Source organism: Neodiprion pinetum, chromosome 1, assembly GCF_021155775.2.
Source record: "Neodiprion pinetum isolate iyNeoPine1 chromosome 1, iyNeoPine1.2, whole genome shotgun sequence".
Classification (NCBI taxonomy): domain Eukaryota; kingdom Metazoa; phylum Arthropoda; class Insecta; order Hymenoptera; family Diprionidae; genus Neodiprion; species Neodiprion pinetum.
The window spans coordinates 26723833-26966868 of record NC_060232.1 but is presented as its reverse complement, the minus strand read 5'-3'; the positions used below and the strand labels follow the sequence as shown (position 1 = coordinate 26966868).

At 38.8% G+C, this 243036-nt stretch overlaps 7 protein-coding genes and 2 long non-coding RNA genes across 32 annotated transcripts; 6 read left to right on the top strand and 3 right to left on the bottom strand.

The window, feature by feature from the left end:
• Positions 1-16129: 16129 nt before the first annotated feature.
• LOC124224642 (protein odr-4 homolog) lies at positions 16130-19857 on the top strand. Its single transcript, XM_046636655.2, has 8 exons — positions 16130-16310; positions 17196-17375; positions 17438-17640; positions 17730-17901; positions 18077-18262; positions 18496-18706; positions 18856-19038; positions 19171-19857. Exons 1-8 carry the CDS (start codon positions 16215-16217, stop codon positions 19323-19325), a joined length of 1386 nt encoding a protein of 461 aa, XP_046492611.1. The 5' UTR covers positions 16130-16214; the 3' UTR covers positions 19326-19857.
• A 335-nt stretch (positions 19858-20192) lies between these two features.
• On the bottom strand, positions 20193-70533 carry LOC124224641 (uncharacterized). 4 transcript variants are annotated; one of them, XM_069137665.1, is made up of 34 exons: positions 70321-70533; positions 69999-70124; positions 39159-39287; positions 34656-34786; positions 34321-34447; positions 34104-34229; positions 33615-33758; positions 33410-33498; positions 33065-33269; positions 32746-32906; positions 31895-32000; positions 30491-30613; positions 29145-29365; positions 28943-29042; positions 28395-28729; positions 28074-28314; positions 27818-27955; positions 27474-27659; positions 27092-27375; positions 26791-26956; positions 26476-26676; positions 25946-26335; positions 25331-25662; positions 25030-25168; positions 24642-24955; positions 24222-24381; positions 23967-24130; positions 23599-23864; positions 23101-23498; positions 22662-22907; positions 22252-22419; positions 22019-22132; positions 21766-21922; positions 20193-21667 (listed from the first exon to the last, which is right to left on the bottom strand). In XM_069137665.1, exons 3-34 carry the CDS (start codon positions 39276-39278, stop codon positions 21531-21533), a joined length of 6189 nt encoding a protein of 2062 aa, XP_068993766.1. In that variant the 5' UTR covers positions 39279-39287; positions 69999-70124; positions 70321-70533; the 3' UTR covers positions 20193-21530. The 4 variants fall into 4 exon arrangements, with proteins under 4 accessions (XP_068993766.1, XP_068993771.1, XP_068993773.1 ...); XM_069137670.1 differs by lacking the exons at positions 69999-70124; positions 70321-70533 and adding an exon at positions 44682-44940; XM_069137672.1 differs by lacking the exons at positions 69999-70124; positions 70321-70533 and adding an exon at positions 44205-44654.
• On the top strand, positions 41240-48494 carry LOC124224643 (uncharacterized). Of its 2 annotated transcripts, none has more exons than XR_011177610.1 (3): positions 41240-41415; positions 43255-43308; positions 48184-48494. It is a non-coding gene; the product is annotated as an uncharacterized lncRNA (long non-coding RNA). The 2 variants fall into 2 exon arrangements; XR_006884914.2 differs by lacking the exon at positions 48184-48494 and adding an exon at positions 43488-43736.
• Positions 70534-71445: 912 nt separating the features above from the next.
• cno (adherens junction formation factor afadin) lies at positions 71446-187293 on the bottom strand. Of its 13 annotated transcripts, none has more exons than XM_046636639.2 (26): positions 186924-187293; positions 135719-135830; positions 134319-134511; positions 132092-132373; positions 129580-129863; positions 128309-128408; positions 90129-90520; positions 89273-89391; positions 88188-88427; positions 86422-86701; positions 85623-86279; positions 85181-85429; positions 84825-84971; positions 84398-84463; positions 84166-84239; positions 83702-83820; positions 82840-83004; positions 78929-79027; positions 78606-78744; positions 78115-78348; positions 76974-77795; positions 76742-76865; positions 75700-76579; positions 75346-75605; positions 74445-74554; positions 71446-74340 (listed from the first exon to the last, which is right to left on the bottom strand). In XM_046636639.2, exons 2-26 carry the CDS (start codon positions 135827-135829, stop codon positions 74118-74120), a joined length of 6369 nt encoding a protein of 2122 aa, XP_046492595.1. In that variant the 5' UTR covers position 135830; positions 186924-187293; the 3' UTR covers positions 71446-74117. The 13 variants fall into 13 exon arrangements, with proteins under 13 accessions (XP_046492595.1, XP_046492593.1, XP_046492592.1 ...); XM_046636637.2 differs by lacking the exon at positions 186924-187293 and adding an exon at positions 154772-154930 and having other exon boundaries at positions 76974-77792; XM_046636636.2 differs by lacking the exon at positions 186924-187293 and adding an exon at positions 154772-154929.
• Positions 187294-188170: 877 nt separating this feature from the next.
• Positions 188171-194814, top strand: FLASH (FLICE-associated huge protein). The gene is made up of 5 exons (XM_046619683.2): positions 188171-188327; positions 188428-188618; positions 188853-193435; positions 194524-194630; positions 194784-194814. The coding sequence occupies exons 1-3, from the start codon at positions 188265-188267 to the stop codon at positions 192208-192210; spliced, it is 3612 nt and encodes a 1203-aa protein (XP_046475639.1). The 5' UTR covers positions 188171-188264; the 3' UTR covers positions 192211-193435; positions 194524-194630; positions 194784-194814.
• On the top strand, positions 193325-194897 carry LOC124224805 (novel acetylcholine receptor chaperone). Its single transcript, XM_046637009.1, has 4 exons — positions 193325-193435; positions 194077-194215; positions 194524-194630; positions 194784-194897. Exons 1-4 carry the CDS (start codon positions 193325-193327, stop codon positions 194895-194897), a joined length of 471 nt encoding a protein of 156 aa, XP_046492965.1.
• A 2008-nt stretch (positions 194898-196905) lies between these two features.
• Positions 196906-201825, bottom strand: Vta1 (vesicle trafficking 1). 8 transcript variants are annotated; one of them, XM_046619817.2, is made up of 9 exons: positions 201589-201825; positions 200876-201349; positions 200069-200086; positions 199922-199969; positions 199775-199843; positions 199656-199691; positions 199558-199587; positions 198015-198278; positions 196906-197929 (listed from the first exon to the last, which is right to left on the bottom strand). In XM_046619817.2, exons 1-9 carry the CDS (start codon positions 201695-201697, stop codon positions 197778-197780), a joined length of 1200 nt encoding a protein of 399 aa, XP_046475773.1. In that variant the 5' UTR covers positions 201698-201825; the 3' UTR covers positions 196906-197777. The 8 variants fall into 8 exon arrangements, with proteins under 8 accessions (XP_046475773.1, XP_046475858.1, XP_046475940.1 ...); XM_046619902.2 differs by having other exon boundaries at positions 199775-199840; XM_046619984.2 differs by lacking the exon at positions 200069-200086.
• A 4165-nt stretch (positions 201826-205990) lies between these two features.
• On the top strand, positions 205991-206984 carry LOC124221858 (uncharacterized). The gene is made up of 2 exons (XR_006883876.1): positions 205991-206430; positions 206770-206984. It is a non-coding gene; the product is annotated as an uncharacterized lncRNA (long non-coding RNA).
• A 10805-nt stretch (positions 206985-217789) lies between these two features.
• Positions 217790-219697, top strand: LOC124222262 (putative riboflavin kinase). The gene is made up of 4 exons (XM_046633105.1): positions 217790-217929; positions 218233-218384; positions 219168-219270; positions 219387-219697. The coding sequence occupies exons 1-4, from the start codon at positions 217842-217844 to the stop codon at positions 219578-219580; spliced, it is 537 nt and encodes a 178-aa protein (XP_046489061.1). The 5' UTR covers positions 217790-217841; the 3' UTR covers positions 219581-219697.
• The last annotated feature ends 23339 nt before the right edge of the window (positions 219698-243036 follow it).

The window sequence follows — 243036 nt, the reverse complement described above, 5'->3', positions numbered from 1 at the left end:
TCGGACGTAATTTTGCGGGAGAAATCGATTGGGCGCAGTCCCAATACGCTGCGATCAACGCAGCGAAAGTTACAGCCAAAAAACGAGAACCTGTGTTTTCGACATTTTTCAGCAGGGGGTTTTTGGCTCGCCATTTCTCTCCTGTTGATCTCAAGCGCTTTTCGCTGCGTTTTCTGAGTTCCTGAGGGTCCAATTAGTCAGATGAGGGTCATTTAAATCGAATCTGAGACCAAAAGTTTTTTGCCCAAAAAAAAAGTAAGGCTAACCCCTTTGTGTTTTTGGCGAAAATTTTCCCGATTTTGAAAAGTGCTGGAATCAATTCTTTCATGCACTATTCGGACGTAATTTTGCGAGAGAAATCGATTGGGCGCAGTCCCAATACGCTGCGATCAACGCAGCGAAAGTGACAGCCAAAAAACGAGAACCTGTGTTTTCGACATTTTTCAGCAGGGGGTTTTTGGCTCGCCATTTCTCTGCTGTTGATCTCACGCGCTTTTTGCTGCGTTTTCTGAGTTCCCAAGGGTCCAATTAGTCAGATAAGGGTCATTTAAATCGAATCTGAGACCAAAAGTTTTTTGCCCAAAAAAAAAGTAAGGCTAACCCCTTTGTGTTTTTGGCGAAAATTTTCGCGATTTTGAAAAGTGCTGGAATCAATTCTTTCATGCACTATTCGGACGTAATTTTGCGAGAGAAATCGATTGGGCGCAGTCCCAATACGCTGCGATCAACGCAGCGAAAGTTACAGCCAAAAAACGAGAACCTGTGTTTTCGACATTTTTCAGCAGGGGGTTTTTGGCTCGCCATTTCTCTCCTGTTGATCTCACGCGCTTTTCGCTGCGTTTTCTGAGTTCCTGAGGGTCCAATTAGTCAGATAAGGGTCATTTAAATCGAATCTGAGACCAAAAGTTTTTTGCCCAGAAAAAAAGTAAGGCTAACCCCTTTGTGTTTTTAGCGAAAATTTTCGCGATTTTGAAAAGTGCTGAAATCAATTCTTTCATGCACTATTCGGACGTAATTTTGCGAGAGAAATCGATTGGGCGCAGTCCCAATACGCTGCGATCAACGCAGCGAAAGTTACAGCCAAAAAACGAGAACCTGTGTTTTCGACATTTTTCAGCAGGTGGTTTTTGGCTCGCCATTTCTCTCCTGTTGATCTCACGCGCTTTTCGCTGCGTTTTCTGAGTTCCTGAGGGTCCAATTAGTCAGATAAGGGTCATTTAAATCGAATCTGAGACCAAAAGTTTTTTGCCCAAAAAAAAAGTAAGGCTAACCCCTTTGTGTTTTTGGCGAAAATTTTCGCGATTTTGAAAAGTGCTGGAATCAATTCTTTCATGCACTATTCGGACGTAATTTTGCGGGAGAAATCGATTGGGCGCAGTCCCAATACGCTGCGATCAACGCAGCGAAAGTTACAGCCAAAAAACGAGAACCTGTGTTTTCGACATTTTTCAGCAGGGGGGTTTTGGCTCGCCATTTCTCTGCTGTTGATCTCACGCGCTTTTCGCTGCGTTTTCTGAGTTCCCAAGGGTCCAATTAGTCAGATAAGGGTCATTTAAATCGAATCTGAGACCAAAAGTTTTTTGCCCAAAAAAAAAGTAAGGCTAACCCCTTTGTGTTTTTGGCGAAAATTTTCGCGATTTTGAAAAGTGCTGGAACCAATTCTTTCATGCACTATTCGGACGTAATTTTGCGAGAGAAATCGATTGGGCGCAGTCCCAATACGCTGCGATCAACGCAGCGAAAGTTACAGCCAAAAAACGAGAACCTGTGTTTTCGACATTTTTTAGCAGGGGGTTTTTGGCTCGCCATTTCTCTCCTGTTGATCTCACGCGCTTTTCGCTGCGTTTTCTGAGTTCCTGAGGGTCCAATTAGTCGGATAAGGGTCATTTAAATCGAATCTGAGACCAAAAGTTTTTTGCCCAAAAAAAAAGTAAGGCTAACCCCTTTGTGTTTTTGGCGAAAATTTTCGCGATTTTGAAAAGTGCTGGAATCAATTCTTTCATGCACTATTCGGACGTAATTTTGCGAGAGAAATCGATTGGGCGCAGTCCCAATACGCTGCGATCAACGCAGCGAAAGTTACAGCCAAAAAACGAGAACCTGTGTTTTCGACATTTTTCAGCAGGTGGTTTTTGGCTCGCCATTTCTCTCCTGTTGATCTCACGCGCTTTTCGCTGCGTTTTCTGAGTTCCTGAGGGTCCAATTAGTCAGATAAGGGTCATTTAAATCGAATCTAAGACCAAAAGTTTTTTGCCCAAAAAAAACGTAAGGCTAACCCCTTTGTGTTTTTGGCGAAAATTTTCGCGATTTTGAAAAGTGCTGGAATCAATTCTTTCATGCACTATTCGGACGTAATTTTGCGAGAGAAATCGATTGGGCGCAGTCCCAATACGCTGCGATCAACGCAGCGAAAGTGACAGCCAAATAACGAGAACCTGTGTTTTCGACATTTTTCAGCAGGGGGTTTTTGGCTCGCCATTTCTCTCCTGTTGATCTCACGCGCTTTTCGCTGCGTTTTCTGAGTTCCTGAGGGTCCAATTAGTCAGATAAGGGTCATGTAAATCGAATCTGAGACCAAAAGTTTTTTGGCCAAAAAAAAAGTGAGGCTAACCCCTTTGTGTTTTTGGCGAAAATTTTCGCGATTTTGAGAAGTGCTGAAATCAATTCTTTCATGCACTATTCGGACGTAATTTTGCAAGAGAAATCGATTGGGCGCAGTCCCAATACGCTGCGATCAACGCAGCGAAAGTTACAGCCAAAAAACGAGAACCTGTGTTTCCGACATTTTTCAGCAGGGGGTTTTTGGCTCGCCATTTCTCTCCTGTTGATCTCACGCGCTTTTCGCTGCGTTTTCTGAGTTCCTGAGGGTCCAATTAGTCAGATAAGGGTCATTTAAATCGAATCTGAGACCGAAAGTTTTTTGCCCAAAAAAAAAGTAAGGCTAACCCCTTTGTGTTTTTGGCGAAAATTTTCGCGATTTTGAAAAGTGCTGGAATCAATTCTTTCATGCACTATTCGGACGTAATTTTGCGAGAGAAATCGATTGGGCGCAGTCCCAATACGCTGCGATCAACGCAGCGAAAGTTACAGCCAAAAAACGAGAACCTGTGTTTTCGACATTTTTCAGCAGGGGGTTTTTGGCTCGCCATTTCTCTCCTGTTGATCTCACGCGCTTTTCGCTGCGTTTTCTGAGTTCCTGAGGGTCCAATTAGTCAGATAAGGGTCATTTAAATCGAATCTGAGACCAAAAGTTTTTTGCCCAAAAAAAAAGTAAGGCTAACCCCTTTGTGTTTTTGGCGAAAATTTTCCCGATTTTGAAAAGTGCTGGAATCAATTCTTTCATGCACTATTCGGACGTAATTTTGCGAGAGAAATCGATTGGGCGCAGTCCCAATACGCTGCGATCAACGCAGCGAAAGTTACAGCCAAAAAACGAGAACCTGTGTTTTCGACATTTTTCAGCAGGGGGTTTTTGGCTCGCCATTTCTCTGCTGTTGATCTCACGCGCTTTTTGCTGCGTTTTCTGAGTTCCCAAGGGTCCAATTAGTCAGATAAGGGTCATTTAAATCGAATCTGAGACCAAAAGTTTTTTGCCCAAAAAAAAAGTAAGGCTAACCCCTTTGTGTTTTTGGCGAAAATTTTCGCGATTTTGAAAAGTGCTGGAATCAATTCTTTCATGCACTATTCGGACGTAATTTTGCGAGAGAAATCGATTGGGCGCAGTCCCAATACGCTGCGATCAACGCAGCGAAAGTTACAGCCAAAAAACGAGAACCTGTGTTTTCGACATTTTTCAGCAGGGGGTTTTTGGCTCGCCATTTCTCTCCTGTTGATCTCACGCGCTTTTCGCTGCGTTTTCTGAGTTCCTGAGGGTCCAATTAGTCAGATAAGGGTCATTTAAATCGAATCTGAGACCAAAAGTTTTTTGCCCAAAAAAAAAGGAAGGCTAACCCCTTTGTGTTTTTGGCGAAAATTTTCGCAATTTTGAAAAGTGCTGGAATCAATTCTTTCATGCACTATTCGGACGTAATTTTGCGAGAGAAATCGATTGGGCGCAGTCCCAATACGCTGCGATCAACGCAGCGAAAGTTACAGCCAAAAAACGAGAACCTGTGTTTTCGACATTTTTCAGCAGGGGGTTTTTGGCTCGCCATTTCTCTCCTGTTGATCTCACGCGCTTTTCGCTGCGTTTTCTGAGTTCCTGAGGGTCCAATTAGTCAGATAAGGGTCATTTAAATCGAATCTGAGACCGAAAGTTTTTTGCCCAAAAAAAAAGTAAGGCTAACCCCTTTGTGTTTTTGGCGAAAATTTTCGCGATTTTGAAAAGTGCTGGAATCAATTCTTTCATGCACTATTCGGACGTAATTTTGCGAGAGAAATCGATTGGGCGCAGTCCTAATACGCTGCGATCAACGCAGCGAAAGTTACAGCCAAAAAACGAGAACCTGTGTTTTCGACATTTTTCAGCAGGGGGTTTTTGGCTCGCCATTTCTCTCCTGTTGATCTCACGCGCTTTTCGCTGCGTTTTCTGAGTTCCTGAGGGTCCAATTAGTCAGATAAGGGTCATTTAAATCGAATCTGAGACCAAAAGTTTTTTGCCCAAAAAAAAAGTAAGGCTAACCCCTTTGTGTTTTTGGCGAAAATTTTCCCGATTTTGAAAAGTGCTGGAATCAATTCTTTCATGCACTATTCGGACGTAATTTTGCGAGAGAAATCGATTGGGCGCAGTCCCAATACGCTGCGATCAACGCAGCGAAAGTTACAGCCAAAAAACGAGAACCTGTGTTTTCGACATTTTTCAGCAGGGGGTTTTTGGCTCGCCATTTCTCTGCTGTTGATCTCACGCGCTTTTTGCTGCGTTTTCTGAGTTCCCAAGGGTCCAATTAGTCAGATAAGGGTCATTTAAATCGAATCTGAGACCAAAAGTTTTTTGCCCAAAAAACAGTAAGGCTAACCCCTTTGTGTTTTTGGCGAAAATTTTCGCGATTTTGAAAAGTGCTGGAATCAATTCTTTCATGCACTATTCGGACGTAATTTTGCGAGAGAAATCGATTGGGCGCAGTCCCAATACGCTGCGATCAACGCAGCGAAAGTTACAGCCAAAAAACGAGAACCTGTGTTTTCGACATTTTTCAGCAGGGGGTTTTTGGCTCGCCATTTCTCTGCTGTTGATCTCACGCGCTTTTTGCTGCGTTTTCTGAGTTCCCAAGGGTCCAATTAGTCAGATAAGGGTCATTTAAATCGAATCTGAGACCGAAAGTTTTTTGCCCAAAAAAAAAGTAAGGCTAACCCCTTTGTGTTTTTGGCGAAAATTTTCGCGATTTTGAAAAGTGCTGGAATCAATTCTTTCATGCACTATTCGGACGTAATTTTGCGAGAGAAATCGATTGGGCGCAGTCCCAATACGCTGCGATCAACGCAGCGAAAGTTACAGCCAAAAAACGAGAACCTGTGTTTTCGACATTTTTCAGCAGGGGGTTTTTGGCTCGCCATTTCTCTCCTGTTGATCTCACGCGCTTTTCGCTGCGTTTTCTGAGTTCCTGAGGGTCCAATTAGTCAGATAAGGGTCATTTGAATCGAATCTGAGACCAAAAGTTTTTTGCCCAAAAAAAAAGTAAGGCTAACCCCTTTGTGTTTTTGGCGAAAATTTTCCCGATTCTGAAAAGTGCTGGAATCAATTCTTTCATGCACTATTCGGACGTAATTTTGCGAGAGAAATCGATTGGGCGCAGTCCCAATACGCTGCGATCAACGCAGCGAAAGTTACAGCCAAAAAACGAGAACCTGTGTTTTCGACATTTTTCAGCAGGGGGTTTTTGGCTCGCCATTTCTCTCCTGTTGATCTCACGCGCTTTTCGCTGCGTTTTCTGAGTTCCTGAGGGTCCAATTAGTCAGATAAGGGTCATTTAAATCGAATCTGAGACCAAAAGTTTTTTGCCCAAAAAAAAAGTAAGGCTAACCCCTTTGTGTTTTTGGCGAAAATTTTCGCGATTTTGAAAAGTGCTGGAATCAATTCTTTCATGCACTATTCGGACGTAATTTTGCGAGAGAAATCGATTGGGCGCAGTCCCAATACGCTGCGATCAACGCAGCGAAAGTTACAGCCAAAAAACGAGAACCTGTGTTTTCGACATTTTTCAGCAGGGGGTTTTTGGCTCGCCATTTCTCTCCTGTTGATCTCACGCGCTTTTCGCTGCGTTTTCTGAGTTCCTGAGGGTCCAATTAGTCAGATAAGGGTCATTTAAATCGAATCTGAGACCAAAAGTTTTTTGCCCAAAAAAAAAGTAAGGCTAACCCCTTTGTGTTTTTGGCGAAAATTTTCGCGATTTTGAAAAGTGCTGGAATCAATTCTTTCATGCACTATTCGGACGTAATTTTGCGAGAGAAATCGATTGGGCGCAGTCCCAATACGCTGCGATCAACGCAGCGAAAGTTTCAGCCAAAAAACGAGAACCTGTGTTTTCGACATTTTTCAGCAGGGGGTTTTTGGCTCGCCATTTCTCTCCTGTTGATCTCACGCGCTTTTCGCTGCGTTTTCTGAGTTCCTGAGGGTCCAATTAGTCAGATAAGGGTCATTTAAATCGAATCTGAGACCAAAAGTTTTTTGCCCAGAAAAAAAGTAAGGCTAACCCCTTTGTGTTTTTGGCGAAAATTTTCGCGATTTTGAAAAGTGCTGAGATCAATTCTTTCATGCACTATTCGGACGTAATTTCGCGAGAGAAATCGATTGGGCGCAGTCCCAATACGCTGCGATCAACGCAGCGAAAGTTACAGCCAAAAAACGAGAACCTGTGTTTTCGACATTTTTCAGCAGGTGGTTTTTGGCTCGCCATTTCTCTCCTGTTGATCTCACGCGCTTTTCGCTGCGTTTTCTGAGTTCCTGAGGGTCCAATTAGTCAGATAAGGGTCATTTAAATCGAATCTGAGACCAAAAGTTTTTTGCCCAGAAAAAAAGTAAGGCTAACCCCTTTGTGTTTTTGGCGAAAATTTTCGCGATTTTGAAAAGTGCTGAAATCAATTCTTTCATGCACTATTCGGACGTAATTTCGCGAGAGAAATCGATTGGGCGCAGTCCCAATACGCTGCGATCAACGCAGCGAAAGTTACAGCCAAAAAACGAGAACCTGTGTTTTCGACATTTTTCAGCAGGTGGTTTTTGGCTCGCCATTTCTCTCCTGTTGATCTCACGCGCTTTTCGCTGCGTTTTCTGAGTTCCTTAGGGTCCAATTAGTCAGATAAGGGTCATTTAAATCGAATCTGAGACCAAAAGTTTTTTGCCCAAAAAAAAAGTAAGGCTAACCCCTTTGTGTTTTTGGCGAAAATTTTCGCGATTTTGAAAAGTGCTGGAATCAATTCTTTAATGCACTATTCGGACGTAATTTTGCGGGAGAAATCGATTGGGCGCAGTCCCAATACGCTGCGATCAACGCAGCGAAAGTTACAGCCAAAAAACGAGAACCTGTGTTTTCGACATTTTCCAGCAGGGGGGTTTTGGCTCGCCATTTCTCTGCTGTTGATCTCACGCGCTTTTCGCTGCGTTTTCTGAGTTCCCAAGGGTCCAATTAGTCAGATAAGGGTCATTTAAATCGAATCTGAGACCAAAAGTTTTTTGCCCAAAAAAAAAGTAAGGCTAACCCCTCTGTGTTTTTGGCGAAAATTTCCGCGATTTTGAAAGGTGCTGGAATCAATTCTTTCATGCACTATTCGGACGTAATTTTGCGAGAGAAATCGATTGGGTGCAGTCCCAATACGCTGCGATCAACGCAGCGAAAGTTACAGCCAAAAAACGAGAACCTGTGTTTTCGACATTTTTCAGCAGGTGGTTTTTGGCTCGCCATTTCTCTCCTGTTGATCTCACGCGCTTTTCGCTGCGTTTTCTGAGTTCCTGAGGGTCCAATTAGTCAGACAAGGGTCATTTAAATCAAATCTGAGACCAAAAGTTTTTTGCCCAAAAAAAAAGTAAGGCTAACCCCTTTGTGTTTTTGGCGAAAATTTTCGCGATTTTGAAAAGTGCTGGAATCAATTCTTTCATGCACTATTCGGACGTAATTTCGCGAGAGAAATCGATTGGGCGCAGTCCCAATACGCTGCGATCAACGCAGCGAAAGTTACAGCCAAAAAAGGAGAACCTGTGTTTTCGACATTTTTTAGCAGGGGGTTTTTGGCTCGCCATTTCTCTCCTGTTGATCTCACGCGCTTTTCGCTGCGTTTTCTGAGTTCCTGAGGGTCCAATTAGTCAGATAAGGGTCATTTAAATCGAATCTGAGACCAAAAGTTTTTTGCCCAAAAAAAAAGTAAGGCTAACCCCTTTGTGTTTTTGGCGAAAATTTTCGCGATTTTGAAAAGTGCTGGAATCAATTCTTTCATGCACTATTCGGACGTAATTTTGCGAGAGAAATCGATAGGGCGCAGTCCCAATATGCTGCGATCAACGCAGCGAAAGTTACAGCCAAAAAACGAGAACCTGTGTTTTCGACATTTTTCAGCAGGTGATTTTTGGCTCGCCATTTCTCTCCTGTTGATCTCACGCGCTTTTTGCTGCGTTTTCTGAGTTCCTGAGGGTCCAATTAGTCAGATAAGGGTCATTTAAATCGAATCTGAGACCAAAAGTTTTTTGCCCAAAAAAAAAGTAAGGCTAACCCCTTTGTGTTTTTGGCGAAAATTTCCGCGATTTTGAAAAGTGCTGGAATCAATTCTTTCATGCACTATTCGGACGTAATTTTGCGAGAGAAATCGATTGGGCGCAGTCCCAATACGCTGCGATCAACGCAGCGAAAGTTACAGCCAAAAAACGAGAACCTGTGTTTTCGACATTTTTCAGCAGGTGGTTTTTGGCTCGCCATTTCTCTCCTGTTGATCTCACGCGCTTTTCGCTGCGTTTTCTGAGTTCCTTAGGGTCCAATTAGTCAGATAAGGGTCATTTAAATCGAATCTGAGACCAAAAGTTTTTTGCCCAAAAAAAAAGTAAGGCTAACCCCTTTGTGTTTTTGGCGAAAATTTCCGCGATTTTGAAAAGTGCTGGAATCAATTCTTTCATGCACTATTCGGACGTAATTTTGCGAGAGAAATCGATTGGGTGCAGTCCCAATACGCTGCGATCAACGCAGCGAAAGTTACAGCCAAAAAACGAGAACCTGTGTTTTCGACATTTTTCAGCAGGTGGTTTTTGGCTCGCCATTTCTCTCCTGTTGATCTCACGCGCTTTTCGCTGCGTTTTCTGAGTTCCTGAGGGTCCAATTAGTCAGACAAGGGTCATTTAAATCAAATCTGAGACCAAAAGTTTTTTGCCCAAAAAAAAAGTAAGGCTAACCCCTTTGTGTTTTTGGCGAAAATTTTCGCGATTTTGAAAAGTGCTGGAATCAATTCTTTCATGCACTATTCGGACGTAATTTTGCGAGAGAAATCGATTGGGCGCAGTCCCAATATGCTGCGATCAACGCAGCGAAAGTTACAGCCAAAAAACGAGAACCTGTGTTTTCGACATTTTTCAGCAGGGGGTTTTTGGCTCGCCATTTCTCTCCTGTTGATCTCACGCGCTTTTCGCTGCGTTTTCTGAGTTCCTGAGGGTCCAATTAGTCAGATAAGGGTCATTTAAATCGAATCTGAGACCAAAAGTTTTTTGCCCAAAAAAAAAGTAAGGCTAACCCCTTTGTGTTTTTGGCGAAAATTTCCGCGATTTTGAAAAGTGCTGGAATCAATTCTTTCATGCACTATTCGGACGTAATTTTGCGAGAGAAATCGATTGGGCGCAGTCCCAATACGATGCGATCAACGCAGCGAAAGTTACAGCCAAAAAACAAGAACCTGTGTTTTCGACATTTTTCAGCAGGGGGTTTTTGGCTCGCCATTTCTCTCCTGTTGATCTCACGCGCTTTTCGCTGCGTTTTCTGAGTTCCTGAGGGTCCAATTAGTCAGATAAGGGTCATTCAAATCGAATCTGAGACCAAAAGTTTTTTGCCCAAAAAAAAAGTAAGGCTAACCCCTTTGTGTTTTTGGCGAAAATTTTCGCGATTTTGAAAAGTGCTGGAATCAATTCTTTCACGCACTATTCGGACGTAATTTTGCGAGAGAAACCGATTGGGCGCAGTCCCAATACGCTGCGATCAACGCAGCGAAAGTTTCAGCCAAAAAACGAGAACCTGTGTTTTCGACATTTTTCAGCAGGGGGTTTTTGGCTCGCCATTTCTCTCCTGTTGATCTCACGCGCTTTTCGCTGCGTTTTCTGAGTTCCTGAGGGTCCAATTAGTCAGATAAGGGTCATTTAAATCGAATCTGAGACCAAAAGTTTTTTGCCCAAAAAAAAAGTAAGGCTAACCCCTTTGTGTTTTTGGCGAAAATTTTTGCGATTTCGAAAAGTGCTGGAATCAATTCTTTCATGCACTGTTCGGACGTAATTTTGCGAGAGAAATCGATTGGGCGCAGTCCCAATACGCTGCGATCAACGCAGCGAAAGTTACAGCCAAAAAACAAGAACCTGTGTTTTCGACATTTTTCAGCAGGGGGTTTTTGGCTCGCCATTTCTCTCCTGTTGATCTCACGCGCTTTTCGCTGCGTTTTCTGAGTTCCTGAGGGTCCAATTAGTCAGATAAGGGTCATTCAAATCGAATCTGAGACCAAAAGTTTTTTGCCCAAAAAAAAAGTAAGGCTAACCCCTTTGTGTTTTTGGCGAAAATTTTCGCGATTTTGAAAAGTGCTGGAATCAATTCTTTCACGCACTATTCGGACGTAATTTTGCGAGAGAAACCGATTGGGCGCAGTCCCAATACGCTGCGATCAACGCAGCGAAAGTTTCAGCCAAAAAACGAGAACCTGTGTTTTCGACATTTTTCAGCAGGGGGTTTTTGGCTCGCCATTTCTCTCCTGTTGATCTCACGCGCTTTTCGCTGCGTTTTCTGAGTTCCTGAGGGTCCAATTAGTCAGATAAGGGTCATTTAAATCGAATCTGAGACCAAAAGTTTTTTGCCCAAAAAAAAAGTAAGGCTAACCCCTTTGTGTTTTTGGCGAAAATTTTTGCGATTTCGAAAAGTGCTGGAATCAATTCTTTCATGCACTGTTCGGACGTAATTTTGCGAGAGAAATCGATTGGGCGCAGTCCCAATACGCTGCGATCAACGCAGCGAAAGTTACAGCCAAAAAACGAGAACCTGTGTTTTCGTCATTTTTCAGCAGGGGGTTTTTGGCTCGCCATTTCTCTCCTGTCGATCTCACGCGCTTTTCGCTGCGTTTTCTGAGTTCCTGAGGGTCCAATTAGTCAGATAAGGGTCATTTAAATCGAATCTGAGACCAAAAGTTTTTTGCCCAAAAAAAAAGTAAGGCTAACCCCTTTGTGTTTTTGGCGAAAATTTTCGCGATTTTGAAAAGTGCTGGAATCAATTCTTTCATGCACTATTCGGACGTAATTTTGCGAGAGAAATCGATTGGGCGCAGTCCCAATACGCTGCGATCAACGCAGCGAAAGTTACAGCCATAAAACGAGAACCTGTGTTTTCGACATTTTTCAGCAGGGGGTTCTTGGCTCGCCATTTCTCTTCTGTTGGTCCCAGGTTTGTGTCGCTGCGTTTACTGAGTCCCTGAGGTCGAGTTAGTCACATACGGGTCATTCGAATCGAATCTGAGATCAAAAACTTTCGGCTCCAAAAATGAAGATAAGGTGAGGCTAACCCTGTTACGTGGGGGTGAGGGTGTACTAAGCCGTGGTTGTAATGATTGACTGAATAATCAATCTGCTACGTAACGACAATGCACAAAAATTAAATTTACGAAGACCTAGTTTCCGATACGCCCGTAATTCGTAGGATCGTGTTGCTATAGTCCTGTACAGGTCTGTTAGGTTTGTTGAAATCATTGTGACTAATTTATAGTGATAAAAGTGGGAAAGGTTTTCGTTCAAAAAAAAAGACTTGGATTGATTCACCTGGTAAAAGATAAAGTATATTTGGTACGATCTGGTAATTGAAATGTAATGGTCTTGTAACAATGAGTGTTGATAATGACGTGACAATTTATAAAGTGTTCGAATTTATATGACAATCCACGCCGACGGACGAATTTATATTCAAATGCAGAGAAGCTGCAGAATCGCTAAATTTGACCGTCTGCGTGTTTGAGCAAATCGTGTGTTATTCTATTCTAATGATATTATTATCAGATACTAAGAACATCTATCCTGAACGATGGTTATAACTATCTGGTCGTGATTATTGTATCTCTCTTTCTAGATTATCGTAAATTAATTATATTTTTCGTTGTTATTTCTTGTAGGTTAAATCTTGGAAACAATCCGTATGATTTAATTCGGGTAGTGGAGCTAGCCACCAACTCTAGTCTTACTTTTGACTAGATATTACGATAACAAATTTCTTTTAGACAGGTGAAAACATTAGAATTCGTTGAATGTTGAAGATCAGCACTCGGATTGACTTATCTTTAGATGTAAGACGGCCAGATTGAGAGCCGTCGGATCGGTCGGTCTGCGTCAGTAGAATTTCTGGATCAGTGCCGCACCTCGAGATCGGAAGGGTTGATGAATCCGAACGTTATTAACGTCGAGCATTTGGTCTTTGTAAATTTAGAATAATACTCTACTATCGAAAGCTATGGTTGGAAATGTCAAATTGATTCATTCGCGGTTTTCATGTATATTGAAAGGTGATTCTAACGATTATTATTTAAAGGTGATAATGTCATTGGTTATTATCATAAGCACTTAATATTACCAGATCCGATTGAATCTGGGCAGAACTTGATTTAATTTGAGGAAACGGAATATCATAAAAATGTCTATTCTCGAAATAATTAGATTTAGTAAAGAACAGGAAAGATGGAACGTAGAAGATAGTGAGCCTTTTCAAATCACAGGATAATATGAATGCTCAAATCTGACGGATTACCAAGAGGCTTTAGGCCGGTCATGACTAAGATTTTCCGAACGCTACTATTTCTCAAGAAGGGCTAATAAGGGTTGACGTCCACGCACCTCGCAACTTAACAGACGAAAGACGCGGCTTCTTGGGCCTGAGGGTCCAAGGAGCTGCAGTTGTAATAAGTTACAACGGTAATTAGCCAATGAGGTGCGAGGGCGACCTCCCGGTGCCCGAATCCACGTGGTCAGCGTTACTTCACGCTCTTCGACGGTGTTCCGACGATTCTCAATCTCGTCGGTGACATATTAAAAATATGAACAAGAGATATTTGCATACAATGTTCACACATTCATCCATACATCTTAATAAGTGATCTATTATAATTTAGTTCACAATGGATGAATAGTTTATGTTAAATATCAAAGATAATTTTGCCTTAAAAAGCGAGGTATTATTCGGCTGAGCTCCGCTGTTACTAGCTCAGCAGTCTTCTACCTCAGTTCTTGGTACCAGTTATAACCAGGTCTCTACGTGAATTTTGCCAGGACGGGTAGAACTCGCCGTTATTAGAATATGAGATTTTGATGGAATAATATCTGTGCCTTGAAGAAATTCAAGAAATTAAATGAAATGGAATTTTGAAACAGGTACGCCAAGGCGGTACGTCGGGGCGTAACAACCCCTTTGCATTTTTGGCGAAAATTTTCGCAAATTTGAAAAATGCTGGAATAAATTCTTTCATGCACTATCCTGACGTAATTTTGCGAGAGAAATCGAGTGGGCGCAGTCTCAATACGCTGCGTTCAACGCATCAAAAGTTACACCCCTACCCTACCGTACCCTACCCTACCCCATCTTACTACTACGACTCCTCCTCCCACTCCTACTACTACGATTACTCCTATTCCTACTCCGATTTCTACTACTACTACTTTTACTCCTACTACTCCTACTTCTACTCCTATTCTTACTCCGAGTCCTATTCCTACTACTACTCCTACTTTCACTCCCATTTCTATATCTACTCCTGATCCTACTCCTACTGCATCAAATATGATGAAAATGTTAAACTCATCAAGCACAAATCCTCGTCCTCCTCGTCCTCCTCCTCGTCCACCTCCGACCACCTTCAACCACCGCCAACCATCTCCAACGACCACTGCTAACGACCTCGGGTTATACCTTGAACAGTAATACAAAGTTTCAGTATTAGAACACTTCAAAAATTTTGTGTAAGGATTAATATAATTTTTTTATTGACACATTTTACCAAGAAGATTATGAGAAAATTATAAAAAATTATAGAAATTTTATTAGCGCATTTATTGTTACTGAATTTGGGCTTTTGCGACAAACGAATTCAAATAATCTATTGTAAACATGACAAGTTCAAAAAATTTCAAGTAAAATATAAATACAATTGCCATTAAATATTATAAAAATGTTATACTCACTGTGCAGAAATCCTCGTTCTCCTCGTCCACCTTGTTCTCCTCGTCTTCCTTGTCCTCCGAGAGTCGAAATTCACCAGGTAGCGGACCTGGAGCGCAGGAACCATGGAGCGGTTGTCCTGGAAGTCGAGTTTCACCATGTAGCGGATCTGGAGTGCAGGAACCACGGAGCGCGTATCCTAGAACTCGAGTTGCACTAAAAAGTGGCTCCGGAGCACAGGATCCAGAAGGTAGAGAACCCGGTACTCGAAATCTGCGGAGCGCGAATCTCATCCATCTGCTCTACTGCGCGGTTGTATCCAGACTGAGGAATTCGGCTAGCTGGTTACTATAGATCGATGACGTCAAAAGAAAAAACATTTTGCGTGACGTCACTTTCTGAACCACCGACATCCGGATACCCAAACTTTAGTTTCGAACTATGATGTATGATGTATAATGTATGATGTATGATGTATGATATGATGTATAATGATTTTAGTTTTTCATTTCAGACAAGAAATACGCACACTTTATCTTTTCTGCCGATTCCAGACTCGAGCGGTTAGGCCCTTCGATGGTCAGCCATTGACTAAAGATATATTCTTCAGCTAAAGGGTCAGTTAATAACGCTGCCGTTCTGCGACAGTTGGATGATAAAAATTTTTGCTTGTACCTTTCAAATGTGTGTTCAAATACACTTGAAGTTTTAAAAAGCTTCGTTCTATCTCTCCCTATCAGAAAAAAAAAAATCGCCGACAACCACCTTTTTAGGTCTTTAAATCAGGACACTGCGTTAAATACTGTCTCATATACGGAGCATCCATTTAATTTCGATCAAAATTAGCGCACCCGTGAAGTATTACAGTTACTCTGAATTTTTTCCATGCGAACACTTTTCGAAAAACAATTCTGCTCCTCTACCCAACGTAGATACTTCACTTGCGACTGGCTAAAACAGCGTTTCGAGTCTCTGCCTACGAAAAATCAAAATCGAGAAAGCAAATGAAAAGTTGTGGGAATAATATGAATATTAATGTTATAGAATACATGGTGGTGCAAGGGGACGAGGAGGACGAAGGTGGTCGGAGGTGGCTGGAGGTGTTCGAAAATGGTAGGAGCTTGTAGGAGGTGGTTGGAGGTAGTAGGGGGTGATAGAAGGTGGACCGAGATGGTAGGAGGTGATTAGAGGTGGTTGGTGGGGTAGGAAGTGTTTGGTGGTGGTTGGAAGTGATCGGCGGTGGTCGAGGAGTACGAGGACGACTACGATGATGAGCAGCGCGGTGGGGGGGGGGGGGCAACGAGGTGGTCAAGGTTGACGAAGGTGGTCGGCGGAAAGAGGAGTTAGTTGACGGTGGTTGGAGGTGCTCGAAGGTTGTTGCTGTGGTTGGCGGTGGACACGGTTACGCTTCTTCTAACGGGGATGATCAAGCTGATCGACATTTATAACAATAAGTCGCAGTCGACAAGTTGTCTTACGTACTTGCTTTGTATCGACCCGTTCTCAAGCTTCCATACCGACACTACTTTGGCTGCTACGAATATCTGTGTGAGCCCGTTAGGTAGAATAGATAGAGCAGAACCCTCCTACTTTCCCAGGCCCACCTTGGCCCACTTGCCCGCCGATAACTGGTCACAAGAATTCACCCAGGGGTATTCGTCCTAATATTCTTCAGTCAACGGTAATACTTTTATAATACGTAAAATAGTATTCCTTACCTCAAATTCGAATTTCCCGCTACCAATTCCTCATTACTCCTTAGTACTGATTGCAACCACGGCAAGGAAAGTGGCGTTTACTTTCCCCACCTCGTAGGATGAGAGTGACGCTTCTATTTGTATCGCTTCTAGGATTGTGGATTCCGTCGCATCGCGTCGTGAACCGGAGTTAAAAACCGTATTGGCAAATAAATCATCTAGAATGGGGCGAATAGCTTACGCCGAGGACAGTGTCTTAGCATATCTAAAATCATTGATGAGAGCTGATGGTTATACGATAGGATTGATACTTGGACAGGTGCGATATTTCAATTACTCAGAGATCAGGATCAAACCGTAGAGCACGGTCCACAAGCGATCAACGCTGTATTTCACTGTCCACCATATGTTTTTTTATCAGAATACGAAATATATTCGGATAGTTGCCTCAAAGGCAAATAACTTATTATACAATTTATTAGATTGGAAAACAATACTTCTATTAGTTATGAGATCGAGTCACGGACTTGGAGGTTATGCTAAACGTCAAATCTTAACCCCTTGTAGCCCCTTGTAACATTTCTGTAACAAACTAAATAAGATCCTACAAAATCTATACAGAAGGTATTAATGACAAGTCCTTAAATGCTATTTATTTTTAAATTTATGAATTTGGACTATAAGGGGTTAAAGTTTGCCACATCACATTCCGCAATTTGCGCCTACTCAGTATACGCTTTACAGAATTGTTTACGAATTCAATATCTTCCTATTCCCGCTTCTATCGGCAAACCAATAATATGGTTGACAGATAAATTCTCCTACTGTTGAGCTCACAATGTTATTCAATATGCTAGCGATCTTGCACCTTCATGGTATGAATTAAACTTCAATGTCTAGTCAATTCTGATTTTGATTCTAATGACGGACACTGTATTCAACTCAATATCTATAATCGTTGTGTTCGAAAATAATAAGTACTAAATTACAAATAGAAATTTCATTTATTTGTTTAGCCCTAGAAAGCGTAATTGGAACCGAAAAATGATCATCTAGAATAATTCACAAAGGACATGTTGTTAGTGCCATTCAATGTGCCTCAACGTATAATCTGTCGCACGCAAAAGTCAGCAGTTGACACATGTTGAAAATTCCAATCAAAATTATAATCATTTTTGACTATCATCGTCATTTTTTATTTTAGAGTACAGCACAGAAAGACTTTGTTGTTCATCTGGCAAGAACTCCACCTCCTGCCGCGAAGGATGTAATTGAAGAATCTTTGATAAGCTCTGCAAGCAACACTCAGCCAGAACCAGGACGAAAGTACATTAAATCCATCAATGACATACCGGAAACTTGGGTCGCCGATCACGCAAAACATGTAATGAACTCATTGTTACCACCATCATTGTCCATTTATTTATTCGATGGATTTCTCTTCAGGTTACCAGGATGTTACCAGGTGGTATGTGGGTGCTAGGAATATTTGTGGTTGGCCCGTCAGATATCTTGAATGATAGCAATTCAATAAACAGACTACGATCAGTGGTAGTTGCAATTTACAAGCACTTAGCATTAAATAAATATCTTTATGGGAATAACAATCAGGAAAATCTTATCCTGCACTTCAATAGTATTACTCAAAAGTAAGTGAACTTTATGAAAATGATAAGAATGTATTGTGCCATCGTTTTCGTATTGTGTTTGTTTAAGGAAAACTTTCATATTTCTTCAGGATATTATGCAAATCTCTTGATGCTAGTCTTGGAGGAATATTGAAACCGGTAGATTGGAAGTTCCAAGCTAAGGCCACAAAATGGCATCAACTCGAAGCTCGAGTAGATTTTGATCGGTTATTTCCAATTGCAGCTGACCAAATGCCGGCAACATTAAAAAAGCAACTACAGGTATTTGTATTGATTTAAAAAGTTGAATTATTGGCAGATTCAATCTCATGAATTATATCAAGTAGCATATATAAACGATACTCATGCCAATCACCATAAGACCTTGAATTCAGCTTTTATCGCTTACCAAATAACTCCACCGGAAGGTAGTCAATTTTATTTGTGTTCTATACAGGGAATTCTTGCAAATATATCAGATACTGTTGACTCAGCTTTGATTGTGATCGAAGGTGAACCACGGTCTTCAGAGGACACTCTCGAAGTAGTTGGAAAGAAGAAAAAGGATAGAAAAGAAATTAAGAGCAACAATGACACGACTTTGGCTAACAAAACGCTTCAAGTTAGCATGTATATTCCCTGTGTAAGTTACAGTGGTCATAATAGCTTGATATTTGAATGAATAGATGGCCGGGAGGCCATGACACTTTGTTGTATCAAGGAATCGCTTCCAAATTCAAGTAATTGTATAACTGAAAAGGAAATAATGAAATTAATGGGTTTCCTAGCTCATTTGTTGTATTGTATTGTACAGTAGAGAGGGATTGAAGAACCCGTTGAAGAAAGAATACAGAAATAAGTTTTTAATTATTTTAGCCAAAAAATCCTAGTTCAGACATATTGATAACATCCTGCAGTGCGACTATGCGGCTAGTCGGGCAAGTTGTTAGCAGAACATTTGTGCATCAGAAAGCAACCATCGAAGAGGCTACTGCAGCAGTGAAACAGGATATCATAAGGTCGTTGGCTAGTCGGTTAGAAATGCACTGGGATAGTTTAATTGAAGAAGAAAATGGGTCCCCAGAAGGTAACTGACAATCTCGGCAAATCTATACAATAAGCATACGATTGGATATCTGTCATGAATGATATCTTTTCTCTGTTTTATTGAATATACAATTTCACTTTGGGATGGTAGAAATAATTTAAAACTTTTCATGGATTACTTATTTTTAGAAAACGTTACCCTGCACGAACCTCCAAGAAGGGTTTTGGTCGCTCTGCCGCAAAGTAGAGTAACATTGTCTGACTACTTATTTCCTGGTGAAGGACCACAAGAAGCTTTAGTGTCTTTGCAGGAACTTTTGGATTTAGAAATGCAAGAAAGCAGTGTACAAAAAGAGCTTGAACTCCAGGCTGGTGAGTTGTACTAAATCTACCTAAAGATTGTACAGCACTTTGATGCTTTTGCAGTCTGTATTAGTTTAAGTAAAAGAATTGTTCTGACAGAATAATACAGAGATAAAACCAATCAACATTAATGACCTACAGATCCTTCGGAATTCTACTATCAAAATACCGTGGACACAGTAGCCTCCGATAGCAATGAAGATTCATCTCAAGATCAGCAATTTGTTGTCTATATGACTGGATTAAGTGTTGCAATACTTGTTTTAGTAGCTGCAATTGTTGCGCATTTGTACTGAATTTATGTGGCGGTCACAATTTTATCGTATCATTCGCGTTTGTTTTTTAATTTATTTGCTACGAGAATAATCGATGATTGTAAATTTTTTGTTCTATAATTAGAGTTCGCGAAAATTTGAGTATAATAAGTGTATTCTGTTAGTAATTGGAAGCCTTATCGACATACAGGTGTTTATAAAATACACACACAGGTATATTTTCTAGGTAGGTCATAGAGACAGTGTATCGTCAGATTATAAGTTGCGGGTCAAATTATTTGATTTTTATTTGTATTTGTTGTTGTATTACTAATAGGTTAATAATTGTAGGTTGATATCTGGTTACCATGTATCAATATTGTCTGTACACAATGCCCAAACAATATATTGCATATCACAAGGGTTGTTGAAAAGATTCATGAATGCGAACTGAAACATTGTTAATTTAACTTGAAAGCTGTACTATATTTAGTAATGTACTCTGTATTATATCCAACAAATATTTTTATAATGTTGACACTATAAATGTAAAGTATATTAAATTAATATTTAAAGAAAATCTTCGAATGCTCTATTGATGTATTTGTTAATTTCACTGCACCTACTTTTCCACTAACTCGACTAGAAAGATGTTCTCATTGCCCTATCGTTCTGTGCACAGTTGCGATAATTGTAAGTTACTGAACACGTATTCAAAATAACTAGCAATGATAATGCGTAGTTCTGCATTATTTGTATTGCTCTACAGTTCTCAACCAAAGATTCTGATTCAACTATGTCCAACTTTAATTAACTTACATATCTAATATTTTTGGAAGAGTTCAAGAAATTCCAGAAACGTTAGTATTTGTCACATGGTAGGTATGAATTAAATAATGCATGGATATCTAACGTTCAGTATACTTTTATTGTCTCGTTAGTATAATATAGATACGTATGCACTATAATTTACAGTGATAAATGATTATTTCAATCTATCGTATTTATTCAAATGATAGGTGTTCACTCACGGAACGATAGTATTAATGGAAATAAGAATTATTTCAGTAGTTTAATAATAATACCGTATTATTTCGAATATAATCCGAGGTTTTCGTTATCGCTAACAGCACCCGCCAAAATCGTCCTCGTCTTATACGCGGACCCGCCTTATACGGGTATCTAAAAAAAAAACACCCTGAAATACTGTCTCAGAATCGGGGATCGTCTTATACGCGGGGTCGGCTTATACATGGGACAACACGGTAATAATATGTAGCAAATAATCTGATATCCAACATTTGATATTATAGTCATAAATAAATTACTTATACCATAAATCGATGATACGATCTGACAATTATAACTTACTGATACAATTATGTAAGCTAAGAAAATTACAAAAAGGCATAAACGTAAAAAAAAAAAAAAAAGTTTGGTAGAACAATCACGTATGCGACAATAGAATTTAGATGTGGTCTAAATAATGTTTCAACATATCGTTTCCAATTTTCTTCTACTAACAATTAATTAATTTCGGTAATTTCAGCCATTTAATCATGGGAATGCAGGACATTGCATTGATTTACATACGATATTTTTGTGTACGTACTTATATTGTACATGTAAAGATTTCACATCATTAGATACCATAATCTCCTATGGCTTGTCATGCAATCCTGATAGTGGCAAGAATAGAATTTTAGTATTCCGTCTTGCAGTTAATTAAATGTATATGCTGGAAAAAATAGTTAAGCATCACCTCTACCAAGTACTTACATGCGTTTTCTTCATGCCTACAACTTATGGAGTTTACTATGACGTTTATAACTCCGCTTTTCGCATTTTAGAAAGAACAAAAAATACCTTCAATCACATTACCACCTGCATGTTCATATCTTAGGTACACCGATGCCTGTGTAAGGTGCGTGTGTGTGTTTGTGTATGTGTACATGCGTAACCCTGTACGAAACGTAATATATGACATGCACGACAATGTAGTATTAATTAATATCTCTTACATATTCTAGAGGCTATTCGATTACGGTTTCAGTCTACATGACCAGGATCCAAATAATCATATGAGTTTTATGGACGCCTCAACTAATTAATCAGTCTGCGAATCAGGAAATTTCTCCTAAGTTGACACAATAATCAGAACGCAATTTCTACAAAGTCAGCTGCCATATTGGGCTCAATGTGGACTCATAAATATTTTTTACTCACAGGATCTCGCCTTACTCAGATTTAAGGTAAGACCCCTGTGATAACACCACCAGGACTTGGCAGAGTCGTAGATCCCATTAGACTCTTGTCGACTTCCCTTGCAGCCTGCCTTCCTTCAGCTATTGCCCATACGACAAGTGACTGACCTCTTCGGCAATCTAAATTCGCAAATATTAAAATTGTAGAGTAGAATTGTATTGGAAAGGAATTCTTTCAACTGACTTTTGGATGAAACAAAATCACAATCTTAACTAACCTCCTGCAGCAAAAACACCTGAAATACTAGTTGAGTATTTGCCGCCAGGAGTTTCGTAGTTTCCACGCCCATCGAGTTTTGCTTCTAAATCAGTAGCGACGTATTTCTCAGGTCCCATAAAGCCCATTGCAAGTAATACCAGATCACATTTGTAGGTCTATTGAGAAATACATTTATATATACAAATATCTTATTGACATTGACATACCTCCGATGGCTCACCTCATCACATGTTGCTAGAAAAAAAACTCACCTTTTCAGAATTAGGAACTTCGTCCATTTTCCATCTACCTGCTTCATCTTTAGTCCATTCAACTGTGACTGTTCTAATTCCAGTTACATGTCCCTTGTCATTGCCCAAGAATTCCTGAAATTAATGATGTAAATTAAACTTTCTAAGATATCCCATAAAAAACAATTCATGACTTGAAACTGATTAACTAATTGATACGATATTTCAGTGCAGAAAGAAAATGTTACATTTACCTTGCTCAGTGTACTGAACTGACGTGGATCCCGTCCAAATTTAAGAGAAACTTCTTCATGACCATAGTCCACCTTGAACACTCGAGGGTACTGTGGCCATGGATTGTCCTTTCCTCTTTTCAATGGAGGTTCAGGTAAGATTTCAAACGTTGTAATGGATCTGGCACCCTGGCGACAGAACAGAATGTTACGTACCGGTATGTATAGTTGTCCCCACACTTTAGTATATATATCATAGTTTCAAAAATCTGACGAATAATTTAGACCTCGAACAAAACATCCGTTTGTTAGTATTTTTGCATTAGACATACTAAATGAAGATGAGATTTATATTGTTATATTGTAGTATTTTACTGTAAGGGATCACGGGCCTAGTAGGCCCATGTGATTTGATATGCGCAGTGTAATACCTGTCGCAAGGATGTAGCAATGCAATCGCAACCTGTATCTCCACCACCAATAATTATGACATCTTTATTCTGAGCAATTAATTCCATTTTGGGTGGTACAGTGTTTCCCATCTGTTTTTTTTGCCAGTTCTCGAGAAAACTCATGGCAAAGTGAATTCCTTCAAAGTGCCGTCCAGGTATTTGCAGATCTCTTGGCCACGTAGCACCAGTACACAGAAGAAGTGCATCATACTGTTCTTTCAATTCCTATTGTGCAAGAAAAATGGTAGTACAGTTTGTTGCGGAATGTGCGTGATAACGTGAAAATTTTTAATGTCCAATGGCTTCAATAATTAATTAACTGCCTACTGAAATTTTTCATTTTCTCGACAATATGAACAAATACAGAGAAGATAAAAGAAATTCACTCGTAAAAATAAACAGCAGTTCATAAGCTCACTTTAGCTGAAATATCCTTCCCAACATTGATACCAGTCTTGAAGGAGATTCCTTCAGCAGCGAGGAGAGAAACTCGCCGTTGAACAACTTGCTTAGACAATTTCATGGTAGGAATACCATACTGCAAAAGACCACCAACGCGATCGTTTCGTTCATAGACAGTGACCAAGTGACCAGCTTTGTTAAGTTGATGAGCCGCAGCAAGTCCAGAAGGACCAGATCCTACAATTGCCACTCGACGTCCAGTTCTTGACTTCGGAGGTTGCACAGTGATCCATCCTTGCTCAAAGGCATGATCTATGATAGCGCACTCAATGTTTTTTATTGTTACAGGTGGCTCGGAGATTCCCAATACACAAGCACCCTCACAAGGTGCTGGACATACCCTTCCAGTAAACTCTGTAAGAATGATGGGTGTATGTTAAACACAAATTCTAGTTGTCACTATTTTGATTCGTCCGGATGCCAAACATGATCGCGATGATAGGGTGAAACTAACCAGGAAAGTTATTGGTCTGAAGCAGCTGATTCAAGGCCTCTTTCCAGTTTGAATGAAAAACAAGGTCATTCCACTTTGGAATAATGTTTCCAAGAGGACACCCATGGCTGCTCTGACAGAAGGGAACACCACATTCCATACATCTTGCTGCCTGAACTCTAAGTCCTTTCCTAACACCTTGAAAGTTATATATCTCATTCCAATCTTCCATTCGTTTTTCAGCCGGTCGATAGTTTTTTGTTTCGCGACCGTATTTTACGAATCCTCTGCAAACAAAATACAGATTTCGTGATTAGTTGTGCTATTCAGTTTGACGAATTAAACACACATATCCTGTCATTAGTGTGTGAACTAAAATTCATATCTACCGAATCTTATCCAATTTCTTTTTCTCCATATCCCCATCAGCAATCGAATCTTCAATATCCTTAACATTAGGTTCGGATGGTTTGCGATTGCTGTCGACAATTGGCTGCGCTACTTTCTGCTCTGCTAGTTGCTTTAGAGCACGTTGATATTCGTATGGGAATACCTAGTAGTATTACAACCAAAATGTATTTAAACCAGAACAACTTGAAGAAATTCTGAATAATTTGATCATTGAGCAAAATTTATCAGCGTACCTTTACAAATCTGGTGGTAGGTTCAGGCCAGACCTTCAGCAACTCCTGAGCGATCAATGATCCAGTCTTTTCAATGAACTCTTCCAGAAGTTCCTTCACATACGCAATGTCACTCTGCTGATTAAGTGGAAGTAGCTCCACCATTTCAGGATTGCATTTACTGAAACATACATGGCAATATGATTAATCATCACTGAAATGTAATCAAAGCAAATGTGCAAAATTTTTTAGTAGGTATACCAACCATACTCAGTAGTTATTACCTGCTATTATGTATATTCTAACAATAATTTTCTTTACAAAAAAAAAAAAGCTGCATTATCAGAACTATAGTAAATTCGCTCACCTATAAAAATAAATCCACCCTCGCACACTAAATATTGCAAATGTATAATATGCACAGTGCGTGAGTCAATTTACCTTTTGAACGATCCGTCAACGTCGAGAACATAAGCAATTCCACCGGACATTCCAGCAGCAAAGTTCCTTCCTGTCAGCCCAAGTATAAGTGCACAACCTCCAGTCATGTATTCGCATCCGTGATCACCTACTCCTTCTACAACTACGATAGCTCCACTGTTACGAACGCTGAACCTCTCTGCAGCTATACCTCGGAAGTATGCCCGACCAGACGTCGCACCATAGAGACAGACGTTACCCACAATAACATTAGCTTCGGAATTGAAGTCCGAATCCTTGGGGGGATATATGATAATCTCTCCACCACAGAGACTCTGAGTGATAAAAATAGAGGTAAGTATTGATTCTCGTACAGTTTGGTGAAGGCATTTGGATAATTTTTATTCACCTTTCCTACGTAATCGTTTGCATCACCTTCTAACGTAACATGAACACCTTTTGTCATAAAAGCGCAGAAGCTCTGACCCGCAGAGCCAGTCATATTGATATTAATACTGTGTTCTGGAAGCCCTTCTTCCCCAAATTTCCTAAAAACAATTTTGTAAAACAATTCTCAAACGTGGCAGAAATTGTGAAACCGAATATTTTTACAAGCACAGACACATACAAGGAAATGGTAGCTATACGAAATAAGGAATTGCTCATGGTTTGGGTGCTAACTGAAACTAAATAAAATGATTGCAACTTGCTTTGAAATGTGATAGCTTAAAGTTGACGCAAATGCTCTGCATTCATTGTTGATGCTCATCTGGATGGAAACGCTTTTTTTAAGTCCTTCCAAAACTGGTGCTGCCTCTTCAAGAAGCTTATTGTCCAATCTGTTTTCGAGCTGGAAATCCTGCTTAACTGAGCCACCCTTAATGTTGACACCTGGACGCATTTCCAATGCATTGCGTAAAATGTTTGTGAAATTAAGAGTCTTGGATTTTTCATGATCACGGCTGGCAACCTTCAGGAAATCAGTGCGTCCAACTAAATCTTGGAATTTTCTGATACCAAGACTAGCCATGTGCGTTCGGACCTGGACAAAAATTTGGAAATTATAATCATTTTGTAGAAACTTTCTTTCATCTATTCTAACTGGAAAAGATTGGTGGGACATGAACAATTCTGATGGAATATTATAGAATGGGATTCAAAAAACAGAATAGACTTCTTACTGTGTATCGTGATTCTGAAAACTATTCTATAATATTCATTATTACCTAATCGTAACCTATCAAATCGTATCAGACGTTTTAAGCAGGAATAGATATTGAATGCATGAAATACGTGATAAAACTGAGTTCAAAACAAACCCTCACCTCCTCGGCCAACATGAACAGGAAATTGATAACATGTTCTGGTTTTCCTGCAAACTTTTTGCGTAAAATTGGATCTTGTGTAGCAATGCCCACTGGACACGTATTCAGATGGCACTTCCGCATCATCGTGCAGCCCATAGCGATCAATGGAGCTGTACTGAAACCAAATTCGTCTGCGCCCAAAAGTGCAGCAACAACGACATCAAAGCCAGTGCGAAGTTGACCATCTGCTTGAACAACGACTCTGGAGCGCAAGTTGTTGAGAGTTAATACTTGGTGAGTCTCTGCTACACCCAACTCCCATGGAAGACCCGCTGCCTTGATTCCAGTCCAGCTACTAGCTCCAGTACCACCATCATGTCCAGATATCACAATGTGCTCTGCTTTACCCTACAAAAATAGCCGATGCGCATGGTGATTAGAGAAAACCGACGAACGAAATATCGGTAAATTAATTTCGTAAAGGGTTTATAAGAGGGTTGCATGAAAAATGTTCGATACAAATTATTAAACCATTATATCGCACTCACTTTAGCAACACCAGATGCAACAACTCCAACTCCGACTTCCGACACAAGTTTTACAGAGATCCGAGCATTTGGATTTGCGCATTTCAAATCGTAAATCAGCTCAGCTAAATCTTCTATCGAGTATATATCGTGATGGGGTGGGGGTGAAATAAGTCCAACTCCAGGCACAGAGTGACGTGTTGCAGCAATATCCGCTGTGACCTGTGATGTTGAATATTATTACACTCACTAATTTGTTATTGAAACGGTCCCATTAAAGAGATGCTTATGGCAAGTGACTTTAATTATTCTATACACCAACCGAAATCAACTTACTTTATATCCTGGCAGCTCACCACCTTCACCAGGTTTGGCACCTTGAGCCATTTTAATCTGCAAGTCATCGGCATTTGCTATGTAGCTGGAAGTTACACCAAATCTGCCACTTGCTACTTGTTTGATGGATGACCGCTTATTGAATTCTGGATCTTGGTCCAAATATCTGAAATTATTAACAATGATGAGTATAAATCAAATCGTTAATTTTACCAAAGTAGTACCTATAATATACCCATATCTATATTGCTGAGTTTTTTCCAAGATACAAATGATGATCACATGAGCTTAATTGACGTACCTGTCAGCATTCTCTCCACCTTCTCCGGTGTTGGATTTGCCACCAATTCTATTCATGGCAATGGCAAGGGTGGTATGAGCTTCTAGTGAAATACTTCCAAAGCTCATAGCGCCAGTCACGAATCTCTTCACAATCTCAGATGCTGGTTCCACTTCATCAATTGGTATTGGTTTATCGATAGTTTTGATTTCCATTTGACCTCGTAGTGTGCATGCTCGGACAGCATCCATCGTAGATTTACGGTAATTTTCATAGGCGATGGTACTCTTTGATTCAACAGCTTCCTAAATTTTCAGAAGCAAATGAATAGAAAATTCTAATTAGGGAAATGATGGAAGATACGTTTGAAGGTTTAATTTTTTCAGTTTTTCGCAACATATACCTGTAGATTAGCAATACTGTTGGGCTCGTTGATATGTTTCTCTCCTCCAGCTCGCCAATGGTATATTCCAGGATTACGCAGGACCATCATATCCACAGCTTTTTCCATGTAAGTCATTTGGTGTCTTTCGAATGCTTCTTTTGCTATTATGTCGAATGTTACACCACCGATTCGTGATTGGGTACCCTAAAATATCCAAAGAAATATGAAACATTGAATAACACTGCATAGTTACACCAAAAATCAAGCATGAGAAACTAACGATATAATGAAAACACGATCAAATCAATGATTTAATACGAATTTGAATTGAAAGAATTTCATTATGATAAGCGCGTGAATACCTTGAAACATTTATCAACAACATCATCAGCCAAGCCAACCGCCTCGAAGATTTGGGCACCTTTGTAAGATTGAAGAGTAGATATTCCCATTTTTGCCATCACCTTGGCAATTCCACGTTCCATAGCTTCAGAATAATTCTAGAAAGAAAAATTTCAAATCCAAATTATCATAAGATATTTTTCAAAGATAATATTGTACTAATTAGACGAATTATAAAATTTGTGTTTACTGTCAAATTGCATAGGTACTACTTACAGTGAACATGATATCGTCAGTACAGGATTCATCCAAGACTCCATCAGCTCTAAGACTTCTAGCCATTTCAAAGACCAGATAGGGACAGATTGCGTCAGCACCGTAGCCAAGCAGTACACACATGTGATGCACCTCTCGAGCTTCCGCAGTCTCTAGGATTAAGCCCACTTTCATTCGTTGACGCTCTTCGATAAGAAAATGATGTACAGCACCTTGAGCTAGTAAAGTGCTCACTGGAACCCTGTGAATAAATTGAGTTATAGCATATTGACGTTTTTCTTTGAATGAGGAAAAATATTTATTGAATGCAATAATTTATACCTGTCTGGACCGGCTAGACGGTCGGATAAAACAATGAGCTGATAACCCTGATGGGCAGCTTCGTTAGCCTCGTTGCACACCCTGTGAATGGTTTTCTGAAGACCCGGTGGTCCATACTCAGCCGGATACGTGATGTCAATAACCTTTGTTCTCCAGCCACGATAGTTGGTGTTTTTAATCACCTCAAGATCTTTCAGGGATAAGATGGGTTGATGAAGGAATAATCGATGAACTTGTAACTCATTTGGTTCCAGGATATTACTCACAGGACCAATTGGGCACATTAGTGACATCACGATCTTCTCTCTGAATGGATCAATCGGTGGGTTTGTTACCTAAAGATACAAGACTTTAGATTATGCTTCGAAATACCTGTTATACCTGATTAATTTCATTATGAATTTACACTAAAGCAAAGTAAATTTGATGTACTCGAACATTGTTACAGTGTTGTCAATTCAATTCGTGTTTAATGGTCCAGCTGCTATCAGAACGTAAAAGCAGAATCTTCCGTCAATTTTTGCAATAGTAAGGGAAATTATTTTCACCTGTGCAAACAATTGTTTGAAATATTCGTAAATCAGAGGTTGAAAGTCGGAAAGGCAGGCCAAGGGAGCGTCGTTGCCCATAGATCCCAGTGCTTCTTTTCTGAAAGAAAAAAAAAAAAAAACAATATGAATTCAATTGCATGATTTACGTGTAAAAAATTGACGATGATATTTATAATAGCTGAGCTCATGTGATATTTACTTGGTTTGAATCATGGGCAGTAAAAGCATATTGATGGTTTCAATTGTATATCCGTATAATGAGAGACGTTTGTCTCCTCCCCAAACACGATTCACTGCAGAAACACCCTCGAAAGTATCGTTGGTTTCGATGAGCTTAGTCAACTCTACACTCCCATTTTCAGTAATACCATTTGACCCATTTACTGCGATATGAGCTTCTCGTAACTGGTCCATCGATATCTGTGTTCAAATTAAAAAATTGAATAATGATGTAGATTGTGGATGATACCAGGCTAAAGAGATACATTTGGCAAAAGAAGAAAAAATGACTATATTATTAGTTAACCAAATAATAAGTTATCTAAAAAGTACCTAATGATAAACGATAGAAAAATACTCCCAAAGATGTCTCTATTTCATATATTATGCATGTAAATTAGCTTGAAATAATTTAACTACTAATACCAGTGAAGATGGGTAAATGAGAAGTGTATGGGCAATGTGTGAAAGAAAATTATGAATTGGTGATTGAAACATGAATGATTGTTATACCAATGCTACGAAATGTATCTAAATATTATTTTCAGAATGTAAATTAGTATGGAAAATACCAATCCAAACCACAAATAAGATTCATTCTGACTATAAATATAATTTTTCCAAAACTATTCATTAAAAGCAGGGTAATATAGGAGCATATAAAGAGTGAAATATACGTGGAAATGTGGGATCAATAAATACATTTTTATGTAAATGAAAACTGATATCAACAAATAAATAAGCGTAAAACGTTATTTCAAAGAAGTATAACAAATAATAACTGAGAAGTATCAAATACCACCACATTAAATAACCAAACTCAAAAGTCCTTTGGAATTCTTTGTTACATTTACAACTCACCCTCTGCACGTAACACCAATGTCGCCATCATAGAAGATAAATTGGAAAAGAAATGTTAAATTAACATCATTGTCGAATTATTGAATTGTGCATATAACAACCATGTAATTTGATTTAGTATTTGATGATATTATATATTTTGCGAATGAACGGATGAGATATGTCATGATGTGTGTAATTGTAATATGTAGTATACCACCACCATGTCAATAAATGAAAATACAGCGGTGATTATTGATTGATTCTATTAGTTAATGCACCCCCAATGACACATTCATTTAGTATAAAGAATGGTTACTACCTGTACAATATTTAAAAATTATTCTTGCTATCAAAATCTGATGTATAAATTATTTATTCCATTAAACCATCACTGTAACAGATTTCTTCGATTACACTCACGGAGAATCGATTAATCGCTATCACCGACTGTCATTATAAATTATTTTGAGGAAAATGACATACCTGTTCCTTAAGCCAAGTAGAGTGAGGCCTGCTGCGTGCGATATAAATCTTGAGATCAACATCTTGAATAATCTTTTTCTCTTCTGTGTCAACCAACAGCATCCTTCCAGGCTTCAAACGGCTCTGAAAATGAAACGGATGCAAAGTGAATGCCATTGAAAAGCGCCTTGAGTTTGAACAACATTCATGTAACAGCACAGGATGACGGTCCTACAGCTCTTTATACAAACCTAATCCCTAGATGGCGATAATTATATGGTCGTTTGTAGAATGAATAGAAATAAATAAAATAGGGTACAATATGATACACTATTCATACAAATTCCAGAATACAGTAGTGTAAAAATATATATGTGGATTAAACGATTGATATTCTGTCGTTGTTGATGATGTATCCATCGCATACTCATGCATTTCATTTATCTTCCTCGATAATACAAAAATATCAATATTACATACAATTAAAAAAATGTCAGCCTTAAGTTGAGCATCATATTGGCCACAGAAGAGAAAATGTACGAAATGTTCGTGCGATTTAAAAATAATAAAAAATTGAATAATCTAGTGAATATCAAAAGAGATAAGGTATTAAAAATCCTTGTCTCGTATCCTACCATCAACTAAATTTACTAGCATGATTCTGTGATATATGTTATAAACCCTACTAAAATCATTGAAATACGAGCCAAGGGCGACTAGCAATAACTAATCAAAAAGATAAATCAGGATGTAACAAAATACAACAAGGACAGATCACCAGCACATTATCAATGCTGCCCGAAGTACAGAATTTTCACTAAGATATAGCTGTTTATAAAAATCATGTGTGAGTTATCATGGAAATCAAGGGCGATCACCTAGTCTTTGTACACAGCAGTCCGAAAAATCGAACCTTTAGAAATGAGACAAAATAAATATGTAAATAACATACTGTACGAAGTGAAATCCTCAGACACGCTGTCTGCTTCTCCGCAACATGCATAAAGGTGAAGGTGATCACCCCACAAACGATTTAAACCAATTAAATATAAAATCAATGATATTAACGTGAAACTAGTCAGATGGAAAAAATAATCAATGAGATATGTTGAATCAGATGAATCGTTCGTCACGCTGTAACAATCAAGTTACAACAGGCCTGAACTCCAAAATGTTCAGCCCACCCAGTGCGCCCGCCCCCCCACAATAGCAGGCTGGTCGAGAGACCCTGATCCGTGATGTCATCTCCAAAGAACTAATCCCTAAAGCTGAAATTCTCTGTATCGAAAATTGGAGAGATTGACAAGAGGCGATCGAAGTAACTGTTTCTAGACAGTAAAAGAATTTTTGCCCCAGCATAGGAAGCTGGCTGCTGATTGGTCCCAGCATGATTAGGTCCTTGGGTTGCGTAATCGCCATGTTTACCTTGAGGACAACATTGCTGGGCGGAGTGTCATAGACGCCCACTTCGGACGCCATCACCATCATGTTATCCTTAGTGACGTAGAAACGCGATGGGCGCAGGCCATTTCTGCCAAACAAAAATTCAAAAATTCTTCTGTATTACCATCTTTGCATCAATTAATTATCAGCTGAATAATTGTTGTTCGTTCGTTCGATTGTTTTCCAGCCGGCATTCTCATATACCTCTGTATATACACACATATTTGTTACCTTGTTAAGTTCTTCCTATTAACCATATAGATAGCGATGGAAATAATATACATATTTATATACAACATACTCATACACCCAATGAGATTATGACTTCTTGTCGCACATTGTATTATATTTTAGCTTTTTTCACCTGAATAATTCAATCTGGTCCAAAGACTCCCGAGTACACGTTGATTCATATCATGTTATTTCCATTACCTCTATTATATACTTAAGATCATAATGTTTGTATAAAATCCTGTTGAGATAATAATTTTAAATGATTGTTGTACCCTGACATAATATATCCATGCACATAAATAAAAAAAAAAAAAGACAAGTCCAGATTAGAAAAAGTAAAAAGGGATTGAAGTTTGTGGGTTGACACAAGGGAAAAAATTTCAATTAAAATCTTACGCATTATAATAAAAATGTACAAGATTTTTACGACTTTCCAATTATACACAAAAAAAATTATGTGCTTCTAGAGGTAGAGTAGAAAAATAAAATTCATAAACAGATTCGACGACACAGATAGTTGGTGTGTGATGATAGAGTGTTCAAATATTAAGAAAATGGTACCTAACTGTTATTTCAGTGTAAAATGAAATGCCTTGTACCTGTCTAGTATAGCTCCAACGTAGCGACCATCCGTGAATGTTAGTAGGGCTGGTCCATCCCAGGGTTCCATTGCGCATGCTGCCCAGTGATAGAAATCACGCTTCTCTGTGGCCATTGTTAGATCGTTTTGCCAGGCTTCCGGGACCATCGTCATCACAGCCTATACGGAAAATAATAAAACTATTTTCATAGAGGTATTCGAAAGTTTCAATTTCATTTTCTAGTAATACGATAGTTGATTCAAAACCGATAATCCCCGATCTAAGGAATGTTGTCGATGACAACTTCATAAGGAATAGATAATGTGAAAGAACTCACCTCAGGTAGCGTGCGTTGACCAGCCATCACCAAGAATTCCAAGACACAATCAGCAGCTCCGGAGTCAGAGAGGTTCGGTTCAACAACAGGATAAAGTTGTTTCAGTTTATCGCCGTAGATAGGACTGCTCATGACACCTTCTCGCGCTTTCATTAGATTAACATTACCCCGCAATGTGTTTATTTCACCATTGTGGGCAAGAAGACTAAAACAATAGGCATAGTATTTTCATACTTAATATTTGCAACGCTTGTCTTACAGTCGTAGCGAAGATGCAGTTTTTATGTCTTAATATTGTCATAAAATATGGTTGAAGGTACATAGTTATTTTAAGTATTTTCTTACCGTAACGGGTGCGCACGTTCCCAACTAGGGAATGTATTGGTGGAAAAACGTGTGTGCACCAAGGCCAGATATGTTTCGAAGTCTGGGGACTGAAAACAAATACAACTTTAACGTTGAGAAGTGATCTGGTCGAAATAAATTTTAATTATAGAGGGACCCCGTTATGAACCAGGATCGTACAGAGGAAAGATTCAGTTGTGCCTACCGATAAATCTGTGTAATACTTCCATAGTTGATCGGCAGTGAATTGACCCTTGTAAACAACCGTCTTCAGAGACAAGGAGCAGATATAAAAACGGATTCCTGGCTGTGGTATAGTATGCGATGCCCTCTTGCGCAATACAAACACCTGAAAAATTACAAAATATTTCATCCAAATTGAAACACCAATAATAAATTCACCGTCAATCCAAGCAAGTGAGATTCTAAAATATTTTCCTGGCTTCATGTGTCACGTACTTTTACAGATTTGTACATTCATTTCAAACATACAGAATACATCGTTTCAAAAATGTTTAGAGTTCATCATTTGATCATTATTTGACCAATTGTGAGTAATTAAATTATAGCACATGTCATGTAATCTAGTAGAAATTTTTTTAAAACTACGATTACACACTGTTGGAAATCATATCGAACAAGAGATTCAGCTGTTGAGCAAGCAGTGTAAAATTATTCTAAGCTCTGAACTTACCTGGCGGTTCAACGCCTCGACCTCTTGATCCCCAGTGACAAATACTTGACGCGAATAGGGCTCGGTTTTGTAAGCGACCTGGCCGATTTTTGTATTATCTGTGGGCACGTCGCGCCAACAGATGATCTAAAACACGACAAATGAAAAGATTGAATATAATCAGTGATCTTCCATATGATATGAAAGTATGACGTTCTATATTACGGACAAAACATACCCGCAAATTGCACTTTTCAGCCAATTTAGCAAAGGCTTCTTCACTTTGTTGATGAGTGATTTTATCGAGGAAGAAAATTCCGGTTGCATAATGACCGAATTCGGGCAATTCAACGCCGTGCTGTTCACTAAGCAGATAAATTACTTCCATAATTTCACAAATCATATCAGTAGGCAATATATCATAAAAATAATTTGAAATTAGAAAAAAAAAAAATTTAACGTAATACTTCTTTTTAACAAGAGTAGATTGGCAAATTGATTATCGTTCGAAATGAGATGACAATAATTTTTTTTTTTTTCACTTTTTGGTAACGTATAATTCGTAATGCCTACCGAATTTCAGCAGCATAATAATCATGGGGAATAGCACAGAGTACACCAGCTCCGTCACCACTATCATTGTCACATGCACATGCACCTCTGTGGTTCATGCGCGCCGATAACTTTTCTGCATCTCGAACGATCTGAAACATACGTGATGAGAAAAACCAATAAAATTAAGCAGTTCGTTCTACAGCGAAAATTTGACTCTAATAATATATCTAGACAATTCAGTATTACGTGCAATTACTTTGAATACACCTGGGTGAAGAATGGTGTAGATAAAGCTGTGTTTGACTTTCCATCTTTTTGAATTTGAATGTAAAATTTTTTATTCATCGTTTGAGTTATTCAAGTAAAGTAGAAAAACTTAGTTCGTATCGTTTGTATGACATGGGTCAAAAGTGTAATATATTCCATGTATTCCACAAGCAAAGTTGTTGAATTTATCGGATATTTAACTATTGTTTGTACTGACGTTTTTTTTTTTTAAACACGCGAATTGTTCCTTCATAACGCTATGTTGCTCCCTTCAGGTTTATGTGCAATGGTGGGCAATAGAACAATTTCAGCTGGGGGTTAATTTCTTTTGAGTAAAACAGTTTGAATATAGATTGTTACGTATTTTTTTTTTAATACAACATATGTCGCTGTAACTAGACCTGAAAGTTCTTTCCATTTACGCCTACAAATGTTTCGATGCATTCAAAATATGTAATTGGGATGTCAAGTTTACAGAGTTTAACACCGAAATTATTGAATAAAATACTGGATCACCTGAGTTTTGATGATATATCTCAGCTTCGAGGTACGAATTAAGGGAAAAAATCCCTACGATATCCCATAATCATTATTTCAATTCACACTCAAATATAAGTCTAAAATAAATATGTGTTAATTGCCCTTCAAACAGAACTCGGGGTCAAACATGGAAAGTAGATTGGCATGATACGTAATAATTATAATAAACAACATACTCATAATATAACTCAATTATCAGGTATCTCAAAAAATTTGCACCAGGCTGCTAGAAAGCGTTTAAATTCAGCATTTTTAGAACTGGGCCCTCAACTTATAACCAAATACACGCAATATCTGATTCTGTTGAAAACTCATAACGCGAGGTATTCTTTACAACTTGTTAACCACACCCACCGTTGATTAATTGTACGTAATTTTGCGCAATTTAATTACCATCTGGGAAGAAATAGCAAGGTGAAATTAGTCAACGGTGAATCCTTGAATACCAACTGCATTTCCCTCGATAAATCACATCTACACTATACTGTAGTATATCACGTCTCTCCATAGTTGTATATCGGGTGATGCGATATTCAGAGGTCGTTTTCTGAGGCTACTAGGCACCGAACACGCCATCTTGCTCGCATTATGCCGAAACTATATTACAAACGGAAGAGGCACCTTTGCCCCTGGTGAGTACATGAACCTTAAGATATCTCAAAATTTAAATAGCGTGTAATTTGACGATAAACTGGGCGATAAATTGTACGGTCTATGTAATGAAATTGGTAACGCCGCACCAGGAGAAATACTGGATCTTTTTATCGAGCTTCAGGAGAGCAGTCAGGGAATGGAACAAGAGGAGAACAAGAAGCTAGCCAAATTAGTTCTACTGATTGATCAATATCTGGATTGGTTTGAAAGGTTTCGAATTACTTCCGAAGAAGAAGAACCCTCGTGGTGGTAAGACACGAGGATCATCTGATACTACGTTGGAATCGTCGGTCTGTGACTACATTATTCAACACCGTTCAATGGGAGAGAGAAAATGTAGAGAAACGTGCCCGTGATTTCAGGTACGGAACTTGCATCGTCGATTTGCTCGACTCCTACTTGAGCTCATCCTACAATTTGGTTGCTACTCACGAGGGGCCGCTGGTGAGTATTGATCGGGGTCCGCGCTTCTTTAGCGAGGAAAATGACTGTGCATATTAGCATTGAGGACGAAAAAATTGCGACGACAGGTGAAATTGTCAGGGCAATACGCGGTGAAGGGACAGTCCGAGATGCCGCCGAAAATAAGCGAACCCTTAGGCGGTCCAATCGGGTTGGAAGAACTTCTGCAGGTGCTCAAGTACGTGAGAAAGCACGTCAGGTGGTCGAATTTTACAAACTCATTTCGAAGCGAGTCGGAGAGAGCCGCGGAGTTGGAAGAAGATACTGTGAGTCGGTTAAACCGGAGAGTAAAATCGTACCTTGTCACGTCGTTCGAATGGTTTCAGGAAGAAGTAACAACCACGGTTGACAAACAGGAAGGTTATCAAAGGAGCTACAAAAGGAATCAACTCGATTATTACAACGATTGCGACGAGAGTACCGAGTCATTGATCGTGATGGTATGACGAAGGGATGATATTTTTCGACGAAAGTGTTATAAAGTCATAAAGATATTTCTTCTTTATGGCAGGTGAATCTTCAATGCGACAGATCATGCGGTCCGGCTCGTTTGAGAGGTGGATTTGAGGAGATGAGGGACTGGCGAAAGGAGATAGAGCTTTTGAAAAGAGATATGAAGGACAGGGAGCCGTGTTTGGAGAGAGATTTAGCCGCGATAGTATCGAAAAATGACGCGAGTATATCCTCCTTCAAGTCGAAGCTGGCTCAACTGAGATCGGTAAAAGAATCGTCCAGGGTAGATCACGACTTGTCGTCGAAGAAACCCGTGCACGAAAAGTACGTCTTCAACTTGGAAATAAAGTCGATTTATCCGAGTAGTGATGGAAATTTTGGTGAAAAATACGGTGAAACTATGCTACATTTAACTCACACACCGGAGCATATATTTGCTGCGCAAACTGAATGCTGTCTATATTAGCGAAAGGCGATATTTCGGATAAAATTTGTGAATCTTTACTAAAATTATACACTTTTTATACAATGATTCGTGAGCTTTGAATTTATATATCAGAGTAACTCTAACTTTGAACACGAATATTTTGTTTAATGAATTCTTGTTAATCTACGTTGCGTACGAACAACTTAAGAATATCAAAACAACTGACCGCATTCGAAGGTCTCAAAGACGGTGATGATGGTCGGTCTGACAGAGAGAAAAAAAAATAGTCCAACCGCAAGAAATTGATCAAGGTATTAAGTTGCACTGGTTTAGATGACCGTCAAATTCAATGCCTAGGTAACGAATCAACGTTCGATTCGGAAAAAAACAGAAGCAAATGGAAATGATAACCCTCTAGATACGCGGGTTGTGAAAGAGGTCGAGGTTGCGAAACTTTTGCATAATTGTTTAACTACCAATATTTGATCTAAGGTGGTATCAGCATTGATGAAGTGTCCTCATATTTGTCGGCGTTTCAATTTCGTAATACGAATGTTAGACGCAATTTTACATACGATCAGAGCGCCAAGCCAAGTTGCTTTGAGGACATTTTTGAACTCTGGTAGTGTATGTTAATAGTTACGCTCGGTAATAAGTAATTATGGCAAAAATAAGCACCTAACCGGTTGCTCAAATGCCAGTTTAGAGAAAAATCGCTGATCGAATTCTAGAAGATTAAACCGTAGAATGAGATGAGAACAGTTGTTCCTGAAGTAAATATTTATCGCTGATATGACTCGACAAAAAAAAAATTTCATTCATTCGAATTTAGTGCGGATACTAAAAAAAGTCTTGCCCACTCGAGATTGTCGTTAATATCTGTCTAAAACTTTATCTCGAAAGATATAAATCGATCATTTTTACTCAGATAAGCAGAGTGGAATTTGTCGAGCTTAAAAGATACACTGGGTCAATGCTAATCGATCAATATACAATACCACCACCTAGGAAGTGTGACTGATCTTCACGAAAGATAAAACTCGACTCAGCTCAATTTCGAAAAGTTGGATAATAGTCATTCGATGATTTCTTCCGAGAAAAATATCATACGACCCGACTGATTTTATGTAATCAACAAACGCGTATCCGAAAAATAAATTCACTACGAGATATAATGTTTGAAAAATTGGAAGAATTTAGCGATAATATAAAAATGGTTTAATGACAGCAGATAATAACTCCAATTTTCAAACATGATCTTATAAAAGTTTAGTTTCGTGAAATGTCATCGCCTACATTCGAATATGTAAGCAAAGTAAAAACAGTTATAAAAGTGTTGAATTTAGTCGACGCAACTGTCAGACTGGGTCAGTGGAAAATTTCTATTTACGAATTTTTGAATCTCATAGCGATTATTCTGGGACTAGTTCTGTTAATGAGGTAGAAGTTAGTAACGTCACTGTAACGATTCGTGCTTAGGAACGATCGTTACTTCGCACCTTCAGGATTGTCTGACAATGAGTAAATAAAAAAAAATATACTCATATTTCGAAAAGCCAACTCTTGAAAGTTATTCTAAAATTGCACAATGACGATTTTTGAATAATGTTTTCGCGGATGTTTCTTTAACTAATTTCAGTCTGGCGTCTTTTACCTTGATAAACGAGTAAGAATTGTGAAAAATGAAATATGATACATAAAATTACTGTATATCTCACCTTGTGGGATCGTTTCCCATCAATGGCGACTATAAATCCAACACCACAGGCATCTTTCTCAAGAGTTGGGTCGTAGAGGCCCTGCTTTACCGGTAGAGACCACGGGTCACCAGAGCTCATATTCGTAATCTGGAAACAAACATTTATCCATTTATTATTATACCCGGTTGAACGCAGTCTTTCAGTAAGTCGTTTATATCCTCTGTATATTACCAAGTGTTTACACGTGGATTTCACACTAATTCTCAGCCATTGTCGCTGAATAAACTTCATCAGACATATAATACATGTATAATAACGAAATCGGATACCCATCACAGCGTAGATTCAAATTAGTCGAGAGCATTATAATACTAATTTCGTTACAAGTAGGCAACTAATTAGTATGCTCGACCTCATCGAACTGTTGGCCAAACCTTAATTATCGATTCGCTTGAACTATTATACGTAAAATAGTACGCTCTTCTCCGAAGCCCATCGGTATAAATTTCTTCAAATTTATTTCGACGAGTCATTAAGATATTGAAAAACAACTCGGTGTTCGCTCAGCATCGTGAAATTATCGTACATGACATAAAACAAAATTGTCTCTGCTGCTCGCTGCGATGCGCGTGAGAGAAAGTTGGGCAAAAAGAATTTTTGTTCGCAAAAACAAGCTGACATATTTTGCGAAAAGTAGCAATGGAGTAGTTTGCACAAGTGCACAATATCGTCATCGTTTATAACTCGTTCATATTTCTCTTAATTTGTTATTCCGTAAATAAATACGATCTTTGAATATGAAAATGGATCTTCCCGTGAAACAGACAGTAATAATTACTGAATGAAAAAATTAACCTTACAGGCTCATATATCTATGATACGTAATAAGAATTTTTAATGTTAAAAAACGGTATCGACGATTACATAAGTACAGAGAGAATGCGTAACGTGAAGTGGAATTATAGAACAATTCGATAATCTCGTTATCATCGGATGTAATCACACCGTAAGTACGATATATAGAAATAAGAAATTTGAAGCCACAGTTGTCAAGTTGATAATACAATTATGATGTACTCGCGTATTTCGCAGCGATATGCAGTGCAGACCAGGTCTGGGGGTACGAAATATCTAAAACCATCTCGCTATCAATTATCACATCGCAGACTAAAGTAAAACGCAAATTTTCCCGTCACATAATATGGTGATGACGAAGAAAAAAAAAAGTACAGAGAATATATCGGAAGAAGACTTTCAGTTATCAATCTAGACCGCATATAAGACGTATTTGAACGAGTGAAACGTTACAATTAGTCGCCTGCATGTTGGATATCACCATGTTTAGTAAGGTTTACAAAAGTTTCTTTTGTTTTTATTTAATATACGTACAACTGGCACGTTTGAATAGGATGTACAAATAAAAATTTCCACTCACATTCCAACTGCAACAATAATGCAACTCGAACTTTATTCCGTTGTTCACACTGTAGATGCTCAATTTACAGAAAACAATTTTTCCGTTGTGTATGAAAACTTTTTCAAATTTCAATCGGCGTAAAACGCGATGGACCAGGACAACGGTATTCGTACTCGTATAAAATATTGATTTTTGGATTTCGCTTTGGAGTTCGCTTATTCGAACGAACATTGGAAGACTCGTCGAGACTCTAGACGACGGCGGGTTGCACGATTATTGGCGCATGGTTTATAGTTGCATAACAAGTTCATTATCCAGGGTCAGTACAAATGTGCGCATCAATATTGAAAACCCGTACCTACCAGTGAGTATTGGAAAATTATAAGTTGCGCAACTAACTGCACGACACAATCAAGCTTATCGATTCGTGAACATAATCCTGATGCTGGTGAAAATAAATACTTTAGCAGGGTTCTAGTTAACTACGCCAGTTTTCGATTCACTCGTAATCGGGCATCGTATTTGTCTCTAATATCGGATACAAGAATCGAATACACGAGAGCGTAACGTACCCTGCTAAGTTTTATCGATACCTTCGTAACGTCGTGTATTGAATATCGGAGCTGCACACAATCAAGTGAATTTAATTCCTACACGACGCGTACTCGAGTTTCTACTCCGTCGTAGCGTTTGTGCATCGCACTGCAGGCATGCGTCAACTGCACAATTGCAGCAGCGACGATGCAGATGGTGGTGCTTTTATGACTTCGAATGATATATTTTCAACGCACGATAATAATTATAATTTGTCATCGTTTTTACACCTCCGTGCACTGAAGAGGAACAAATACTGCACTGGTGGGTGTTTTTATTTTTCATCGATTGTACCGATCTGCGAATGATAATCGAGCAACAAGAATTTTTGCAAAACGGAGCTTCGTAATCACGCCAGTTTTGTGTTAGAATAATTATAAAGTTTCCTTATTCGAGGGGTTTTACAGTTCGGTTCACTCAAGTTCTTTTTTAAACGCGACCCAGTTTAATTTATTTCGCGTACCGAATGCCCAGCCTGTAAAGAATATGCAGTAGAAGGCGAAATTTATTCATCTCTGAGAATTCTATGACGTGTTCTAACGACTACAGCACCATTTGTGTAAGTGCGCGAATTTAGAGTTATATTAATTCTCTTAAGCGGAAGCATTAAATTACATTGGCATACATGCATCGTAAGTCTGCTGTGGCAAATACCCGATGTATTCACAATTTACATACGTGCGGTATAATCTGTAGAGTGAAACCAACGTCACTAATCTATTTAGATTACGGGGTCGTCCAACTGCGATGTGTTTGAGCATATAACGTAAGCTAAACGACGACGAGGAGATTCGATTCTTCTTCTCATATCGTAATACTTTCATAGCACAAGATTTTTCTTCGTTTTATCACAATGTTACGTTACGTTGTATTATGTTACATGATATTGTTATGTTAGGTTACGTTAGTTATGGCTATGTTACACTTTTTTTGCAACTCTTCACTCACCATGCGTTAACTGTTTACGAGAGATAAAATATTATTTATAATCAGTTGCTACATGTAACTCTTCTCGGTATCGTTATTCTACATATAATATTGCGTACGTATATAACGTTTTAAATGCGTCTGCAAGAATAATTTGTATAGATGCATGTATGCAATTAGCGCATAGAATGTAAATAATTCAAAACCTAAATGCGATAGTAACGATTATCTTTTCACGCGAATATTCAACTTGTGAAGAAGATGTTATGTAAAAAAAAAAAACAATTGTTCGCACGACTAATTTACAACTGCATACAGTGCCCGTAGAATTTTTATCAACAATTAGGAAATTCCTTAATAGCATAAGTGAACCAAATAAATCAATAAATATATATTTTATCGCAATCGGTCGTTGCAGCATTTTTGTCAAATTAATTCAACAAAAAGACACGTACGGATATATTAATCTTTGGCTATTTTCTCCGCAAATAAAATCATCAATAGAAATTGTGAACAACGACAAACCAAATACATGGACGCAATAGTTTCAGGACGTTATATATATTTTATATCCTAGAAATTGGTATTCGTACGAATAGAAGGTTGCAAAAAAAATCCGGGAACCTTTCTTCGATTTCTTCAATTTTCCTACCTACACTCAACTGAACTCTCGACTCTAGTTTCCGTTTGCGGTTGATTACAAGTGAAAAAATATCACGACAGCATAAAAAAAAAAAACACAAGAAAGTAAATTGCTGTTGAAAGGTGGACAACCGGTACAGTTGTCTGTTAGTGAACTATCAGGGCATATATTTATAACGTGAGTTTAAAAATAACCTTAATATATAATCTAGATATAAAGAACGTTGTCGAAAAATTGTGAAAGAAAAATTGAGCGATCACTGCCTGCACAGATGCGAGTTGCCGAGAAATTGGAACTCGTTCAAAACTACACGGACGTTAATGAATGAGACAAGAATATAGAAAGAAAAAAAAAAAAAAAACAGAAATTTTCCGCAACAGAAATGAAAAAGAATTAGAATACTTGCACAAGATTGATTCACTATCTAAAATTTAGTCGCGGTAAAAATGATCGATTGTTAATAGAGAGATCAATAATTATAGGCATGTGTGTCTATATAATGTTATTAGATATTCGTATCACCGTTGTTTCAGAATCCAGCATTAATTTCCCGGCAGCCATAGGAAGTCCTTGCGAGTTTACGATACGTGAGTAAAATGTTCAAGCGATAACGTTCCAGCCGCATGGTCCGACTAAAAATACGTTTCTTATAATGTTACATATAATACATAATACGCGTCTCGAACGTAGCGCTGCGGTCGATTAACTAGTTTTTACAGCTTTTCCTTTTTTTTCAATTCCATTGCACATTCTTCTCCTTTTTCAGCGACGCGGTTACGGCTAAATTTATATAATCGCAAAGCGAAACAGATTCGGCGACAATTCAATGTTCCGTGCAAATAACGGTAAGCTGGTTTAGGAGGCGAAAAAAGGACAAAAGTTCGAGATAGAAGGACAACTAGGCAGACAAACAATCAGCTTCATATTGAACCGCGTACGTGGCGAAAAATAAGATGGGTGTGCCATGAGAGTACGGTTGTAAAAATCGAACCGGTGAATCCAGTTAAGCACGAAATTACAGGCATTTGTATCTCTAGCCAAAAACGTACATTGTTTTACTCGAACAAAATTGATTGAACCGAAGCTTTGATTATTACTGAATAACGAGATTCTAAAAAAAAAAGAAATCTTTGAACAAATTGATTTATCAAGAAATACTTTGGTAAGTGTTATAATAAAATCAATTGCACGAAATTTGACAATCAAGTCAAGTGAGTTCTATAACAATAAATACTATTCTTACGTCAAAAACGAACTTTTCTCAGCTGCCTGGCAACGAGTTTCGAGTTCTATTTAACCTGACAATATCCAGCTGCTTTGTAAAATTTTTGTAAACGATAACAGTGACTTGAACTAATCAAATTGCATCTGTCATTTTTAAGTTTTTCAACAACTTTTTCATTCTCATCACGACTCAATTAACAAATGATTAAGTGCTATACCTACGCTTCAGATATGATTGAAGTGATTGAAATATTTGTACCTGAGAATACACCGCAGTTTCCTCTTTGGAACGGCGAATAAAGTGATGGTTGTAAAATAAATTCACAAGTAGAAATCTTCACTTTATTTTTCCTCACAGAGATCACTGACAACGAGTATATGAATTATACGAGGCACCGATTTGCGTTTATAATAAATTTACCAGCGTAGTTGAGAAACGTTTGCACTATTGATAAATACCGATGGTACTTTCCTCCTTTTTTTTATTTAATTAAATTTTTTACGTAGGCGCGAACTTTAATCGATAGCCGATATATATATATATATATGTGTGGGAGGGTATATAATCAATGTTACATTAGATACTTAAAGTATCCATACGTAACTGTATGTATGTACGTATATTTCCGGTTGTTCGCGGTGCGTTTGTAACAATACGTAATATTTATTATTATTATTATTATCGTTAATTATTACGTGTATATTATTGCGATAAAAAAAAAGTGCATATTATAACCTTTAGACGTTAGAAGCGCAGACGGTATAAATTTATCGATGATCCTCGAAGATGATCGGTGGGGGTGGTAATTCCAATTAGTTGAAAAAAAATTACCACATCCGCAGCGAGTTAATATCGCGCAAAAGCTGTGACTGTACTTATCATATAGCTGATCGTTGATTTATTGAAAATATATGTTATAAGTATACGTATGTATAACGAAGAGTGAGGTGGTAGCACGATCTCGCACTGACACACCGGCGGCTACGAAGCTTCGGAACAGACTGACCGACCGAAGCATCACTCGGCGCTTTCGGAAGCACTCGGATTCGAGAGAGGAGAGCGAGAGAGAAAAAAAAAAGAGAGAGAGAGGGAGAAGGTGTGTGGGAGGGAAGGAGAGAGAGAGAGAGAGAGAGAGAGAGAGAGAGAGAGAGAGAGAGAGAGAGAGAGAGAGAGAGAGAGAGAAAGAGAAAGAGAGAGGTCCATGTCCAACTAACTGCCACTGCTGCCCCCTACGAACTTTATGCTAGTGCAATATATGTATGTGTGTGTAAAGTGTGTCCGTAGAATGAATTCTATATGTATATATTGCGAATACCAGACATTGAGTATTTCGCTTGGGCAACGTAACGTCTGGCTCTACTTTGAGCAGCCTCCATAATGTAATGCACGAGTCGTAATACACGGGGGTGGGGGGATAACTGCAGCGATGTGTGAGGATTAAAATAAATGGGAATTATGGAATGCAAATTTTATTGCAGGGGAGTTATTTGCATTATTTCACATGAGCAGGTAATTGAGCGGTAACAGGTAACGTGTGAAAAATATAATAAATTTGAAAATTAAATCGTTTTTCGATTACAATTCCTTGGAGAATATATTCAACTTTTATTCATACAAGATTTTTATCGTTGTAACTTTCAAGGTCCAGAATACACTTACATATATGATATTCCGATTTGAAATCATTGCTCGTGACAATGGGAAAAACACGGTTGAATTCAGTAGAAATGATGAAAGAAATGAAAAAACTTTTACGCAGTATTGAAATAATATAATTTCAACGCGTACCGAATGACTTATTATGCGTGTAAATGAATTCGCTGATTTCGATACGTTAGAACATATTATTAAATCAACAGTTACAAGTTCAAAATTTCAAGTAGATTTTACGATATAATACGTTACTACTTATAATATAATAATTCTAATTTGAAGAATCACTTTACTATAAAATATTTGTTATAAAATGTTGAAAAGCAAAAAATCTATTCTCAGTATAGATTCAGGAATTAAAAATTCTAGGATATCTTAATGACAGGCTGGTAGGAATCTGATTTCGATTCCGTAGAGTACTCGATATATAAACCGTAACCGGTTTTTTATTTCTTTTCTTTTGTCTTGCTACGTATACGTATAATATGAGAATTGTTTCCCAGTGTCCGTTCCATGCCAACTGCAATAAGTGCGGCTGCAGCAGCGTCTAAAATCAATAAACCGTACGCTTCTTGACTCGAAGTTCTTCAAGTGCAGGCAAGATTACATTTAAACCTGTTCGTCGTCAATGCGTACAAAACACCGTGTATCTAAAATATCTCAAATTTGAAACTCCCTCGTTATTATAGTCGTGATTAATGCACAGTTCTCAACTATTTTTCTCAAGTAAATATACGTATAAGAATGCTGGATATGATGCAAAGTGAAAACAAGTTTTTGAGTTGTTAAACCCGAGAATACTTGTGCCAAATTTTCTTGTTATTTCAACGATGCCTACCCATATTTTCCCAGAGTTTTCTCTATCGACTATACAAACATGAAATGAAATTCAGCAAAAAAACTAAAAAAAAAAAGGCTGTAAGTGTCTGCAATCAGATGTAAAAAAAAAAAAATAATAATTAGGAAAAACTGTTTTTCCTCAATGCATACCTTCATAAAAAGTTATATAAAGTGGTACTCGCAGCTTTTTTAATTATCCTCTTTAATTTTTCTCACTTCACCTCCTGCAGCGAAGTATTTTAAATGTAAATGTCTACACGTATGCAAACTCTGCAAACTCCGAGACGGTACATACATACATTTTTGCAAGCTATGCCGTGTGTGAAACGGCATCGTTTCTGCAAGCCGTGCAAGCATGAATAAATAAATATTCACCCAGTAAGCACACATGCAGCTCCGCTAGATCCGTATAATAATCCGGCGAGTGAAATGGCGTGCGAACTGCATCGACTTTCGAGCATCCCTAAAAGCATGTGTATAACGAACACGTCCAAAATTAGTGCAGCTAGCCTAGACAAGAATAAACTCTTCGCTGCCGTCTCCGACCCAGCATTCGTATATATATACACACACACACATATATATATATATATATATATATATATATATATATATTGAACGGGTACGGTTTATCTTGGGGTCAGAGCCTATGAGATAAACCCGTTATTCTGTGTTCTTTGTCACTTTATAATGAACCCCCACTGATGGGCTAAAAGTAGGATCAGCTTATCAGACCCAAAAAAACCCTGGATAGTCGAACTACACCTTTGATTCCGGCTGGAGACAAGTGAGAGAGGCGTATGTCACCTATTCGGAGACACGGTCTTACCGGTAGTACTCCCTTCTAATCGCGAACTCGGAATAAACAGAGTCGCCTGCCTATTTCTGCTGTGGTTTACTGACCCCAAACACTTCGAATCTTCCAGACCAGGGACTACCTTGGCTGGCTTGCTGGTTTTCTTCCCCTCCCCTCTTCAAGGTGAAACTTTATGTTAGAGAAAGAGTGCATGTTTAGAATGTAAAACTGCTTCGATAGCGATAATTCGAATACATTTGATAATGACCGAGGTCGGCGATCTGGTTTATAAAATTAACAATAGAGAAAAAAAATTGTAAAATAAAAATAAATAAATAATAATATTCGGGATTTATCGGTTCTGCTCCTAAGACTGTCCCTACAGTTCAAACGTTTTATATCTTTCCTAATTCTCTTTAGCAGTCCCCGGCTATCGTGGACTCTAATAAACAATATCTACCTAATATTGGAACTAAGCGCTTTGCTTGAGGTTCCTCTCCCTAAATTTGGAGCTAAATTCGACAATGTTCTCTAGGCGAGCAACATTTCGTATCAATACGACGCAGCTCGGCGCTTTGCCGGTCAACTGGTGCCCGCTCTTCGTGGTCCTCCAGTCTTATACTCTTCCAGGGCTGTGCTCAGGTTGGTTTGTCGACGTCATTTCCCTATTCGTGTGTCATGTCATGGGTCATCGTCCGTCGTCTTTGTTCATTATTTTGGGTTTATGTAGGCCTCTGTCGATGTCGATGGTGGTCTCGATCAGCTGTCCGTTACAATTGTTGTCGTGATTTGTGTATGTCACGGGCATTGTTGATATTATGCATTCTTGAACAGCTGTCCGTTACAATATATATATATCATCATATATATATATATCAATATATATATCCTAGACCGTCGTAGTCTAGGATCGATAACTGGGTCTGATTCGAAATTTTTTTTCCGCAGCCTAGCTGGAGGGGGAGAAAAGGCATGTGGGGGGATTTTGGTAGGAGAACAGAATGTCATCCGTCTTCTGGGACAGCTGCCATCCCGGCGATTTACTACCACAAGGGTTGAACTAGAAGCGATTTCCGCCTTTCTCGGAACGATAAGACCGCTCTACTCGGACATTTTCACCTTGTCGACAGACATCTTATATCACGTTACGTTCTGTTAAGATGTCTAATTCTTTTAAAAAATTAATATACGTATAAGTTTAACGGGAGTGGTCGACATGATTTTTTGGAAAAAGTACGTGGGCCTTAATTTTTTTTTTTTTTTTTAGTCGAACATTATCACGCGAAACTTATCTTCCGGTCACGAGGTAGTTGCAAAGATAATTATTTCATTGTCCTTTCCGAATATTCGAAATTTTTTTTTTTTACTTGTAAAAGGAAGATATTTTTCATATTGTTTCAGGCTACTCGTAGCTTTGAAAAAAAATCAGTGGTATTGAATTTCTTGTCAATAAATTTGACTTTGCACTTGAACGTCATTTTATAGGACAAAATTGCGTAACATAGAATATAATGGCTTACAATTAGCATCGCGCAAATATTAAAAAGAATTGTATGCGTGTATTTGAAAATTTATCTCTCTGTTTGAATTATCGCATTAAATATCGCATTGAAATAAATTCGACGCGTTTCAACGAGAAAAAATTTTCTCGACGCTCTAACTAGGTGTTAAATATTTGCAAATTTCTATTTAGCAAATTACTTATCGTAGGTACCTATTACCTCAGAAAATTGACATAAATTTACAAAATGTAGAATCAACATTGAAACACACTTTGCACGCTATTTGCAACTTCAGTGTCTTATACAATGTACCGTAAATCAATTTACAATTATTAAGTACAGTAAAGGCGAGAGTTTGAAAAGCCTGTAATACACGCGTTACTGCAATATTAATCAATATTCGTTCTCTTGTATAACGCCGACGGTTAATCAGACTTACTCGGAACGGAACTGGGCGTGTTCCGGCCATTACAATTATTCGAAATACCTCGAAGGATGTAAGCGAGTATGTAGCAGATAGGATGTGGTTTACACGGAGCGGAGTTCATTTACGTGGGTAGTTAGTTACCCTTTTGTAATCCCTGGCTCAAAGTCTGCCGGCCTGCAAGTTCTGGAGAAGTCTACGAACCTAGAATATGTGTGATTTTTCGACATAGGGTTTGCTGTATTTCAAGCCCGAAACCAGCGGAAAACGCTGAACGACAATCGCGACTCCCGTTATTATGGAATAGTTTTAAATATTATTGAGAATGCGGTTTGGTACAAGTTTCTTGCCGGTGTCGTTGACCAGTTTTTAATCAACGAAACGAGTTTCTACGAGTCATCGAAGTATTATCGAATCGTGTAAATTCATCGTGTCTGGATGACCGTGCCGTAATTTTGACTATCGCAAAAATGTAGAATCGCATGAGACAGTTTACTGTAGATATTGTCGGAATCGTGTGGGAGAGGTTTTTGTTATCTAACTTCACGCAAGTCAAAAACTAATCTATGTCTCGCCCGATTGAAAAAATGCATTCTAGCTTTTACGTTGAAGGAAGACTAATCTCTCTACGTATCACTTTTTCCGATATATATATATCAAGATGCAGGCAATAAAAGTCTTAGAATTATCATTCATAATTATTAACACCGCATAGTTGTGGACAAAAAAAAAACGGAGGCAAGGCAAAAATTTTTTCATGTCCGAAGACACGTCTTGACCGCGTGCGCGCGGAATTTGTCGTCGCAAATTATCGCACTTATCATATTTATATTTACTTAAGATAGTCGCAATTTTAACGGCGTACTTACGCAGGAAACACGATTCACGTCATCGCGGGCTGGTCATTGATGTTTTTTAATTCAATAACATTACAAGGCCTGTTTTCTCAAGAATTTTATACCTATATATGGATGATTATAGAATTATTACAAATTTCGCATACAGCACAAATTGTGCAACTCGTTGTCCACGAAATGTATTACAAAAATATCAAAATAAGATTTCACGATAAATAACGTAAGTGGAATCAAAGAATGATTGCATGATTTAAACGTGATATAACGAAATACGCACAATCAGTAAATTAGAAAAAATTCGTTCCAAAGTCGACAGCTTACACAATATTTGCGATTCATTATACTAGCTTTAATAAACATTCATTTTTAAATATCTAGGCAGAATCAAAGTCGTTGATAAGACGCTACACGAGTAGGCAAAAAAGAAAAAACAATTCGCAAGAAGAAAAGAGATATGGTTGAAAATTTTTCTGCACAAGTAATTGTTGAACAGTTTTACTAGTGAACAAAATAATGACAAGAACTTGGCTTCGTTATAATTTTCTCGTACAGACGGAAGGCTGGATAAGGTATAAAATAGACCCCAACCATTGAAACTGGTTTAAAGAATCTTATATACATGATATGTATATCAGCGTTTCAGTTTGCAATTAAAAACTTTATAATAAAACGACTACATAACAACATATTCAGATACACCCGTACAGCGATACTACAGCCGCAAACTAACCGCGGAAATATTATTCGCTAATACTTGACCGCTGCGACGCACATTCGCGGTATTTTTGTATGAATGAAGATCATGAAAAACGGCAAGTGTATTATAATCGATATGCATTGTTAAAAAATTTTATATGGAACTTCGTACACTGTATTGGAAGTTTTATTCGGATACGGAACAGTGAATTCACCATACATTTACCGTTTATTCAATCTGCAAATACAATAAATGTACCGGATACAATATTTAGTAAATTAAAATTATTTTTTTTTTGTATTTTTCTAATAAATATTAGGAAAATAAAAAAAATTTCATTTCAAATCTAAGACAAATTTTTTGTACGATAACTGTGTATCAAATTCACAATCATTTTCAACTGTGTATACCCAACACGAGATGTACAGTTATAGAATTGCACACATAGTTATCCGAGAGATAAAATTGATCAATCAATAGCCATTCTTCAGTAAAATGATTCCATCCTTGGAAAGGTCCGTGTCAAAATTTTCTTCGTTCGTAATAATATAATTATTTCTTCAAATTTGTATTAGACATTTTTGTCGTAGGATCAATCGTTCAGGAATTATTTTGAAAGAACCAATTTTTTGTATCTTCAATCCAAGATGGCGGACACCCCGGATTGAGGATTGTTCAACGGGTAGTAAATGTTAGTCCGCTAGTCCGTGAAGTCGAGTTTCATCAAGTAGCAGAACTCGAGTACGGTAACTATGAAGCGCTAAGTCCTGAAAGTCAAAAGTCACCAGGTCAAAGACCTGGACAGCCAAATCTACGTAGCGTTTTTCCTGGATGTCAAGATCCACCAGGTGGAGGATCTCGAAATCTGCGGAGCGCGATTCTCATACGTCCGCTCTAACGCGCGGTAGTTTCCAGACTGAGAGATTCGGTTTGCTGATTTTCGGTTAGCAAGAGAAAAAAAAAATTATGAGTGACGTCACTTTCTGAACATCCGAACTTTAATACTAAGTAAGATATATGATGTACGATGTATGATGATTGGGGAGACAGAGTGGAAAAATAGTTGCAAAGTTAAATTTTTTACTAACTGTCGAATTCAGGGTAAAAGCGGTGCTAACAAGATAACATCGGCGGTAAAAGGGGACAAAGAATACAGGGAAAAGATTCCGTTAAAAAAAAAAAGAAAAAAAATTTCCAGTACCGTTTGTACAGACGGAGTGATTAAAGCGCGTGCACAAGATAAACGATAAGCTCGATGACTAATCGGAGCCGGTGCCTCGTGCTCGACGGCCAATCCCACAGTGGCGTCATTCATGTGTCGCGTGGTTTGATTGTAGCACACCAACCAAGAGTTAGACGTCTGGTTTTACGCATGGAGGGCACGCGCTCAGACACTGATAACCACGATGATAGGGGTGAATTTTTGTTCGACCCTTGATAATGATTCTCCGTCGTTGACGACGCAGTTCGCCGCGTGTCAGCAGAAATATTGCTCCGTTGAGATAACCCTCGACAACCTTGATGGAAGGGGGGTCCGAGTCGAAACGTGTAACTCGCATCCGTTTTGCGTCGGTATAATATAACAGTTTTTCCCATAAGTCGGGGGAAAGATGACGAAAAGCAACGCGTGACTCGCAGACCGAAATGCCTGGTCACATACCTGTAACTTGGATGGATGGAGAGATTGGCTTCGGCTGGATTCGGGCGAATCCATTATCATTAATTGCACGAACGCTACTGATAGGATAACACGGGCGTCGTTTTGGCATTTTTCAAACACCGCGATAGCGTGACGATTGCTTATAAATGCTGATCGGCGTGATGCGGAATTTGCGAATGACCGCGAATGAACAACGCGTTGACCGTTGGATCGAGATAGCGATCAGTTATTTATTTTAACTCGCTATTGCGGCTTGGATATAGTCTTTTGCGTTACAAGTCGAGGTTCTCCGATTCGTTTACATGCAAGAATTGAGGATAGAAACAGCGACGACGATTGATCGGAATATTCGACGGAATATGACACGTGCGAATGAACGTCGTGTTTTCTTTCAGTCAATCTTTATGCTCTGCAGACACTTTCCAATCAACAACATCATAGTTCGCACCATATTTCAGCCTCTCTAAAATTGCAATAGTTTTAAACGCAAGAGTTTTGGTCCCAGTTCGATTTGCAATATTCGGACGAGAATATATTCCGTCGTATCTTACGACGAGCGATTATAGATAGAACGTAGAAACAAACGATCGTCTGGGTTTTCGGGATGCAACCAGGCTCGACTTATTTCCGAAAGCAAGGCGTACTAATACGCCTTGGCGTTGGATGACGGCATGGTCAGAGAAATCGTGCCAATTGGTGCAATATTTATAAGCACAAGAGTGTCTCTGTGCAAAAATGACAAAATCCAAAATCGGTGAAAACAACAGGAGCATCTTCTCGACGTTAGGTAACATCAAGGCTTAAGTACAGTTACGTACAAACGTATCGAAGACACATTCCTGGTCCTTCGGCCAATTCGAAACCAATGCTTGCAATACGCTCCAAAATGTCTGATCGTAGTATATATGAATGCTCTTATATTCTTCTTTCACCGTGATGAAAAATTGTTTTTTTTTTCTTTTTTTTTTCCCACCCCGATAAACAGTCTTTTTCAACCAGCTGTATTTTACGTGCAGATGATGATATTCAAGTAACACGTCGACTCGAGTCGATTGCCGTCTGTACTCACAGGCGTATTCTCGTGTTTTCTGTTATCTGTTAGACACTGGCCTCTCTCGCATCAACCTCATGCCTTTTACACGCGGCGTCGTGTTGAGGTAGGCAAACATTTTACGATTCTCCAAGGTCTCTTTTCGAGATGTATTGTACAGTTATACTAAATTCGTTTCAAGGTTCCTTCGAGTGTCGTGTATAAAATGTGTTACGTTGCCGATGCTTCGAATCGTAATAATCGATTTGGATTAAAAAAATTCAATCGCGAAGTCTTGCATTATTTTTCAACGAGATTCTGATTTAACATTTATATTTATGGTTATTATACGGAAAGACGGAGAGGGGGCAGGTTGTTTGCGAATTAGGAAATAAATAATCGGCTTTTTAGTTTATAGATCTTATCGAGATTGATCGAACGTTTGAATGATCTTCGCTAGGTACGTTACGATCTTACAACACACTGCGGCTTCGATGTGGCACTGGTTCAAGATATATATCTGCTAGAGATACATGTACATGAGGCATTCCATCCCAAACCGAGCCTCATCATCGGCGATTTCACTTATTTTTAAGTGTAGTTTAAAGTTTGCAACAAAATCATCTTTCACTGAGGTTACACTGAGAAAAATTTCAGTTGTTATAGTAAATGGAAAAATTCAGTAAGACAGGTATCGTTAAAAAAAAACTATTTGAATATTGTTGGAATTAGGTAAAACGAGGTACGCGTAACCATTTTGCGTTATTGTCGATGCTTTTTTGGTAATTGCAACCCAAAATCGGATTGTGAGGTTTACTCTACTTTTTTAGTTAAACAAGGCTTTAGCGTTAATTTATCGTTGCACAAGCATTGAATTTTCGCAACAGTTGCAAGAAAATATAGTAACAGTGCTCATAATGAGAAAGAATAGTAACTGATACTAGACGTTCTGGTAATAGCTAGAAAACTAATTTTCATTTTTTGTACCTAGAACTATATTTATCGATTGTGGTAAAAAATGAAAATAGTTAGGGACTGAGCAGTAACCGCGACTAAAAATCTCTCTCAGTGATAAGATTTTGTCGAACACGGATTGGATTTTTACTGCTTCCAAAACCACGAAAAGCCAATTTTCGAATGAATAGCTCTAATCGATTAGCTTCAGATATTTTTCATGAATTCTTTGTTAAAGAACGAAAATTTTAAGACCAAGATGGAAGGCGGCAAGCTTTTGGTTTAGAAGCTACAAACGAGTGATTGAAAAGTGAGAAAAGTGGAATTAAATATAATTTTCAAAAATACAAATTAATACTTCATACGTTTTCCTGACTTGAGTATACTTAGCACTGATAGAGTTTACTGTTCGAGTAACTTACAACTTGTATATATATGTAAAATAAGCAGCGCAAATGTCGGCGCGATTTTATAGTTTTTTACTTCTGTGACGTGTGAAAACAATGATTGTATTCCTCCTGCCTCCAGGGTTCGGATCCCGACCTGCGCAACGTGAATTTCAACGTAAGATGTTAGATTAGAAAAATAACTGTATAAATATAATATAATTCCGTAGATAAAAAAGATTTAAAAAGTAGATAACCATTGTTATATTAGTCTAAAAAAACAAAACATTCTCAAGTATATTCACGTGAATCAAACTTACAGCATCTAAAGACGTGATAACAGGTATGTTTAAACGACGCTTCACAAATAATCAGCAGTCATCATTTCTGGATTGATAAATTTCCACACAATCCAAAAACAAAAAAAAATATATAAATAAAAACGACGGAATTATTTCAATCGGTGCCAGAAATAAATAATAGAGTCGATTAATTGGTTAAAAATATTCCGACTGCTTGATTTTGTATCACAATTCCAACCCATTCGCAATTTTTGATTCTTAAATTGTTGAGATAGTATGAATGGTTACAGCGAACGTAAATAGTAAAAACTTGAATTACAATTAATAAAATAAAACGAAGAATATTGAAAAGTAATTCTGCATTATTTTAGACGAAAAGAGTTTTTTTTTTTAAATAATCAATAAGTGTAATATATAACATTGTGATACAGTAAACTTTGTTCTGCAGTATTTGGAGATTCCTATCTGAATGAATCAACTTTTTCAACAAAAGACGTGAATTATCATTTTCCCTCTACCTTCGAAGTGATTTACCCTTCAGCAGCGATCATCTCTGAACAATTACAAGACAGTTGGAAGAAGAAAACGAGCACCTTTTAAATTCCGGTTCCTGTTTACGCAACGTGTAAAGTACTTGACCCGACTTACGTCTAAACATATTATACGTACGTACGATACGTAGAAAAGCTGCGACTACAATTATATTCCATATAAATTGTCCGTGAAAGATATTTTATGGAGTAACGGATAAAGTTGTGTAATATACGTTTAAACCGTGGAGTTGTGCAACATTTAGAATTTACGATGCAACCGTGCATCGAGTTCAGCGATAAGACTTGCACCTCGTTTACTGACTCACACATACAGGATGCGTTTTACAAGTGTCGCATTCGTACGTAAAGAAAAATATATTCTTTTGCTTCTTATTTTCTGCAATTACGATGATCTATGCCGCCTTACTTTCAACCACAACTGCTCTCTGCAGCCAGGCAGCGTTTACACATAATCCTCGGGAGAATTTATTATTCAATCCACATACTGCCGGTATATCACAGAATTGCAAAATTGTCTCCGACGAAACGTTCCCGGTGAATTCCTCTGCATTGTAATTATGATGATTACGTATACAATACATAGGCTCATTACCGAGCGTACTTTTAAGTCGTGCGTAAAGACGTCTCGGTGTCTACATAATACTTGTTGGTTAATACACGTCAATAATAACTAGAAAAATATGAACAATTGCGGAAACTCGTCATCATTTTTAACAGAAAATCTGGTGGAACGGTTGGTGCGTTTCCGTTCTCGTTGCACTTCGGTACACGTAATCGATTAATCACGCAGTGTAAGTATCGGTAAGTCGGGCGAAAAAAAAAAGGAAAGAATCGAGCACATTTACAACGAATGCAAAGACTGCCGTAGCTAATGTGACTGCACGTAAAATAGCGTGTCGCTGAAACGAACAATTGTGAAATTATTTATGTATTTGAGTACTTAGTTATAAATAAACCGTATAAAACGGATTCAAGATATATATTACATAATCAACACCGAAACGCGTATCATGCAAGAAGTGCACAAATTCTTTGGAACACTGCCCACGTATGAAACGAACGAATGATGTTAGAATTGGTCAAAGTCGAGATATAAGACTTTTTGCTATATATTCCCTCGGCTTAGCGATTTTCGCCTCTGCAGCGTAACTTGATAGTTACACTTCCCGAGGTACTGTGTGAAGAGAATTCATCGGAGATGAAGAGGGCAAGAGATAGGAAGACGAAGAAGAAGAAGATAAAAGAGACACCGCAAACCGGGAATGCCACGGCGATGCGTGGTGTTTCGCTAAAATTAGATTATACGTCGTTTCGGCTCCGCGATCCCGTGTCTTGGATGCTGCTTCAGAGAACGAACGCTAAAAGCGCATTTCGAAAGAATATTATAAGCATATATACGTAAAAAAGACATAATTTGAGTAGGTGGATGATGAGGAAGAATAACAGGGTGCGTTGAAAATATGGAGGAGGTATGTAACAGACTCGTCTTTAATTTTACGAGTACGGCGATAATTTTTGTGCGGAAGTATTGGTGAAAGCGGAAATTCGTCGTCCACGAGCTTTCAAATTTTCCTTCTTTCTCTTCCGTGTCATTTTAAATGAGAGCCAAAAAGAAATTGGATTGTATAAATTCAATTTATCTCTGCGATAAATACCGTGGCAATTAATCTCAAAAAACTTTTACCTGTATCCGAAATACCGTCAAAATTTCCAAAAGTCTCCAAAATTCGTCGAGTTAAGCTGCGTTAATGATGGGTTCGTTAGATTTTACAAGAAAGTTGTTACAAATGCCAAAAGAAGAGAGCCAGATGATAATATTATTGAATACCAAATGTGTAGCTGATCATCCATCGAAATAGCAATTGAATACACAAAGAAAAATCACGATCCTCTTATTATCATCACAGTTCAGGACAGGCGATTTGGAAATGAGTTTACTTGGTGTAAAATGTAATAAAAAAATATCGACATCACCGGTACAAAAGCAACCCACATTTTATTATTTCAAATTCTCAAATTTTCACAATAATTTTATACTTTTCGCCACAGAAATCGATTGAGCTGAGTAGTTAGTTACATTCTACACATTAAAAAAAGTACTTGGTTCCAAGATAATATAATATTTCAATACTCCGTAGCAGATAATTTATCGACTGAAAAAACTATTGGATTGTTCCATCTTAGAAATAAGTAAACATGTGAAATAATTAAATGTTCGCTATTAAGCACTATTGGAATAAGTATTCTTTTGGATGCAAATAATGTTTATTTTTTTTTTATCAGTGGAGAAATTGGCGTCTTGGAGACTCCTGACACAGGAAAAAATATTTTGCAGTTAAGCAGTCGTCTGCAAGGAATCAGCGTACGCATACTTGAATGAACGTGAGTCGCATTTTTACCATTGATATAACATTGCCATATAAACTTGTCCGTAAATAATCTATTCTGTTGAATTCACGTCGTCGGCGTTGTTTCCGGCCGACTGCAGTGGTGCACCGCGTTACATTTTCTACTTGATAATTAATATAAAAGAAAAGGTTAAAAACGAGGTTGGTTGCGCATTTTTTAGCTGTCCGTTGTATAATTTATTATGATCGATAAAACTTTTGTAAGATCGACACAAACTAGGGAAAAATTTGTTAAATTTATCAAATATGTCCATCAAATGTACGTGGCGAAAGAAGTAATGTTTTGTTAATTCAAATATACGAATAGAGTTTTCTGAATAATATAAATTGTTGTTCTAGCCACTTTTTGTGTTGAACTGGAAAAATACCTGATACAAGCGTGGCCAACAGAAAACTTGATTTGTTTGCTAAAACAACTTTCGATACTAAAACGACTTTTGTATTCCGTATCTGATTAACACGTGAAAAATCAGAGAGGCAGCTACAGTTGAATCGGTAAGTTTTGAATATTTTTTTTCTGCATCCACACTTCGCCGAAGCCGACCATTCGAAAGAGTGAAAATATCAAATATTTTTGTAATCAAGCAGAAATTCTCATCCACCCCATAAAATGTTCGGTTGTATAACACTCAAAGAACTTCACGAAATAATTTGTAAAAAAACATTTGCACTGTGCGAGCTTATTCGGTAATAAGACGGAGCTTCCACTCTGATTTTTCATGTGTTAAAAATCACTGAGTTAAATCAGATACGAAATAGAAAAGTCGCGTGAGTGACCCACCTTTTGAAATTGAGTTACAGGGCTCTCCTTCATACGGGATTTTTTTGTACCACATAAATAAACTTTTTCAATCCACGCCGAATAAAATTAAAATAACTTTTACTGGGCCACCCTAATGTATATGTTATCTATACAACGTCATTCGCATTTGTTTACGAGTCCTCCTGTCGCGCCCTTCGCCATCTACGCGGACGACCGACAAAGCTAGTCGCCATACACGTGATCACCTCGTGTGATCGCTGCACTCTGTGGCATATACATATACACACACACATATACATATATATATGTATACAGATAGAAACTTTATTTGATCCTAGAGCCGTAGCTCCCCGAGGACCATCAAGTACAAAAGTTACACACAATTTTCGATCATATATATGCGCACCTACAAATTTTTTGGCTATACATCCGTTCTTAATATTACTAACAAGCGATCAATCGATCAATATTCGTTATCGAGGAAATGATTAAAGCAAGTAACACGAAATTCATCAAGACTTTGAAATCTTGTAATTCTATATGGCTATATATCTATCTATGACTTCCTCCTGACGTGGCTAGACAACAACACGTTATGCTCGTAGAATTGTCAATAATTATTGCCTGAAGATGATTGGCCGTGGCCGACCGAAACCTCGCAACCACTTAATCAATTAATAAAAAGATATTTTACCATGACCAACTTCGACGAATCATTTTTAATATATATAACCACGTTGGTCACGAATTTCAAGCTTCTATATATATATATATATGGAGCAGTCGATACCATTTCGACCTGGGTCTAATCCTTGACCTCTCGAATTAGGCCCGCGAGTTTCTATATGATTATTCTCACGTTAAAAGGCAGTCGGCTTGAAAATATCTAAAAATATTTAAAAATCTGAAAATATTCTCAAAAATCGTAGGCGGGATATCAAAATTCTAAAGCTTGGATCCGACGTCTCTTAAGCTGGAATAACCACTTCATCAAAATCGAAAATGACCTATATGGGTATTTAGTGCTCTTTAGTTGCTAATTTGTTCCCCAAATTTTGATTTTGTTGCTCCAGTGATTTCGCCGAAATTGAGGGCGATGTCAAGTTTAAAAAAAGTTGGCAAAGCCAGGCAAACGGATGACGGAATATTAACGAAAAAATTATGAGAATTGGTTGCTAATTAGTTGCTCAAACAATACACTCATTTCGAACTGAAAGAATCAACCCCTGCTCTGGAAACCACCCCCAAGTCGTCACGTACAAACAATACGCTTGAAATGTAATTGAATGTACTGTACATTTTGTTTTCAACTAATAAATCACTAAATCACGTGAATTTGTCGTATCACCGATTTTGTTGCTCAACCCCCAACACCCGAAACTCACCCCCATGCCAACGGCGCTACACAGAAATGACAGAACGCGCGGATATAAAAACTCGTTAAAAATTGATTTCAGATCCGCGAATTAGTTGCTCTCGATGTACCGTATCACCGATTTTGTTGCTCAACCCCCAACACCCGAAATTCACCCCCATGCCAACGGCGCTACACAGAAATGACAGAACGCGCGGATATAAAAATTCGTTAAAAATTGATTTCGGATCCGCGAATTAGTTGCTCTCGATGTACCGTATCACCGATTTTGTTGCTCAACCCCCGACACCCGAAACTCACCCCCATGCCAACGACTGTCATCTTGGACATAATTCCAAGTCATCAATATAAATTACAAGTTCTGAGATTTTCAGAAATATGTGCGTTATTCCGTTATTGCATAAAAAAAAAAAAAAACATTACAGGGTTACCTGAGACTGCATTACAATACGTGACCCATTTTTACTCGGCCTTGAATGATATTTGGATTTTCTTGTTTTTCATGACATATACAGTTATATAAATCTCATCTTTATCCAAGTTTCAGTTTGTATTAATTATTTATTGTTAAAAAATCTTTTGTTTTGAGTGGAAATGATGCAAGGATATGTATACCTGCAATAAGTGGTAATTAAATTACAGGAATACATCTTCTGGCATTCTTATTGCGTAAAATGAGACTTTTTTCAGATATTTGTATAGGACATATTATATCAGTACCTCTTTGGGAAATTGATACGAGAGCGGAGGTGATAAGTTTGGAGGACAGGGATTTCGGATTCTTGGTCTCCTTTAGAAAATGCATAAAAATGGTATCTAATATGTTGAAACTGTTATGGGTAAAGTGTCGATCATGCGTTGCCCCCGTGTATGGGTGTTACCGTCCTCTGAAGGTGTAGAAAGACTACAAAATCCTCTACAAATGAACAAATGAGACTAGAGGTGAAATGAAATGCTGTTGAAATAATCGCGGAACAACCGACACATGTCATTAACATACCATAAACATAAACGCCTGTCGAGCCACGAGGAATTACATTGGGAGAATAAAATAATATTGGGCGTTCTACAGGCACTCAAAACTATTTAACTCGACACATTATTACAGCACGAATAGATGGATTGGAAAGCCGAGTTGTAAAGTGGATAAGACTCGTGGGCGAGCTCATTCTCCGATCATGGCAATCTCATCAGCAGCGTTAACTTTGGACATTAGATATAGAGCCGAGCAACTTTGACACGTGAAACTCTAATTTTTATCAAGATAAGTTGACAAAGGGGTGATTTTAATGAATAAAGGGTGGAACGGCAGAATCCTAATAACAGCATATCAATGGAAAACGTGCGTTCCATCACTTTTCTGTACGTAGTTGGCATGGGGGTGAGTTTCGGGTGTTGGGGGTCGAGCAACAAAATCGGTGATACGGTACATCGGGAGCAACTAATTCGCGGATCTGAAATCAATTTTTAACGAATTTTTATATCCGCGCGTTCTGTCATTTCTGTGTAGCGCCGTTGGCATGGGGGTGAATTTCGGGTGTTGGGGGTTGAGCAACAAAATCGGTGATACGGTACATCGAAGGCAACTAATTCGCGGATCTGAAATCAATTTTTAACGAGTTTTTATATCCGCGCGTTCTGTCATTTCTGTGTAGCGCCGTTGGCATGGGGGTGAGTTTCGGGTGTTGGGGGTTGAGCAACAAAATCGGTGATACGACAAATTCACGTGATTTAGTGATTTATTAGTTGAAAACAAAATGTACAGTACATTCAATTACATTTCAAGCGTATTGTTTGTACGTGACGACTTGGGGGTGGTTTCCAGAGCAGGGGTTGATTCTTTCAGTTCGAAATGAGTGTATTGTTTGAGCAACTAATTAGCAACCAATTCTCATAATTTTTTCGTTAATATTCCGTCATCCGTTTGCCTGGCTTTGCCAACTTTTTTTAAACTTGACATCGCCCTCAATTTCGGCGAAATCACTGGAGCAACAAAATCAAAATTTGGGGAACAAATTAGCAACTAAAGAGCACTAAATACCCATATAGGTCATTTTCGATCTTGATGAAGTGGTTATTCCAGCTTAAGAGACGTTTGGATCCGGAGTGAAGAGATTTGTCCTTCTTACTGTTTTCAAGCTTTTTCCGCAAAGGGGAAAAAAAAAAACCTTTGCATAATTCGAAAAATACGAGGCATGAATATTGAATCAAATTAATAACGATAAGCGGAATAATTCAGCAGAGTTATTAGTTGATCACACAAATTAGCACTTTGTTTATCTTCTGTCCATCAGACTCGCTAACTCGTTCGACGGTGTTTTGAAATTGTTATTTTTCGGTTACTGTATATGTCATAAAGAAATTGAATAGATAAACACAAGGCTCTAACAAGAGTCAATTGACGATGACACTGTGACTTGACAATTAATTATGCTCACCATTGACCAAAATTGCTTTGAAACGACGCAAAATCATGATTTACTGAATATAATCATCCCGGTAGGGTTGTTGATAATTGTGAACAGGTGGATACAAAATGGCACAATAAACGAGATCAATTATAAATATATATGAAGGTACACGTCACAAATCCGTAATGACCGACGGGAAATTACGATTTCAAACTAACTCGAGTTTTCTGCTTGAAATCGTGATTCCCTCTTCGTCGTGCAATTACCTCATAATTAGAATTGTTTTCGTTCTCAAAATCATTGCAGGAATCAATAGATCTAACAGCAATTAAGGTTTGCAGAAAAATGTGAAGAAGTAAAGAATTCTGATTTCGAGATAATTCATGAGTGAAATTTATATCGTCTGGAAAAAAAAATAAACTCTTCGATGTCTTCGACGAAAATTCTGTATATACAAAATACCTTGCGTAATTTTACAGACTGTATATATATATTACTAAAATAATTACGTAAATACGCAGACGGTAAATTAAACCTCAACTATAGAGAATTTGAATTTTGAGAAATTCCAGAGACGACGTGTGACGTATAAAATTCTTTAACGTGTCTACGGTAGGAGTAGGTTATTTTTAAATACATTCTCGTTAAAAAATCAGTAATAAGTTAGAAGCATTGAAAAAATAACTGTATCCCGCAGCTTTATAATATATAACTCTGAAGATTTTGAGTTTTCAAAATAATGATTACGTTTTGTACTATGCCATGTTTTATTGAATTTCACAAAATTTTTGCAAAATCACGAAATAAGGATCTTCTACAATTCAACCTCATGATAAATTTCTGATCTCTGTTCATCTATATCTACGATTCGTATCAGCATAGAAGGATTCTACTCAAAACCATAGGTTTCATGGTTAGTAGAAAAAATGGATCCAATAAGTTTTAACGAAAACTGAAATAAAAAAAAAAAAAAAAATATACAACGCGACGTCGAACATCGAAACGTAAATATATTGTACGAAATAAGTCTTGGGCCAAGAATTCCGTCTCCTCACTGCATGTTATCGAGGCCTATGAAATTTTGCCAAAAAATCATCGCATGTACCTGCACATATCAATCAGTTCGCAGAAGCACAGAATTACAAAACGTTTGCCTGTGATACATAAATATATATACACATAATGTGTATATATATATAATATATATATATATGTACGAGAGTGAAATATCGCTCTGCGCAAAATTACGATAGCGTTCTACCAAGAAGTATTACCGCGAGCAATATTTCGTAACATTACGGACTCGGTGCCAGGAGAGAGACGGCAGATTGCGTCAAAGGGTATTGATTTCGCCTTTACATGTACATTGTACATAATACATACATAGGTGCGTAAAAGCGTCGTTTAGTTTCGGTGGAAACGAACGACAAGGAAAATCTTGCGAATAATTGGGAGCGAAACGTTGTCGTCGACGAAAGTAGAACCTTGCGTATGTAACGAACGAATTCGAAGCCGGATAGGCGTGTAGACGACGGCGATGACGACGAGGGCTTGCTACCAGGCAACGGACCTTGGAATTGCTATAGCGAGCGTTCTACGTCACACTACGTCGTCTATTTTTAGCAGGGATTGTGTCGGTCCTCCTTCCCTCCCTTCGCCACGTGCTTATCCCGGCCTTGAACTAACGGGTTTCATTCGCTCGAAGGAGAGTTTGCCCGACATTTTTTCTTCCCTTTTTTTTCTCTCTCTATCTCCATCCCGTGTCGAGGCGACGCGACTGCAGCATCGACGACGCATTTATTATAAATCACGCTTTCGGAAAAGTTATGAAATAAAGGCTGTAACAGTGCGGCTTATAAGTTAATCCTGTATAATTTGATCAAACAGCATCTCGTGAATGGGTGAGACTAAATTCCAGGTTACAAATTTTTCAATCCATATCGTAAATCGTAATTATCATATTTAACAACTTTGGAAAGATCGTCGTCACGTTATTGAAGGACGGTTCTGTTCAATCCTGACAGCGCGTTGTTTTTTCAGATTTGATAAACAGTAGCTCGTTTCGGTGAGGTGGAAGTTTAGGAAATGTCGTTATTTCGCACCATTAGTATTGTCGGAAATTTATTTAAAAATATGACAAACCAAATTGTAGAATAATGATTTTGTCGCGGATGTTTCGATACATTAACGCTATTTACTTCAGCCTGGCTCGTTTCGAGTAATTCAAATTTTTTCTTTCAACCAATAATATTTCTTCTTGATATGGGTAGATATATATATACGCAAAATAATTTTTAATTTTCGCTGCGTATCGATCCAAACATTTTTCACCAGCAATTCGTGAGTGCGGTAGGTACATTGAATTTTCGATTTTAAACTTTTTGAAAATTTATTCTCAAATCGGTTGTTCAACATATTATTTAAAATTAATTAAAAATACTTGAGGACACTGAAAATACGCCAAAGCACAGAAGGCTAAACAGGTTTCGTTTCTTTTTTCTTTTTTTTTTCATCCGGTAGCTGCCGATTATACTAACCGTATAAATTGTAAACCCATATCTTGTATAATTGTTTGGAATAACGGAAGGTTGAAAAATTGATACGTATTCAAATTCACTGTTGAATTCAGCGTCGAATCACGTTATTTGAACCAATCAAAACAGGCATGCGGAACGTATAACATAAAGAAGGCAACTGTAAAAACCCGTTGAATTCAGTATAAAATAATTATTGCGAAAGCAGCGATGATACATTCCCAAAATAATATCTAAGGTTTATTTTTTGGGGCGATCATGCCGAATAGTCGTTACGTTATTTACGATGCGTACGGGTTTCAAGAACCGAAAAATTCAGTCATATAAAATGCCGTATGTGCAGAAAACATTCTTTCAACTATTGAGGCAGGATTGATTATCTTGCAGCTTAGATCAACGTTTTACGAGGTTCTTCCCGAGTTCCATTCAAACTGCAGCGAAGCTCAAGGGCATTGAAATCGGATACGGATCATTACAATTGTGATAACTTATCGCGCGAAATATACGTTAAGGTTGCACTCGAACGATTCGTAGAATCGCGAGAATGCAATGTCCCTCGTATACTAACCAGCGCAGAAAAATTCCTTAGCATTGAATAACGAGCCCAGGAAACTCATATATAACAATAATTATACGTATGCAGAACAGTTGTGCGATATATGGAAGTTTTTATCGTCAAGGCGACGTGACGATACATGGAATATGTAACGACTCGTCGAAGAATAGTCAGAGACGTCAGTCAACGAGAATGAATGGTACTTTTCTTTTTTTTTTTTTTTTTTTTTGCGAATAAAACAAAAACGAAAATCCTGATTTAAATATTTTTACTAGAGTCGCAATATCTAACGAATCACCTTAAGTGCGAAGACGTATTCCAAACTCGTCAATCTTTCAAATTTTCCATAAAAAGTGATAATTATTAACGCGTTGAACATGTCTTGCGTGATCTATCAATTTTTATCATTATTAAGGATCTGCTAATGCGTTGAACGTTCTCTGATACCTGCAAATTTGACACTGAAACCTTGTCAAACTGCGCCGCAAAGGAATACATATACATACAATATATATAAGACGTACATTACAGGTGTATGAGTATATACACATGTTCATACCTTGTACGTACGTAATACGAAAGATTGCCGGTTACAGTTTTCCTTTTTCCGGTGCTTTTCTTCACTTTCACTATTCTCTCGAGCATTTAAGATGCGAAAAAATATTACAGTATCAAGCGATTCTTTCTGGTACGGTAAATAATTTGGCGGTTCGCCATTACCCAGAATAATACGTCTTACGGGGATAATAAATCTTGTAAGATTTATCTACTCCTGCAATTAAACGAATATTTATTCAATAGCGTATTGCAAATGATTTATTATTCCTCTGTATAATTGTCTCGTTGCATCAAAAATGTTTTCAATTTTTTACACGGGTAAAAATAGACAGACGTAAAATAGACGGGTTACATTTTGTCTTTTCCGTTAAAAAGACAATTCCGTGTTTTATACATATATATCATGATATACCTAAAATTGAATTTCACTAATTTCCAATCTGGTGTATAAACTTAAATTTTTGCTTAGTTAAAAAGAGTATAGGTTTATAGAACGTAGCAATTATTTTAGGTTTCTCCAGTTTATACGCACTTACGTACGAGTAAAAGGTTTTCACGCAGGTCCAATAAATTCGGCTAGTACATATTTTTTACGTGACACTTCGAACACGTTTAGCAAAACGTATTACATATAAATAGGATACGGGCGTATTGTAAAAGTGCATTTCCGAATGACGTGCACATATTACAATCATGATTCGCGATATTTCTCCACAATAACACATATCGAGAAAATTCCCACCCCGATAGAAAATACATTGATCAATGAAAAAACTGGGACGACAAGGTGCTTCGTCGTATTTCTATTCGGTGATAATTTACCTCGTAATTTACGCATCCGCAGATCATTCGACGAGGGTCAAGTAGAACGGTACGATACGCAGCTTCAACTTATTTCGCGATACGTCGCGTCGTTCGTTGTTACGAGGAAGTTGATGCAACGAGTTGGATCGGCATCCGAACACATGTTTCTCACGTTTCGGTGTGTGAGGTATAAAAGTCCAGAGCTACACGGATAACCTCTGATAACTCAACAAATTGTTATTCTGCTACGGGGGGTCTTTTTATCAAAGCCAGTCAGAGGGGACCCCACTGGGTCTATAATTTACCGCTCCGTGCGGACTTTGCTTTGACGACAACAAATATGTTCAACATCATATTCCGGGCTGATTACAGCTGATATATCACATTGTCAGTGAGACAAAAAGATGTGCTTGGTTCGTCAATTTCTTTACGGAACTGTGTATTATCATATGTTTCACTATCCATTAGAAACTTAATATCGACGGATTATGCAGGCGGATGATAATTGGCGCAAGCACGTCAAAGCCTTTCATTCTACACGTATACATATGTGCTTAATTAAATAATTCAAGGGTCGATCAGAGTTTACTCAACGTTCCGAAGGAAAAGTTCATCGACAAATTTACAACTTTTTTGTGAAGAGAAGAAAAGCCGAGGAGCTGCTGTATATCTTATATACGTATTCGCCAATTTTTATTTGCGTGATGGATCTAGCAACGAGCTCAATGAACGAAACTAAGATCTGATCTAAGCATCTGCGTCTATGTTATAACAGAATTATTTTTAGACGAAAGATCCCGATTACCGCAAGCGAAAGAGAAAAGAAATTCTCGTGCGGTTCGTCCTGTTTACAAATTTCGATCCAACTAATTTATGTATTTACGTAAGAATACCGTAAATACTTTGATCGTCAGATTTGGTCCAAGTAGAGCAAACTTTGCTCGTCGGAATCGCCAATACACGAGGGCAATAGTTCGGTTCATTTCCTACTGAACTAATTAGAAACGGCATATCATCGTTATCAAGTATTTAGTTGTTGAATTAAATTACATGTGACCAACATGCGCGAACCGATCTCACACTTCGCCATTTCGTGAATCTGCATGTTAATGACATGCATAGGATTGCGGTCTCATGCAAAAACCATTGGACACCGACTCATGCCTGATCGTCGCTGAATTTAATTTTTTTTATTCCAGTTTCATCGTCGATTAATAGTTTACACAGTTTATTCACCTCGCATCTGCTGGTGGCGTAAAGGTTGACTACATTTATTAGGAGTTAGACGTTCGTGTATAATTCAACACACACGGATGATGATCGAGCAAAAATATTACAACAAATTTACTTCTCTCTGTACCAGAACTTGTGTAAAATTTCATGATATTACCTGAATTCTTTCACGGTGTATCACGCGAGTGCGGGAATATTTCTGGAGAATATGTACAGTAGGGTGTGCGGGAAAAAATCGATTTTTTTTTTAGGTTGCATCCGGCATTAGAAGTTAATTTGGGGTAAAAAAAAAGATTCCTAGAAGGACAGCTCAAAAAAAAAAATCATTTCGAACGGCGCATTGCATTTTAAGATTTCCCATAAGAATAACGCAGGAAAATATTGAGACTTCTAAATGTGGTAGTGCAACTTTCCACAAAAAAAATCGCACAGAAACGCCATTAAGATATTCGTATAGAGAATCGAATTCCCTACAAAAAAAAAACCCCGGAAAAGTTTTTTCGTAAAGCGGAAAATTCGATTTTACAGCCTTTTGAATTTTTTTTTCTATCAATCCAACTTCAGATAGCGATACCATTTGAACGGTTGTTCTGAGCTAATTTTTCGTATAACGTTTTTTGTACGGAATTCGATTCTCTACACGAATATTTTATAGGCGTTTCTATGCGATTTTTTTGTGGAAAGTTGCACTACCACATTTAGAAGGCTCAATATTTTCCTGTGTTATTCTTATGGGAAATCTTAAAATGCAATGCGCCGTTCGAAATAATTTTGTTTTGAACTCTCCTTTTAGAAATCTTTTTTTTTTTACCCCAAATTAACTTCTAATGCCGGATGTAAGCAAAAAAAAAACATGGATTTTTTTCCCGCACACCCTAATGTACAGCCATTACCAGTTTGTACCTCAGATTGAATTCGGATCCAAGTGTGCAGCAGGAAACAGGTTCAATACTCGTATTCGAAGTATAATTCGTCCTATAGACGGAAGGCTCCGAGATTGTGAACAAATTCCTACAGTCATGAGACTGAACGACACGAAACGCGGATAATCGTTAATCCTAGCACCGAGAGCATTTTCGAAGTTTTTGTACGCTATTTTAGTCATTTTTCCGAATACCGAATTGACGAAGTTCCGAAAGTTCCTTTGATATTTCTCTGTTTTGGATTTTCGATATTTTTACGTTCGGAATCTTGGTCGTTCTGATTTTAGGTTTTCCCGATTTTTTACACCCATTCGTTGAGTAAACTACCGATGTGCGAGTAGATTTTAATTTTCGGAATTTTACTCTACTGGAACTTTGCTCTACCGTAACTTGAATTTTTTGGAAACTTGAGCCGTCGGGTTTCCGACCATTCGAAGTAAGGCCCTTTCGGAACTTTCCAAATTCGGACCTTCAACCCCGCCCTATTTTATTCGTTGTTGACTGAAGATATTTGGCTCGAAACCACCTCGAGTGCATTGGCGATATCCTTCAGCTACCGTATGGTCAGAGTTTCAGTTCTAAGCAAAATATGTCTATGCCGACCGCGGAAGATTCTAGGAAATGTTGAGTAGGGTGAGGACTATACATAGGTATAAGCATAGATGCGGATCACATGTACATAACTGCAGAGTTCCAAACTAGGGGAGGCCCATATACGTGTGCGTGTAAAATATTCGTACATCGATCCGCAAGTGTTTGACTGACGAAGACGCGACAATGAAATGTGTATATATGTATAGATATATCAAATCAAATATGCCGACGTACGTACCTTGTTCACAACTGCACTCGGAGCCGGCTGTAGACGATCTGCTGCGTTGAAACTGAATCACTTGTAACTGTAATAATTATTGTCTTTAGATATCACTCGAGCGTCTGTATCAAAGCACCAGAAAAACTACGGAAGAAATCAAGAGAATGATAATAATTGACACTCTGTAATATTATACCTATTTATTTATTGATTATTTAAAACCGGTAGTTAAGGAATATCAAACTAAGACGCTATTGTAAGCATACACCAACGAAATTATGTGCTTATTACTCCCCTGTCTATTTAAACGTAAATAAAATGAAATCACCAAACGACCTACGTTACACAGGCCTTCAAGCCGCTAACCCTTGGCTATAAGTTCACACTTCACTGTTGTTATTATTATTATTATTTTTATTATCGTTGTTTATGGAAATAGTTAAACAGCCAACGCATTCGTTCGTTAGGAATAAGATTTAAAGTTATAGAGTCCGATCGCAGGGATTCTAAACTGTTGCTGATGCCTGTTCACTCACCCGTGACCTGAGACGTACTGAGCAGTAAGTAAATTGACCATGAGCTTCGGAAATCGGACGTCGCCGTCGGCTCACAGTCTCTACTCGCTTTCGATTCGTCAACACGGCAGACAGGCCGTACTTAGTCTGTTACGCCTGATCGCTGCGCCTGCTCGCTGTTACGTGTGCTCTGCGGCAGTAGAGGTTGCAGTCCTTTAGGCACTCTGTATTGATTAATCTTTTTTTTTGGTTCTTTTAGGCCAATCGTATTAGAGTTGACATTACGTTGCGTAACAGATACGTACCGATTCGATTGCGTTGGTTTTTTACTTTTCATGACTGGTACGGATTACTTATTATAATAACAAACGACATGTGAGATACAAACTTCATTCGAGTCATTAATTCCTTTTTCAATCAGGTAGTCGAAACATTTTTTAAATCATTCTTAAAAACAAAAAAGTTACTACAACTGAACGGAACCCGTAATTCTTCCGTTTATCACAATCATGAATTGTCTTAGCAGACTCATATTCGAAAGAAATGTTTTAATGAAACTCAGTTCTGTAGTACATGAAACAGTGTTTCTCATAGCATTATTTGAACTAATTATTTCGAATACAAATAGGAATTTCAGTTTTTAGAGTACCACGTATCCATTATTTTTTCAGTTATACTGTTATAGGTATATTAAATAGAAATATTGCACTGAGAGTGAATTAATATACGTGATATTATTTATTTTTCTGTCAATATCGTATCTCGTTAATATAATGACATAATATAATAATTAAAAAATATAGTGTGATTTCTAAAAGTACAATAATAATCTAGGTAAAATATAATAGAATATCGGATGATCGTATATAATAGAGTTGTTTAGAATTACAAAAACGAATATCAACTCGAATATAATCGAATAATTAAAACAGTGTTACAAAATATAGTGCAAATATATGCTTGCTATACACAACAATGGGAAATTGTTAACTGTTTTCTCAATCAATTTTTTTTTTTTTTTTCATTTTTGTTCGTTTTATCCTTCTCTTCACTATAATTATCTGTCGAGCACTTCTAAATTTTCATTTCTCATAATACATTTGAACGTTATTTAGAAATCATGATCTTTCTAATTATTACACGACAGCTTGGACATAGCGTATAATGTTACTTGTATAATATAGATTTATGATTATCAGGAAATATGAAAGGAAATGTCGTTTTTTTTTCTTTTTCTTTTTTCTCTCTTACTACCGTATGGCTTTCTAAGTTTCTATAGTATTATAATCTATAAGGCTTACAGCAAACTAAATTCAGTCAGCTACTTGAATCAAGTCTCAGGCTGAATTTTTTCGTCTTATAACATTTAATAACAAAGCTGCTCTTTATATCACTATTCGATATGAATTAAAATAAGAGAAGAAAAAAAGAATAATAAATAGGAGAAAAATATCGATAGCATCATTATTCTAATTTAATCGTGCCACTAACATGTAGAGACGCCTAAACTGATTTGCGAGTGCCTACTTCGTTAGTATATATCCTACAAAACTATTTGATAGGCCTGAAATACTGCTCTCAATACCGATGCCATTGGAGTTTGACTTGGAAATTTAGATACGAACATTTGTTCAGGTTTGATTACTTCCATTTTTATAAAGGAAGGACTATCGTATATATCACATATAAATACTTCAGACTGTATATATCTACGTACTAAGATTTTCAAATATTTATAAAACCATTTGCAATGATGCAATAGGTTATGCAACAATATTTTAGACTTGTTAACGAGTTGAAAAAAATGAAATAGCTATTATAATAAGGGTATTATTAACATATCATACAACAGTTTTATGAATTTATTCAAATCATTATTGAAATAAGCATTTTTAATACAATGCTAACGGACGCGGTGCGTCACCACTAAGTATGCTTGTTTTAAAAACGTCAAAAAGCAGTAGTTCCAAATCACCTCATACGTAGATTTTGAGTTACCAAAATTCTCAAAACATAATTGCTGTTTATTTTTTTTTTTTTTACAAGGAATGTAAGTCGATTATATTTGCTAATTATAACGCAAACGGAAGTATGTGGCGGTCACTTTCTGGAGTTTTTGTGAAGTGAGTGTTTGATCATACAACCACTAAACACAAGTATTGTGGGTAAATAGGATTATTAATCATTATTTTTATTATTTAAATACTAATATTGCTATACTTTGTTCTTAATGTCGGGCACTGTGCTTGGAGTAAGCACATCCCTTACTGATCCCTCCACGAAACTTAATTTTTTATACTCATAAGTTTCGTAATATTGTATAATTTGTGTATTTCAACATGATTATGTATAATAAAGAGGCTTAACATTATATTTCTACGTGCTATATTCTTATATAATTTGATTATTGTTCCATCCCAGTTTGTACGATACATTTCGAATATCTTCTTTAAAATCTTTACACGCATTTCGTTACTCGCCGACACTGGTTTTTTCGGGTTCTTTACCTAACATTACAATACTGTGAAATAAGCATATCTAACAACAAAGTAGAATTGTTAGTCTTTTACACACCGCCTCTGTTGAGTAAGCTACGATATAATCATGATTTAGTAACAGAAATAATGTAGATGATCATTCCGTGGACAAGATACCAAAATTATACGATTAAATGCGTTAGAAATATATCATACAAACGGCAATCTCCGTCGCTTATTCTAATCTCGGAAAAAATGTGTACATGCTGATAGGTACCTTTTATACAACAGCTCAGAAGCTGCCACGCTGATGTGGTTGCTGTCGTGGGACGATATTACCTATACAATTAGTTTATTTTCTGAATAAAAAATATTTATATATATTTTTTTCTTCTTCATCAACATAAACATTCAACAATAACAAAAGCTACTCTTAGTTTTGTCCCGCGCACACTACAACGTATTTACATTACGAAATAACTGCCGATAACGTTGAAAAAAGAAAACCGTGATAAAATAAAATACCGAAGATTTTTCCAAGAGTATGGCATTTTATAGTTTTTGTCAGAACTAGAATCCAAGACTAATACTTGCATGTAGATTACTTGAACAAACCTTACGTTTTCACTTGGGAATTACGCAACAAAAATTTGAAGTGATAATATGTGTATGCGAATAGGCTTACTTGGTCAAGTGTAAAGTTTGTCTGTGCATGGTACTTACATTAAAACGGAACGAAATCGAATATCGGCAGTTTTTTTCTATAGATCTCATGTCGTAATAAAAAATCATTAGTGTTGTAAACGAAATTAAAACATAACGTATAAACATAGATAGTTGTAAAATCGACAAAATAATTCTTTACACTTCCTGTCCGAAATGAATGTTTCATAAGTAATGCGAATGTATAGTTATAAAACATATTTAAAATTACTATGCTTACTACACTTCAAATGTTTATTATAAAAGATCTGTAATACTTTTTGTGTTTCAAATTTTACTAACTTCATGCATATATGTTTGCTGTTTGTTGTAGAAATCCATTGTCAATATTCTGCAGTTAGCCTTTCAAAGTATATTGTTTAAATATTGCAGACCTTCTTATTACTTCAGTGTAAGTTGCCATGATAGTCGAAAATTTAGATCTAACTTCTATTATTATTACCAGGACTGAGAGCGCTGCCAATGTTGTCTATTTCACGTTGTGCTCGAGAAATTTTCACTTTGTCACGCGGCGTACCATCCTCACCTGTTTCCATTGCAAACATTTTCATTTTTTCTTTGAAACTCAACTGTTCGGGCACTGCACCTAGTTGAGAATTTTGTTGCTGTTTTTGCTTTTCCGCTAAGCGTCTCTGTCTCGGATCCCTGAATAAAAATATCACGTTGAATCATGGCAAATACATACAACTTCGATGATTTCATTTTCCATCTGTAAGGAAAAATTTATAAAAAACACAGTTATAACTTACTTGTAAACTTCCTGAGCTCCTATAACACCTGGAGTCCCTCCAGGAAATATACCAGGCCCTTCTGGAGTTTTTGGAGACGCTAACATATTCTCTGCATCATTTATAAAGTTCTGTGAACAAAATTCAATGAAAGCTGTTTGTTTACAGGGTATATGATACATAAATAAACGCTAACATCATTTAACATCTATCAACTTATTACATTCATGGAATGAAAATTAATTAAAAAAAAATATACGAAATGATCTTTATAATACACAACGAATTTACAGTAAATGCATCTGGCATAGCGATGAAATTGCAAATGATTACTGATTAAACTACGTCGTATATATGACTGCAGTAATGAAAACGATATCTTTTTTTTTATGGTTTAGCCGATGATGTAAACATATTCTTATCGATGAGATGACATGATTGAGCCTCATAAACGTACAATCCATAATCACAATATTATACAGAGATCATGCAATGATTACTGTAGATGATTATACAGATGTATATATACAGTACAATGTTGCAATTTTGAGATGTGTATACTGTATACCTTATTCGAATATCTGCCAACGTGTGCATTTTGACAAAATATTTAATTTTTTAATTGTTCACAATATATTCACAAAGCTGAATTATCTACAAACAATTATTATTGATACTTGATAGTTACTTCTGCCCTATAAAAACAAGTCCTAAACTCTACATCTTTGTGTTTTATCAACATAGGTATGGAAGTAGGTAGACATTGAATAATTTTTCAATACAGAATAGCGATCTACCCGAATCGAATAATTACTGCAGCAGTAATTTTATTTTGTACGACTGGATTTTTAAATGCTAGTTGAACTTGTATACATGGATATTAGGCATAATTTTTAATCTTTACAAGGCGTAAGATACTCACATTAGGATCCTCTCTAATGGTGTTCATCGTAATAGATGACGAATTGGTAGTAGAGTTTGTAATCCGTGGTGTCGGATCTGTGTTAGCATTAGGATCGTGGAAAGAAACTCTTTTCACTGCAGCTGTTTGATGTGAATTACTCACAGCAATACTTGACGTCGTTGAAGTGTTTGACCTGAGGGCGCTCTGTTGAGACATCACTGCGTAGCTGGAGCCACGTTCAGGTGGGGGTGGGGCATCGTTACTCCCGTTTTGCGAGGCTGTAATTATAAAAGTTTACGCCAAATTGAACAACTGTATCAATTATGGCGACCATGGATAAAGAAATTGTGGGCGTACTTATGAGATACTTACACGGGGGAGAACTTGGTCCATTAATGACCAGATTATCCAAACGCAACATTCCAGGATGAAGTTGATGCTGGCTTCTCAAATTAGACTGATGTTGTTGCTGCTGCTGCTGCTGCTGTTGTTGCTGCTGTTGCTGCTGCTGCTGTTGTTGCTGCTGATATATTTGTTGTTGCAGTTGCATTTGCTGATGCATTTGTAGTTGCTGTTGTTGGTGTCGGATATCTTCCTCGCGTTTTCGATGATTTTCATCGAACTCAGCTTGCTTTCTTTTCAACTCTTCCATCCTACGTTCTCGGTCTCTATCTTCGTTCGATTGTGTAGGGCTTAAGGGGCCCGACTTCTGAGCACTTCCAAGCTGGCCCATAGTTGAACCATACATAGGCGACATAGGTCCTTGACTCATCGTACTCTGTTGACTTTGGTTTTGCTGTAAGTGGGATGTGCCTGATCCATCATTCTGTCCAGGATATGTGCTGCCGCCTCCAGGTGGTCCTTGTTGACTTATAGCCGTGTGTGTCGGGATGTTTGTGGATTGCAATTGGCTGCTAACTGGCTGAGGTGATAGAGTTCCCCGTATCGATTGATTGTTTGGATTTCCTCTCGTCAAATTTGATTGCTGATTGGCTTGATTCGATCTGTCCTGGGCAGCAGCCATTCGTAGAAGACCTTGGACACGCTGGGCACTTTCTTGCTCAAGATCGTTACTTTCCTCATCATCATCTTGCTGATTTGCAGCCTCTTCTGCTCTCCTTTGAAAATCTCGTTCCAACTGAAGAGCTCTAAGCTGCTCTTCTTGCTGCGGCGTCCTGTTTGGCAATGCACTTAGTTCCGCTATTTGATGATCTCGCCACTGCCTTGCTGCTTCTCTTCTTCTAGCTTGTTCCTAAAGTTCAAAAGTATTGATCAGTTTTAAGGAAAATAAGACCGATGTTAATTATTTTCTATTAGTTATTGTCAACACCATGATTCAAAAAGGTACAAACTTTAGTATCATTCATCTACGATCTAAAGATTAACAATATATTTTTATACTAAATTTACACACTTTTTCTCTTTCTTCACGTTGCCAAGGATTAGTCGCACTATATTGATATTGTCGAGGCTGTTGCGTCGGTCCAGTTGCGGGATAAAAACTGCCTCTGGGAGGTTCACCCATACTTGCGGTGTACCTGCAGATGAGATAAAAAAAAATACCATAAGTGTGCTGCCAAAGAAGCACGTCTGGAAAGTGGCTAACGAAATTTTTATTTTTTTTTTATATTGATAAGGCGTTTTACCTAGAGTCAGGCTGTTTACTGTACAATGGATGTGTCGAAGTATTTGGCGGTGGTGGAGGGGGGCTTTCTCTGTAAGCATCTTCAGGTAAGTGAGATCTCATCAGAATGTTTTCAACATTCCCTTGAATATTTCCATCTCCGTTTTGCATTCTATTTGTGATCTGTTCTCCTTGATATTGACCATTTCTAGGATCCGTTGATCCGTTGGAATACTGTGGGCTATTTTGAGCACTAGGAAATTGGCGATTTGGATCCTGCAGTCCCAACTGCCTGGGGTCCATTACCAGGCCATTACCGCCACGAACTGAATCGTTCTTTACTTTAGGTGCGGTGCCGTATTGTCCGTAAGGCTGTTGGGGTTTACTGAATTGACCGTACTGCCCATACTGTCCATCTGGGTAATTAAAATGCTGTGCACTTTGCCTCGTATTGTATGTCGGAGAAGTCGGGCCCAAATTAGGAGTAGAACCGATCGGTCGTGATGGTCTAGTAGAGTTTGGTACTTGAACCCCAGTCAATGGTCGAACATTGTAAACATTTTGGCGGTATTGTGTAGGGATAGGTCCAGCTCCTCGCAATTCACGTCTCCTAACTTCTTCTTGCATCTCTTGAAGTTTGGCTTCTTGACGGATTATGTCACGAGACGATTGGGATCTTGGAGGAGCGCCTTGTTGCTGCAGTTGATTGCCAGGGTAATTCTGTTGCTGACCTTGCGGAATGTATGCAGATATTGGTCGATCTCTGCCTTGGCTTGCATCGGTTGCTGGTCGGTTTAGAGAGTTCTGAGAACCTCTTAAACTTTTTTGCGTATGCAAAGGGCTTCTGAAAGTAATAAGTTCCATATTGTTGGTAAACTGATAAACGAAGGTCAACATGTATGGTATGTCATTAAATGAAAAAATTTTTCACCAATTGGAATACAACTGTAAATATTACTCAGACAACCTGCTATTAATTTTTGCACAAATTCTGTTCAGTATACAGTATGGACCTCTTACTAAATTTTTGTGCACGAAGATCCTAATTTTTTCAAATGACAAACAGTTTTATGAAACATGATACGAACAAAGACAAATTCAGTGAGAACGATACGAAATTGTTCAACAGTAACTATTGAGACTGGTAACGTGGGAAGACTGACCGATCGTCCAACGGCTGTGGCGGACTAGGCTGTTGTTTCATTCCTGGATCTTGATTTCTGTACACGCTCAAATTTTGATAAAATCTTTCTGCTTCGTTATTTTGTGAATTACTATTTGGAGGAATAGTATGTGCTTGGCTTGGATTCAGATTAGGAGATGATTGTTGCCGGCTGACTAAACCTGTAGGTGGCAAAGTTCCTGCGCGCATTGGGTCATGTAAACTATGACTTGATCTGTAAGTAGGTGTAGCAGTTTATTATACTTCATAATGATACTTCAAATTTTTTTGTTATACGTGAAAGGATTAATATGAAAAAGTTTATTTTCCCACAAACCAGTTATTAGTAGTTATTTGGTTACTTTTAAATAAGTCGTCTAGTGAATTGATTACGGTTTTATTATCTGCATAAATGATTCTGGTATTCATATTGGATTCAATTTTTTCAAATATGATAAATTGCCTGAGCTTTACACAATATGTTATACTTACCGAGAACGTAATGTGGTTGCTCCGTTCATTGCTGGCATCGGAGGAGGTTGTGCTGGAGGGGTAACGCTATTACTAGAAGATGCTCGACTATATCCCGGATTGAAAATTTCATGTTGCTGTTTTCCCTCTGTTCCTACATCTGGGAAAATTGAATATATTGGAATGTCGGATATTCAAATCAGGACTACATGTAGCAAAACTTGGTTTTGATAAAAGTGGTGTAATGAAAAGCGTGAATTGTACAAAATGAATGAGCCGAGATAAAATAAACGCCTTTTTCTGGATAAAACAGTACTCAATTCATTGGGATATGTATTACTTACTATGCAGGGCTGGGACAGACTTGCTGCTATGAATTTGTTGGGGGGTAGCATCGTGTCCAAGTCGTGACGGTAGATCACGCTCGCTCATGCGGCGGGGCCCTGTGATAGCACAAGATGCAGAAAGATGCAATTGGTTAATGCTCTAATGTGCTGAAAGCTGCATAAGTACTAAACGAAACGTGCTCGCATGCTTCATTCTATTATGCTATTAATTGAATTTGCAAAAGATAATATAAGATATAACGTATTGATTGATTCAAATAAAGCCACAACTCCGAATTGGAACTGATTTAACCCGACTCGACTGACCCATACATAAATTGTCAGTAAGGAAATAATTTGAACTATCCTAATTTTAATTCGAGATGTGAATTTATTTGAGTAACGGTTGTATGTATGTATACGGTTTTAATAAATATGAATAAGCTAATGAAAATGTAAAGATATTGCAGAGAAGCAGATTTGTTTAGTAATTTATAAGGCTATGGGAAAAATAATAATAAGTTCCCAGGCAAAAATATCGCAATCTAAACTAATTGAAAAAATATGTTATTATTATACATGTTCCAAGTAAAGACACATAATGGATTAAATGACAAAAACGACTGATCTGTGGTGACCACATAAAAAATGGGAATGAACAGACACTTTGCAGTACTAAATAGATGGGATATAAACGATACCAGCCAAAACTGTGGTTTTAAACTGATATAAGAACATTACATGTACCGTTGAACACTCTGTTTTGGTCTCTGTTATTTATATCTAGTGATGGGGTGGAAGTTTTGCACAGTTTAATGTACATCTAGGGTTTAGTGTTGCATTCCTAAGCAAGTAAAATATTGCAATGTAGTGCATTATTCAAATTTTTTCTCGTTTCGACAAATAATAAAAATGAAGGGTAATTAAGTGTTGGATTGAATGCTAGTTCAATGTGAAATTTTTATAAAATAAAGTATTCAACTGAACCAGGCAGTGTGACTGTCAAAACACATCGAAAATAGTATCTGCCGGCTTACGCGTTTCTAATACACTATCCAGCGGTGGAAACTCTCGAAAAATCCAATCTCCTCTTTCAAATCTGGGTGTCGGTTTTTGTTCAGAAATGTCTAAATCACTTTTACATTTTTTTCTAATAATTAAAGTTTTCTTTCGTATTGGCTTTTGAACTTTGGTACAATGGCGCTTAACGATTGCATTTGAGCTGGTCTGAAGAGGGGCATCATAATTTCTCGCCAGCTTGGGCTTCAGAGTTACTTTTACCGGACTTTTCTTTAATTGAGAAACGGTATGAAAACTCTTTATTTCATCATCATTGTGAAAATTCTTATTTGTCAGGCGACTGGAAATATTTCCACAGCTTTGAGAAACTAATGGCTTGCTCAAAGATGATGCAGACACGTTTGAGCTGTCAGAATGCATAGCTAATTCATCAGAGCTTTTTGATTTCTTTCTGGTTCTTATAAATGACTCTGGAAATTTTGTTGTTCGTTCACACTTATGGGTCACCAAATTTTTTTGCAGATTTTCATAGTCTTTGTGCATGATTTGCTTTTCACACAAATTATCCAAGCTCTTGGACTTTGGTGAGTTACTTTTAACGATATAGCGTTGTTCGTGTAAATTTTCTTCAGTAATAGATACGGAGCTACTTTCATTTGTAATAATCTCACTTCCAAACTTGGATAATAGTGGTTGAATGTGAAAGAATGTAAGATTTTCGTTTAGAATTTCTGGTGCTGAGACTACCCTTGAACAACTAGGGAATACGAAATACTTTGGCGAATTGTCCATGTGTTCAGCCATATATGGCTCAAAGCTTGACGGTGAGACCAGGTCTTTCAGTGACCAGTATTTCTCGAGTTTATTAATTCGTTTCGATAATTCAAAACCTGGTGATATATTTAATGTACTCAAAACCGTGGGAATAGGACATTTCCCGCAATATTGGGTATGTGAAGTATTGATCATTCCAAAATTTGGACACTTTACAGCATTTTCATTGCTATTGTAACTGCTGTTCGTATTCGATTCTGTTGTTACACACTTTTCAGAATCTTCAGTTTTGTTATCAGCTTCGATTTCTATCTCATGAATTTTTATACATTCTGGTATGAATAAGGGAGCATCGATATTATCTAGATTTGAAAATTCCTTGAGTTGTTGTATTATCTCTTGTTGTTCAGCTAGTGATAACTTTGAATCACTCTTCTTCAATTCGCCTGGCGAATCATCATCATCGTCTATCATCGTTCTATCATCACTAATTTTTGCCGCAACACACAATTCGGTTTCGCTTATCCCACTCAAATGCTTTTTATTCGTTTTCTCTGACTGGTTTTCAACTGTGCCATTGCAGTTTGCACATTTGTTATTGTTGGATTCATCTTTGGCTTGAATGTCTAGTAGAATCATACTCCATTCCTTCTCACGTGTAGTTGAAACAAATTTATCTTGCATAAGTAGATCTGCTTCCGATTTGAATTGTTTATAGCTTGAATTTTTTCTAACTGTAATTTCCGGACTTCGTGGCGACGCGATATCAGGCTCGGATGAGAATTGTCTCGAGCCAATTAAATGCTTTGATTTAAACTTGATAATTCCAGCATCGCCAAGTTTTGAAAAATGCTTAGCCAATGCCGCAACTCGTCCACAACCCAAACGAACCTCTTCTGGAGATTTCCAACATTTGCTAGCATTTGAATCTTCGCTAGAAACGTCACTGTTTAGTCCGCTCAGATCGAGATTCAGTTCAGGCATTATTGTATGCATCTGAGGAGTTGATAAAGCATTTTCTTCTGGAATTTCAATATTTTCACCATTATCTGTAGAGTCTGAGGTTGTACTGCTATTCTGCATTTCACTTGAGTCAACAGTTTCAAAATCGACTTTATTATCACCAGTAGTAGGTATATGTTTCACCTCGATTGATGCTGTAATTACTTCTGCATTTGTCCCAGGTACCGAATGTGAACGCTTTGATGAATTCAACTTGTTACAGGAGCAATATTCGATAAGTTGATTTTTATTTGAACCTAGTTCAATATTTTTTGAAAGCGAATGAGATCTGCCTCCTGATTTGATCGGATTTTTTTGCGATATCTCGATTGGTTTCTTTAGTGTCTTATTATCTAGATTAAAATTTTCTGTCACAGAGCAATTGTCAGTGTGTAAAAATGACTTTGAGCAAGTCTTCTCTTTATAGTGGTCGGTTGATAAGTTTATGTGTAAATTACTGCAATCTTTTGATTTGCACGGAATACTGTGATGCTTGAAATCATTATTGCCGTCGTCTAACTGACTATCGGAAAATACGCTTTCCTGGGACTGACTGGATAATTCTAAGCCTTCGTCAGATTGGTCAATATACGGTATTGAAGGCTCGCTGTCCAATGAAATGGTTCTTTGGTTTATTTTTTCACTCTTGATACCTGTTGCGTCGTTTTCTGACGAATACAGATTATCCTGTGATTGATTTTTAGTAGGAAATATTAATTCAGTCTTGTCATTATTGTAATAACCATATTGAGGAATAACTGGATTTTGCGGTTGAATTTTTTTCCTCATAGGATACGCAGGATAACGATCTATGTGGCTCGGAATAGTCAGGAACATTTGACTCGGTTCTTGAATAATAGGAATTTGTCTCTTATCAACCCATCGTCGTTCAGACCGATTGTACTCTTCATCGACGGGCAATTCGTCAATTGGGCACATCGCTAAATTTGACTGAGGATTGACATTCTGACGTAACAAGGTCCTGTTCTGTGACATTAGACAAAAATTTTGCTGCGACTGGGATTCTAAATTCTGTAGTCCTATAGTTAGCTTTTGCGAAGTAGCTTGATTAGGGTATTGAAATCGATTAAAGTACTGCATCCTAGGTAATTGGTTCTGGGTTACTGTCGCACCTGGTTGAATATAGTCCGCCTCCCAATCGACCAAGTGTTCTTGGTATGCCGATTGCTTTGGTACAGATAAAAGATTGCCCATCGAGTGCGACGTGGAGGGTTGGGGAGCCTTGTCTGGTATTCTTGGGGGCTCTAAGTGCTCCGACTTTGGTCTGGTCTTATGCGCTGCTTGGAAAAATTGTTAGTTAAGCGTTAGTCAAGCCCAAAATGAGAACGAAATATGCATAGAAACAGAATAGCGATAAAGATATTTGTTCCTGATGTATACAAAGAGATGATGCAATTATAGATTGATATTAGATAGAAACAAGAAAATAAGAGCTGACAAGTAAAATGTAAGTTATATACATGGCATAGAGACAAAATTGTTCAATCGCTGAATCTTATTTATTTCAAAAAGGATGTATCGAATTTAGCTCGTAGTGTATTCAAGTAGAATACTACAAATAGAAATAATTCATAAACACGTAGTATAATACGATTACAATAATACTGAGCAATTAGCCAATTTTGCCAAACACGATCTAATACCACAAATATAAAAGATCTGTGAACCATTGTTTATAACCATCTGCAAACCCAATGAAATTATGCAAGAAAGAAAAATAATTTCCTTCGGCATGATGAATGCATTTAAGACGTACACTTTGCATGAAAAAATGATTATGAATGATCTCTGACATACAATAGTAAGCAAATTTTGAAGCCAATTTAATCTGGCAAGCAATGAAGCAGTTCCTCGGGTTTTCTGATATACATTTACGCGACCGTTTTATTTAGAAAATCATAATCTTGTAAGATGGAATCCTAACTGAACGGGTTAAATTTTTTTGTAAAGATAGCAAATTTTTCTTATGTTCACCTCTGGTTGTGACAGGGGACTGTTGCGATAACAAAGTAGCCAATCCGTGATATATTGCACCTTGTTTAGCCACCTCCAAAGTGACTATCGGACCCGTACGAACAAGATATTCAGCAGCTCTGTAAAAGTATGAATCTATATTACTTTTCTCATATTCCTTGAACAAAAATTTTAAAAGTCAATTATTTACATGAAAAATTATTTTGCTGCACTAGAAGAGTTTGGTGATTGTTTTCTATTAGCTCAATTTGCTCTGGACAGGTATTTTCAAATAGAAAGATAGGCGCAGTAATAATCTCTAGTACTCCGAACTACATGAAGCGCAATTATCGCGTTTATGTTCGCTTTACGTGTTTCATATCATTAATTAATTACAGTCTTTATAAACATCAGAGCAATTAATTCTATTTACGGTGTGATTAATAAACAATAGTAAGATATATAAATACGAAGTAACAACTTACTTTTCTTGAGTAATACCGACCAAACTCTGTCCATCTACTTTCAATAATTGATCTCCTGCAGTTAATCTACCATCCTGAAAACATGACGTGAACAATAAATTTGATATTCGTTTGGATACATAGTGAAATGAAATCAAGGAGACAATGTCAAATTTGGTACGATCTTTAGTCTCCTATCGTTCAAAAAAGTGTATACAATTCTGTATAAAGATATGTATGTAGGTGAACTTACAGCATCAGCAGCTCCTCCTGCTACCACACTCTTGATGTAAATGCCCAACCTTTCCTGGCCAGATCCCTGGAACCAAATGGTAGAAAATTAAAGTAAAAAGTTATATACTAGAAAGAAACTACTTCTACAGAAAAAGAAGATTATTCAACAGGAAATGTACTCTCAAAAATTTGATGTCTAGTGGAGCAGCTGTTGAAGTGTTTACAGTCCAGTGATTTCATGGGAAAACGTGTTTCTATCATACCAGTGCGAAGTGAAAATCAGTTTTTATTTAGCCGAAGTAATGATGAAAATTGTAGTATTTTCAGTTAGCTCAAGAAATCTTTGTTGACGTAATGTCAGATTGACTTAATCCAAGTAAGAACCACGAGTTTTATTAACGTAAACTCATCTTCACTTTGAACATGCAGTGTATTTTACGGCATACCTTAGCAGCAACTATGCTGAGTCCCATGCCATTGGTGGACTTGTGCAATTTTATTACTTGAATTTCAGGCTGGTTTTGACTCGATGCTTGCCCAGAATGACCCGAGTAACCGCCAGACCTGTTACTCATGGCGCTCGGGCTCCGAGGCTAAAAAAAATACACTTCTAGTTAGAAAGTGTTTCTCAATGTCGGGCGAATGAATTTTTAGCTAAAATTAAGCGTGTATCAACTTGATGATCGGAAGACGATTATTCTATCTTTAGAAATATGTCCAGCTTTGAACCAGATAGCAATTCGTAATAACCGAATTCCAAACTGATACACTATGAATTTTACGGCATTGTGCAAATTATTACATTGTTATGGTGGTCGATCATGTAGATAGTCCAATATCCGCTACTTGTAGGCTGTGGAGCCATTCTGCACAAGCCATCTCTCTGCAATGGTGCAAGGAATTCCGCCAAGCCTGGTGGTACTCCTCTAATCACTTCGCAGCTGTAGCCATCCTCCGGTAGTAGCAGAGCTAAAGCTAATGTCGGTTCTTCTTCCAAACGGATTTCCCGTCCATCAGCACGAGCTAGTTCATCTGCCACACTTTCAGCCACCTTAATAGCAGATTAAATATAAACAATGTTTAACATAATTTATGCTAAATCACGAAGAAAACTTATGCATTCACATATGCTTCAACTTCCATATCTGAATTTATAGCAGTTGTACTGGGTTAATTGTCAGCAATAAGTTGTCAATGATTCAGAGCAATATCGAGATTTAGTTACGATGAAAGCCAATACTCACTCGTACAACATTTTCAATTAATTCCGCCGGTAATCTTGGCTCGTCAGCTGCAGATTGATACTTCTGAAGCAAGGCTCTAACTTGTAATGAGTTAAGTTTGAAGCAATTTGAACTTAAAATCGCCAGATCGTCCGCATTGTATTTGGGCGCCTGAAGGAGGTGTGTAGCTTGCATGATGGTGGCCAGATGACATTGACTAGCTAAATCCAGACCTTGCCTATCAGCCCAGGTCTCCAGAGCGTTCAATCTGGCTTTTAATCGACGTCCGAACCATCTAACGCACAAGTTTCCATTCGAAACAAGAGCGTTAAACGCAGTTGCATTTATAGCGTGAAATAAATGGCTGAAGAGTTGAATGGTCAGTGCAGCATTGACCCGACAACGTCTGAGCAGTGCCATCGTATTCGAAAATATTTGCATGACTCCTGCTTCCTTCGCTGGTTCATCGGCATCTGCCATAAATTGTGACATTGCTGGGGCAAGTTCCAGCGATACGCATTGCACGAGAGATGCAAAAGCCCTGTGTACAGCATCCGCCAATATGTCTTGAGCTCGGGTTGAAAAGGCCCCAACGTGTCTGTCGCTCTTGAGCATATGCAAGAGCTCAGAACCATTGGCAAGCCACAGAGCTAAGGATGAGGCGTCCATGTATCGTTCCTTGAATAAAATATCACGTGTGTAATGGATTTCATCAATTTAATCTTCATTGCCATATTTATTACTGAGTCAATACAGATTTTATGATCATTAAAATGAACAATTTGACAACGTGCGATTGTTCGCTGCCTTGCTTTCTCACCTTGATCACCCGTTGAATCATAGTAGCCACATTTGCGAGCATGACTGTTAGTCTGTGAGCTCTTTCCGTGGGTTGTAACTCTGGTCTGTAATGAGTGCTAGCCCGGTATCTAGCAGCTAGGTACAAAGTGTAAGTCGGGGCCAATTTAAACTGTGGAGCGGATGGTTCGACGTCGGTAATAACTGCGTGAAGAAACGCTTCCTCAGTTTCTTCAAGGAATTCCAATACAGCCGGCAAAATTGGATCTGTACCTCTAGGATGTCGATCGTATTGTGATAGCCTGTGAACAAAGAGATAATACTGAAGCTGCAGTCCGCTACAGTTGCAATTAATCCTGATTTGATCATCAATAAGCGTGTTTCAACGTGAACCAGCTTTACGTGACGTTAGATTTTGTTTTGGCTATTACATACTATGGAAAAGTTTTTATTTAATTACGTTAACGAGGATAATAGTTTGATGTATAATTGAATAATACGGTCGACTATACACATGCTTTGTTTAATCTTCGACATTTTAATGATATATCAACATACATTGCATAATACCGCACATTGCGTGGCTACATGCATGATCTACTGAGAAAATAAAAAATTTTAACATACGTGAATATGTGGTAGACGAAAATGGATTATATTAGTTTAATTATCTTTCCAGAGAATTCGGATGAAAACAAATGAACATTCTCAAGCATAATTTATTATTTTCAATTCGTTTTGATTCAAAGTTTGGGTGTAAAAATATATGATATAACTTCGTTATTGTTCCGCAGATATTTCACATTTATTACCAATTTACTAGGCACCAATATATTCATGAAAAGGAAATTATATTCCAATCTCTTGAACGAATCAACAGTACAATACGGACCATTCAATTAATAATGTAATACAAAACTGTGAATTAATAGATACAACAAATTATGTACATGAACGATACAAATGCAAGGAACATTTCTGGCGCTATATGCAAATACTACGCTAAAACAATTAAGCATAATAATACCGTGACCTACGAGTTTATCGTACAAAATCGCTATTCACGAGTTGTTAATTACTCCACTACGTGCATGATGAATACAGCCGTCTGATAATCGTTTAGGTAGAAGTATTCAAATGAATTAAATGTTAATTCTGAAAATTTTTAATCGCGTCATCTTTTTTGTCTGTTATTTCCTATTCAACGATAATTATCTGGATAAAAGGATAACTGCTTTTCACAGATTCATGAAGGTGCATGGGAAATTGAAAATTACGGTTCAAAAATAGAAGCTTAGAACTTTAATTTTCCCGAACAGTGTATAAAGTGTTTGAAAAAAACCGGAGTTGAATACGGTGATCATCATTTCTCCGTAGCACTCAATCCGAACTGGGTGTGTAACTTTCGTATCGGTAACACATGATTTCATACAACCTAAGTACATCACTTCGCGGTAAATTGATTCTCTAAAATAAATTTGGCTAACAATTATTCGACTAACAAATTATTTGAATAGAGATTCAAGCTTTTTGCACGTCTCGCATGAGGTAGCATATAATTTATATTTCGTTAGACTTTTTTTTTTTTGTCAAACATACAGTCAAATCTGTATAATTATATACATATTATACGACCAATATTTTCGCATGAATTTTGATCGCCCGTCGGACGCAGAGGACGAAGAACAATTTCGATGGTTCGAAACGCGATGTTCTTATCTCGTACCCGCAGAGTGAAATAAGGGTGTGATAAATGATCGCCTGGATCTACGCATGGGAACTCCTTACCTGTTTCCATCTCGACTGCTAGTGAGACTCGCCGTCTCGACATTACCGTCGAGATCAAAGGTGGTTTCGTAATTGTGCGTGGCTTCTGGCGTGTGTGCATTTTGCGTGGGACTTCTTGCGGTTGCAGCTGCAGATTTAGTCGGGCTAGGTGGATTCGAGCCACCCCCACCGTTTGGGGTCCCTGATCCCGATCTATATTTTTCGGAATTGACTTCCTGACTTGTGGTGTCTGGCGAACGTCTACACAGGGCGATGATGTGCGCGGAGTAGCAACGTGCATGATGGTGAAAATACAAGGAAAATAACAATACACATAATAATAACAACAACAACAACAACAAGATTAATAACGACGCAGGCGTGAATAAAATAAGGATAAACTAACATATCAAACCCTTAAACGAAACTGGCCCAGGTTCTATTCGGACATTAAATCCATCTATCCGTACGTTGGGTCGTTCGATTCAAACTCACAAGCTTCCCGACTCTGGAGTCACGATTTTTCCCCCCAACAGAGTTGAAAAAATATCGCTTATCGGCAGCTCGGGAAGATCGCCTGGTATATCGAAACTCTAGTAAGTGCTGATAAGTACCGATCGCGGTGTAAAGCCGATAATAAAATCCCAAAAATAGCCGATTGACTCGTGGGAAAGCGATGCGGCTTCGTTCCACTCGACTTTGTCATCCCACCTGCCATTAGCGTTCCAACAACCAGCGGCCCGCACCTGTACATTCGTCGTAGCAATCGACCATCTGTCGAATGAACAGGTCCGGGCAGAAATTAGGGAGCGAACGTTGTTTTCGTTTTTTTTTTTTTTATATTTTTTTTTATATTTTTTTTATTTTTTTTTTCTCTCTCGTTAAAACGATAATTCAGTTTTTGCTAACGTATACATGGTATGTACGACAGAATTTTCTGAGGCGATCTTCGAGGCTTAAGCAGAGTCTCGTTACAAGGAAGTTTGAATAAGTATGAACAAGCAAGGAGATCTTAACGTTTTAAACAACATCGATTTTACGTCAGGCTTTCAAATTACTAATCAGAGTTGCGGGATACTCAGCTGCAGGGGGATAAAGCGGCTTACCTGTCGTAGGAGTAATCCAGTTGTCTGTTCGAGTCGTGTCTCTGTCGTATCCGATCTTCAGGAACCGGATCAATGAACCTGAAGGTGTGCATCCTGCCAAATTTGATTATTGCGCCATTCTGAAAAACACGTGAAACGAGAAATTTTACGCCATGCAGGCTCGTGAGGAAAGATCTCGACTCGTCGAAAATTTATGCCTTAATTATTTGTAATCGTATTATCTAGGATCGAAACGAATATTCATGACGACTGTTCGCCCTCTTGGCTATTCACGTATGCACGTACGTAGTTTCGCGTAATACGCAAATCCACACGTTCTCTGATTAAATATTTACCTCTTATGCCTTCTCCTACGCGCCCCAAGCCAATTGTTATTCATTTAACAACCTATTGTCTTACTAGCTAAATTAGTTCGGGTCAATAATTTAGCTAACGCGTCATTCTCAACTACAGAAATTTCGTCAAGGGTTTACCTTACCGGCTTAGTACAACGTAATGCGTCGTACGCCAGTCAATCATCCAGTTTTCGCGTGCAGCTCACCATATACATTAGTCGGTACATCCGTAACTGGATATCTCTCAAGTAGGTATATTATCGTTAAACTTCGCAACCCTATCGGAACGTCGATGCGTAAAAAGTTGCCACAGCGACGAAATACGCGCGCTTTTTTCTTTTTATTACTTATTTATTTTATTTTATTTTATTTTATTTTATTTTTTTTACGTAAAAGTACCGGTACAATTTCCCCTTCTATTCCGTGTTCCAGAACTTGAATCAAAAGACGGGTGTATACGATAAAAGAAAAAAAGTAAAAAAGAAAGAAGAGGCAGGAAAAGATTGAGCGGAAGTACAAACCTGGAGTATGGTGGTCTGATATATCCTCTGGTTATTGACGTATGTGTGAGCGTCCCTGGAACACGGGGTGAGCGTGACAATGTTCTCCGTGAAAGCGATCACGCAATGCCTTGGCATCACCGTCGGTCCAGCAAGGGTCAAGGTCTGAGCTTGTACAGCCTGAGGTCCGACCGGTCGCTCGGATCCAACTTCCGTTACGTTTGGCTGAAGACGGTGTCGCACACCGCCGCCGCTCGGTATTTCCGTTCCGTCCGGATTCAATTCCAGAAGGAAGGGAAGACGCTCGTCCTCGTACCGATGGTCCAGGTCGCTCCATTTACCCGCTGGTTTCTTCTTACGCTTCCTCGGCACGTAATCCGCTGGTCTACGCCTCACGTGGAACATAATGGATCCTGAAATCAGAAAGCAATCACCTTAACACCAGTCGGGTTTACCTTCGGATGTGTTTTCCCTTTCCTCATGTCACCACGCACACCTTATACGGAAATATTTTATAGCTAAGCTCTTTATTTACTATGTACTCAATATTTGCCCGCAAAATTGTCTGTACGGATGATCGGATGAATAATTCGAAGCTGTTGGCTTGATCGATCATTGTCAAAGTTCTGCGTTTGAATTGGATTGACTCTGCGAGAGTACCAATAGTGGATAATGAATTTGCAATTGACGCAGACGGGTGTTAATTTTTGTTCCGTGGTTCCGTTTGCTAACAATTATCAACGCCGAAAACACTACTGCCGAAAAGAAACTTCCTTCCTTTCGGATAATCCATTTGCAGGATGTGACATCTTATGCGAAGTCGTAAAAAACAGTGTCTACGTAAACTGAAACTTTTACGATTGTATAACGTTGACCTACGCAGAACTCTGATATGGGACGCTGAAATTCGGCAACAAACAATAGCTATTCTTTTTTAAATCGAAAAACCGTTTATCGCTAACCCAAATCAATTTTCTCACACAAATTATAAACATCAGTGAAATATCTATTGCGCAAAGAAATAAGAAAAAGGATAAAAAAAAACAAAAATGTAATCCATATCAATGGGAATCTTTCATCACAGGAAATGAAGCATAATAAGATACAGGTTTCTATGAGACATTTATAGGATTATTTTTAACTTGACAATACCCGCGTCCCGATACCTTTGTCCGAACGTATCGTTTCACTCTGCAAATCAAGAGTCGAGCGAATGACGCGGGGACGAAGAGCCGCCCCTAAATCAGACAGACCGTGACGCCAACGACAAGACGTTACGTTATCCGTTACGTTCAAGCAAACGTATATAGGTATGTGTAGAGTGTACTATACAGTTTCACGTATCTTCAACACCGTAGAGTTTCGTGTATGGGTAATTGTTGCAAGAACCGAGCGCATCCTGTCCCGTCGACATATTACGACTAACCGTATTTCCCATACAAAAGAGATGCATTTAGACACTTAAAAAAACTCCGCGACGATTTACACTAGTATTTTTTATAACCAATTTTATTCTTTCCGGTCAGACACTCGGGTTCTGACGGTAAATTTAACGACGGTAAATAAAGGAAGGGATTGCATAGTTTGTCCCGGTATTTAATTCACAAAAACTTACAGTGACTGATCTGCTGCACAGTCACAGTGTCGTTCGAATCTTTATTGCTGCGCATTATATCAAACGAGAATGATAATAAGCGGGTCGTCGAGCTTCGAGATATTATACCAGTATAGATCATGCTTTATTATACAGTTTAGACGATTTTTTCTTTCTCTGTGTTTCGTTCGTTAATTGATAACGACAATTTCGTCAGTAGCGGTAAAGTGAAACACGACGATTATACCGCCCCTTTTTACTTCGTACGTTCTTTTTCATTCATTCTTAAACAGTCCCGGGCCGCTCTGTGACGGTTGCTCGGGCAAAAACCTGACTAGCGTGTCGTTAATAGCGAATATATTTGCGTAGATCTAGAGCCGGGGATGATCGCTATCGTGCGAGATTGAAACTGTGCTGATTTGTAGTTTTAAATCTACCGTACCTGCTGTGAATAAGTATAGAAGTATGGCGATTAAACTTGATGGTGAACAGCTTTGTAAAATTTTAACAAATTGCACCATTTTTGACAACCACCTCACCCCTCCGTCTCAAAAAATAAACTTAAGGAGGAAAATAGAGTTTCGGTACGAAGGAAGAGCGCCAATGATTACCTTTCAAAATCATGATATATCGGTGCGAATATCGTATGGATGGTGTATAATAATACATATATATTTATATATTATGGATCAGGAACAAACAGGAGACGTTCGGGTATCTTTTAACAATTTTCCGATGGCTGAACAAATATAATAAAGAAGGTTGACGCGGAGCATAAATCGCGGTGCCGGCTAGAAATACGGGGAGAGAGAATGAATGATACACCCACGAAGTTATACACAGACGTAAAGAGAAAAGTCAAGATACGCTCTTATAAACAGATTAACCACATTGATCATGTCCGCAGTCGTGTCCTGGTACCTTTAACTGTAAATTTTACGCACAGTAGAAACAAACTTGCGACTAGTTATGGCTCTGTTTTCTTTTCCTTGAAACAAAAAGAAGAAGAAATAAAGTTTGAGACGAGGGTTGGGGTTGGGCTCTGGATAATTTCATGGAATGTCTTTGGAGCTGATTCGAAGAGATACGCTGCAGTTGTTCACGCATCACTTATCATTCAACTATTTACACATGTACTCAAGACGAATGACACTTTACCGCAACAACCGATCTTCGACTTCCAGCCCATTATCACGTCCGGAAAAAAATACTTTTACTTATATTATGGAATTTTGTCGGTTTGAGAGAAGAACCGAGAAGAGACACTGCGCGAAGCGCGGACGACCGTGAAGCTTAAAACTGTAGGACTGGACGGCGGAGACGAACGGCAGACGTGAAAGCTCTAAAAATAAAGTCACAGAAGCAAGGAGACCACTGTTTACAACGCTCTGCGTGTTCCATGACCCGTGTGCGTTACTCTTTACGCTTCTCAGGCACGCAAGTTACGCCAGATGTCTTTATACGTTGAAATTCGCGAGACCGTAGATACGGAGGTTTCCATAATTTGCTAAATCGTACGATATTTTTGGCTTTTTCTATCCAAGTCACACTTTGTCAATCTTTAGAGTTTTAGAGTAGCTGTTATTCCTAGTTATTGTTACGTGGAACTGAGGAGGGATTTTTACACGTGTGTAAACACAGCTGACGTGTTCGACTACAGGGCACCGATCTCGTTCTCTCTTTCCACATCGAAAATCTCGAATCACGATTTGTCAAAACGTGACCAGGTCTGAAAGCGTGCAAACACGCGTGTCGTTGTTTAAGGGTAATTAGAAACGGCAGAAGGTTCGTTAGTTAGCAGAACAAGACCGCGTCAGGAAGTAACTCGGCGCCGAAACTCACCGATATCTTGACAAAGTGAAAAAATTGCGTCACCGTGGAGTTTCGCGTCTGCCTGGCTAATTGGCAGAAAATGAATGTAAATTCAAAGATGGAGTAAAAGTTGTGAGAAAATTAAAAAAAAAAAAAAAACTCGGAACAGAAACGAGGAGAACGAAAAGGCGAAATTAAATGAATAAATTTACTCGTACGCGGAGAGTTATTTACTCAAATTTACTGCATACAATGCCGGGACGGTCTCTTGAGGAAGGTTTGAAACCTTAATAGAGAGAAATATCCAATTTTCGGGGTTGGTTAAATTTTTCAACGAGTGAAAACGCTGCAGGTTTTTTTTTTAATCGATTACAGCGAACGAAGATAGCCAATAACTTTACTAATGGAGCATAAAAAAACGCGAAAATATGATAGGTGATTATTTGATGAAAAAAAAAAAAATGGAACTGAAACCGTATACTCATTAGAGAACGTTTTGAGGTCGTCGGGGAAATTTAAAATTATCGCAACGAGGGAGTATAAAAATCCACTATCGAGAATGAATACAATCTACATCGTATGGATTATTTGCTATCAGAGAACGATGGAAATACGATGGACAACGTGCGTGGCATTGATGATAACCGCGAGTACAATAATTGTTATCTCTTGATCGGACAAGCAAAAGTGGAGTGAAATTTGCGGAAACTAGGTTACGCCGGGCGTAAAATAGACGTTGTGTGCCAATGAAAGTGTGTACAAAGCTAATCGACGATCTCTCACGGTTTATTATGTCCTTACATACACCCGCATTGAAATGAGCGGCGTTTTCATACGTATAAATTTTTTATCCAGACTGAACGAATATAAATTACGAATGAAGATAAATCCTTTGCTATGAAAGAATTCGCTGTCGCAGCGACAGCAAAGGCCGGGAATAAATTCAACCGCATGTGATACAATGGACGATGTCGAATATCGAGAAAGATAGTAGAGAAAATTCTTAAATTTAATCTCCCACATTAGCGGAGCGGTGTAAGAATTATTTGGAATAAAACTCGTTAATCGCTACTGTTCGGTAAAGTTCTGGCAAGCGCGTTTTATCGTTGGCTTTAAATATAAACTGCTGAAGGCACAAATTTGTAAAAGTGTAAAAGACCAATTTATATTCGTCGTTATCTCGTAATCTGAGTATAGTTTCAGATTGATATTTAACGAAGGATTGTATCATCGATATAAAAATCTACGGTACAAAAATTTATACGCTGTTTAAATTTGGTCGTCAATTACTGTAGCGGTTCAGTGATACAACAAATTGGAAATTTAGCAGTAATTCAAGCCGGCCTTGGCTCAGGATCGACCTTTTGTGCCTGACACCCTTTGACCAGTGAACCGCAACTGTACCACATATACGTGGGTGGATTTCACCGTAACGAAGTGTGGGAGCTGATTTTGGCACACTGCTATGACGTATAACCTATGTAAATATCTATATCTATGTCTCGGTCGTTGAAATGTCAGTGAAACCGACCCGATATCAAAATGTGAGCGACAAACTCAGTCGTGAATCTATGAACACACACGAATCTGGATGAATGGATGGGTGCGTTCTACGGGCTTAGCCGGAAACCATGTAAAACCAACAAATCGCATCAAAGTGTCCTAATTCGTCCAATATACCAGAAACGCGTACTCTGTAGCAAAGTTTGCGCCTATAACTTCGCAGGGTTGTGCACGTGTCTTGAGAAATGAAAGGTGACACATTTTGAAAGGATTTTGCAAGTTTCCAATGAAATACTAAACAACTAGAAAACGAATAGCTTGAATTATTCTAAGCATCGTTCAAACGCGCGCCTTTTTTCTGACGTCAGAAAGGTTATGACCAATGAGAGAGTTTCGCTGTGCCGAGACAGGGTGTGTTTTAAGTATAGAGAGGGACAGGTACGGAAGAGACAACGATTGTGTCGGAAGTTTCAGTAAGAAACTTCTGACGTTTAAAAGTGATCTAGAATCAAGTGAAAATATAAATCTAGAATATAAATAATCAACACGGTTCCGTAAATTTTAGGTTACTTTCACGAATTATTCTTTATATTGATCTCGAAGCAATCACGATATAAAACATTACGAAGTTCAGGGACCGAAAACCAAGGCATGAGTCCATCATGCGGTTAATAAATTTGAGAGTGCCGAGAATTGATTCTTTCCCGTCAGGGATATAAATCTAAGAGATTTTTCACGAACGCGAAATTGCGTTCGGGCGATCGGAAAATGGGTTGTATAGATATCGGAGCCAATTCAATATCGTAGAGTGTTATACAACCTTGTAAACCATCACGAGCGCTTTACTAGCTGCGTAGGTACTCGGTGTTGGCATGAAAATGAGACACGACACGATCAGATATCGCCATACATTGTGCATGGTGTTACGTCATTGAAATTCTCCGTTGGGAGCGTGAACGTGACCTTAGGAAAAATCCCTGGGACTGCAGGCTGCAGCAGTGGTGTCGGTAAGAGGACGCTATGCTTAGGAAATAATGAGCATTGTTGTTTATTTTTATTTTTTTCTTAACAAGCAACCAACGCTACAGTCCATGGTTGTGATTGAAGCGACTTTGAGTATCAGTCGATAAATTCATGGAAGAATGACTAAAAGGTAGCGTCATATTCGTACTTAGAAGGTACGTTGATTCCTTGTAATTTGACGAAGCTGAGGTTAACCTGGTTTGTTCGAAATTTAAACGCTACCTTCTCCCAGTTACATATGTATAAAAGTGTACAATTTCTTTGGCCGTTGAATGATGAGGTTTAGCGTGAAAAAAAAAGTTATAATATGACTGATAAAAGAAAGGATATTATACGCGAATAGGTTGAACAGAGAGTTGCATTGTAGGAAATTTCATGGGATTGTGAGCAACAATGCCACCACGAGTCACGCCATCTTGAAATTACACCTTTCATAACGGATGGAAATAATGTAGCCAGTATTGTGAGTAGGAATCACACCTCGGACTCGTCTTTCAACGTTGAATTTCATATACCTTCAATGCCGGAACCGTATATATAGGATAAAGTACAAGTCAATTAAAGTGACATGTGTTGTTAAATTAATAAAAACTACTGCAAATGTATGAACGATACGAATCTGCTATCCTTAAAGTCTGAACTGGAAATGCACAAGGATGCAAATCGCGGTGTAACTCTTGCAATTGGATTAGGTGCTGATTACGTAGCGCATTAAAGTCCCCAGTGTTCGCGTACAGAGAGGTTGTTTTCAATTCCACAGCCCATGACGACTCGCTGCTAACGCGAGCTTTGCACAAGTTCCGTGAAATCTCTTGGCGGTTTTGTGTTTTATTACTTTTAATTTATGCATCCACATTTATATAATTCATTGATGTGCACTCGGCTAATTAAAACAGTTTTCCGCGTATAATTATACCTCGTACACCTTGCACACCCACTCCAGGATTAGGACGAGATAATAAGCCAAAGAAAAACACATCTATTTTCTTTCTAACGAGCCTAATGTTCCCAGTCATTACACGAAACTTTCGTGATATCCAAACAAAGGCCAAAACTGACGCCGTGGCGTGACTGGCGGTACGCATTTCTTTAGCATTGACCTGCGAAAGTTGTACGGCGGTTCCAGTTTCTGCGGTTCCATTGACATTTACTAAGCCAATATCACCGGACACCATTCTCCATTTCATTCTCATTTTTCTCTCCAATACTCCCTTTTGGATTTCATCACATATTCCATTATCCGCCAGAGGCCACACGTAGGTATCGAATGATTTGGACTAAGGCGAACGAACACACGCCTAGTCACTGGAGACGTAGAAGGTCGTCGCAAGTAAAGTATTGGGCGGTGATTAGGGGTCCGGTTTCAGCCCGGACTCGTTCCACTTGACCAAGGCACGGAAAAGGAGGCGGGTATCATAGCTGAACGGAGAAATCTTCACCGATGACGTGTCCGTTTTTTTCTACTCTTCTTCTTGATTTTCACACGAGAAGAATCAAAGTTCCAACAACACTAGCGGCACGCCACTCTTAATATTGAACAGTATAGTCAGCCTGCCGGTACCGCAGCAGTGGCATCACACTTAATTGCACCTATGCCACGGTGCAATTGCTTAATCGTACAATTAAATAAAGTTGAAGGAGTCAATTTAGCGCGGCCACCGCGACCACCACCACCACCGGCGACCACGACCCGTTCTCCAGGAGGTCAGCGCCTCTGCGGAGTCATTGCACTTACAGACTTCAGACTGCAGAAGTGCACCAGGGGCGCTATTCCGTACGCGATTCAAGCCGCAGATCGAGTCGTGTCCAAGACAACCGCGTACTAGTCGTTACAGACACTGCGTTACACGCAATTGAATCGGTAGCTTATGTAGTTATTGGTTATATTACAGGTTACAGTAGAGGAAATCAGTAATACGAGACCTGCAGCCTGACAAAAGTTGCATAAAAACGGGGTACGTGAACCTGCGAAAAACGATTCGTTATCCAGAGTTCAGGACGTCGCCTTCTTCGAATGATGCGAAGGAAGTGAGACTGCGTGTTCTAGAATTATTACCGCACCTTGTCATACATCTCGACGTGCAGCTACCGCGGACCTTGAATAAATGGGTAAAAAAGCACAGATGAGGAGCCGAAGAAGAAGACGAAGAAGAAGCAGACGCGATGCATGGAAAGGAAAAGGCCTTCTTGGCTAGAACCAGAGGAAGAGAAAGGGGGGAAGGAGAGGGAGCGGGAGGAGAGGTAGAGGTAAGCCAGTTGACGTACACACGTGCTAGTAACGGAATGCAGTGTTGCCAGGTTTCTCGCCATAGTGCAGCGTATAGTATAGACGGTGTAGAAACACGAGTTCAAAAGGTTCGATTCTAGACCTCGCTTACACACGCCAGAAACGACTCAAGGATAGAAATAAGAAGGAAAACACTCGGCGCTTTCCTCTTGGAAAGTCTTTTCTCACGTCGAGTGTATCGCTGACAATGAGTATGAATGGCGAGGCAAAGGATGACAAATTTTGGCGAAAAGAAGAGACGGTCTGGCTCATAAATCCAGCCAGGCTATAACAATTTATCCAATTTATATACTTGTATTAGCGCTGAAAGGTCCGATATTTTAGACGAGGAGTAAACTGCAACAATCCTACCAAAAATCACTTCTTCACGCCTGCCGTTCCGTTTGAATTTAAAAATACGGAGCGGTATTCGACCAAGAGACGGTTTACCTACACCTACCGGTTCCTATCAAATTTCAAATTGCCCCGCCGGAACCACTTCTGATGTAATTCAGCCCGTGGCTATAAGAAAGTCGGCGCCTCACGGAACCTGACTTTTATTTCAGCTGATTATAAGTTCAAAAGACTGTGCCACGTACTGACTGCCTTACGAGGAAACGACATCCCTGGAGAGACGTGCAGTTGCTTCAGCATGAGAAAAACTCTCATCGGGTATGGTGTAAAAGGCGCAACCAATTAGCAATAATACACCAAGTTCAAGAGGAGAGAGCAGAATATTTGCTGATAATATGTGATGTAACGAAGAAGAACGCAACCGAGTGTTCGCCGCAAATGATTGAAAATAATTATCAGACTTTAGATGATAATATTCGAATGTTGGAGGGTAGCTGCGGGTTTTTCCGAGGGTGAAATTAGGACCACTAATTACGAATGTTCATCAATTCTTCGTGAGCTGTCGCCCTTGTGCCGTCAATGTCTCTAAATTGAAATGGTAGATGCCGGCGGAAGATAATATTCAATTCAGGTTATACTTTATGTTAAACTCTATAAGGTCGGATGCTTTTATCGAACTTGCAAGAAAACTCGACTATTCGACCATAAGCCATTATTTCACGTGGCTACTCGTAAATACTTCGAGAATCGGATTTGGTTAGGTGTGAGTGACCAACTCATGCACAATCGATAGCTAAATTGCCCGTTTTTTTTTTTTTTTTTTTTTTTTTTCAGCGAGCAAAGTTTTGATCGCGATAATGACGACTGGTGGAAAAAGCCCCGGGAAGGAAATATTTTCCCTTCTGCATTTAACCACGGGAATCAACGAGCGATAAAACGGTAAAGGATCAACCAATTTTTATTCCAAGTTTTTATTTATTTTTTTTCAAACTTTTTTCAAACCTCTAGGAATGTGATCCAGTATTGTATGATTACGAAGTTTTTCGCGACGAAAACAATGAGGAGCGATAATTCTTAATCATTGTTAAGCAGGGGATTGATTTAGGAAGACTTACCGAGCATTATTTCCACTTTACCGCTGCGTCGTGGTTTGAAGGACCACAGTCCGATCATTTTGAAGACTGCGGTGTGGATCGATTGACTTGACGATTGTTAATATTTTAGTATTATGATTAAATTTACATAACAAGTTTGACCGTAGTCCGGTAGTTGTGAGAAAATACGGTAATTATGTAGTTATTAATGCAACGATTAGTATAGAACAAGTGATTAGTCAGTGGTGACAAATACAAACTACGATCAGGTCAACAACGACACAGCGTATGTGTGCGGATTTAATTAATGAAAAAACATGCCATATGTAAATCTATGTATGCTAATGAAACGGAATATCTAACGAGTAACGATAAATCAACCGAACGTTAACGTGTACGGTTTTCAATTTTCAAACGGTGTAGTTTCCGTTTTGAAATTTAATGTTCATACAAGCAGCGATATATCCTACTGCAGGGAGGAACACGCGAGAACATCGTCGGTGATTCATATAAATTCAAGTCAAACAAACACCGTATTATACCGTCTGCGTGAATACTGAGGACACCTGTAATATGGGGGGCGTGAAATAGGGCGCGAGTAGAAATTACACTCGAGGCGGAATAAATATCAATGTTTGGATAGAAATGAAAAAATTATTTTTGGTAGATACAAATATCAACACAGTACGATTGACTGTTCCGAAGAAATCCAATTTCAAAAACTGGTTAGGTTTATAATAAACGAGCAGGTATCCCCTGAATATTGACTCGGTCTTGTTATCGCAGGTGAATTTCATTTAATCACGATGAGTACAATTTTCAACATCTTTTGAAAATTTCGATACACTATCCGAACCACAGGAATCTTCGATTGAATCAGCGCTTCGAAACCTGCATTGAAACCAATACGATTGACAACAACGTACAGTCTTTGTTTCAGTTTGAATTATTTTATCACTAATTGAGATTATAGCATTAATTGGATTTAAAAAAAAAAAAAAAACCGGTTTAAAACACTGCAATTATACCCGGTTAAAATATATTCGCACATTTTGTATTTTGGTTTACAGTAATTCCGTCCGCGAATGAACAACTTTCAATTTCTTATGATATGTCAAAAAATTGTTTAGCAAAAATCAGAAGAACTAGATTCGATGCGCAACATAATGTTATGCCCGAGTATCGCGCACCACTGCGACTGTACACCATTCTTCTGGTATAACGTACAGAAACTACCCCTATAAGGCACATGTGATGTCGACGGCGCATGCGCGTGGTAATTGTTCTGTTCGAGAAGCGATATGTATGGAAATACGAAACGATTTATGGGTAAAATAAATTATAATATGTTGGTTAAAAAAGCAGCAACGATTGCTGTAACGATTGATCAAATTGACGCGGATACGAAAGATTTTGCCTGAATTTTATAGTTTTATAATATCTGCTAACATCTATTTGCACACATGCGATGTCCACCTGTCTCGGTCGGATTTTATCACGGGTAGAATGAATGGATAGCGTGCAACTGTCGACGATGCAGTTATGATCTGTATTTCCCGATATATTCGTACGTCATCGCAGGATTGTAGATAACGAAAATCGATAAAGGGTAACGCGTGTCAGGCTGAGATCAGGGCTCACTGTTCTTCTCGAGATGTCGATGCGAGGAACCTTTGCGAATGGTTCGGGGCATTTTATCCGCGCAACATCTGTGCACCTGCAGCAAATACTGCATCCGACTGCAGCTTTGCAGGGTATAAAAGTACGACACGTAATCCATATCCGCAGGATTTAGTGGTCCATTAAATTTTCCTCACCTACGACCTATGAATAAAGATACGAGGATAACAACTTGAAATCGTAAACCTCGACAAGACACTCCGACGGAATTGAGAATTTAAAAGGTGCCGGACGGTAGAACACGAGAATCCTGTAGGGGTGAATTTATTTTAACGCAAGCCACAATTGAAACGGTGAATAGGAAAGTGGAGTGTTATTTTTATAAAGCCGTAGTCTCGCGACGAAGTGCGGGGTGATCGTTGTACAACCTACGTTTATTTGACGTAAATGGATGACGTGAATGGGATCAGGATTAAGCATGATTTATCTGCAACATCGACGAGTCCTGGTAATTTTATATGCAGTTTTATTCTAAAGCCTCTAAGATTGAGGTAAAAAGTTTGCACGTGGTCTGAGAAAAGATTCTCAATATCTTCAACTCACTTTGATCAAGTGGCAAAGCATTCCCGAAGAATTTCGAATCGCGCAGGTATTGCGACTACAAGTTTAAAGGTGACCTATGATAATTTACATCTTTGACAAGCCTGTTTGACATTTTTGGTAAGTAATCCAATAACCCAAGGATCATCCCCGTAGTCAGGGTTATAATTAACCAATTACATACACCATTGGCCGACACCCAAACCCAGCGCATATTTCATTCTGGATGGAAACCGCGAAACAGGCATCAACTAACTATACGGCCAAGTAAAGGTGTGTGCGGTTTACATCCGTTCGATCCACTTGGCATTCATATACATATACATATACACACATATATATATATATATATACATAATGTACACATATGCCATTGATCGGGCAGTTGGCTGATGAAACCGAGAGCCTTATCTTCGGTCATGTCCGCAGGTTTGGGTTTAATTGGTTTCCGCTTACGTTTATTTCATTTTTATTATTATTTATTTATTTTATTTTTTTTTGTTTTTTACTGGGAGAGAAAGGTTGGATTCAAAAGAAGAAAATAGAAAGACGAATTTCTGCGGTTTTCAAACAGGTTACCGATTTTATACGTGTACACAAGCATTGGCTGACGCGGTTGTTTAGTGAGTTGAAGATTAAGCGATTTCTGGTTCAAACTCTCTCACGCCTCAAATTCTGCGCGAAGAGAAAGAGAGAGAGAGAGAGAGATTGAGTAATTAATATTCCTGTATCTGACAAGTAATTTTCGTGCTCTTGACGGGGCGTTTGAACTTTTCCAGGCTGTTTATTAACGACGAATTTCCGCACTTCATAAACTCTCCCGATATTTTATACGAAGTGATAACAGATTGCAAGCTGAACTTTAACGATAGAATAAAACTCGTCCTGTGGACGGCACAATTGCGCGAAATAATTGGAGTGATCACGGCGTGATGACAGGTGATTTTGATTTAGGGCAAATTAAGCTGCGATTGTGGAATGAAAAAGTAAACACCGGTATCGAAAATGCAGCTTTCGTAAAACGTTACGAAAAAAACAATAAAAATCAATCTCCGTGAGCAACTCCCGCCTTTCTGTTCCTGAAAACTACTCGAGACAAGGTCTGATCAACTTTACTGAAGAGAGCTTTTTATTCAAATTTCAGGCAGAGAAAGATGCGTGCATATTTATACGTAGTAATGCCTTACATGTGTTTTAATTTATATCTGTGTAAGTCTGGTCCAATCGTGGAACGCAATGAATAAGTACAGTTTAGCCAACGACGCCGACGGTGACCCTTATAGTTTCTTGCTTGGATTTGGTAAAGGCACAAAGAACTCCTTTCAGTCTATCAAACTCTAGTTTAAGCTTCGTTGGAAGTGAGTTCGTACGGTTTACACGTAGCAGCGTGTAAATGTGTTCGTAAAAGCGGCAGACAGACTTCACCTCGGGAAAGAAATATGCCAGAAACGTCAAAGCTCAAAACGCAACTTGAACCTTAGACTGTACAGAATTTCAACTTTGATTTTCAGTAGATTTCCTTTTAGAGTAATGGTCCCCGTATACAATATTAAATTGTTTCTTAAAAAAGTAAACGTTTTACATACAAATTGGAATTCTACGATGAAAATGTAGGTACAAGGAAATCTTTATAATTGTCACACTGACACGGGTGAATCAACGTAGTTTTCATCAACCTTTGTAATTCGGCAGTAGCTTTATCAAAACGTACCGAATTCTCCAAGACGTACGAAAAAAAAAAAAAAAAGTATCTCCCTTTTACCAGAGCTGAAGAAATCTGTGTCTTTCATCTTTTCAAACAAGTCAAGAATGGACCCTGCCGTTGTCTACGTTGACTGACGGTCAGGCATAAAATATTAAAAATTTCTGTATCGTTCTATAAACCGTGCGGGCTTCACAGCTGTGCCACAGATGAAATCTGTATTCCCGTCTGTACGAGGAATATAAGATAAGCGAGTAAGAAGAGGCAAAAAAGGGGACTAAAGGTGATAGAAAAGGAGACAAAATCAACAAGTCGAGTCGATAAAACCGTCTCGAACTAAGCTCTTGGCGATTCAACGCTTCGCTGTGACTAGTAGCAATGTTTGTGCTTGGTCGGTGTCCGTCTGAATACACCAGCCGCATTGCAGCGTCTGGATTTTCCATGCATACGAAGCAAATATCGACGTGCATTCTCGACTACCAAACCCGAAGTATCGAGTCGCGGAAAATAAGTAAGAGGGAAAGAGTATCCAGAGTGGAAAACATCCCTGGATGTCTCTCGATCTCTTTCCCAATTCCGCTGATCAAAAAAGGATCATCGGAGTTTATTTGCGGTTTGAACGTTTATTGGTGTGTACGATCCTTTTTTCCATATGGGAAAGCTTTTGTCGATGAGAGTCTTAATAATTGCGGATGGGTAATTGATAATGACTCAAACACCGTTATGGAGAGATACAATGTCCGACATTCGGAGGTTGAATTTTTTATATCCCCTGAAGCCTGAGTAACCGTGCGAGTAAAAATTCAAGATCTAAATTGTCGGTTTCACTGAAACAAGTCTCTTCTCTAAGTCCATGAAATCCACACCATTGATATTATCTATATATATCACAAGACGGGACACTCGTGACTGTGTGTACGTATATCTTTTCAGAGCTTGGTTCATTCCACACAAGCCGTTATAGATTCAATTACGGGTTCTTGGTACAAAGATATCCTGTTTCGACGTCTGCACGCGGCATGATAGCCACGTTGGTAACTTGTTACCCACTACGTAGTAAATATCGCGCACTTACACAGATATATGCGCGATTTCATTGCGTGTTATATAATATCCGAACATCAGGAATACGCGGTCATGCACAGGTTCACGATTAATTTCCGGAAGCGAAACTTAAAGGCACGTCCGAGAAATTGCCTTTCTCAAATTCGATCTCGAGTCTGATTGCACAACCTTCGGAAACTGCTTGTCATCTTCGTTGAACCTTCGAGGTTACGCCAAATGCACCCCTATAGCTACAAAACCCAGCCAACATTATCAATCTGTCGACTTGCGCAGCAATTAATCAGCAGTTATGACTCGTAACCGAATGGCTGTTATGTATGTGCATCATCGAATCCCCCTCGCCAGTCAGCTTCAAACAATTCAAAAACGATTGCCTAATTTTTCCAGATTTTCATATCAACTCTGACACCTCTCCCCCAATAGGGTGGATTTTTCCATTAAAAATACACGTGTTGCGGACACATTCTCAGTATATATTTTATTGTAAGAGTAATAATGTTCTAAAAAAACTGTAACTGCGAGGTTTTAGTAGGCATTAGTGATAAAATCTGGGAAAAAATTCACATTATATGATATAATCCAGGAAATCTACACGAATTGCACACCCTCGAAAACTCACTTTTTTCGTTTGTATGAACTGCAATTCGTCTAGATTTTCTGGTACGATGATGTGAATTTTATATCAGATATTAGCACACCGATGATCACTGAAACCTGGTAGTTACAGATTTTTTAAAACATTATTACTCTTGCAATAAAATATATACTGAGAATGTGTCGGAAATACGTGTATTTTAAATGGGGAAATTCATTCTGTTGGATGGAGGGGTTAAAATTGAGATGGAATCTGAAAAAATGAGACAATTGTTTTTGAATTATTTCAAGTCGATTGAGGGCGGAAAAAATTTTGTCAACACCGTAAATAAGGACTATCCTAATGTATAATATTTATGCGTACAGTATCCGCGATTTCTTGACAAACTTTTCCTGCCATGGAATATCAAACGCGCCAACTGCAGTTTTTCGTCCTTTTCTCTACGTGTTTTTAAAAGTGGAATAACATACATCAGCTCTTGCGAACACTCTTTCACTAACTGAATAAGTAAGATATGGATAAACTCTATAAAATTTCACAGAATTGATTGAAAAGAAATTCATACTTCATCCGCAAGATTGCGGCTGTTCGAATAGTCCTTAAAATTAATGGAAATTCAGTATTTCGAATGAAATACGTATTCGGTGCCGATTATACCTGATTTCAATCAAAATAGCCTGGACTTTGTTTTACGTGTGAAATAATGGGACTGCTGAAAAACTGGGTTTTTGGCGATGCCAGCATCGCCCTAATTGCGGATTAGAGGTATAACGCGTAAACACCGGCTGCATGCATAGTTGATGGGGTTGTGATTAGTCTATCGAGGTCAACCAGGTCACTCGGTTATGTGCAAGGCAGTTCTGTATGCCGACTGGTCACGTACCGTATTCGTACGAAATCGATATCTCCGCGTTAAACAACCAGAATAATACGTACGGATCGAGTTACGTGCAATACACATGGGGACGCGGTACGGACACTAGACTATTTTAGAACATGGCAATACTCTTTTTATTTTCGTACGAAACAAGGTTTAAACGTTAACTTTTTTACCAACTAAAAATCTTCTCGATTTGTCGGATCTTTAGCTGCAGTGTAAAGAAGTACTTTGTACACAATGCGACTTCTTTTAATTTAAATATTGTGCAAAGATGTACAATTTATTCCGGTTTTGGTTTCCTTTTTTTTTTTCTTTCTTTTGCGGAATTTAAAAAAATAATCGTGAAGTATACAGTTTCGCAGTTGGTGTCACGATCTAGCTTCGATATAAATAATAACACATTTATTTTCGTAAGCCTTGGAAGGTTAGGCGTCAATCCACCATTTTCAACATAAGGTACGAAACGTTCTAATTTTGCTGATATCTGCTGTCTGATTACTCCAATGTAAAAAAGTTGTCATTTTTAAAGATGATTCAATAATTTACACGATTACTTCTGTATGATACCGTGCTTCTTATAATTCCTAATAATGCGGGGGTATTTTTATTTTTTTTTTTTTGTACGGTTAAACCTAATTTTTAGACACATTTCCAAGAGAAAAACGAAAATACTGGTAATCTAGGAATAATAATATACATATATGTATGTAATATGTTATGGTGTTCCTTAAAAATGTCATTTTTGAATTTTGACTGCATCACATCCCAAATCGTTCTGCTTTCTAAATCCCGCGCTTTGACGATGTTTTCAAAACTAAAAACTGAGAATAAAAGATAAAAAAAAAAAAAAAAAAAATTAAAGTAATAGTCAAATAAAAGGATATTCGATTCGATCATTCTCCCAGTTCACGTGATAATCCTCCGCGTGAACTCAGCCACTGTTCGACGGCCAATTTTACTCGATCACTCTTCATCCTGTCTACGTCGGTTACAATAAATTTCGACGCCGTCGTCGGGGGAAAATAACATCGGGACTTCGCATCACCGAGCTTTCTCGACGTAATAATACCGTGGTGTGGTAAAATTTCAAAGGCCGTTCGTAAACTTAATCAATTTCCAAATTTCTCGTGAATTTACACCCCCTGCACTGCTACCAAAGACGGGAAATTTATACTCTCTGGTCGAGGCAGCTTTTAACTTACTGAATTTCCTGCAACAGGCTGCGAGAAACTTTGCGCTATTTGAATACATATGTACATACAATTTGTATGTGTGTGTATATATATATATATGCAAGTGAAATATTTGCGAACGCTTATAAAATATTGGTGCTTCATTTAAATTTCCTCTTATACAACTGATCATCTACTGCAGCTAACCTGGAATATTCAACCGACTTGCCATTTCCGCAACAACAAACGTTTCTTTTCACTTTTCTTTTTTTTTTTCATACTAACGTATGATATTTGGATTATTATTATCGTCCCTGAGTGTTTCCATTTTCTATTACGTTACGCGAAATAAAGCTGAGAGTAAGAAATCTGAACACAGTCAATTGACTGCAGTAGCAGCAACAGAATTAATCAATTGATTTATTACCAATATTCGTGCGCTAACGTTTTTGCCAAACGTTCCGTTTTTAACAGTGATTATCATCGGGAGTTGTGATAAATGAAAAAAGCGATAAAATAATCGATTATCGTTTAATAAATTCACTCCGGCGGAGTTCCGCTGTGAAAAATGATCCTTCGATTGATTGTAATAACGACGATAGTGTGCCTGCATGATTAATAACTGGCATCCTGTACGCGTGGGTAGGTTAGTTATTTTTAGAATTTAGGACGTTGCATGCGGTCTCGATCTAGGTTGTACGAAACTACGTCACGGGGTTGCACCCCCGTCGGTTTCGCAGCACCTGTTCGCCCCAGATTCGATATATTACGTGTGTACCTCAGGCCTCTGAAAACCGATACAAACGTCACGTATAATATGATAACGGCATAAATTAACCCGGCTTTATTTGCATACCATGTAAATATCCGTGTATAATGCAAACATACTCGCGTGATATTGCCTCAAAACTCCCCGAAGACGCGCGGCTAATTGTCAGCCCTGTAGGAAAGTCTCGGGGGGTGAAAGCTGTGCTTACAGTTACCGAGTACCCGGCACTTCAGTGCCTCGTTTCAAACTGAGACAGAACGTCGTTGTTCCGGCCTGAAACCGTAATTTCGAAGGTACGGGAAAACGGGGGCGTGCTGGGGATCGGTAGACCACGAGGGGGAAGAAGACTTTCGTTTTACGATACACGAGGAGACGGATATTTGCAAATGCAGCATAAGCAGATGAGACTGTAACAGGATTCCTGATAATGGAAGGAAACATTTTTCCTTTTTCGGACCGTGTATCTCGACAACAATCGATTAATTTGACTGGAGTTTATATTATTGAAAATTATGTTGATAGAGCTTCGTTGTTGTGATGTTTTTTTTTTTTTCTTTTTTTTTTACTGGTATCAATTGATAGGAAGCAATTTTATTGAGAACGAAACGGTAACCGTTTTTCTCAGGGACACGTTAAGGTGCCCAGGACGCTTAAAATATGGTTTTAACGATTTACTATAAATTTTGAAACAGGTTTTTCGTATACTTTATCTATTTCGCAACATTACAAATTTTTTGTTCCATCGAACTGATGGTCTTTGAAGTTTAAATTCCATTTTTCGACAAAGTTTACGACGTTCTTATTTCGTTAATTAAAAAAAAGCGGGATCTTAGTAAAAAGGACAAACTATGCAAGAATACTACCCGAAAATTTGAGGTAAATCCTTAGAATCGTTTTCGAGGTATCGAGAAATCCGCGAAAAAATTACCGTGCGAAATGGTTGATGTTACTGTCAACAAAAATACCTCCTATTAATTGATTCTGACAAAACAAATCGACACGCTCGAACTAAATACTTTCGTATAAATGAAACCAGAATCGAACCAAAATAATTGGTTGTTGAGATAAAAATCTCCAACTTGACCCCTTTTTTCAACCGTCTACTCGTAGATACATGTATACCCCTTTATTCAGAAAGGCACGTAGGTTAAATGGCCAATGAAACTGACATACTCGTCGCTAATTTCTAAACCCCGAGGAAATAGCGAGGCTCTGATTTGTGGGCGAGATTTGTGAAATGAAAAGTTACGATTCTCAGAGCTGAGGAAGCGCTTCTACTGCATCCGAGTCTGAATGTCTGGAACAATTTGTACCGGTATTGATCAAACCGTCGGTGGTGAGCCTCGTAGGCGGACATGGGTAAATCTGGAGTAAATAATCGTCGGCGAGAAAGGGAAAATGCTGGAACACAGGGTCTGGACATGGGTAGACAAGCAGGCATGTGTGCGTCGAAAGTATTTTTCGAATATATTCAAACCGAGTGTGAAAATTACGCGTGGAGTTAAAAACCGGACGAATTCCACAGTGATCCATATTCTCTACGTTTTACACGTTGTAAAAACGTTTATTGACAGAGAGGAACATGATTTACTGTTGAATAATACCGAATGATATTGAATTCAAATTCTCGATCGAAATTGTTGAAAATTCATATAAACAAATAGCCAATTTTATATCTTCAAATTCAGATAGCTTTCGGTGATGATTTGATGTTTGGTTCGGATGGTGAGTAAATCTGACTTTTCGAACGATTTAAAACGATGTTTGAAGCGTAAAATTATACCGTCGACATATTTCCGCACACACTGACGAACCTCACTGCTTTTTCCATTCATCGTGCAGTATGAAGTCTACGATTTGCTAGCGGTTCAACCCCTTAGACGCAATCTATTATTTCTTTCTTACCAAAGCGCCTTTGGAATAGATCCGCGAAAGTCGGAATTCGCATGAAATATAGAGTAGCGGGAAGTGATTACTAAAGGTAATTTCCAGACTCGGATCAATGTTACATCGCCGAAATTAGGCAATTCCGTTCAATGAAGATTTGAATCTTGTTTTATAGGAACTGTAAATTTTTAACATTCTAGAACAGCAACGAAGCGTTTGAAACTTGGAAAAGAAAAAATTTCAGTAGAATTTGTAATCGACGCAAAATTAAATTCTGGTAAAAACATTTTTTGGAAAAATTGATTACCAGAGTCATACCTTGATCGATGTGTAAAAATTTGCCATCCCGTTGTTTTCTGTAATAGATTCTTCAATTTTTCCTTATCTTAAAAAACCATAATCATAAAGAGTTGGATAATAATACGTAAATAAATTCTCGCGTTCCTTGCGAATTTATTTTATCACAACACTCGGAAAGATTAAAAGAAATAACTCATCTGCAGTTTGGATCTTGAAGCAATTGCAGTGTGTCTGGGTACTGTTATGCAATTGCTGTATAGGTTTGTACAACGTGAAGAGAGAAAAAGAAGGAAGTTTGAAAACAACGCCTTCTCAGCCTGCGGTACGCAAACAAAAGATGAATAAAAATAAAATGCCCTTTGTTTCGTATCCCGAATTACCATAATTTATTCCATGGCTACATTTCCTTAACCGTTAATGATATGAATCTCATTTGGTAAAGCCAGGCGCGCCGCGAAAGTTGAAACGTTGGCGTGTCACAACTGTTACAGTTATACGTAAGACAGACGAAGAACCTTGCCGGATAAATTAGGAAAATTCATTCGTTCTCTGCGCGCGCGTCATGCATTATAAAAAATATGACCAATGAGGAAAAAGATGCTTACGTCTGATTCCCCAGTCCATCATTTTGATTCGTTGAAATTAGACTCTTCGACTTCGTTCTTCGGCACGACGAACGGTGGTCCCTTCGATATTTAAATCTTTGAATTGGTCTTTCGTCGCTGGTTCTTTACTCGTTTATATTTCATAGGTACAGATGTATGTATATATATATCTATGTATACATGTATATTATATTATTCAAAATGCGTTTAAACTGGTCGTTGATGGTGGCTGCGAACTGCAGCCTGGTCGAAAATTCTTACAGTGAATTTATTCTCTTCTCTTCCTCTCTCAAATTGGTCCATGAATTGCGTGTGTCTGATATTGATACGGATGAGCGACTAGGCGGATAATTTACATCGTTCCGGATAACGAACGACGTATAATCTATTCGTCATTACGTACTCACACTGCGATTATCCCTCGCTTTTATTCCAGTTTATAAATCCCTCGCTCTTGACACTCCGCGTAGGGTTTTAAAATTTCCACAACTTAGCTGTTTCATCCCCAACAGGAGTATCACTGCGGCTAGCGTACGATATTGAACGAGAATTATAATGCAATTAAGAAGAGGATCAGGCGAATCTCAAGTCCCCCGTCTCAAGTTCTGAAGGGATTAATGGTAGAGCAAATGTGCAGACGGCTCGTTGTCATCTTGTTTTATTGGTAATTAATATAGGTTTGACCTCCCGGTCGAGTGGGGTCAAAAACTATTAAGATCGCCTTTATCAAATGGCCGGAACCCATTAAATTATCTGTCTCGACGATTAGCGAAACGTTCCATCAAATTTCACTCTCAGTTTATATCCCAAGACAATATAGGTATAATATAATCACATAATATATAAACTATTTCGGTCAAATTATTTTCATCACAATTTGTTTGTTGTAGGTACAGTTTATTCGATCGGTACAATCGTTGGTCAGTTTTTTTCGGCATTCCTTTCTTTCATTTGTAGATTTGTCGAAGGCGTTTTTTTATTTATTTTTTTATGTTTTTATTTTTTTTTTTATTTTTATTTTTCAAGCGTATGTAATTATAACCGAAAATGTTTCAAACGCAGAGTAAAACTCTTTTGCAGCTGTGACTTGCAGTGATATGTTTTCCGTATAATTATCGCATGACAAATAACAGTTTCAACGTTTATACACTTTTTATTTTACCGTAAAATATAACGTCTTTTCGGTCCCGTTATTCGCAAATTGACTCGACTGAAATAATACCTCTGACACTCAGATCAAATCGCGCAGTTTATACATTACAAAGCGTGCGGTGAAATTTAGATTCGACGATTGACACGCACGCACTTGGTAATATATATATTTCACCACATGTATATACACCGACATATATATATATATTTATAATATATAATATATATATAAATATAATATGATTAAACAGCGTACGAAATTATGCCGGTATAAATTTTACACAACGTTTTACAATTGACGAATTAAGGGTCGCGGTTCACGGGGATGTAAAATTTAGCATTATCGAATAAGAATTAATCGAGACGCCGCGACGGTGTAAAAAAAATAAATTTCTTCTTATCGCTTTCCACCCTTCTGCGCTTCAACGCTATTTCCGTCTCACTGCGCGGAGTTATAAGCGTTTCGGTTTTTTTTTTTTTTTTTTTTCAATCAAATCATTTTTGACACGTCACCGTCAGTCCTCTGTGAAGATTTTTCCACATCGGCATAACCGAGAGGCCCGGATAAAACGGACTCCGTATTATTATTATTATTTCAATATATTTCTTAGAACCATATTTATATTTATATATAAATTTTTTTTCTTTTTTTTTTTTTTGTTTTTTACCGACTTGTCACGGTTTTACTTGCAATCTCCGAGTCCGGTTCAGGGTTTATGTAAATAAAATACTGTAGAGAAATTCTTACAAACTCGTATCAATTTGCCCGATGAATTCCGTCGCGCGTTCGTCGCGGAAAAATAGTGATAAGATTGAGGGAGCAAAATAAAAAAAAAAAACAAAGAAACAAAAAAAAAAAACCAACAAAATTCAAACAAAGGTGGAAATCCGCCGATGGCCTTTTTACATCCTGCCGATCCTGACGAGGAGGGTCAGGGAAACCCTTCGAGGGAACGGAACGAAGATAGGCGCAAGTCACCGACGTCCAACCTACGCAACCCCGCGGCCAAGAGACGACTGAACTGCGTCGCGGGGGTCCGACCAGCACCACCCCCCCACTTTTCCCGGTTCTTCTCCCTTCCTCCGCCCCTCCCTTCTACTTCCTCCGATTCCTCATCGTCCTCCTGGTCCTCCTTCTCCTCTCCTTTCTCCTCGTCAATTTTCCAAGTACCCAAAAGCACCAAGTTCCACACACGTGACTCGCACTACTCGTTCTTTCTTTTTCGCCTTTGTTTCAAGGTCGTACTCACTATACGTTGGACACATTTATCCAAGTTTCTTGAATATAATTTTAAATCGCCATGTTGCACGAGATTTTTCTTCATTTGTTGGCCGAGTGGACGAAAATCGTTAGTTTGTTAGTTTGTAACCGAAATGTTATCGAGCTTCCGAAGATATCTTTGGTAATACAAAAGCTCGGATTACATCGATGCGTGCTTTTAAATTGCTTCAAAATTCTTGAAGAATTAGTAGATTTTTGTTTTGTTTCGCTCTAGGATGGCACGGCAAAATACTGAAATAGATTTTCTCCGTTTTTTTTTTTTAGTCTTTATTTCAATATTGTTATTTGTTTATCATAATCGATATCGGTGTAATGGTGTAATGTTGAAGATTTAACGATGTCAACGTAATAGCAAAAAAAAAAAAGAAAGAAAACGTTTCATTGAATAAATCTCGTAGATTTTCAACAATTTTGAAGCAATTTTAAGCGAACCTTCGCAGCTCATACGAATTCAATGATAACATGATGAATACTAAATCTGCGACTATCTCGTAATAAAATGACTAAAAAGTATCGATTTTTGGTTAACCAGCCTCTTCAAGTCAACTTTACGGAATTCTGACAAAAGCCGATTTTTTTTTAGTCGAATGCAATTTAGCATATCATCAACAAACGATAAAACTTTTTCAGAAAAATTATAAATACGTTTTTCGTATTATTCCGAGTTGATTTCTGAGTAGAATATCCCGTTACTGACAACTTGACGAGTAATAATTTTTTTTCGTGAAAAGGTAATAAAACCGTGGAAAAAATTGAGTTTCTCCTACCAAGGAAGAAATTGCCCGACTGAAAAAAAAATTTAGTCGCGTCTGTTTAGTCTCAATTTAAACTGAATACGCGAAAGCCTGAAACGTTATCCGAATGAAGGATTTCCTTTTATCACGCGGTATCAAGTCTTTCACGTTTTCAGTAAACGATTAAAACGCGACGAAGCCAGAGTTTTTCCTCCATTCGTCAAAGTTCGTTTTGTATGCCAGTGTCGTTGAACAAACTTTTTTAACACAACTTTTGAACCCGTATTCATTAAAAGTTTTCAAACGACGAATAAGCATATTTATTCTCCTTGAAACGTGGGTGTGAAAGAAGTTTTCTATATCGACATTCACGAGTCGCGCTACATATTTCCTCTCCGGAATTAGCAAAAATTCTTCTTCGACACACACGTAAAATATTTTGCGTAGCACCGGCGCAATCAGCAGCACATATATACGAAGTTTGAAAGAAACAAGTTGTTTGCACTCCTTTTTCTTTCCGGGAGCCAGAGCTTGTTATCTCTTCAATTCGTTTTTCGTTTACGGATAGACAACCCCGTTGAGGCCATCGTATCAACCAGCTGGCGAGAGAGCGAAGAATCCAGCCGGTATAAGAGTAAAAAAGTCAATCCAATTTCCTACGAATCTCTGAATAAATTGGACGTCAACATTATGCGTAGCATTCCTATGTATAAGGCAAGAAACCTCGGACTATTTTCTACAGAAATCACATTTTTACCATCGCTACATTCAAGAGTCGCGGAAAATGTAAAAGAAAAAAAAAAAAAAAAACACTAAATCGAAAAGCCAGAAAGATTTTCGGTTCCTTTTTTTAAGCACATCTAAATTAATCTTGATTCAGTGGCATTCGAGTGTATTTTTTTCTTTCTCCCAGAGTTAATCTAGTTTAATTGCATTTGATTAAAATGTATTACTAATGATAATCGAAGTATTTACGTGAAACTGACGATAGAGTTATTTGCAAATCACAAGATTTCGTCTACTTGGATGTTTTTTGTTCGAAACGATGTAATTTTTATCATTATCATATAAATGTGTGTTGAAAAAATTTCGATTGAAAATGAATTAAGAAAATTCCCTTCCCCGTCAAGAACTGAATAAATAAATAGTAGGACGAATTTGTATTGAACTGGTTTGGCGAATTTGAAATTCCGGGATTTTGTTGGTACAAAATTTTATAAAAGATGTACCCAATGGCTCGGAAAGTACGTAATAAAAAGTCGAAACAACTTTTCGAAATTTTTTATACAGCCAGCTCGAAATGACCCCGAGATTAAAAAGGAATGGCTGTGTAAAAGTTTCACAAGGCCTGATAAATTCTTCGTGTATGTACGAGTATTTACACATGTTTTACATATTCCGTTCGAGGGGATGATCTTCCACTTCCTTCCCGTCCCCCGATGAAGACTTGCTAATCTAAATAATGTGACATCAGCTCTGCCGAGGATGAAAATGTCAAACTTGGCCTAGGCTCGTAAATATTATACAGATACATACTGTGAATGCAAATTCACGTAGGAGGAAAAATGCTCCGAAACACCGTTTCGCCACGTTACACACAACCGCGATGACGTAAGAAAACCGAGGGACTCCGTGGAGTTTAACGAACATTTTCACAATCCGTAGCAACACCTATTTTCCATAATAATAAAGGGATAAATTGTTTGTCCGCTTCGCAAATCTCGCCTCGTTAGCGTGAAAAATTTTTTTACATCACGTCGTGGCCGCAAAAATTCGGTGAAATTTAATCCCCGGTAAGAACGAGTTTGAAAAATTTTTGTTGCAGCATTTGAATGTTGTTTATAAAATAAAATCGACGACGTTTTCATGTTCAAACAATAAACTTGCTCTTTTAAACTTATCTTGTTAATTCTTCCGCACTTTGTCCAAATACAAGTCGGTTCCTAGATTTCAAGAGGTTGTCACATAATCCGAATTCTGTTAGCTTCGATCGGTATAAATGCTGTTTCAAGAAACTAGAGAAACTTGTAGGAACAGGAATGATATTGTGATAAAATTTTGAGAAACTGAAGGTGAACGTAAGAATGTTTAAGAAATGTGTACAACTAATTTCTCCTTCTCTTGAAAAGTAACATTCCACGACGTTTTCGAAGTCACTGAACACACACGCTCCACAAATTATACGCCATTATACGTACATATATAAATAATATCGATCAGGCACCGATAAAAGTTTTCTTCAATCTCCGACGATAAATGCAGCATGTTTTCTGCTAGTAAACCGGCGATACTTCAAGCACGTATATACCATCTTTATACCCGGGTTTATAACACGATAGAGAAATAGGATAAAGCCGAAGCCAGGTGGCCTCGATATGTATTCGACGTATCTTTTTCCACCCCCGATAAACAAGTACAGTTTTTGTTTATTTTTGTTTTTTTTTTTTCTAAATTTTATACCACGCTTGGGGAGAAAGCTTGCAAAAAAAAAAAAAAAAGCAAGAATTATTCGACCGTATTGAAGCAGAGAAGCCACGGAATAAAATCCGAAGCTTTGAGGTTATGGTATACAGAATTTGAAGAATTATGCAAAATATTCAGGCACCTTCGATGTGTTCGTCGCGTCATTCGTGGATGAAGACCAAAAAAAAAAAAAATAAAGTGAAAAAGCTCCCAAACGCGGCCAACGTATCGATGCGGTTGGTTCCGACCATTCTATACACCTACACCTACGTCTAATACCATCGCCTCCGAATTTCGCAGCAGAGAGGAGACTCGTTGCAATCAGTCGAAAACGGTAGCCGAACGACCTGTCAATCTTGGGTTAGAAGCGTCAGGTATCGACTGATCGTAAAAAGCACGTGGTCAACGCTCGGTTTTCATCCGAGTGGAAAAAAACTGCAGACGCTGTGAGGTGAGTAACTAGAAACGGTCGTCGTCTCGTCTTCGCGAGGTCATTATCGATATTCTAATCCTGTAACCCAACTGCTGCAAGCTGCACAGTTCGGGAAAAAACTTACATCGATAACAGATGTGTGTGCTTTTTGCATTTGTAATATGTAATAGGTTTACATTCAGCCTATAAGTTATAACTGCGCAGTTTACATCCGCTCCGAGTTACATCACGCGTGCACTTGTAATTTTTTTTTCTCCATCGATAACCGCGACCCATTACGTCGGTCACATCGAAATATATATATATAAATATATATAAAACATTATTTTTCGATTTATGTTCGTGATCGTTTCGCGCAGCCGTTACTGTGAAATATGAGTAGCTTTTCCCCTTTAATCGACGAACCGATGGATGTACGAGGAACTGTGTTGAGAATTTTAACGAAAGTTGGGAAATATGCTGCACTTGATGAACTTATCAACGATTCTTTAATCCTGAAGGTTTATTCGAGACTCCTTTCTCGTTACTGATGATGGAAAAGGTTCGTCAACGTGACTCGATTCGTTGAATAATAACGTAAGTTGCGTCGTGTGTTAATTCCGGAATATACAGAGAGGCGAGAAAAAACATGAGAATCATTTCTCACACAGCTGTACCTATATTCAAGATATTACGACCGAACGTCATGTCGGAGATAATCTTATATGACGTACAAGGTGTGCTGCGATCGTCAGGGATATTTATAATAACTGGAAAAAAAAGAATATCACGGGATACGTAATATCATCGTAAATAAAAATCCAATCAAATCGCTCCGATCGTTTTACACAAAGTTAAAAGGGTAAAGTTTTCTACGAATCGGAGAAAATTCCGTTGGTATAACGGCTCGGAACTGAACTGTCTGCAGGGAAAGCCAACAAATCGTATTGATTTCCGATTACTATCGTACAGAGACGTAAACACATTCTACCTCGCAAACTGCACTACATGGTACATAATCTTTACGTATGTATTATTAGGGTGTATTGAAAAACCGCGTTTTTCGAATTTCGAAACGGGGCTAGCGAGGAAAATTTCGGTGTTGAAAAAAAAATAAAACAGTTTCAAGAAGAACATTTTTCTTTAATATTTTCAGGTTGAGCAAACCGTTTAAAATTTGGGAATTTCCTTATTAGAGCGAAATGTTGCTAAATATAGTAAGGAAAACATGAAAAGTCGATACTGGTATATTTTTTTTTCAATAGATAATAGCTGTAGGACAGTAAAATATGAATCTGGCTGATCTACACCCCCTGGCTGATCTACACCCCCACAACGATGTCGCGATGTGACGTGCACTATAATCATAATAATTTTTCTGACTTGTGAAAAGTGATTTGCGAGACTCACGCAGTCTTCAAAATGACAAATAGAACGTGATATTTTCGTTTCGAAAATACTGTTAAAGGTTCACAATGTATAAAAGTTTGTTAATAAACTTGCGAATTGGATTAATTTTGCAAATTGAACGAATCGATATGTATAAGAACAAGGAAAAGTTTGGCTGGTCGATCGTTTTTAAAATTCCTACGAGGTTTCATTGGATATCGCACGTACCTACGGGGATTTGCACAGCAGTTCAGTGATGAAAAAGGCAATAAATAACAAGGGTGGAAAGAATGAAAAATTGATCGGACCTTCGTGCAACAAGGTATACGATCACAGCCTGACTGGGGTGTAATTTTTCTCTGATCGAAGTGAAGGCATGCAAAATTCAATGTTTGATCACCTGAGCTTGGCGCCTAACGGTGGACCAGGAACGGGGAACGGGGACTTTAAATATTCAACGAGTATTTCCCGCCGCCGCGCCGGAAGAGTAAACGCAGTCGCCATCATCATCTTTCCGGCTATTCAAGTGTAAAAACTGAATGACAAGCACTCGCCGGCCGAACCCGGAGCCTTTGAAAAAGCACATTACTGTGTAAACGCGGGGGTTTCGAATGCCGTGTCTTCCATGTGGAAGGTGCGAGTCTGCACCCTTGGAAGAGTTGAGATTGAAAGTTAACAAGGAGGAAATTGCCAAGATTTTTTTTTACACCATCAGCCTTCGAGCGCTCGGAGAATCACTTTTAGAAAATTCTTCTTGCGAGGCTTGTTTGCCCGATGCGTTAATATTTCACACATCGGGATGTTGCAAGGTAAAATTCCGGTCCAACAAAGACGACAATGCCCCAGTATAATTGTGTCCATAAATTATAATGCACAGATGAAAACGCGCTTCAAGATCGCGAACATTTTTTCAATCTCGGTGTGAATCGGGACAATCGGGTTGAGAAAAATGATTCGTATATGATATTTTCTTGTTTCTTATTCGTCAAATAGAAAAACTTTCATCATACTTAGAAAATTATATTATTTCTCCGTTTCACGGAGATGTTGCAAATGTGCAAATTAACACGGAGTACATGCGCCTGCATTTATGCAATTTGAGATACATTTCCTCCAATCGTGGATCTGTGTAAGATAAATCGATCGCTTTGTGAACCATATTATACCTAATGCTTAAATGGTGACTGGAAAAACAGTCTCGTGAGAGAAAAATGTTAAATCTTATCGCATCAAGGCGATGGCTCTCAACGCGTCACCGGTTCTTGGACACATACCGAGAAAAGCCATAATCATAATACGTGCGGGGCCAAAGGCAGTTATTCCAAACTGTTCTGGTTAGCGTCTAAACCAAGCTCAGATTAGATTAGAGTTTCGTTCTGGCGTAGCGTTAATCCAAAGCAGCCAGCGAGTCAAAACAATTTACACCGTACATCATCACAAACCTACCATAGGAACACACCGCGTGTGTGTTGGCTTCTGCTTTTCCTGCTGCTGCTGTTGCTGCTGCTGGCAAATGCGGAGGAACGAATCGAGTCGTAGCGTCGCATTCGTCGCGTGGCAATTAAAGTATGAGCAAAATAAAAAGCGAGGTAGCAAAACTTGGAAAAAGTGGCTTTTAAAAAGAAGAACCTTACAAAGTTTCAAACATAATATATGGCCCTACAAAATGTTATCACGTATGTATATATATATGCATATATACATAATTATACATAGTTTTGAACTAGATCCGTCAAGCGATTAGAGTCAAGAATTCGTAGCGGTACTACCATTGTAATCTCGAAGAACGAGACTCGAAATATAATTGCTACGGTAAATCCGTAAAGTTTGCTATTATAGGTATTATAAGATCCTACGTTAATTAGGAAACTGTACAACGAACTCGACATGACTTGACAAAGACCGGTAACTGAGTCTAAAACGTACCGGAGGATGTTTCAACGTCATCCTTTCACGACTTGGCGAAGATCGTCCAAGGTAAGAAGCCCCTGGGCTATTTTCAGAAGTGTAGAGCGGGAAGTCCGCCTTTGCCAAGCGTCACTTCCGTTATCTTTATTGCAAACTCTGACCGGATGCAGACGTAGTTACGCCGCGTAATTACAATCTGGGCTTGTCTCTCCTGCAGAAGGACGTTGAACGCCGAGTTGGTGATAAAAAAAAAAGTTTTTTTTAATTTTTTTTTATCACTAACAGTGGGACAAAGTTGTTTAAAATACTTGAGGAAATTTCAAACTGAAACTTTAGTGTCAGGAATGATGTTTAAAAGTTCGGAAGAGGTTTGAATTCCCTTTAAAATATAACTGCAGGCTCTTGCTAATTGTGAATTCACGTCGATGTTAATTCTTTATCAGATTAAAGAGGTTGGTTAGCCAAAAGTCGATACTTTTCATTAATTTTATTACAAGGTATTCGTGCATTGATTGTTTGGAAAAATACTGCGTTTGTACGGTACAAAGACGTCTTTGAAAATGCGAAAATAGAAAATACCGAAATTGTAAACAATCGTATGCTCCGACATAGATGCTTTATTTAAAATGGCTTCGAATTTGGTAAAACAATCTAGTAAATTCTATCTGATTTTATTCAAAAGACTATTTTCCATAAATTGACTAAGACAAATTTTCTTTTTTTCCAGTAGTCAATTCAGTATTGCCATTTGTTGATTACGATCAATAATTATCGATGTTGTAAAATAATGTATTTAACGGCTTTGTGGAAAATGGTATTTTGAGTAAGACGGACCATCGCAAAGCGAAATCGAATCAACTTCCTATGTTTCAAGTAATTTCGTGATTTGAAACGAAGCAACGATATCAAAGCTTTAGTATAACACCAGTATTTTCTATTTCTGTATGTTCGAAGGTATCTTCACATCTTGCGAATGTAATAACTTGACGAATACTCAACTGTACGACTATCTCGCAACAAAATGAATTAAAAATGTCAAATCTCAGCCGCCAACCAACCAACCAACCTCCTCAAATTAAAATCTGGTTCAAATGTAAAACCTTTCAAATATTTCAAAAACAATTCTCGATACCTTTTCAACTGCATAATGAATCAGACAGTCTTAACGGCCACAGTTGAAACGCAGACGGTGCATTAGCCATCTGGTTGATAATAACAACGTCACTATCCCATCAGCGCAGAGTGCCAGTCAGTCTGATAATCGTTGACACGTAAACGTAACGTATAATACGAACTTTCGAACGAAGCCGAGTATTCAATTTAATATTAAAAATATTTTACCCCCCCCCCGCCACACACTCTACGGCAAGAGCAGCTCGTCCATCTTTTTCCTCTTTTTTTTTTTTGTTTGTAGAAAACGCAGTATTTATCAGCGCAGGATTATCCTCAGCTTAGCCTCGATCCTGTTCGTCCTTATCCAAGTTCTCCTCTATTTGCGAGGCGGGACTCGCGGAGCGAAAGAAAAATGGAGCCAATTTCGTGGCGGCCGGTAAAAGGTGAAAGGGTAGTTTGTTCCGCGTAACCCACACGAATGGTCTTGAAAGTACGAATAATCCTTCTGCCAACGCGCCGAATTTTCACCCGCTGTTGTTCCTCCGAACCTGGTTAATATTTCATCCTGCGCTATTTTTGTGTTTTTTTTTTTTTCGCCTCAGATCCCCGCCCCATCTGACCTCGATATTTATATATATATATATATTTATACAGGCATGTAAACGCCGTGTTTCTTTCATTAGCCGCGGCCATTGAATCCACGGGAAAAGGTTGCCAGCCAGTAACCCTTTGATGCAAATATCTCCCTCGAGTCAAGATTCAAGTGGCTCCGGCGGCTGCGACGCTTTCATCTCGAAGCTCCTCTGTTTCATTAGTCAGGTTCAAACCGAGAGACTCGGCTCTCTGCGCGCTCTCACCCTTCGGTAAGATATGCTACAATAAAAAATAAAAAAATAAAAGAAATAAATTTAAAAAAAAAAGTACTCAAAACCGAACTTGTCGCGGCTCGTGTACAGCGGTTTTCCAAATTCTTGCCTCTCCGTCTCTCTCCTCGTTGTAATAAGCAAAAGGGAAGAGAAAGAAGATCGAAACTGAGTCACGTAGAGATCGGAAAGGACGGCAACGCGGTTCGACATCCTGCACAGCAAATTGAATTACAGTTTACAAGGGGTTGCGATTGGATTAAGTCCGCGTGCCTAGATACAGGGTAGGGTAGGCGAACGCGACAGAAACACAAACACGTGATTCGAAAACCCTAGGTTTACAATCTACATGCTAATCATCTACTGACCTCTAGGCGCACCTACAGTCCGCACTCTGTAGTTTCAACGGAGCTTACAATTAAGACCTGTGTTTCCGTACACAACGCCGGATGCAGCTCGGAAGAGATAATAATTGTTGAGTGCTTGCGTGAATTTGGCGCTTCGTTGTTCGTTAGTATGTGCTTCTTTTGAATCAAGTAAATCGCTCATTACTTCTAACAAGTAGCTGAATGATTTCATCAAATTTCACAGAGTTTTTACTAATTTTATGAGTGTACGTTACGTAAACAGTCATTGTAACGTGAACGGCTATGTATTGTGCTTAGTAAACTGTATGAAACATTGTATAATATCAATAAAACTTCGACAATTTTGGATGAAATTATTTACTGTTTCGTAGCAATGACATATACGATGCATTAAATTATATCGTGGCGTCAAACAATCGTGTATGATAAGTGCAATTATTTCAGTACGAAGGTTCGTACCCTACACCATCGAAGAAACACTAATTTTTGTGAGGAACAAAAACAAAACATCCCATAACCACGGAGTTTCGAAGGTTTTCACCATTTTCGTTCAGGTTTTATCAAGTTTTTTTGGTAAAGAATTTATTTTTCTCTCTTTAATCCTTATTTTCGATTCGCGTAAGCCGGACAGGCAGAATACCGAAATCAATTCCTCGTCGTTTTTGTCGACATCCATGGGGATAAAATAAAAAAAAAAAAAACTATAAAAAAACAAATCACGGCAGCTCAAATACACAGACAGTCGCTTCATGATGAGAGTTCGGAAAGAGAATCATCGAAGGGAATTTGGGCCATTGGACTCGGTCCATCGGAAGCTGTTCCGTTGCGGGAGCGAATGATGCCACATACGTACGCAAATTAGATTTTACATAGGTGTATTGATACGTACACATATATGTACATGTATAAATAAATCGTATAGGAATTATGCAACAAGAGTTACGTGCGCGGTTGTTGCATCATCACGCGTTTAGTTACGTTAGAGGCAGAGTTCTGTACATACATTATATGTGAAGCATATAATTATATACATATATATATATATACCCATGAAAAAGCCGTGCAGGGTGTGCTCCGCTATGCAAATATAACTAACTGTGACGTAACTCTAATGCCATGGAGGAAAGAATATCGTAGTTCAACCGGCAAAAATATAAAACTTTGATGTCGCATCGTCATCACTTCCGGAGTAAATTTTGCGATCCCATACTGCAGTATGTAATTTTATATTACTTAACGATTTATTATACTTTCTACTGCAGCGTGATTTTCATCTCAGTGCCACGCGCGTTCAGCCGTAAATTGTTCTATCACTCGGCAGAATAAATGCAAAGATGAAAATAGAGAAAGAAAAAATAAAGAAACAGAAATCTCGTCGTTTCGTGTGTAAGCCTCCTTTGTAGCTCTTTTGCATATATTCGAAGAACCATCAGCCGGCACCCTGCGACAGGAATGTTTATGATTTTAAAAGAAATAAAATTCTCTCGCCTGGAAGGCTACGACGACGAGATTCCCAAAGTGCCGCTCCGATTTTACGATAAAAGACCCATCCACGCTTATATACCAGGTTATTTCCTCGCAGGTCATTTATTTTTTTTTTAATTATTTAAACTAACTGTCACAAATTTCAATAGAATTTAAATAGAAATATAGAAGAGCAAGAATATGTAGAATTGATTAAAAAATACAGGTATAAATTCTACAAATAGAAAAAGTTATTGAATAAATATAAGTAGGTTGTATTCAATGAGATTAATTATAACCGAAAGTGAGAAAAATTCTTAATTAATCACAAAATTTTCTGGCTTACTGGAGAAATTTATATGACATGAAAATAAAATCTATTTTTCCAACAGTAAAAAAAAAAGAGATTATTCCCGAGGTATAAGGAAACAGAAAGCGACTGGTTTCAACTTCGCTTCTAGGCTTAAAAGCAGCCGGGAAGTCGAGCGAGTAGGGTTGAACGAATGCGTGGTATTATTAGAATATAAGTTTTTATATTTATTGATTGATCTGTTAAAGGTGAAAACGAAGCGAATAACTTCGAAGGTAGATGAGAGACATGCGTAGGTCGAATCGTAAAGACGACGTGTGCCTTGGGACGAAAGCAACGAAGCGTAAGTGAGTGCAGACAGCATAGTGCATAATCAGGGTTCTGGGAATGAGAGGAGCTATATAGATAGGTATGCACGGAATGTGCGAGTGATTGTTTAGTCTGACGAAATGAAGAGGCTTCCGGGTAAGAGGGACGAAGGATGAGTTGTGAGGGCGAAGAGGGATCGAGCACGTAACGCCAAAAATAAAAGTCGAGTCCTAATTAACACTTGAGATTAAACTTTCTCGACAGAGAGCGTATGATATTCGCTATTTTAAATTATCAAAAACGACGTGAATTAGACGTATAAAAAACCCTTAGTTTTCATTTTGTGAAGAGTGAAAGAGAACGAAAAAGCTGAAGAGAAAAAGAGAGAGGGACAGATATGTGTATGTATATATATATATATATATACGCGTTATGCGATATAAAAGCAGAGAAAAAAAAAAAAAAAACGCATCAAAGCCAGCGAGTCGGCTGAATCCTGCGAAACAGCTATTTCGTTAATAGAATTTAAATTCACTCATCTGAATTTTGTTTCGAAGGTTGGAAATTTGCATTTCACGCCAAGAGCGCGCGAATTCTGAAACCGGTAAATGAAGCCCGGGGCTGAATTTATTCTATTAAAACAATACCAAAAACCAAAGCACTAGGCGACGTGTGTAAAGGAGGGAGATGACTTGAGATAGGTAAAGGAAAGGGTTGCCTGCATCGATCTAGCATCGCGGAAGCTTTGCGAACACGCGGATAAATGGAATATGGTTGGTTGATTAAATTCTCAAAAGCTTTCGGTCTTTCCCATTGCTTTTCAACGGGCGATAAAGCTTTTCGCCTGCAATTTTTATCGCGATAAATTCTCGAGAAGATTTTCTGCTGCAGCTTCAAGGATGCACGTATATGGTGCATTATGTGTATATATATATATATATATACGATGCATCCGATTGCCCTACATTGCGAGAGTTCAAAGGCAACTCTCGTTTCGTCAATGTTTATTTTATTTTTTCATCAAATAATCGAGCCGCGTATTGCAGTTCGGAAATATAAGTGTGTGCACGGTGATAAAAAAATGTTACATATTCATAGAACCTTTTGATAAAATCCTGCGAGAGATTCGCGCCTGTGAAAAATACGAGCGACGCGACGCCTCGGGGAATTGGGATTACGCGATTTGGAAAGTTGCAAGTATCGAAAAATTTCACGCGATTTTAGAGTTTGTTGTATACCGAAAGTTGTTGTACAGACGAAGAAAGATCGGAGTATTGGTATTGGACGCGTAAAATCTAAATCACACGCAATATTGCGCAAATTGTGTTATACAACACGGAAGTCATTTTGTACAGTCCTGTAAAAATATCAAATCCTATGTACGCGTTGCGAAAATATAAGTATTACAATCTACCTTTCTTTTTTTCATTTCTAATTATTCACTTTCTATAACTTTGCAGAATGTGTATAAATAATTGACAAGAAATCTTTTAATTTTCCTCTCTTTTGAAGCGGTCTTTTATTTTCACGGAAAGCTTTTTTACCCTTGGACGTGTAAGTTAGCTACGTAATTGCAGGGATCATTTTCTATGCTGGCAGACCCCTCCGGTGCTCTTGACTTCCGAATTTCTTCATCCCACGCCGAATCTAATGCCATTTACTAAAGGTCAGGTAAGGGTGCATCGATCGGTATTCGCGTAGGATGAGAAAGAGACTGAGAGAGTGAGAGAGTGAGAGAGTAAGAGAGAGAGAGAGCTTTCATCCTAAACCCGAAAGCCTGTTGTGGGATTTCTGAGGGACGCACGGAGCCCCATTACCGAAAATCTCTGCTCTACGAAATCCCCGTTATACCACGTGGACGAAAAGTACGTGCCGCTGGAAAAGCGAGTTCGCAAAAAAGCTGCTGATATTTGATATTATACGGAGTCCTGCCAGATTCCATAGTATCACATACAAAGTGTACCTTCGCGAAGCGTTGAAATTTGTGACAAGAAATGACGTGTGTTTCAAAATTTTACAAAACTTCTCATGGGTTTCCAATGATTTTATAAGAATTTCAAATGATTTCATTGATTGCAGAGTTTGAACTGAGCTCAAATTTAACGACATATTATTAAAGGTGTTTTAGTATTTTTAAGAAGATCAGTGTTCATCCTGTTGTAAATTTGAAATATATATATCCACACAATTGTCTACATCCCTTCCCGAAATAGTCCACATCCTTAAAAATTGTCACGTGATATTGCAAGAAATATTTCACGCCAAGTACTCGTAATAACGTAGCTATTTACATAAAAGACTGAATTATAAATCTAGTCCAGTCTTGGAATATCTACGGGAGTAAAAAATTAAGAAGCAAATAGAAAAAGCCGTTACGTTACGAGGGAAAAAAATTCAGAAGACAAAAAATGATTACAGGTATGTGTAACGTTATATTGGAATTTGCATACAGCTATCCGCATAAACTTTTCAAATGGATCAAGTAAAATTCGAGGACATTTTATGCAAATGTTTTTCAAGCAGTGACAACCTCGAGGATATTTCCAGGACTTTTAGGACTGCCAGGAACGACGTGATAGACGTGTATACCAGGTTAGCCCAGGAAATAGATGGATAAATTCTATTACCACACAAGAGGAAACTTGATAAGAGCTACTCCTCCACTTTACGTCAAGGTCTCGGACTCGACAAGGCTTCGCGTGTATGTGCGAAATGAGAAGGGGGCTCTACATCGAGTTATGGAGGGTGGCTACACCCACCATAAGTGATGTTCTACTCTAGGCGTACAATTCCCTCCCTATACAAGTTTCTACCTGGTTTCAATGATTATATTTTCTTTTCTCTCTCGCAGATTGAATCATTTTTGATTCCGTTCTTGGAAATTTCTCCCGATAAAGACGGAGTGTTTGAATACATGTTAAATGTGGATTGAATCTATTTCGAAAACGTCTACGCAAAGTTTGACGAAACAAAAATAACCAAGCGAGTTTGGTTGATCCTCGACACGTCCGAGTAACCGAATTTCTATTACCGTAATTTTCTTCATCAATAACCGTGAAAGATTTCTCAGACGCTGTACGTTGCATTCTTTTATAACCAGAGCCGTTGCCTTGCTGCGAACGAGCCTCAAAAAATTGCGTAAAAATCCTGACGATATTAGGCCGGTGGAAATAAATCTCACTCGTTTTATTTTACGATCGAAAATTCACGGCACGTATTTATGGTTATGAGCACGGTTGTGCAAACAAAAATCTTGAGAGAATTTTCCACCTCGAATTGCGACGAAGCCGCGTAAAAGCAGCGATTCCGCAGTTTTCAAGCTAGCCAAGTTTACGGCGAAATATTATAATACAGATGTGAAATTTTTCGTTCAAATGTCAGCGTTAGGTCAAATACAGTTTTGTGAGGTTGTATAATAAACGGGGAGATGTTAAATCTCAAACTGTACTCGTATATACTGAAAATTCTCTTCGTATAAATATTTAAACGGAGATGTATCCTTTGAAGTTCCTGCAGCATGACGGATTCAAATGTCAAGAGCATCGAGGGAAGAAAACGGGGGCAAAAGAATAAAGAAACGGAATAAAACTTACCCCGTGTCGTCGGATGATTCATTAGTATAGCCAAGGGACACTCGTCCTCGTCGAGTATGTATTCCTGGTTCGGATTCGTGTTCGTGTTCTCTCCGTTCACCTGCAACAATTCACCGAAGAAGAACTTTTCGATTAATACTTTATTATACGCGATCTACTTTCTCGTTTAAATTTATACTATGCTCTCTTACACCCCGCTTACTTCATCGCGCTGCACCTTACGAGTCTGTCCTTGGTCACAGGGCGGCTCGAATCAATTTCAATTAGAAATTCCAATCTTATGGTAATTTAATAATGAAACAATTTGAGCGAGCTAAAATGAGACAATTTTTCCTCTAAGATCAATGTTTTCCTCACTTTTTGGACAGCACACTGAGAAAAATTACATAATTTGTCTGCTGTTGCTGGACAATAATTTTAATAAAATTGGCGAGTATCGTGACAATAATATTGTTGGAATTGCAAGGTAATGTAGTACTAGTAACTATTTAGTGTAATTATTCTTGTCAATGCAACATTTTCTGGTTATTGCAAGATTGAATCTATTCATTTGGTTTGATGCATTTTTTTCAAATCCAAATAAGGTGTCGGTACCAAATTATCGGAACAGTTAGAAGAAAATATGGTACGAATAATCACAAACAAAAATACAGATATATACATATACATTTAACATGTACTAGATTTTTTTTGTCGTACCTGAAACTCGATCGAGTGATCAAAGTAGAGGAAGAATTTTGAAATATTAAAATTTCACGAAATACTGAAAATAACTGAAATGAGAATTAAATTTCAAAATCGAATTCGCGTAAAAACTCTTCATTTTCGGTCTCGCCAAGAAGAAGAAAAAAAAAAAAGAACGGAATACTACGTTTAAGTCACGTTAGAATGACCCGTTTTCTACAGTTTACAGAGTCAGTACCGTCCGAAAATAAAGAGCGATACAAGTATGTGCTTCCAGTTTCCTGCAGACGAGTGTGTTTGGTCGGTGATGCAGTAAACTGGAACGACTCGTGGAAGAAATCCGCCGTAACAGCCCTCGTTCGGCTGTCGGTTCTTACCGACGAGAATTTAGTAGGTTTCTACTAGTTTTACGAAAAATAACGTAAAAACCTACAGTTTTTGCAGAAAAATAAGTCTCCGTTGAAATGTTTAAAGAAAGTTTGTCACTCCTTTCCCTCTTCCTCATCTTATAATTCTCATCCCATTTTGATTCGTCTTATTTCTGTACGAAAATTTACAGGAATCTGCAGAACGGATCGAAGTGTTACCTGGATCAAACAATATTGCTGAGGATCAGCCCGGTCGAGTCCGTACTTTGCCAACATTTCCCTGACAACGTGAGCGGCCGAATCTCTGACGCTGAGCAAAAGTGTCTTGTATGGTACGTCTTTGCACAATGCTTCGCCATAGATCTTCAAGGTACCGCCTGTGTCTGGACCACCATCTTTGCTTCTGAATTGCTGGAGCTTTCTTTCCAATTTTTGTTGACGTCGGCGCCGCATTACCGCTTCCGGGTTTGATATACTTCTTGTAAAACTTGTCTCGGGAAGTTCTGTAACAACAATTGAGACTCATCGTGAATTATCACGGTTCGCAAATAAAAATACCGCAATCTTTCTGGACTTCTCAAGGTCTACAGTTCTTCAGGTTTCAGTATTTTGGTTGTTCTTCTCTTCTTTCTTTATACAAAAATGAAACTTCTCTCGTAGTATTATATGTGAAGTAAATTTTTATTACGCATCCGTTGAAAACTATTTTTTATGTTCGAAATATTGCGTGGGGAGAATTTTAACTCAGAAATGAGACCTAATTTTGCGATGAAAAAAGAAACGATGTATCTACGCGCTCTCGAGTTTCGATAAACAGCAAATATTATTTACGAATCGTACAAGTAATAACACTGATTAAATTACGCGTTAAGAAACTGACACAACGAGCATTTGATGAATAAGTTTCAAGCATTTTTTCCCGTAGATAATTTAAAGAAATCTTCAATTTTTCCCTGATTTCTCAGGCATGCAATATTCTAATCTTGAATAATTATACGGTTTTACAAATTAGATGCAGTAATGAGTTGTGAAATCTATTTATTTATATTTTTTTTTTTTGAAGAAGAAGAAGAAGAAGAAGCAGAAATTAGCTCAGAATAAATTATATTGCATGGTTCTTAGTGAAAGTTCATCGACAATTTACCGTTGTGAAATTGGGAGCAAATTATATTACACGATACATCTCATAGACTTTATCAACCGTCAATTGAATAAATTATAAAGCCAAATTAAAAAATTTACTTTTTCAACAAATTATAATTCAAATGAATAAAACTTCGCGTATCTTGCAGGAAAAATAAATCATATAAAAATCAAGTTGATACAAATAAGACTCGAAAAAGTGGTTAAAGTTTTTACCACGTAAATTCGTCGACCGAGCTCTAGTATGAATGAAATGACGCGATTTCTGCTGTAACCACCAACTGCTAATAAATCGCTTACAAGCTAGTTTAGTTGTTGTAAAATCAATGACCATTCGCGTCGCGATTCAGCGCGCGTAGTTATGCGGCCTTACCGCTTTCTAACTAATCCCTAATTAGATGTTAGCGCATGATTTCCGAGTTGCATAATTTCCTCAGAGATACACAAACCTCTCGACCTGCGTACACAACTTGTACGTGCATTCTGTGCCTGTGTAATATACGTATACGCATCTGCATGATAAATTTTCCCGTGAAATATCGACCGAACTACGGAAAGTTAGGAATTTAGCTCCTTGGCAACCTACTACGGCTAATCGATCCTATGTCAAAGGTCCACATTTCTTAGAAAGAACAAGTCTAACTGTATTGAATTGCAAACTTGAAAACTTTAATCAAAGTCTTCTCGATAGATACGGTCGATTTCATTTCTGTTATTTCTTTTTCAGGGATATAAAAAAAAAAAAGTTTAAAAAAAGAATTGCTGACGAACTAAAGACCTCAAAAGCTTAGCGACAAATCGAGGCTTTCCTCTAAACGTGATCGATGATCAAGTTAATCGTTAACCATCGAAAGTTTTTGCTCGTTTCTCAATTTTCATACTTCACGAAGATGAACACGAAGATTTTTTTCAACAGTCGAAAGTGAAACGAATAATAATAAAGAGGTAATCATTTTTTTCACATTCGTAGAGCAAAATTTCATTGAATTGAGAATTTAAAACTCAATTACGTTATATTTTTATAATATAAACGATAGCATTATTAATACAGTGAAAACGTATTAAAACTATAATAAAGCGAAGCTTCGAATAGACGAATATTATAGTTATCCAAGTATGGATTTCACGAGATTGAAGTTAGCAAGAGTACTGTAATAAACAGACGAACGTAAAAAATCAATATAATTTTTAAAGCTTGCGGTAACTTTAAAAGAGTTCAATTTGCAACATATAAATTATTCTTCACCAATTTCAACCCTTATTCAATATCACTGTTTCGATACGAGTGAAAGCGTGCAGGTAACAACGATCTTTGCAAACAAACCGACTTTTTTCCATCAACCGTTATTCGTACAAGTATAGAAATTATGAATAAAAAAGCATCTTATTGTTAGCGAACTTTAAACTTTGCGACTATTTGTTGTGCAGTAGGTAATTTTTAAGCGTACTTGGAAAAAAAAACTGTAATGTTCGTGGGTTTGAGAAATATCCTCAAATTCTTTGAAAACAGAACCCAGCCACTTTCCAATTTATATATATATTTAATATATATTTAATATATATTTATATAAAAAGCACAATTCCTCACCAGTATACAATTTTTCAGCAACGCCATTTTGGTCTACAGCAATAACACTCTCGTCTTGTTCGCCGGCGCTCTTTAGCCGGCTAAGTTTCTCCTGCTTTTTCATTTGCTTCTTTTCCCTCCTGCTGAGTTTCCGCCGGAAGCTGGTGCCTTCGGAAAATCCAACACCCTGGGCGTTCGTCTTGTCGTCGATCCTCCGTAGCAGGAATCGACCTTCGCGATCATCGATGTGCCAATTGAGCTGGACCAGCAACGGTTTTTCCTCGAGGCCCAATTTTCGTTCCTCTGGTCCGCGTGAAAATGAAAATATTACGATGTAACGAAGATCGAGGAATACTTGAGACGATTAAGGCCAAGTGTTAAATCGCTGCATTTCTACAGCCACAACGCCATCCGCCGAGGTGTATTGTTTACCAGATTCAAAATCTAGGCGCGGTCTCTTCAACCGCGTCACGTCCGGAACAACCAGTAGACAAAATAGACTTATGATACGTAGTTGTGCCACGCTGTCGACTCGCGACTAGTTATTTACTGTTTAAAATGCCACGAGCCGTGCTTTTGTAATTTTCTATCGACGTGATACGCATAGCGCAAGATAAGGAAGAACGTGATACGAAATTAGGCTACCCCTCATCTTCGTTTTGGTACCATGCATGTATTTATATTCACATACCTAGATGTTATACAATTATTAAAACGCTCGGGCACCAAAAGCGAAACGAAGAAACTACAGGATATCTTGGCAAGTTAAAAAAAATATCTGAAACGTTACAATTGTTTATTTAATACACCAATCAATGATTATTTGTTGCCTGCAGATGCGGCGAATTCAACAGCTGTGGTATGGGTATGCTAATTGCATCGATCGTATAACTACAGTACTTCGATTTTGAAATTTACAGGTGTCGAGACGTTGGAGGAACTGTTTTCAGCTACGGGCTACGGAGAATATATACGTATTCAAATTAGAAACAGTATTAACATACTGGTTATTCCGAGTTTTAACCATCCTGCGCGAAACTTGTAACGCGTGGTGATAATCCGAACGTAAGTTAATATACGGTTGATTATGAAATCGATGTAGTAAATTTCAACGTTTACGTTCATTCAAAACGAAAATTATGCATTTATTTCTGTTCGAAGATTAAGTTAGCTCGATATCCAAGCGGTTCGGTTATTCGTTTTTGTTATACGGAATGTGAGTGGGCATATTTCCTAGTATTATATTAGACAAATTTAATCTTAACTTGTGACGACGATTTTATACCTGCAGGCTTTAGAGTAAAGTTAGTTAAAACTTAGTTAAATAATCATTAGGCTGGTGTAAAATTCTTTCCTCGAAATGACGAGTTGTTATTCTAGCAAAAACGACTTTTCATCAAACTAACATAATAATCTGTATATTTTGCATGATGGTGCAAGTTTCTGAATGTGGATTATTAATTGTTGACAAGATATTGATAACCAAATATTTTGCTATTCTACAGAAACCATAGGATTCAGCAAGTAAAAGCGACTCGTGAAAAATTACGAGAAAAGATTTCTCAAGAACTTTACCGTTTTTGGCAATTTTTGGTTGCGGTAAAAATCTGACGAAATAAAAGCTCAATTGTACGATTGTATTAGTAATAAATCAACTTGCATCACGTTGCTAGTTTTTATGCAATATCACGTTTATCTGTACACCCATTTATCATTGTCTTCTTTCAAGTACAACAATTATACCCAGGCATGTGTATAAAATAAGTAAACTAATCGCCCGTAGCCGTCTAGAGAATAACGAAAAAGGAAGAAAATGATGAACGATCGGTCCGTTTCAATCGTTGCGAATGACCAGAATGTCTCGCTGTTGTAAACTACAGTGACAAAAAGTTGAAGGTATGACATTTGTCAGAGTCGCGGCGACGATATCAGATCAATATACGGTAAGAAAATATGGTATTCTCTAAAAGCAACGCTAGAGAAATAAGAAGATGAGTTGATTTTTTGGTCCGATCCTAAAACTCAGCGTGACCTAAAGAAAAGATGCAGACGAAATAAGGGAGACTTTCTCTCCCGATAACGAAGGGGAATATTCGATTTTGCTTTTATTTCTTCCTCCTTTTTATCCGGATTTACTTTTCTTACATACAGGCACTGTCTCGCTTCTCAGACAGGAAAATGAAATCGTGAAAGCGAAAACATGCCGCACGAGAATAAGTTTGCGGCAAAATATATATATAAGACTCACCTCCGTTCTCGTGGATCTCGTACAGAGCATATTCGGGCACTGACAGCATTCGCATGTCGGGGCGGAACTTTTCAATAAGAGTTTCGATCACGGCTTGGCTCGTAGCGTCTGAAGCCACCCTTATGCATTTCGTCGCCACCTTTTGCCCACTGTCTTGGAAATAGAACCGCATCACCCCGTGGAACTCCAATTCCTGTACGGTAAAAATGATATGACAAAGTGCAGTGGTTCGGTCTGCGAGGCGAAAAGCATCGCTAAAGACGGGCAAAATTTATGATTCACCGGGAGTCACTTCGCAATTCGATACCAGTTTACGCCATTATGCACGGCACAGGATTCTGGATTACGAAACTTGTACAAATAACCAGTCTGACAAGACTTTGCAGATTTTCTTATCGATTTCTGCGCCGTCAGCGTTTTTAGAAAACGTTTACCTACGGCAGCAGACCGTGATTCCGAACTTGAACATTTCGAACAGTTTTCAAACGAACGATGCCAGACGAATACCAAATTCTTCGACAGCTAGTCGGCATTTCGGTCAGGTTTGACCCGGCTTGGATATGGTTGGTCGTGTGTAAAAACTATAGGTTTAAAATACCAAACTCAGCCGAGAATAAGTGAAAAAATATTGTCCAAGAGAGCCGATGACAAAATTAACTGTACCAGATTTATTATAATAATCAAACTTTCAGAGCTAGATGAAATATTTTCAGATACAAAAATTTCCAAATCTCAAGTAGTAATTATACCTAATCCAATTACTCTAACAACAACTCTGCGAATAAGTATTAAACTTTGAAACGTACCAAGGTCTCGTAAATATGACTCTTGCATACGATTACGAATGACAATCCCATTATATATACAGTAAAAAAAAAAAAAACTGTAATAAAATCAAAAGAAGCCCTTGGGGTACTAAATTTCTTCAAATATACGCCGCGTTTCAAGGTGCAGCATGCTTGAATTTACACGCCTAAATAAACGGTCTTTTGTTATGAGAATTAGAAGACGTTCAGCTTCGTAGCCCCTCGTACATTGCCCGTTCACCTCAATCCCATCTCATATATATATGGGAAATCGTAGCCAGAACACGGGTCTCCAGAGAACAGTTTCCCCGTCGCCAAAACGACCTTGGTACATTTGTTTCCCGAAATACCTCATTCGTGTAGCGAGTTAGCGGGTGTCGACATCGGTTTTTTGGGATTGGGGTAAAAAAAAGAAACAAACCAGGGTACTATGAAAACCGGAGTAACTGAGTGACCTTATTTTGGGGGGTGAGATCACGTGAGTCCACGTCTTCCTACTTCACCGAAATATTCTGCATAAAGTAGAATAAAGCCGGCAAAAAGCTAGTCTGTCTTAATTATCACAAGAAACAATGTAGTTTGGTGCAAAATTACCTCGTTCGGTTCGGACAATTCGAACAAATCGAGCCGATTAGCATTCCATTGTTGGATTACCCCACGGAGGGCTTCTCTCTCCGCCTTCTTGTTAGCCGCCTCCGCTGCCATTCTGGAAATAACAAAAAGTCGAAAAGAAACAGGGTTAGCAAAAATTAGTCCATCGACGGATGAATAAAAACAATATAGAACAATCGTTAAAACCATACGACGATCAATCGAACCTGGAGATTCGCGGACTGCCGCGCGTTTCATTCCCGCGTCAATTGAACGAATTAATCCCTTCCACATAAAATCATGGCCTCTGCCACATACCCGATGTTCACGTTGGGCCAAAGAGTGAAAGGACAAGTACGGGAAGCGGAATATAATATAATTCACGTAGTGTATCGAGGACGCGAGTACGTGTTTATCTTTGGAGTCAGTGGGTCGCAAAGAGTGAATCGAGCTGGACATACATATCGTGTCCCGAAGGATACTTCGTTGCATTCCTGAAGGCACGCATTAGCACACAATGCGGGAGGGGCACACCCGGTATATTGAAATATTACGAAGAACGGAACGACGGGCTAAACCGGCACGGAGTCACACAGGAGAACGACGGAATGCCGGTTGTATCCTGTCGGTATAACAACGGCTTTACACGGGTAGACGAGCATTGCACTCCAGGAATTCTAATTAACCACTTGATTATTCCCGCAACGTTGCGGTATCAAATACACGGTAACTCATGACTCGTCTCGGATACTTCAACGCCAGGTTATGCCGTATAAATTACACCCTTTCCCGATATCAGGGCATTGATCTAACAGTATCCGAATATCTGTTATTGCTGTGATATGACTATCCACATTGCAGTGTACCTATATGTAGGTACCCATGGCTGAGTATCCGCGGACCAGATGAAAAAAGACCTGGTTATTCGCTACCGTTCGTTAATTAGGCACGAGGGATTTGATGATGGGCAACCTTGCAAGGCTGGTCCTCGCCCCTTGGCTCACCGACCTTTTCCCATCGGCACTTCAAGCCTCCGTAAATCGCAAAGTGACTAAACTACCCTGGGATAGTTCTCGCGCAATCTTGAAGAACCCCATTGTGCCGTATGTAGCTCGGACTTCCTCGAGTCGCTATTACGGTCGGTACTCCACCGGCACATTGCGAACATGCGATCAAGTCGTCGCGTTGGCACAACTGTGCGGATTCGTTGAACACAATTGCACGTGTGCGTAAAACGACGATCCAATGGACGACAAGCCGGCGAAAGTTTTTCACGATATATTTGACGAATTATGGAACGACAACTATTCGTCGCACACCTTTTTTCCCCGCAAGGTTATCCGATTATACTCCAGCAAAGAAAATTTCTCTGCCCCTTTTCTTCTTGTAACTTGAACAGAGAGGCCGTGCCAGAAACGAGGTACCGTATTATAGTCAATGGAATTCCATTACGTTAATCCAATTTCTTCGAGAAGTGGGTGGTAATACTTTGCGTGACCTGATACGCCGTATAGTTGGTACGACTTACGGAATAAATGAATATTGCAGCTGTACAAAGGGCATCGAAAACGGAAAATCCTGGTAGATATACAACTTTAAAATCCTTTAAACCCTTTAAAATCGTCTTTCCTTCCTCACATCTCCCTTTCATACGGTTCGTGTGCACGTTTTCAAATCAATCAAGAACGTACGTAACGAAAGAATTCGACGTTAAGATCACGACGCGAAGTCTCATCCACCGTGCGCGATAATACACTCGTAATTATCTCGATTGTTGTACAACACTTGGCGTGACGTTTTCGTTTTTCTCACGTGGTCCGCATTCCTCGCGTATCTTTCGAGCGGCCATTGGTTAAGGCGGGGCGAAAAGCGTGAGTATTCCACCATCGTCATAAGAGGACTCTCTCCGACTCGGTTAAAGATGCCCAGACGATGAGTGTGTGGATCGGTGTAGTACCAACTACAGAGCGAGCTTGTTGTATTCCTACGACACCTTAACCGGGCCATTTTTTCTCTCGAAACCATTAGCGCCGGTGTTTAGGCTGGCTGTCTCGTTGTTTCAAGCTTGTCTTCTTCATTGAACATTGCACGAACGAAGATGTGTTCGGTTTATTACTACGTACAATTCAGATAAACATACGGCATACTTCATTTTTTTCAAGTGAAAATCGCAAGGCACTTAGATCAGTACGTTAAAACAAGCAGACAAATAGAATTTTCTTGTGAGAAACTTTCATTGGGCTCACGATCGGTAGTCGTCTGGCCTTTTGCGACCCGAAATCATGCAACAGTTTTATACAGTCAAAGTAAAAGCTGGTGTCGCGAAGAATGGGATCACATGTTGGTACAACGGCGAAATATTCATGATCCTTCGCGATATCCAATACTATGGAGGAGAAACACGCTTTAAGAATTGGCAAAAATGAAAAAGTATACTTTTCAGATAAAAACGACTCTAGTTTTCGACGTCAAAATTTCCATCGCGCAAAACTTGGAACTAGAAATAATTGTCGTTACATTAGACACGAAACCCTGTATGAAAGGACCGGTTGATCTACTTGTAATCAGATTATATTTAACTATAAGAGATAACGTGTGTCGAAGGAATCCTGACTTTTACATTACGAGACTATGACTCGGTAAGATTAGTCAAGTGAGTGATTGAAAAATAGAAAGAAAACTTCATTAGAACGGCTGAAGCAGCTCCAAAAAAAGTGCAAACATCCGTTAACCGAGAAAGTTTCCTCTATGAAAGATAAAACGTCGATGCTGACTGAGTAAAAGCGTAGTGAAGCATGCGTGCCGGATTAACGAGTTGAATTTTTTAAGTAAAACCTTCTCAACGCGTAGAGACTGGAAACCGTGCAGAATGAACCGTTAAGTTCATTCGCGTAAATGAGACTTTTTTCATGAAGATAAATTACCCATTGAGTGAAATTCGGATCCCGGACAAGCATCTACGCTGTACGATATATTCGATACGTTACATAGTCGTAGGATACGTGAAGTTTTCATCAACTCGGCCCGAGGCTTTCCAAAGACGTGATACTATTGGGAGAAAATTAATAATTAACGAATCGTCGTTGAGTGGTTCACGCGTAAAACATTGATGTGAATAGACAATGAGGATTTTTAGAGTGCAGCAACATCGCTGAGAAATCGTCGGAAACAATGAGAGTTGTACCTACGAAGAGGTTTGATAGAGGAAACATGCTCCATTTCGCAAATACATTGTTCTGAAACGTGGTAGTGAACGCGATTCGACATACGTGGGTATGCGTTAGGCGTAGTGGTAATTCCGAGACGATACTGGTTTACGAAATTTTTTTATTTCCATTCTCACAAAACCGCGGAACACGATTCGGCATTTAAACGTTTCTCCATAAAACCATTCACGTGTCTTCAAATACGCCAGGTCCGTTCCACACCTGAAGTGATCACCCCTTGTGTGCTGTTGGGAACTAGAAATGTAGGTCTGGAATATAGACTGCGTCTGAAAAACTGGTTCGTGGGAGTTTCTGGTCTGATTATGAATGGGCATTGAGAACATCCAGATGTCGATGAAACGTCTTTCTCATTTCATTTCTATTTGTATTTTTCTCTTAGTTATGAGCAGGTTGCAGTAAAATATCAAACTATCCATCAGGTGGAAGTTAATAACGTTAACGTAACCATGCATCGGGATAAAAACTTATTATTGGGCAATTTTCGGATGACTTTCAAGGAGTTGGCCTTTCAGAATTAGTGTATATTTGGTTCATAAGGGCTTATTAAATTGTAGAAAGTCACAAAGATGCGAATTAGCGATGTTTCCGAAATATGCGTCGTTGCGGTAACGTTACTAACTTCGTCCTCGTAACCATCCAACTCTTCAAAGTCTCTTCTGGAGATCTAGGTTGAGGTGTGTGAGTCCCGTGACACAAGGCTCTTTGCTAGATGGAGTTTTCGAGTTTAGGAAATTCTCGACTATCATGCCCGAACGACAATAACAGGAAACTTTAAAAGGTCGTACTTCGCATCGCTTCAGAGTCGGCTTTAAACGCGTTCTCAAACGCCCGGATATCAATCTGACTATTCTTACTTCGATGGTGATTAATTTATTCAACGACTTTACTTGCCACTTCTCTCCAACTTCTCGGTAATTAACTTCTTGTCAATGACCCGTAAAGGCGTAACCTTAAATGAATCTTTAATTACAGTAGAAATACGAGCTTATCTACGAACGAACTGGGTACCAAAAATTCATGTCTCGAATAACGTGTCGTGGTAGAAAAGTTTTTAATTCACATCCAGCGAGTTTGATGCAAGTTGTTGTTTTTTTTTTTCTTTTATCGTAAAACTTGAATATCTCAACGACTTACGAACCACTCATACCAACTGACACGTTGCGGTGGACTAAATTCGCTCCATTTTCTATCCTACACTACTCACGACGACATCGTGCGCTATGGCCAGTTAGATCGTGTGAACGAAATAGAGCGTAGATCTCCATTGTCTTTCTATTTGCACGGTTGGCTGTCTCAGCGACAATTTCGTGTCATTTTCTACGGCGTAACAATTACACTCGGCGGATGTAAGTGCATGACGGAAAAAAGGAGCATCACGTTTTACGATTTTCGATATCAAAAAATCTGTAGCATTCGTCGCATGCTTTTCTCAAACTTTCGGTACCCAAAGAGATGGGAGAAACCTTGCCCAATCATCCAAATATCATAATATGCGAAATCGGTGCAATACACATCCAAGTTGCCGAAAAGTCTGTTTCACTTATCTGAAATGCGTTGTAATTAAAAACATTATGCAATGAAGCAAAAGTATTTCGAGGCCATGCTTGTTGTTGTTGCAAAATTTGTCCGCCGATATACTATATATGGACCACTGCAGTTCTTTCGGTAATGATGTTTTAATTGCACATTATTACCGAGTCAACGAGGTGGAAAATAGTATCGAAGCGAGAGAACGGGATCTTTTCGAATTGCGAGCAACTGTGCAAAACAGGAAAAGAACGGCATCGTAGAACTACAAGAAGAGATACAAGAGAGTTCGTCGATATTAGCTGAGGAAAATGACGTCGACTCGTGCCTTTTTTCTCAAGATTGCCGCACGTCGAAAGGTGTGTAAAAACGAAAAGAACGTGGAACTACGCCGCACAGATTTCGTACCTCTAAAAACAGACGGTCGTTATAAAATTACCGGCTAAATCATCAACTTCTCGGACAGTGCTCGGTTCCTGGGACCGTCTTTGTCATCGTTAATAAATATTCTGAATCATCACTTTGTGCAGTGGGGCATATAAATTTGAAAGAGAGTGCAGAGGTCGGATGTGTGTCACTCATTGACTACGCTTGCCGTTGCGTTTTTTGATTCGTCCGATCGCTCAACGCCTCCATTCAAGCTGCGCAACGTCCATCCGTCCTCGGTCCATCACATATCTCCCGGGCAAAGATATTATACCACCTCGGAATTGAAGATGCACTGCATCGGTAGTACCACCAAGAGGGGTCAACTAGTCGGTTTTGTTACGTGCATCAGAGTAAGCTGGTGAGCGTTAAACTGCAACACCAGCTGTGACATCGTTTCGTCGGGTACCATAAACTCCACCCCTGCGGCTTGCCGGGAGGGTATTTCCCCCGAGTGGATGAAATTCGTATCCCTTTTGCGATGTCGTTTCGCTCTTTCGCGAAGGGGTAAAAGTAGGATGGATGTAAATGGGCTAGTAGAATTTATGCGCGCGTTTGTATTGTTTCTTCTCACATTGTTCGGTATAAAGTTTGCGAGAGAGAGAGAGAGAGAGGAATTAGAGGAAGCGGCGAACGACTGGATGGTCAAAACAATACCCTGCGCGAGTTTTACGATAATAAAATCAAAGGAACAAAGGTCACCACTCTTTTCAACGCTTTACTCGACTAGACTGCACGGAATGGACCGAACCCGGGATTTCCACACTCAACGGCTTAAGCCTGTAATTCTCGTGCTAGTGTATGTTTCATCTTTATGGCACGCCTTGACGATTTCCAGGAAGCGTTTAAACGCTGTTAGAGCAAGTATCCTGCCAGTTCCCGTTCGCAAACGAACGTTTCTTGCAGTTATTGGGGCCACCGGATGCCGAGGCTTAACCTCAGGTGCCTGTGACGACTTGAAATGCGACCGACACGGCTCGACTACGTAACGTCGGATGTTAAATAGTTCGTATATTCTCTATTATCTCATCTGATTTCCTCGTTTCTCCGCACCGGGATTAAAGAGGAAATAAAGAAAGAGCCGGAAGAGAGTGAACGGAAAGAAAGTCAGGGTTGCAGCAGCCACCCACCTGCGTTTAGAATTATTTGTTCAGTCCGGTGATTATAAGAATAAATAATATCAGGACCGGATTTTGTAAACTTGTAATTCCAGAAGTCTAGAGAAAAGGATAAGAAGGAGATAGAAAGGAATCCCTTCAAGTCTTAAAGGCGTACATGTACCTTAGATACATATTTAGTTTTTCTCCGCATTTAGGTAAATTATATGTACAACCGCAGTTAGAAAGCTGAACAAGAATTTTTGTGAAATCTCCTAGACGGCAGAAAATCTTGACAGTTTAATACCTGGTTTATATACTCACTCTTCTGGGACGGTCATGTTACCCAAAACTGGCGAGAGAGCAAAGTTTAAACCTTGCAACGTCTGCGGAACGTTAACGAGATCACTGCACTGGATGAACAATGAGAATTAGGCAAAGGACTATTCATCGAGCACATTCACGTATCGAATAAACTCACGCACGCACACACAGAGGCATATAATGATGTGGCGCACTGAATATCACCCTGCCGAAACGTAGGCCTCGAACTCCATTCGTGCTGCATATCCCATGAAACTGCAGGTTCCCAAAGATGAGTCAAAATAAACCAGATGGGGCTACGGTTCACACGCACCTCGTCACCATTGAGACGAGCTTTCGCCGCAACGATGAGTTTCGAACAACGAAAATAAAAAAACGTTCAATACGATTCGAACGATCGATTGGACTCGATCGTTGAACGTCCGTCGACTCGGTTCTGACCGATACGCTTAAGAAGGGTCGCGGCGAGCAACTGACGCCACGTTCAGGAGCCGGCTTCGTCTGGCTTCGCGTTTCGAAGTGTCGGGCCCAAAGGGACCCCAGAGTGGGGGCGTCTTATGGTTACTGTCAGTTGCGGGCCTTGTTGGTATACGAGCCATTCTCGGCGTCCCCCATTTTCGAACGCCGTGGGCCTCTCGACAGCCGTGGTTTGCTCACGGGGTACTGACACGCTGGAATTTACACACTCACAATCAGCTACTACGGTATGCGTATCCTTCTCTTACCTTCGAGTACGCTACAATATCAGTGCCGCGTTCAGAGGCTCGGGAGCCCTTCGCAAACTGAAAAGACGAGGAGCTGGGCATGACGTGATTATCTTTGGTAAATTTTTTTAAACAACAATTTTCGTGCTCAGTGATACGATGAATTACGGTTAATAATCAAGCTTTCCGAAACTCGTTTTACGTCACGTTGTTACTCATTGATAACTGGTACGTGATAGAAATTACGAACGAGTTACCATTTTTAGCATCAATCATCATCTGTCTGATTCTCGTTATCATCAAGCTTTCCAACACTTGTGTATAATGATAAGAAAAAATTGCGTTTTATATGCAATTCGTCGTCGTTGAAATTTTTTTTACCTCACATCCAGCGTTAATTTATAAATTGCACGAGAATATCATCAATATGTAACATCTGACGTTCATTTTTATCGATTGATTTTTCGTTTAACGTATCCAGGACTGCACTCAACAAAACAAAGAAATTAGCGGTCTGCCCGTGAGCGTTTTTTCTCCCCTCTATCATCGACGTTACAGGGCACGTACCCTGCCAAGCTACGCCACTGAGTATTGATATAGCTGTGTGGCACCGTGGCATTTTATATACGTGGCAGTGAGACCTGACGAAGTATTCGGCCCTTCGGCCCCGAAGCCTGAAGGCCCAAACCCGGGCCAGGTGCGTTTGACGCTACGCTTTACTGCATGGGAATGACGAATCCATCCTTTTTTGTGTATATGGATATGTTTTTCTAGTTTTCGTCCCTCTCCTTCGAGAATACGTGTTAATAAGAGTTATAATATCGAAATGTCGCTAAGAGAACCGAGAAGTAAACCTCATATTATGTAATCCACTCTGATTAGACGTAAATATAGAATTTTTCTTATATTTTTTACAAAAACTTCGTAGATACCAATTTTTAAACTTTAGTTTGACCCGTTCGGAAATATATGTTCTAATTGCGATTATCAACGCAGCAGCGTATACAAGGGTGGAAAAAAAAGATCGCAGAAATATGCAGCATAGCACATTCTGCAAGCAAGGCCTTCGATAATTCGTTACTTCCGAAAGAATTGAGATAAAGAAAGGACAAAAAAAAAATGAGAAACGATAAAAAAAATAAAAAAAATAAAAAAATAGTATTACAACGATGAAGATGTAGCGGAGAAAAATAAACCTCTTGACATACCGGCAACTTAAGACAAGGGATCTGCAGCACGGTAAAGGTGCAAGGTATAGTATATGTATACGTTACAGGTAGTTCGTTTAAAAAGTCACGGTGCGAATTTCTCGCCGCATTAAAAAAAAAAAAAAAGAATAGCGTTCAAAGAGAGAAAAAGAGTCGAAGAGCAACGGGTACAAAGAATGAGAAAAGAAAAACCGACAAAATGATCCTTAATAAACGAACCCTCGCCAAAGGGTGGTAATACTCTGCATGATAAATGTATGTAAATGTAATAAACTAAAACGGAGATATCAGGGGGACGAAAAATCAGGCCCCCCGTAGAACGGGTAAACATTTTGAAAAGCAGGGTCCATTACTAGTAGTTACCATGCAAAATAGGCCCTTGTGCACAAGTTGGGACCCCTTGTAATTGATATCCGGGTAGGTAGACGATATAACTCACGCACACTCCCGCGGAGTCAAGGGGTTTGATTTTTGTTATTATTAGTGCTGTATAATGCCAGTGTACCTCTTACGCCTATACATACGTGCGTGTGCGTGTTTAACGTGTAATGTATGCATATTCGCAGGCATGATACACGCGCGTGTGGCGGCATGTTAGTCCGGAGTATTTAACGGCCCCCGACAAAGCCCGATTTAAATACGAGTCGCGTATTGAAAAGTAGCATGCAGCGGTCAGCCCCTACAGGCCTGCGGGCAAACAAACGCTGCATGTGCGTACATTGAAATTAGGAATTATTTGACGGCAGGAATTTGAAATTTGAATCAGATCAATTCGGGAATTTTGGTCCAGCGTCCACGCGGAAGCAGGTGATAAGCGCCGTGGATAGAAAAAGAAGAACAGAGACGCGAAAAAACAGGCACGCGTACCTTTCAGACTGAGAAAAATTTCATTTGTCACAGTAACTAGAAAAATTCGTTAAAACAGGTATCGTTAAAAAAATTTTTATGAATATTTTTGAAATTACGAAAAACGAGGTACGCGTAACCATTTTGCGCTATTGTCGATCCTTTTTTGGTAATTGCAACGCAAAATCAGTTTGTTCGATTTACTCTACTTTTTTAGTTAAACAAGGTTTTAACGTCAATTTATTGTTGCACAAGCCTTAAATTTTCGCAACAGTTGCAAGAAAATATAGCAACAGTGATCGTAATGAGAAAGAATGGTAACGGATACTAGACTTTCCGGTAACAGCTAGGAAACTAATTTTCATTTTCTACCTAGAACTATATTTTTCGACTGTGGAAAAAAATGAAAATATCAAGGACTGAGCGGTAACCGAAAGTAAAAATTTCTCTCGGTGCATACACTCGCCGATTGCATTTTTCCTCTCCACCTTACAACAATATCTCGCAATACATGTATATTAGGCTAACGAATCCGGCTATACAACGTTGCTAAATATCTTCGGTTGTATGAATAGAGGTGATCGATGGATCCGCCACCGTAACACAACCGTTGAATCAGATAACCGCAGAGATACGTCGTATTTACGTACAGGCATATCGTATACGCATGGATATGTGCGTACTATAGCTACGGTTACGAGTTTTACTCACTCGCAGTCGGATGTCAATGACTTTCGAAAATTAAGGAAACCTGTTTTCACGACGCGCATTGGGTACAGATCTCCTTAGGCGTGGAACACGCGCAACATATTTTACGTCCTCTCCGAAGCATCGCGAGAGTGAGTGGCTGCTGATCCCTGCATGTTCAGTTTTGCGGAAACTCGTCAATTCTTTCATTCCTCTGACATATATAAAGCGTGAAGAATGGGGACGATACGTCGATATGCGACGGAGTGTGAAATCGTGGAACCGAAAAAGAAGAGGAGAGGAAAGAGAGGAGGAACGCGTATCTGTCACCGCGTTAAAATCGGCTTAAACCTCGTCGCACGTGCGTGGATGCGAGTGCGCGTTGGTTCCATGCTGGATCCTCGTACTATGATAATCGTAAACGGGCGTGGCGGTATGTCAGGAAAACACTCTTCTCACCTACAACGGAATGCCCAGAGCCCGGTTCAGTTATACGTTACGTACCTGTATACTTATATGCCTGTATGCCTACGTATAAACAGACGTCGCGTATTACGCGAATGAAATGCTCGTTTGAATCTGCCAATGGTCGGAATAAAAAATGAGGGAATCATCCCAAGCTGCCGTTAAGGGAAGTCAGGGTACATTTTCCTTTTGTGGTATTTTTTATGCCTCTGTTTCAGGATATGGATGAACGCGGTCTATTCGTACCTGCGGTTTTGAACGCTGCATAAATGCAATGACAATTTCTGTGATTGTAAATTAAGGATGCGCGCGTTAATGTCCGTGTGGAATTACGTTGCCAATATATATCGGAACAAACGATACGACGCGACGTGGGTTTTTAAATTCGTAAATACTGTGATACACGATTTTTTGAATGAAATTATGAGAAAAAGGGTACACAGTGTACAAGAAATAAGTAGAGGATTGTAATTTGACAAGTTGTTTATTTAAATTCGAATTTAAGATGTGGTTTATAGTAGGAATATGATAAAAGTAAAGAATATTAAGATTCTGTATGTTATGAAATGATTATTTATACGCTTGAATTTATCAATTTGAATGTAATTTTTTCATTTCTCGAACTATAAATTGGTAACAAAGATAAATTGACTCAAAACCTTGTTTCAAAAATCAAATCTAAATTCACACGAATGAATATAATTCATATCGAAAATCTGATTAATAACCATTCCAACGAAATCGCGGCCGGCGACACGAATAAAACATACAAAAGAAATGATTTTCTTTTCACCCACATCTTTAAAACATTAATTATCCTGAACTGGATCCAAAAATTCCCTCCGCATATCCTACGGCTGCCAATCTGATTGGGTTGGAAAATCCTATGGCGTGCTGATGGAAGATCCCGCATACTGTAAGAACGACGCCGCGTCACCGAAGGAAACGAGGGAACGATGTTGATGCACCCGCGTGACGAAAGAGGGATGATGGAGGATGATACGTCGGGTCCCTAAACCAGGAGGGCTTAAACGATTCTTGATATAGAAATAGTCTAGCCGTCGCGGCGCCGTCAGAGGTGCAAACCCGCGATTTCTACCGATTCGGATCGGTGGCTGATCGAACAACATCTGGCGAACGTTGGAGGAACCCTTCCGTGATCCCTTCGTTGGTTTTTTTTTCTCTTTTTTTCTCACCCTTCATTCGCCACTTTTTCCTCCCTTTTATTCCCACATGGCCCGGTAGATTAGAATCGGAAACGCCAACGCTGTGAAGTCGCGGACCGACGGATACAGGATATAAAAATCGAGCGGTGCGGAGGAACGGCGAAAAAGTATAGGTAAACGAGTGAAAACAACGGTGAGATAAACAATGACGTTGATATTCCACCTTTTGTAAAATACAGCCGAAATGTCCCGTCTCCCTTAGGATCTGCGGCCATGCGATCGTACGATACGAAGTAACACATACCTACGGGGTGGAAAATCGTCCGAAGAGATGAGAAACGGTGCCTACAGGAGCGGATATGAGGATACTTCGGGTGTAATATAAACCCGTTAAAAACTTTCCTCGTATCCGTAAACCATCTACGAGAATTTCGTTCAGGTTGTTTCAGAGGTTGAAACTTTCGAGTTTTCTACTTTGCAAGTTTCTAGAATATAGGTATACGTATAACATAGACAAGCAACGATGTTATAGATCTGGATTAAAAATATTTGGAATACGGGTGAATTTTTGTGTATACAGGTTTTCGATTCCTAGAAGCTCAAATTTGAAGTCATTTTTGAGTTGCATCACCGGCGTTTCGAGAAACCAGCAAATTGTTACCTTTTTAGCATTTTCCTCGAAAGCCGCTATCGATAGATGAAGAATCACTTGATCATCGTGTAGAGCGGAAAATTTTACATCAAATTATGTCTTCACACGTCGGAAACAGAGTCGCATTGACCAATTAATAAAAAGGAATTATTTCACAAGAATTTCTTTTTTCTTACTTTGTTAATCCGATTCCGTGTCCAACTTATAAGTACATAATTCGATGTAGAATTTTCCGCTCTACGCGATGGTCAGGTCATATTTTATCCACCGATGGCAGTTTTTGAGACACACGATAATACAGCCATATCCCGAATATTTTTAATTCAGACCAATTTTTATCGGAATGTATATTACCAAAAATTTCGCAAATGAGTTATCGAACGCAACAAGGTTCGTCGATAAGAAGATTTTACTGTTACACGCACAACTACAGAAAGGAACACGCAGCGTGTATACACTCAATTACGCACACGAACGTACATCGGGCAGTTATAATCATCAGCGTCATCAAATACGGCGCAGACTGCGTTTAATCGTTAGCATTACCCGAGCTTGTTCTTAGTGTTGGTATACCGTCAAGCGTTGATGAGAAGCTGGAATGCTAGCATACGTACGTATCAGAATCTTCAGCTCGGAGGAGCATCCAACCAACTAGCGAATCCAGCGCAGCTAAGTTATCCCGGAAGATCTTATTTCCCCGGCTGTACATAAGCGGCGGCATCGCGAGAGAAACAAGCTGCACAATGCGCTCTTGGCAAACGGGATTAGACATTACGAGTCTCGAGAATGACGCTGCGCACCGCGCCTAGACACAATTGAATGAGCTCTTGATTTTCCCCGTAATTTTCTAATTAGCAAACAGGCAGGATAAACTGATGCCGTTAATCGGCTGAATTACAAACAACATCTGTGGGGACGTTTTGCCATTTATTTTTATTTATTTTTTTTTCATGTAGCGTGAAGTCGCATGGAACGAATGAATGATTTGATGATGATTTTCACATTCGTTAATCCAACGACAGATCACACCTACAAATAAAAGGAAAACACTTTTAAGACTATAATGTGACCAGTTACAATCCGCAAGATAAACTTTAATCTGACGATGAATCGTTAATCTGACCGACATATTTGCTAAGAGATTAATCCTAACGCACAAATTTAAAAAAGCAGACAATGATAGTGCATAAGAAAATGGTTGTAGGATAGTTATTTAAACAATTGGAAATGACTCTTGTATATTCAAGTCTACGGTAAATAAATTCATTCATATTATTGCGTTTCATTCATTTCCTAACTATATTTTTCATCTTTATCGAGCAGCATTGGAAGCTACGAAAGGAATCACTCCGACTGCAATTAAAAGAATAAAATAAAGTGTATCAGAGCCACGGAACACCATCGATTCCAATCATCTGCGACGATATACGCGAATTGAAAAAACGAACTGTATCAATGAAAAAATGTTTGCCTACATAGATTCTCGGTTAAAATTGAAAAAGTTGTCAGCATATAATACGGGGGCGGTAAAGATGTACGGAAAACTTTTCTTCACAGACAATTTAAAAAACAATATCGCGGGGATCATGTGCCTGGCTGGTTCGTTTCCCACTGTCTTGATGGTGTTACCTGTCTGCGTACAGGTACGATATTAACCTGATATCGATTCGCCCGATGAAAGGATCAACGCGGGATGTTCCCGGCGGTGCCAGCCTCGAATTCACCGTTCGCAGGCACCCTCGGTGACCTGGACGTGGCGGTGCTGGTCTGAGTGGGTATCACGACGACCCCGAAACGCAGAGACACCATTCCTCGACGGTCCCATATTTTATTGATCGTCGTACTGTTGTTATTAAAACTTTTTTGCGCACTCGTCGTTGAAGAAGAAATAAACTTGGTACCTAGTCGTTGGTTGATCGACCAGCTGTTGCTCAAACTGGCAAAGACAGCCATCGATCAATCAATCAATCGATCTGATACATGTCGGAATAAAACGAATGGAGGAAGAGGGAGGGAGAAGAAGAAGTAACGAAAATACGTATAAATATAGTTATACACTACGCAGGCATTTTACGCATGCGGGATATTCGCACACACCCCACGCTATGGGAATATATTGACAAAATCAGTTCGTCGCGCGCGAATCGCCCCTCGTGAAACCGTGAAATATATATTTCTCAGCCAAGAAAATTTGGACCCTTCAAATCCCGTATAGGATCGATTTTCACCCCAGTTCACATCGGGCTGCAGAACGGTGGTGCAAGAAATTCGGATCCGATAATGTTACAATGTTCCCAACTGTAACTTCTTTCACATACATGTCTAAGATATACGGTTACGTCAGCCGATAGACGATACCGATCGCATCCCATCCGTTCTGTCGCTAATGTTAGGTCACGTTGCTACGATTGTGCGAATCAATCGGCTATCGAAACTTGCGGAGTTGTTTTCGTAATGAAATCCGCAACTCAGTTGAAACGGATGATGTCCAGTTCCACTTGATTCGATTGAAATATTATGTGCAATTGCGATAAGCAGCGCAAAATAAAGAGCAGTTGGTTTCGGGAAGATTTTATACGATAACAATAATCAGAGGCGTTTCAGGCTGCCCGCTGAGTGACTACTGGGCAAAATTTTGCGATCCGAATGAAGAAGGGAAGGAAGAAAGCGATACAGAGAGCGAGGGAGCGAGAGAGAGAGACAGAGAGAGAGAGAGAGAGAGAAATAGGACGAAAAAAGTGTACAATGGGCGGTATACCGGGCAACAATGAGCCTCGTATTATCATAAATAATGCATTTCCGGTCCGAAGAAAAGGGGTACGATGCCACAAGCGAACCGCAGATGCTGGACGGTAACAGTTAGCCACCGACTTGTTCCCCGGGTGGCCGATACAACGGGAGGTTCTGCGCACACCTTGGACATGGTGCCCCACCATGACACAACCATTGAGGGAATCCAAATTAGATAAACGGGTAAAGAGAGGGACGAGAGAGATTCAGTGATGGATTGCAATTGTGAACAAGGCTTCGTTCCTTGGACCAATGACTGTGTAATCGAGAGAAAATCGTGACTGCGAGATGAACGAATTAATAAAGAGATCCACAACTTTTTTATTTTCATATCGAGGTCATACGGTTTCGCTTAGCGTTCTATGTTGGGTATCTGTGATAATTCACCGAGACGCATGCGTACTGTTAACTTTTTTTCTATCGTAGCTCACATGCCTCCACACAACATATTTACGAGTGTTTTCGTCGCACCTCATCATCGCGTTAAGTCGTTGAACGAGTGTCTCAAGGCGACGAAGAGGGTCGATTGAATCTAAAACAAACAATTTGTGGAAAAAGAAAAACAACGAAAATTCAATTATAGAGTTAACCTTGCCACGGAGCAACGCCATATCGCCGGAAATATTAAGATAAGGATAAATATAGGGCAGGTTGGATCTCGGTTCTCGGTTTACGTTCATCGCCAAGAATGCAGACCCACGTTACGGTTAATGCATTCCTCCGAAATAACTCGCGGTCATCGCTTATCGCCGTATATAACCCCCACGTGACAAACTACCGCGATGATACGCGCCTTCCGAGTCTCGCTCTCATTTTTAAATTGTTTTTTCTTTGAACGTTCGAAGCTACTTTCAAACTCTCAAATCCCTCATATTTTCCGATACAATCGCGGTTTTGCACGCGTTTCAACACTCAACCCCGACTCGTCTTCTCAAACGTGATTTATGATAGGAATGAGACGACAAAGTGTGACCACTCGACCATGGATGAGCATTGAGCATCTATGCTATAGTAAAAGGAAGAGGGTTGCTTGCAAAAGGGGACGTTGATATCAAGCGTAGAAAATGAAATTTGATACCATAGTTTAACATGTTTTCTCATAGAGCCTTAACAAGGCGGTGAAAGACAAAGAACGCGAATTTGATGGCCTGCATTTTCCATCCCATTTGTTGGATTTCCGAATCCTGCGTAACATGTTTCTACGAATCGACGGATCATTGACATGGTTGATTCATCGTCTAACAATAAGTGTAGATTATTTCCGTCTATACTTGCAGCATGCGTGCATGTAGGTACACAATGCGAGTTGTTATCAGGTGACTGACATCCATTTTCAGGCGTATCTTCTTTCCACCAACGATCACGACAAGTTGTGGAGACCACGACGCGTGACTTCGTAGGTCGTTAAACGAGCCGCATATGTCGGAGCCCGGAGGCCGAAGAAGAGGAGAATTTATCTTTTGAAGATGATCCTCAACGGTTATATTATATACATATATGAACTGTATGCGGGTGAATTTTTGGTAACATAAGAACGACGTAACAGGACCGAGGAAGATGAAGAAGAAAAAGAAGAAGAAAGTACTTGAAAAAATTTCAAGTGCTCTTCTTCTCTTCGTGGGACGATGGTGAAGACAAACGCGCGTTGGTGAAAGAAAAATAAAAGTAGAAATACGAGACCTCCCTGCGGAGACATTCCAGTTAGTATACTTTTCAGGCTAGCTTGTAACACATATATATACATATCACAACGTGTATTTCCCGATTAAAAAAAAGTCGCCCTAAGCAACATATTAGGACATCGCACGCGTCACTCGAGAGACGTGGAAAGGCGTTCATCTTATAAAATGCATTATGATTACATTCGAGATGGAAACGCGTGCGGTGAAAATGACAACGAGGAGATGAATTCCGGTAAAAAGTAGAATAAAAAACAACATAATGTCACGTAATTATCGCCAATGACAAGACTTGCGATTCCTGCCATCTGCTCAGCGAAGTGACTCCATACGCGACTCTCCTTTCAACTTTACCGCCTGCTCAAAAAACCACATGGCTAATAAGTAATCGCAATCTGAACTAATTGGTCCTCCAGATGCCGCCGCAACGCACCGATCTCAACGGTTTCAATCCATGCACCGACTAAAGGACCCTTGCGTACTTTCACCCTGACAAATCCATCTATACCTGCATCACACGGGGTGCAAGGCCTGAAAGCCTCGGAAGGCTTATGATTACACTTCTCATTACACACGAGGCTGTGCATGTCCGGATGTAAGGATGGAAGGATGGAGGGATGAAAGGAAGGCGAGACGCCCTCGCCGCAATGGGACTGTTGCAAAGTCCAATTATACTGCAGAGACTACGCGAAGTTTGCAGTCGCTATAACCTACATTCGATGGTAAATTTGGTTACGGAGTGTCATCGGCACGTCGTTGAAGTGTTGGTACAAGAGCGTAGTCTCAAAGGATCAGACGCCGACTAGATGGTACCTACTTTGCGCTAGTTTGCACACCCCGTCCCAAGGTGAGGCCCCGTCTCTACGAATCTTCCAAGTTTCGAATTAACGCGCGGGATCTCGCCTACTCGGAATTCGAATCGCGAGTTGATCTCAAGCCATGCACGACGCGGTTCAAGACATTTCTATAAACTGTGTACCCTCGTTATCGCGTTGCGATCTTAACCCCTTAATAGTCAAACCACGAATCGGAGTAAATAGGTAGACCAGTGCATTGACGGTATGGAATAGTTTTTCGAATTATCTTCAACAAGTGTACCCGTATGATAAGAAACTTACTGATCCGATGGTAGATTGCGATAATCATACGTTCCCGAAAAACTTTCACCTCAATTTCTTATTTATATATATATTATATATATATACTCTGCAAGTTTCAACCCCATTTCTAACAATCATTTCAAATGTCCTACGCTGAAATGATTAAAATAACGACATTGTTGTTCACTTGTAGAGCGTATATTACAACGGTGCATAACGATAAGCCCAAATGTAAAATGAATCAAGAACCAGAAACAATTGCGCGACACCGAAATACTGTTCAATACGAAATGGACGGTACGATTTCGAGAGGGGAGGAAGAATAGGTGCGGAAGTGCGGCTGAAAGAACTGAGTAAGCGTCGAGGAGAAGTATGGATGGCATTCGAATAGGTATTTGAGCAGACTCGTGGGTAACTATTAACTATTCAAAGATAGGCGTTCGTATTCTTCCCGTAAACCGTAACGCGGCCATAAACTACACGAGTCCTGGGAATCGATTCGACGCACTGTTTAATCGTCCCTCTTTGGTCTTCGGCAACCCCTATTTTCGCTCGGATATCGGCTTTTATACAATTTAAGCGACGGACATATATAACATGTATACATATATATATATATACGCCTACGCAGTATCCGGGATTCTTCAGTGATTTGGGATAATTGAAGGTTATTGGAAATCGGTAGGTATATATATGTATTGTTCTCTTTAAATTCACAAATTCAATCCACCGCCAACGAGTAGCGTTAATACGTGTAAATTGATTTACGGCCGTTTCAAATTTTGATAATAGAAATAGGTACGCCGGCCGGTCGGTCCATTTCGACAGTGAAATACGTTCTGCGATCAGTTTTTCCATTATATCACGTTTTCAGAAGCACCGGGCGACACCGATCGGTAAATGAATTAAAATTTCACAGTACATCTCGGATCATTTGAATCAACCATAACTAATTCAAACGATCAATTAACGACTCGGTTATTCTCATACAGCGTTAATCAGTCGAGACCAATCTGTTAGGCGGCACAAATAATCTAGCGACTATAACAAATTTGATGTATTAATATAACGAAGCGTGAAGCTTGTTATCCGTGCACGACTTTAAATTGCCAAGAAGGGGGGCGAGAAATTCAACGGTAATGATCGTCGTTATTATACCTCGACAGTCTCAATCGTAACTCTTTGAACAGCGTCAATTTTTCGTTCATAATAATATTTCGTCCTGCTTATAATTTCCGACAATTTCCTGTCTCACTCGTCCAGCTTCACGTACATAGCACGTACAAATCACTATGGTTCGCTATCTTAGGCTAAAACTGGAACACCATGATGCGATTACGCAGCAATTAAAATGTAACACAAGCAGTATCGTGTATGCAAGAAATAGCGAATTGCGGCACAATTATCACTATCTAAACAGTCGCGCGATACGTGAAAGGGAAATCGCACTTTTTCCTTGATAAGTGTGACTTTTTATTTTCGGAACAGCAAACGTGCGAAGGAAACGGATGCGAAGATAAGTTCGAACGGACGGTAAATATCAGGACCGCGATGCGAAACCGCAGGCTAACACGCGGCAACTGATATATCCGAGGTCGTCTAAATTGCCGTTACACACCAGGGTCCATAGTCGATTATGTATACCAACCATGGACCAACGAATTGGCAATTTATTGAAACCGTTTTTCCACTCTTCTTTCTAATATGTAAGAACAAGTGTAGGCTGAAGAGTTTTTAAGAATATCATTCGATTAATTGATATCAATTGTTACGGTCATTGTGGGTATAACGTAGGTACGTGTGTAATACATAGGTATAAGTAAAAGATTCTTTCATTCCAACGGAGTAAAAAACTATGCACTCCTTATTCAACGGCGAACGTTCTATCCTTAGAATTAATAAACGTGGGATTAATAGAGCTGGTTCATATACTAATTCGGACAATTGAGTCGGTCGAGTTACATCAAACGCGTGAATGACGGAACGGGTTATACGCGCATTAACGTGGTGAATAGGTACTACGTACGTTCCGTGAAGAAGACCAATTCGATCCAGAACGTAGTGCCGCGTTCTGCGCACGTACGTAACGTGCATACGTAGTGCGAAAAATGCAAATGATCCACTTTGCTGGAATTGGTGCGAATTAGCGAGTTATACTCCGTTGCGGGAACTTAACCCAGATATTTATGTATGAGTTCCTTTTACCGATGTATGTACACGGAAAAAAAAAAAATGTCACGTTCATTTTGCATCTGCGCGAAGAATACACGAACGGAACTTTTTCGGAGTCAAATCTAGATCAGTAGATCTACCTGACCACGTTGCAACTATTACCATCGAAGTTTTAAATCTTGCCACAATTGCTGTGAATTTAAATCGAAAAAAGTGCTGTTCGTACATTCCCGACAGGGGATGTAAAATCTACAATATATTTCTTTCCGTGTACAACGTATCATGCATGCGCGACGATGCTGCGTGAGATGGATGATAATTCTTATTTTTTAATACCACCCGCCACCCTAACGCGAATTACAGGATAGAGCAGGATGAATGTTCCTGCCTCTGAAACCCCGAGATTTAAAACTGCAACCACGGGAGCGGTGGATAAACAAGCTCGTAAAAATGATATTGTTATAATTACCGCCAACTTTAGCGAGCGTTTACAGAGTGAGTTCTTAATAACTCTGTTATGCTGAAATTGATAAAGTTTTTATTTTCACCTCCTGTAATTATTGCGTTATGTATGCAGCGACGTGCAGTCCGGACTTCTCGAGGTATACTACATTAAACGATTGAAATTTTTCTTATCGCAAATCGTTGCGATAGGTACTTCATTCCCAATTGCGCAACTTGTACAACAGTTCTTTGTTATGTGTTTGCATAACTTCGCATATACATATAATATAAGATATTGGCGAAGTTGAAATATGTTCTTACTGCAGCCTGCATAATTAGATATTACACTGTGTAGAATTTTGTAATGTTTTTTCGTTTTTTTTTTTTTTTTTTTGCTAAATTTCTTAGAATAAAAATGATCTGTTGGAGAATTTGAAATTCATACGAATCAATGAACCGTGCGAATTTTTTTTCAGTACTTACACATAAAATTCAGTTCAGGTGTATTAGTAATTAGTAATTTCACAGAATTGCAATGTGTCACGTGAAAAAGGACGGATATTTTTTATAACATACGGGACATGGTATCTATGTGAAAAGTTTTCGGCAATTAGGGGATTCCCGGTGGCCTAGATAAGTACAAAACATGCCGATACAGCAGTTTGTGTCATACATGGGGTAAGAACGATGTGTAAAGTGTAAATAGGTAGTTATATAATTAAAAGCTAGTGTGAATATATCGCCCAAGTCTTGCGCGTGCTTCGAAGAATCGATGTAACACCCTTATACACCGTGTCTGTTGAAATGTCGGTCGAAAAAAATCCCCGCAGATTCTTTCCCGCCTAAAACTGATTTATTAAATTGATTGACGATCGATTGGCAATTAAAATCGTAACAGATGATCTAAGGGTTGATAAATTTTCGATTGAAAAAGCTCTTCAAATAAATCAATAGATGCATCACCTAATGTAAGGATAAATTACAAAATTCCAGAAATCACGACGAATTCACCGAGCTTTGACCAGCTGATTTAAATTCCGCTGTAAAGTCTATATTGTTTGCATCCCGATCCGTATTTATTTCGTTGAAAATATCCCAGTGCGAATTGCGGCAGAATTTTGCAAAATTATACCATGCGTGAAAAGCTCGCTGTGCAGAATACGGAAGTACAAATGCAAAATATGATAACAAGAGAATATTGAAAAGTTGAAGAGGAAGAGAAGGGGGGAGGAGGGGGAGGAGGAGAGAGAGAGAAAGAAGAAATTACCGGAGGTCAGAAGAAGCCCCGGAAATGCAACGCTAGGTCACTCCGGCTTCCCTGCGCAGCAGCGAGTAGCTGCTAAACTGAGAAAAAATTCATTTATTAAAGTTACTAGAAAATTCTATGATAGTAAAATGGGTGTGGTTACAACAACGATTCCAACGACGATAAAATTGAAAAAAGAAACCATATTATAAGTAACTGCAGATCAGTGTAGTGATAGTTGTCGATATAACATTTTCCGATTATTTCAACGTTGAATCTGATTGTTTAGTTTACTAAATTTTTTCAATTAAAAGACGTCGTATCAATTTATTGTGGCACCAATATCAAGCTGTCGCAACGAGTGAAACATACATACTATGATAATAAATTTTCTAATTACCGTGGGTATGAGACTAATTTTTATTTTTTTTAACTATTTCAATACTCGGAACTGTTATATTTTTTAGTTAACGTAACAATTTGTGCGGTCAAGTGATTTACAGTAACCGTACAACTGGACATTTTTCACGAATGCATGTAAACACACACCTGCGTTAGAGAATGTACTTTTGTACCGCATATATTGGTGAGATACTCGACGCATGTTTCGTGTGCCGAAATTCACCCTCGATCGAAGGAAGAGAGCAGATCCGATTTTACGGTCCCTACGGCTTTACGGGCTCTTCGATCCGGGGCAATTCCTTATTCCGGACAAGTTCCCTCGGTAAAGCTGTCAACTTTTGGATGGAGATTATGTAAGGAAGCCCCCGAAGCTATGGCTGCGCGAATTCCTCGCTCTATTATCGGTCCAGCGAGACGCAACGAGGCGCCAGTTACGAGTGACGGGATTATCGTAAGGGACGAGGTTGAAATTACAAATTTGAAAAGATCCGACGGCGTCAAATTTCCAATTTTTTGGTGGCGAAACTGGAAGTAAAAAAAATCAATCTTTGCGTCGAATGGTCGGACGCCCGACATTCGAAGTTCCGAAAGAAAAAAAGATCCGAGGATAAAAGCCAGAAGGGCACAACTTCGACAAGTCTCGAGTTCCGAAATTGAGAAAATGAGAAAATTTAAAAATCTGATACATCGAAATTCCGAATGATCGAAAATTTTCAGTTCTGTGAATTTCTGGCTCGGTGAAATTTAAACTACTTCGATCTTCTCACGTTTTGGATTTTCTATTTAGTAATTCTGATTTTTCACACTCACTCGTTGAGTATCTAACCCTATCGAAACTTTACTTTTCGAAACGTTGCTCTATCGTAACTTGAGTTTTCGGAATCTTGCATTTCGCAACTTTGATCCGTCGGGTTTCCGACCATTCGAAACTCCGATGTTTCTTCAAAGTTTGATTTCTTTACTTCAAGTTTCGCTACCAAATAATTCGGAATTAGACGCTTTCAAAGCTTTTCAAATTCGGAACTTCAACCCCGCAAGGGGCCTGGTCCGGTACTTTGTCTTCGGAAACTTACGATTAGTTTACGAGGCATGCGGCATACGGTGATTCATAACGAGCCTTATCATCTGCCTGCGCGAAAAAAGTATCGGACCGAGTCACCCAGTACATAACCTACGATTTGGCTGATCGTAGAACGTTATTGCTATACCTCGATTCGCCGCAAATCCCCCGACGATGATGCTCGTGGCAGGTAGTGCCGAGACCTTCGTCGAATCCGTCAAATACCGACGTTTATATAGGTAATTCCGTGCCAACTAGACCGAGGCGTAACCCTGACCACAGCCGATTTTATTCACCGTGTGTTTTACTTTCACTTTTTCAACTCTGAAATGAACGCAGGTTTTCTCTCATTTCTTTTGATTTATTCAATCCGCTACAGGAAAATGTAGAAGCTTTTTTGAAACTTTTAAATCTGATAAAACAAGTCAAATTTTTCTTCAACGCGGCAGTGAAATTCATTTTTTTAATTTTAATTCTAGTTTTATCGCCACTCTGGCTTTTCCAAAATTATAATTAATTCTTGTTTTATTTGTTCTATTCGTTCAGACGGTTTCAAGAATTTTTATTCAATAGCTAAACGCACAACAAATTTTCGATATTCAGTGTATTTTCTAACGAATAAGTGAAAAAAAAAATCGAATCAGTTTACTTAAAAATTCTCAATTCGATTCTGTTTGTTAATTATTATTATACGATACTTTAGAAAAAGTGACGAACAAGAGTTGAATCGGTGTTGTAATGCTTCGTATGAACGACACACTGTAGATATATCCCGAGTCTATTTTTACTTTTGCTCGAACAGTCCAAACGTCGACTTATTATCTAGAAAATTATTGTACCCTTGGAGCAGCATGCGATCATTTACGTTCCTACAGTTCGTTTCTCATTCTCGTCGACGTCGTCAATTCAATTCCAGGACATTGTACCAGCTACTCGTTGTTCTAAGGTCGATTGAATTCGAAATAAATCAGATGAATTAATAGACAAACAAGTATGGAATTATGAATTTCGCGGACGAATTGAAAAAAAAAAAAAAAAAAAAAACAGTTACTATCTGCTGCGTTCACGAATGAAGGTTCAAGATTCCTGAGATCCTTATCGTCTTAAGAATTGCCGATACGTTTAATTCGATTTTTATTTCGCGTTCCATAATTTGTCAGTTTAGTCTTGACGGGTGTTTTCAATTAATTTTTTCCGCATGGAATTATTTTGATCCTATGTACTACGAATAAACAGGTTTTTGTTGTCGCCATTATGATTATCACGTCAAGAAAAGTCAAAGGATATTTTTGTCCGGGCTTATTGCAAAGCTTAAACACGACGGTAATGTCGCTCTTTTCATTTACACACAGTTACAAAAAAAAAAAAGCGTTAAGGAAAGAAGAAAAGATAGAAAAAAGAAGGAGAGTAAGAATAATGGAAACGAAACCGCACTTTTGCTAGCAGAGTTTAAACCTATTCGTCATATCTCAGGCGAGGAAAAACTTTTCATTTTATACCGGACAGGTGGAAAGTTGTTATCACATTCTATATTTTTCTTTTCATTCCATTTCTCTTCTCTTCATTTCCTTCATATTCTTTTCTTTTCTTTACTCTCTTAGCTTTTACTTTCGCACTTTTAGAGATTTTCTCGTTCCCGCGTTGGAAACAAAAATGTAATTTCTCAAACCAACCCTGAATTACTAAACTTACGGACTCTGATTGTCAAAGTGTAGCATTCTCTAAACGAGTCTATCGTCATATAGGCGTGTGAAATAATTTTCCAAATCGCGGATGATCAATGAAGATAGAATTTAATACAATAAGTGATAGCTATGTTTTAAAAGAAAAATATGCATGATTTATGTCCGTTACATTAAAGAGGCTGGTGAGAGAGGAATAAATACTTTTTCTCTCCACTCTTATTACTATGAAAATAACAATTTTTTGTTATGACGCTGCAGATATCATTAAATATTTGATTTTTCAAGACCGCGGTAAGATTGATTTTAATCAATCATCGGTAGCAATATTGATTTAACTAAAAAAATTAAAAACCCGTGCCAATTGGTAACAGATAGTTTTTCGAACAAAAGGATCCACCGTGGGTTGAAGTTGGACAAGTGTATGAACACATTTTTTTTTTGTTAACATTTTTAAGTGGTTCGAAATAAACCATCAACGCGTTTAAGCTCCTAATTACCATTTCAGTATTTTGATTTTTTTAATCTTTTTGTGGAAACCATCCGCGTATCTCACAAATGCGTATAATTTGACGAACACTGAATGGGTCGTCACCGTCTCATGCTCAAATCAACAGTCTTAATTTCCAATTCACACCCCTCAACCACAAAGATTGCTTCGAAATGCGTATTTAATGACCCTGCACGCTTCAAGGGCTGTTAATGAAAAGCATCTTAATTAATACCTCGCACGAAGGGATCACCGCGGGAAATAAGGAAAAAAGGATAAAGCGAAAGAGGGAAAGAGGCAGAGGTAGGTAGTTGGTTTCAACCCTCTGCAAGGCGTAAGCATGACGTCTACCAAGGCTGCATTGCTTCAGCTCTGCCACATGACAGACAGAAATGTGTGCGTGTGTGGGTTATCAGCATTAATAACGTGTATGTTATACCTATTAAAGAACGGTTACATAACGCTTATTTAGGATATAATTATTACAACGCCAAGCTAATATAGAACCTTCTGTCTCTGCGGTGTTAAATGGTTGTTTATTATTCTTAACGAGACATTTCCTGCTTACTGTTCTATGCACTTGTATAAATGTATGATTATGACGAAGGTACGTCGAACTGAACAAAGGGGTGAAACCATTGCTGCAGAAATAATTCGCAATTGTTTTTTCGAATCATGTTCAAAACGTGTCTTTCGTAAATTCAGCCAGAAAAAATTCATCATTTTTTCATTTCCAAAACAAAAATTGTGTATGAAAATTGTCAGGTTTGCAATGAAATAGAATCGAAAAAATCTGAAACAAACCTTCCGCAGTGTAAAATTGTAATAAATGGAATTCAGAACCGAAGTACCTGTAATATTTAACCGGCAAGGGTGTTGATTCGTCACAATCTGAGAGTGTTATGCATGCAATGTGGGTACGTACATACATAGATATGATAAATTATATGTATAGTGAAAAAACTAATTTTCCCTGGGTAATCAATGCCACAGAAACTGAGTTACGGCTATTGCAAAATGGAGGATCCTAGTCGGGTAATTTACTCGCGAAATAATTGGCTCTGGAGTTTAATGCACCGGATTGAAAAAGAACATACCCGGATCTCTACCCAAGCAGACTTTTACCTCTCAATTTTTCCCCTACTTTCGACGTTATTTTCTTCTTTTTTTGTTCTTGCTTCACTGTTTTTTTCAACGATGCCATGCATGTGCAGCTTGGTTATTAATATGCCTATGTATAGATAATAATTCGATTCTTACACTTCCCTTCCGTCAGGATTACCATTGAATTTATTTGTTTTGTTTCCTAGTTTTATTTTCCTTCCACATTCATCCTCGTCAATTAATTAACTGCTTTCATTTTTCCGTTCACCGTTGCTCCCGATTAGGTAAAAAAAAAAATGCACGTATCTCTTTACAACCGCCTACAACACGACGGTTTAATGACAGTGGCGGATAATTCGTGCGGGTCAATGCTACCCAGTATTTTATAAAGTATACCCAACCCGATTGACCTCGACGGTTTAACACCAATTGACCGCGTGGTCTTCGCCACTATAATCGTCACGTGTTTGCCTTGATCGATAACTTCACATCTGCAGGTACTTATATATATATATATATATATATATATATATACACAGTACATTACATTATATCCATGTATATAATGGGTTAAAAAATTTTCAACCCCCAATCACTTAATTGCAGACGATCGTTAGACGAAAGTTTAGATTCAAGAAATATCATCCAATTTTCGGGCATAATCTCGAACCAGCCATAGGCTGAACCGTCGCGACATTTTGTTCTGTTATTGTATTGTAAAAAATTATACACGAACGAACGAAAGTAATGAAATAGGAGAAAAAACCTGCCACTCAGCTTTTCACTTATACTTTTACCGGTTTTACACGACAGAAACCCGTGTTCGTTGGTGGTACGTTAGACGAAGCATTACAGGATAGGACGCGTTGTGAAAACCCTACCTTCCTCTAGAATTACCCATTGTTTCACGGATGTCGACCCTTCCAGGCATCATCATCGCCATCGTCATCAAGAAACTGGTGGGTACAAGGTGTAAGGTACAAACCACCAACACCACGTCGCGTATGTATGCACGTATGAATATACCCGCCGTTTACGATCGCCTGTAAACCGATCGCGTCTCTCTTTTCACGTCACTAATGACAAAAGACAATTGAAGATGAAAGACGAAATACGAAGGAGCTAAAAGACAATGCAGCATGCAACGCGTGTATGTTACGCCTGGAACAACAACGCGTGAAACGCCTGAACATAACGAATCTAGGAAGGATTTATCCTTGCCTGTTTTGTCCTTTGTTGCAAATAAATCTGCTCTAAGCCCCGAGCTCAACAATTTTCTGAGTCTTTTTTTTTTTTACAAGATTTCTTTATACATAACAAAGAAACACCGAGCTGAACTGTCGGATGTTCACAACCAGACGGTAGAATAACATAAGCCGTGGAATATTCTAATGCAATAATAATAAAGCAACAAAAGTAATTATCACGCAAAAAATACACGTCATCAAATCCGCGACACGTATTTGCTTAACCGAAATCATTGTGAGAATCGTTAGATGGAAGTGGCTAATTTTCGTACACGTCATTTGGGTTTCGGCAGAAGGTATATGTATATATAATGCCTGCCATGCATGCGTCATGTTCGACGGTCATTAAATCGCGGGAGAAGAGCAGTCGGCCCTGCATCACCATAAAAATAAGACGTCGCGAATTAGCGAGAGAATTGCGTCTTTACATTGAGAGGAAATGAGCCGGGCTTTGACCTAATTGCAAGGCTTGTACCGTGTGTAGGTACATAATATGTGGCGCGGTATAAGCGGAGAACAATTCGCGCAAAGTACAGAGAGTAGGTAGTAGGTACTCGTTCAAAGTATATAGCTCGGAATACGACATTTGAAATAATTCGACAGACTGCGAACGATCGGGTAAGTGTTGCAATATTGCTGTAAAGTGTGCAGTTAATTTCGGTACAAGATGAAAAATTGTGTAAGATTCCTTTGCAATAAATATCAACGTTCAAGTTTAGAGTATGGTTGTACTTTTAATATATGCTATGGAATGAAATGATAGTTGGAAACAAAGAAAAGAAAAAAGTTTCATCGAGCACTTTACAATAGTATAAATTATATATTCGTGTATATGTGTAAACGTGAAAATGTTTTTTGATACAAGCTTCGGAAGTACCAATTTTCGTTCACCCTGTTTTTATTTTTGCGTATACGGATGTAAAAAAAAATTAACCGAAGCAGCAAAGGAATTTATCGTACGGAATATGCCTGGAGCGTATTAGCAATATACGACAGAGTTACTAAACTGTGAAATGGACTTCTTTCCTCAAAGCGAAATACAAGCGGGAGAAAAAAAAAGTATGCAGAATTGAAAATATATTTCGCAAGGAATGGGGGAGGTCCTTTTACGAGCAAACCGTTCTTCAAGGAGTATTGAAAATTCGACAAATTCTATTGAAGATGGACGAAATGAAAAGAGGGTATAAAACAAGAAGAGGATGCAATGCCGCAAGAGCGATCGTTCAGTGACGAAAAACATCGAGTAGACAAGAATTCTATTGACCCTCTGAAAACGTGACCCATATTTGCGGGGATATATTACTAAATTTGGAAATTTTCGAGATGGAGTTGAAATTTCGAATTTGAAAAGTTCCGAAAACGCCAAATGCTGAATTTTTCGGCGGCGCAAATTGAAGTAAAAAAATTAAAACTTTTACCAAACGTCAAACATTCGAATGGTCGGAAAACCGGCGCTCAAAGTTCCGAAAGTGCGAAAACGAGAAAACTTGTAAATCTGAAACATCAAAATTCTGAATGATCGAAGATTTTCTGTTAATCTCCGACTTGGTGAAATTTCACCTCTTTGATCTTTCTTTGTTTTGAATTTCAGATATTTTTATTTTCAGAATCCTGGTAATTGTGATTTTTTAAACCCACTCGTCGAGTAAAACTACGCGGTGCGAGTACATTTCAACATTTGGAATTTTATTCTACCGTAACTTGAATTTTCGGATTGTTTGTCGTTTCGTCAAAGTTAGATTTTTATTATTGATTTCTTAAATTCTCTTTTCTTGATATCGAATCGACCGAGGTGACGTTACTCCAAAAAATGTCTCGGTCAACGTCCTCGTACGATCGAATTCGGTGTTCATTTACCTGCACAATATTACGGAACAGCACGGACGCACGTAAAGAAGCCAAAAACGAAGGGACGCGAACCGCCGGGAAGAAGGGGAGGCAGGAATGAGAAAACTGCAGCAGCTTAGGTAGGCTGCAGGTTGTACGTATAAGCATACACGGACAGAGATGAGAAAGAAGGAGGAACCATCGCACGAGAGAAAAGCGAGAGTGTGGTCGGCGACGAGTGCCTTGGCCCATTATGCCCTGGATGGATAGAGTATCCTCCTGGCATACCTGCGTGTGATTCACACGCACACGCGAATACGCGTAAGAACGCGCGGATACCGGGTGGCGGAAAGAAGGGTCTTCGTTGCACGATGCACAGGGTGTGTGGCAAGTCGGGAAATTGACGAGGTTGAATTTCTTGTCGATGACGCGACGAAGCCAAGGACGGTAAGATATTTTGTTGCGAAAAGTTGTGTTGTTATTTCGTAGCTTTGAGACTGCCTTGAATCCGTCGCAAAACATAACAAATTGAATCGCACTCGAGATTACACTTTCGCATACATTTTACAAATTCAAGTTTGTTTAAAGTTGCAATAAGATTTTTCTTTTACAATCAATGCTTTGTTACTTTGACCTCACCGATTTGTTCACTTGAACAAAAATTACTAAATTAACACTGAATAAGTGTAAAGTGAGATTAATGAAATCGAATTAGTTCAAAATAACACGGTTGATAATCGTGACGTCGATGGTTCAATGCATCTGTAGAAAACTTGTCGGTAAACCGTAATAAAGCAAAACATGCACTCGTATTTTGGGAACTCGACTTATTAAAAATTATATCAAAATAACGTGATAGCAATTTTATTTTGTAAATGCTTCGTTGTTGTATATTAACATAAAAAATTTCAATGCCTCATTATAAATGAATGTATGTGAACTAGCTAGAAATCGCCGGAACTTAAATTATTTCGCTTTTCACCTGACCGAAAAAAAACTCGCATAAAATCGATACAGGTTGAATATATAATACAATTAACTACTGTTTTACGTCAGAATATATTAATCGCATCGAAAACCCCTCTCAGGTGATTTGTGCAGAATTCATTCACGGACAAATTGCATCGAACGTTATTTCTTGAGATTATAGACAGATAATAAGGAATTCAAAATTAAAAAAAAGTGCAAAACAATTTAAGCCTTCTCAGATTAATAATGATTGAACCATGTGTATCAAAACTCACGGGTATTTTAGTTTAATAAATACACACGGTATAGTTTCCTGATAAAATTTATCGAAACTGATTGTCAGTTAATAGATCGACTGATAACATTGCACACATGGATTAATTTTTCTTGTTGTAAGATACAATTTTCGTACTGTGAAAAAATTAAGATATCGTCTGCGATATATGTACATGTTGCACAGAACTGTGATAAAAATTGAGACGTCGTATGTGAAACGTGAAATTCCCTTAAATTTCTTCGTCAAAGGTTCAATTTCTTAAAACATAAGAAGTTAATTTCCTGTTGTTTTTACAACATAATAAACCGACCGATTGAGAAAGAGCGCGTTTTATCTTGAAATGAGCATAATTCCCTGACAATTGCCAATTTTCCGGCGTAAATCCCGAAAATGTTTCAATGTAAGATTAAAAAAAGGACACCCCGTGTAAAATGTTCTCGGCACACGCTATACGGGCTCGGGTAAAGTATAACACATAAAAGTACATCCACCGCACACAGTTTTGCAGGGTGTTCGTACCACCCGGAGAAGCAGAGGAATAAGAAGAAGATGAAGAAGAATAAGAAGTAGAGAAGGCTTTACATTATTCAAGGTAGCCCTTAGAACAACTCCTCAAAGCCACGCTAGGACAATGCCAAGCTGGACGATAGAAGTTCATAGAAAAATCACACACCAGTCACTAGCCCCACCATCGTACATAATATAAGAAGTAGGAAAGAGGCGAGATTGTGCCCGCTATACGCGAGGTACGCTTGAGAAAACAGAGTCTTGAAGAGGCAGGTAAATAACAATAAAAATAAAAATAAAAATATCCCCTGCCGAGTTTTAGCTGCAAAAGAAAAACTTTATTGTGTTCCAGGTCAACGTACAGATAGCTGAGAAAAATACAGTAGATTGTTCGTTACTTATAATACAAATGACAAATTGCACAAGAGTTGTGCTTGTTATTTATCCCCCCCCCCCCCTAGAGCGATCTCATTTTTCAGGAACAGTAATTTCCCTACCGTAAAACAAAATCCTGAGGAAAAAAAGATGTCCACTAGCCAATAACGATTGAATATAGATAATAGCACCCGATTTCACGAGCAATTTCAAAAAAGTAAACAGCAACCTCACATACAACGTTGGATGTATCATGGCCTGGCAGAAGGGTAAGAGAAGAAATTACACGTAATATTTTCCAAGTTTGAATAGGGTAGGTAAAAGCTGGCATATAGACGCTACGAAATGAGCCCAAGTGTACGAGGCTGAAGTTAGCAGCCAGAATCAGCAGACAAACGTTCTAATGTTCATTCCCATAAGGTAGTGAAATGCGAAAATAAAAATTTTGTGAAATACCTTGAACCCCTGATACTTTTACAAAATTATGAGGATGAAACTGAACTCCATTTTTTTAATTCCAAAAAGTTCAAAAGGTTTAGCCGCTAACTTCGCCTGCTATTTTCAGCTTCATCTCAAGTGGTAGGTGGAGAAAAGTAAAACGTGACGCTCCGAAGCCTGATGGATAGCAACACATCGTTGATGGTGAAGTCTGCAGAACGAACTTCAAAAATTGACGAAACTATCGAGACTGCCGGGTATGGGCCATGTGCTCTTCGAGAGGCGCGTTCACAACGCTTGGCTTGCGTTGCAGGGTCAAACAAAAACACGAAGTCCAGGCTCATAGGGTTGAATCCTCTTCTAAAATGCTCGGGCTCCTCACGCCGAATAGATGCAGTCATGACTCCCCCCAATTCCGTCGCAGCATGGACTCGATTCCTCGAATCCTACGGGGTTGGTTTCGCACCATTACCCCGAACGTTTTCAAAAAATACCTACATCCTGGGTTTTCCCTTGGATTTGCCGGCACAAAGATGGCCAACTGTTAGAATGCGCTGGAATTTTGCGATTTCGCGTAGATAACGCTGCGTTCAGGTGATCATCAACCCTTTGGAAACAATTGGGTACGCATGCTTTAGGGTCTGGGCAAAAATTTTAGTTGACACTGGTGCTAACTGTAATCAGTGCAAAGAGGAGAAAAATTCGTGAGAGTAAAAAAAACGGGTTCGCAAAGTGTGCATTGAAAAGGACGAAATGAGGTTCGATGTGCTGATGTTGGTGACTTTGGTGACCAACCGTTCTAACGAGGAACATCAGTTTGGTGTCCCTCTCCGATTTTGTTCCACTTCATATACGCTGTGTAACATTGAAGACTAAAAGACACGTATTGTTTTTTATCGGCGGAAAAACGGTTCAATGGGGTGAAAATGACCCCCAGAGATGGGCACCCGCAGGGTGATTCCTCAGTTTCGGATATAAGCGCTTCGTGTATTTAAGTGAAACCAACGCTGAAATGTTTCATTCGTCAATAGAAACATCTCAGCGTTGGTTTCATTCAAATACGTCAAGGGCATCAAGAAATAAGGCCATTCGATTATCATCTTTGGGGGTCGTTTTCACTCCGTTGTACCATTTCCTTACCGATTGAAAAAAAAAAATGTGTCTTTTAGTTTTCAATGTTCTGCAACATACACGAATTGCAACAAATTCAAAGGGAGACACCTAAAAGGTGTTCCTTGTAAGATTAAAGTCTTCTTGAATACTCCAGTCGACTAATATTGGGTTACCAACTTGAGCTGACTTAATGCCTGCCTGAAACTTCCTGGTTTTAAAGAACATTTACAGAGTTCAGAATTCTTCCAACTTTGAACAGACTGTGTCACCCTGCACGTCTCATTCGCGATAAAGAGAAAAAGAAAATGAAAGCTGTTTCGAAAGCATGCGATGTTGGAATTTTTATCGACCGATCTGACCCAACGATGGAACTTTTATCCCTGTGATATTAAAATCATTCCAACCCTATTACTAATCGATGCCGAGTGTCACTTAGTGTACAGCGAATTATTAAAAAAAGTCTATTTCGTCTATTCAATATGTATACTTCGAAAGGAGAAGAGACCATATCTTTTCCATCAGGTATGTCTCGATTGTCAGCCGTTGACAGCATCGAGCTTTATTGTACACGCATAAATTCCAGCCTGGTTCTAGGTACATACGTACTTATAAAAATTCTTTTATTTCTGGCAAACATCTCTCGGATTGTCAGCTGGCAAACAAGAAACGGTTCACCAACCGAAAATTCCTCAATGCCAGTTCCATTGTGATTTTAATTCTTATATTAATACGCGTATATGTGAAGGTAGGATATACGTGTAACCCGTGCACGTATGCTAAGATGAGTAACTATAATGCCTGCGTATGCCTACCTATCCGACTCTCCCCGTTTCTTCGCCGCCGCATCATCTCTTTTATTACAGCACGGCTAATTCTAAATCCAGTTATGCACGCGCATTTTTTGCATTTTTTTTTTTTTTTTTTTAATTTTCTCGTTCTTTTCTTGAAATGTATATTTATACAGTTATACGTATAGTTGCGTTACGCGCAAACCAGAAACGCGTACAATTTCGCGCATCACATCCAGGCGAAGAGAATTGCGCCTGTGTACACGTATAATTGTATACCTATACCAACGTACACTCGTAACGAATAAGGTTCGCCCAAAGCGAGCGCGAACAACGCGTTAGATTATAACGCGCCTCGCGTAAAAGCGAGATAAGGCCATGAATTTTTACAACCTGCTGGCATAGGTATTTTTCTCCTTCACGCGAAATTAGAAACAATACGCGCACGATTCGGAAATCCAATCTCGGAAGTAGTAAAGTTACCGACAATCGTGCGTTGTGCGAGTATGATGAAAAAAAAAAAAAATAAATGAATAAATAAAAAACGAATTTCACGGTCTGCACTGCTGTTTTATACAGCGATGAAAACTACTCAAATTATAACTACAAGTTGTTGGCAATTAATGCAGAAAGAATCTGTGAAAGCTTTGATACAGAGAATAAAGGTGATAATTGTTTTCATATAATTTGGTGGGTAATAACAATTGCGTTACGTTACTACGGAATCCTTTTTGATGGTTATAATTTTTACCAAGAACAAAAAGGAAACGTTTAAAACTAAAGAAACAGATTCCTATTCCCATCTGATTGTGAGCTGGTTGATAAAAATTCATAGTTGGTATTCGCGATTCGGAGTAAACTGGCTACCAAAGAATAAAATTCCAACTCTGATTCTATCTCCTCTACATTATACATATATGTATGTATATATGTATATATCTATATATAACGCACACCCATTGCATTACATATGTACGACTATGTACATATATACGTACGTATACCCGAAGCCTCGAGCAAAATCGTCGACGATTCTTCGTGTGAGGGAACTATTTATTCTTGAATCGATTATAAAAGAGTTCAGAAAGAGATTGTAAAGAGGGTGAAACACTTGTCTTGAAACGGTTGGAGTTGGAGAGAGGGAGAGCAAGTTTCAAGTACCGCGTCGCTATAACACGAGCTTAACTTGTCCGGTAACTTTGAATTGCCTCGGGTTCAAAACGGCGTGATTTCAAGAACGTTTAGCCACTCATGACGCTGCTCCTCGTACACTTCCTATATAGTTGTGTATAACATACCTCCTTATCTATACAAACCAAATTTATAACGCGGTGATGCAACCGACTAATCAAGCAGTTTTTTTTGGGGGGGTTACGAGTCAACGGTTTGACATAATTGTTTTCAAGAAATTCAAAATTCTAACTCTGCAAATGATATCTATAAGAATTTATATCAATGATCAGTAGATTTGCGATGTTGTGTGAATGACAGTTTACAAAATACAAATAAAAAAAAAAAAAAAAAAAAAAACAACAACAACTAGCGTACTCTCATAATCTCTTCTCTTCTTCAAACTGTTCATTCTGCAGGTATCTCCTTCCCCTGCAAAAGGGTAGCTCGATCTCAATATTAATATCAACGTAACGTTTTCCCGAACAGTGTGTCTCTTTTATCAACTTACTACTACGGTCTATCAATTTTTTGCCCGCGTCGGCGAGTTTTCACAGAGAGAAGTTCCCGATTAGCATCCCTCTCGATATGTAACCCCTGATTTGTTCCCGGTGGGAATTTTTCGTTGCCAAAGCGAGCGGTTGCGGAGTGTTTAACTGATATTTTTATCCGTCGCATGCAGGCAGGTCCAACACACGAGTGTACGAATATCCGAGGATGTATGTGCGGCACCGTGTCACTTGGCGAGGGAGGGGGGAGGGAGGGGGAGAGGGTGCTACGAGAGCATGCCGTTATCCGCGTGTTTAACAAACGAGATAACGCCTCGCAAGCATTTCGTTCCGGTGTTGCTGTTGCAGAGATTCTAGCTCGCCGCATTTGCCGCTTCTAACGATGAGCTAAACTCGATACCTGCACCATGCGTTTAATAAATTTATTTTTGTTCCGGTTCATTCCTTCAGCACGATATTATAACAATGCTTTTTTTCTTTCACGATATTATTATTTCCTCCTTTTCCCATAAATCTTTGGCCCCGACTCGCGGTTTTGCACTGATTATTGTTTCATTTCATTTTGTTTTTCGTTTTTATCAAAGTGCGTTGTTCGTTATTAGTTCAGGCCGATTTTACGCCACCTTTAACTCGGTTGCGTTTTTGCAACCAAATTGCAAGTTGCAAGTTATACACTTGAGGAGCTTTTTTTTTTAATATTTCAATATCGTTGCGACGACGAGCTTAGTGTATCTAAGAATTTGCACGACGTCCTATCGCATCGCGATTTTTATTTCATCTGCACAGAACTCGCGAGGCATTTCAAACTTCGTGTCTGAGTATACCGACTCATCCGGTCTCGTTAACTAATCGTGAATATAACGCAAAGCGTTTTTGTACGCGATCTTCAGTTTATAAGTATAGTATGCTAAAAACAATCGCGAATCAAAGTGGAATAAAATCGTTCCTCATCGGTATCTATTTTCCTGTAAATAAACCGTCGTATGCCGAGTATCTAATTCAATGAAATGATCATCGTCTTCTCTTCGAAATCTTCAACGCATGGCTCTGTACAATGATAAATGAAATTCAATGTAAAACATAACGGACTGACGATTCTTCGTTTCCCTCCAAAGTAACATGTGAATACCGTAACGTATGCGCAATATGTACAATACGTGCTTGACCAATGAACGAAGAAACGAAACGTGTCATCGCTTGGACAGGCAGCGAGGCGTGAGTCGCTGTCAACAACACGAAAACGAGGGTATGCATGTACGTACGTCATGTCTTACAGTACCTACATATACAGGTATAACAAGAAAGGATAAGTTGGCAAAACCAGATTGAGAAAAATGACAGTAACATTGCGTATAAAGGGTGTAAGAAAAGGGGTGTGTAAAACAGAAGGAAAGATAGTTGGAATAAATGAATGGTGGAAAAAACGGACACCCGTACGTGCTCATACCTATATGCGAGGGAATCGATAAAAGGCAAACGTTCCTGACTACGAGTCCTGCATACGCACGCGGTGCAATGTGCATAATCACATAGGTGTTGGTTACACACCATGTGACGTATAATAATGAAATTCTTAGCACTTCGTAGTTTGGATTGTTCGGCGCCTAAGGCCCTGAAGGTAAAGGGTGCAGTATACGTACTGTGTACCTTAAAAAATGCATTATGCCCCGCGTGTTTCGGCCGAGCAGCTCTTCGATTCGTCCAACCGTACATGCGTGCGTGACCCTTTATTCACCGTGGAGTCGTAACCTGCCGCGCAGGTTTGTCAAAAATCCTGGTACCGTGCCGACGACGTCATTCGCGACAGGGGCAAATAGGGGTGCGAATGATATTTTAACAAGACAAGCCCCCTCCCCTATCCAAGAGTGGGTAATAATATTCAAAGAAAGAAAACGAGTAGCCGGCTATAAGCGAAGCCGCGCATGGTGCACCGAATCAGCTAATAATTCTTCGATTATGATCGATGGCTTTCCAACCGCTACTGCTGTACTCGCTCCCAAGGTGAAACCTGCAAGCGGTTTTATTAAATAGTGTTTCGTTAACAGCCGCGGGCTGCACCAATTAAAAATTTCTATTCAAAATCTATTAAAACTTCATTGAGTCTGCAAGGTCTGGATTAATTGAAACAATTTACGTATTTTCAACTATTTTTTATGAAAAAACAAAACTAGGGAAAATTTGTCCAGATTTTTGTTTTTTTCTCTTTCATTGTGACACATGGTTTGAAAAGGCAATTTTATTGCGATAAAAATGAAGATCTGTACAAAGACGGATATATATCGTATTCGGTAAGATCAGACTTTTTCACACCGAAAACACGTTGGGTAAAGTTTTTTTTTTTTTTTACTTTGCAGACAGGTATGACGGTGCTAATGATATGAGAGCAAATATTCGATCAAAAAAACTAATCAAGAATAAAATGGTCTGTGATTTAATAGCATTATAATCAATCAACATTTTTCAAGTCAAGGAAATTGCTTCGGGGCTTGCGGTGCATTCATACCAAATAAGCTTGTATCATACCATATGTGGAAACCTTTGAGCGGAACGATGAAATATATGCTACCAGAGCAAAACACTTTACGTCACCAATTATAAATTAGGTAGCAGTAGTTTTTGGCCGAGTCAGCTGAATCTACAAATCCGTGATTTTACACGTAATAAGGAATATTTCATCAATTTCTGTTTTTCGTTTCCCGGTATTATTACTCTTAGCCTGAACTTGGAGCATATTATTATTCGAAGTACGTAATAATACAGCGAAAACTTTTATCGAGGCTGTTCTCAAATTGCTCCAAACGGTCATCTAATTCTCCAAAAACTCTAGGCCGCATGTTCCTAATGTTCTTTGAATTCCTTCGTGTCAAATTTTCCCATAATCAATCGAAATTCGGCTCAGAGTTTCGCGATCCTCTTTCCCTGCATCTACCAGCCGTTGGATAATTTCGATACCGCTTTTTGAAGGGACAACATATCTGTATCTCGATATCGGCGACAGGGAGAAGGGAGGGGGGGGGGGGGGGGGGGCAGCGAAGAAGGTTTACCCAGAAGTAATTCAAACTATTTCACCCTTTCCTCCTGTCGGAGATTCTCCCGACACGGCAGCTTGGGATCCATCCATTGTTTTGTCCAAGGGTCAAGTTACGCTGAAACTGTGACCGTCGTTGGTCTGATTGGGTGTTTGCGGAGTATGATGCAGAGTAAGCGTACCGCGGTCAAGAGATACCGTAGCTTTATACATCGCACTCTCCCTGGGCGCTTTACATATACATATTACACATATACGTATGCATAAACACAAACAAGCGCGTTTTTGCACCACTAACGCGTTACGTAACAAATGGCACCAGCAGGAGCGAGAATCGAGAGGTGCAATTATCCTTGCGCAAGAAACGTTTTTTACCGAGAGGCTATTCGCTTTAATATCAAACGGATGATTCCAATTAAATGAAATTCATTTCGAGTGATTTTTATATTATTGATTTGTGTAACTTATCATGTAAATTTTTATTTTTTTCATTTCCTATGATCAAAACGATTTCCACTAATTTTTCAACAACGTCTTGGCTTGCCAACGGTTTCCTAGCAGCGTCCTAGGCAATATTCGGTGATACTGGATTGAATGTGGTAACCGCAGAAGATCACTGGAATTCATCTAGAATGTTGGCAAATCATCGGAAATCAATGGAAATAGCTCGATAAATTTGAAATCAATGAGAGGACTTTATAATGTAGTAATCGGTATGAATTTTTAACGAATTCAAACAATTTTCATACGTCGACCCAAAGCCGTAAAACGATTTCCATTATTCCCAACACTTGCCACGAGATTTATTCAACGCTATTGTGCGATTCGTGCGATTACCAATTATCTCAATTATCTCGATTGATCCCTCGTTATTTAAAATAACACTTCAGTCGCTCGAATTCCTTCGAAATAAAATTTCATTTCCAACTGTTAAATGCATGACATCTTTGCGTGAATGGCCCCGCATTTTTTATTCCATAAATTCATTCGTTTCTCGAAGAGAATCGTTAGAACAGCGTCATGTCACGGAAAATCTAAAAATCACCAAAGGTAAAAAAATCTAAATCCGCACTTAGGTTTTCACACAATACCCACACGATATATATATATATATATATATATATATATACACATATTCAATATTCAATGGACTTTGTACAACATACGCTCACGTTTTTACATGGTGGAAAAAACTGGATGAATAGCCGCAGGCTTTACTCGAAGCCAGCCCGCTGCTTCGCGAGTATAGACGTCTACCTGTAGGTATAAAGCAGGGTTATATACCGCAGAGACTTCCCAAATTCAAGTGTACTACCGTACGCACGGTGTATTTGTGCGTATATATGGGCCATTCCCTGTCAACGTCTCGACCAACGTTCAATTCCTCATCTCTGATCTGGACCCCGTTTTTTACACATTTGTCTGTAATATCCGAAGTAACGCGCTGACGTTGTACTGGATTTTTCATTTTACACGCGGTTATTTATTTATTGCTATGTTTTTATTACACACCGTGAATTTCGAAAAACTTTATTTAGAATTATGCAGGTATACGTGACACCTTCACACAAAACACATTCGATTTACTTAATTCCAAAATTCGCAATCGTGAGAAGACAGTCTTCTTTTTTAGCTTCAGGGGTATTCTCAGTCTCTTTTCTTACACGTGATTAGGATGATATATTATATTTACTATCCAGACTTTTTCAAAATCAGTTATAAATAAACTGGACAGAATACATTCCGGTTTTAAAAAATTGGAGCAATAATAAACGTCATTTAAACGCGTTTTGTCAAGAGCGAGAATAAAAATACGCATTAACACATATTTTCACGATTCGAAAAAGAAATCAGCGAGCGTGTTTCAAAGTGGGAAAGAATCTCGACATTATACAACTTCACAATGATGGGAGACTTGGAGTTGGGTAGGGTTGAAGTTCCGAATTTGGAAAGTTCCAAAAGCGCCTAATTCCGAATTATTTAGTGGCGAAACTTAAAGTAGAGATATAACACTTTTACGAAACAACAAAGTCTTGAATGGTCGGAAATCCGACGGCTCAAAGTTCCGACATACAAAATTCCAAAAAATTCAAGTTACGATAGAGCAAAAATTCGAAATTCAAAATATACCTACACAGCGTAGTTTACCCAACGAGCGGGTGTATCAACGATCCAGAAATTCACAGACATAAAAATCTTCGATAATTCAGAATTTCGATGTAACAGTTTTAAAAATTTTTAAATTTTCTCATTTTCGGAATTTAGACTTGTCGGAGTTACGCGCTTCCGGAATTTTGTCCTTTCGGCATTTCGCCCATTCGGAACTTTGCACTTTTAGAAGTTTGAGCATCCGGTTCTTGACTATCCGAAACATTGATGTTTCGTCAAAGTTTGACTTATTTACTCCAAGTTTCGCCACCAGATAATTCGGAATTCGGCACTTTCGCAACTTTTCAAATTCGGAATTTCAACTCCATCCCGTTAACGTTACAGCTGAGTTTAGTCGATCCGCCATGGAATGTCCCGTATGCGTATAAACGTAGATAGGCATCGAGCACGCTATTCGGCGAGTCCAGTTCTATCGAACTTTGTTGCAATGTGCATACGCCGTACCGACCTCACTTCAGCGTAGTACCACCACAAGAACAAACAATTACGAGAGATCCAGCAAGTCCTTACATGTATAAACGTATTACAGTACGTATCTCCTCCTTTCCCGGCGCATAGGTACCAGATGGTCAATACACAACTTCGGTCAATGGCAGTCAGCCGGTTGCTGTTCCTCTCCGATTGAACAGAAAAGAAAGTAAAGGGAGCGAGGCCAAAGCGCGTAAATTCTTCCATGGCTACTTTAGAGAAGGCTTGATAGATAGGCACCGTATGCGGCAATTGCTATGGCAAATAAACAATAATTCTCTCCGAAGAATTTGAGGTTGGCGTTAATTTTTACTACTTTTTTTTCGCAACGGCGGGGGAAAAAAAACTAGACATATTTTTCACGGTTTTTAATGTTTTCCCGATTCGTAGGTAATAAAATTTCGAGAAGTGTTAACAAGATTAAACCAACGGTTAATATCAAAGAAACGAGATACGAAATTCAACGCTGAAATCTGTTTGGTAAATCGCAACCACTCGTGGAATTGAATCAAATTCTTTCAAGAGGAATATATTTCTTACGTCTTAAAGGTATTTCTTCTTGTAGAGAAATGACTATTAGTTCGGTATGACAACAAAAGGAAAAAAAGAAAAAAAAAAAATCAACCGCCTTCCAGGGTAATTCATAACTTCTGAAAACTCTACTTAATAACGTCTTATACAATACTCACGTACTTTCAAATGTATTTCAAGTGGATTTTCATTCCGTTGTATCTAATACAATTAGACCAATATTAAAACATAGTCAATTCCTATTAACCTCCTGTTTTTCTTTCACATACTTTCAAGAAATACGGAATATAAGTTCAAGATAATTATCAATTTATCGACGAGAAAGACGATAATCGGACAAAACGAATATTGTAAGCTCTGCGGAAGCGTACAAACGTGAAAAATATCCAATGCCTGGTATTAAAAATAAGGGAAAACCGGGTGGTCGGCATCGAAGAGGGAAGGTAAACTAGCAGACTTCTAGTCCGACAGAGCGAAGCGATAACTGAGAATAAGGAAAGCGTCGAGATGGTCGAGAAGGAACAGAGAAGTCGACGTTGTTACTGCGTTTCGAGAAAATCGGCAGAGAGAAGGAGGAGAAAAAAGAGAAAAGAGAAGAGAGAGGAAGACGAGAGAGGGATGGTAAAAAGGAACTGAAAAAAATAACGCGAGCCCTGCATCGCAGGACATAACACGAGACGAGGAGACGACGCAACAGAAGGAATCAGGGTAACGGAATCGTTAGCACAAAGGCAGTCTTAGAGCCGGAACCTAAGTCGAATAGACTGTGTCTACTACGTGTCGTGCCTACGTTCACGCCGGTTGTCTGTCGGGCCGAATGCAGTTGGAGAGCAGAAAGGCGCCTAAGTTTGCCAATTTGCAAATTGAAAAAAAGCCTAGTCCCGACCTCTGGTTTCAAAGCTCGTGGTGGCCACTAAATCTCTATCGCAAAATTCTCTGACTTTTCCAGGTTTTTTAGACAAAAATTTTATCATTTACCTAACTATTCGAGAATTTCAGAATTCCATGACATTTTCATGTTTTCCAGAACTCCCTAACCAGTGACCACCCCGATTCTCTGTATATTTATATTTTTTAATGGGTTTTGAGAATTTATGTAATAATATTTTCAAACACTTCTCCGACCATGAGCCATGAGAAAGCCATCAATTTTTGTTATTTGTTTTTTCATTTTGAGAAAGGACTCTTTAACTTCACGAAGCTGAAGCTAGCAGCCACGATTATCAGCCAGACTTGTTAATCTTTTTGAAAATAGAAAAATGCAGTTCAGTTTCATTCTCGTATTTCCATGAAAGCATTGAGGATTCAAGATATTTCGCAAAACTTTAATTTTCGTACATCGCAACGTAATTCGCAAGAACATTAGAACATTTGTCTACTAATTCTAGCTGTAGCTTAAATCTTGTTTCAACTTCTGCACAACTTTCAAGTAATAATTTGTATACAACCGCGAATTATCGCCCTAATAAGGACAGCGTGACAGATAACAAACCTGCGGAAAGAAACACGACACTAATTGTAACTATAATGAATCGACTATGGCAGAGAAGCAAAAGCACCGAATCGCGTTCATCAGCAGGCGGTTCTTTCGCGAATTGCTCTCTTCCTCGGAATGTTGCGAGATACTGAGGCAGTCTTAGAGCGGAGAATCTTAACGTCGGCACAGCCGGGAGCAGAATGGAAGCGGTACAAGGTACGGACTTGCAATACGAAGAAACAAAGAGCGAGAGGGAGGGAGGGGGCGTTTATTCGCCCTGGGACAAGTCCTCTCGTCCTCTTAAAAAAAAAAAAAAATAATTTATAAGCTAAATAGCAAAGAAACAACAAAATTAAAATTAGCAGTGACCTAAGTAAATAAAAATAAATAAATATCGAAATATAGGAATGTAAAAAATAAATACAAATACATATATATATATTTAGAAATAAAAGAAGAGATATGAATAGATAAATAAAAATATACATTAAAACATTACAACAAGATATTAATATAAAAGTACGAGTAAAATCAACCTAATAGTAAAGAAAAAAAGAGAGAGAGAGAGGATCTGCAGGTATTATATACCTATAATTGGCGGAATCGTAGGTACAGCAGCAGCGAAGGTTGAGAGTTTAATACCGTGCGTCGAAGTAAGCGTAGGTACAGGTATGCATGTACAATGTACATATACGAGTAAGTGAGACGAGGAGAACGCGTGCATGGTGAGCCATGAGCCATGAGCCGTGAGCGTGCCGCACGCCTTGGCCAGGAGAAGTTGTAAGGTAGCCTCGGGGAATACTAATGCCCTTGGCATCCGGCGACAACCCGAATACCAAGGCCCTCGATGCGCCTCGATGAGGGGGGAGGAGGTCTTACTTGACGCGGGTCCATCCGAGATGCAGCCTCGATGACGCCTCGAGATTCTCTGACAAGCCGTCATTAGCGAGCGACGACTTGAAAGAGTGCGTTTCAATTTTTCTTACTCTTTATCTCGTGCGATATGCAGGGAGTATTTTTTCGAAAAACTTATCGTTACGCGTGTATTTTTCGAATTACCCACACGCGCGATAAGACATTTTCATTCTTATATACGTATAAACATTTGACGCGGGAAAAAAACTATGCACGTATCGTGGGGAAAACGACAGGATCTGGATGATTCGATTCTATGATGATTTTTTCATCACAGTTACGAAAAATAAGATATGATAATTGATATTTCACATTGCACGGTATGAATACTGAATATGTAATAAATACCAGTTTGCGTGAAATTGCACGACTTTTTCCAGAGTTTTTGCACGTTTTTTTCAGGATTGCGATAACTTTGTCGTCTGAACACACAGTCATTATTTTCAGTTTTCTCGATTTAAGTAAAATTAATACAGGCATTCAAATAGAATGTGCGAGAGAAGTTGAAGGAAGTATGAATCACATATCTTATCTTCATACTTGAATTTTGCGACTGTTGGGAATTGCTAAATTTGGCCTTTATAATATTTTATAGCCGATCGATTAATTTGATTTGAATTCAATAGGAACCAATTCGACCAACAATGTATCTCTTTTTTGGAAATTACTACAATAGAATTACCTTTTCACAGTCTACGCGACACGATACTCAAATAATTATAATGAACGTAAGATGAATTTTATCCTAAAGACATATTACATGCTGGCAAAGATCATATCGCAAATAGATTAAATCAAATTGCTTCTCTATTTTCATAATTATCGATTAATCAGGACTCTGTCCTCAAAATATCGGAGATACGATTTACAGGTTATTTTGTGCATCTTAAACCTGCGCGCGAAAAATTTTAAAGAATCGTATCCTATCAAGACGCCTTTAAAACTACACAGAACGTGTGAAAAAACGAAGATGTTAAATTTTCATTGCGAAGAAATATAAATTAGAAGCATACTATATTACACCTATTAAGAATTGAGACAATTTTAAGAATATCTCAATACGTTTTTAACTGTGGTATTTCCGGCCTTTTTTTCTCTTCAGATTTGTTCCATGAGTTTAACCTTTCCATTCATTCTCATAATCTATTCTCGATTCACGAAATTCGAATTTTCGACATCATCCAACGACCACACGGGAATGTTTCAAGCAGCACCCGAGCTTGATTTTTTCCACTACTAGTACAGCCAAACCGTGCATTATTACAACCTAGAAAAGACTTCGTATATACATTCGGAAAGAATAATGATAAAGAGTTGCCTAAAAAAGGGCGCGCGTGCCAGATATCAGGGTTCTATTGACAGTGGCAAGACGCGATAATACGCTTGTGATCACACCGTCAGACATGTTTGATAAAAAATTACAGGTATGTACGAGTATATAACACACGGCAGCGTACAGGTAGGAATATATATTACGTATACTATAGAAGATTTGACGACGCGACGATGTCGTATACCAATACATAGGTGTATATGTACATACGGAGGAAATATTATTACACCTACATCCCTCCCGATTTACGACGTCCTCAAACACGCCTGCACGGTGTACCGATGTTACAATATTCCCTTAAACGATACACCTATAGTTACATAGCACAAAATACAGCTGTGTGAACGTAGACTGTATACTACGTGTAATGAAAATTACGCTTGCATCTCAAGGTGCAATATATTATCACACCGTTGTTATTAAAACCACAGATTAGAATGGAAAGTTAGGTAATTAAACATATATTTATTCTGTTTGTCTCCGATAACCAGCCTTCTTCGTTGTTGTGAGACGCGAGCTTCTGTTACGACTATGGCGCAATACGATCGTAACAATTATTTAAAATAATCGCGAAAAATTTCTATCTTCAATTTCAGAGAATGAGAAATACATCGAAATAAAAAAAAAAAAAAAAAAAGAAAACGAAATCAAGTATTACAGAAAAATGATCGGAAGTGGAAATGACTTATGATAACTTTTATCGATGCAATTGCGATTGGCAGCTTGTTAGTTAAAAGATATCCCGTATAAATCGCGATCCGATCAACGTATATATATATATATATATATATATATATATATATACACAACTAATCGTACGTACAATCGGTCGAAACTTTACCGATGTCTGATCGTAGCGCCTGGTCCACCTTGCGACGTCTGTTCCCTGGGTTGTTCATTTTTTAATTATTGCAAAGAAAGTACATATTCTGTAGTAACGAATTCATATAAATATATAAGGTACAAGATAGATGTCGCATACCTATTTACGTACGCATGAGTTTATTGGAGATAATATACGTTGTAGATACGCGTATGTATACAATATACATAAAAAAATATACGCGCGAATCAGAGAGATAACATTGATCGTGCGCCGTCATTGGCGATTTTATTAATAAATATATACGTGTAACGCTGTACACATTATTATATGTGTATATTACTGTATATATATATATAAATTAATGCGTCCTCGATAACGAGGGGAGAATAATAAACGTTCGATGCCATGGTTTACGGCTTCTCGCGTTACTCGAGCATCGTTTTGCCCCATGCTAAAAGACAGTGAGGGGCGATGGGGGGGGGAGGGGAGGTATACACAATGCATGTGAAAAAAAAAAAAAAAAATAAAAAAATATTGAATTAAATCAAAGAAGAAACGAAACGAAACCACGCGGCAGACCGATGAGCATGCGGAATATCGCCGTCGTCAATGTTCAACAAGAGTTTCAGTTTACAACATTCGAGGTGATGGCTCGAGTGGCTTTGTTATCATCATCGGTGGGCGGTCCCCCTGCAGAAAACAGGCTACGGCCCACTGACTAACTATTTGTTCATCGCCAAGGTATGTCTTTATCTCCCATTTCTCGCTTATGTGCTCAGTTTTACACACACGATGATCAATGCGGCGATAAGAACACCACCCGTACGGCAATTTTCTATCGTAAACAATTATTGTTGTAATACTATATGCGCGACAGTCTTTTATATTATTTCGATTAGATTTTTATTTCACCTATAGATTTATATATATAACAATACAGATTTGTATTCCGATCATTGTTGTAAGGTGATCTTTAATTTTTTCGATTCCTCTAGATGGCACATATATGTATGTATAATGTGTATACATACATCCTGCATATTTTCATGCGGACAAACAGGTCCGAAATAACTGTTCTTATCTTTTCATACTTTTTATTCCTGTACAACGCGATTCATCAATTGAAATTTAAACCGCGACTCGCGGTTGTAGAGTATATTACGCCGCGAATTCTCTGCAATATATACCTATAGATAATGCTCTTTCATTTCCTCCACAATCACTCAACACAGGTTATAATATCTACACAACAAAAACGTTTCGTTTCAATAGAATATCATAAAACTATTTAAAATGAAAAAAAAAAAAAAAATTAATCGTATCGACATGGATTTAAAATGATGTTATTGATAATAAAAAAAAAATACCACCATGATAGCAGAGTAAGTTTTGTATTTTCTTCGACCGCAGAAGGAATCCTCGCGATATGTATTTTTTTATTCTTCGTTTCTTTTTGTAATTTACTTTTCACGCATATACATATAATATGCATAATATACATTTCGATGTTGTTCGGAAATAAACTTGTATATTATATTCTGTTTTTACTTCTGATGCATTTTCCGACGGCGATTTCCCTCGTGTTTGAAATTGTATCGATGAGAAGAAGCTACGTTGTACCGGCACCAATTATTCACAATACTTCTACGAGAAAGTGAACGATCATTTTTAATCGTCAGGGATGATATTAACATCGACGTGCAAGCTCAAAGGAATTACGGTTGGGGTTTTCAGGGCGACTCTTCGAACGGGCATCGATCGATTGGGTCTGTTGATTCCTGCGGAAAATCGAGCTGCAGCAGCTGCAGGCGAGAGACATAAAGTCTTGCGTTGTAGAAATGCAACAAAAACGCATCTCACGCAAGCTATCTAACATACTCGTAGGTATAGATATTTATACTATGATGCCCGTGCCAATAGAATGCGTTTGCGCCTCTGTGTAATGCGAAATCAACCCAGCAGCTATCACGGAACTCGTTGCTACCGCACTGTGGGAAAATATTGCTCCCTGTAGATATTGTATAGATATATGTATAGTAACTGCGAGTCACGTGCATCGGTTAAACTTCAACGGTACCTGTTCATAATAATTTTAAGAGGTGTCGGAGCAGAAGAAAATGGTAAGAAAATTAATTAGTAGTATATAATACCGATTTGTTTTCAACGGCAAAGCTTGAAAGTCATTATTTCTCACACGTGAATGACAGAGAATAATTGGCTCGACAATTATTTCATCAATCGTTTTCCACCAAACACGTCGAACGAAAAGCAAAAATATAGGTATCTCACATTTGAGAATTTGAATTTTAGCAACAAAAATCCCAAAGCGTTACGTACACCAAACTCTAGAAAAGCTGAGCGTCTCTTAAAACGAGGCTGAAGTTAGCAACGTTAAGATAATGAAACATCAGGGAAAAATCGTTACTGTGCAATTTTTGAATGGCATTCGAGAAGTTGTCTATTAAACATACGAGTACGATTTTTTTATCATCGTTTACCAAATTTCAAACGCTCGTCAAGATGCGCAGTAACGTGAATAACTTCATTCTCACCTCATCTTAAAACACCTGCAGGTCATCTACCTGACAGAGTAATTTTTCCTGTGGATCGTGATGGGGGGAGCAAAAACTGGCTCAATTTTTAACGAGCGGCGATTCATCTACTATTTATGTACACCTCGACTTGTGTAACTTTGCAAAGTATTACTTCCGTTCTACAATACACCATAATTTTGCCTACCTGCCGGTCTGCCTGTATATCTGAAACTTGCGTGACAATCTCGACTTACTCCACAGCCCGATAAAAAGCGAAGATAATACAAATGTAAAGACGACGTTACATTCTGTTGACAATGACTGGTCGTTACTTTTTTTTTTAACTGTATGACATTTTCCTTGACGTAGTATGTATTCACACGACGGTTAAGCGTCCACCCGACCGGAAAATCGGTGAAAAGTTGTAAATTTGACGTGATTTTTTCTTTCCTACAAGCCGGAAATTATCAATCTTTTGATTATACGGTGATACAAGAAGAACTTTCTGTATTTCACCGTACAATTTTCACACGTGTATTAGCACGAGGCTGAAGTTAGCAGCCATAGGTTTCAATATTCATTCGAATAAGGTAATGAAGTCAGAAAATCAAAATTTTCAGAAATATCTTCGACCCTCGATACTTTTATAGAATAACGAGGATAATATTCAACTGCATTTTTTTAATTCCAAAAGGTTTAACACGTTCGGTCACTAATTTTAACTACTGGCATCAACTTCATGCATATTGGCTAATAATGAATTTCAGTTTCAAAATGTTTGACAAAATGCGTAAGAAAAAAAAAAAAAACGAGGTTAAAGTTAGTAACGTTATCGTAACCAAACATCGGGAGAAACAAACCATTATTTTCTTATTTTTACAATTATTTCGAAGTAACCAGGATTGCAAAATATAAGTATGCTTTGTTTTGCAACGATTAACTGAATTTCAAACATTTTCAAAATTACTAAATAACGATTTTTCCTCAGCATAAATCGTTGCTACACCAACGTCACTAACTAACTTCAACATAATGAAAACAACCCCTGCCCGACATTGATTTCAATACATATTTTTTCTATCTCGTATATAATAAAACGAGCCAATCGACTTACACAACGGTATACATAATTGTAAAAAATTAGCGAATGTCAAGTTTCCGGAGGATGCCGCGTATAAGGCTATAAAAACGACCGTGGGGACAAAAAAAAAACAACTTAAAAAAGAAAAAGAAGCAAAAAAACCAACATGAAACCAGGAGAGAAAAAAGAAAAAACATGCGCGCGTACCGCGTAGGCGAGGAAGAGGCTGCAGGCCACCAGTTCTGTCGTATATACATAGAAAGGTACAAGGTAAGGTAATACCTGTGTGTCGATGAACAGCAGCTCACAAACGGCTGTGTTTCTAACTTATCAAGAGTTTGACAGAAGAGAACAGCATAAGGCCTACCACTGGTAGCTGGTAGTAAATGGCATGTTGGCGAAGGTGGGAGAATCGGGTTTGTACAAGCATGCGTAAACGACTGCATACTGGATTTGCCCGAGATACGGTATAATAAAATCATTTAAAAACGACGATCTCCACGCCGTTGACGAAACAATTATTTCAATACCGACCTACGTATACGGAGTTAACGTAATAAAGCCATGATATACATCGAGGTATGCGCGATATCGCTGACCACGGCTATTTGTAACATCGGATCGGCAAATTTACGCAACTCTTGATCAACAATTACGTACTGCTTGACACAATGAACAAACAGGCTCTGCTGGGCATCCCGTTGATTCGCACTATCAAATTCGTTGTTGATAATTGTGGGAGGAAAAGTTTTAGAGACGGTTCGATTCTACCGATGCATATACATCCGAGGCCTGTTTTTCAACTGGCAGCGATCAGCGGGAAGAACGAATGATTCGATATACCTGTTGTGTTATTTGCAATAACTGAGTCGTGAGTCACGATTCGCGGACAACCGTTCCCTGTGTTCGCAATACGCGTGCAGCGAGCGACGGACGATTAAAATCTGGAAAAATCGACCGATCGCTAGATTGCCGTGTGTCGAAGCGAATTCGCCTCGTGAAATCCGAATGGGAAACCGAGCTACGATCAGCCTAAACGGGACGGGATAAAAAGAAGTCCGGGTAAGAGTTGGGGAAAACATCAACAGGTTCGACTATATGCTGGCAGAGTAGAGGTAGGTAAGATACCTTGTCTTGTGTTTTTCGTTTTTTTCTTCTTCGTTTGCGTTGTTGTTGATGTTGTTGTTTTCTTTTTTTCCCCCGTAGTTTCAGGTAACAGGCTCTCCGAGATTTCTCCTTGTGTATCACCGCCGCCTCATGGTTGTAATTCACTAATTGCAGAAGGGGGAGTAGAAAGAAACTAACGATAACTATAAGTAGGCAACTGAATCAACACACTTTTCGCACGCTCGTATACGCGTAACGAACAAAACCTCTGCGCAGCACTTGAAAAAAGAACACACTTCGGCACTAAACTTTTTCAACAATATCGTTAACCGCGGATCACGGCGTCCCCAGATTCTACAACCACGCATTCAAGGTGCGCGTCACTACTAAAGCCTTCGGTTGAGCCATCGCCGACAACCACCGACTTTCTGCGCATGCGCACGCCGACATTCCGACTAACAAACTTTTCAATGTAGAGAGCCTGGAGACATCGCTCGACGCTTATAATCGAACCGACGAACGAACGATCGGGATTCAAATCCAAACGACAAATTTTTTCTACCTTTCGCCTAAGCGATATGATCTATCGATTTAATCAGGACTGTTATTTTATACGTTATATTACACCGGCAATCTTCATTACCCCCTATCGCATCCCGATGAAGTCTTTGACGGAATATTTTGTAGCAATCATTTTATACGTTTGCAGATTTTTGATTTCCTGCACTGTTTGGCGAAGACGAAAATAGTATTCGGTGACTTGAATAACCCGCGTCACGTCACATTGCGCAATAACGATTGAGGAGCTAATCTTTTAACAATTTTTAACAATTACTCTACTTTGTTTTACAATAAATGAACAAACTTTTAAGTTCGAATTTCTCTATACATGAATTTTTTTTAACCCACTTCATAGAATATCTTATGAATTTCCATGTTTATAATTTCAGATACTAGGCTTGTTTAGAAAATGCAAAAAAAAAATATAGTACAGGAGGTTTAACACGCTTCTATATTTTTGTTTCTTTTTCCCGTTCGGTTCTTTAATTGAATTTTGTTTGCAGTAAAACGTAATAATTGACGGTGGAAAAAAACAAACCAATCATACCTTCGGATCAGCCTCGATTGTTAACTGGTAAAAACATCATTCTTTTTGTCAGACGAGCAATTTTGGAATTTTTTTGCAAATCAAAATAACGCGTTGTTATTTTAACTCCTACGGCTTATTTGCCGCCAAATGCAAGGTGCGCCGCAGAGTCACGAAAGTATAGTAAAGCAGATGGTCAACAGCTGAGTTTTCCTCGCGTGATGTTTCGTGCTTGACTGTCAAATTTTGCATAACGGAAAGCATCGAGTTGAAGAATGGAAGACGAGATTGACATTTACGCAGATTTGCCTAGTTTTAACTTAGGCGATAGCGAAAACGTAAGCACTGCGTAAATATCTCGCGCCCGTTTGAGGTTATGTTATGTTTTCGCCTTCGATTTGATCGCGATAAAATATTTTTCTACTGTTGTTTTTTTAGCCCATAGAAGCGAATAAGGAGATTTCCGAGAAATGTGCCACGTTAGAAAAGCAAGTTGCCGATTTAACTCAGGCCCTAGAGTCTCTTCGAAAAGTAAACAAAACTTTGGAGGTTAACATTTCATCGTTACTTCAGACAGCAAGAGCAGAAATCGCCAGAAAGGATAGAATGATTAATGAGATCAGACGAGAGTACGTCTAATATGTTTATAAAACATTTATATCATCCAAATTATGGTGTAACATCAAGTAACAGATGATTCAAAGTTTCATCCATAATTATACCATTACATTAAATTATACTTGACATTTCTTTGTCAGGAATAGCAACGTGCTGCTATCAATTTTAAGTTAACGAAGATTGCCAGTAAGATTATTTTTGTTATCAGTTCTTATTCGATTAAATACATCGATCAATTTTTGCAGGTTGGACTCTATGCGGTTTCGACGAGGCCAATACAGCAGACCTACGATACAGGATAACCGGAGTCCCTCGAGAAGCCGAAAAAGAGAAAAAAGTTCTCAAGAAGAGAAACACGTCCAAGTCCAAGAAGTGACAGAAACAATTGACCCGAACAATGTGGCTGAAGTGACAAGCAGTGATCTTCCACCAAATAGCAACGATGACAGTGGTGACAGTTTCAATAAGACACAGCAATTTGCTGCTATGAGCACGGTATTTGGCAGGCGACTGCACAAGAAAATTTTGGAATCCCAAGAGGAAGGACGAAAACAGAAAGATCAGTCAAAATCAAAACGAGAAGAAGACAAGAATAAAAATTCTAACAGTGACGACCAGATTAGCCAGCAAAAATCACAATCCGAACCAGGCAGCCTTAAACTATATTCTAAAACCGATAAATTAGTAGCTCGGTTACCAAGCAACGGAACAAACTTTGATTCAGCTAATAATTCTGCTGTTGACAATCATCGCGACAGAAAACGTTGCTTAGAAGATCATTTTGATGGAAATAATCAAAAAAGAATGAAAACTGGCGAGACGAGAAGCAACTATCGAGGCAGCAGTCATCACGGTCATAAAATACTTTGTTGCACACCGAAAATTGAGGTGAAAAACAGAATTGATGACAGACGATTGGAAGAAACTAATATAGCAAAGGGTCAGTATCACATTGTAGACGAGTATTCTGTACCTGTCGAGGATGGCTCAGTTATTGATGATCAAAGTGAAGATAGACACAATAGAGTTGCAATAAGATTAATGCTCCTTTCAGAAGGCATCGACCCTGATCTAGAATGGAACAACTGCACTGACAGTGATGCAAATAAAATGAATGAAAAGAAAAATAAGGCGACTAGTAGAAGTCGGTCCAAAAGCAGAGACCGTGATAGTCGTAATTCAAAAACAAGGCGGTATAATTATACGTCTCGGAGTAGATCGCCAGATGAGTATCACAAAAGTAGAAGACAGAGTAGGCACCGAGATAAAAGGCGGAGCAGGGACAGTAGGGATAGATTTGAAAGACGAAAGGAAATGAAGAACAAGGATGGTGATAACCTCAGCGAATTTAGTAGAGAAATTCATGATTTAAGGGAAACGATTGAGCATCGGATCGATGAGCGATTTAGTGATCGCAGTGATAAAGGTAGAAGCTTCAATAAATATAAACGAAACGATGAAAGAGCTTACAGAAATTGCAGATCTAGAACTCCGGACAGTAGCAGAAGTTGTAGCAAAGAGAGAATGGTACGCCAATACCAAGCTGATAAGCATTCTAGAAGATCAAGGTCACGAGAAAGGTATAAAAGTCGACACAGAAAAGAACGATACCCCAACGTTGACAATGTTTCCAATAAAATTTCTAGTGTCAAGTCTAAAGTGTCAACACCAGAAATACCAGAGAACATTGGAGATGGGACTTTAAAAAAGCAAAGTGATCCAGAAACAAAAAGTTTGGTCTCATTGGAGGAAGGAGAAATTGTTGACAGTGTAGAATGTAGTCCTGTAAAGCTGTCTAATCCAACTGAAATTTCTACCAAAAATATTAAACCTTTCAACCCCTGTTTATCAGACTTGGATGAGCTAGAATCAAAAATATTTGACGTAAAATCTCCACTATCATTGAAGGAAAATGGAAATACTCAAAACAATCATAAGCAATCGCTGTTCGAAAATATAGAATTATCTTTTCCCGAATCCAATCCATCTGTTGCCTTAAACGATTCTTTGAATTTATCCAAAGAAGAGAGAATTGAAAATATTGCAAACTTCATTGCTAATTTTAGCTCAAAACGGAACTGCGATTTGTCAGACAATAAAATAGGGGAGAGTTCTTCTGATGGTAAAATTACAGAAATTAACCCCTGTGTGGAAAAAACATGTCTCATAGAGGAACCCCAGAATGAGTTGCATACTGTGTTCCAATCTTCGTTAAAAGATACTTCTCCGGTGTTACCGCTAACAGAAGCAGATACCGTTATAGTTGATGTTGAAAATAAAGTCAGTGATAATAATTGCGGTAATGATTGGTGTTTAATCGCGATCGATAGTCCGGTGAAGAATTTTGAAGAAAATAGAAAAACCCGTATGATGGCTGTGAACCTGCTGACAACAGTAAATTTAGAACCTCCAAATGGTGTTTCGTGTGATCCACCATTGCCAAAGAATTCGCCAAACACATCCGAAACTTCTGGGGAATTACAAGAAAAGATCATTTCACCGTGTGCAGAGATCATTCCTCAAGACAGGGCTACATCTCCGGTTCATAAATTCAAGAATAGTATTTCAAAACCAACAGGAACAACAACGTTCAATTCCAGTAATCACAACTGTGGAAAAAGAGAAATTATACTATCGAATACAAATTCTGAACATAGTATAAAAATTCCGCCGCCTCAGTCATTGAATCCTGTTTCCCAATGTCTGGACAAACTTGAAGCACCTCACCAGAGTATAAATAATGATATGACCAAAACTATAGATTCGGAACATATGAGCGAGTGTCATTCATCTATGAATCTCATTCCGATGCAAATTGATAACAGTAGTGAAAGTGGAAAGAATGAAGATTTGAAAGACCTCTGTGATGATCAAGATAAGGTTAAAAACGTTGACAATAATGAGCAAATTGAGACAGATGCCAGACCAACCATTACCAGCCTCAAAAAAGTCGAACCTCCAAGCGTTAATGAAATTGTTAATGATAATGACAAGAAGAGTGAAAAATCTAAGGCCAGCAATAGCGGTAAGTTGCGTAAGGAAACACCTATAAAGAACGTTGGCAATGTGAAGCCTCAACGTCGAAACAGCGCAGCTAACAATAAGGAATCTAAAAGCAAACAAGCGACGTCCTGCAAAGCAGACTTACTTAAGAGTATTAGCTTGAAAAATAAATCGGGAAATAAAATGGCCAAAACCGACGAAACTGAGAAATCAAATTGTAAAGAAGGTCAAGAAAATAGTGATGAACCGGCGAAGCCTGTGCCGAAGTCAAAAGTTGTGGGAAATAATGCTAAGGTGAAGAAAGAATCCCCAAAATTAATCATCTATACTAGACGAAGAAGACCAGTTCAGCTGGAAGATTGTTCAATGCCGTTAAGCATTCTTGGAAACTCAGAGTTAGTCACCGATACAGTGAGCACAGTCCAGAAAAGTGTAACCGATGAAGTAGAAAATTCAGCTCCTTTGGACACGAATATCATGGTATTAAGTGAAACGAAGGCAAATGATGTATCAGCGATTGATCAAAAATCCGAGTTAAATAGTGACAAGTGTAACGAAGCTTCAGAAACTAGAGAAGATTGTAGAGCTTCATTTGACTGACAGTGTTTTGCATGATGTCAGGGAATAGATGCAACCCCTTCTGATTGATTTATTGTTTACATTCATCATGTATTTTATGAAGTTAGCGTAAACCGTTAAACAAATTATATTTTCGCAATCGTACTGTTCCAAATATTGTTTGTATCTTGCTTGAGTACCAGTTTAGCGATAATGTTGATTACATTTTTTTCTAAATGGTTTCATTCAAGAAGCATGACGTGAGAAAATATACCTTTCGTTTCAAACAGACTTGTGATGCGGAACCTTTGATAATAAAAGGTTGTTGCATACTGTTTTCAGACACATGTGTATATGCTTATTGTACATACATAAAGCGTTCTTCGCAACTTTTATATAGTACGAGTGTAAAGCGTATAAGCTTTGTTATAGCTGACTGAAAAATTATGCCTTGTGATTCTGTACAGACCGTCGTTTGATTATTATCTCTTTATAAGATATTTTTTGACGAGAATTGTTCAATAATCGAAGTATAGAGTCAGCCAATGTTGCGATGAAATTTATATTTCTGAATTTGAATGAATTATGAACTTGTCATTCTTCGAAAAAACATAAATACAAGCATTGGAACAATGCAATGGCGGGAAATTTTGTCTATTTGGAATATTAAATGCTTCAAAAGTACAATATTTGCCGGAGGTATAATTCGAACGATGCTCGTGATGTAAATAAACTATTGTTGAACGATACGTCTTCCGTGTGAAACTTGAATTGACCCGCTCCCATTGCGCACGCATCTAATGATTTTTCGAATTAAAATCCCGCAACGCGACGGCGTAGGTCCAAAAGCGTCGCCTGTCAGGGGCCAGGGCGTCGCGTGACGTCACGAGACGTCGACGGTAACCGCGATGTGCGCCGTCGCCGACGAAACATGGACGGTTATCAATAGTCCAAGCTCTCCCAAATAATTTCGACCAAATAATTATATTAAAAAAATGATACGTATTTAAAAATTGTTTAAACAAATAAATGCACGATTGAATAGTATATAAACGTTAATAATAATAAACACAATTAGTGCCTTGTGCAGATTCGCGTAAAATAATCTTTATTCGATATTCAATTGGAACAAATTTTAAGCGTCGTTTGCAGGAAAATGGGTTCGATAGTGCTGAAGTCCTTATCCGTGCTTTTGGGAATATTCTTTGTATTCGTCGGTACGATGAAACTGACGTCGCACATCAGTAAAGATCTCCACAAAGATCTGGTGAGTAATTTTCCATACTATTTCTGTACCCCGTATTTATTTCAAATTCAATTTAAGTTATATAATATCCGGTGAAAAATTTGCAGTAAAAAGAAGTTTTTCACTGCCGCGAAATTTAGCTCCTAGATGCAGAGTACCCGTGTTACATAAGGGCCGCGTGGGATGCGTCTTATATGACGCGGGAAAATCCTCATCCATCTGGAATTAAACTGGCGTTGAAATCCCATCGAAAGCAAATCAACGGGTCAATTGATCTCGAATCGTTTAATCGGCGCTCAAATTCACAAGAAACTCTTAAGATCAGTTCCTTGCTTCATACGAAATCCGTCTATTTGTTTATCCGGTTAGAAGTAACGCTTTCATGCCTAATCGTATAAGACGTCGAGTAATGACATCAGGAAACATTATGCCTCCCGTGGGATAAGACGGAAAATTTATTTACATGTCCGAATGGCTGGTCAACTTGAGGTCTGGATGTGTATCTAATAAATACGATAAGATTTGCCCGCGCCTTAGCACAGGCTCGCAGCTATTTCGGTTTCTCATTGCCACAGTCGAGTTTACAACAGCTGACGGCTGACCAGTCAAATTGGAATATGGCCAATTCTATACGTATGTTGCGATTAAGAAACTTCTTTCAGAGGAAGGAGTACGTCAAGTATGCCAAGGTTTTTCCCTTATCGGAGACGCTCGACTTCAAAGTACCGAGTAAATGGTACCGAAGGGTTGTCGGATCTCTTGAAATCGTCTGCGGTCTGGCCATGGCGTTGGTTCCCAGCCGTACGTTACGTTATTTCAAAAAATTTAATCGAGCAATTCATGTTCCGCAGGTTGCACCGTGTTTTCATCGAGCAAAGATTTCCTTGCTTGGAAAACGAGAACACGTACATATTATCTGATCGCAGTTTTGTTGAGTTGAAAACAATAAACGCGCGATCCATTTGTTTGTTTATTCATCGCCGGTTAATGATTCAACGAGTCTATACAGATCTCACGCGTATTTCTTTCAACCGTTGCACTAAGTTTGGCTATACGGTACGTCGGCGATAATGAAGATATACTCATTCTAATTCTTTCCCTTGATCTAGACAACGTGAAAAACGCCTCCAACTTCGTACTTTTACTCCTTATGCTCATGGCCGTTTATTCCCACTACATGGTCAACGATAAATTCGAGCGAATCGCACCGGCATTGGTGAGTGTACGACAGAATATACCACCTTAAATGCGAGATATTTTTACCGGAGTATCAGGCAGTCGAGTATATCAATGACAGTCATTAGCAGCTGTCAATACACCTGCCGTATGCCATGAATCACGAATAAAAAAAGAAAAACTTTGTTTTCAGGTATTTTTCTTCATGCTAACCGGTCGATTGGTTATTGATTGGCAATTGAGACGTCAAGACGGTCAGCCGATCACCGCGAATGGGATTGACGACAGATCTAAAAAGCAAGACTGAACTAACTCGCAAAATATGCGCAGAAATTTTTTCTTACACAAAATTATGAGTAGCTCGATTACAGCTACGATCAAATCGCTGTTGCACACAGCACTCGATTTTCATTCTTAGCATTTTTCGTTTGTTTGTTTTCTAGATATCGTTTTTTTTTATCTAGCCAATCGTTTACTGTGAAATTATTTTAAACTTCGAAGCGCAGACAATATCATCCGACGTCATTATAAGTATTTGTAATTGTATAAAATTCATTTATTTTTGATTTTTAAATAAAAACGCACACCATCATCACCACCTACGATCATCTATTTCACAGATTACCACTTAATGTATGTAAGCTGCATATAAGATTACGCGTCATTTTTTTATACTCCTCCTTTCGCTCTGCAACGAAAAGAGTAAGACAGATATAATTCTTGTGCGATGTATAAAATAACATCATGAGTAACAGTCGTTTATAAAAATTGCATCTATTAATATCCGCCGTTGATATTGCAAAATAAAAATCATGCAAGAATTACATACGCGCTGGAGATCGTTAAATCGATTAAATCGAAAAATATTACCGATGCTATTTAGAGACATCCAATAATTTGTCATGATTAATACATAATACACAGTTTCCAAATCATATTATCTCTAGTTTTAATACTGAGACCAGTAAAGCTCAATTTCTAACGCTGCACCTCTGTTATTCCGAGCTACTTTACACGAGAATGCTGTGCCAGAACTCATCTCTATTTCATAATCAAATCCACTCTTTTGCGATAAAAACTATTAATAGACAATTCTTGGATTTGCATTCATCCTTGCTGTGTATGAAATACTAACTCAAGAGAAATTCTCTACATTTCGCATTTTATTAGGAATCCCTTGAGATGAATTTACCTACCAAGTTTCGCATATGCACTCCTCATATGATCAATCCTATTTCATTTTAAACTTACCAATTAAAGATACTTTTACGTACAACTGATGAAGACATTTACTTATGATTAAATTAAATCTTGAAAATGTTGTATATACGCTCCAAGTTTTTAGTGTTAGACTTTTGAGTTGCCACGTTGAATTTAATGCCGTAACAATTTCATCGGCCTGTTTCTATCTAAATTGAGCTTGATTAATCGCAGCTCTTTTGGCAATCGCTGGCGCATATAATTTGAACTTTGGGAAGGAGATTGTGTTAGATGCACACTACAGTTAAAATGAAAACGTACTAACTGCCATTGAAAAATTAATGTGTTCCCACGAATATCATAATAATATAAATATTTAGTAAATATTGTAATACACTGGAGAAAATTTGATATGCAAGAAACGTAATATTGCGCACCGTTCTATCATTATTGACTATCCCGTAGTCGTGAAAACACGTGTAAAAATACTTAATCGATAAAGAAACTAATTTAATATTATACGTAACGTACAAGATAGGAATGTTAATTTCTCAATTTAGACGTGATTTAGGTAAGAACGCATATTACGTATAGATGCATTGGTGAAGTATCAGATAATACATAAGAATTGGAAATTGAAACAACCAAGTATTTCGTAATCGTAGTCGGCTGCATGGATACACTAAATGCCTTCATAAAATGATCACTGAATCATCTGACACGTATCTGATGCACTTAATATTCGAACAAACTTAGTGTGTATTTTTTTCAGGTTTTAATAGAGTTAATCGAACTTATTAACAAAGCCCAATGTGATACATGTATGCCTCTGAGTTATCCACCGCACGACAGTAGACCGAAAACAAAAGTATATGTATATACGTATATGAGAAATCACTGAGTTATACTATGATAATGAATTTTTATGAACAAAGAGAAGTAAAAAATGTAAAAAATACACACACCTGTCTGATTTGATGTCGAATAATGTCCTACGAAAATATAAAGTGCTGTGAAATCCGAAATTAAACCTGGCCTTTTCTTCATCATTGGTACCCAAGTATGTTTATGGTATCCTTGTTCAACGACTGCGGGATTGATAAGGTGTACTCGAGTTGGATAAGATCTTCTTTTATTAACATGAGTTTATCTTTGTTAAACGTAGCTGGTATCCAGTGAATACGTATTAACTGTATTATTTACAAATTGTTAGATCGAGATATATGTATAGTTTATCTTACTTTACGCATATAAATGTGTGTGCGTGTGAAATAAGAAAAATACACTAACTTTACCGCACGTATCTACTCTTTAGGCAAATAGTTATTTTCTGATTATTTAGTACTGGTTATACTTCCTTGCGAGCTTAACCATTCCTACGTTATATCTTTAGCAGGCAGATCCGTGACTATATTTTACAATGAAATAACGATTCGGAATAAGCATTTTTCAAAATACTGGGAAAAATGCAGTGCTCACCACTTAACGAAACTTACAGCAAAATTTTACTCAACTCATTAAAAGGAAAAAAGAATCGTATTCGATGTTACCCATGGATAGTAACGGAGAAGTTCACGCTTATTTTCTATTTATTATCATATATTAGTTTTAAGGGCTTGTGTTAATTTGTAATAAAAGCTTGCCAACTACTGATACTGGACAACTTAACTTGACACTATGTTTATTCAAGCACTGGCTGGCACCATATATTTTATAGAGAAATAACGGAATGAAACGGGTCACTGATGTTACAAAAAGTGAAATACACAATACGAACAACAAGTGATTCAAATTTCTCACAGTTAAGAATAACAATTTATTCTATAGATTTTTTCCCACTCGATTAAGCAAGTATTGTGATAAAAGACCACCAGGTATGAAAATAAGGTTGTGGAAAGAATGTGTGTCAAGTGATGCGTTTCTTGCCAGTTTACGGAGTGGACAAATAGGTATGTATGTGCATAAATGCAACAATTTGTTTTGACAACTAAGCAGGGTCCTGGCCGGTAGTCAAGAGCTGTAACGCTTTTCTCAGATTCTCAACTGCTGTCGACACATCGTCGTAATTTAATGCACTTCCAGCCCATTTAACGTATTTTTGTGCCTTGTTCATCTGTTCTATGTCCAAAGAAACTCCACCTAAATGTAATTAATAGTTACATTTCACAAAATAATATAGAATCAGTTTTCCGAAATGTAATCTTACGCCAAAATTCAATCTCACCCTCCGCAGTTGGTGTAATTTTGTAGTCTTCAGCCGATGGTTGGCTCGGCGTTACGTTAGTGGGGGTGGGAGTGGGAGCCGGTGTTGGATTGTAAGGAGTTGGACTCATCGGGGTGCTATTGAAACCAGGTAAATTTGGGTAAGGCAGATTACCTTGACTCGGATTACTGGGTGGTACTGGGAAATTATGTGCTGAACTCTGAGGAACTGACGGAAAACCGAAGGCATCTGTGCCAGATGGTGGTCCAGGCTGTGAGATTCCCCCTGAAAATAAATTTATTTTGTTCTATAAATGCAGTTGCAGAAGAAAACGTTCAGCAATGATTTTATGATAAGTATGTGAAAGGTACACGTAAAGCCAACAGTTTAAATATCCCTGAATTTGATACGATCTTTTGAAAAGATAAAAATACTAGAGAATAAAAGGCAAATAATAAACTGCTATTGACATCACATAATATTCGATTGAAGCTCCTGTAAATGTAATGATAATAATTTAATTAATAAATTGTCACCTCAACCCTGTTTGAACCTGATACGTGATGAATTTACAAGCTGTGCGTACCTGTTTTTTCACATTTGCGTAATGATCAGGGTGTAGATGAATGCAGTTAGTGAATATTAACTGGACATTATGCTATTAGCAAAATTTTTCGCATACTTGGTTGTGTTATGAACTTAAAATTACAATAATATTTGGAGCGGTGTCAAAGTTCCGAATTCGAAAAGTTCCGAAAGCGCAGAATCCCAAATGTTTTCGTGGCGAAACTTAAAGTAAAGAAATAAAACTTTGACGAAACATCAAACTTTCGAAAGGTCGAAAATCCGACGCTCAAAGTTCCAAAAGTGCAAAGTTCCGAAAAAACGGAATTCCGACAGGACAAAATCCCGAAAAGACAAAATTCCGAAAGTGCGAAAAGAATAAGGAGTATAAAATGAGCCATCGTAGACTGTTTTCATGCAGACCATTCTGATTTTTGGTTTTTTTGATTTTTTACCCGCACTCGACAAAAATGTCGTAACAATAGATTTTGTGGATGATAAAATTTCCTATAACTTGTATTAGAAACTTTTTTCTGTATAATGCATAGGTTTTTATTTATAGCGCATCAAACTTTCTTTAACATGGTTATTGCTAAATATATAGTTAATGGTTAATGAAACATTAAAAACGGTGTGAACCAAATTTGTAGTACATAAAATTTTGAATAAACTTTGTTTCAAGTTTTTTGTTCTATTGGAATTTTTGCTTTTCGGAACTTTGCTCTATCGGGACTTTACTTTTCGGAATCTTGCATTTCGGAACTTTGAGCCGTTGGTTTTCTGGCCATTCGAAATTTTGATGATTACTCGAAGTTTTGTTTCTTTACTTTAAGTTTCGTCACCAAAAAGTTCGGAATTCTGCGCCTTCGGAACTTTTCAAATTCGGAACTTTGACACCGCCCCTAATATTTACCATTGGTCATTGTTAGTTCGGAATTAGTAAATGCATTTGGAACCAATTTTGAAAAGCACATGTATTTTACATAATCTATAGGTGTACCTTCATCGTCATTTTCCTGGTTCTCCTCAGCTGAAGATTATAAAATAAAAATGTTAAATATCACGCACAAATCTATCATATTTCTTGTAGCTATTTACCTGAGTTATTTTCTGGTTCTGTCCCAGGATCATCAGCTGATAAACGATAATTACAAATCAAAAAATAGAATGTCAAGTTTTTGTTGTTAGTCTGTTAATTAAAACTAATTCTCTTATACCTGGCTCTGAAACCTCATATTCAGGAGGGTCGTCGGTTTCAGATTTCAGTTCATCTGCCTGATCAGCTGCTAAATTGATTTACGTTTACAAATTGATGTTAGATAAAAGAAATTAAACGTAAATTACGAAACATCTATTTCTTATACCTGGGATTGAATCAGATTCTCTTTGTTCAGGCTGATCAGGCGCCTCTCCTGCATAAATCAATTACAAGATATATGTATGGATATCAAAACTTAATAATCGAATCAGTTTCATATCAAATACACGAGAACTGTAATGTTGATTATTACCACTATTTCCATCAGCATCTTGAGAGCATAAAAATATACCTACATTATTAGGCAGAATAAAAAATAAATATTTTCAAGTACATTACGCATTAGAGAAAAGATTGTTGTAAAGAAATTGTGCCCTATAGTGGATTGCTATCGTACCTTATGATGTATTCATTTCATTTTATCGTACACTTTTCTCGTATACTTTTTACTTATGGAACATTGCCCATTCAGAATAAATTCATTCAGTCTTTAGTCTCATAAAATTTTTACAGCATACATATTGTCTTTGCAAGAAAATATTACACGAAATTTTAGAACAATTTTCCAAAATGAACACCCATTGACCAATTTCCCTAGTAATCATTTTGGAACTACAACTTCTCGAATATACTGCTGGTGTAAATATATACGTTGAAAATTGAAGCGAGAATACCAAAATCAGTTCTTTCAAAAAATTCGTACCTAATTATTTAAGAGCGTTATTCAACGAATAATACTCGTAAATAACATTATTACATAAAGTTTTTTAACGAGTAGTATGGGGCCTGTACTATTTGATTAGGGTATGCAACTAGAACCTAAAGAGCATTTAATTATGCTACAACTCATAGTTGGTTATGCGATCATGGCTCGGCTAATATTATCCAAGTAGCAATTGCGACTCATGCACTACAAAATACAGAAACTTCAACAACAGTAACAAATTTTTGTTGAAATCACGTATCTCGAGGATAAAAAACAAGAACTTTAAGTAAACTGGCAAGGCATTTGATTTGACACATCACGTTGGAAACTCGTTCTCATCTCAATTAAGCTCACCTAAGCCAGAAGTTGAAGGTATGTTTCCGGGTGGTCCGGAAGCAGCATCGGCATCTGCATCCTCGTTTTCTTCGCCTTCACCTTTCATTGGGCCAGGGACAGGGGTCTCGCCATTCTTCAAGCAATTATGTATGTACGCAGCCCTCCACTTGGCGTACTTTCTGTTTTGAGCAGCTTCCTCGCTAAGCTCACCAAACGTCGTCAACACGTCGTATATTACGCCAGAGCTATAGAACGCCTTGATAACATTTTTTCCAAAATTTGAAGCTCGATCATTGCTGTCTGCATACATGAACAATTTATGTGCATAATTCTCCAAATGAGCCTGAGCAGCAACCTCATTTGTTATCGCTTCGTTTTCATGCTGGGTTTTTTTTGTCTGCTCCAACCAGTCCATCAATTTTAATAGAAACCCAGTTTCCTCTGACGTTTTGGTCGACAGTTTTAAGCCCGTTTGTAAAGCGTGTAGGCGACCTGAAATAACAGTGACTAGTAAAGCTAATTGATAAGGTATTAGGCATTCAACGATTTTCTCAAAAAGTCAATCAACAACGAAGTAGTGACGAAAATAACTTCGCAGTTGAAATATATTCGCTCATTACAGTCTAACAATAAGAAGAATAAAATATTAACGGATATTCTCATAATTCGATCGTATCTGATCATGTGTCTAAAATAACACACCTTCGTAAACGTCAAACTACTGTACTTACACCAATAACTGATAACAGGATCCCGCTGATCATGTTCTGTGGCAGCCTTCAGAAAGTGTTGAATGCTCTTTAAAGGAGTTGGACACTCCGGGAGGTTCAACGTCGGCATTTTTGTAATATTTGTTCGTCAATGGGATATTACATTCGCAAGTCTGTTGAAACTTCGCACAAGTTTACGAAAGTAACGTCGCACTGCGGCTCTGCGGGCACGCTGAAGTTAACTAATAACGAAATGATGTCATTCAAGATGCATGCAACCTAGCCTGAGATTATGCCGCGGCGACAGGATTAAGAATCTCTTCGACTCGCAGTATTCGCTATGTCGGTAACCAACATTTGTTAGCATGAAGAAAGCAGTCGATAATTCAGAGCGTATACATCAGTGTATACCACACCGAACTGTAAGTGTGGTTGAGAATGATCAAATTACAAATATTGTCTAATAAGGTTACTTTGATAAATTTGCTAACGTTTGTAATGTTTGCGAACCAACGAGCCGCTAGGCAGAGAAAGATTCAATGGATCTATCGTGACGTTATAATCAAGCTGCTGCATTCATGACCGATGCACATGAGATCACACCCCATCATTTTTCAAATTACTCACGAATAATAGTGTGAAATTGCTTTCTTTCATGTGCTTAACGATTACGAGATTAAAGTTACGATTGAGAAGAGAATATTATCAATATCGAAATATTTTACTGCCATTGTTCATGAATCTGACGACCCAAAGCGATAATCTGCATATTCCATTTACTACTGGCATTAGCACCGACTTGACTAGGAAAGTTCGAGCTGTTTATAATTCTGAACACAATATGGAAAACTTACACATTAATTCTGGCTGAATTTGAGCAAGAATAAAATTAACAGAACTAGAAAAATATACAAACTATTGCGTTATTGCTATCACGCAGGTGTCAGACAAGATGGATGCCAAGGAAAAACGCCTGCTTCAAATTACACTAATCAACACGATTCATGTGTCTGCTTAATGCATGGTTTTCATTCAATTTCCATTACCTCAAAATAAAGAAAGTCATTATGATACTTCAAAAACTTAGTTTTTGTGATCAGAAGAGAAATATTTTCGACTATAGTCAGGTTTATTCTTGACGAATGTACACAAAATCAGCCACCTCTGATACACAGTTAAAACAGTACAGTTTTATTCTTCATTCGCGATTATCTATCGAATTACTTATTCTGTATTAGCGTAATATTTATATTCTTGGAATTACACGACTCTGCGCTGCTCAAAAGCAACTGATACCCCGTGAGCCTCGTTGCTCGCGGGCAAATTTCGATTGTTTCGATTGGTCAGTGCCAGCTACGCACAGCGGCTACGCACGAAGCTAGCCAGTGTTTACCGAATTGCTGTCGCACACGGCGTCAGGCGTAATGTTCTGAAGCTGGCGAGAGCGAGATGAGAGCGTGGAAATAATTGCAGTGTCCTGACATCGTAGTATACGGAGTGACAAAGACGCGGTTACCGATATACCTTCACCATCGATAATTGGGTTCAAAAATTTGTTTTGTGTCGGAAGAGGCTGATACCCCAAACGCATAAAACAAGCAAGCGTGGCTCTTCTCTGAAGGTGGCCAAATGACAAATTTCTGTTTCCATTCGAGTTTCGAGATTTTTGTATTTGCCACGCGGGTAAGACCAGTCGACCTTACCTGCTGACGTTGCACGTCTAGAAACTGGACGCGATCTTTCTAACTGATGATCTATGTACGTCGGTAAGTTAACGGCGTGATCAGGCTACTCGGTACTCGGAATGGTTCCGATATTTATTCTTGTTCGATCAATTGATAGATCACGATCCATATTTCCAATTGCAAGCGAACTAGAAATGTACGCCATTTCCGTGCAAAATGCAATACATTGAGTAGTTATTTTCAAACAAGAGTATACTAATAAATTATTTTTACACATAAGAGTAATTTTCAATGACTTTTTAATAGATTCAAGAATTATCCTGCTGTACTTTTCACTAAAAATTCTGAAGCTAATACGTTTGGTTTGATCTGCACTGTGGATAACATCTATCCTGTTAGCGTTGCCTTCAGTCGCAAAAATTTGAGAAAACTCTGTGGGAAGTCTTTCTATAGAATCAATACAGAGTTTTCCCTGACAGAAACTTTTTGCCACCTAACAACAGATTTATGCAACGCTTAGAATAATGCAGATTCTGATGTCAGACCTGCAGTTAAATATGGAAGTAGACACATCGTGTCTGCTGTTGCAGCTTATTATAGGCAGATTTACCTCAGAACGCTACTAGGGTAAGTTTACAAAAGAAATTACATCATTATATGACCACAGGTAATCATACTGTACAAAAACGTACACATACAGAAAGAAGATGCTTCCCACCCTACCGATACCGAATTTGGGAATCATTAGACTTGCGTTGAAAATTTTTATAGTCTACGATGAAAAGTCCAGCATTTTATGTAAATATAATAATCTGATTCTGCTAAGAAGAAATTAGAAGTATTTCCTACGTACTAGTATATAGTAAATAATTCATTGTTGGTGAGTGCTTATAATTTCATGTTCGAAATTGTAGTTTCCTGATATGACAGTAATTTTATTAGAGTGTAAAGTGGAATATCGTTCACTCGAGAATAGTATAACTCATAAAGCTCCGGCAGGAGTTTTTTGTTTTCTTTTATCACTACTCAATATTTTGATCGTACAGGTAGTCATGATGGGTGTACACAGATGATGCGTGGAGTTTGTACTTTGTAAAATTATTTGCTGATGAATAACTTACTGAATCATAATATAGGCATACAATATGTATGTATATCTACATACCCCCAAGATATAAGATGAATGCGAATGGTTACAGGATTGTGTGCATCACAATCCTAGGCAAAAGCGCATTATGCTGTAATAAATAATTGCAGTATTTTTTCTGATTCAATCACCGAGTAGTTGATAGCGTTACCGCAACTGGAAGGTACTCGATTAGCAACTGCCTTGTACGAATCTGTCAAGCACGGAAATGCGCCCAGTACGGACCGCATATCTACCATATTTCACGGCTGCTCAATGCCTGTTTGTTGCCTGACATAACGCCGAGTAAATGACACCGATAGTGCAACAAGTCAAGGAATAACTGCTACTTGCTACATCGAATAACATGAATGGTAATTAGTGCTGTAGAAATTGCAAGCTCGAAGCGATATAGCGTACATTGGTACTTATAACATCTATTGCTTGCGTAACTGGAGAGAGAGCCGCCCAAATAACATTAAACTATTTTACGTACCGCGCACACATGAATAAGAAACAAAAATCATATATAAATCTGAAGTGCCTGCAGTCACGTATAGAATTCATTGCTCTCGACAAGATTCACTTTTGTTGCATCGTGGACCAGACGAAGATCCTCCCAACAGGTTGTCATGACGCTCAGTTCGAATCTTATAATAGAATTTACCTGTCATGTTCGATATTGGAGCTACGCTCTACTGAAAGTGATCGAAAAAGTATCTTTTGTTCCAACTGGATCAATTTTAGTCAAAAACTTGACGTGATAGAAAGTTTCCGTCAACACATATATGTCCAGAATAAAAAAAAAAAAAAAGAAAAGTAGACGCCACGACGTTTCGATTTACTATGCGAGAATACAATCGATCTTTATCGAGGATTGAATCACTACATTCGTACTTACGCTTTAATTCGGTGGTCATGCAGGCAACGACACATGAGTATATTATAGCTTCATGTGCGTATAAATCCCCCGCCGTGCGATGACGTTTGAAATTAGTTATTGTCAGCTATATGGGTGATAAATAGCCAATGAGGTATTGAGATAGGTTTTATCAATCAACTTTCGAAGATTTCTCATCGCGATAAATAAATGAATGGACCAGACACGTGTAGCTGGGTTATAGAGCCCAATCTGAACACCATTACGCTGAAGAAATATGTACCCACAGCCGGACTTACGCAGCTGACAATGCTCACAAAATCCTCTATGATTTTTACAGCAATACATCACTAGATTCGTACATTAATTACACGTAGGTATCGAGAGAAATTTTTCCAGTATAAAATGATGGATCGGTGGCATTGGCGGCAACGTTAGCCTACTTCCTCCCTACTCGCGAAGACCAGATGCTAAGCCATGCTGCCCTATTCGTTTTACGGTGTTTCCATTGTCAGGTTTATGGTGCTGATTGACGACCCTATAACTTGCTATGTAGGGTGTCCCACCTCAGCCCCTCCAGCTATAACTCGCTATGGGGTACCGCTCCAGGAGCTTCCTAATCCATCCTGGTACCCTGATCCCTTTATAGTCCTGTTTTTGTACGCCCACTGGAGGGGCACAACGAACAAATTTCAGTGGCACCCAAAGTCGCCGTCGCGGTGCGAGCAGAAGGTTGTCATCGCGATCCGATTATCGTCAACGTCACCAAGTCCCATCTTACATACTACGAATACACAGGGGGACTTTAATTTTGGATTGATCGAGCATCCTACAGCTGTATAAAGATAGAGAGAATTCCAACGAACTGCGCATTTTAATTCAAGTTCACATCAGACTGCAGAATTTAGTGCCATGCGCAGTTTCGCAATTATGTGAATTTGTAACGCAATAACTGCGGTCATATTGTATTACTGGATCGCTAATGAGTGACTCATCTTCCGAAATTGTGCCGCGGTTTTATTGGATAAGTCAAGTCTCTACTCGGCGAAGCGTCGAGTATTATACTGGTCAACTGCAGTCAGTAGCCAACAATTCGTTGCCACCAAACTGGACAAAACTTGATATTCGAAGAGAGTTTCACGCGCTAACCGCAATAATGGGCAACATCATACGTGAGTGTAGTACAGCATTGTGTTTTTTCCCGTGATTTTTATCGGAACAATTGTTTTTTGCTGTTTTTTCCTTCGTTACATTCATTGGCGTATGTATAAAATAATGTATACCGGATATCGACGAGTTTCCGTCATTGTGTGATAATGTATAACTACCGACGACACTTTAAAACCGTTATTACGACGATATTCGATACTTAATTGCAACTTTCGAAAGATATGCGGAAGCTGATTTGTCATACGAAAATTGAAAACTGTCGTCAAACATACCCAGGATCAAAATTAAGCGTGTCTGTTGACTCCGTCAGACTTTATTCATAGAAATAATATTCACCACAGGCCATCCTGGAATGATACACGCTCCGCCTGGATCGTCACCAGGAACAGTACACACAGTGATTCAACCTTCGCCACCGAATTATTTCCAGCAGAGCAGGATCGTTATAATTACTGCAATAGTAATATTGGTTGTCTTGTGGATAATAGCCGTACTACATTACATTCGTTGAAGTATAAAAAATAAAGCGTTTCGTCATCGTAGATGCGAAGTTTAATTTCGTCTATCTCGTTTTTTCGTCCCTTTGATAAATTGAAAAAAAAGGCTACGACAGCTGATCGTCGCGTATTCGGCAGCAGGTATTGGATGTATGCAAATACAGAAGTGGTTATTTTAATTATGTGTTACCCGAAGTTTTTGCCTCTGTCACCGTTGACGAGTGTAATGTTATACTATGAAGTCAGACCGATTGATAAATAGACATAGATAAGTATACGAGCACGTATATGCTATGGGAGTTGGTTAATATTTAAACTGGTTCCTTCACTTTGTTGTTGGTGTTTATTGCCGATTCAATATTTCAGCGGTAGGTAGACGCTAGTCAGTAATTATCCTACAAGAAAAGCTTAGACGATAGAACGCATATAATATCCTTGTAATTAACGGTGAACACGAATTTTGGGTTTGGGTTCCAGAAGTAAAATATTGATTTTTTCCACGTAACTAATGTAAGAAAAAATGGTTTTATTAAATAAAGTTTGCTTTTGTAGATACCAGAACGATATTTCGGATTTTAAGTAAAATTACCTATTTTTTGAAACATTTATTGTAACTAACAAACCCCGACAGGCAAAGAGAGTAAAATCCCCCCCCCCCCCCCCCCCCCCAAATCTTGTACTTTTGGAGCAGGCTGTAAAGATCGAACCCTTTCAACGGTCATTTGTATTGGTGTAGTTCAACTTGCTTTCATAATACAACCATTTTCTGCGTGATTGTTCGAACTTTGATTTTTTTTTAAATTCTCGCTGGCTTTATCAGAAGCTAAGATGGTTGAAATTAATTTGCACTAGGTATTTTTTACACTCATTGCCACGAGAGATATACGGTTTGGCAAACAAACTTCAGTTTCGCATTTCAATTACTTTTATTCAAACATAATATTTAATAATCAACTCCAAATGTCAAAGAATCGATAAACAACGTTGAAAAATTAATATTTTTCGTACTTCTTCTATGTTTGTCTGAACTTTCTCGTGTCGAACCCAAATCGTAATCTCCCACGATGTTCTCATTACACTGCCTCTGATGAAGTCGTTCGAGGTCGTCACATCTTGGCAAAAACATTCTCCTTGTTTTCCCCAATAGGCACCCATATTATAATCACCGCAAGAATAACGAAAGCAAACTTCATAAGCAATAAATGAATATTTTGGTTATTATTCGATGCATGGAATCAAAATTTATTTATTCAAATATAAAGTAAAAAAAAAAAAAAATTTCTCGTCGCCCTGTGAATAATTGCTCATTCATTCGTGAAACTTGGTTATAAGTGTTTGCGATTATCAGTCACGCCGAATGTTTATCAATGGTTAATGAGGTTCACCCGGTTGACCCGAAAAAATTTATACAGTTCATACCTAGCTTATCAAAGAAGCTTCGATATCATCCGTTCGTACTGATCGGAGATGTACAAGCGAGAAGACGCAATGAACGAGAAAGAAGAAACAAATTAGAAAATCATCAGTTACTTACAGACGGATTATGGAATGTATTTCCCATGTAATTTTCACACCGGGATGTAACGATGTCTTTTCGGTTGAGAGAGCTCTTTAAATATTTATCGAACCTTCCAAAACTGGATAATATTGTTTGTATTGTGGAAGTTTTAATGAAGATAGTACTGAATAAATAACCTGTTTAATGAGAGTGTGCCTTTCCTTGCGATTGGTATTCACGCTGAGTTTCTGGCATAAGAGAAATGTGGGATAGGTATACGCGTAAGGTAATTATTAGCTCGACGTGTATGTTAATCTTTTAATTATTCCGAATGCGCGATTACGTTTGGCTTCTTTACGCTCAAGTGTAGACAACTTGTTCTACAGCCTACCGGGCAACACGAATTAATTTTTATATCTACATCTTCCGCGCAATTTCGATCTGCTTGACACAAAAATTTGTCACAAAGTTTATAGGATTTAATGTCAACTGCATGAATTCATGAAACAATAGTCATTTATCCGCGAAAATAGGTCTCATTCTTAAACGCCCTGTTGTTAATGTAACGGATCATGCAATATCGAGCTTCCACTTGTGAGGAATATTTTAATGTCACGATGCAACCATCTGAGTCTTTTGTGTTTCTACTGCTTCCACTTCGCTTACCAATAGCTGCATTTTGTGCTCTTTTAGTTCCTCCTCCTTCTCATGCCTTAGCGCGCCCTTGGAAGTCATGCATTTGAAACAGTTCACTGGTCTCTGTAAGAGCTGCTAATTTCCAACGAGTCCACAATCCAGTGAGATCTGCATTTTTCGTGTTTGCACACCGAAAGGTATAAATTACACAGTAACCCCGACTGGGCGAGTCAAAGGAAACCAACTGAATTGCTGAAACAGTCGATGTTACGTAACAGGGATTCGTGGGGAATGCATCGACGTGCACTCGCAGCTTCTTGCCTATGTTTACACCGAGTCCTGGAATCACTATAATCGAATCCAATCACGCGTTTTGCAGTTCACTTTCCCCGTTCCACTTGCATTTCTATAAGTATACATCGGTCTACTCGTCGTTCAAATTTTACCGCTTGGATGAAATTGTTATAATACCTACTGGCAAAACGGCAAATAAATGAGTGGTGTCAGAAACTTTGCTGCTTTTGTCAAAAATTATCTTTCAAAATCCGTGCTTAAAGCTCACACGTGAGCATATATGACGCGTTGTAGCCGAGCGATTCGATCTGGAACATGATGCAGGTACACACCTGATACGAATAGGTGATAGGTATGTAATTATTGCTGGAAAAAAGGAGTGAAAAGAAATAATAAGATGTCAAAAAACGAAGTAGCCGGTTGATAGTTTGTTAGATTGCGACAGGTCAGGCTGGAACATTAGTCGCGGGTTACGGGCTGCATGGCCCCGAAATATTGATTGACTTGAAGGAGTTGAAGTCGCATTAAACCTGTAGGCTTAAGTGCTTTCGAGCATCGTATGCTAATGAGCTTCGTTCTCGATATTGCGGTATGAATAAATCCTTTGCGAAGTAGGCGAGGTGACTTTATTCGTCTAATTACTCCCCGCTGCATATCGGCTGAAGTTCGCGAAATTTCTCCGCGACTCGTTGAGAAAATTCTGAAAAAAATGCGTGAACGATTTGAACGGAAGTTAACAAATAAAATATACGTAAATAATTGAATGCTAATAGAATCGACAAGTCGGTATGGATATCAAACGGTGGGCTTATATGTGTGTGGTATATATATGTATACATGTAATATGTAACATAACGACTGTCGATTAGGATTGGAATAATATTAGGTGACTTTGAAGTGACGCAAGCGTGATTCAGTTTGATTTGTGACTTTTATTTTATTCTTCGCTATTTGCATTTGGGATTTCCGAGGCGGATACAGATAATCCTCAGACCGTGAAATCTGACACGTCTCCAGGGAGCGTGTGATGCGATGAGTGTAAAAGCGCGTAACTGATAAATGCGCCAAGATAGCGCAGCACGTGCCGCGGAGTGGTCTGTACAAAAATAAATGGTAATGCCACTAACAAAGATCATGATCGAAGTATCAATAATAATAGCAAAGGTGGGTCCATTAAGAGCTAAAGAAATTGTCGCATACTCTAACTTGGTTCGACAAATTTATTTCTTATACATTGCGTTATTATACAGTGAGAAAAAATTCATTTCCTATAGTAACTAGAAAAATTCATTAAAACAGGTATCGTTAGAAAAACTGTTTGAATATTGTTGGGATTACGAAAAACGAGGTACGCGTAACCATTTTACGCTATTGTCGATCCTTTCTTGGTAATTGCAACGCAAAATCAGTTTGTTCGGTTTAGTGTACTTTTTTAGTTAAATAAGGTTTTAAACGTCAATTTATTCTTGCACGAGCATTCAATTTTCGCAACAGTTGCAAGAAAATATAGCAACAGTGATTGTAATGAGAAAGAATAGTAACGGATACTAGACTTTCTGGTAACGGCTAGAAAACTAATTTTCATTTTCTACCTAGAACTATATTTTTCGATTATGGTAAAAAATGAAAATACTTAAGGACTGAGCGGTAACCGGAGCTAAAAATTTCTCTCAGTGTACCTATAGTAACGATTGGATCTCGATTCGATACTAAAAATTGGTGATACTGAGATCCTACTTTTGAACCGAGGCGTTTATGGTCTTTTTTCTGCATACTAAGCGAACAATAATAATTAATGAAAGGTAAAAAAGATTATTACAACTTCTCAAATCGTATCCTCTTATTTAGAAAATACCTTTTTCCTTTGTTCCGAGAATCGATGTCGCCTTCGTTTATTCGCATGCGCAGAGAATCAATAATTTCACAGTGGTCGAGTTCTTTCAAAGAAATGGAAAAATTACATGCGGTATGATTATATACGCCGTATATGCCGTTGCAATAATTATAGCGATACCGCAAATCCGGGTACGGAATAACGACTGTAGCGTTGGATCGAAGCGAAATAGTCGCGGCGAAATATAGCCTAAAGGAAAAGAACGCTCTAGGATTCTAGTTTCGCACCATTGGAAGTGATTTTTATAATAATATAGATGATAAATTTTGTTCCTTGCGCCAAAATTGACATATTTTTCAAGTTACAGATGCACATTTCGTATTGCCGTAAATGCCGTTGTTTCGAATATTGGTTTTCTAGATGTTCAACGGTAATTCGACAGAAATTAGAAAATGTAAACGAAATTAAAACAGTGTCGACGAGTACTTGTCGACATTGAAGAACGTGATATTTCTGTGACTTTTAAGTCAAGTGCTACAAAATGATAGTTTAAATTAATGGTACGATAATTTTTCGCTAGGTTAACACCGATGCTCATCGCTTTCACGAATAGCTGCTGGGAATTATAATACTTACGGAACTGTGTCAGACGCACAAATCGTTTAATAATTAAGTTTTGTTTTTTCTTCTAATTTCTATTTACGTTTGTTTTTGCAAGTGATAACTTGACCTATGATATTTCGTCGCCGTTGAAGGATACCCCGATGGAAATAAGGTAAATGAGAATCGGTTCGATGTATAGTCGGTCAATGACGCAATATATGGTTTTTCAAGAGAACCGTTCAAACAGTGGGTAGTTAGCCTATCGTATTTTATTCCGAGATTTCAAATATCTCCAGATTACTTGTTCTATCCAAGTGTGCTTACGCTTCGGTTTGAAATCCTTTTTTTGAGCACGAGCTGGCATCACGCTTACAACATTATATATACCTACATATTGTATTGAGGTTCTTTTCTAACTCTCGATTTTTTTTCTGCCCAACTCTGATGGCACGAAAGAGTTATAGTTCAATGAATATTGGCTGTACTCACCAAATGTCATTTGGTTGATATTCTCTGTATTATAATTCTCTATGTGCTTTCTGTCCATCATATATCGCTTACTTCACACTTTGAAGAAAAATTTAACCATAAATTAAGTAGGACTTTTAAATTATCATAAAAACTTTCACGTTTAGCTTAATATTATCATCTATACATTTGTTTCACGTATCGAGCTTATAAAAATTGGACATGTAGCTAACCTCACCTAAGACGTTAAGTTTAAAAGTTATTATTGATATCGTTTACGTATCCTTGTTTTCGAAAGTGTCCAGTCAGAGCTCCTCGTAACATCTTCGACGTATTTAGATTCCAAATTTTCTAAAGTACGGATACGTATAAGAGGATGAAAAAGCATCTCCCTTGAGGCGATTGATTCGATTAGCCTAAAATATTTTCGAGGTGAAATCAGTGCATTCAAATGATGTAGAAAAGGATAGTAAATTGATCAATGATAAGACAAGTGTCAGGGACAAGCAGGACGATATTGAATATCGAATTCATACGGCTGTATAAGAAACTGCGTTAATCTCCGTATTGCAGAATGGTTTTCTGGACGGTTTATTTGAGTTCGTTTTATTGGTACTTTAAGTTATTCTCAAGAGCAGAAGCTTCGCGGGATAAGCATCATCTCGTTCGGAGATGGTTCGTTGGTTGGTTGCAGTGGCTGTTCGTCGCAATTAAAAAAGTACCGAGGCCAAGAGGGTCAGTTCGCACAGCCCCGTAAAGCCTGCGCTTAAGAAATATCGCTTCGTGTGCTGTTGAGACTTACGTTCTCTGCTCTTGGTCGTTCATTTTCTTTCATTTCTTCCCACTTTTTTCCCCACCATATACGTGTTTACTCAAGCGTACACACATGCACACATACGTTATGTACGCACTATCTACGGAGGATCACCGTCGTACTCACCTTCGATGACAAATTATGGGAAGAAATTTGAATTTCTGTGAGTACAATCCACAAGAGCTTCATTACTTTATAGCCGCGGGCATAAATGTTCAATATATTAAGATCCATGCTAGGCTGCGGCAGCTGCTCGGGTGGACTTAGAAATTCGGACGTTAAAATTTTGCATGATTCAACTCAGGCAGCCACTGTACATTTCGAGTATAATTGCGTCATGATCGGTAAACTTATTTCTGTACCACAGTGACAAACATGACTGATATCAATTATTACCACTGGATTTTAAACACAGTCACCATGCGAACGGAGCCGTTACTTAGCTCAGGGTAAGTCAGGCATAAATCGAAATAATGGAAAAAATGAATCTTTACAGCAGTGAAACGTACTTATAGTGCGCGCAGTGACGACCTTCGATCACTTATGGGAGATGGCAAGACTTTTAAGGCCTTACCTGCAAGGAATATGGAAAGATGCAGAATAGAATTGTGTAGAGACTTATGTTAGAGTTGATATAGAAAAAAAACATCCAATAACCTAAGTTCGCCTATTGCGATTCCTTGTGATGGATCAAATTCACAATTGAATGACCCATTGGGTTTTTAACGGAAACGTGATTGAAGCCGACTTCTTTTCACGTTTTACTTTCAGGGAACAATAGCAGTTGCATAATACTTTGTTTCCGTGAATTTCGACGATTATTCTGCGTACAAACCAAGCCTTTCACCAAGCCATATGTAATTCCGCGTGATAAGTTAAGGAGATGATAAATTCGATGAAGGCTGTTTGATTCCGGTGTCTCAGGAAAGAAAGGGTAAAAGAATATGTGAATAGAAAAATACCAGGGTATGGCGGCAAGCTACAGGAAATGAAAATAATCATTTTTTACCGAGAAATGAAGGTATTCGTTGTTTCGAAGTTATTATTCATCGATTTTCAATAATTAAGATCGAATAATGAATCGACCCTGAGGCTGAGATTGTCGATGAAAAAGTTTGACCACAGATTGATCCCGAGTTTCTTCGACTCTGTCCTGTAGCAATTTGAAATAATCAAGGCTTTCATGTCGCACGAAGATAAGGCCCATTTTTAAGAGATTTTTTTCGCAACCAGGATACAGCCAAAAATATCCGTTCCAGCTTCCAATAAATCACGCAAGTCGAAGATTAAATCGTGGAACCGACTAATGTACAGATGTGAGTTTTAAAAATGTTAAAAGCATACTCCGGAATATAACAAGATACTATACTGTCTCGGCGAACTTCTGGTTCGTCATAGTTAATGCACTTTTTATCTAAATGGACTTTACAGACGCCCTCGATACACGCGCGTGTTTACCCATACACACGTATTTACGTACGCTCTACACTCTTACTTTCCACCGGCAGGTATAACTTGTCACTATAAATCATTTCACCTGCGTCTATATACGTAAATATTCAATTGGCAATTGTTACCTGGAAGTCTCCGAAAGGTTACGGGATTAGCCATAAATTCCGCGTATTTTAATTGATTCAAGTTTCTCGAATCACAGTTATCCGGGATTTTTTGCTTCGGGCTCATTAAATTTTGGAAATAGTAACTTGTAGCGCGAAAAACAAAAATCTTTCTTACTCAAATCTAATTCCGAAAGATAGATCGCCCAGAAGTTAAGCTGATTTGCTGTTCGAAACTAAATCTGTCACTGTGAACCTTCTTGGAGAAATATCTTGCTGCTTCAATATTTGAACAAATCTCGAAACCCATTGTATTAATGAGATACAAATTTTCCTCACATTGTTTCTTGTAATATTCATCGAAATTTGTTATTTTCATCGTAAGATTAAAATAGAGAAATGATTTGATACACCAGATTGTTTGAGATCGCAATGAGTTTTGTTGGAAATCACACTGGAAATTTCAGGAAACCAGGTTAAACTCAGATAAAACGATCCGATTGTTTTTAAGAATTCTGACTTCATTTCAAACGAATTGGAATTTACACTGAAATGCGTTGAATAACAAACTGAAAGAAATGAGCATCGATAAGCTTAACGAACATCTCAAAATTGATTTATTTTTCAAATTCCGAAATACTGCTCGTTGACACGAATCACGTCAAACTCACATTTACGTCAACACACGAAGCGGTTTGTACGAATAGCAAGTTTCACACGCGGGATAATCAAACTCGCAGTTTTGTCAATATAAATCCTACGCAAGGCAAGTAAAATAGTAAATCCCGGCTAAAACGACGATATAAGCAGATGTGCAAACAAGTTGTAGAGAAGCATGAGTACGGGTGATGTACCGCCTGTGGATTTCTCAGCACGAGACCAATATGGAGTCGTGGAATTTGCATAAATTTAGCGTGCAAACCGCAAGCGGTGGGAGGTCCAACCGCGTGTAAACTTCGTGCCTGAGGTTATTCGATGCGGGTGTAATAAAGGGCAAAGTTCGCCAGTCGACTCGTTAAAGTCTTCAGCGATCTGGAACAAAACTGCGGTATATATATATATATATATACGTATATAATGTACGTGCCAGCTCGAGTCGAATACCTACAGAAATTCTCGGGGAAAGGTGGTAGGTATATACCTGCAATTTCCACAACTTCACTGGAAACATGAAGTGAAATAAGTAAGTTCGTTCTCCGGAAACTAGTTAATCCCATGTTCACCGTACCGTGGTAATTGATTCGTGAGATTTTATTTAATCTATGATTATTATTTCTCTTCTCATCGGAGTTTGATTTCGTTGCAAGAGCGATCTCAACGCGCGAATTTCGCAAGAGATCAATGAAATATCAATGAATTTAATCGCGAAACAAGGCCAACTGCATCTCTGTAACCTCGAGACGACCGCATGGTGTAATCCATCAAAAGCTTGGGTCGAATGGAGCCGTCCAGTCCTGTTCTCGGTGGTCCGGGGCTTGTCATAACTTTAAGGAACCAGCGTCTTTCCTCGCATACAGAACCGGAGAAGAAAAGCCGGGTTCAGACGGATAAATATTACGTTACTTGCGAGTGGAAGTGAAATCTTTAACGGCACGTGAGCGCAGCAGGGACGCTGCAACGCCGGCGGTTTGGATCCTGCTGCATATTACTCCAGGTATATTCATTTATTTACCAGGCAAAAGGTAGGCAACAGGCGCGGCGTTACTTCGCGTATAATTAACCGCCCGATTAATTGCATGGCCGAGTTCGGACGGCGTGTTGCGTCATTTGCGGTTTCAACGAGCTATTCGCTGTTCTGCAATGAGAATAATATCACGTGATGAATACCAGCAGCAGCCGGTTGTTCTTCGCCTCTTCGGCTCCTTTCTTTTCAACATCACGCACACGCGTCGGCTATCGCTAATTGGTAACTGGGCCGTCGGTTTACACGCGAATAAAAAATATTCCCGTGACATGCGTTTTTGCCCCGCAGACGCATTGCATTTGACCGTCAATTTTTCGACCTTGGACGACATTTCGAGGTCATCCGGGTCGCGATCAGAGACGAATATTAAATACGAGACTGTCTTTGTAATTGCACTTTTTACCTGCGTTATCCGCACCGGCTTGGCGCGGTGCATAACATTTCTTTGCATAAAATTATACTTTGGAAAGACAGCGGACGCTCCGACTTCGCTGCCATTGATTAACTGCGGAAAGAGCACCAGTTAGGTCGTTGAATCAAAAATTCCATCAGATACGTCAGATAAAACGTCGCAAAAATTGAAACGCATTATTATTATTCTTTTTTTCAATTCAATGTTCCTTAACAATGATAAAGCAGTTTGAAATTGACGCGTGACTTCACAATGTGCATAAATATAGTTATACTACAATGTGAACGTTATGACGTCACGCAAATTCAACTGGCTGTATCTTTGTGAATAAACATTGATTTAAAAAAAGAAAAAATACGTGTCAATTATTTTTCGTCGCTCTATGTGACGGACCTAGTGAAATTTAAAAAAAAATGTTCATTCAACGACCAAATCATGCGCTTCGGTGTGTCTAGCCACGGTTGGTTGTGCATCGTCTACACTTAGCAAGAAGTTGGGGAAGCGATAAATCCTCCGAAGATTACCTTCGTCCGAAGAGATTGCCATGAAATTTTGAAACGTATCCTACGTTAATGCGTATCGGCGATCTTGCACTGTGCGGTGCATGTGGCAAGTAGATACCAAAGAAATTACCAGTAGATGGCCTTCGAATGCTGCGGTATCAAGCAGTAAAATTCTGAAATAGACGCGGATGAAATGAAAACCAGTCGAGGTAACGCTTCGAGGGTGCGAATAACTCGAGCATAAATTCACTAGGACAATATGAGCCTCGAGTTGGTGTCTCGGAGAGACGTTATACGGCGTTTCCAGAACATTCGTTTGGTCCCTTAGTTTATTTTTTTTCAATCACGGTATCAACTTCGAGAGTATCCGCCTATCTTCTTTGACGGAAAACACACGGTTCACAGATTAGTCTGCCGATTAGAAACTTGATCGGTGTTATCTTACTGATGAGTTGTGTGTGAAGCTGAATTTATTTATTGTATCTAATCGATGATTTGAAGGTGTAATCTAGCGCGTCACGTTACGCAACTGAGCGACGGTATGTACGTGTTTGCGATTATTGCATTGGCCATCTTCATTCAATAACGATAGTAGTTACAGCGCAGAGGAGAGCATGTTTCAAGCCGGTTTACCACATTTCGCAGTTGGCCCAATAGTGAAAGGCTTCGGCCGAGGTTCCAGAGAATTAAGAATCCCAACAGGTTAACGTATTATTCGAAACTGTTCACGTAGCGTCCGATCTTCCATCTTCTAATTTTATAGCTTTACTTGCATATTATACTTGAAGCACCGCGTTGCGGGTGTAATTCTTCTGTCAGGTACGATTTGATTTAGTGCACGTTCGTTCTAATACAAAAGAAGATAAATCGCGTAGAAAATGTGCACTTCGAGAACCAACGTTGTGGATAGCATGAAATGGCTAGCCGGAAGTGTTCTTCTTATGTGTTAAATAACGGTGGAAAATAAGTTCGTGAGAATGCTTAAATCTGTTAAATTATCAACAGCAAACTATCCGGACGAAGTAGTGCAAAATTTACCTAAGGAAATTGCCACCGGTGTCTATTGCGGATTCGCATCTGTCAATAAGGAGGAAGTTCATAAGATGGTGATGAGCATAGGCTGGAATCCTTTTTACGAAAATAGTCAGAAGACGATGGTACGTATGGGGTGTATCTGAACTTATGCGACTACGAGTTCTTTGCAATGCGGAAATTATAGACCGAAGTTTACGTTTGTGCTGTCATCGTGATAAATTGATGTTCCGTTAATCCGTATTGATCGTACTGCCGTATCTGATTCGCGTCTTTGTCCTCCGATAATCGGATACAGGGATACAAAATTATTTAAACCTTTGTCCGACGATCGTGATTAATCAAAATTCGAAAAGCTTCGTTCTTGCCGCGTGTAAGAAGAATAATTTTGTTTCTGTTGGCTACTTAGGCACGATCCGATTTGGACCTCTGTCAAAATATCGTTGTCTCATCAGCGGATACTTTCGACTAGCCTGCGGCTGTATTCGAATGAAAGTATCTGACCTTCTTCAACTCAACATCAAAATTTTTTCTCATCAACGATCTGCAGACAGTACCGTTGACCCTAATTATTTTCTGTATTCGTGTTTAGATCATGACAATTTTCGGACCAAATTACGATATATCATTTATTTCTAAAGATGAGAAACACGTGAGTTTGCGATGGGTAAATTGCGGCGTGTTGTATCGGAATATTACTGAAACGATCTAACCAAATGATTACCGTTCATGATTATTTTTTTCACCATTTGATTATGGCAAATGAAAGTGCATCTTTTTTTCTTGTCGCTATTTTCTTTCTGTAAACAATATCGTACAAGATTTTTACTATAATTGTAATAATTCAGCTCTAATGGACTGTATTTATAAAAATTTCTTCCTATGTCTCTACATTTTTGTTTTTTCAGGAGACACATATAATGCACAATTTTCAAGATGACTTTTACGGAGCAGAATTAAGAGTTGTAATGCTTGGTTATCTGAGGCCCGAAAAAAAATTTGACTCTGTTGGTAAATGCACCAAATTTTTCCCTTATTCAGAAACGCTAACGTTTTACAACGCTTCCAAGCTAACGATTCTGAAAATGAACAGTGGCAAAAATCTAGAATAATATCATTCTTTGTAGATGATCTAATTGCGGAAATACGAGCGGATATTGACGCTGCTGACGCACTCCTTAACGAATCAAAATTTTCGGTTTATCGAACCAACTGTTTTTTCACCGAAGACGACAATGACCAACAAAAAAGTACAGAGGGTGTTCAAAAAACAAGACGAAGAGGACTTTGTAATCATGTCGAAAGTTGCATACTTTCGTAAAAACAAACAACGAGTTGAAATGGAAAACTAAAGTCAATACCGATTCCCACACATTCTGTTTTAATTCACGTATTTAAAAAACAAAACAAAAAAACAAAATGCTGATACTGAGATATGTCAATAAACATTAAATGTATTTTGGAAAGTAGCGATTCTTTGCATTCCTGGTCCAAGTCTTAAACCAATTGACCGAAAACTGAATTTTTTTTCGAATTGAGAATGAGAGAAAGATGCACGGATAAGAAACGTAGAAATAAATAAACAGCCTAACAAAGCGTCACCGCCTTCATTCGGTTGAGTTCCCCGACTCGCTACGGCCGGTCATAAATCAGCTGGTGCAGAACGCATCGCGAGGTTACCAGGAGAATATAACCAGCGACAGGTATGAAAGAAACAAGAGGGAGTATATACGTACGTACACAAATGCCGTTTGCCGCGGTTAATAATTATCCCGTAAAGACAAATTGTACACGCCCACGCGGCTGCGTCACTAGCATCGTAAACGTAGCAGGACTGCATCCCATTGAGCAGATGTTGAAACGTGACCTCACGCGCATAGAATGACGTTGAAATCGTCAGGGTCCGGATGAATCCCCGAGTGACGACACTTTCTTATGATGCCCTAGGCGCTTGGCGTGCCGGTCGTCGTTTCCGGGCGCATCCGTTTGCCTCGAACATACTTGTGGCCGATGCCTTTGTGGACATTATGATCGCCTATTGAACCGTGAGATAACTTCCTCAAACACTCTGCTTTCGCACTTTTCCTTTTCTCATCCACCTGCTTCTACCTCCTGAAGCCCTTTCGCTTTGCACGTCGTTTCTCTTTTGTACCCGGTCAATCCCAACTGATTCATGAGAGTCATTCGTTCGTCTGAAGATCAGACCGTTTACCCAGGGGATTAGGAACGGAATAGGAATGCGAAAAAGGTGAACAGGGTAGCAGAATAAACGAGAAATTAATTTTTTAGTAGCAAAAATGGCGTTATCCTCTCTCCTTGTCTAATCTGGGTCGTGAAAACCTTGCAAAAGGATCTAATTCAAAGAAAATCTAATCGGTGGGTAATATCACTAACCTCTCAAGATTCCGATAATTTTACACGAACAGATTTATTCTATCATTTGTCGCTGGTGAACTCCTTGTACCGACTTGCTTCTGCGATCAAACGCCTAGCACCCAATTTGCTGATAGAGGAGCCGAGCTGGCTGTCTTGTCAATCAACCCGTCGATCTTGACAAAGGTGACTCTGTTGACTGTACTAGGCTAGTATCAGCAAGATGGGGGGTTGCAGCGAGGATAGCTGACGGTCAATACTCTGCACGACGCGGATTGGTCCAGCAGGCGTTTTAGAGAGCAGGAGGTCGTCAAGAGTGTAGTCACATCACTCAGTCACTAATCAAGTTGTCAGAAAGAAAAATAGAAACTCCATAATCTTGACTAGGGTAGCATCATCTAGCACGGGGTGACAATATATACAGGCTCGCGAACGAATTTGCGAATTTCACACGCGGCAGAATTAGAAATAGTGTTCCTCTGCTTCTACTTGCAGCAGTATTTGGCAACCCTAAGGATTTCACTGATGATTAGGTGATGAATAGAAAAAAACGATACTTGAATCAAAAACACCTCCACCCCTATGAGGCTAGTGTGCGAATATGTGCAGGGCAAAGATTCCAACAGCCGAAAAAGCCTACCGTGACACAGATAAAGAAAGTCCTGTTCAGATACGAGGACTATATCCAGGTTACAAAATCCCTCACGAAACTGTTAGGACGGACAAAATAAACTTTGCCAACTGTATTAGGGTAGCATCGAATGGTAGTTGAAAGTTCCAAGGGTACTTGGCCGATAGTAACGAAACAGGGGACCAAGCTGTGGGTAGGCGGAGCTGTAAACAGTGGCAAAACACCCCCTGAGCTTATATAAGCCCGTCTAATCGAACATCTCGTCACACGAAAGGAAACCCATAAAGGTTACTGGGCTAGTAGCAGTGATCGGGGATGCCGATCCCGACTCTTCTGCACTTCGGATATGACGATCGTGACGGTGTCGTGGAACTGGCACAGTGACGGTCCTTGACGCACAAATAAGCGTCTGCTGGGCGTCGTTAAAGCCAGATTCATCGGGGGTTGGAAGGATTCCGAAGTTCGTTTGAATACGTAGGGAGGAACAGACGAATAGGGTGGAACAAAATGGTCGTCAGAGTGGAGTAGTTTTACTAAAAGGATCACTAAAATGCTGGTTAAACCGAATAAGGTGGCTACCAAAATATACAACTCTTGACTCCTTCAGTATCAAAAGGCCAAACCAAAGAAATCTGAAGCGTTACTTGATGTAAGGCCTTGCTCTATTAACGTCAAATGCATTCCCTAAAATTCCGGGTTCTCGGATCCTTTGTCTGCTACAAGTTGTTCTCAATCAGTGTAAATGATTTATTCCCAACAAGAAAATTCCCCTCTAATCACTCTGATACATACCCGGCAGAACTCCAATGTCGCAAGTATGGTGACATATGTATATGCGAGCAATAGAATCACGTGGATATCTCAATCATTTCGTCCTTCTGCAGTCCGGAACACGACGAAGCTTACAGAAGGCACAAGCACGCTTATAGCTGGGCATACAGTCGTTGGGGCAGTCACGCGGACAGGATAAATCATTCGCTTTGATCTTTGCTCTTTAGAAGCTCGTAAGCGGATAACTGGCAGTTCAATGGAGGCCATAATCGTGCCATCAATCTATCAGCGTGTCCCAGCTGTCATGGTGGCCAGGGTTGTATCTCGTCGAAGAGTTTCATCCAGGTACACGTTAAAAGCGATTACGGGCCTCCAGCCCTCCCGCCGGCCCTCCTTCCCACGAAGGGCTGTTTCAACTTCCTCCCCAGCTCCTAGTAGGTCCATTTACAGGCGATCAGTATCCACGGTATGCTTGTTCTTTCGGCGATCGCTAATTAGCTCTATCGTAGTAGCCGTGGATATGTCAGATACGAGTGAAGCAGGATCGTTAAAAGTTGACGGATCGGTATTGAAAAACAGTACCGATCACTGGCTGTAAGTACAGGTTTACAATTCCCTGAATGCTGAATAAGGGATGAAATGATGATCCGTAGTCGTAAAGTGCGAGATAAAGAGGTGGAACTCAGAAGCAATCGAAGCAGATTCCGGCTTTCAATACCGATCGCGTGTTCAACTGATGGAGTACGATGAAGTGGAATGAAATTTATTGGTTCGGTACCCGAAGCTTGGGCGATCGCTGCTTCTGTTGGAAGTTGAACCGTGAGGTGAACTGTAATTGAGAAAGAGATATTGTTCTTACGGGAGTAGCGCGCGACGGAGAACGAGCGCTGACTGGACCCAGGTGGACCCGGATAATCCGAGGTAGGCTAAGGATAAGTCCGGGTAAACTCAGGCAGACCCATACCGAGCGTAATTCTATGTGTTCATCGTTACCACACATCGAGCCCTCCATTCAAGGCAATCATAACCGTTCTAATGCTAGCCCTGCACCGATGCAATCCAGAGCTGACCGATCTAATTTTCAAGCGCCCGGATAGAGTGCTGCTACGCGTTACCGTTTTTCCACTCGTTTTCCTCCCTTTTCGTATTGCGCCTGGTGCACGCCGTGATTGTAACCTCGAAAGAATTTCGCGGTGCGGCGCAGGTATCGACTTCCGTGGGTATGTGATTATCCGCGTTTTACCTCATGAAACCGCGGCTCCTGTTCCGAGCCGATTAGAGGCATGCGAGCTCTGTCTTTAGATGGGTCGTCACGGTTGCCGCGTCAGGCCTTGCCTCTTTATCTAATTGGAATCGTAATTGTTACGAACCTTTGTGAACCGGAGTAAAATCCGTTCGAAGAGACCGTACAGGAGAGACACATTCGCATTCGAGGCACAATGTGTGTAATTGGAAGAAGTGGTCTTTGACCAGCGTCCAGCGCGAGACTAAGAGGGAATCAAATAAGGATCCTCTTCTTTTTTCTTATCCAATTTAACACCAACGTTGATATATCGTCTTGTTATTGTGCCTTATTAATTGCAACCTGCAGAGACAATCAATAACGATCATTGCGAATAGCTGGTGGCCTGTCAAAAGTCAATACTTATAGTTGGATGGCGCGGAGAGAGGTATCCGGAAATCATATTACGGCGGTATACGAGATGTTGGTGACCTTCAAATTAAGATCGAGACGTGCGTCACATTCCCTCGTGTCTACAGCCGTCACCCAAAATGTTCGCCCTGAGCCTGGTCCTACGTCCAGAATGATGACCCAGCAATACATCGTGATTGCAATTAGAAAGTATTTCTTTTCGTGACATCGTAGTTATGACTTGACATTCTTTCTCGAACCGTGCTGAATATAATTGAACTGCAACTTTACGTAGACCAAAGAGTGGGAAACCGCCAGAAAAAAGAATTAAAAGAGTTTCGGCAAAACAACGAATCCCTTTCTATTAAGATCCGTTGCTCATGTACAGCTTGATGTTGTTTGATGTTTACACCGTGGACCCGAGTTGATATTTAGACTCTGCCATAAGCCTGCAGGTACTAAGCAGAATCTTATTTAGTACTTTTTGGTCATCACGACCTACTCAGAATCTTGAGAGACCTATCTTTTTCATAGTTGGACCTCTTTTGGACCTTAACGTCTTATTATAACGTATTCTAGTACGCTATGTAATAATCCTAAATTTATGTAAATAAATCTTCCATATAGTTTTTACATCAATAATTGTGTCTATAATTCATCGCTATTGATTTAGAGATGATTTTCACATCCACGAAAATATGAGTGACTCGGCCATTCTCCGTCATTAAATATGATGATTAAGACTTGAATTCGGAATCCCTACTCACATGTCGATCAATCTAAATATCGAAATCAAATTCAAGTATTGATCTTAATATTCAATGACTGGAATTGTACATTCTATGGTAAAGGACCTGTAGAGGTCTTGATGATATAGAGGATGTTGAGGACTTGTAGAGGTTTTATAGATGTCCTACTTTGAACCTGAACGTGGAAGGTGCGAAAATATCGGCCAAGTTTAGGTCTAGAATAGGTTTTCTTTTTCAATATAGAGTTAGTTCTTCACAGGTCCTACTACGTCCTACCATACGTAGAACTTGCAGGCGTAAACAAGGGTCTAAATTTCTACTCGAGGATAGAGATCAATTTTGGACAGAACCGTATGACTGGCAATAACTCAGATTGAATCGTAATTTAAACGATCCGACAAAGTTTAATAACAATTAGCATTCTCGCGGCCCGATGTGGTAGCTACTCATTTTTAATTTTCGTCACTGTTCGACCATTATTCAAGCGTCACATGGGAATAACACGGCGTGATGATTTATTGATTAAATATAGCGTTTGAACTCCGTCCGCGGAGTTGGGCCTCGAGGTAAGGTGAAATTGCGGTGGGCTGCGAGATTTTTACGAGGAGAGAAGGACAGCCTAATGTCTAGTCGAGAGATGGAAAGAGCATAGCGTTGCGGGAAAGAGCGATCGATGTCGGTGTTCCGCAGTCGAGAAAAGTATAGAAATTACAAAGAGATATCAGAGATCTGTGGTTAGATTAAACGTTAGTCGCAACGAAATAATTGCAATCTCTGATAGATTGATCACAGATCGGTGCACGGGATAGAGATAATTACCCATTAATTATAATTATAAAATACCGAACGGGGGGGTTTGAAATTACTATATATCTAGGCCTTGCAGTTTCTAAGAAAGGCACATTGTTTTTTAGAGCAAGATTGTCTCGTAACGCAACGAGAACATTCCAAGTTTCATGGGATACTTCATTATTCTTCCATTCGCCTTTGAATGCGAGGAAACAACGCGCAGTGTGTTCATCACTGTGGTTTGAAAAATTTGTCAGGGACACATGAAATTTCACTTCGTAAAAGAAAAGATTGCCAAAAGTCGTCACGAGAAGATCTACAGATATTCGGACAAAAATTCACTATACCATGTCGTTGATCCTTATTATAGTTCGCTTACTTTCTTCGCGTCGAAGATATGCACGAATTAAGGCACCGGAAACTACATGGACGTCAGCGGGAACTCCAAAATCGTCTCAAGATACTCGGAAAAATACGAGTACAATGTCCCATAGGCGAGATGAGCGTTACGCGATAAAAGATCCCAGGCTTAACCATGGCAGAAAGTCCTAACGGTAAACTAGTCGAGCTAAAAGATTTCGCGATACACTGGTCAACAGCATCTGATTGTGAAAGAAGTCCATTCTGTTTGTACCTTTGTTCAGTGAGTATAAAATGAGCGAAGAAGTATTGCGCAGTTGAAAAACGGTGGACTTCAGCGACAAATCGAAGTTCTTCATACTTTAGCTTGAAAAAATAGAAAGTGAAAAATAATATTCTCATGCACGGGTGACTTCTGAAGTGGAAAGAACGAAGAAGATAGTTTGTTCTGCAGGCCAATCGACCGTTTGGCCGAAAATGGGTCAATGGCTAAGAGCAGGCTAATTTGTAGCTTCTCAAGTCACCTATCACCCATGCACGTGTGTGATTCAGAATATGAATGTATTGGTAAGTGTGTAAATAAACCCAGGTGAAGCGTACGCTTATTTTCGATAATTACCAAGCACTTAATGGTTCCGCTGGTTTAGTTGAAAATCTGTTTTTTTTCTTTACTCGAGATTTTACTGGATACACGTTTTCGCATTGGAGATCATGATGTCGTCCAACATATTCATCTCGGTATTAATGCGTCGGGCAAATTCACTTGTTAATAAACTTCCGATTGCGTGCAAATATACATAACCTACATATTTCCAACGGGTCAAGTTTTGTTAACAAAACAATATGATTGATTGGGAATTCACGATTAATTATAAATAATTTCTCTTGGTCGAGATAAAGGGAATATGAATTGAACAACGGTATGAATCCCCACTGTAGACGTCAACTTTTGACAGCACCCACGATCAGCGCTCAAGTATCTTTGATGTTATTAAAGAGGCCCTGATGAGCCGAGAGGTAATCTCAAGAAACGCTAGTCTACCGGTGTCGGATACGCGATTTAATGCAGCATTGTAACGAGTATTTCACTTTCCTTCGATACTTGAACAACAAGTGCCAATAACTTGCTGCGCCACTTATCAAATCCAGCACGCGCCTTTCGCACGGACGCGTAAAGGTAACAAGGTCGTCATGGTTTTCTTGTAAAAGTAACTGGGCAAACACATAATGGGACTTAGCGTGACCCGAATATCTGCAATCGCATACTAATTCAACTAAGGTATGTATAATTTTATTCCCTTACCTTTGACATGGCTGATCAATAATCTCCGCATATCCGTGCAACTTTTAAAAGCATACCCAGGTATTGTGGTATCAGATTACTGTAGTAGCAAAAAAGTGCTCTATGTGTAGCTACGTTTCATCTAAGAAATGGAATGACTGGACGGTGTAACTACCTTGTATGATTTCCCGCCTGCTAACTAGAATCTTCGAACACCAATTATATTCGTGTTTGGATGAAACACACTCTAGTAATCGCAACCATGCATCATGGTTCAGATAAGTATAACTCATAATCGATATGATCAATAATCCACTAACGGTTAGCCCACTGACCATATTGACTACTGTACGCGGGACCAAGTAATCCATTCGTGCATTCAATTCGAGTACACTTTATTTCGTTAGAAAATTGCGTAGTACAATCGAATAGAATTATTTCAACCAATTAATTTCAAATTGATTCGATCCAATGCTCCGCCTTTTCATTATTTTGCTTCTTTTCCATTTGACTAGCTGTTGCAAACATACTTTAATTGAATCGATTGAATTGAATAGATATGTCGACAGACTTACGAAGGTCAATAAATTGGTCCACGCAATTGTATCATTCTGTGGAAGTACAACGTTGCCATCGTATTGACCGATTAATACAATGTGAACATATAACGCAGCGCGAATAAGAGCCTTAAAAAATTCTATCATCGTTGGCATAGTTTTCGTGCTAGTTAATGTTAACGTGGGCGGATGGGTATGGATGTACGTAGCCGTTCAATGGTCCGACATCAATCCCCATAAAGAAATCAATCAAGCGGCACTTCGAATACCGGATTTCTTGCCGATACCTATACATGTTCGTATTAATGTACGCGCGATGTAATTGACGGAGATTCCGTAGCACGGTCGTTAACCTTCAATGCTTGAATCGACCATTAACAATCACCACGTTGTAATTAATAGTCTTTTTACTTTTGTTGCGTGACTCGAGGCGACAACGGCTTTCAGCGTTTCATACACGTACCTTCAACGTTGGCTCCAATATCACGTCTTCCGAGTAAGGCGCTTGGACCTGGGGTAATGAAACATGTAGTTAGGCCGCAACTACCACATTGCATGGTTTCTATCTCATTGTAACCCACAAATGCCCTGGAATATCGTCACATCTTGGGACTCTTCACGAATTAGTGATACCCAGATTCGGGTCGGGACGTGCTTCGAGAATTTTTCACATCATTTTGCCACTAGGTGAGGCGAGGTTGGATGAGGCTACCAAAGGAATTGGGTCAAATGCGATTATTCACGGCTTTGTACAGTACGGCAAGATCAACCCACTTGTTGACCCGGTAATTCGGCGTTCAAACTGGGTAGTAAAAAGCGAGTAGTCGATAGATCTGGTGGTGAAGGTTCCGTTTGCTTTTTAGCGAGAACTTTTATGCCCGCGTAATTGATGCACCAAGTTTTTGTGTTTCTTGTTAGCCCGACTTTTGACATTGTGTAAATGGGTCATCCCAACTGTTATAGAACTGAGTGATTATATCTTTCAAACGCAAGCCTACTTATGACCACCAAGTGAAATCGAAATAATAATGGTAAAGAAGTTTGAGCTTCTCGGGAACACAATCAGCTCTTGGTGGTAAGGTCGAGTGGATCAGACAATAGAAAGAACAGCAACTGGACACCATAGGATTAGGTCATAAATTTCTTCAAGTGTAATCCGAAAATTACATTCGCAAAGCCTCATGAACGGTACGAATGAAAGAACAAAGAATCGTTGAAGAAGGCCTGCACGACAGCGGAATTTTTCATCGAAGCAGTATATTAACGATGGAGAAAAGCTTGTTGCAGAGGGAAATTATGGCAATCCTGGTTATGGCATCAAGTGTGGCAGGAGTAACGTAACATTCGTATTCTCGAGCATGCAAGCGATGACGGAGGTTGTTGTCAAAGGAGTTACATTAGCTGGTGGCAATTGTCGTACAGTCAAATCATTCCGAGCCAGCGAGTTAATGGGAACAGAGGTGTGACAGTGGGTCCAAGAATTTTTATAATAAGTTTGCATAACCGGAATGAAACCGTAGGATTAAAATTCCAATTAAGATAACAATAGCATACCTTATTGTTGCACGGATGCCGTTGGTGACACAGCGATTACGTCGAATTCGATTTAACCTCGTGTCGACACTGGAAATTTGAATATATTCAGATCGATCTAGTTCCTGTTCAAATCTTCGCACATTAATATCATCTGGACGACCATTGTCTACGCGATAATATGCATATAGGGGAGGTAGACACTCCCTCGTAACGTGCAACGATATACGCACATATCGTGACCCCTGATAATCCTTGCAATCCTGCGCTACATTACATGCTTGTTTCCCCCTTTTATTTCGTTTCGCTTTTTTGCGCTAGTCTGCTTCAAAAGTCCAGACCTTAAATTTCATTGGAATGCTCATACACAGCACAGCAGTGCTCTCAAGGTCTCACTTGTCACGGACGAGTATGAATCTCGATAAAAATTATATTTCAGAGAGTTTTTATCACTGAAATTATCACCGAATGTGTCAAAACAATCATACACATGGCTCATCAGAAGTTGGAAACACATTTAAAACCCTGGTTTTGTGCACGCGTACAACGTTGTAAAAATTCAATTGCTCAGCGACGGCTTATAGCATGTTCATAGATCCTTGAAAAGTTCAGAATTGAATTCGATATGAAACTTCGTAGCCTGATCTCTGTATATCCATGTTCTCCTGCTAGAAAGTCCCATGTAATTTATGCCAGAGCAATCCTGACCCTCCCTTCTGGAGTTTAGATTATACGGCGCCCCCTCGTGTGGTAATAAGCGATTGGAATTTGTTACGACTTGGGATACGGGCGAGAATCCGGACCAACCTGCAGGTTCAGCCAGGGACTTCAGGTTACCAACGCCAGTTGCATGCTACCCCGATAATTTTATGGGGTTTCTATTGTCAGCTTTACGACTCGAGATTGATGGTTACGACCGCGTTGTAAAGCACTCACGTTGCCAAAGGAGGCATCAAGTGTAAAAAGGACTCGGCTCTCCCGTTGTACGAACTCTCACGGCGATACGACCCTAATACTTGCTCTAAACATCATTCTAAATGATCTGAAGAAATGTGTGCTGATCCTCTGATCCGAATTATGGTACACATTCCAAGCGTAAAAATATTGCCTGGTACATTTAAACAGAGATCTTTCTGTACCCTGAGGCTAAAGTCAGCCGAGGCTGAAGAAGAGTTTAATCGGCTTAATTACAGAACCGAGAACAAGAGACCAATTACAGATATTAATCGCTATAGGTCATCGTGTTGGCAAATTTGGCGACCATTGAAATATTATGAGAAAAAGATTAATGACTTATTGAGTGAGCCGTTGGCTGTCAAGTACTTGCATTTATTGCAGCTGCAAAGTTCAACCTGTCGAAAGCTAGATTCAAAGTGACTATAATATATGTGACTCGTTACTTTTGTGTTTCTCCATTCATATGCGAACAAAGTCGGTTGTTGAAACGGTTTTTTAAATGGAAAATAACACCTCGACCGCAGACGTGTGGGTGTATAAAGCAATATGGCAACTGATTGAACCGATACCGGGAAGCAGCACGGCTGCTTGCAACCTTTGGTGAATCAAAAATTCCGCCGGATAGCCGTTCTATTTTTTGACGTACAACGACTCGGTTCGTGACTCCAATTCCAAATTCTTGCCACCCAATTTGCATTCGTGAGACGCCTGACAAAATACGGAGGAATTCAAGTTTCATGTTTTCAATCGTACAATGGGCAAGAGCGGACTACTCGCTGTTCGGAAAACAAACGGGGACACGCTATTGGCGTACAAAAATACAGAGGAAAAAAAAAAGCAGTATGCAAAATATTAAGCCAGTAAACAAACGGACCACTGTTAGGCAAACCCGTCACCGCCCAAACGGTGCGAAGCGGGTATTTAACGATAACTGGAGGAACTGAGAGTCTCGAAATCTATTTTAAAATGTATGACGTATTTTCCCAGTTGCTTGTTCGATGGAGTTTGTCGAAAAATTTCCGGGTCGTGGATGTATATATGCCGATTGAATAGTAATGGGGCATCTTTTTTTTTGTTAGGTATACCTATGGAGTAAAAAAACTTGTTCGAAAAAGTACATGGAGCGTATTTGTTAAAGAGAAACTTTGACCCTAAGGTTTCTCCGAACTTTTGGGGGGTTAATCGGTCCTAATTGAGGTAATAATAGTATATAAATGGAGGATACATGGAACTCGAGTGTTCGATCGATTATCGGAAAGCTGCGTGACAAAAAGACAATAAAATGTATGGCTGACTCCTTACAAGTGATCGGTGTGTACTTAGAAATCGATTGATTTAATTAAAACATGTTTCAATTCATTTTTGTTCAATTTTATAAAAGTCATTGAATCATCGGCTTTCCCTTATACACGCTACGAGTGCTACAAATTATAATGATATCTTGAAGTATTTTAATAATAGGCGACACAGTGCCGAGATCTTGATTGGGATTCTGTTGCACACTTGTACATGTTCGGTGGTAATTGATTAAGATCCAATAATATCAAGATTCATGTGTGATGGCATCCTGTACATTGGCGACCGCTTCCGTTAATTACTGTAGGACGGATAAGACGGTAATTATATGAGCTTTCGTAAAATCCCGTCATAGAATTTCTCTAATCCTGGCATAAAGACTCCACAGTTCAAGTGTACGTGACTTGACTAAAATGGCTGGTGCATCGGTGTCTATGCGTGAAAAATTAGGGAATACGTAGAATTTGTGGTAAAAATTATACAATAGGGTGTTACAATTTTTTTTTTCCAAACTGGTTCCAAAGCTCCAGTTAGATGTAAAAATACACCTGTTAACATTTGAGCACCTAATATTAACATTAAGAGGTTGCGTATCGCATTTTTCTATTTTTCGTAAGAATAACATGGGAAAAATGGTTTCTGCTTCTTCTGATTTCTATATGATCAATCTACATTTTGTAAAGTTATTTAACGACCTCAGATAACTTTTGAAAGAGTAAATTCATGACCTTGAATAACTTCTGAACGAGTGAATTTATCAGAAAATAACAGACCTTGTTGAAAAGTGTTAAATTCTCTACGAAAATTTGTCTGTGAATTTTCTGTACGATACATCGCAAAAACCATTTTTCCCATGTTATTCTTATGGAAAATAGAAAATTGCGATGCGCAACCTCATAACGTTAATACTGAGAGCTCAAATTTGAACAGGCTTATTTTTATACCAAAATGGAACTTTTGAACCTATTTGGAAGAAAAAAAATTTTACAACCTCAGGCTGTGCGTTCCTTCTACAAATTTATTGGGTTCTTTTTCATTTAAACAATCTCAGAAACTTGAGTCAATATCTGTAACCGTAATACTAGCTGATAGACCGCTCTATACATTCGGTCACTACTATCTAGTATCTTAAAGCATCGAGCTGTGAATATCTTCGAATCGAACGATGATCAGCAGTGGAGAACGAGTTGCGTGTTCTAGGTTAATGACTATAGCATGCTAAAACTCACAGACATCCAAGCGCGACAAGAAATCATTACACTCGGAATTCATTGCTAGGTTTGTGCCCCTTCATGCCGGTAAAACAACGTTGTGCAGTCTCAAACGTTGCGGTATATATTACGTAAGCATAATTTGGAAGATTTCCTGCACCACACGCATTCCTGAATTTCGATGCTTATTCATTCTCAATATTTGAAAAATGTTTACCAACTGCGTGGCAAATACCATGCAGAGCTGACATGTCAGTTATTCAATACTGTACGAGGGTCACATGCAAAGTCAATATAATGTTTTAGAATATTGATAAATCAGAGATAGATGTTTTACGCTAATCTTACGCAAGCAATGGCGATACACTTCCATCTACTTAATGTGCATATGTAAACATAAATGATCCGAAATCCACATCCACCTGATTCGAAATGATAGGCGGAAGAAAAGACGCACAATGAATATTTTTCGGATAATTTTAACGTGTCCGTAAATACGTTTCACAATTTTTACCGAATTCATGAAATCGATTGCAGCGTATGCGAATCGCACCCTGCGCTGATACTTATACATATATCGGATGAAATTTATCCATTATTTTATGATTTAAATTTTCGGAAGCAATTGTCAGAAGTTGGCTCGAAGGAAGAGCTAATTGGTCAGGCAGCCTGCACGCCACTAGTATTGCTTCACTCCGCTCACATTCAGGTATATAACTCATCCGATGAGGGAATTAAATGAGAGAGGCCAAACACACAGGGGGAAAAGTTCACTGTCTCATGCGATGCCATGCCCTGCACGTGTATATTCAGCTTCTAACACAGGGTGGAAGCGCGTTCGGTAATACTCCAAAGGTAATTGAATTTTAAAAGAAAACGGTACGTGTGTGCAAGTCATAGCCGACATGTGAGCGTAAGGCCATTAACCCGGTACAGTCTCGACATTCGAGTCTGAGTTGAATCGCCCGATTCAATATCCGAGATCTGTGATCTCAGATATTATCAATCTGTTGCGTTTCTACACGTGAATGCCGATCGGAAAGAAACGCCGGTCGTGCAGCAAGTTCATGGCTTGTAATTTACGCTACGCACATTGCCTTTTGAATTTATATTCGACCAATTCATGAGATAAAACGAACGTGTTATATATAATGATATGTTGTTACCACCGACGCACGCAAACACACACACATGCCGTACAATGTAATGAAGGTACATATATAGTGGCGTATTTGGTCCAGTGAGGAACGTCGGTGAGATCGGCAAGGTGGCGTATGCCATACGATTTATTCGCATTAGATTAATTACATTCTAGGGACATCTAGGTTCGGCTAATGACATTGGATTAATGTACCCTACTCGACTAACGGTTGTTACATCCGATCATCAGATCCATGGCTAATGGTAGCTACTTAACTGCCCGGGTACCCGACCTGCAACCACATATCCTCTTTGTTTCTCACTTCGAAAGTAGCTGCGTAAGATAGGAATCCTCACAGATGTCTCACAAAATCCTGGACGTATCGGATTTCGCGGTGTTACGCAGCATTGCGGGTAAAAATTAGTACGACTTCGATTAATCTGACCAGAATTAATGACGAGCCTTGGACTCGTAACATCTGACAAACGTCGCATGTCTCGAGATTCTTACTTCTCATTTTTCAATCGCCAAGGTGTACACAAAGCGTCTCAGGTATTTCGTCGAGGCATTCGCGTTCTCGAGGTCTCCGAACGATTGCGGAGACACAACGTCAAGGTTCAACATCCGGCACAAAGAAGCCTGCCTGATGCGACGATGCATCATGTCCAAGAAAGCATCTCCCACAAGGATCGATCGGCAAAGAAATTACAAATCTTCTCTGAAGTTAAAGAATTGTCAAGTTAAAATGATTCCATTTTTCCACTGCGGGACAGCAAAGGTGCATTTATCTGTTCTGCAATGGTTTGTCAACAGGAAATAATCAAGTCCAAGTTCCAACGGGTTTTGTATAAAAGTCACGAGCAGCAACCAGTAATGACTAGTTATAAAATATACAGATTCCGGCATCGTTAACAATTTGCTTGAGCTAATAAATTTTTTGCCGTTTAAGGGATTCTGGGTAAGAGGTAACGGAACATTTATACGACCTGCCAGCGGCGAGGATACACAATTTATAAATACAACTCCTTCTTCTCCTAGCTAAATAAGCAGAGAATTATTTTCCACTCGGTATTGGCGTATCGGCTTTGAAGTGGCAAAAATTCAAGAGTTCTCGTCTATGCACACTACGGATATATACATATAGTACGTAAACATTCATCTTAATACGCATCAATTAGTGTGTCGTCGATTGATAGGTAAGCGAATTCTTACGAGGCTGCGCGATGAATTGACCTGACAAATATGTGTGCCGAATAATATAAAAGAATAAGCACGCAGCTCCGTAAAATTTCGTGTTGATATAAAGATATAGGCAGCTGCTTCGCTCAGCAAAAGAGTGTAATTCGCATGCCCACAGCACGTTTCGAACATTCTTTATCAAGCATGCTTCACGAGACTTGGTTAATTCGAGAACAGACATGGATCACGTACTCGTCCACGTGGATTTTATAATTCTTACAGAGTTCCAAATTCCCTCACGAAAATGGAACTTGGGAAGAGGTAAAACGATTGTTTCCCCGTTCTCCGGATTGTACGTTATACTAATTGACGAGTAAAGCGTACCCGATGAAACCACATGCGAGGTGGAGTAGATTTGTGCAAAGGCAAGGATAACGGTGGTGGAAATTTCTAAATAAGTACGTTGTGCACACGCCGTTGATATTTACGAGGTGAAACCCGGATCGATTAGTTGATGCCTGTAACATGTAACACGCGGTAAAACTTTGAAGTCGTGTACAAATATGCACAAATTGAACGATTCAATTAATTTAAGCGATCGTTCGAAAGAGTGTGTAGAAAGAGAGATAAATCTAGTTTCCAATAGATTCTTAGGCAACGGCGCAATTCTTTCCGCAATGCCGGCAAGCAGGCTTAACTGAATCTTCGAATCTCGCAATTAACGACGAACAAACAGTGCTCGGTATATTATTGTTAGGTATTTTCAGTCACTAAGCAGGTATTACTAAAATATTATACCACTTGTAAGCGAAGAATAGTATTTGACTTGTTGTTAGAGAAAATTAGTCAGCTTCCAAGTACGTGTTCCATATTACCAATTTACTTAACCCCCATGACGCTGAGTTCTGTTCTGTCGGCGATGGCGTAAGAAGGTGCGACATGGCTTTCTCAGTTTTTACGTTCCGAAATACTGAAAAAAATTTCACATCGCATGTCGCGGAGAGCCGAACACCGAACGTAAACGAATTCGGGTTCTAACGAGCCTAATCACATCTCTCAACAAAGCCGAGGTTCTGACCCTTCGTCAGCGCGGCGGGGTCTCAGGTTTCGAATGCAAATGGGCGACGTGCCGCCGACTGAATAGATATTTGGGAATAGGAGAACACGCCATCGGGCGTTGTGACAAATAAGAGTAGCCATGTTTGTACAGAAGCAACTGTGTGTGCTCTATTCATTTCACCGTTTGTCAGTCTATTAAAACTAGTGACACCGTACGCATGACAAGAGTAGGTACCTATATCAACCCATAAAAGAGTCCGCGCAAGCGTTCGAACACATCGGAATATTGTACGTATATCTGGACCCATGTCGAAGCACGTGCGACCCTCGAGTCTTCCTTATATTTCTTTCATCGGATGGCACCTGGTTGGCTGTCGTTACACCGCGGTTACCGCAATTTGTTACCGGTTACCGCATATCGCAACCGTTCGCGAGAATCTCCGTCTATGCGGATCGCTACCTACGCACCGAGCCTAACCGTATAAAGCAGCGCGCTTGTGTGTGCGTGTGTGTAACGGCTTCGATCCGCATCAAAAGAAAAGAAAAGAAAAGTCTGTGATAACTTGTCTTCTGGCCATAATTGCACTGCTCGGATCTCATTATCTCGCTTAATACCTTCATTGGCAGATTAGGTTTTCAATTTATCATCAGTGTTAATCGTACGAACTTATAACTACTTATAACCAGTTCTAATACATACGATATCAAGTACCTAAGCTTTCAAATGCATTGACCCAGTTGAAACTACGAGTGAATTCGATTTGTCAATGATACGTTTGATTTTCAATGCATGTCGTGAAAGTGTCGAATACTGTTTTATCACGAAATCAGAGGTTTCGCTATTTTCTCTGCCTTTTGCACCGGTCTTATTTCTCTTTACAACTTTCGTTTGCAGACCGTCCATGGTCAGAGGTTTTGAGCATTTGACATTGAAGTTGATAAAACAAGACTTCAAAATTTCGCTATTTCTCGAGTGCAAACACATTGAATTTTACATTCTGTGGTAAAGGATCTGTAGAAATCTTGAGGATATAGATGATATTGAGAACCCGTAGAGGTCCTAAGGATATAGAGGATCTTTTGAACCTGAACGTGAAAGAAACGGAAATATCGGCCAAGTTTAGGTTTAGAATAGGTTCTCTTTTCAATATAGAGTTAGTCCTCCGCAGGTCCTACTACTTCCTACCAAACGTAGGACTTGCAGGCGTAGACGAGTGTTTAAATTTTGACTCGGGATTTCTCTCTGAGACACGTATCGTACTAATGAATTTGAATGAGTACAAATAAAGAGTAAATGTACCGAGTGTTTTTATCGTTTTCGTAGATGGCTTATGAGAGGTTCACACTACCATGTTTAACGTTTTTTTTTCGAATTCACCCATTTTCTTGTTACAACTTTCAGTATTTCTTCGACATTTCACAAAGCCGAAGATTCCCAGCCTGATCATAATTCTTCGTCATTATTCATTAGATCTACGGTACATTTTCATCTGATTATTATGTGTTGACACGGACACTAATATTTACCGGTTTTTTCAATGTTTATTTTGTCATTAGATAATCAATAATATTTCACATCCATCCACAGAGGCTGGTCTGGAATATTAATTCACTTAGGTACTGCAAAGGTGTATGCAATTAATTTTCTATAAGTATTACCTGACTATTAATAAGTAAGGAGGCAACAGCGCCTTTGTTCAAAACAGTAGCATTGGTGCTTTGTACCAGTTAATACATTTCATGTTCAATTTGTTCTATCAACCGTTTTTCCGCCGCTACCGAAGCAATGTGCGGTCACTCGCCCGGCTGTACGAACGGTAAAAACACCGAAAAGAAACCATTGTTCTCCGCAGCATCCATGGGTCCACACGATGAGTCATGAACTCCAAACGCATTCGACGTGTTGTGCATATATAGGTGTACCTTCATATTTTAGATGGATTTAATCACCCTGTCAAGTAGCCAACCCATCAAACTATTCTTGATCGATACCTCCGCTCGAATGCTTAATGGGTTTAATCATTTGTACTGCACACAAACGGTACCTTCGGGGCATGATGGTTGAAACCGGCCGCGCTGTTTAAACTTGTGCCGACGGTTACACGTTTGATCGTTGGCGAGAGCGTGAAAACTGGTTTCAGCTGTTGCGATACGATGTGAATGATTTCCTTTGCGTCTCCTAACGGAACATGTTTTCAATGCATGCGCCGGAGACCGGACTCCCACATAACGAGTCTCATTTCCTAAGCAGACCAAGCGTTACTTGTTCACACAATTTTCATCCATTAGCATTTACTCTGCTCGGCATAAGATCGCCATTTAACACTTTGGTTTGCAGAGAATGAAATTCGTCTGCCCAGAGACGCGTGATTGAAAAACAGGTTATGTATTACATACATGTAATGGTTCCTTCCACTAAAGATTGTTCCATCATACACAGATGTAACGGGCGCACTCAGTGCGTTTCGTAAGTCTAATTTTCTTGCCTCATGGGGCAAGGAACAATGCGCACTGGCGTCTAGTCGATCGAACACACGGAATTTATACAACTTGGGGTAATAATTGATTTAACGGCGTGCTTTGACCGTGCGGTAAATCGCAAAACACACACATGCAGAGCTTGGGACATACATCCTGCCTTTGCGTGTCAATTAGCGTTATTTATACGAATCCTTTAACTAGGTACTTCAACCTGCCAACTCTGTCTTGCCGATTACACCTTCGTTTCCTATCCGTCTTCCAGGTACACGAGCGTCCAACGACCGAGGCATGCCAGGCAGGTACATGTTTTCTCACATACTTATCTCTTTTTCTCAATATACCAGATTGCGCACAGCTCATCTTCGAGATGACGAAACTATGCCACACGCTCGGTGAATCTTTTTATTTATTAATTTCACGGACACCTTTCGTCGTCTCGAAGCTCAGCCTCACCCGTGAAGCAACCAGCGAACCTTCTTTTTTTTGCAAGCCTAGTGAAGAACCGTTCGAATTGTTCGACTTTGATGCTACCAACGTGTGTAATTATTTGTTGTTCTTTTCTTATGATCTACAAAACGATTTTCGCATACCCGTCAATCTCTTGGATTATTTGGTAAAGTTTATAGAGACTACACGATCGCTTCGATGTCTTTCAGGTTTCTTCTGTCAATCAGTACCGTTCTCGTTCGTTCTTCACCCATTTTCGTCTGCAGTTCAACAGGCTTCGAAAGACTCCGGCTGATCTTTTTCTCGAGAACATCATTTTATGGAAGCATGAGCCGGAAAAGGAATCGTTGTACGCACGGCTAAAACTGGTCCCGCTTACATCGAACCTTTCCCGATCATCCTCGACCGGCATTGTACTGGCTATGAAAAGAGTGCTTACACACACGAAACCGATCAGCTCTGACATTAGCTACAGAAATTAACGACAACCATCGTATTAATAAGTAGAGTAATCGGCATTTAATTGAAGACTGACTCACCGTATGATGTTATGGATTCATCTGTAACGCCACGTATTATTATTTTTGGTTTGACCACTTCTTTCAACTTCCCGACACATCTACCAACGCTTTGAATCGGCCTTCACCTTACCTGTCAAAGATACGTACGTGATTCGTTTGCGTATCTGTGTTAAGATGATGTAACACAGTCGGTTCACAACAAATTGAATGAAATTTGTTCAAGTCACAGTGTGATTGACACACTTGAACCCAATCCGCATGGAGCCCCTACGGCATATTCCGTTTTGCCAAATCGTCTTACAGTAAATTCTTGTTACACGCGATTCAATACCAAGAAACTCATACATGTTTTTCATTGGTAATATGGAACACTTGTGAAAGGTTTTGAAGCACCGGAAGAGGCACGTTATGTTTCACCACTATACGTACATTTAAGTATGCTTTCTAAGTAACAAGTGTAACGATATAGTCTAATCAAGATCAAGTGCACATACATACTCGTCTCATCCCATTAACGTGTTCCATGCAGAGTTTGGAAAATAAATAAAATATTGTCCGAAGCAATAATTGGCATAATTTCTATCGATGCAAGAATACCTATAGCAGATCTGTATTTACTCTCAAAAGGATTACTGAGATTGTCCTATAATCACGTTTTACAGTTGGTTAATAACGTCTTGTGATTGTAATGAAACCAAGAGAAGGCTATATCATAACTCTTCCGTTGTTCGACTAACCTGTATTTGATCATGTTTGGTACAGTAATTTCAACGTCCATTTGTTAATCGATTCAATGATACCCTTTTTTTCAGTGAACATGAATGACTATAAATATCGTTACTTCACATACCTATTATCGCACAGACTTCACGATATTTCGAGATACGAAAGTTCATTAGCCTCGAAATTTATTTCAATCGATCAAAAAGATTCATCAACGATCACTGTGAAGTCATTGTTAATAGACACTATCGTTTCAAATCTTCCAGCAAAATAATTTTTTTTTCTACTAGAACGAGTCGCGGCCACACGAATCATGCATCCGCAAAAGATTCCTGTGTGCATAACAAGTGGTCTGAAAGTAACTCGTAGCGAGCATAATATTTTTCGCTACACGAGATCGGAGCTCATGATCGATTGCATTTTATTTTTCTGACGTCTGGACACGTATGACCATGAATACAGCAAAAGGATAGTTGGATCGCGATACAAAACGCGTGTATCGTGCCAATATTGATGTGTAATAAGTACACTAACAATAAGTTCATAACGAGCACTGACCGACGCCGTACTAACGAGATATGACGAGGTAGGAATTACGTATAGCCATGTTATTTCTTGGCAAATTTTCAACTTTTTACTTCCCGTTCCGACGTTAATTGGCATTTTAACTGTCTGAATTTTTTCGACACTCCGTCCAAGCATGAGGCACAAGAAAACTCAAGTCATACACAAACAGATTATAGGCAAAGTGCCCCAAGATAGTAGTACGTACGTACGTGCGTGCGAGAAGAGCGTTAGTATTACACCAACGCGGAACGAACTCTCACGCGACAATATGCGATGAGCGCCAACCATTAAGCAGCGCTTATTTCACAAGAGAAAAGCACGTAGGCTGGTTATACGGAGCTCCGAATGCCCGCAGTCAGCACGACTGATAGCGTGCGCTATTTCTTTTCGTTCCCTGACAGCACACGTGTCTGATTTCATCGACTTTAAACCCAGGTTACGGTCGCCTCCAGGGAAAGGTTATTGATTCTTGCGCTATGCACCGCAAATACCCTCAACTTACCTCGACAGATTCTCAAACCACTTATAGGAAGCGTTGAGATAGTAATAACAGTCCAATTTGTACTACCCCGACAATCGGGGCGTGAGGATAAACGGAATTCAGGCTATAATTAATGATAACATTTTCAAACACTACTAGTGTACGGGGTACAAGCTTCGTCGAAACTAGGCAATTACTTGTTGCACTCAATCCCCAAGTATTCACGAGTTCCTGAGGCTAATAACCTGTAGCTGAAAGCAGCGACACGTTGATCCGACTTTGAGTGAATTTAAGCCTGCTGAGAGTTTAGTCCGTATATAATACGATCTTCAATTTATCGCTGTTAACTTCAGGGTTTATTCGATAAATGGATTTTAATTTAATCGCTATTTGATCGCACAAAATCGTACGTCGACTGCGATCCGTATGGTTGGAAGGTATTCGTACGGATTTAAGCGCAGGGTGCTGAACATGCACGCTTTTACGATGCTGTATGTCTGAGTGATTTTCATTTTCTCTTCGTATCTCTTCTATTTTGTGTGTAAAAAAATTTAGTCTTCTCAATTACGGTACGGACGGAAACATGCGGTGGTCCTCTCGACATCAGAGAGCTACAAGAACACGCTTGACCATTAGCTGACTAGTCGTAAGTAAAATAATAATAATAAACATGGTAAGAACCGGTGGCGTCATAGCGTGATTCACGATTGTTAAATCCCTTATCCCTTGAACCCGTGCTTGAGAATTAGAAGATGTGGTATTTTTATTGTGCGTTGTATGGAGAAGAGAGGCTTGGCGCACGACACACGCAAAGCCAACGACCGTCAAAGAACGCGGATAAATCTTTGCGTCGCGTAAACAGTACTTAAAGTTTGTATCTAGTGAGCCTGAATCAATCTGTGGTTCGAAAAACCTGTAACATACACAGAAATTAGATTAATTGTATAATAATACTTCCATTCCTGATTTGTTCATTCTATTATAAACGTACGTCAGTCAATACGTGAAGCAATATTTAATACACGAGAAACCTGTGAGTTGAATGAAATTTTGGCTCTTGAGATGGTTCCTCGAAGTCGTGTGTACAGAAAAAGATCAGAATTAACGTTTTCCACACTCCTCGTTGTCCGCAAGCATTGGTACTTAACGTTATACCCACTCACGTTGGCCACACATAACAAGAGTTGAGCATTCAATCAGTTCTTATTTGGTAAGTAAATAGAAAAATGCAGTTAATTTAGCCAACGATCGTTCGGCGGCTGACCCTGTGGGTCAACCATGTTCAATGGACCACTTCGCTGGTGCAGAGGACCGCCATGTGAGCATTTCAAATTCCTAACTTCTAGTTAAACATTTATACAGTTCCGAGTTCAAAAGCGAAATCAAGATTCTTGGGTTCGCGAAGCAAAAGGATCCGGAAAGTGTGACGGGCAATGTGAACCTGACCCCGTAAGCGTAAAGTGACAGCGAAGATTACTGTTTAGTGACGATCCCAGCTCCATGTGCAGGCATCGTGAAAGGAAAGAAAAAACATCAAGGAACTTAATGTCAATAGAAAGATTCGAGTCCTTCCGAACTAACGGTGTGAATACGATGCGATCTAGTTTCTCTCATACCGTCCGTCAATTGGATTCGACTTTGTTTTCACGGGCTCGTTCTACCTCTCAGTCAGCAGTTGCTAAAATAACAAGTTTGAAAGCTGAAAGAATTGAACAACTATATTTAGTTATCTCTCTATATCTATAATGTACAAAAAAAAAAAAAAACATGCTGTCTGCATGTTCGAGCCAAAGAGAAGAGAAGGTTACCATGGTAGATGTCGATGAGTAGAGAGAATAGACGGTCGGTGTTTCTCAACCACAGACTCCATACGCTTAAAGTAATTCGAATAAAATTAATCCTGCACGTACCGTTAGCCTGTACCTATAACCGAGTTACCCAACTCAGAGACGATTTAAATTTTGCACGAAGATTGGTATGATGGCGAAATTAGTGTAACGGCCACCAGGTGATACAATCCAACAGACCGTACAGTT

Coding starts and splice junctions, on each gene's coding strand:
- LOC124224642 (XM_046636655.2), top strand. CDS start 16,215: ATGGGGCGAATAGCTTACGCCGAGGACAGTGTCTTAGCATATCTAAAA. Junction 16,311..17,195: donor TAGGATTGATACTTGGACAG/GTGCGATATTTC, acceptor TTTTTATTTTAG/AGTACAGCACAGAAAGACTT. Junction 17,902..18,076: donor CATTAAAAAAGCAACTACAG/GTATTTGTATTG, acceptor TGTTCTATACAG/GGAATTCTTGCAAATATATC.
- LOC124224641 (XM_069137665.1), bottom strand. CDS start 39,278: ATGAGCTCTGGTGACCCGTGGTCTCTACCGGTAAAGCAGGGCCTCTAC. Junction 34,230..34,320: donor CTGAAAAGTGCAATTTGCGG/GTATGTTTTGTC, acceptor GTCGTGTTTTAG/ATCATCTGTTGGCGCGACGT. Junction 33,499..33,614: donor AGTATTACACAGATTTATCG/GTAGGCACAACT, acceptor ATTTGTTTTCAG/TCCCCAGACTTCGAAACATA.
- cno (XM_046636636.2), bottom strand. CDS start 154,821: ATGAACGAAAAATTGACGCTGTTCAAAGAGTTACGATTGAGACTGTCG. Junction 134,512..135,718: donor AATTGTCCGAACCGAACGAG/GTAATTTTGCAC, acceptor TTTACCGTACAG/GAATTGGAGTTCCACGGGGT. Junction 76,866..76,973: donor AGTAAACAGCCTGACTCTAG/GTAAAACGCCTT, acceptor TCTCATCTGCAG/GTACACCGCAAGTATGGGTG.
- FLASH (XM_046619683.2), top strand. CDS start 188,265: ATGGAAGACGAGATTGACATTTACGCAGATTTGCCTAGTTTTAACTTA. Junction 188,328..188,427: donor ACTTAGGCGATAGCGAAAAC/GTAAGCACTGCG, acceptor TTGTTTTTTTAG/CCCATAGAAGCGAATAAGGA. Junction 188,619..188,852: donor ATTAATGAGATCAGACGAGA/GTACGTCTAATA, acceptor CAATTTTTGCAG/GTTGGACTCTATGCGGTTTC.
- LOC124224805 (XM_046637009.1), top strand. CDS start 193,325: ATGGGTTCGATAGTGCTGAAGTCCTTATCCGTGCTTTTGGGAATATTC. Junction 194,216..194,523: donor CATGGCGTTGGTTCCCAGCC/GTACGTTACGTT, acceptor CCCTTGATCTAG/ACAACGTGAAAAACGCCTCC. Junction 194,631..194,783: donor AGCGAATCGCACCGGCATTG/GTGAGTGTACGA, acceptor CTTTGTTTTCAG/GTATTTTTCTTCATGCTAAC.
- Vta1 (XM_046619817.2), bottom strand. CDS start 201,697: ATGCCGACGTTGAACCTCCCGGAGTGTCCAACTCCTTTAAAGAGCATT. Junction 199,692..199,774: donor ATATGAGGTTTCAGAGCCAG/GTATAAGAGAAT, acceptor ATCGTTTATCAG/CTGATGATCCTGGGACAGAA. Junction 198,279..199,557: donor CCAGGAAAATGACGATGAAG/GTACACCTATAG, acceptor ATTTATTTTCAG/GGGGAATCTCACAGCCTGGA.
- LOC124222262 (XM_046633105.1), top strand. CDS start 217,842: ATGTTTCAAGCCGGTTTACCACATTTCGCAGTTGGCCCAATAGTGAAA. Junction 218,385..219,167: donor AAAATAGTCAGAAGACGATG/GTACGTATGGGG, acceptor TTGTTTTTTCAG/GAGACACATATAATGCACAA. Junction 219,271..219,386: donor AAAAAAATTTGACTCTGTTG/GTAAATGCACCA, acceptor CATTCTTTGTAG/ATGATCTAATTGCGGAAATA.